Below are 286,667 nucleotides of genomic sequence, written 5' to 3' on the forward strand. Positions count from 1 at the left end.
GTTTTTTACTGTATATTTGCGTTTTTTCTGACTGGTGCGCTTTATTACACTTTATTTTATAAACTTGGTATTTTTCATATATTTAGTTATATTTATGGTTTTATAAAACTACATCATATTTCCAATTACTTATAAACCATAAATTTATAAATTTTGATATAGTACAAGCTTTCAAACCCATTTTATATTTTTCTGAATGAAAATGTTTTGCAAAAGTTTTGAATAATGGTAAAATGTAACTTTTTTAATTTTCAAAAAATAATTTATGAAAATTATTTCATTGGTGCTGTACAGTTTATTTCATCCTGAGTAAGAAAATATGCAATATAACATGTATTCATGGACAATTGTATTAGCAAAACTTGTTTTACCAAAGTCTTACGTATACACCCGATTTTCAGAATTTATGCGCATCGCTACTTTTTGTTGTATAGCTTTATGATGCTTTCATAAATGTGTATAATGTTTATGTTTTCTTAAACCAGATAAAATTTGACACAGAATGGCTATCTTACTCTTAAACATTTCTCACTATAACTTCATCTGTTAGGTATGGTCCCCCCCCCCCCAAATAAGTCTCTCTATATTAGTCTGCTAGTTATATATCAAATTTGGTAAATCATCAAATAAACTAATTCATAAGTAAATGTATATTGCATTATATTTTTGGTTAATTTTAGATACAGTTGCATGAACGTAAATTATTTTAATGTAACAATGGAACAGCGATGGTACAAGAACAACAATTTTGTTATGCCCACATAGGAAATATCATTCAATGGAGGGAGACTTTAATAAGCGGCCTACGCTCGTTATTCGATTGCTACTATCGAACGACCAACATATTATGAAACTTTAATTTTTTACAATAATCATACGTAAAAATAGTTATAATACAATAAAAACAAGAATAATACACTACAATTTTAATAACATAAATTTAACAATAACACTAAAAAAGAAAATAAATAACAAAACAAAAAAAAAAAAAACTACGGCCAAACCTACATATCAGAAAAACGTTCCAATATTTATATCTAGCTCGGATAGCAGTGAGCAACCGCTTTTGTGAAATGGAAGAAAGGATTTTCCACATGGGTTACCAGCAGACAAACCTACTTGTATATAGAAATATCTCGTATAATTTCTCTTATATTATCGCCATTTTGATATAGTCCAAAAATTAGTTACTCCTTGCTGTATACTGCTTATATTAAATTTACTGTAACTAAGTTGAAATCATATATAATTGTAATATTAAATTATTCATTCGGATAAAAACAGTCAATTTATTCGATAAGACAAAAGAATAACGATTATAGGCCGCTTATTCAAGTTTACGTTTCTGGAAATCAGTTGTGTATTGATAACACTGAGGAAACAGTTTATTGCTTGATAAAGACAAACATAATTAAAGTTTAAATTCAGACTGTCACAGATCAGCATTAACCCTTTCACTACCAATTTTTATTTTTTTAAATTTTGTTATAATCTTGTTCCTTTTATTAAATTATAACATGTAATTTTTTTTTAAATTTTTTATTTTATTATTTACTATTTTTCTTCCACCACTTCTTAGATTTTCAAATCATAGATACTAACTTTCTGATCGGAAAGATCTACACCGCCCATGATTTCGTTATAGAAAGCAGTTGATTCAGGACATGGGACTAGTTTTTTCTCGCCATTTTTTTTTGCATTCGCTGAACATTTGTATCCTTGTGGAAATTGCTGAGGACCATAAACCCTTTTGAATCCTTCCACCTAGCAGCAAGTACACCAAGATCATTCCCCAAAAAGTCGAACTCTCCCTTTTCCAGCTTTTTATCAAAGTGTGGCATGTTTTTTTTCTATTATTAATACAGGTAGCAACACATGGGTGGCTGATGGTATTCAGTATGTTTACAGAAGTAAAAAACCGATCAAACGATAGTGCAACATTTTCTTCATTTCATTTTCAGAAGTTACATTATTACATGTTACTGATGCAGCAGGAAAAACTGATGATGCTGCTGGTAACTCAGAGATTGCATCCTCCAACTTATGATCAGAAAAGGGTTCATCCTGCTCACTATCAGAATTGTCTGTCGGAATATATTCCGGATCATTGTCACTATCGTAAAATAGTTCGATGATTTCAGAAGGAAACTCATTCAGTTCCTTGTCAATTTCACTTGAGCCTAAATTGTCACCCATATTAACTCCTATACCAATGGAATATTTGTCCCACTATCCTCTACCATTGGGACATATGTGTCCCGTGAAACAATTACAAATTTAGTTCACTGAAAAATTTGGTAAAAACTTATACCAAATATAAGAACTACTTATATGACCAACGCGAACACCAAGTCTAACTCACTAATGAACTACATAACACGTTTAAACATAGTAGACAATTATTTACTAACATTACATGACCATAACCTCAAACAGCACACGTTTTTGCAACAATATGGCCAGTATAAAAAAAGCTGTTGCTAGAAAAGTTGAAGCTGTGGAGCAGCTGGTTGTCAACCTAACAAAAACTAAATACCCCACATACATAAAAACACTTAAATTTACCTTTATTTTCATACAAATTATCATTTATATTTTTTTCTGTTTTGTCTGGGACATATGTGTCCCAGTAGTAGTGAAAGGGTTAAACTTTCATAGTAATCGTTGTGGATGGTATTAAAATCAACAGAGCAGAGATAATTGATTGAAAGAGTCCAATGACTGCTTATAATAATTCATTAATCGTTCACTAAGACATGGATTTCGTATTCAAATACAACCCTTCAGTACTCAATCTGGGACCCTAAGTACGAAATTAGACTCTAAGTGCTGCTTCCAATTATTAATAGGACTCGAGAGATAAACCGCAATTCTACACCAAACAGGTTTTAGATTTAAAATGATCAAGTTTTTCAATAATCTATTCTTCAGTATAATTTGATGAATGGGCGGTGGAGTATAATTGATTAATTAGCGTCATGGATTATATTGAAGCAATTAATCAGTATTCGGATCAGCTGTTGCCATTTATATGCAGGAGGCCGTGCTGGCGCCTCAGATCGCCCAGCTGATTGGCTGCCCCCGTAGTATCTCAGAGGTTATGGCGCAGTCGTCACGTCTTCACCACGGGTCTAATTAGGCCTATTATTGCCGCAGAGCCACTTTCCTTTTCCTTATTGGTGTAAGCAGACCGTCCTCTGCAGGATAATAGGACAAATTTGGACCTGGTTATTTTTCAATTTGTCCACATCTCCGTACGACGATGGTTAATCCAACTGCGTTGACCGCTTCAAATTTTGGTAAAAGAAAGGTATCCCTGTCTTCAGTATAGGTTGAGTCTAACTTACGTTTCTGTCTTGTGAGGTATTCCATTGCAATGTTACTATGCATTCCGCTCAGGTTTTGACCCCAAAATGGGATCTTTGCTCTCATTTATTAAGTTAGTGGTCTCTGGGTGGGAAAAGTTAACACATTGATCAGTGAGAGTCTCTCTCTCTCTCTCTCTCTCTCTCTCTCTCTCCCCCTCTCTCTCTCTCTCCCCCCCCTCTCTCTACTCCTAGACATGATTGACAGTGTACATAATAAGTATAAATTATAATAAATATAACAGTAATGATAATAATTGTTGAGCAGATAAGCAACCTAGAAATAAATAACAGTGCAAAAACAAACTATCCATAAAAAGGTCTTTTAACCTATTTATGTATACTACTGGTGTAATTACATTGGAAGAATAAATAAATAAATAATATGCTTTACTGAGGTTGCAAGCACACACTTTCAAATCTGGGTCACTTCATTGGTGAGATGTTCAGCAGAGTGTCGCACTGAAAGACTTGCATATAAAAAAGGAATTTGAAACGAAAATGATGTATCATAAAACTCATTTCTTTAAAGTCTACATACGAAATCTTTATCAAAATGTTTCAGCACTTCATAAATCCATATTTTTGTTCATTAAATTGGTTTCATATAAGTGTTTAAAAAATAAACTTCATGCAAGCTTCATGCATAACTTCAAGTCTGTACGTAAGTTCGTTTTTGAGATAACGTGCAGACAAGGAGACACACAAACTGATAGAAATGAAATTTTTCCAACCCCACGAATTATAGGCTTCGCTGAAGCTCAGCCAATGACACCCTCCCGAGGAGTGTAATTTTATGAGATATTATATGATATAATATCATGATAAGATATCGGAAAATTTACATAGGTATTGATTTCATTTTAAGTGTTCAAAACCAAAGGAATGGTATATTTTTTGTTTATTTTTTAGTTATACGCTGTGTGTACTAAAATTTCAAGATTTCAGTAAAACATTAAGGGCTGCCAAAGCGCTATTGTGTTGTTCTGGGATTAGAATGTTTATAATAGTACTGCTCTTTAGTATTAGGTACGGGCACCGACAGTAAAGATTCGGACAGGTCTAAAATCCGTCCCCAAGGCTAGAGAAAACTTAACAGACGAAAAGGACAGAGGCTGATGAAAATCGGTCCACAATTGTTTATCTACTAACACGTACTAATAAAGATCCATATACTAAACATTAAGGGTTCAGGATATAACAAATAATTGTTTAACAGGTAAATAAAAACAGCTAAAAAATATTATATACTTTTCATCGGTCGTTCTTAAAGCCAGTAAATAATGAGACGACCCAATTTAAAACAAATACATCTTTTTAAATTCCTATCTGAGATTTCAATGGTATGACAGCTAATGAAAGAATGTAACTCTTTTAGTTGTATACTTACATTTTTTGAAAAAAAAAAGAAAATTAAATAAAAAGACGTTAAGAAATTAAATCGGTCCCTAAAGATATTTGATAATTAACTGATATTAGGTTACCGCTCATGAGGTCACCAGTATACACCAGAACGTTAACCGTGTATTTTTCATAGAATAGTTGTGCGAAAGTTGTATAAAATACTGAAACTGTATAAAGGGAAAATCTTAAAGACTGGGAACTCTCGTAGACAGTAAGCTATTAGTATTCCTGAACCTGTAGATATTCCAGGATTGGTGGCTACCTGTGGTAAAGAACATGAGGGATTGAGAACTGCCAAAGAATGCGCCGAGGGAATTCTAGGTGATGAAATGTTTAAAGGGATTAGGAACTTCTAGAAGCGGAAAGATTTGAGTAGCCAGCAACTAAAAGTAACCGAAACCTTCCAGAATCAGACATCTCTTATAGACCGCGATCAGCCGAAGACACGAGCTCCAATAGACTGGGAATTTCCAGAGGCCGGAAACTTACAAAGGATATAAATGAATTCATGACTAATTACTGTACATTCTAATTTTGCATGGATGGATTTCTTGTTGTTACTGATTGGAAAATACAAAATAAGAGTAATTTATCAATATGAATTCGTGCTGATAGTCAAATTTGAACTAAAAAACACAAAATAGAAAAATCTCCTTAAAATAAAGCTATAAAAACATAAATAACCTATTAGCTATTAATTCCATATCAAATTTTAACTAAAAACACAAAAGAGATAAACTGCCATAACAAAGTATAAAACTTTAGCTTTTTATTTTATAACTAAACTACTTTATTGGTGAACTTATAAAAAATGAAGTATTAGTTACAATACATAATAAATACAATAATATATAGGACGTTCTATATGCATTACGGTTTTAATATGTAACTCAGTATTGTATTCTTTTTCAGTTGTTACAGTGTATTTTGTATTCTAAAATATGAAATAACAACTTTTGATTCTATTTGTGGTACTTCTTAAAACCTTTTGCTTTTGTGTCGATTTTAGTAACAATGATACACAAATTTAGGAATGCATTTTTAAATAACTAACGACGCTTTTAGCCCTGAGTTAAATCCCAGGTAAATGATTATCTGTGCAGAAAGCAAGTAACTCAAAGGTTTACAAGTTATGTATTTGTAAATAAAATACAAGGACAGAGGTGGAATAGTAGATAATTCACCTACACATTTACCACTACAATAAATAAGTGAGTGTAGTGAACTCACACATAGAGAAAATTAAATAATAGTGAACTGCCAGACACTTTCCTCAAGTCTAGACCTTCTGAAAATTATGTCGTCATGTGTCCATTTCTCTGTCCGTCTATAGAAATCTGATAGAAAGCTCCTAGAGACTTGAAACTTGTGCATGTGATCCTCTTAGTCCAAAGAAGAACTCTATTGATTTTGGGGTCAAAAGGTCAAAAGTAAAGATATAGTACACATAAAATTATAGCATTGTTACTTTTGTCGTATGGATAACCATAATGACAGAATAAACACATTAGTAAATTACTGTGGGCAATCATATGACATTTTATTATGTGTCAAATGTGTTAACTAACACAAGCGATGAAGTTACTTTATTAAAGTGGTTAATAAGACTTTTGCAGCGTTTTATAGCGTCCATCGATAGCCCGTTGTGTTGGTTTATTTCAAATCAAACTTATCAAGAATTTTTAAAGCCCTACAAATTTATTATCGCGTGCCTACTCAGGTACAATGTGACATCGACTGTTTGAAACTCAAGGTGCGAGAACCGGAGTGTGAACTTTCCACACGACTGACGTAGACGTGCACAGGTTTTATGACCGCACTTGGAATGAACACCTCACAGTTGAATGTAGAATTCAAAGTTCTCTCTATACATGTCGGGATTCAAAGGAAAGTAGTCACATGGTAAGTCGTCAACATGCTTAATGTGATATCTCACTTGGAATGAACACCTCACAGTTGAATGTAGAATTCAAAGTTCTCTCTATACATGTCGGGATTCAAAGGAAAGTAGTCACATGGTAAGTCGTCAACATGCTTAATGTGATATCTCACTTGGAATGAACACCTCACAGTTGAATGTAGAATTCAAAGTTCTCTCTATACATGTCGGGATTCAAAGGAAAGTAGTCACATGATAAGTCGTCAACATGCTTAATGTGATATCTCACTTGGAATGAACACCTCACAGTTGAATGTAGAATTCAAAGTTCTCTCTATACATGTCGGGATTCAAAGGAAAGTAGTCACATGATAAGTCGTCAACATGCTTAATGTGATAACTCAATTTAAGTCCAGGACTTTCGGGATTGGTTTAGATCGATTCGCTATTTCAAAACTATATAATATTTTTCTGAAATTATACGCTGAAAATATAATTAATATGCATCGTTTTAAAAGTGGGTACAGTTTGTTTAATATTAAACAAGTTTTTATATTTTATGTTTTTTTTATTATTGTGATGTTAAAAATTTAGATGGTTTCCATTAAACTATCCAGCTAATTATGATTCGGGGGTTGGCAAAACTGCTTTTCTGCCCTGTATGTCCGCATAATGTGTCGAAAAAGAATTTAAGAATAATCTAAAACGAGAAGTTCCATTTCTATAGAAGGGCTACAATAAGATAGGTTTTTGCTGAGCGTTAGTGAATCCCAAATTTGTACAAATATATCTTGAGAGTGAATTGAAATTTTGCTATTACTCAGGAGGCTAGCAAAATTTATCCTTTATTTGTTTATCTGCTTTCTTCCAGTGTTCCGCAATACAACTTGAGGAAAATTGAGCTCTAGACTTTTTCATCAAACTTCATTCCATCGTAGACAATGGTTATTGTTCACGTTCCTGTACAGGATTTGGGTAAGCGTTAGTCAACCTAATAAAGCTCTAGACTTTTGCATTAAACTTCATACGTACGTAGAAAATACAGAGTTAGATTGTTATACATATCCCTTCATGGAATTTTGGTAATTCGTTAGTCAAGCGAATTGAGCTGTAGACTTGAAATTATTCATGAAACTTCAGCAATGTGCATTACGTACGTGACTTGTGGGTTTGCGTACCTTGTCATATTAAAACCACACGTCTATCCTTTGTCCTCATCTTTTTATCGTGATAAGTGTTCTATTAATGAGAAATGCTTAGAGCTTAGAAGACATTAACACTTAGCGTATTATTAAGTATAAGGAACATAGAATCAAATCATATAAAAATGGGATTTCTTAGATCGAGAACCAAAACTCAGAATTGAGGAAAATGTTAGTAACAGATCGCATTAATTCTTTTTATATTTCACGAGTAAATTTTTATTCACAAGAATAAAAACTTACTCATGAAATATCAAAAGGAGTTAATGGGATTGAACCTTTGATTTTTAAGGCTGTTACTATAGTAAGCACTCTCAGCCGAACCCATTGTGAATTTATAACTTATCATAAAGTTTACTTTGAAATAAAACTGTTTGTGAAACAGAGTATTTACTTAAGTGATAAATAATTTTCCTGCTATAAGTATTATTATTTCTGCAAGCATGGGAAAGGAAAAGATATTACCTTAATCTTGTAGGCTAGGAAGAACAATTCAAAGTCATGATCCTAAGTTTTATAGTCTTTCTTTCTTCCATGAAAACTGAGGCAAAATCAAATTAATTTTACATGTTCTGATAACGATTAATCTTTTACAAATACTGTCCTGTGCGTTGAGTAAAAAGGTTAGGATTTCCAAAAGAAAGATTTAACTGCCAACTCATTAAATATTTGCCAAAAAATTTGCGAAATCGCTTCTCGGGCAAGCTGTTAGCTCAGTAGGAGCGATAAAATTAAATGGGCCGGAATAACATAGTGAGGCGACCCCACATAATTCTAGGCCGGGTTGATACATGAAGAAGGAGCAAGGATTCTTGGGGTAGTCCCGTGGGGCGGGTGCGAGGCGGGGGCGGCACGGGCGGGGGTGTGAGGCGCGAGGTGCGAGCGCGGAGACATCAAGTCCAAATCTCGCCAGTGCGGCCCCGACTTTGGCCCCGTCCACTCGCTACGCTCTCACAGGTCTGTGCTCTCCTCTTCTATAACTCGTACAACACGCTAGGATCTTTTAACTCCTGTATTCATTAGCCTATAGTCTACCATTGGGGTTGGTGTTATAATACCATTCATTATGCTATAACATAGTTTATAATAAAACTCTACGTTAACTTAAAAATATTTCTTTATACATTTATATCTATATTATAATAAATTATGGATATAAACAAACACTAAATATTCCTTAATAAGTATTTTTTTAAAGTTTGCAATTAGTTCTGAACTTTCTAAACAGTAAATTTGAAACGTGAGTAATAAATTAACGTTACATCATTAAAGATACGTATCAAATAGTGGTTTGGTATTTTAAACTGGAAGATTTATTTTGTGAAACACAGCTGCAGGAAGATGGTATAAACTAAGATGCTTTGCATTAAACAACCGTAAAACCCCTGCATAAGTGCAGTTACTGACACGATATAGTGATAATCTAGTATGGGCCGTAAATATAGACTGCTTTTACAAAAGCCGTAAAATACTTTTGCAGTTTACTTCCTTTTACTACGCAAAAACATGTTGCTTGGTGTGAAGATACTGGGTAATTAATTGTCTTGTTCCTTAAGGAATTTTATAACAAAATGCAATAGTGCACATTGTTTTATATACAATGTGAACTAATATAAAATAGTGGTAAGTGTAATCTTCGGTAAAATAGGTCGAGTTTATATCGTCTCTGATCAACTCGTATCTTCATGCAAATATCACACAATTAGGTAAAGAGAACTTAGATTGCAGAGAATTTTCATAAAAATTAAAATAGGAACTTGAGTTTTTATGCTATTTCTTACTGAAAAAGTGTAGTATTCAGTATTATGAAAAACAGAACGTTTAATTTCTTGGGAAGAACGTTTAAAGGTGTGGAGACCCTAACGAGACATTCCTGATAGCTGTGAAGAATCCCACAACGAGGTTAAGAGCTAATGAAATTCATAGAAAACCTAGTAATCTTCCACTATTAAGACATAATGGCTCGAAAAAGCCAGTTAACAGGTTGTAAAAGCTCGCCCGTGGCCTGCTTGCAGTGTATAATTGCACGCAAGACCGCCGATTATTGCGGGCAAAATAGCAAATAATAAGGTGGCGAAAATGTTGAACAAAGTCGCTGAATTCCTATACCTGTTATTTTAGGCTGGTGGTGATACGCGAGGCAGTAAAACATGTAAATAGTTCGGTCGAGTATCGTTTAGATTTGCAAATTAGCGCTCGTCCAGATTTCAGTTTTGCAGCCACAAAAGCAAGAGAGGGAGCTAATAGTTATTAGACTGTAGAGCTTTAAAACAGAGTCCTTAATAATATCTAGGAAACATACCACCGTGTACACGCTAATATTCGTGAATAATATTATGTTAAGTAAAACTTTGATCTACATTGGCTTACTTTAGAATAGCACCCTTATCAAGTACACGCTAGTGGCTCCAAAGCGTTTAAATTAAGAAAATCTAAATAAAGAACTAAAAATTATGCTTGAAACAATATCTGGTGGAAGACTTTATGTTAAGGTCACAATAACATCTAACCTAACATAATAAGCTGCAAGCTATCGTAAACTGAAATGTGTCTTTTATTATTTGCGTTCTTCCCTGCAGTCACTCTTTGTTGTCATTTCGTAAAACTTACTATTGTTGTTCTGTTTATTAGAAATTGTCTGAGACACTGGAATGTGGCGGACATGTAGGATTACTGTTACTATATTATTGGGAAATTGTACATTATTTGATTTAAACTTACTGTTACCTTGCTCTTAACCCAACTATGATTCGGCGTTAGTAACAATAGTGCAGGTGCTAAAACATTTAATTGACAGCCAAAAAAATGTATATAACCGGGTTGAAGGAGTTTTAAATAATGACTGTTTTGATCACTGATATAATTATACTACGTAAAATTTATTACTAACGGTGGAATACGATATGGAATGAGAAAGGGATTATGGCAACATCGTTAAGTGTTACAAAATAATCAAGATGTTTTGAGAAAAGATATCTTCTTTCTTGTCAAATTTTGTAATAAAAGGATGAGCATGTCAAAAAAAATAGCATGGTCTGTTGTCTTTGGCTTTGATGCGTTCATCGCCATGTAGTTATATTGCTTACTTTGTTTTAAGACTTTAATCCTGAAGAAGAGAGTGGATACCATTTTTCGAAGTGTCCTATTCCTGTTATTGTAACATATAACGATGGAAAATGTAAAACATTCTGTTATTCTTTATACTTTTTATTGCTAATTATTGGAAAAAGTTGACAAATTTTCAGAAGTTTATGTTTGAGGTTATGATATACATTATGCGTATTGAAGTTTTACTAAGCGTAGCCTGTTATTATGTAGGTGATACTTTCTATACATTTTTCATTCGACAGATTTAGTTACAAAGGACCGAAGCTGAACGATATATTTTTGATTAGAAACTGTTCCCATGGAATAGGCGAAAGAAACCAAAATTTAATACATACATAACCGTAAAACAGCCATAGTAACACGTCTTGTTTTACCACTGCTGATATCGTTTACGAAGCTTTTAATTTTTTTTTGAAGAACAATCTATTAACAATCTACTACCATTCTAGTCAAGTGAAAGTTGGTATATGACCTAGTCTTGAATTTTGTCAAGTGTGTTTATAAAAGTTATAGTATATATTATAGTTATAGTTCAAAAAAGAATTTCAAATATTTCCTCTTTTATATTAATCATACACTAGCTCAAAGTTGTATACAGGTCACCTTTATAAACTGTTAACTAATGGTTTATATCGTAAATTAACACAGTGAATATTTTTTCTTTAGTGTAAACGTTTAATAAATTCAAACATTTCATAGCACAGTTCTGGTTGATATGGTTTAAGAACCAAATAATAACCATTCTATCTGGTTTGATTGGAATCTAGTTGTAACTACAGTACTATCTTTTTTGAAGCGATCGGTTGCTAATTTGCTATAAAATGGGTCATAAGTTAGATCGATTGTACCTGGAAATGAGTTATAATATACTTAATATAAATATACTTAAATACATTTTAAAATATGTGGGAACGATAATTTGCAGTTTTAATTACATAAGAAGAATACTTGTGGTATGTATACTGTAACATCCTAGCGAAAAATCTTTTTTGGAAGGGACCGCCTACCACCTTGAAAATTTAATTCACTGGAATATCTAATCAATGGTTGAATAAGAACAATCGCTGTACCTATGTTGGTGTTTATCAGTTACGGTAGATAATGTGTTTACAAATCGGCGTTATAACGCTTAAGTAAGTGTGAAAGCTTATATTGTTATATATAAACTAGCCAAAGGGGGAGTTAGAGATAAAGTTGATTGTAATAAAAATCGGTTGTTATATGCAGTATTTTTAAACTACCTAAGTTTTATATGAGGTTAAGGTCTTTCAGAAAATCTTTTTTTTGTTAAAACACTAATTGAGAGTTATTGAATAAATGAATTTTATTTCCCATAAATTATTACATAAATACATGCATGAAAAAGGCGAGAAATATACTGGCCACTTTAACCAGTAGTGTGGCCAGTTGTAAAAATAAATAATATAGTTTTTACATGTGAAACAGAGTCTAGCATTATAATAATTTACTTAGTATTTCGCCAACCGCAACATCTGAGGGTTTCAAAACACACACACACACACACACACACACACACACACACACACACACACACACACACACACACACACACACACACACACACACACACACACACACACGCACACACGCACACACGCACACGCACGCACGCACACACACACATATATACATATATATATACATACACATACATACCTACATATTAGTGAAAATAAATAGTATAAATGATTTTTTAAATAATAGAAAGAGATAAAGTAACCAAAATGACAAAATTATGCATAAATAGGCACACACACATGCATACATATACATCCACATATATACTTATTTTAAGTCTAGTTTAAAGACTTTAAACTGTTAAATACAGTAAAGACTATCTGTATTACTTGATATTAAATTGTAACTATTTATTTGATGGGTTAAATAATGATCATTCCTCAACGCTGAGACGGACTTGATGTGAAATGGACTTCATCCATTTCATCCAACGATGATGCTCTCTTGGCGAGTAAATTAGTATGATCAACGATTATGTTTTGTTGTAAATCTTACAAACGGTGTTTATTTACATGTAGTTCTAGACTCTATTTTTTGGGTTTATTTACTTTATTTCAGCTCCAATGCTAGCTTACCTACATTTTATTGCCCGACTAAACAGGACATCACCCTCATAATGTCCGATGAGGGCCTCATTTTACCATATACAGTTTTAGCATAACATCCGGAGTCTTACTGGAATTACTTTGGTACATAACAAAGGACATACATATTAGCATGATTCAGAATTTGGAATACTTAACTGCCATGAAACATAAATTTACAAATAACGCTATGATCGTTGCTATCCTTAATTAGCTAAGAAAATTTAAAAATTAGTTAAAACTTCGATCATTAATTCCCTTTTTAGGCTGACGCAACCTCTTATAATCCTAATACTAATAATATTATAAATGAAAAAGTGCCTTTGTTTTTTTCTCTCTTTCATGCGTGAACTAAAGGCTCATGAATAAAGGCCTTTTTATTTATTTATTTAACTACTCAACCGATTGTGCTGAAGTTTTACATGGAAATTCTTACGGTTCCTGGGATGAACATAGACCTATTCTTATTTCGAAAATCCCTCCGGGGTACGCCCCACCGGTATTTAAAATTGTAAAAACTCTCATCTTAGTCTCTAAAGCTGTGAAATATTAATTTAAGGAACTTGCCAAATGTAATCAACTTTTCTGTGTAAACATTGTTTATTATGTATTTTCAATTTCTTAGTTAAATATATAGTGAGTAAGAATAATCATGATTTTTCACTCCTTTTGAAGCAGTCGGCAAGATCTATGCTGGATGTACCAATTCGAGCTCTAAATGTTAAAAAATATTAACAATGTTTTTCAGTTTATAAAGAAAGAAAACGCTTAGTGCCATTGTTAATGTAGTTTTAACTGTACATTTTTTAAAGTCAAATGTTAAGTATTAAATATAAAAGACAATGTTACTACCTAATTTTTATTATGCATTTAAAAACTGATCAAAACCCATCTTAGTTAACTTTTGACGAAAGTAAAGCTTCTCAGAGCTGTATATGTTTATAGTTATGTATTTTCTTAATCGGGAAAATAGGTCAAATCAGCTATGGAACAACAAATACTAACATCGAAGTACATTGCAATAACCATAAATATACACTTTTTAACATACTTTCTTGATCGTGAGAAGAAGGTAAACTCAACATAGGCGTCACAAATATAATTCATTCAAACCAAAAGTGCTCATACAGGTAAAAAACCTACGAAAGTACGAGCGAACCGCGAGAAACTCCTTTTTTCTTTATCAAAAAGAATGGTTGACTCCTTTTAAGCATTATTCTGCCCAACCACATAGGGCAGTGACGTGTGCGAGGATCATATCAAACAGAATACGAAGGAGAGACGGTACAAGGTCGATGGTACTGATAAAAAGTTCTATGGTCACAGACTGGATTTCAACCTGCGTTATCTCTAACTCAGATCCATTTGATGCCTTCACTCCTTCCTGCCAACCTGAGGTTGACTCGCGAAGCGGGCAGGTGTGTCTCCAAAATAGACTTAATCTTCTGTCTTATATATCACACTTTTTGTACTTATAAAATACCCAATTTTCACACAACAATAAGTTTAATCGTTCAATGTGTGTTGACCTGACAGGTCCTTATTAAAAAAACTCATGTAGTCCACAAACGTAAAGTATAAATTTTGGGGTTTTTTACTAATACTACTATTACTAATACTCTAACATTTTTCTCATGATTACTTCATAACCTGTTTACAGGTTATTGAAGAATTCAGTTATGAATTTAAACTATCATACATGAATTCGTTATTCAGTTTCATTAACTTGCGTAGTGGTGGACTTAGACTTTAATTTTCACCTAAAATTATAAATGTTACTAAATTATATTAAGTTAGTATTATAAATAACAAATCTACAGATTAATTATACACAATAAATGTTTACACCTCATTGATACATTTTCTTTATAATTACAAACAACAGTAAAATGTAAGGAAATGATAAAAGTATTAATTATCAAAAAAACGTTGAGTATAAATTTTGGAATTTTGTACTAATACCCTTACATTTTTTTCTCATGATTACTTCATAACCTGTTTACAGGTTATTGAAGAATTCAGTTATGGATTTAATCCATCATCCTTGAATTCGTTATTCAGAATCATTAACTTGTGTAGTGATGGACTTATCAAAATTTATAAACATTACTATACTATTAATTTAAACAAACTCTCCAATAATATAAGTTTTATTTTTGTGAGGCCTTTTGTACTCAATGAGAACATCTTCGGACCCACACAACTGAATACAAGTAATAATTACAATAATAAAATAAACAATTTTGTACTAAATAAAAACATATGTCATTAAAAATACAAAGAGATAATATTATATGACAGCACAGTATGTTATATGTATATATATAAAAAATAAAGTTGATATTTAGTTAGATCAAATAAAGTAACGGTGAATTTTGAAAAGGCCCAGGTTCGTTGTTTACCAGATTATTTATATATTATATATTCATATATTACCAGATTATATTATTGGAGAGTTTGTTTAAATTAATATATAATTTCCAATAAGAAAAGAGCTTCAAGAATGTATTACTATACTACATAAATGTTTACTCTTTATTGATAAATTTTCTTTACAATTACAATCAACAGTAAAATGTAAAGAAATGATAAAATTATATTTTTAACTCATAACATTGTGCACAATCCAGATAGATTTATTGAAACTAAACTTGTGGGAAACATTTAATTTAGTGACAAAACACAATACTAGGTAAATTGGAAGAAATATTAACAAAACAACAATTTATATTTGCGCCTGACTGAAAAGGACATCGTGTGTTGGGTTCGTGACTTGGAAAGAATCAAGTTGTCGAGTTGTAAATCAGAACGGCAGAAAGAATATTGAATTACTGAACTGTGCAAACAATACATTATTGGCTGCTTGTGTACAATTCTGGGACTAATTGCCTTGGACGTTTTCTTTTGAAGGCGATACCAAATACAACTTTCCTATAATTGGGTCAACTTCTTTGGATAGAAAAGTTTATTTTCATCATACTGAGAATGCAAATCGAAATATGACACAAGTACTGAACGTTAATTGTACAAACTAGGTTGCAATCAATGTTACTATAAAAGATTAGTATAGTTAAAAACTAGTTTTTATTTAGATCTCAGAAGTAATTTTCACTCTGCGATCTTTTCAAAAATGTTTCCGAACAATATGAAAGGAATTAAGAAATTGTCCATTGGTGTTGAAGAAAAAATGTAATGAGTTATAAACATCGTAGAAATAATTTCAAAATACTACAAAAATTATTTATAGTTAATATATAAAAAATATGCGTTTTTTAATTGTTATAAATTAAAATTATTTTCGACTAAATATATTTAACTGTAGGGAAACGGTTTTGTATCTGTAAAAGTGTTTTCGGGCAATGAAAAAGAAATGAAATTGTCCATTGGAGTTGAAGAAAAGCTGTAATGAATAATAAATTGTCGTAGAACTAATTTCAAAGTAGTACAATTATTATTTATAGTTAATATCTAAAGAATATGCATTTTTGAATTGTTATAAATTAAAATTGTGCTTGAACTGTATATATTAAACCGTAGGGAAACGGTTTTAAGTTTGTAAAGAGTATGAAAGTGGTTATAAACATATTTTATTCATAAAGTTTTTATTAATACATATTTGGTTTTGGAACGTGATATGGTTATAAAAATAGTCCACTGATTAAAAATAATAAAACTAAGGCATAAAGGTAATACAACTTTATTTTTTTTTAACGGATTGTTCTAAAGGATATAATAACGATGGTTTAGAATTTCACGAAATTTAACTGTATGCGTAGTCAGCTCAAAATTAGATTTTGAACATGCTAATTCATCATTGTGACATATCGAGACACATAGTTAAGTGTCTCCACTTACCCCTATACCATTTACTAGCTGTATCGGGCGTAGTGCAGTCAGACGGGACAGTATTTATGATAACAGTTTCACCCAATTACTCCAGGGCTCTTAGGATATCTCAGTGTCCAGGTAAGGATTACAGATAAAGCCCTTTTAGAGGACTGCAAGGGTTTGTACCAGCTCTAATGACGAGATGGGCACAGAGCTAGAGAAGGGAGATTTATTCCGATGACAATCATCGACATCCAAGAGAAATCCAGATTTCGAAATATGGGGTTTTATACATCCTATATTAAGGTTCATGAATTCAATTCCCAAAGAAAAAAAGTTTAAACGTTTTAATGTTTTATGAGTTTTATGAGTTCTTTTCTCATACGCTCATCTCAGGAAAATTAGAGTTTTTGGAGCGTTCCCAAAAACGTATGAATCCAGAAGTGTTCAAAACCATGACGAGGAATTTGAAGATGGAACACTGTATCAAATGGCACAATTAAGAGAGGGTATCTGTACCTTGGGGAATTACTTATAGGATCATCATGCTGACTATCTCAAGGAACCATTACCGCGTTCTTGCCTAGCATTTGAGGATTACGTGGAGGAGGAGGGGAGTGCGAGGGTTGCAGCTGTCATATAGTCTTCTCCTATGAAACAAACAAATCTTTAGTATGTAAATTACTAAAAACATGATAAATTAATTAATAATTCTTGTTTTCGAATATTTATATATTTATTTTACAGCAATTCTATTTCTGTTGTAACGTAGCTACAATAAAATGTTAAATAACAGTGCGGTATATTACGAGTGACTCATACAAATAAAACACAAGTTTTTACTTAGTTTGGGAATTAATGTCTAAGTATTATTTTATAAAGTTTTACAGCAACCTAATCAGTTTATTGTAGTATATTTTATTACACATAAAGAAACGCATGTAAACTAGATGTAAATTATTTTTGATGGAATAAATAAATAATTTTTTAACTTTGAGTTGAGTACTCCACATCTTCCTCGGGAATAAGTTATTGGAGTGTGTCATAATAGGCAGACAACGTCAGAAGGAGATTGCGGTACGTGCAGCTTCAGGGTTCAAGCCTGCGACCGGAACTGTGAAACGATGCATAAGACGAAATCCTCTATAAACGAATGCCTGCAGCGAACTTCATCGTGGAGTACGCTGACGATATCGTCACGGTCGTTACTGCGAGGAATTCTCGAAGAGTGGTCCTCGATTGAGTCATTATGGCCTGGTTTGGCAGCACGATTTGTCTCCAGCAAACCGAGCATGCCGATATTGTCTTTCTCACAGATGAAAGAAGAACACAGCCATTATTCCCAAGTGGACAGCAAATATTGTTGTGAAGTATCTCGGAGCTTGTTTACTTAACATTTTACATTTTGGGAGATTTTCTGACGCTGCAGCCGTGTGATGAAAAATATTAGCTGTGAAGAGTAAGCGGTGGCAGTTCTGGTCTATTACGTACTCCATGCTCATGTATAGGTGAGGATTATGAGCGGATGCGCTCCGGCAAGAATGCTACTGGCATAATAAGTCTTCAGTGTTCCCAGATAGAGCTAGTCCTTACTGGACAGTATCCAAACCAGCTGTTCATGTAATTGTGTGGATGGTTTCTGTTATCAATCTTTTGCTTTCTGCAGAAACAACAGATATCAATGCATTCATGTTTTCAACCTTACATGTCAAAGATGGATCTGCCATCTTATTTTTTTGCTGCAGAAGACGGAAAGAGGAAGCCACAAAGCGCAGGAAGTCGGGAGAGACTGAAGGCTAACTCTCGCGGGACTCTAGATTTTCCATTAAGTGGTCTCTAATCAATATGATTGGAACTGTGTCCCTGCATATAGTAACGATGCCGTCAATACAGAAAGAAGTCCAAAGTAATTACATGATAGAATTTTACACACAGCTTATCGTTCATCTTAAGAATCTCTGGATGAAGATCAAGAACCCAATGAAAGCATCTTTTCGTAGTAGTGTTATGACCTTTTAATCAACAACAACGATTTCCTTAATTAGCCCCCTATACAATGCACAATGCATTAGTAAAATGATGCAAACGAAGTTGTGAGTAATGGCATGTATAGTACGAGGGAATAATTAAATAATAAATATTGCTTTCCGGATGCTAAAATTATTCTTAAAACATTTTAATGAATTTTTGCTTATGATAGTAAAACGTTAGTAAATCCTTTATAAAGATATTCGTTGGAAACTGTGCCGAAAATTGGTAATAAACTCAGGAATTACTTGGTTGGAAAAATCACTAAATCAATATTTGGATTTAGGAGACGTCGGTATGTGAGTATTATAACAGGAATGACATTAACAACTGTGAATAGTTTCCAATTTAACAGTGTTCTCAAAACAAATAATGTACTACCAAAAATCAATCGAAAGTTTTAATAGAAGTATTTTGAAACTTAGCAGCGATGGGAGATGGAAAATTAGAATGGCAACCACATCTCAGGTCACCTGATTCATATATTTTTACCTACACTTGCAATAGGAACTGTAATGGTCGGGAAAGCTGGATAGAGGCGGGATGGAAAAGGAATAACAGACATGAGGCTGGTCAGGGATTATCTGAAGTTAGTGGGGATGAAGCGTATTGAGGATAATCGAAATTTCGAATTAGGCGGGCAGCCATTAAAAACTTGCTTCCGGTTGGTATTCGTATCTAAAAACCGATCAGCGGCACTACGAGCACACGTACTATAGCAAGTTCCAGCGTCTGATATTTATAACCTTAGAACATGAACTCTTTAGAATTAACTGAAAGCAAGCTAAAAGCACAAGAATATACACAGCATTAAGTCTAACTTTGTTACGTAAAAAAACTAAAAAATAATATCTATTTGTTAAAACGTACCGTACATGGCTTACACACAGTCTGGTTTATAGCAGAAGTCACCTCTGACGTGTCCGCTACCGTTACATTCACTAGACACATTTTGTAGTGAGGCAGTTTCATTTTAATAATTTAATAATTTATTATACAATTAATAAAAGGTTTTCCACATACCGTAGAGCAATGGTGGGAAGGGTTGATTCAACGAGAATATTAAGTTCAGCTCCAATTGACCTTCCACTTAGTGCGGCATCTAAAGTCTAACTGTAACAGATTTGACTCCTGGAATCTGGAATCAAGTAGCATCTGAAAAAAAATCCAAAACAGTCGGCGACGAAGAAGCTCAAAATGATCACTCTACATCCTTTTGCCATCAGAGACACCTGGACTACAAACAAATGTATCAAGATAAGGTAGTGTTCTCATTGAGAATGATGATGTAGAGAGTTCGTTTTGAGCTTCTTCATAGCCGACTGTTTTGGATTGTTTCAGATGGATTTTAATTCCAAAGTGCAGGAATTAAATCTGTCACATTGTTAAGTGGAAGGTGAACTGGAGATGAACTTAACATTCCTGTTAAAAGGTTTTAGTTTAACATATTGCACATTTGACTTAAATTTATACCGATAATATTTTTGAAAAAGACATTTATTCTTATAATAAACTTCGGATAACTTGGAAAATCGGATAACCGCATTCCAAAAATTCACGTTCCTAATGTACACGCAATACTTATACTGCATACTCATTAAAAACTCTAGATAACATAATGACTTATATAACACCGTGCATCCCTTGAAGTCTTTATAGTCATTTGGTTCATTTACTTAAATAAAAATACTGAGTCCAATTGTTATTCTTTTAATTATCTCCGAGATATAAAGGGCCAATTCTATGTTAAAAAAAACCAAGCAAACCATGCTCACTCAAATCCTATGCTTATTTTGGAGCATGGCAACTACTTTAAGAATTGTTGTACATTATCAAACACTTGTATTATTAGGAAGTAGACTATTATTACTGAAAGTTGTGAGCAAATCCTGCAAGTTATGAGTAAAATTGCGATAGCTTACGTATACAAATAGCGAAATAGTATAGATGTACTCTGCAGAGACAGAAATATGCTTGCTTCAGTGAGTTTGAAGATAAAAAAGAGTCTCTTAATACTTGTATCCCGGGGATGTGAATGTGCTTGCCTGGAATGATCCACTTGGCCTGTTAAAGGCGGATTAGAACGGCCAATAAATTAACAGTATCCGTCCGCGAACACGGGCACTCCTAATTTCCGTAGCAGGAAAGTAAAACAGCCTTGTTAATTTTTTATAGCAAAAAGTTAACCTGAGCCATAATTCAAATTAACAACATTCGACTAACTATATAAGACTTTTGCGGCTTGAGTAGATTTGTCGTTAATCGTAAAACGTGTTTTTCTTGATTCGTCAGGTATTTTTATTGGTACTTCTTAATTAAGTCTCTTATTACTTGAAAGTGTTATTTTGCTGTGGTTGCTTCTAAACCTGTAAACCTGTAAGTGAACATGTGAGTGTTAGTGTGCAACTTGTTTCTTATATTTGGAAAAGTTTGTATTTTTGATGGATGCTTATGAGATTAATGCTGTAAAAAGAAATGTATCGAATTCAATACATCAATATAGTATATTGTATTAATTTTGCACGAATATATTTATAAAATATTTCAATTTTAATTCGTTCTATGAATTAATATGCAAAAGTATAGTTTAGTACTGTTTTATAAACTTTTGCCTTCTACTGTTAAATATTACTTTATATTATATTTTATAGTCATATAAGTTATAATGTACAAAATTAATATACATACAATAAAAGTATACATGGTAAAAACTGTTCTTTAGACTGTTATTTCGTAGTTAACAGTTTAATTAAATGTACTATACTTGTATTTACTTTATATTATCCCACTTTATCCTAAACAAAATGTTAGAAACTGCTTTTGCCAAAATGTTCTTGTCCAGGAAAATTTCCATTCAGGAGTTATGGAAATAAGTTAGAAAAGGTTTTGGGCGTAGATTTCAGAAAATAAACGGATTATATGATTTCTTTAAATAGACATGTTTATCTTTATAAACAACTTATTGTTAAAATTATTTGTCTTAAATTATTTTATGTGAAATTGGTGCAAAGTTTTGTTTTTGTAACACATACTGTTACAGTCCTAAGAGGCTGTATTAAAATTTTATAAATACCAACCAATTTTACATTTTATAATAAAGCCATATATAACGTTACCTAAATAATTATAGACCAATTTTATGCATTAAATATACTCGCTGATGTCAAAAGCCCTAGAAAAGTTTAGAATCCTAAATTCATACGCCTGATGAGTAAAAGGGGTTAATTTAAATTTAAATTAAATAATTTAATGTATTCTAACGGAAAACATAGATAATGTTTTATTAGAGTTTGTATCCCAATCCAAGCTCTACAACAGTGTTATAGATAAACAATATATCTTGTAATTTTCTCTTAACTGCAGGGTCACTGATGAAGTTGATAATTCTGAACGGAACCAAATTGTCTAAAAGGCAAAGATTTGAAAACAAATGGTTTGTTCCTGAATAAAGCTTAGGACTTATTAGCGCGGGTCAACATTATGTAAATCCTGCGCCGAGCGCGATTCTGCGGCGTTCGACAGGCCACGTGGCTGGGCGGAAGCTGGGGGCCACCCACTGATTATGCTAGAACTATTTAAATTACACGAGTCCAGGAATAACCGTTCAAAACGTTTGGCTTAAGGCAAGGCTGCACTATAGTATCGACCCAAGCTTTGTTCTTATTGTCTTGAAACCCCATGGCTGGATTAAACGTGTTTTCAGATTTGCAAGGACGCACGATACCTGCCTTATACTCGTCAAATTTATTCATCTATTTATATTCCAGTCAAAACCTATTTGAAATGAAATGAAAATATCTTTATTTCTTCTATAACATCACACTTCATGCACCATATAAAATTGTATGAATAAACACGACCATCCTACACAGTTTTTATAGCCGGCAGTCAAACAAAATACACTATTATCAGTCACTAATTTTATGACATTGAGATTTGGTATTCGGCCTCTGTAGTGCTTTCACATGATTTCTTTACAAACTACTGTGGACAATCTTAAACCTTACTTATTAACATAACATTAAGCAATCAAAATATGAGTACTAGAAAAATTATACACGCATCAAATACTGCTACTTTCGTAGTTTATTTATTTATCTGTAACCAATGAAACCTAAATTTCCCTATACTCTATTTACAACCTTTAGAGCACTCAGAAATATTTTATTCAATTATATCTGTTAGTTGTTTGGTTTCCTCAGAGTTCATCGGCCATTCTTTCACATGAGCTTTAACTGTTTTATTAGATTTACACTTTTTATATCAATTGGTAACATATTAAAACACTTTGGGCCTAAAAAACAAAATGTTTTAAAGCTTGATCACTCTTTTTAGACTAATGTCACAAGAATTAGTTATATGATAACAGCGTGCATATATAGTTTTACATAGCCGACATTGATTGTTCCCATTATTTATTAATTACCACAGTACAATCTTACTAATTTTACTAATTAAAGTATAAACAAACAGTCATATGAATGAACGTCCACCTAGCGAGGTAAGTAAAAGCTTTACATATTCTTGTACCACAAAACCGAAAAAATATTTAAATAGCTATAATTTTAAATAGTTGCGTGACAATGGTTATGAGTCAGTCTTCCAAGTTGTAATCTTATGGGATGGAGAAAACACCTGCTGTGTTGGAAACGTTGTGTTTTGTAAGTAAGGCAGGAGAAAATTTTATTAGGTGAAAAATTGGCTTTACAGCACAGCCATCTGTGTTATACTGAAACCATAAAATGGCACAGCAATAAGATCTGACGGTTTCTGAAAACGGAGTGTTTACATTAGCAACGTCAGAATAACCAAAAAGTTGCTTTGATGAAATGAAATTTAATATCTTTTATTGCATCAGACATTTTATAGCGATGCATCGGAAACTTCATTTCTTACTGCCCATTTCGGTATAAAATATTCCTACTTTTAATGCATTCACTCACACATTCATACTTTCTAAAGTTATTGCAATACATAACTTATCTTTTAGACATTCTCATAGTACAATTTATCAGCAAACACCACGGGTGTTGACCCAAAAAGTTTTCGAAGGTACATTCGTTGAAAGATACATGAGCTCGACCACCGAGTCATAGCGCCTCAAACGAGCTTTAAACTTTGAGGGATTTGTCTGATCTTAGGCCTTCAGGAGGTTTATTGAGTATTATGACACCAGCTTCCGATGGCAGGCGTTCAAAAGCGGCAGCACAATAGTTACCTCACAAATTAAATAAAAGCTGTAAGAAAATATGTAACTCACAAATGACCTACTTCAAATCACCTTGTAACCATTAATAATCTAGATATAATATGAGCATGTTAATTTAATAAATTCAATACACCATATTTTCTGTGCCATAAAAATTCACCATGAAGAGAAACTAACACCTTTCCGGTACTTTGGAATTTTACCAGCTCCACAAAGGTGCTTGCGCCCAAACAACCTCTACTTTGGTACGAATGAACGATCACTTTCCCTAAAATACAGGCTTCAAGCGATCCGTGACCTTCTCAACCGGGCTGACCCGCTCGCGACTGTTGCCCAGGTATTCTCCTCTCTTGCACATGCACGCGCAGTCTTTGTTACAGGCTGACTGCACAGGCTTGGCCTTGTCTATTTTACACGTGACCATTGCAAGATGACAAATTATTTATTTACTTCCAATATTTTGGTATTATCGAGATCAAAAAAGGGATAACAAATCTCTTCCCCGGTTTGAAATTCCATATAAAATCGTTTAAAATTATCTTCTAAGTCTTCCGTAGAAAATGATCAATGATATTTACTTTTGGTATTATCCAGTTCAAAAATGGAATAAACTATCTCTTCCTCGGTTTGAAATTCCTTATGTCGTTTAGAATGTCGAAAATTGTCTTCTAAGTCTTCGGTAGAAAATGACCGGTGATACTTACAATGGTAAAACCACTTAAACATTTTCATTCTAAGGCATGATGAAATTACATACTTCTATGTCATATGTTTCTTTCTTTAGATGTAATAAAAACGGGATCTAAAGAAAGAACATAAAATTTTTTTAGGTATTAGCAAAACAGCTTATTGCGCTATTACTTAGTAGAAAATATATAGTATTTTAGAATTTAAATTCGATAAAACTATCAGTGAATATTATATGTATTATTTGTTGCTCAATAATTTCTTATAAATCATCAATAATGTGGCAATAATGAATTGAAAATAACGACTTTACTCAAAATTGAAAAACCAAAAAGTAAAGGAGCCACAGTTATTAAAAAAATAATGCACATATAAGTAATTGCTGCATATATTCCAACATGCGTGATATAGGCTACGTTTTTATTATTTTTATTTTGAAAAGTCCAAACTATTACATATAAAAAAGCGTTCAGGAATTTTTGACGTGACAACGTCTTAAATTAGGTTGCGGCTCGGAGTCACTCATGAAAAAGTGTAACGCCCGATAACGTTTACGATGCCCGTCCAGTGGGTCCGCCGCACGGGATCCGCACGGGATAAAGCAGATAACTGTGGGTCCGCCGCCGCACGGGATAAAGCAGATAACTATGTTTTATTCGTGAAAATGTGGAGTGCTTTAGATTCGTCATTTACAACAACTACAATAATAAAGGTAAATAATTGTACACTGATATTTCATTTATCGTAAACTACAGAGGGTGGCCAAATTATTAGACTAGAACTAGTTTTCGGGGAAAATTATTTTATTAAATCGTTTTTAAATATCTGTGTACATCAAATTGTATGACTAATCATTTGTGCGCATACCCCTTGTTCTTTATCAACATTTCAAAACTCTTTGGCATGCTATGGGCCAATTTTTCACAGTTCTTTTTGATTTCTTCATTGTGGTGCCACACTTTATTTAATAAAACATTCACGAGCCCTTGACGTGTGGTTTACCTTCTTCTTTAGCATTCTTTGCTTGACAACTGACCACAAATTATCAATTGGATTCATGTCAGGGCTGTTACCTGGTCAAGGGAGCACACTGATGTCTGATTCATGAGAAATCTTGTTACTGTCATAGCTTTATGGCATTGAGCACCACCATACTTAAAAATAAACTCCCCATTTGGAAACCAATCTTGAGTCTGTGGAATTAGTCTCCTTTGCAGCACATAAATATTTATGACTTACTTTTTCCCAATAATTTGTTGTCCAATGGTCTAAGCCTTTAACCCACTCTAAACGCTTCTTTGCCATGGTAGACGTGATCTTTCGCTTTTTTCCTTGATCTGCGAGCGTTGAGTCCTTCTGTGTTTAACAATCTTCTCACACTTCTAGGTGAAATATTGGCTCCATACTCGTTTATCTGGACAGCCATTTGTTTGTGGTATGTCTCCGGTTTGTTTTAACAATATTCTTTAGTTTCCTGAGCAATCTATCATCCCTTTTGGGCTTGCAGCCCCATTTTTCCAACTTGATGTGACTGATTACTTAGGTTTTTAATCCACAGGTTAACTTGATCCTACTTACTGATTTTTTAGAAGTACCCAACCTTTACGCTAGTTCAGTTTGTGAATAACACCTTTCTTTCAAAAGAATCTTTACTGAAGCTGTTTTCCTAGGAGATAAATCACAATTTTTTCCCATGACCGTTTTAAAAAGTGGCCTCACTCTTGAAGTATTCTTAAAATATTAAAAGCCAAAAAAACACACAAACTTTGACGGTTTTACGACCTTGAATCCACTACTAACACTGTTACCAGCTCATATCACAAGGAAACCCCACTAAAACAAGAATAACCAATATTAGATACATACAGAAGTTGGGTTTATGTTCAGTTGAAATTGCCTAAAAATCATCAGCTGATTTAAGTGCTACCAACTGGCTATGACACTAACTTCAATACCTCAAATAGAAATAAAAAGTTCTAATATAATGTAACGAATGCAAATATATGAAAAATAACAATATACTCCAAGATTATAAAGCATAGTACAAGATAACTTAAAATGTATAAAATTTGAATGTCTAGTCTAATAATTTGGCCACCCTCTGTATGATTGATTGATTAATTGTTAGATTGACACAAAAGTTGAGAAACTGAGTTTATAGGTTATGTCATACTATTGACAAATGTTGATAGTGTTAAGTAAATTATTAGTTTTAAATCACTCTGCAATCAATCGTAAATTCAGTCGATTGAGAAGAAACAGCGCGTATTGCTAGTCAAACATTTAAAATAACAAATTATAACCTCTAACCTGTCATAACAGTGCGACCAAACAAACGAACTAAACCGACCAATCACCACGCGCGGAGTTTAGAATTTAACTGTGTTTTAGCAAGAATTTCAAATTCCAATTTTAGTAAATGTTTTATTCAACTTTACCATTTACAATAACAAATTTTAATTAATTTCAAATTATGTACAATGTTTTAGTAAACAAAATATATTTCTATAGTTAAAATTTGTGAAATTCTTATTTTCATTCAATTCCTTCTTCCTATTGTGCAATTTAATAATATTCATATCAATAAATATTCTACCGAGAAAAAGACGTTGTCACGTAAAATCTTCGCCCGTAAAACCGACTTTATACAGGCAACCATAATTTTTTTTTGGTAAAATATATGTACACAAACCGACAAACCGAGTATCAAAGGAACTTACAGAACTTAAGGAAAGTGCACAGTAAAGAAATGGAACGACCTTTGCCGTTTACCCGGTTATGAAGATAACATTTGAGGTTAAGTTGAAATGTTCCATCTTTTCATGAAACCAACCTTTCCAATAAAATAACTTCCAATATGTTGGTTAGTTAGTGAAAAATATCATATGATGCACTTTTACAGTATAGTCAGTTTGTTTTATAAATGTATTTTTGTTGTTGGTGTATTCGTTACCATAATGGTTACCGATAGGGTTTTTTATCATTTTAGTGAGAAATTTCTATACATTTGACCTTTTAACCCGAAAGTAATAGAATTTTCTTTGAATAAAGAGGAAATTGAACCTATGTACCAATGTTCAAGTTTCTAGGACCTCTCTATAATATATCATTGCAGAAATGGATAGATAAACAGAGGGACAGTCAACGACATGATTTCAAGAAGGACAAGTGTCTGCAATAATTGCAAAGTTTCTTCCATGTAAATATTGAACAATAACATATGAAGATGAAGTATGAATTTTACATTAAAATGTTCCAACGTACCGCAACAGTTTCGTTTTTACATTCCTCACGGTTTTCCTAACACTAAGATTTTATGTATCAAATGACAAGTTGAAAGGTTTTATTATATTTTAGGAATAAAATAACGTTCAACATAAACGTTTACATTGTTATCTTCCCCTGAAATGGCACTCTCATCTCACATATCCGCAGTTAACCTTGTCCTAATGTATTTGCTGTGAGCGAAGTAAGGGAGTCTTAATGGTCTTATTGACGGCAACAGTTAAGCCACCGTGACTTCGCTAAGTACTGGCTAAGTTCTCGGTAAACCGTTAAGTGGTGAAGTTGTCTTAACGAGAGAAAACTGTGATAAGTGTAGCAAAAACAGTAGATAAGAGTTGTATTCAGTTGAAGGATTTACGTTCCTTAAACCAAATAATAGTGTTATTACAAGTTGTACACTACTAAATCTATATATATATATATATATATATATATATATATATATATATATATATATAAATGAATGTTTGTGTTTTTGTCCTTTATAGAATCAGAAACTATTTGACCGATCATTATGAAAATTTTTATGTATATGTATTTTTCCACGTAGAAGGTTTATATGCTATGCCCATTGATGTAACTCACCAACAGGAGGCGCTGCAAAATATATAAGTTATCAAAGCGCCTGCATATTATAAACTACAATTTCGAGATAGTTGTGTATAATAACCACACACTATGTGAAGGCGCTAAGTTCTTATGGATATTTGTCTCTCAAATGAATTTCTGTTTGGCCTTATAGCTTGAATGTTAGATCACTATTATTAAGTACATGTACGTGTACAATGGCTATAAACATACACTTTTGGCAGATTGTTTTGATAGTGTCAACAAGATAAACTCTACATCGGCGTTGACAATATAATTCACTTGAACCAGAAGTGCTCATACACGAGCAAAGCTTACAAAAAGCGTGCGAAGCCGCGGGGAACAGCTAGTTATTTATATAACAAACTGAAAGTTCAAACATTAACATAGAGTTAGAAAATAGGGGAAGTTTGCCATAGTTAATGTTACTTAATAAAAAATACACGTTTAAAGGATTGGAATATATCCTATTTGTAGCTGTAAATAGTATTAAACATACACAACTTCTTTAATTATTTTCGTGTTTGAAAGTAGAGAGATTTTCAGACACATGAACTTTCAGGAATGTTAAATACGAGATATATTGTTATTTGTCAGTAAATAACATCGACTAGAGTTTATTTCTCCGTAGTGCAGAAAGATTCAATAATATGTGAAAGTTTTTATACCTTACCCTCTTATTATACATCTGGTTCTTGCAATATACCATTGAGTTTGGGAAGAAACAAGTATAGTATTTATAAATGAAAAATGTCTTTATTGAACACAAAGAAAAACATATTCAATTAGCGAGGTTAGGACTATTAAGTCCTCTCTTACACGTAACCATAAATTTATAAACGATACTATTAGTGTTAAACAGAGCCACAGTATAGTCTAAATTACTGTTTTACATTCTTGTACTTTGTTTATACATCCAGTCAACTTAGAGTTTATTACACTTTGAAATTTTCAAGTGGCCTCTAATTTGAAATTATACATCAGATCTAAACATTTTACTTAACGGTTATGCATGTTAAGTCTGCCGTTCTGAAAATAACAGTGAAGGAACAAAATTGACGAAGATATCTGTTTTCAGCATAACCTGTACATTATGAAGATTTTTATTTATTTGGAAGATAGAACCTAGGAATAATTAGATCAGGGACACCCTGTATATCTAAAGTTCTATGGGTTTGGTGTAACGGATGCAATACGATTATTTTGTGAGATACAACAAACTGGGAAATAAAAAGAAATCTTTGTTGCTATGTTTTTTCACAATTAATTAAAGTAAATCTTTTTCAAGAAAAGAAACCCGTTTTGGTGCCCAACAGCCAAAGCATGTAAGTGTAAATTCCAAGTACTGTTCTACTGATTGTGTAATGGCTAGGAATAATCCCATTATTCACGACAGTCACAACGACAAGACACCGGGATATGATGTATCTGCCGAGAACAAAGTTCTCTTCTGACAGTTTTATCCTCTTCGCTTTATCAACAAACTGTAATGGAAGTAGTACAAGCTTTCAAACAAGCAGCTATCTCTGAATCACTCAATCTTGATCACTGAAACTTTTGTTGTGACCGAACTGAAACAGAGCCAACACTGTCTATGACGTCATAAGCCGTCTTCCAAACGTAACTTTGGCTAGCTTTCGTTAGTGAGATTGTTATTTTAAATAACAATGATTCAAGGCGTATCCCCTTCGGATGAAAAGACGACTAGAAATCAATAACGTTTTCCTGCCTTCTAAATCGGTGAATTGTTCAGTAACTACACGTCCAGTACAGCGATCAAGAAGGCTGGGAGTGTCTGGACGGTGCTTCAATGTCCCGAGACAGTCCTCGCGCGTGCTTCGAGTCTTTCCAGAATACCAGCTGATCTGTTATCTGATGTTTCGTGCGCCTCTCGCTGATTATCCACCGTGAAATTTCTATTTTGCATTTCAGGATAATGAATGACCCCGCGTTATCTTCCTTATTATCAGTTCCCACAGAATACATTCAGTTGCTGGAATCGTTCCGACGCGACGCAGGCATTTTGCAAAATTATAGTGCACAAAAAATGTATTAGAATCACTGTAAAGTCGGGCTAAAACAATACGTTAGGCAAAAAGTTTTTTGTGCTACAAACTGCATTAGTGCATGTACTATTAATATATGTTCTATAACTTCTGTCAATTAAATACTAATTTGAAATTATGAAATTATTTATTAATATCATAGTTTTAATTGTGCATAATTTTTTATTGCTCGGGGTGGGGGTTAGGAGCTTGCTGTTGGGGGGCCTGTGGGGTGACGGGTGTTGCTGCCTGTTGCGGTCATGTTGTCAATCGGTGTGTTAAAGTGATTGAATGTGTATTTACTTCTTGTTCTTCATTTAGAATTTTTTTCGTATTTATTACAATATATAAATACAATTTTTCTTTTGTATTTTAAGTTTTGAATTCATTTCAATATATTACAACAATTTACTTTGTTCATTTTAATTGTGTAAGGTTAAGCAATTTCGTTATTTTATATTTAAAGTATAAGTTAAAAATTTACTGCAATTGTACCCTGTTGTAAATTTACTATTTACAATATGAGGTTGATTGGTAGAGATAGCCCTTAACTACGCCTCTTTAATAGAAGTATTTTTCATTTTTTTCATTCATTTAAGTTGTATTCAAAACTAAGGTAACCGATCGTTTGGCAAGATTTAGGTGAAAGCAAATTTATTTCCTTTAAGGAATATAAAATATATGCAAACAAAAGGGCAGTTGATCTCATATTTCATCTACAGTAATGAGATCAAAATAAGCATTGATTTGTTATGTCTATTCCCGGTTATATCACGGAATTCTACGAATTTGAATCTATGAGCTGGAATTTTATGAAAGATAAGTTTTGATGGTTGAACATTTTAGATATTCACATGTATAATGAAACACAAAAATTGTACTTGTGTTTTAACACTCGTTTGATCACACCAGAATGTGTGTATGTTTTATGTGTTTTCTGGCCGTAAACAAATCACACTCCCAGCTCGCTATTCCGAGAAAGGGAAAGAATGAAGATTACAAGGTGGAAGGACCCGAGGCGTGGACACGCACAGACAGACAGACAGAATTATATCAACCGCACCTTGGCACCAGGGCTGTGCCTGATACTCTACTTGTGGCTGGAGGGATGTCCTGAGAACGACAAGGTGTTCTTGGAAATTCCTTTGATTTCACTGTCTGACAGGATGTCATACTTGAGTATCCAAAGACGTCTTTTGAAATCAGGAACTCTCTTGTGACTCCTGCTATTGAGAGGATACTTCCTTTTCACTCGTACACTACGAGGAACTATCAAAATGCTCGTAGCTTCCACGCTGTAGTTTGATTGATATACATTCTTCTTTGCTCTCAAAGTACTTGATAACATCAAAATACTTCTCTTGTATTCTAGAATTTTCTGAGCCTAAAGGATTGTTTCCATTTGGATTCTGGTATGGTTCGTGCCGGTCGCTGCTTTAAGCTTAGAATGGCAGGATAACCTTCGCCAATGGCGCATTGTAGCGGGTAGGGTGGTTATCGCGAGATAACCAAATCAAAAAACGTCGAGCGTGGCTGCTGCTTGGATGGGTGACCGCTGAGTGATCCTGTCCTTTGCAAGCAGCCCGCCTGCCCGGCCATTGGTGGTGGTTAGGAAGTAATTTATAAGCCAATGATCCCAGGTTGTGTTAGAGAGAGCTTCTTAGCCCTAACTTCATCTGGAAAAATAAGACATTACTTTAGTTTAATTTGTAATGTCCTCTGACCGAAAGTATACCAGTACGACATTATCCTCCTAAATATCCTAGTCAGTGAAGGTTTAAAGTACTCAATGCTGTTAGTGATAGGTGACGAATTGAATCTCGCTGGTACTTGACCAGAACACTCAAAGTAAATTTTCATTCTACATTTGGCTTTATATCTCCTTGAATTACAATATATTCATTCATTTTAACTTAAACGCGAACATAATGAAGATTTTTAACGAATGTCTCTATAAGGTTTTCTATAGCTCTTAATGTGTCCTATCTATACAGGGATACCTTTATACGAGTAGAGTGGCTCTTAATGTCGACGATGGTGAAACGTGCACCGTGGACGTGCCGCCGGCTCCGCCGGCCACGTCACAACTGTAGCACGTCTAGCTCAGACAAACGTTTAGCTCAGACGGGTCACACACTCGACGGCTGTCTTCGCTATGGGGAGTAAATTTGTTAATGTTTTCTCGGATTTGAATTACTAAGAAAATTCACATTAGAGGGACGCTCATTCTTCGCTGAGCGTTACTTTATATTTGTTTGTATATTTCAAATACATTCCTCAATCCACCTAATCAGAATATACCATTACCGGATGCTCAGGAATTCCAACAGTGGTATTATTTGGCACCTCGACAGTATGGTAAGTGTCTCGATGGTGGCCAAAGTTATACGTGGAAATGTTACGGATTCTCAGTAGCTCTTAACTATGTAATCTTATACAGTACATTTTGTATTAAAGGATCTCAAAGCTAAGGACTATCTACAGCACTTAATGCAATATATTAATCGTTCCTTTTCCAAGGAGTATTTTTTTCCTAACAACATTTTATCTGGACCTGATTGAAGCAAACCACAGTTTGTTTAGGACGCACTTGTATACAACATGAGCGCATAACCAAAGTCTAGGTATAGAGGAATAACCCCATTCTTATATAGAGAAGTTCCATTATTAAAATAATTACAGAAGATTGCGGTTTTGTTTTATTTGCATTCATACGAGCTGACAGAAAAATTTATATGATAAATAAATATAACTGAAATTATACTTAATAGGCTAAATAACTATTATAATTCACACCGTTCGGATTTGAACTATTACCTAAAGTTGAGAAATTTCTATACAATTTGAACGAAAATCCATTCCCAAAGAAATATTAGATTTAAGAATAGAATACTTCTTTTCTACCAATAGCTTTGAATACATTAATATACCTTGTAATATCCTATTAATGTCTAATGCGTGTGAATATAATATTACCTATCAAAATTTATAAGGCAGAAACTAATAACTAATAAACAAATGTTTAGTAATAACATTAACTAATAAATTAATTTCATAAGTAATAAACTACTAAAGCATAATCCTCCCTTACGGGTTAGGGGTGAAAACATAATGGAGAAACAAAACACACTAAGCTACCTGAGTGCTTGCTCCTTATGGGTTATTAAACACTGTTTCTTGTCCATTTTAACTGGGCAAATACTATGCAGGCTTTGACAGGAGCATTTGAGTTGGAATATTGAATAGCAATATCAACACCCTATACCTGTTTTAGTAGTAGAGTTTTTAGAAAAGAGCATTTCATAGAAACCTCTTAGAGGCTAAAAAGAACTTTATGGTATTGTTGGGTAAAAATTTAGTTACATTAGCAAAAGTCATGTATTTACAACTACATATTTTGAAAAGTTCTAGGTATGGAAATTTACTATAAGACAGAGTTCTTGTTGAAATTTGTCCATAGAAATTAATGTTAAAACATTATAAGGTTTATATTAAAAGCCTTTTATTGTGAGAAATTGTGTTCTGAAAGATTAAGTTATGAACCGTGATTACATATGTCCGAGTACATTATTACTCGTACTTACTCGTATAACTCATACATTATTACTAGCACATACCCACGGCTACATTCCGAGTATGTATTAGCTCCCACCATTTTAATAACACTTGAACTTTTTTGACCAACGTAGAGGAACTCCAAAGTCGTAGTTCCTAGCCTTCATAGCGAAAGAACTTGTAATACGATAGAGTTCCATGATAATTTTTAAATGGAAATAGTCATACATCGCGTACCCACTATCCAAGATTTAAACAAATTAATTCGTTACATGATTCACCTTTAAGTATCAAGTTTTTTGTCATGTGTTTTATAATTGGAGATCCAATTTATTCTGCTGTGTGTGTATGAAATTATAAATTTGTTACTTCTCCTCCTGCAGTGTTACTTACTACGTTAAAAATAATATACAGGGTGTCCCGTAACTCTCTGGACAAAGGTATACCACGTTATTGCTCAGATCGGGACAGATATATCCCAACTTATGACCATGGGTTTCCAATGCTTATTTTCCCATCTGTCTGTCTGTATGTGTTTTTTAAAAAACTAATTAATGTTTTAAAAACTGGTCAATAAAATTATATCAAATTTGGCTCAAATTTTATTATAAAAAGGCCAGTTACTAAATAATAAATCATGAAATTATCTTTAGTATTTTCAAAATGGCGGCCATTTAAACTTTGAATATCTTAAGAACCTGTAATTTTTCTCACGAATTACAAGAATAACAGTATTTAGAGGATTTTATTACAAATCTAATGACACCACATTATTTAAATCGAATAATAAATAGCTGATTTAGAGTAGATTTACTTTGACAAGACAAAGATTTACTTTGACGGTCATGTGTCTCAATAGAGCTGCCGTTTATATCATTCACTGAGACTCTTATGATATTCAAAGTTTAAAAGCTTTAATGGCCACCATCTTTAAAATGCTAAAGATAATTTCATTACATATTTTTCAGTAACTGGCCCTATTATCACAAATATTTGAGCCAAATTTGCTATAGTTAATTTATTAGTTTTTAAGATATTAATTTTTTTATAAAAAACACATACAGGCAGACAAATGGGAAACTAAGCATCGGAGACCCATGTTCATAAGGTGAAAAATATTTGTCTTGACCTGAAAAATAACGTTGTATACCTTTGTCCAGAGAGTTACTGGACACCCTGTATATCTGAGCCCTCTTTTATCTCGGAAAAAATGAATACGTGGCCTAACCGGTCCCATTGCTTTATTCCGGGTGTAAACATTTTACTGCGGAGTGGCGAGCAGGTGAAGATAATTTTTATGCATTACTTAGTTTCTGAACGAAGCCATGGCGCCATACAAGGTGCCGCTCGTAAACTTAGCATATAAACCTCAATTTTTATACCTGGATTGACGATTCTAGGACACCCTGAGGTAACAGTCTAGATGCGCAGTTCTAGTCAACACAGACGATTGTCAGAGCTGTCACGAATATATGAGATACAGTGGAGATATGTCTCGTTCTCAACTGTTACATGATATATGTAACATAAAAAGTCCAATGAAGTGAAATACGGTAAAATCCTTGTGCGGGGTCATAAAAATATTCATTCCGTATTGTTTAATATAAAAAGTCTTCATATTGTGCATTTATATTCCTAATTTTATGAGATCAAAATAATATCTGTATGTATTTTTATGTATATATTTTTTCATTTAATTTACAATGTTAATAGGTTTCACATTTTGGCGTACAAAGCGATTTGACAAAATAAATAAATACTTTCCAACAATTTAGTGCTAATTTCAAAATGTTCACAAAAACAGTATCCTTTTAAAATTCAAAGAAATTTTAAATATGTATTGATTATTTTTAGTTCGAGGTCTTCCTCTCAACACCCCTTCCCCTTACATCTTTTTCCATTTATCAAGACTTTTCTCTTTGGTGTAATCAAGACTTATATGCTTTACACATTAAAAGAGAGGAGGTTAAGTGGTAGAGAGGACTTTTAAGTCCTAACTTCGCCTCTGTAAATAAAGACATTTTTCATTTCATTTTTCATTTCATTTCACATTTCAAATATTCATTAAATAGGAGTTATCCGCTGCTTCGCAAGCAATTTCGTAGGTTTTGCACCTGTATGAGCAATTTTGATTCGAGTATTTCCCACATAAAAGTTGAGTTTGCCTTCTTCTTTCGCCTTTTTTCCTGATCAAGAAAATATATATACATACACAGCTCTGAGAAGCCTATTTCTATCAAAAGACAACTAAATATAGGTGTCATAACAGTCTAAAATAAGCACTTTCGTATCTATAATATTATAAGGTTGTGGATAAATATGGTTTATTAAAAAAAAATAACAAATAAAGAAACATTTTTATTTCGAAAAGAATATAGGCAAATCAATACATTTTTTAATGAACAAGAATTAAAATAGAATTATTACAAGTTTAAACGTCTTTTGTAGTTATTTTCTCTTTTACATCATAAAACCGAAACGTGTAGGGCTATTCGTACTCAAACAGTTCTCCAAGCAATAAAATGTCTCATATTTTAAATGTAAAGTGTAAATTCTGGAATGTACAAAGAACTTAAACATCTCAGTAGCTAGATGTGACGTCGTAGGTACACGCTTTACGACATCATTGCCTCCTTTTTATTCTTCCTGTCCTGGATTATCTTCCTGTGTGCATGTGACTTCTCTGTGTGTCAAAGGACTTTGTTGTGACAATTCCCGGAGGATAATAATTAAGTCCCTGTCATAAAGAGGTCTTGTAGTGGGTTAAATATAATGTTGTGTAGGACCTTGCAGAAAAATATCACAAAGAAAACAGATTATACGTAATCAGCCAAAGGGCACTGTTATAATAAAATTGATAACACTTGTTTTGATAAAGATAATCTTCTTATTTTTAAGACATTACATTTATCTAAAATTTTAAAATGGAATACGCACGGAAATGCGAATGCGAATGCGGAATTAAAACCACCTTTACGTCTAAGATTGATAATTCTAGTGGGCCTAAATTAGTGATGAGAGAATCGAATGAGTTTACTTAAAAGTACCCCTGTATTCGAATACTTTTTCTAACAGACAAGTCTAGACATGTCTTACTTCCTTCCCGTAATCCATTATTGCTTGGGTATTTGGAATTGCTTTGCTAAAAAATTGGGAAAATCCTTTGCCTTTGTGTGCCTCTTGAAAACGTCATACCATGATTTATGTACTTCAGAAAAAAAATTGTTTACCTGCTACTTCAGTCCTGTCTCAAAGATTCTTTTCTACTGTAGGTTTTGTCACCAATGATCATAAAAATATGTTGAGGCCAAAAACCTTAATCATACTTGGTTTTTACACAACATTAAATAAACATTAATGTTTGCTTTTATTGTTTACAAATGTATTTATTAATTGATTATTTATACAATTATACATACTGTTAAATTTGAAATTACTTATTCCAAGTTAGGAATCTCCCAATAATTATTATTTTCATATTAGTCCAAACGAATGAGAATACTGTAGGTTTGAATTCGATTTTTCCAGTGGAGTTGTATTCATTTCAAAAGTATTTGAATTCATTTCTAGGTATTTGAATATGTGAATACCCAGGCTGTATTCGAACACTATTCGATTCCGTATTCGATTCTCCCATCACTAACCTAAATTAGGGACCACAGTTGCTGGTGTGGGTCAGCAGTCTATACGAGTCTAGCGCGCAAAGAGATGGACATGAAGCGCACTCAACTGAAAGTTTCAACTCATAAAGCGGAAGTTGATAAGCAGATTTATCTTCCTTATCAAACTGGCCTACATAGCAACTTCGCGACCCGGACATGTGACGTTCATTATCTTTGGGAGTTTGTATCCGATGGAGTTTAGAACCTTTTCTCGGTTTTGTTGTTCCATACTGTTTTGTTGTACTTAGTTGATAAATGGAATTGTCATTTCCAACTACTGCAGAGAACGTATTATCTTATCTTGACAAAGTTCTCTTCCTGATAAACTCTTCAACAGTTCAAAATAGTGAGGATATAACATACAACAACGTGATTAGAATCCGACAGTGAATGATTATCAAGCATTACACACAACTTGTTTATCAGACTTTTATATTCTACTAATGAACATATTACTAATGTTTTACGAACTAAAAAGGTTAGTTAATATGCTGTTCATATTTTTCAAGTACGTGCGTGCGTAGGCAATTATGGATGGCAACATCAAATATAGCTCACAGTTTGGAATAGCTTTGTCTGAATGAAATCATTGAAACCTCCATGAAATTAGATTTCCCAGGGTTCGTAAAAAATTTAAACGTATCATTCGCTAATACATGTTCGAAATGAAAATACCTGATTTTTCATTTTATTGTAACCTTAATGAGTTTAATAATTATATTATAATTCAATAACTTCTTTTCGGGTTTTCCGGCAACTTTAGATATTCCGGTTCTTATGATTGATTAAGTACAGTAATATTTATTATCCTACTATTTTCAAAATATCTATTGCATCCTTATTGGCTGAGTGTGACGCTAACGAAGTAGGGGAAAATTTCTTTGTTGTCTATTTGTCTGTACGTCCGCATGATATCTCGAGAATACACAGACTTGGAGACTTGAAATGTTACTTTTTTGTTTAGCTAACATTCGAGTTCGAATATGGTGTATGTGCCATTCCATGAGATTTGACAGAGCGTTATTGAAGACTAATTAGACTGGCACAACTCTGTTGGCTCTTAAGGCTGCGGCTCTCTATCGAGAGGTCACGGGTTCGATTCTCGGGTAGAGGTCAATAAATATTTGTAAGTGGGGTTGGACCGTTTTTCCCGTAAAAAAGTTTAGTATGCTCAATTGAGACGCCATTGTCGTAGAAATAACCCCCTCAAAAAATAAATAAAAAGGGAAGATGTAAAAATTTCTATTTAGTATGATTGTCTGTCAGTCTGCATGACATCTTAAGAATGAAATGTGCTATAGACTGGAAATTTTGCGAGCAATCTTAGTGAAACCTGTTCCGCGACATATGGTATGACGTTATCCTTCCTTGACAATAATGAACGAATTATGTCCTATATATGAATAAACAAACTTGCAAAGTTATGGAATTCCTAAAGTTTTACGAAAATAGACTGATTATTTACATAATTTCCAGCAAAGTCTTTAAAGTTTAATTGGCACTTTAAATGAGAATTTACAATTAACTACTTACATGACGTAGTTACTATCACAACCTCTTAAGAGAAAATCTCATAATCAGCATAAACATCGAGTATATGATTATTAAATTAATTTAGATTTAAATTGAGAACATCTATTGGTTAGAATTATAAACTGGCGATTTTTCTGTCAATAATTTGGATATATTTTGGTCCTTTCTAACTATTATTAATTTGTAACTCTATTAGATAAAATTTGTAAGTCTTTGCCTCTCGTGTTAGGCCCTGCATTAATTTATTCCCCGACAATATGCACTTGCCAAGAGTTACCTATACAGGTAAGTACCTGTCACTGATTCTAAGGAAAGTTTGCGGTTTTTGTAGGATGAAAGAATGATTTTAATATACGAATCTAATGAGCACTGTATTAAATGGTATCACAATCATTATAGATAAAACATGTAACCTATTCCATTAAAATAGTTTATACTGAGTGAGGTCCAACACAATACTAAGCCTCTAAGTTGTATAAGGGGTCTGCCGTAGTCAACGTGTTAAGCTATTGTACAATTAATTACCGTACTATCTTATTATAAAACAAGTATTTAGTTAATGAAGTAGTAATCGGTGGTTTTTTTTTCAATCGGTTAGATGAAAGAAAAGAACAAAAAACTGTTTACCTGTTTAGCTTCCATATTTACTGATTTTATTTGGCGTACGTAATAAATGCACAATAATACTGAGAGGCCAAATTAATATCAAATTTCAAAAGGAAATAACGTTGAAAATAAATATATATAAAACTGATTGAATAACCGATAAAATTCAAAGAACTACTTTATCGCTCGCTTATCCACTGAAAGAAAAAAACTTATACATCTAAATCAACCGACTGAAACTGCTTAACTGTTTTCACCCAATGCCAAACAACTGATTGAAAATTACAATCGATACAAAATAAGTTTAACCGATTGAACCGGTTTTGTCAAACCGAATGACTGAAATGATTGTTTCCAATCGATTGCTCCCATGACTAGTTAGAAGATAGTACAGCAGTGCCCCTCTATTGAACTTTAAATAACTCCAGTGGTCCAGGCAGCACAGCAGTGTTGGAAAGAGACAAAACGTTAATGTCAGCTGATTATTTACTAACCGCAGACAACAATGCTGGATGCGCTTTTCAGCTGCTGGTGTCGGTCGCGTACCGGTACTACGTCATCAAGTCCATTACGGTAACGTCGTCTTCCTCCAGCTCCAACCGTACCGCTCCAACTCCAACCGCCCATTACCCCCTTGTTTATCTCTACTGCGCGCCACGCCGCGCTGTGCCGCCAAGCTCTAACCAATCATCTCATCTCGATCCTTATTGTCAGGTCCCGAGAAATATGGGGGCTTCTTTACTCGCACCTCCGCTTGTTTAACTTGTCAATCTCAGCACTCTGTTCACTTTCACCATTTTCCTTTCCCTATATCCCACATGTAAACATTGTTTAACAGCATGCTGTCGGATTACGAATGTATGCAAATTAGAATAAGTGGAAGTTCTAATTAAAACTTTAAGATATAATTAATAATAAAAATATTATGACTTACAGTTACTTTGGTAGACTCTAAATAGTTGGAATGTTATCCTAGTCAAATCAAGTGTGTTTGGTTAATGAATTATTGATTTTTTAATTGATTTTATTGATTTTTTATTGATTTTAACACTAGCATTATTTTATTTATCCTCCGAGTATAAAAAAGTAGTAATGTAAAATAGATGTTTGTATCCAATATTGACTTAAACCACCTTCTTAAGTATCTATCCATTTGCAAGAACGTAGCCGGAAAAACATTGGGGGGGGGGGGGATCAAGACAATTAATATTTTCCTGTAGTGGATAGAAAGTAAGGCCCCATTTTGTTCCCGTTTCTTTGTTGAGAATGAACTTTCAGTAGTACATGTCAGTAATTCTGAATTATTTAAATAATAATAATCTTTTAAAATAATGTAATCGAAAGAATTAAAAATTTGGGGGGGAGGTCAGAACCTTTTGGATCCCCTCGCTGGCTACGTCTTTGTTCATTTGCATTTAATATTCAAAACAGTTTTAGTTAAAACATTAGGATCATTACAAAACATGTATATTAAAAAAATTACTTAAAATTGAAAAATCAAGACAACGAAAAAATTATAAAAATACTTTACGCCGTAGGCTATACTTGGCATATAAAACTTTGCATTAGGTGCCTAATTTGAAAAGTAGATTTATACAAGTCGAATAATTTATTATACATGAAAGCTATTACAACAATAACGGCCAATCATATTTAAAATACTGTTCATATCCTTGGTCCGGAACACAAGTTTCAGTGCATACAAATAGTGTTCTGTTATTTAGTGTTATTGATGAAGTTAGAGTAATAACAATTGTACAAATAGTAGGAAACTTTCTGAAGCAAAATAATTTATTGATGATCATTTGAGTTACTATATATATAAACGGTAATTGCTTATTTAGTCATGGTTTTTTTTATTATTCACAAAGATAATTCATCACCTGCGAATTACTGATTTGGACTTTAATTTTTAATTTGAGAAAATTTCCATCCCCATGATTTGCCTAAAGAGAAATAATATGTGTAACAGTCATGTATTCATAAAGGGACAGTCTATAACTAAATGTAGAAAATAAGTACAACTTAAGAAATGGCATTTACTGGCATAGAACATAAATGTACCACTTTTAATAAAAGTTAAATCGTTGTTGTAAGCATTACGCACAGAGCATGTAAATGTGTTTATGTTAATATTAAATCACAGCCAATATTAATCTACTAAAGATAACAGACCAAAGTTTCTTGCAGACTCACCGAATTTTCTTTTACAACACGGGAAATTAATATATCAATCTTAGATAAATTATTTTTATTTTTCCATGGAATACACTTTATCAATACTAAAGTATGGTGGTTTATCAGTATTAAAGTATCATTTCATGCTGGTCTAGGATTGCTGATTTCTAGTCGCAGAAATAATAGCATAACCACAACAGTTACCCACGAATCAGGATAAAACAATTTAGAAACGTTACTAGGAAACAACACAGCTGATAATATCATTGTTGTAGACATGTACGTCTTCAACGAGCGTGAAATGAAAGGTAATAGTACTATTACCTTATGAGTGAAACCCCTGTTTGAGTTGACGTCTTCAATGCAACGTAATTTTAAATCATCAAAGTTTTATAACAATACTAGCTGTTTCCCGCGGCTTCGCACGCTTTTCTTAACCTTTGCCCATGTAAGCACTACTGGTTCAAGTAAATTATATTTCCAACGGCGATGTAGAGTTTGCCTTGTTGCCACGATCAAGAAAATCTCTCAAAATTGTATGTTTATAACCACTGTAAACGTATATGTACTTTATTACAAAGCGGTCTAACACTCAAGCTTTAAGTTCAATAAGAAATTCATTTTAAATATAAATATACATAATAAATTAACGCCTTCAAATAGTGTTTGGCTATTTAGTATACGTAATTGTTTTGTAATTGCAGTTTTTTACGTGCAGGCGCTTTAAAACTTGTATCTTTTGCAGCGCCGCCTGGCGGTGAGTTAGATCAATGGGCATAATATATAAACCTTCTCCGTGGAAAACTACATATACATACACATTTTCATAACGATCGGTCAAATAGCTCACGATTCTATAAAGGACAAACACACAAACATTCATTTATATATATATGATGATACGTACTAACTTACTATACCTAATAAAGAGATTGATCTTACATCCATTATACATTATAACCTGTGTTATACATGGCCACAGGACATTTCCGTGGTATCCTTGTTGCACGAAGACATAAATATGATTTATGAATTGAAGCTAAATACATAGTGCCAAAATATGGCCTATATGTTTTTACTATACGTATAAATCGTGTTACATCCCAAAACATTTCCAAACGACCAGAGATTTTTTAACGTAGGTTTTATGGAAATGAGTTTTGTATTATTTTTACAATCAAATTATATTTACACGCGTAGAGAAACTTGAACAGAAATCGTTAGGACCTTCTAGAAATTAGTTTCATTGTTATGGAAGAAAATATTTTCTAACGTAAAAATCGTCTTTTATTACTTTTAAATCCTTGATTTTAAAAATAAACTTAAAAGGTCAAATTACTATCTGAATATATTCATTAATAAGCTGTAACGTGCGTATTATAAAAACCCAGCAATCCATTAGGTCTTTGTTATGGTTTCAATTATATTTTCCTAAAAATTATTATTCAGGCCTTTATTACATTTTAGAATTTTATAGTTACTCCCAGATTTTCCCACTGTTATAAAAGCAATTATAAAGACGATTAAAACTATATCGATCTATCAGAGTGGTACTTTTAGTACAACATTCAAAACTATAAATTCTCTGAGTGAATAAATATTTACGTATTTACTAAAATGTACAGGCAGAATGTAGTCAAAATGAGATATTTTGTTCACTGGACCATGTCCGATACTTATTTTCCAAAAAATACCAGTCCCAAACCCAAACCGAGAATTTCCACACACAAAAATCACATCATAATAATATTTTATATAATTTTAAACCATTACTGGCCGTAATAATTACATTGATAGCCTAAATAATGCTGACCTATAATTCAATAACAGAGATATTTTGTTCACTGGACCATGTCCGATGCTTATTTTCCAAAAACCAGTCCCAAAACCCAAACCGAGTATTTCCACACACAAAAATCATATCATAATAATATTTTATATAATTTTAAACCATTACTGGCCGTAATAATTACATTGATAGCCTAAATAATGCTGACCTATAATTCAATAACAGAGATATTTTGTTCACTGGACCATGTCCGATGCTTATTTTCCAAAAAACCAGTCCCAAACCCAAAACCCAAACCGAGTATTTCCACACACAAAAATCATATCATAATAATATATTATAATATTTTAAACCATTACTGGCCGTAAGAATTACATTGATAAATAATGCTGACCCTATAATTCAATAACAATTGTATGTAGCCTAGCCTACATTCCGTAATGTAAATCATTATTCGTTACAACAACAATTCAATGCATTAGAATTTAATACTTAACTGTTAGAAACACATTGACGTGGCGTTAAATGCTCAGCGGCATTGTTTGTACAGAAACTTAGTAATTTAGGCTTGGAGACTCTGGTTTACACAAGATAGGCGTTCATCCTGTTAGTTTTAGCTCTTTATCAGACTTTTTGTTTACAATATTAATAAGTTTATCAAGTATGTATATTGTTTCAGAAAATAAACTTGAATTTGTTTTAAAATCATTATGTATTTAGAATTGCACTAGGTTAAAAAATATTGATCTGTTTAACGTAAACTGTGGTATAAAGCAAGGACTTATCAGGAAAATATTTTAGGGAGGGAGGTAAAAATAAAATTAGAGTGCCTCCCCCGGAAACATTCACATTTTTTAAACTTTCAAATTTAACAAGCAATAGTGAATTTTGCACAGTTTTTACGTCTCTGAATAGGTTGTTTTGACGATTAGTACATATTCATAATTGTAAAGGCACTGCTTTAGTAGGCTGTGTAGTATTGATAATTAAAATCTTTGTGAATAATAAAAAAATAACCATGACTAATTAAGCAATTAGCACCGTTTATATATGTATATATTTTTTTAATATACTGAAAATACTTTTAAATTAAAGGTTTGAAACCCTGCCTCGTGTCAGTTTCAATTTATATGCTTTTCAAAGCATATATTTGTTTATATCGCTGAAATAAGAATTTATTATTTTATACAGTTCATTTGAGTTTTACGAACCTTTTTCGACAAAAGGAATCACATACAAAAATACAAAGTATTAATAGTTTTAATGTAGGTTTATAAAAGATTTCTTGAACTTCATCAAACTCAGGAGAGTTTTTATGATAAATATTGAAAGCAAAAATAAATCTGGGACGTGGAAAAGGCGTAATTCAGATTAAGCTCTGACAATTTTATCCACTAGTTGGCGCCTACCAATTCTGCAGTACCTAAAATACAATACAGTGCAGCAAACAAGTTGCAGCCTTCACGAAAAGCAGGCGCGCACTTGATGTTCAGGGTAAGGAATAAAAGCACAATATGCTGTAAAAATGTACGCATAGTAATTGACCAATTCCGTTTATACTTTAATAAACTAAACAGTTTTGAATGCCAGAAAGTGTATTTTCTAGTACCTTGTACTACGATGAAATATATAAGTATATGTTTAAGAAAGTAAAACGTAACATACTGTGCTATGGTATATTGTAACGGAAAGCTGTTCTCTCTGTTTAGTAGTAAATAACTTGAACTGTACCCTTTCACTTTGGAAAGAAATATCAAACATATAGCATTTTTACATATCCATATAATATGTAACATGTGTTATTTTTAAAACATTATTCTTACACCTATCAAATTTCTTTCCATAGGCAATAGATATTTCAAATTTAAAAATATTTAAAATCCGAATATGAAACTCACAGCCGGCGCAAACCATTCTCATTTCAAAAAAAGGAATATTTCAATATCCTTTTCGAAAATTTAAATGCTAAACGTGTCATAAACGTTCATCATAACCAGATTACGACTTCGCGAGTAAAAAACATTTGGGGCAAATTTGCTGTGAGAAATATGACTTTAGTGTAGCCATAAACAATGACATTGCACTTAATATGTGATGTCATAAACTTGCACTATCGCGAGTTGCGATTTTATGAGTAGAAAACATTTGGTTCACATTTGTTGTGAGAAATATGACTTTAGTGTAGCAATAAACAATGACATTGCACTTAATATGTGACGTCATAAACTTGTACTATTGCGAGTTGCAACTTCATAAGTAGAAAAACATTTTGCTCAAATTTGTTGTGAGAAAATATGACTTTAGTGTAGCCATAAACAATGTGACATTGCACTTAATATGTGACGTCATAAACTTGTACTATTCGCGAGTTGCAACTTCATAAGTAGAAAACGTTTGGTTCAAATTTGTTGTGAGAAATATGACTTTAGTGTAGCCATAAATAAATGACATTGCACTTAATATGTGATGTCATAAACTTGTACTATTGCGAGTTGCAACTTATAAGTAGAAAACATTTGGTTCACAAATTTGCTGTGAGAAATATGACTTTAGTGTAGCCATAAATAAAGACATTGCACTTAATATGTGACGTCATAAACTTGTACTATTGCGAGTTGCAACTTCATAAGTAGATAAACATTTGGCTCAAATTTGTTGTGAGAAATATGACTTTAGTGTAGCCATAAAACAATGACATTGCACTTAATATGTGACGTCATAAACTTGTACTATCGCGAGTTGCAACTTCATAAGTAGAAAACATTTGGTTCACATTTGTTGTGAGAAATATGACTTTAGTGTAGCCATAAATAAAGACATTGCACTTAATATGTGACGTCATAAACTTGTACTATTGCGAGTTGCAACTTCATAAAGTAGAAAACATTTTGGCTCAAATTTGTTGTGAGAAATATGACTTTAGTGTAGCCATAAAACAAGACATTGCACTTAATATGTGACGTCATAAACTTGTACTATTGCGAGTTGCAACTTTTATAAGTAGAAAACATTTGGCTCAAATTTGTTGTGAGAAATATGACTTTAGTGTAGCCATAAATAAATGACATTGCACTTAATATGTGACGTCATAAAACATGTAGAAAACATTTGGTCAAATTTGCTCAAATATTATTTGAGATAATATAGCCATTAAATAAAGACGTCATAAATTGTGTGTACTATTGCGAGTTGCAACTTCATAACTAGAAAACATTTTGTCAAATTTGTTGTGAGAAATATGACTTTAGTGGAGCCATAAACAATGACATTGCACTTAATATGTGATGTCATAAACTTGCACCATCGCGAGTTGCAATTTCATGAGTAGAAAACATTTGGGTCAAATTTGCTGTAAGAAATATTATTTCAGTATAGCCATAAACAAAGACATTGCACTTAATATGTGACGTCATAAACTTGTACTATTGCGAGTTGCAACTTCATAAGTAGAAAACATTTGGCTCAAATTTGTTGTGAGAAATATGACTTTAGTGTAGCCATAAATAATGACATTGCACTTAATATGTGACGTCATAAACTTGTACTATTGCGAGTTGCAACTTCATAACTAGAAAACATTTGGCTCAAATTTGTTGTGAGAAATATGACTTTAGTGTAGCCATAAAACAATGACATTGCACTTAATATGTGATGTCATAAACTTGCACTATCGCGAGTTGCAATTTTCATGAGTAGAAAACGTTTGGTACAAATTTGTTGTGAGAAATATGACTTTAGTGTAGCCATAAACAATGACATTGCACTTAATATGTGACGTCACAAACTTGTACTATTGCGAGTTGCAACTTCATGAGTAGAAAACATTTTGGCTCAAATTTGTTGTGAGAAATATGACTTTAGTGTAGCCATAAATAAATGACATTGCACTTAATATGTGATGTCATAAACTTGCACTATCGCGAGTTGCGATTTTATGAGTAGAAAACGTTTGGTTCACATTTGTTGTGAGAAATATGACTTTAGTGTAGCAATAAACAATGAGATTGCACTTAATATGTGACGTCATAAACTTGCACTATCGCGAGTTGCAACTTCATAACTAGAAAACATTTTGCTCAAATTTGTTGTGAGAAATATGACTTTAGTGTAGCCATAAACAATGACATTGCACTTAATATGTGACGTCATAAACTTGCACTATCGCGAGTTGCGACTTCGTGAGTAGAAATATTTGACCCAAATTTGTGGTGAGTAATACGACTTCAATGTAGCTATAAACAATGGCATTGCATTTAGTATGTGACGTCATAAACTTGCACCATCGCGAGTTGCGACTTCGTGAGTAGAAACAATTGACCCAAATATATGGTGAGAAATATGACTTAAGTCTAGCCATAAACAGTGACAATGCACTTAATATGTGACGTCATCAACTTGCACCATCGCGAGTAGCAATTTCATGAGTAGAAAACATTTGGCTCAAATTGTTTTGTGAGAAATACGACTTTAGTGTAGCCATAAACAATCACATTGCACTTAATATGTGACGTCATAAACTTGCACTATGGCAAGACTACGACTTTGGGAATAGAACACGTTTAACCCAAATTTGTGATAAGAAATAGTGGACTTTAGTGCAATCTTAAACTATAACATTGCACTTAATGTGTTTCGTCATAAACTTGTGACATAGCGAGATTACAACTTCAAGAGTAGAAAACATTTGGCCTAAGTTTACGACGAGAAATATGACTTTAGTAGAAACCATAAACAATGAAATTACACTTAATGGAAGGGAAGAAAACTTTGCAATCTTTGTGGGGGAAGAAATAAATTTAATTATCTTGTTGTATTTCGGGCAATAGAGATAAATTTAAACAACAAATTGAAACAATTAAATATTATTATGTCAATTCGGAAAGCTTATTAATGCAGCAATATCAATTCAGTATAGTTGTACGCATTCGAAATTTTTCTCGGACACATATTCCACATCTTTTGGAACAATGCCCTAAACATATTTATCCTGTGAGAAATGCATTAGAGTATAAAAGGATTTGTTTATGAATTTAACAATAAAATCAGTCGTGTATGGAACAGTATTTTACAACAATGTTTTGTCGTTTTGTGTCGTTATGTTTTTTAATAACCAGCAATTTATTCTGTTCTACTTCTTGTCTGGTGATGTGCTACATTTTACTCAAAATTATTTAATGTTGAATGTTTCAAATATTTAATATTGCATGGCGTTTATCTATATGTGTATTGTTTTTTAAAGAAAGTGAGGAAATTGTTTGTTGAATAGGTCACATACTTTATTACCATAAGAAGAAAAATTGTATTCTACTTATGTTGAAATATGTGTTTTAATTTAAAATTGTTTCAGTAAAATCTACATTTATTAATATATTGTAGCCTATTTTGTATTAACTAAAAATATTCATGATATAATGTATTTATTTTAAGAATCTATCATTTGAAGTAAGACTTGTGATAAAAACAATTAATTGTATAAAACTTTTTGGAGTCACAGGGTTAAGTAAATTATGGGTTTACCAAAATTATACTTATTTTTTAAAGAGATAAATCACACCTACACAAACAATTATTTTTGTGGGATATTATATATAATGTACATATTGTATTAATAGTAAACTTCTGTAACTTTTGTAAAAAAGCTGACGTTGTGACGTTGCACAGCAAAGAGTTCCAGTTCCGAACGAGGGAATTTTAATACAATGGTCCATCGAGCATCGCGAGTTTCGGCTTCGCGGACGGATTGGTCTTCATATTATGTCGAGCAGAGAAAGAAATGACAATGAAAGATGGAAAATGAGGTTGAGATTTGGGCCTGTAGAATGTTGCTAAAATAAACATAAAGACCACATTTTTATTCAAATATTCTGAATTTGAAATAGTAGAAGTTTATTAAAAATACTAATATAATTAATAAATACCTTATCTTACCCACAGCTGGTTTTGTTCGTGAAAGTGCTCACGCTTTATCAGTGAAAAGTAAGTTTTATTTTTATCAAGAACCAATAAACTAATTAATTTGAAAAGCAAGTTTTATTTTTAGTTTTATTTAATTAATTAATTAAATAACTAAAAAATACCAAACTCTCTAAAATTTGTAAATTAATCCTAAATGTTAGTAGTACTAATGTTAATTAAACAAAACTTTCCATTATGGTTTATTTTTTGGACGAGGCCTTTCGAAACCAAAGGTTTCATCTTCAGGCGACTCCAGAAATAAATATTTACATTCTTACAGTTAATATTAAAATACCATATGGTGTAAATATGCAAATACAAAAATTTTGGAAATATTCCAGCTATTATGAACAATTAGATATGACTACAGTATAAGTACTATTTAACATTTTTTCAATTGCTCCAAGAGTCTCCAATAAAGGCCTTCTTCCGTTATATATCTGTGAAAAACATAAAATGTCTTCAAAATGCTGCCTTTTTCACTTAAATATACAAATTAAAAATTTTGAAAATGACGAAAAACGTGTTTTAGAGGTTGAGTTTGCAGTGCTCTTTATCCTCTTGGGATTACTAATAAGTAAGAAAATTCCACAGTAACTCACTTTACCTTTTGAAATCGTAGTTAAATAATTCAGTGAATTTTAAACCATCAGCACATCTGCAGATGTTATACAATAAATTTTCCTTCGATTTGTTCTACTCTTTGTCCAAAGTTATCTAACATTTATTCCGTAAACAAAATATTTGCTTATTGACTCATTATTCAGAAAGAATTAAAATTAGGCACAGGGGTGAAACTAAAAAAACTGTTTTGGAATTTCTAATTTCCTATAGCATTGCGTTACTTGTGTACGTTTTTATTACGTTTACGAATCAGTCCCAATTTTGACACAAGATAAGTATAAGAATGGAATAATATCATATTTAATAATCATATCTAGTGGGAGGAAAAGGATATTGTACCGCTTATAATATCACGAGAGGGCGAAGTCCAGACAATACCTTTGATGTGCGTTTCCCAGAACCATTACAACAAACCACTTTCACCGTGTTCAGAGACGCACTCAAAGGATCACATCAAACGTTGAGCGCTAAACCGTAATATCGAGGGCGCGGCTGAGCTCGCAAGGTTCGTGTGCAATAATAACATTTACGTTCGGGAAACTGGTTATGTGTGAATATCTTTGCAGCCTTTAAACTTTGCTTGCGCCCATATTGTAAACGTACATTTTCAAACTGAAAACTCATGAGGTTTTCTGAGGTTTCAATCGGTTTATTTCGTTGCTCGACAAACTCCAAACATTCATTGACCTATTCCTAATGCTCCATGGTACTTTGGTATTAACAGGAGGCCACTATTTTTGAAACAATTTTCTAACCGGAGGACTAAAAACTACATTATTAGAAAAAAATATGTTGTTTGACTTCCTGTGGAAACTAAATGTCATAATAACGATCGGTTCTTTTTGCTGCCTCCCAAAATAATGTCAATGTCGGCGAGAAGTAGGCCACTCTGTCCCTATCTCCTTCTTGTTATTACGCAATATAAATTAGGTTATTGTAAATATGTTACTAGTAGTACCAAAGTTAAAGATAACCTTTACGAGCGCTCACGTGATCTGAGCTTGAATTCAGGTACTATCTCGAGGGTTGTTTTTTTTTCTTCCGGAAGTGGGGAGTCGCCGAACTCACCACCGAAGCCCGCACTGATAGCCAGAAGTTGGACGATCTGGGACGTGATCTGAGGTCGACAAAGTACCAACCGGAAATGCCCCTGGCCATCAATGCGGGCTTCAGGCGTATTACGAAAAAAGAAACATCCCTTGAGTTAGTACCTAAGATCAAGCTCAGATCGCTTGAGCGCTCGATAATGTGAACTTTAACTTTTTATATTAATAATATGTACGTATGTATACTAATAAGAAATAATAGATGGGGACAAAGTGACCGCCTTCTCGCCGACATCGCAGGGAGGCAGAAAAAAGAACCGATCGTTATAATGACATGGTCTTTTCACAGTAAGACAAATAAAGTCGGATGATTCTAATTGTGTAGTGTTTAGGTCCCTGGGAGCAGAATTCAAATCCCGGATTCCCACGGAATTTTTAGCAGCTAGCAAAAAATTGATTTGAGACTAGCTGAAGTCAAGTTGTCATTAGCTGTTAGTAGAATAAGCGGTTCCAGACCTAACTTCAATACCGTACAAAATTATGTTTTTAAAGTTTCAAAGGTCAGAGAACAGTGTTTTTTAAGTTAAATTTATTATCAAAGCCGAAAATTAAAACACCATGAATTATGAGAACCCTTTTTGAAGTACGAGTGTATATATTTAAAACTCACCCAACAGTTTAAATTTAGATAAGATTAGTACTGTGTCTTCATTCCACAGTATATATAAATGTGTTGATAAAGAAGTGAATACATTTTATTATACCTTTCACAGTACGATATTTATCGTTAATCTCTGACCCTGCAGCGAGAACTTAGAGATATTGTTTTACGAGGGAATTAAATCTCAAAGTACTCATTCTCGCTTCTATTATAGACAAGTACGCTCTTTCGGGCTGCATGCAGTAAAACTCGCTCTAGCATTAGATCTCACTCTCGTTAAAAAATTGTCTTGGTAAAAAAAATAAACTTGTCTGATATTTGTGTATTTTGAAATGCTTACTATATAACAGACACATTATCCTTACCATATAGTTCAGTTCAGTCATAATCATTTGGCTTAATAATAATCGTTGACTTCTTACATATAAGTTTAAAGTTGGTAAAGGGGATCGGCTTCTCCTTTTATTTAAAAAAAAGAAAAACAAATTATGATTCATTACATAGAAAATACATTTTTAGGTTTTATACTATCGGGTGCCCCTTGCTTTCTCAAAATCAAATCATGTATTATACAAAGGGCTTCACGACGATTTTGTACACTCAATTCAAAATTGAAATACAAAATACATGTGTACTCATAGTTTTATTTTGCTAGTATAATAATGACAACCTTAAATAGTAAAGAAAATAATTACCTTTCTTTATTTATACAACGTGCTCAAACACTTAGTAAGGAATAAAAACCTTTTACAATAAAAAAATACCTTAGATTGAAAAAGTGTGTTCACTGTTACTGCCCCTCACTGGGAGTCTTAGATCTTTATTTCTAAGAATAAACAATAACAAAATCTAATTAGTATAACGGTTTGAGATAAAAAAAAGAATTAGACGAGAGTGATTTGGAAAATAAATATTCATGTTATTCTGATGTAACTTAAATAAATCTATTAGGTTGACTGAAAAGAATTAAACGTTTAAGGAACTGAGAAAACATGAAAGGCAGTGTGTAAATTTTGCCATTGACGACAAAAGGGTTGAGAGCCCAGCGGAACCCGCGGCACGCGCATTAGCTGATTGCTCTTTTAAATCTTTGTACTGAAAGTTATGTTGGTAGTATTTCAAGAACTTGGGACTAAGTACAAATTTAATTAATTAAAATAAAATATGTCTGTACAAATATAAAAATACAAACTAATTAATACATTTAAATAAATAATATAAGCTCTGTTGACAACAAAACATAAATTACATGTAAATTAGTCAGAATTAGGAGTAAATAAAAGGATTTATTTTCTCAGTTCTGACTTTTCATTAGGACATTTAGAACCTTTAAAAAGGGATGTTTCAAGATAATTGGAGTGTATTTTGTTATACATGTTGCTGATTTAAATGCTACCATTTTGATCCGTTTTTGTTTGGATTCTCTTTTGAACTCGGGAAGATAAATCCAAGGACCCCTTATCTTTTTTAGAGGCAAGAGGGAGCAAGAGAAATTAAATCATGCATGATCTTAGTTGTCTTATAAATTCTAAACTTCTGGTCTATTAATTCGTAATAAGTAATCTCAATTTCAAAAGCTTGCTGGAAATTATTCCTTATTATGTGTATTGATTGTTTGAGTATTCAGTTACAAAGAATCTTTTCTAATGCTTTAATGACTTTTGGTACGGCACCATCTTGAATACCTCTACGTTGTCTAGGATACAGATTTGGCAAGTGAGACGATACAAAGAGTTGTCTTCCGAGGATGATCTAGAATTCCCTTTAGCTAGTTGGAGAATACGTGTGAAAGGAATTTTAACTTTCTACTCTTTCAGTGCCTTTCTATAGTATATTGTTATAAAAAGAATTATATATGATCAAGACCTAACAGCAGAATATGTAGGTCCTAAAACTTCTGGTGTATATGTTTCATATTAGAGATCAGTGCTTATTTTGAGGTGTGTAGTTTGGTGGTTTCAAATACTTTTCTTAATTTAAGAAACCACCAGGTTTTTTATATTTGTACTGAACGTGACAGTGAAGTTTTGAAGTATGTAAGGCTGCGTGAATTGTTCTCACACTCAGGATGTTTAAAAAGTCCTCATCTCTCTCAAGTACATTTTCATGTATACAATTTTTTATCTCCAATAGCAAGGCTCTTCATAAGTAATAAAACCCCAGATTCAACCAAATTTAAAACTAAATTATTTCAAAATTACGTTATTACATAGTTACGCAAAGAAACATTGGATTCCTGCCTTTATCCTGGCTCTAAGTCCTTCAAGTGTTATTGCATCGGCGATCAAAGGGAATGTTGTTAGTATGGAGTGGTAACCTTAATTCGTCATTATGGAACAAGAGGAAGGTACTGCTCTACAACCCTCCAACATCAAACAGTGGTATTCGAACGACTATAATAGCATATTTGTGTCAGCATGAAAACAGAGGAATATATAATCAACATTGCAAAATTCTAAATTCATCTAAAATAAATCCTAGTGACAGTGATTATCTATTATATATATATATATATATATATATATATATATATATATATATATCCACTATAGTATTATACTAGCAAAATAATACTATTAGAACATAATTTTTATTTCAAATTTGAATAAAGTGTAAACATTGTCGTGGAACCTTTGTTTATAACATTAGATTACACAATTTGAGAAAGGAAGAGATTACACAATATGTCCGATAGTATAAAACCTAAAAATGTATTTTCTATGTCATAATTTATTAATCATAATTTATTTCGGGACAGAAATTGATCTGTCAGTAGTAGTAATCAATAATTGGAAAATCTAATAAGAAATATAACTTCAGTTTAATAAATTATCTACCATAATGGTCCTAGATAAAATAAAAGTGTTATGTGACAAAGCAGCAGTAGAATTGTATTAAAAGACTGGCTGGAGAAAGGTAATTTTAAAGACTCATAGAAACAGAATTGGAGTTCCTGACTGATTATTAAAAAGTGATTACTCAGATTCTTAGCAATAGAGTTTAAATTTAAATCTAGTGTTAATAAACGTCATTGACACATAAAAAGATGACACAACACAAAGACAACTTTACATCGAAGAGACAACTTGACAAAGAGAATGATCAGGCACAAGCAAACATATAACTTAACGTTGCTCAAACAATCTAAGTAACGTAGTGTAACATTTAAAATTGATATGGGCACCTAGATGCGGCAAGGAACACTAGTAACACAAAGTTTTCACGTGCCACGGCTTGAAAGCAACTTGACAAGGAGAATGATCAGGCACAAGCAAACATATAACTTGACGTCGCTTAAACGATCTAAGTAACATAGTGTAGCATTTACAATAATTGATGTGTCACACCTCGATGCGGCAATGAACACTAGTAACACAAAGTTTTCACGTGCCACGGCTTGAAAGCAATTTGACAAGGAGAATGATCAGGTATAAGCAAACATATAACTTGACGTCGCTTAAACGATCTAAGTAACATAGTGTAGCATTTACAATAATTGATGTGTCACACCTCGATGCGGCAATGAACACTAGTAACACAAAGTTTTCACGTGCCACGGCTTGAAAGCAATTTGACAAGGAGAATGATCAGGTATAAGCAAACATATAACTTGACGTCGCTTAAACGATCTAAGTAACATAGTGTAGCATTTACAATAATTGATGTGTCACACCTCGATGCGGCAATGAAAACTAGTAACACAGTCTTCACGTGCCACGGCTTGAAAGCAACTTGATAAAGAGAATGATCAGACACAAGCAAAAATATAACCTGCTATATGTTTGTAACCTAACGTGCCTCTAACAACTTGTGGACCCTCGACCAGATAATTTAATGAAGCATATGCTATCTATATAATCGTGTTATAAACAACTGTGGGACTAACTCCAGTTTCAGATTATAATAAATAATGCGACGTGGTCCAAGCGATAATGCAGAACCTAACGAAGCACGTATAATCTAAGCTGGACATGGTATAGGCCTATCTCCATCTCTCTCAGACATCAACATGTTCATTACCTTACCATACAATATCATTATATAACAGTGTTCCCAGTCATATGTAATGCTTGATGGCCAATGGCATATAAAATGTTAATACTTACTTACTATTTAGAATGTACCTTTGGAACACATGGAAACTTGTAAATTATATTTGCCAAGTTGAATGTAATTTCGGGAAGTCGTCATCCACTTACAAGCCAATTTTTATTGCGCCTTCCAAGAAAAAAATGATACCCAATATTACCCCACATTTTAAATCAATCCAAGTTTAAATAAATAAGATCTCAATTGTATGTCTTGTGTGGGCCACCATTGTTTATTCTCTCACTTGTAGAACAACTAAAATGACTAATAAATAAACGTATATTGTCTTTTTCAACCAACTGGAATGTCTGTGCTAAATTTTATTTGATAGTTTTTAAAACAGTCGTTTATGGGTTTCTATACACTTTACATATACATAAGCGTTATTTTAGCCGTATCGCTTGAATTTAGTAATATTACATTCTATTATGAATAAAAACTGTGAAATTTGCTAACTTTTATGGCAGTAATGAAATTAGTTATAATGTAATTAAATGTTTTCTAATTTTATTGTAGTGTAATAATATCTAAACTAAATGTTTAAACCATAATACTATGCCAGCATAGTTATTGGTAATCCAATAATAATCTTAAGGGGAAAAATATTGAGATGTTGTTGTTGATAAATAACTGGTTCAAAGAATATGATTACTTCTCAGAAAGCATATAAAACTCTAGGAATAATCTATTTATTTGAGCGGGGTGTTGGTGTTGGCAAGGAAGCAACTCTGTCAATTCCTGAATAATGCGTTTAATATGGTAACCACCGATGTAATCCTAACATTGGCATTCAGTCTTAGATGTTTGTTTGTTTTTATAATTTTATTTCCTCAACAATAATTGAAATAATTGTAGAAATACGGTTTTTGAATTACATGGGGAACACGTGTTACATTTCTACTAATCAAAATGCAAAATTTAATTTTTATTTTGTGTAGTCCATTTGTAAAAAAAATATGTTCACACTTCACTATAATACCAAAAAAAATGTGTAACCTGATGTGTCTAGAAAGTTAGTTGATAAACAATTTTGAGTGATACGTAAAAACCTAACCTGGAGTTGATATACAGTAAGGGAAAGTGTGGCAAAAATTAGATTTTTGGATGCGCTCATTTCTATTGTTCGATTCGTGATTCTCACTGTATATTATACACACAGAATAGATTTACGCAAAAAATTTATACAATACTTTAAACTTATGCATTGGGGTTCAAATGCAAAATAATAACTGAAAAATTATATTGAAATTGTTTTTAGAAGAGGCCCCTCCTTTTAAGCCCTATTCTTTTCGTCCTCTTGGGCCATTAGTCTGTGCGAGGATCTTTTTAAACAATATAAATGGGGGGGGGGGGGGTGGAATGTCGATACAGTACAAGGTCGATGGTACTGATAAAAAGTGTAAAAATTGCCACAGTCAGAGATATGAGCCTGTATTATATCTAACTCGAATCAAAAGTCCAAAATCCAAAGACCACTCAGCTATCGGCACTCGCAGGGATTTTTCGCTGACTATTACGTAATTCGAAAAGACACAAAACAATTATAATCTCTTTTTTTATTTGATCTAGGACTTACATAATAAAGACTCCACAGTCAAATATACAAAAATGGTTTTTAGGGTTTTACATTGTTAAAAGTTAAGAATTCACAAACAATGTTTTTAAATAGACAGAGCTACTCAAAAGATCAATCTCCCTCCTGGATAAGAAATATTCCTTTTCAAAACAAACCAAGTTCAGATTATGTCAACAATCTTCAGCCTTTCATTGCATTTCCGGTCGTAACATAGATATAAATGTACGATTGAATGTACAGACGAGAATCTCGAGAGAATACTATTTATTATCAGATAAATCACCTTTCAAATACAGCTTATTTCGAGTTCAATCTCGTTGTGACTGTTGACTGTCTATTGAAACATAAAACAAATATTAAAAATGAAAACAACCATTTTTATTTTCAATATGGTGGCCAACCAATTTTTATCAACAACCTTTATTTAGAAATTACACTATAATCTTTTAATCAGTAATGACAATATCACAGAATAATTAAAAACACAAACTTGTTATGCCTAGGTCTTTTAATATTTCTTTTGGTAATAAAGCTTGTACTCGGTTTATTGTGGAGTCTAAGAAAAACAATTAATGCCTCATTTTTGTCTTACTAAATTTTCCTATAATTTTACCCTTAAATATAAATGTATATACTAGAGAATACAAATTTTGATTTGTATTTTAGTAATATGATTAATCTAATAAACTATTCATTTGTTCAGTACGTGGGTCTATCATTTCTTTATCCATGTGTCTACATAAATAATAATATTATTATATATTTTACTAATAATGTTATAAATTATGTTATTTAATCTAAAAAAAGTCTATAACTTTCTTACATTTTTGTACCATAAGCAATATCAATAGGGCGTAAATATATTGGAATGTCTTATAACCTATAAATAGAAACAGTAATTGTGAGTATGCAGATAAGTTTTATACACGTTCTACAAAAATCCGGATACAGCATTTTATTTTGTGATCTATTGCAGATACAACAACAAAACTTTGTACACATAAGTACTATACTTAAAAATCAACTTTTTAAGCTACAATAAAGTTTTTACATTATACTGGGGACGGTCATAAGTAATCAGAAGAAAATCTTAAATGTAAGTATACGTTGATGTGTGGAGCCGTGTGAAGCTAAGGGTAACTGCTAGTTTATTTAATAATTGCATAATTCGAGCCATCTTTGAACTGCTGCTATTTCCAGCTCGGTTTTCCGTTTTACGTTGTGTTTGCTGCATTTTTCAATACTAATAAAGACATTTAATTTTATGTGCATATCAACGTACGCTTACAAAATTAGGATTTTCTTCTGACTCCTTGAATACCATCACTTGTATAATGACAAATTGGTGTAACCTTAGGAAGAAGATCGTTTAGGTATAGTACTTATGTGCACCCTCTAATCGTTTTATCTACAATATTAAAAAAATAAAATACCGTTCCTGGACTTTACGAAGACATTTTGTATTTTTTTTCACATTTTGTATTGTTTTAATTCTGCATCAAATAGTAAAACAAGATTTAGTTTTTTGTAAAATGAGCCAAACTGCAGTTCGATATTTTGATCAGTTCTCTATATTATTATGTTTTTTGCGGCTTTTCGGCATTTACGCCGGCTTTGTAGCTCGGTTTAAAAATCTGATTAAATCAGTACTATCTTTGTGTTTACCGTATCCGATTCTTTATTGCTTAAAGTAATTTTAAAATGGATTTTTTAAATACGCGTTCAAAATGAAACCTCGTAATCACAACCAAATCCTTGCAATGATTTTTCTAATAATTTAGGAGAAACAACTCTTTTAATAGGTTTTCCAAATAATCACCATTTACACACCAATTAAATACATAATTTTAAAGCTCGAAGACGTTAAACAAGTCTAATCAAAACACAACATTCCATTAACTAAACAACACTCGAAACAACCGATCGACGTCAGAATCTCGTGAAATATTGCTGCGGAAATTCCGGAGCCAAATCACAACATCACAGAATTGAATATAAACTAATCTAGCAAACATGGTCTTCCGCCTTGACTAAACACAGTCCTGCCATATCTCTATAACGAAGGATGATAAATCTCGTATTCTCTGTAACTTTTACTTATAGTTACTTTACAATTTCTCACAGGACAAATAAATATATTAATCATGTTCACATAATGTAACATTTTTAATTTCAAGTGTTAAAATTAGTGCAATTATTCTCATATAATCAGTGTATAGATGTTTTTTTTTTCGGAATATCTTGCATTTTTACAATAAAATATAAATTTTAAGCCTATAATTTTCCTAATTTCAATGCTGTCTAGATGTACAAAATAATGTTTGGCACCATAAAATTGACGATAACATTAATTTTAATGTACTTAAGTAATTAATTATGATCAAAAGCAGGTTTTAGGATTCTTAAAAAAATCAAGAGTGATTCAATTTGTAGAAGGGGATCTTTGAATTTTAAATTCGTTAAGTTGAATATGAAATATGATATTTGCAATTTATAAATCGGTTTAGATGCAGGTAGTCAGCACTGAGTAAACGAAAGTGGATATCATATTAAGAGAGCTCTTGGTGGAAAGTTCTAAACAACTGTCACAACACTTAAGGCCACAGATGATACTAACTGCCCTCTCCTGTAATTTTCCTCACTAAAGAAGGTTTGTCTCACTAAACATGAAACTGAAAAAAAATCAAGAGTGATTCTATTTGTTGAAGGGGTTTTTTTTTACTTTGAGTTTATAAGTTTAATATGAAGTATGAGATTTGCAATTTTAAATCGGTTTAGATGCAGGTAGTGAACACTGAGTAAGCGAAAATGGATATCATATTAAGAGAGCTCATGGCGGAAAGTTCTATACAACAGTCACGGCCATATATGATACTAACTGTCCTCTCCTGTAATTTTCCTCACTACAGAAGGTTTGATGATGTCTCTCTAAACATGAAACTGAAAAAAAATCAAGATTGGTTCCATTTTTCGCAGGTGATATTTGAACTTTGAATTCGTTAAGTGTAATATGAAGTATGAGGTTTGCAATTTTAAATCGGTTTAGATGCAAGTAGTGAAGAGATGAAAACAAAAATGAGTATTATATTAAGAGAGCCTGTGGCGGAAAGTTCTAAACAACTGTCACAACACTTAAGGCCACAGATGATACTAACTGCCATCTCCTGTAATTTTCTTCACTGCAAAAGGTTTGGTGATGTCTCTCTAAACATAAAACTGATAAAAATCAAGAATTGTTCTATTTAATGAAAGGAATCTTTGAACTTTGAATTTGTTAAGTTTAATATGAAGTATGAGATTTTCAGTTTTAAAACGGTTTAGATGCAGGTAGTCAGCACTGAGTAAACGAAAGTGGATATCATATTAAGAGAGCTCTTGGTGGAAAGTTCTAAACAACTGTCACAACACTTAAGGCCACAGATGATACTAACTGCCCTCTCCTGTAATTTCCCTCACTACAGAAGGTTTGCTGATGTCTCTCTAAACATCAAACTGTTAGTAAGTCTGTTACGAGGCAACCAAGTAATGTGTTTGCATCTTTTGCATGCAGCCTTGTAAACTATCGCATTAGTATTATTTAAAATTGAAACTTTATTATATCGGGTGTTTCAAACGCTCCCCCTCCACCCATTAACTTTCTATGAATAGAGATGGAGATCCCCCAAAGTAAATCACTCCATCTCTATTCATAGGGGAGGGGGGACCTTTAAGACATCCAGTAGGTATATTACTACATAAAATTGAAAATTAATCGTGCATAGTTAGGAAATTACAAAATGGGAAATGTTAACACTATTCATTTCATTGACTATGACAATAAATATTGATAAAAAAGAACAAATCACATGAAATTTGTGTGCGTATTCCAAAACAATCACCATATAAATGTATTTTATTTCTCAATATCTTTTACTTTTATGATACAAAATAAGTGTTGGACCTCTAATGTTTTATTTCAATGCAATCCAGCTGTTCAAAACAATGTTTAAGCCCACAAAAAAGGTACTAATACTACTTCAATGTATTTATGGAACTATTTATTCCAAATGCAGGTTTATACGGTTCCTAAAAAGCCAAAAGTGACTCTTTTTGTTAAAGGAGAGCTTAGAACTTAAAATTTGTTAACTAAAAAAATTAAGTGATTAAAAATACGTTGTGGACCTCTAATTTTCTATTCCAAAGCTATCCAGGTGTACACGCCAAAAGATGGTGTACCACATCTATGGATATCACTCGATTGAAAACGGATTCTTAGAATATGAAATATTCTTTTCATATTTTGTATGGAAAATAAAATATAATACTCTTAAATAATAAGATGGAGAATATTTACAATAAACCACGTTCATATGAACGGTGATATGAACCAGATGAAGCCTCAGATTGTATGAACTGTTTTTTTTATTTTTACATTAGTGTTCATGAATTTTCATGAGAAGATCATAAAAAAGATGAACACCAACATGTTCAACACGTCTGGTGAAGAGGGACTCAAACTATTCATTTATAAGTTCTCTTACATACATAATTACTCTGTAACATTACATTTCAGTTTTGGTCGTATAGAGAAATGGTTAATGCTAATGAGTTGGCTTGGTAATTGATCTCCCAAACTGATTACAGAGTAGGCTAATCACAAATTCGACTCTGGCACTCGGCCAACCCTTACATACTTTCTAACGTCTGTATCGGCAAGTTGCTGGAGCTGAGGCACAAATAAATTGTATAAATGATCAAAATAAAAGTAAAGAATAAAATCCATTTAAAATTATACAAAATACTTATTTTTTATATAATGGATTGATTATTTATAGTTTTTAAAAAAATGTGAAGTTAAAATATAGATACCTGTATATTAATCTTCAAAATAGACTTCACTGAACACTGTATATATTCAAACTATCCACTAATTATATAAAATTATTACATTAAAGTAAAATTATGTCACTAAAATAGGCTGTCAATGTAATTTAACAATGTATGATTTATACTTTCTACTGAGTCTTAAATCAAATTTATTCTGGAAGAGTATATGTTAATACTGTATACAACTAAAAATCTAAATTGACTGCTATAATCTAAAATAAAATCTTAATTATATAACTAGCAGTCAATATAAATTTTAACTGTGATTAAAATTCTTCATAAAACTTGCTGATTTTTTTAACTAATTCATTTACATAAAACTTAGTTTGGTTATACGAGTACAATGTAAAATTTAACTACTTAAGCAATTACAGAACTTTTCAAATTGGCAAGATATGGTTGTCTAGATCATATTTTCACAATCATATTTTCAGTCGTATCTACAACGTTTTAGAGTGTTGAACATATTTGTTGTTATCTATTTATCATTTTTCGTTATTATTACTTCCTTTCCGTACCTTCAATCTTATATTAGTATGCGGACTCAAAGTGATTTGTATTAGTAAAAATATAGCTCCATATGGGCTATAAAAATACTGTAACATATTCTATTACAGATTATATAAATATTATTCTATAATGTATTCTTAATAAATAAACTTCATTATGCACAAGAAGTTCAGACATTTGTATCTGCAGATGTCAAAATTTCAGGAAGATCAAAGTTGATATAAATTGCATAGAGATTGTAAAGCATATGAAAAACAAAAGAGTAGAGAATATACATAATGCTTTTGTGGGGTGGGGATGCACTAGACAGACACTATCGACTATTCTTTATCCAACACATCGTATATTTTTTATTCTTACCTTGTAATATTCAATTAAATCAAGCACTCCAAAACAAGACTACTTACTAAATTAAAATATAATTAATAATATCACATTACGAAGGAATCATGTATCAGCTATAAATATCTCAGAAAATACTAACTATACTTAGTCCTTATTAGTGTGTATTTAATGTTGTCAACTATTAACTTAAGTTAGTTTAGGAATTATCTTAAGGTGGTTGTCACAACATGGGTAATCGTAAGAGAATATATTTCTATGCAAGAGTTAAAGGAAATGTGTTAGTTACACAGAGCTAATTGATGCTCTAATTAGGCCTAATTAAACCATACCTAATTAGTAATACCTATAGTTGGACCCAATTGGTACATCTCTCTATTAATTGGTCATTAAATTATTCCACTGAAATATCCCTCAACTCTATATAGAGTATATGTACATATAAAGCTGATGCCTTCTTCTTATAGTTCCTCAGATTTAATTAACTTTTATCTCATTACGACGCTTTGAATTTTGTACCTTGTTCTGCTCACTCTTACAAAGACTGAAGATTTGAGTGAGAAACTTCTGAGAAGAATTAGAGAGGAGAGAGAGATAAAGTTGGTACAAAGTGCTCGATTCAGGGATTAAACCTAAGCTATGTCTAACTCTCACTAAAAGGTACTAAGTTTTAGCTTGTGCGCGCACAGAATCGCCAATGGATTTCTACGTTTTCAGATATTTATAGTATACGCTCGTATTGGTACATAGCGAGACAACTCAAAATTGTTCATAACTATAACAGGTAGATAGTTAAATATTAGCATTAAACTTTACAAAGAAATAAATAAAATAAAGCTAAACGAGCTTACCAAAATGTTCATTTTAATTATTCATCAAAACTTATATATCAAAACTCTTTTTAACGGCCAGAATATTATGTTTACTTCAGAACTGTAAAATTGTGTCTAATATATATATATATATATATATATATATATATTAGACACATATATATATATATATATATATATATATATATATATATATATATATATATATATATATATATATATATATATATATATATATATATATATATAGGCTGATTTAACTTTTAATCAAGATTGAATTACAAAAGTACTTTTCCGGGATTCGAACAGGGGTTTCTCACTTGTCGGGCGAATATGTCACCAATACAGCACAGAGTCCTTACTTTCTACAATTCAATTATATTGTATTCGACCGTTTCTGCCACATACATGTTTAAATAACTAAACTAACATATGATACGAACACAAAATACCTGTCAAACGAATTGATCCGTTGGGATTCGAACCCAATTCTCTCACTTGCTGGGCAAGCATGTCACTACTACAACTAAACCACAGAGCTCTTACATTTTACGATTCGATTATTTTGCATTTGACTGTTTCTTTCGTGTATGTATTTATAAAACCGAAGTAACACGTGATCTGAAAGCAAAATACCTAAAGAAAAACGGCTTTTAACATTCATTAAATTTGTATAAGCACCAATAACCTTATTTATTTTTCAATAAGGATCCAAGAAAATTGATTTGGGGTCAAAAGGTCATAACAGGCGTTAACTCTTTCGTGAGGTTCTGTCGACTCCTTTAATACACCGATTTGTTTATTATTATTTAACGCTCTTTATCGTAAAATTTAATCTCATTCATATTTTGTTATCTATTAAAAGTCTTGCTATTTTGAATTTCTACGTATGAATTGAGTTTGGGTCTTATGACAGTTTCATTATTTATTGGTATAAACATATCTCATAAAATATCAAACAGGACGATGGATAAAAGTTTGTATATGTAAATACTCCTCCATAAGGTAAAGGTGGTTACAATACCAGTTTGGCTGATATGTGAGGTTAATACCTCTATGGTAATACAGTGTGAAAAGGCACACCAGGCAAGCCGACAGTCAACATGCCAATGCTATGACTTTGCAATTGCAATGAAATAAGAGGCTTTGTGGGATGTTTGTTTCAATTACACTTGTATAGAGAGGGCAACGACTCAGTACACACATTAAGTAAGCCCTCGGGGTGACAGTACCGAACCCTTTCAAGCCATTGGTAATTTATTGTGCAGATATTGGACTCTGATTGCCTCCACTTTCAATAGATTCCCAATGGCACGTGAATCTTACTTTACATTGACACCTCAAATGGAAAGACATTCATTTTAGACGTTTGTTTGCGAAATAAACGATGTCGCCTGTTCACAAATGAAATCTCTCCAGTTGATACGGTACAAAGTACCTACACATTTTTCGTTTTTAGTTATGCGAACGGTTATTTACTGAAAAGTGTAAATGAAATACTTTAAAACAGAAATATCTGTACGCGGTCTAACAATTCCATCGATGAAACAGATGTTTGTGTTTAGAACAAAATTAACGTGTGAATAACTCACTAAAATATTTTTACCACCTATTATTTGCTATTATGTTTTTATGTAATATTTTCAACCGACACTGACAATCCAGACTTGGATTCCAGCGGAAGACAATGGGTCTTTAACCCTTAAACACTCAATAAACCTATCATACTCACACCACGTACCAAACACCTCTGTTTTCAAAAAATGGATTTTTAAAATTTATTACATTTGGATTGTATCTTTTCAACCGAAACCGATAATTCAGACTTGAATTTCGAAGGAGAAGAATTGGTCTTTTATGACTTAAACACCCTAATAACACTATCATACTCACACCACGTACCACAACCCCTTGTTTTCATAAAATGGATTTTTTAATTTTTTTCATTTGGATGTTTTATTTTCAACCAACACCGACAGACTATACTTGGAATTCCGGAGGGAGATTATGAGCCTTTCAGCACTTAAACACCTAAAAACGCTATCGTACTCACACTACGTACCACCAAACCTCTGTTTTCATGTAATATATATTTTACATTTTTTATATTTGGATGTAATATTTTCAACCGACACCGACAGTCTAAACTTGAGACTCCAGGGAGAGATATAAGTCTCTCAGCACTTAAACACCTAACAACGCTATCGTACTCACACCACGTACCACCAAACCTCTGTTTTCATGTAATAGATATTTTACATTTTTTATATTTGGATGTAATATTTTCAACCGACACCGACAGTCTAAACTTGAGACTCCGGGGAGAGATATAAGTCTCTCAGCACTTAAACACCTAACAACGCTATCGTACTCACATTCATACCACATACCATTGACTGAGCAGTCACGTTTTCACACAAAATATACGCCTTTGGACCATAACACTTCTTGGACACATATTCTTCATAGCCTCTACATGTGTAGTAAGAAGGGAGTTTACATTGGGCATGTTGCCTAACTCAATTTGTCGATGGTGTTCAGTGACTCCTATTTGTTTCCTCGATCGCTGTCTGCCTACGTGATCCTAATAGTTATAATAGGTTCACACATAAATTCTATTAAATCACATGGTTATACGTAAAAAACTGTGTTATTGTAGATAAATACCATACCAATCACAATTGAATCAGTAATCACATTTCCTCTAAAACTATACGGTTTTAGACTATGAAACTTGGCACAACTATTTAGGATAATTCAGCCCGTAAGTACCTAAAATATTAATTAGGGACAATTTAATGGACATAAATTAGAAAAAATGTTAACATATGTTATGTTATATAATAATATTTTTACTATAAGTAAACACTGCACAATGTACAAAAATTCATTAAGATAACTAACAGAAAATTACTACATATTTTACTTGTATAATACAAAACATGGGTATTTTTAGGAAAGGCTGAAAATATTGTACATTACATTCGCTGAAATATATTTTGAAACAGTCAAAGTGTGCAGATTAACCTAGGTAGCCATTAATATTATTTTAAAACCATATAAGACTTTTGACATGTAAGGTTGTATTTTTAATTTTGCATGAAAATCCAAAACGTACTTGCCAAACCTTGAATACGCTGTATTAAATGAAAAATAAGTTTTCAAATTCCCACGGGTAGATAAATCTGAACTATGTAAATGGAAAAAGGATTCAAAACGTCATCATATGTAAAACACCTTCTATATCAAAATCTCATTAAATGTGAGTTTACTGAGCCGTGGTGAGTACATAAAGGGGCTTTCTTCAACAAAAGTAAAGCAACACTGCATAATGAGGATTACAAAAGGATTACAGTAGGATTAGAAAAGGATATAGTAGCCTATAATCTTGCCACCCAAGCAAGCAGGAGTGTTCCTTTGTCCATTTTAATTGCATCATAGAATATTATACATGTAATATTTGACAATTTAGAATGAAATTTTTGAGGAAATGCCATGTCTGGAAAGTCTGGAAAATTATTGACGTGTAGTTAAAAAAGGATATTTTTTATTCACAATAAACAACGGATATATTTTATGTAGTAGGGTTATAACATTACATGATCTACATCGGTCAAGCCGAAATAACGACTATAACTTAGCCTTATTACAGTTAGTCTCCTGATCAACCCTGTCCCAATGGCCTGTTAAAGGGAATGCCCTCTGTTACATCCCCTGAACAGCTGACGAACGAGTTTGTTTTTCTCCCCTCTATGGAAGTTTGACGATAGCCGTACTTCCAGGATCTCTCCAGTTCCAGTGTAACCACTTATTCACTAATATTCCCACTTACACTTCTCGTATTTTTTTTTTTTTTTTTTTTTTTTTTTTTTTTTTTTTTTTTTAGATAAATAATGCTAAAAATATAGTATATAAACTGTGATTAATACGAGTGTAGTAGTTTTGTAACCAATGTTTTGTGAGAAGTGGTGTGTAACAGTTTTACTGCAGGCCTATGCAGCTTTTCGCGATTCATATATTTTAATGCCACGTGTTCGCTTGATGTAATTTTGAGAATGAGAAGGTTAAAGATTAATGTGTATCATGCGTCTAAAAGAAGGTAAAACAGTTTGGCTTGGTTAACTACATATGACTATAAAGCTGTTGAAAAATAAAAAAAGTTTTGAAATAATAAAAGAATTATTTCTGGATCTACGAAGAATTATACTTATTATTTACATACACGGTAATGTTTTATCTAAGATTGATTGGATTGTTTATCCAACCCTCCCCAGTGTAATTCTATTGATTACTATATAACTAGTTGAGTACACTTTTTATTATACTATAAAGTAATTACACCACATTTCGATGTAGTGTATACCTGATAGACCACCTACGAGCAGAGGGCAGAGTAAGGATAGATGTTAAACACAATGCCCAACAAGTGACAGGATGAAACTGGAATTCTGCGCATCTTTTACAATTTTCGATTGACGACAAAAATTCTGATACAGCCGAAATATCCAATACTGAGTAGAATTGACTAAAATGCAGATGGCAGTGGAAGAGTTGTTGGTTCCAGGTTTCTAATGTTCAGTTCATCCTTCTAAATTTCTGTATAATTGTTCAATTATGTCATCTACTTCTACTATCCTTACTCGTACGCCTCTTGCCTATATCCTTCAGCTTAAACTTTATTATAATTATTATATTAATGACATTTTTTAAATGCATCTACGTGCTTATTTCATTTCACAATTTAACATATTAATACACTATCTGGTCTTCGAATTTGACAAAGCAAAAGTATCAGGAGTAAATACAAGAAAGTTTGAATTCTCTCTGTTGGTCCTAAATCAAGATGGAACAGACGGATCAAATATTTTAGCAAACAATTGACATTTACCTTCCCAAAATTGGGGTAAAATTATTGGACTCGTAATAACGGCGATTTCCATTTTCATTGTTTCCATGCTCATTTTTTTAACTTTTCTAATTTTTCTGTAGTATATTTTCAAGAGCTTATTATTATTATCTGTATATATTATATTATCAGTGTAATATTTTACTTACGTAAACTTACACACAACATAATTACAAAATAATATAATCAGCGTTACAAATTTGTTTTTAATTAGAGTAATTTAACGCGTAAATGAAGCCTCTCCCACATACCTGGCGCAATAGATAGCGTTTGTGCTTGTTTCAACAACAAAACGACCAACTGGATTGAGTTAAGACTTTGTATTTTTAACCAACATGTTTTTATATTTAATAATGAGTTTTCATACAAAACAGTTTTAAATATGTTTTAGAGAATAAATATTGACAAAAAACAAGCGCGAGTGTACATAAATAGTAATTAAACTTTTGTTAGTATCACACAGATGTCTGGAATATTTTAGTTTGTGTAAAGTGGAAAATTATAACGAACTACGTTAGATTTTGTAAAATTATTAGTATGCATAGTATAGTATGTTTATATTTAAATTTTATCAATGGATATTTGGAAAACTATAGGAAATTAAGCTACTGATAAGCAGTTGCTTGATCAGCACTTTCTTATAATTTCTAAATTGGAGAGAGAAACGCCGTATGCACTGTATTTAATAATGACGCGAAATATTGACTCTATTGTATGATTATATTCCTTAAATGTCTTACAGTTTCATATGAATTTTTCTTAAACGTTTTTCCAAATAACATTTATGATGTTTAATTGATTTTCAATCTATTTGGTATTATGTCGCTTAACAGTCATATGTGCAATGCAACTTTTTATTGACATTTTTACGATGTTTTAAGATAAATCAATAAGTGCGTTAAGTTGTTTTTCTACTTAAGCGGTTGTCCCGACCTTTAATCTTTTGAAAAATATTTTTTAATTGGCTGAGCGTTAACGATGTTGTCTGTTTGTATAAATGTTTTTCTGTTTGCACGATATCTCGAAAACGAACTGACCCATAGACCTGAAGCTTCATTTTTATATAGTAAACGTAAAGTAAATTAAAGATGTCTTATTTTAATAAGGCGAAGTTAGGGCTAAGAAGCCCTCTCTAACACTTAACCTGGGGACCAACGCCTTAAAGGTGACTTCCGAACTACCACCAATGGCCGGGCAGGCAGACTGCTTGCAAGGATAGGATCGCTCAGCAGTCACCCATCCAAGCACTAGCTACGCTTGTTGCTTGATCTAGTTATCTAGTGATTAAAGTTGTACCCGCTACACTGCGCCATTGGCAACACACAGTATGTATACAGTACGAGGCACACTGAGTTTAATGATGGTGCATGTCACTCCCTGTAATTTGGCTGAGTGTTAGCGAATATTTTTACAATGATCTTATAAGTATCCGTGATGGCAGTGAGAAAATATCAAAATAAATCAATAAAGAAATATGTGATTTTATCATGTGTCACGATATATTTTGTAAGATTTCATCTGCATACTTTAAACCATGCATGACAATTCATTTTTATATAGGCAACCATGCGTTATATGATGGTGCATGTCCAACCATAGAATTACGCTGAGTTTCGTTGAATCCTTTACTTTTTTGAACTAGGCCATTTTTATTCTTAAAAGATTTAGCAGCGTTTTAAGGTAAGTTATCTATTCGAGACCTGTATTGCTGCTTCATTTTCGTCCAAAAAGAGAAAATGTTTTAATCATTTCGTTTTCACCTCATCACAAGTGAATAATTTTTTAAAGTAGCTGCTACAGTTGTCCTTTGTAATTTGGAGAACAAAGTACAGCCATGGATAATTCATCCTGATCAGATTCATTATTTCCGAATTGAAAATTATGCGAAGCGCGTACCTGAAGTACGACTGTATTATGTTAATTACAACGCGATTTCGTGTATTTCAAAATAAAAGCGTTATGAGGGGTTGGAAATAATGATTAAAACATTTTCTCTTTGTAAGAGTTTTGCATTTCAAAGTCTGCAGTCCTCGGTTTTGCATTTTTGGGATCCGCAAATTTATTCTTTAAAAATTTACGATACAAGATGTTACTGTGGCTGTTACATTTAAAACGAAACAAAAAAATTTTGGAATAATCACGAAGTCAAAATTTTGCTACAAAAAATTTTGAATTTGAAAATGTTTTACTTAAGTTGCAACAACTTCCATGTAATGTAGTTGTTGCTAACTGCTTAATAATATTCGCACATCGCAGTTGTAAAGTTCTTGCTATCCAGATCTAAGCTAGTTGCTACAAAATGGTTTAAGCCACACTTAAAATACTTACTCGTATTTAAGTAACACCTTATCGCAATAATAATCATTAGTATTTTATACAGTAAAAGAAGTTTACAAATGTACATTTTGAGGAGAATAAATTTTACTACAACAATAGAATTAACTAACTCCATATTCCTCACTCATCCTTACTTCAAAAACAGATTGAATTCTTAGGTTGGAGACTAGTACAAACAAACTTGGGTAAAGTGTTGGTTGGAGTGGATAAAGGGTGGATAAAGATACCAAGTAAGCTACCCGTCACCCACTCTACCCCTCCCACCAAACCCACTGACCGTAACCTGCACTAACATTAAGGTGGAACAATCGCCATCCGGTTTGGTGAAATGATATTAAAAATTCTAGTCAGGACCTTCTAATATAACTTTCTAGAGTACTGAAAATATAGAAATAATTTATTTCATTATTTTGAGATAATTGATAATTCTCACATAAAAATGTATAAAAATGGGGTATACATGATTTACAATACCTATGTGAAATATAATATTCATTATATTTTAAACATTCTAATTTTCTCATTAAAAGTAATTTATAATATGAAATAATTAATTAAAAATAATGTTATTTCCATAAGTAATAAATTATTCAAACGAGTAATTGATTGGAATTAATAATTAACACTGTTAATTATTACTATTAATAATACTATTTAAAAAATGCAAATACTATATTAGTTTGTGCTGGAATCAAAATTGTCCAAAATTCCTAATTTAATATTCAGGAATCTATGGAACTCATTATTTTTCATCATTTAAACGATCACTGAATTTCCTTTTCATTGAAATCATGGAATTTATCTGAACGTAAGTTTACATTGTGGTTATATTTTACAAATCAGTGTGTAACTGTCTAAGGATTAGAAGATAACCCTGATGAATAATTGGTTTTTGTAAATATAAGGTACCTTACCTTGTTAACGGTAACCCAAACTTTATTTTATTTAGCTTAAACACTCATGTGCAACACTGAAATGCATAAGTGAAACTATTTAATGTAGTAATATTTTTTAGAAAGTTGAAAGAATTCATTCAATTATACATTCTTTTATGCGAAGACATGATTTACATGTGTAGCATAAGTGAATAATTCGAGTTCAGAACTAAAATTTTGTACATTCTTACCACATAGGATCACACTCAAATATACAACTCAAAATTCACCCATCCTTCATCCATTTGCCAACTCTCCACATACAGCGCCGAAGTCAATCTCCGGATTGGGTGATCTCCCGATAAATTGCTGAAAACTCGGTAACATCATAAAATGCTTGTGACGCTAAATAGCGTTTCAAACGAGTTTTTAGCACATTGGGTGTTAAAGGCTTTCTTTATCCCATTGGGCAGCTTGTTGATGAAATGAACCCTGCCTGTGAGGGCAGTTAAAAGTATTTTATGCAGTCAAAAGTATATAATAATAACAATAATAAACTTTATTGTGAACAGATAATCCACACATTGTATCACAATCGTCCTACCTAACCTAATCATTCGTTCTGACAATAGACCGTTATATCACATACATTATATCACCACGCCTTTTTCACACAGTTTACAGGCCCGGCAAATTTATTTGTTTTGATGGTCTTTGAGAATTTTAGGTTTTAATCATCCCAGCGACCCATCATAAACTCACCAACTGAGCTATTATTAACAATGAAACTATGCGTTTGTGTCTTTATAAACTGAAAAATATTTTTATTATTTTAGAATACTTAGAGCTGGAGTTGGTACATTAGTTAAAAAGTACAGTCCAGTGAACTTCCATGTAATGTAGTTGTTGCTAACTGCTTAAAAGGGAGTCTTCGGTGTAAAATTCTGACCACCTAATGTTTTAGGAAATTTTCTAAGGTAGGTGTGTACTTACCTAATCGCTAAAATCTAAAACTGTGTAAAATAATGGCTACTCCTTAGAGAATTTACAAACTATAAATATAAATAAACTGAAAACAAAACACAATGATGGTACACAGAACAGATGATTCTATTTTACATGCTCTTTAAATTAATATACCACACTTTTAGAAGCCAAGATGGAATTTTTCACTAATTTAAAGACCATTGGGGTGAAGCCCAGAACAATTTTTGAAATAAGAATAGGCCTATATTCATAGCAGGGACCGTATAAATGTCATGTAAAATTTCAGCACCATCGGCTAAATAGTTTATGCGTGAAGGAAAAATAAACAAATAAAGGAACTTTCGCATTTATAATATTCATTAGGATTACACTTTCTTGAATACACATAATTTGGCAAGTCAAAATAGTACGGTTTGTTCAGAACTAAAATTCCTGGTATTGCGTAAACTAGTATTTGCACTAATCAGCTTTGATGATACAAGTATCCTCTGATAAAACTGCATTTGAAGTGTTGCGCGCGCTATTGTTTGGTCACCACTTCAGCAAGCTTGCCTAAAGGATAAAGTAGAACTTGTCTACCACACTTCTCTTTGCTTAGTGGGGTCTCGCCTTGCCTTCATGTACACTGACGCCCCTCTTGTGGAACTCTCATCTCTTCTGGTTTTCCTTATCTAGAAACCAGGAGTGTGACGCAGGATATTGCTTTAGTACGACAACTAGAAATTTCTGACCTTAACTGTTCGGATATCCTTGACGGGGTCTTATTTAGAGTACGACTTCTTCAAAAATGCTCTAAACACAACTGTGCTAGGAGGAGATATTTTAATTTATTGAAAAATGCGGCAACGCTATCCTTTAGGATATAAACGACTTCTTTCCCATCATCTTCATCATCGTTTCTTTTCATCGTTGCCTTCTTCATGTGTCGTATCCTTCGTTTACAAGAAATTAAAAACCTTTGTCAACAACACTTTTACCAAAACACACACGATCATATAATCTTGCATTTATGATTCTACGTATTTCCTTGTGTATGTTGTCTCTCTCTTACTCCTTATTTAATATTTTGCTGTTTGGAACAAATGTATCGATGAAGCGTCAGCATCTAGGCACAATATTGAAGTTTTGTGACTAAAAAAGGAAGATTGAATCAAAGTAGTTATCAAGGAAGAATATATTCTAGGGCTCAATAAGTCGCCTAAAAGAAAATTGTGACAGGATTAACCATTTATCGAGACAACTTACAATCACGACAATGTGATCTGTATTAATCTGGCAAATAAAACGTCTTTACTATTTAAAAATTTATAATACACAAAAATATGTAGCTAGCATCAAAGGACTAGTTTATAATACGACAAATGTAAATTTTACTTACGAACAAAGCACACGAAGTGGTAATCGGCGATCAGTCTAACGGCTACAAAACTCAAGAGAGAAACTACTAAGTATGCCAATTAGGTTACTATTTCACCAAGAATTTAGTTCCAAGAACCTCGGAGAAAAATACCACTAAACATGAGTAACAGGGTTGTGAAAATATATATTATATATAACGCAACTAAATAACGATGCAGAAGGCTATACAGAGTTTTTCATTTTAAAATGTTCAATCATTAATTCTTAAATTTTTTAGTTTCCAAAAATATTTATTTTTTGTAACAGTAGATTTTAATATAGATTAGGGTTCAACACAACTTCTATCTTAAGAATAATTTTAAAATTTTTTGAATTCTCAGGACAAAGACAATTTTCTACAGCATAACCTTAAACATTTCAGGGATTTACAGAGTTTAAGCAAAGTGTGTTTTTTGAACCAATTAACAACAGCGTTTTTTCATTGCGTTTGAGCTACGAGTGAAGCTCCAGGGCAAAAATCAGTCATATAAAAAAGCGATGATGAAATTTAAGTTAAAATGAGTTGCCTTATTTAGAATTCTTTTTAAACATAGCGAAGGCATTAGTGACTAGACTAGGATGGTGCTATAAAATATACTGTGAAATATAGTACTTACATCAAATGAAATATTACTGAACTTATAATGCTAAACTAGTATAAACACTCATTTAAGAGGTAAGACATCTAGCTCTTAAACAGGGCATTACTGTTCTAAGTCTTCATTTATATAACAGTTATTGTGTTAATTGTGGTGTTAATAGCATTAATGAACGTTATGGATCTTAATGAAAACACTCTTTACGATTTGCCAGAATCATGGTTACCATAAATACATGGAATTAGTTACTATTATACTGTATAAAATAATAAAAAGTGTATACAAAAATATATTAAAAATTTTATATGAAACAAAGCTGTTACACGAATTATTAATTTTTTACATATTTATACGAAATATTCCTCAGAGTGTTTTCGATCGTCAAGTGTAAGAGATAAGGACCATTTAGTTATATACGATATTGTCGTGACAGTTTGATGTTTCTTGAAGGCATTTCAAGAACTGACGCAAAGGTTTTGTGAAACCTGGAGTTGTTTTCTTCGACATAAACATTTCATAAGAAGGACTGGAATCTCTTTCTTTCAGACAATCGTGTTTCAGTGCCATCTCAGCGTTGTTATTCGCATACAAACGAATTCTGTTTGTTTGTTGCACATACAAGTGTTTCAAATATCCAACATTAAATCATCCGCTTGTACTTAATATCCTAGCAACTTTTGTAGGTACGGTATAATTTATTTCCAAGATGGCGGTTATTGCTATCCAAGTTGAAATTGCAATCGGAATTAGGTTATCGTTTAGTTTTCCATATGAAAATTTTAGTCACAGCTCTTTTAGTTATTTACGAGGGCATATTTAAAACAGTATTTATTATTGAGCCAACCTAATCATCGGAAGGAATTAAATGGCTAAGGAGAGTAAAACCTTTTTATTTATAAAATATTCCATATTCTTAAGTAATGTTTTATAAAAAATACTTTCTCAAAATATATATTTGAACCAAAATGTAATAATATAATGATATATCGCTCGCTAATCTTATAACTCATATAAATATAATACAATAATTCACATTGATATTTTCAGAGTTTCCTTTGGTTTTAATAATTTAACAAAATTTCTCCAAATATGTTTACTAATGAAATATAAAAATTCTGGTCGAGATGTTAAAATTGTTACGTCTTCTTGGAAGTTAATTTAAAGGGAAATGCAGAGCCGGTGGACTCATGGTCTGAAGAACAGACTTTGGATCTGAGTTAGAGACAGCGCAGGGATTTTAAGTAATTTGGGACTATTTTCTTAATATGTTTATTTTAAAATGGGTACTAATTTTGTGGAGTTAACTCCATCTGCACAAAATGTAAAGCATAATGGATGACAAAATCTTTTTATTAGTTATAAAAATACATAATTATTATAGGGTTATTATACAAAATCTTATCCCTATAATCTGTATGACAATTATGAATAGTACATTAGGAATCTCGGATTTTTTAAAGGATTAATTATTAAGAGGACTTTTTAGAAGAAATAATATATAATCTTGGTTCACTTTTCTATAAGCCAATGATACATCCTTGTCCATTCTGAAAGTTTTTTTGCTTTTTTACCTAAACGCTGTAAAACTCGGGATTTTGTAAGGTTTTACTTCCTATAACATTAAAAGCGTAAACAGTGTTACAACACTAGTGTAAGGTACACGTGTTTCTACATGTGTTGTAATATTCCCTTAAAATATTGTTACTCCGATCTGTAAAGTTTAGACGAACGACCATTACGTGATGGAACAATGAACACTTCCTTTCATATGCAAACACAGAACACGTTCACGCCTGTGTCTGTTTTTTTATTTGTGTTTAACTATTGTTTGAAAATTCCTGAGCAAAATTTTTGTTCACGTAATATTTTACTTAAAATTTCAATTGCTTTATGTGTGAAGTTTAAAATTAGTGGTTTCTTAATTTTATTGTATGATGTTTTGTTTCACTACGATTTTTTACTACAATTTTGTTATTTGATACAAACTGTAGTTTAATAGTAAAACGAAATACAACGCTGTGTAAAATATACACCACGTAAACATACCACTGTGCAATGTGTGTTTCATTCAAAAAGTGAATGTGTTTGTATTATTTTATACTTTGAATTGATTATTATTGATGACTTTATTATTGATGTTGGTTTAGCGTAAAAAGTTAATAGTTCAATTGCGTATTATATTTTTTTAATTGTTGGATCCCACAATTTAGTTTCCATTAAAAACGTAAATTTACGTTAACGTAGCTTTTAAAGAATTTCTAAGAATGAATGTAAAAGGCCACTTGAATCATAAATGTAAACTTAAATGACTATTTAAAAATACAAAAACATTTAAAATACACATCCTATTTCCTTTGTGGTCTATCCGTAAAAATTACCCAATTTACGAGTGAGTCGAAACACGTCTAACCAAAGGGTAGGAATCACTCAACTGAGAGGAAAAACAAAGCCATCCGTCTGGTCCCCAAAAGGAACTTTGTTGATGGCACATTTACACGACCTACCTTACATTACAAGGTGTGACCGAGTTCAAGGAAAATAAATTTACAGGTGGCTTCTTTTATCATGTTTAGGTCAGGCGGAAACCTCTCCACATTTTCATTCATTTTGTAAAAGGTTGTTTCATTCACTTTCAGTTATCTGAGACTTCGTAAAAGGTAAGGTCAGTTGTTAGCTGTTGCTTTGCACAAAACAAATTCTAATAAACTGATATAAAGAGGATTATTGATGGACCAAGACAGAAAGGAAAACATATATTTATCGAACTGTCTGCAAATTTTTCTTGGATTAGCGACAGTAATTTTGGTGCCCTTTGACCTATTGCCCCAAAAATCAACACGGTTCTTTGGTGGACCAAGAAAACAAACCTATATGCTAAAGTCTACAGGACCTTTCTATGAAGTGTTTTGCACATGCGAACAAACAAAGAAAGGATTTTAAGAAGGACCTGCCGGGCTATTAATAAACTAATATTTTTCACTGTGCACAATTACCTGTAAGGATTCAGTATTGTCGGAATTAGAATTTGTTGTTGTTTGGGTTAATAACGGAAACCACAACAAGAGATATTTAAAAGACAAATAAACTTCAGTACAGATAAAGACCACCAGAGCTGCAGGAGGTGCTACGGTCAGATAATCACCCAACTCACCTATGGATGGAAATCGGGTGAATTAATCAGGGATCAGTACCAAGAATACAGAGGTCTATCTCACTAATCATTGCCTATTTGTATTCTCACTCAAAATTTAGTTCTTGTTACTAATAACGTGAAAGATAGTGTTCAAACTTCCATACTAACTTAGAAACTTCCATTGTACAATTCAGGAACCACTGTGATAAATTAGTTTCAATTTTATCAACATCGATTCTTTTAATTGATTACCTAGACTGTACGATTTGTAGCTTTTATTATATTAGTTAGTAACTAGTATAAAGCTTAAGAAACACAAAATGGTTCACGCTAGATTTACTCAACGATTTATTTTAACAAAATGTAGTATTTGGTTAGACGCAAAAAACGTTTTTCCGTCAGTATTTGGAGACAGTAATTCAACCGCGAATAAAGCAACCCCAAACCGCAAATTACAATCGGCTGCGCGTAACCAAGCAGTGCTAAAACAACATTAACCGAACGTTCATGAGTCAATATTGAGGTTAATATTGGCCTTGCTACTGCTGGAGAATATTACCTCTAGTAGGCAGTTTGAGGTAGCTCTCATAATGATGTCGAAGCCTACACAGATTCTGTCGTTCGTATCTCCAGTAGTGATTGAGAGGAATGGTTAATTCATCTAATGTATAGTGAAACTGTTCAATGTCATAGAAAACATATTTAAAATGCTGATATCTAATCTAAATTGCAAATATTGTCATACAACTTTTAGTGTGTTCAATACCATACTTATTTGAGTTACTTTAATTATATCTACTAAAAATGTATATGATGCCACATAAGGGTACTTTATCATGGCAGATTTGTGTCCAGGTTACCTTCTCCCAGTATTCGAGAAGCTATTGTGAATGTGCAGATTCTCAATTTCCAAATTCGGTGTAGAAGTATATATTTTTTGTAAATTTTAACTAAAAAAAAATGGTTTTCATGAAAAAAATCTGTTCACATTCGAGTTTGCCTGGAGTTTTTTTTTTAGTTTTGTTAGGATTGCACCGATTGGTTTCAATAACAGTTTTGTTTTAGGTGTAACTTGTGTTTAATTTCTCAAGATAAATTTTCACTGCTGAAATAAAAAAAAATTAAAAGTTAAATTTAATTAAAATTTCTTTAAATTTTCTTTATTGGTTTCAATTAAGTTTTAATGTTTTGGCCTCTGTGATTTCCATAATATTTATCCCGTTTGATTTATTCCAATTTTGAGAAAAGACTAATTGGCAATCCAAACAATGACGAATCAACCGTTATTGTAGTATTTGAGATATTTGCTATCTACGTCCAAACTGTAATTATTACTTCACTAATTTACAATATTTCACTAGATTTCTTTGAAGTTTTCTATATAATTCCGTTGTAATACACTATAAATATTTTATAAATAACATCAAACTTCGTTATTATGTATTCAATGTTGATTCCTTTTTTACCACATTTATAGACAACACTTAAAAATGCCATAATACTAAAAAAATAATAACTACTTTTTGAGTTAAAAACAAATTAAAAAATGCGTTATTGGAAACAAAGATTTAATATGCTTCGCATATGAATTGCTGCTTGTGGGTAAATTTTAAGAACATATGATTAATACTTGTAATTCTATGTACGTATTATATTAGACCAGCTTCAGATCATTATATCTGACTTCTTCAGATATGTGGGGATATAAAATCAAAATAATTCAAAATTAAATTCAGTTGTCCTCCTCTATTACAGAAGGTCAGTGTTGGTGTTGGGGTGGAAAGGTATACAAGGTGGACCTAGAGAGTTTTAAAACTCAACGGGAGTTCTTCAGATCGCTACATCTCGGGGTGTAATCTCTCTGTTAGTGTCTAGAGATGGAGTTGCTGATAACGTTTGTGATATAAATTTGAATGAAAACAGGCCTTCAAACATATTGTTAGAAACTTATTTGAACGGTAGAAAATTATGGTAAAACGTATAATACTTTATTTAGGTCACATAAACCTGGTAAAACTGAATAGATACTATTTGTATTTTAATCTTTGATGGTTAAAAAGCATATGTTCATGCCCCTGGGATCAGTGTTGGATGCGTCAAGTCTACTCCATACTTTTGTACTTACAATCATTCTTGTTGGCCTCATCCGAGAATATATTGTTTGCTTCACATGAGTGAAGTTTCAGTTGCTTGGCTTAATGAAATGTATACACACGTACGTGTGTATCAATGATGTAGAATGCTTGAGATATCGTATAGTATCAATACAGTATCTTCTCTTTCTTAATGCTTTATGATAATTCGGATATCATCTTCCATCTTTGGTTAAGAAATTTTGTAAACCTAATTATAATTGGGGTAGATTATGATATAATTGAATAAATACTTCTTATAACATAAAATACTAGTAAATAACAAATTAAAAATTGATCATTCTTTTTGAATTTTTGAAAGAGCCACAGGATATGTTTTTTTACAAAATTTTAAATTATTAGGGTTAACAGTACATTTGAAATATGAGGATAAAGGCTTTGAAATACACGTTGAAAGTGTACGAGTTAATGATACACAGGGAGCGTTGAAAAAACAATGCGCATTGAATCGAATTTGCATGCATCAAATCCTTCTGCGTTACTTCGGCGAGTAGGTTTCAATACATCAGATGATTGATTCAATACGGCAATATTGAGATGAATTTTAAAAATATTTGCTATTTTAGTGAATTAAAATTACATAGTTTATTTAGAAAATTTTCAAAGGGTACTTGCTGCCACTAAGGCTACTAATCCATCACAACGGGGTCAGAAGTTTGCTAAGCTCTTCTATACAGAGAATCAATCTCATCGAGTCATGAAGTTTGGTGTCTCATTGCTGTCACAAGGCACTGGCGTCCACTTAGTTTAAACTTTGGTGACAACTTACACATGATTGTTACATGACTCTATAGTAGCTTGATAAAAACGTGAACCACATCAAAAACAGACGACATAGTTTATAGGGTGTTGCGTGCAACCTTATCTATGTTTTTATAATCCATGCACTCATAACAACAATCACTAAACATTAAACGTACGTTAATATATTAGCATACCAATATTTATGCATATTAATGCAATTGTACCATACAGGGTAGGGTACGATAAGCGGACCCGGTTTTTTATATCGAAATTTGCAAACGATATTACTTAATCATAACCATCGATATAATCAATCGATACTGATTAATTATTTTTAACTATTAATTAAATAATCTATATCAATAGCTGTAAACACTTTCAAATAATACTCTTAATGTAATATTTCAATTTTATATAAGTAACATTTGATTATTAAAAATGACAGTCGATTTTAGAAAACTACACGACATTGCTTTGGAAGATGATAAGACATGTTTTTCATGACTTCAACGTGTTGGGTCGTGCGGAAAAACCCATTATGTGAAATTTGTGGGAAAGAAAGAACTATAACTGTGAGAGGAGCAAATATGGTCGTCTTCAGTTTTCCTAATTTTGGTTATAATAATTTGTTTTGATCACTGTAAATATTAGATTAATATTTTAATTTAAAACATATGATTGTTATTGAGAACTATAGATACTTTATATCGATTGATAGTCTAGAATTTGAGATGCGAATATTAGGTATCGATGATTATATTCTTCGATATAAAAAACCGGGTCCGCTTATCGTACCCTACCCATGCAATTTTCTACAGCGTTACGGAACTGCAGAAGTATATAAATCATTCTAGCTGTAAATTATTTTGAATAGACCATTTTATCGTAGATTGTTTACAGGGTTGTTAGCTATACGTTACAAAAATCCATCTAATTGAAAAAAATGAGTGTTGTATTGTTACGAATGTTCTATGTATTTCTTGCCATTGACCATTCGTAAAGAATAAAGATACTTGAAACGAGAGATGAAGATAAATAATAATACATTTTGCAAGCACGAGATAATTTACGCAATACACGTGTAGTAATTGTGCTTTCCTGGAGTGTAACAAAATATAATATGTATACAATTAGAAAATTGGAGCGTCGTAATTATTTATACGCCTTAATTAGCTCATATAACGCACTGCACTTAAAATTAGTAATAAAATGACTTTTATAAAGTAATTAGTCATTTATTAGTAAATAATTCAAATCACAATATTTTCTATCAAAAAGTACCCTGGTTACCAATATTAAAATTAGTATATTTTTGATAAATTGGTCGCCATATGTCAAGAATAATGTAACACTCTTTTCATTTATTATATTAAATAGTTTTATTTACGAAAATTGTTTTTATCTTTGACGTTCGAAGCACAGTAGGATTATTTATTTTCTAGTGGGACGTATTTATTATAAATACAAATTCTTTTAATTTGTAATCAGATTTGGAATGGGATGATTTATTAATTTTAATAATATTTAAACGGTTGTTTAAAAAATTGTTTATCACAATTATTTTCAAATAAGCATTAACTATGTATTTTAAAATTATAGTTTAGAACACAAATTTTGGAGAGAACAGAAAATTTGTCTTATTTCATTCTAATATTTTCTGAAAAATTACTATAACAATATTTTCAAAAAGAAAATACACATTTTTTTAGTTTTAATCCGTATTACGTACATAGAAAATCCATTTCGGATTCATTGAAAATTAGAGTGTCCCGGATCGCTTAGGTTAAAATTAATATCAACAGTCTTATTTGAATACCATTTTTAATCAATTTGATAAATCCTTTTAGAGTTCATATTTTAATTAAATTAATGACTGCCTAAAAGCATACAATTATTATTATGATTATTTATTAACGAATGAAATATTTTTCACTCGAACTCGAAATCGAACCCAGTTCCTCTGGTGAGAGATGACTATCCCATAAGTATTAGTTTAGAATATTTTAATTTTGATATATGTAAAGTTTTGGACCAATAGGACTCTATTTGTAGAGATAAGAAACCCCAAATGAGTATATACATTATTACTTCCTGAAAATTGGAAAAAAGAGAAACAAAAACATCACGACACTAAAAATGATTTATTTCCTATGCTAGTCTACTACAATTTCTATTTAAACACAATATTGTTGTTATTTACTTGCAAAATACTTTTAATATTGACTTGCAAACAATTAGATAACGTGAGATACATTAAGTGAGGCGGTCTTAATGGCAGAGATTCTCTAACAAAAATCGAGGAGATCGACAGTTCTGGCATTTAATGGCATCGCAATTTTGCTTGAATCAATCTCTAAGCTTCATCGGTGTTCAATCCAATGTGATTCAGGGACTGGATTGGACCAGGTCCAATATCCTGGTTGTAATGTCGACGTTAAGGCAACAGACAACTGGTAGACCCTCCGAGTTTTCCGGAAGTTGCCTGCCTGTCCACAGCACACAATCGAGCTGAAACTCGATGCTGGTCCACAAACAACACATTTTGTCTTCTTAGGTTCCAATAATCAGCCGAATACAATTTGTAATCTGCATGTTTTGTTTTTAACTATTGATATAAATACTTGGCTTTGCAAGCTGCGCAATCAATCCTTGGCAGTAGTTTTGAATAGTACATGGCTTTAGTTGGAAATACTCGTAGTACTTTAAAAAGTTGCACAAAATGTAATAAATACGCCACTGAATGAAGAGAACTGATGGTTGTCAAATATTGTATTGCATAGAATACATGCGCTACATCACGTGACGCGTTACAGGAATTTCTGACATTGCATGTACAATTTATAATTTAATTACATATTGTTTAAAGAAAAACATATGTGTAAAATAGAAAAAAACATACGTAGAAAAATATGGTTTGCAATTCATAATTTTGGAATGGATTTCTTCTTTTACTAATGGTATAAAAATATCACTGAAATTTACGGAAGTTTTAAATTTTATTCTATTTTATCATATGTTTTCTTCTGTTTTACACATATGCTTTTTCTGTGAACAATATCTAACTGATGATGCCTTAACCGGCGAAAGCGCTTTTTAAATAAATTAAATGTGGAAGTATGAAAAATGTCTTTTCCATTATAACCTACTCACTTCCATCAAGAATACAAAGCAGAAAACGAAAAACTAATTACATATGCCACATGATAAAACGTCACAGATTGTACTACGGCTGTTTAAAATTATATTTATTCTTGACTTTTACGTTGAAACGATGGTTAAACAACAGACCAATGGTAAGTTTTTGAATGAACAGCGATAATATTCTCAGCCAAATATCATAGAGAGACATGAATCGTCACAGGGAACTTTAGGTTACTTTACAGAAATGAAACTTGATGAAAGATTTTATGTGTTTGGGGTAAGTTCGTTCTCAAGATATCGTGCGGACAGACAGACAGACAGACAGGGGTTTTCTAACACCTCGAGTGATAGACTTCGCTAATGCTCGGCCAATGAATATTAAAATCAATCAATAAATAGCACAGCATTTACGGGTTCAGTTGTAATTCTAAAGCGGCACATCCAACTTTCTAACTGAAGGCGGATTGAAGCACTCACTTAAAACAATAAACGTTTGAAGTGTCACAACAAAATGCCATTGATAAATAACGGGCTCAGCTAGAAGTGGCTTTTACTTAATGCAAAGACTCTTTTTCCTGTAAAGCTCAAATTGTGCCAATTCACAAATGTTTGGTTCGAGGCGATAAACAATTGACTCTGCACCTTTACAGTTTTAAACAGTTGAATTAAAGAAATATGATAATTTTCATAATAATATCATATTACCTATTATGTGTTGCAACATGCATTATGTTATAAATTAAAATACAAATACATGGAGATACATGTTAAAACTCCATACTGTAGAGATACTGTTGTAAAACTGTATTATGACATTTATATTTTATTGCGTAAGCCTCTAAAAAATTGTAATGACTACGTTTTCATATTCAAAATTAGTTATAATAAATAAGGAATATCATTTTTAATTGTATGTTCACATGAAAACTTTTAGCGAATTACATACTATTCAAAACCTTTTTCATAAATCCTTATTACATTACTGTCAACAAAAATTTGAAGCTCTTGGTAGTTAACATTGAACGAAACAAACTATGATCCCAATGTATTTTTTATACTGAAGACAAAAAATATAGAAACTATAATAATGAAGCCAGTTTGAAACTATAAATTCTTAATATTGGAATAATATGTGTTTATTGTTCTATATTGTATAATAAAACGTTGTACAAAAACTAATTTTGTTTGAAAATATTTTGTAATTATAAACTGAAAAGAATCTATCTGAATTTATAGTATAATATTTCAATTATACTAAAACATCTAATAATCCACACATCCATCACCTGGTAACAAAATAAAAAAATTGAGTAAAGAGTACTCTGAACTGAGACTTATGTTAATATATGACATTTTTGGACACATCAAGTATATTATTTTTCTGCTCCGCCTGGACTGTGCTGTTTGTGATATGTTCCCATGTCATTCCGTGACTTAAAAACAACAGTTCAAGATTTTTTATATATTTTACACAGGGGATATTATGTCATATGAGATTATCCTTGTTGTTGTTATCTAATATGTCTCAGGTATGCCTCGGTAAGATAATGATAATACACCTCAGTTTAGGGGTATACCTGCTTGTACCTCAAGCCACAATATCCTCGGGTCTCATGATACCTGGTTATCCAAGCCGAAGGTGTAATATTGTTCACGGCACTAGATTGTCTACACTGTTACAACATGTGAAATGCATACTAAGATTTGAACCGGAAACCCTATCGGCGGTAAAAACAATTTCTGTGTAAAAAATCTAAGGGTATCAAATAGTTTTATACTAATACCATCTATATTTACTTCATTAGAAATATAAATTTAAACTTTTTCATTCAGAACTTGTTTGTTTATAAAAATTGTAGAAAAAAAATACAAGGCTCTAATTGTGCAGTGTAGCCGGTACAGCGATTATCGCAAGAGCATCGATTATCGAATCAAGCAACTTTGAGCGTGTATCCTTGCAAGAAGCCCGCCTGCCCCAGCTTCGATGCATCTAAGTATAACATTCTATATCTATAAATTTGTAAGGCATACTCTGTTTCTAAATCTGGTACATAACTGTAGCCACACTTTTAAAAGGACAAATTTTCCACAATGTTTTATATACTCGTAATTAGTATATGACCTAAACTCAATCGGGCTGTGTGACGAGAACTGCGTAATAAACTCGTTCTGTGCTCGCCAGCTGTTACGGCCTTTGAAGTGTTTAAGAAAGAGAAAATGCTCATCTTGTAAAGCCCGCTGCTGAGCAAAAGCTTTAGGATAGAAAATAATCCCTTTCACTGAAGGCTACAGGTTTCCTGTTCCTATAAAACACGAACGGTAAACGCTTTACTTCTCTGTTAAACTAACACGTGTCTTTTTTATCACATCTTTCAACAACTTCTCATCGAGTGAATTAGTTACCATATAAGAGTTTGGGATTGATAAATAAAGCACAATACAACTAATAAATTAACAATATTCCATTATACAACTGACATAAGTCACATTGTTATCGTTTACCTTATGATCCCAATACGCTTCGTCATAAATATGGAATTAAAAAAAAATACAATCCAATATTACAGGAAATAACTTTAAATAATGATTCAAACTGTTTTAAGGCTTGAAAGACGGATAAAAACTAGATTGATTCCATTGCATCGTGTTTCAGTTAACGGGGTTGTAAAATGTAAACAGCTGTTCAAACAGCTGTTCCCTTAGACAAACATTGTTATTAAAAGGTAAAGAAATTTAATATTTCCATTCGTATGCATTAATGGTGGTGACAAACGAGAAGTCATAAGAAACGTAACTTAAAACGATCGTATAAAATACAATTTCATTTTTGCTATTCTTCCAGAGCTTATTAACCTTAAAATTTGGCAAGTAATAATGAGAAAGAGAATGTCCTTAACACGTATCCAAAATAGGTTATCTAAAGTATCTTTTACTTATTTTTAAAATTACTACACAATGCTAAATAGCTAAATATATGTATTTAAATAAAAGGTGCGATAACATCAGTGTTCATACGCAATAAAATATACTATTATTATTATAAATTAATTCGATTGTAGGCATTGCTGCCGGGTTATTATGTGGACTTAATTTTAGCTCATGTTTGCAATGATAAAACTAAAATACTAAAATATGTTAAAACCACTAATAAAATTAAAATTTTAATTAAAACCTCAAATTTTGTATAATGTCTTTTACTCTTTTGAGGTCTTTGAGGAATTTGATAAGGCAGATTTGTCTTAGGCAATTTTAAGCTTGACATTTGTAAGATTCCCATTTAATATTTATAGGAAATGACTTTATTTTTACAATGTAACAAATTATCTACTGCTGACCTAAATCCATGAAATAATACACAAATAAAAAAAACATATTCTTGAACGTTAGCGAAGCCTACCACTCATGTCTGTCTATGTTGCCTACGGACCTATTTAGTACCACATGTTTAGTATGTCATGTGTTACCTGTCGGTTACATTCATGAGTGTATCCTGTATCTTTGGGAATATGCCAGTGAAAGTTGACTTTAGCTACCCTATCCCAGGCTCGTTGGATAACGGATCCGACAGGCAGAGTCTATAGAAGAAGGTGGGTCTTGACTCACTGTGGCCTGTATCTTAGGGTACAGGTCCAGGTGCTGGGCACCCGAGTGAATCTTGTACCCCTGTAGGTATGTCTACAAAACTGGTCTTTCGGTACCCAATCCCAGGTTCACCACGGTCTGGTTAACGGTTCCGGAGGTTTGAGACCTCAGAGGGAGGCGGCTTTTGGCACCGTCTCTGTACCCATGAGTGCAGAACTCGGGGTAGGTCTTCCCGGGTTTGGGTTAATATTCAAAATGTCCCAAGGATCTGCTGTACAAAGGGTCCTGGGGGGGGGGGGGACAAAGTTAAGGATCAGAAGTAGCCGATACGCCCTTTCATTCAAATAGGGGCGTCGCGCTGCAGAAGGTGACGATCCTGAATACAAGGAACGTTGAGAGGCGAAAGGAAGGATAAAAACAATGTTGGCTAAAGGAACTGACTAAGGAGGACTTGTTTCTATAGCCAGGGTTGGAGGTTGGATCCCCGGAGGAAACCTCGATAATCCGTGTCTGTGTTGCCTGTATAGAAATGAAACTTCATGAAAAATTTCAAATCTATAAAATTTAGAGATATTGTGATAAGAAATCGACGAAAATGAAAAGCCCTTCGAGTGACAAGCTAAACGTTATATAACAATAAGAATTGAGTTACCTAAGCTCAGTATTTTAAAATTAAAATTATTAATTGTTTGCGCATAAGAGTAAAATACAGCCACATCAAAAACCTACAAACATTAAGCTGAAAGTGTACTTTTGTAAAAGTGATGACTAGGCTTTCCGTTTGTAAGATAAGTAGAGTGAATCAAAAAGACATTACTTCTCTCTGTATTTCCGGGGGCAGTTGGCAACCAATCCTCCCCGACCTGCATCAACGGATACCTGAGTAAGGCGATCTTTCCTTCAACAATAACTTTCCCCACCTATTCATTCCATACTTTCTTTTATCGGGCAATATGTTACTTCGTTCTTGGTGTAAACGCGAATAGCTTTTCTACCTACCATCATATATTACCATATAACCTAATTACCTTATATTGATAAACTATTACCCCATTTAAATGTTTTCAAACTATTTTTCAACCAAAAGTGCAACCCTTGAAAAAAGTGCTTCTTTTGGAAGATAAATTTATTTCAAAGAGAACAGTAACACTGTTTTATAATTGAAAAACATACCTTCTCCTGCCATTTTTTGTATGACCTGAAAACAAAACAACTTTAGAATCTTCTACTTTAAATTACTGTAAGATCACGTAGAGTGATAAAAGAATTATTCCACATTTTCTGTATCCCAGAAAGTTATCTTAAAATTCTAAGAATTTTACACGCAAAAACCTTTTTAGAAATCAAAATTAATAGCAGCACCTTAAGAAAATCCTCTTCTTAACAAATGTCTCTCCTAATTAGTCATATTTCAATAAAAAATAGGCTCAATTTATTATATTTAATTTACTAAATTATTTTTCTTCAAAAAAACGGTTCCATGTTTATAAAACTCCTTCTCTTAGAACATCACTTATTTCCCTGAAAGTCATAATCAGAAAACTAAAGTTCACCGAATATAATGAGATTTCATAAAATATATATTTTATAACATTGGATTAAAATGTTCAAGATTTATTCATTCTTAGACTTGTTCCAAACACAGGTATTGCATCCACCAGAGTATAAAGTATCTACATATGAGTATTAACTTTAATTTTGTTTGTATTTATAGCAATGTATTGAGAATAAAATATATTGTATTGTATATAGTTCACTTTCAAGTTATATTATATTGAATGTCCTAATAATATATTAATAGTTTAGTTTTTAATGATATTCATGCCAGTTAAATACCTTGTCATTACCTATGTTTAGATAAACCAAACACTAATAAATGTTTTTATTTCTAGGTATGTAACGGATTACAATAATGTAAGTACATAACCTACTTAAATTACAAGAATAAGTAAACTGTCTAAAGCTTTACGGTCAGCTTCCGACTCATCTTCCGGGAAATGGGAATATCCTATCAGAGTTGGTGAATTAAAACAAGCAATAGTTTTCCTTTCAGTTCTCAATAACTTAAGTGTAAAATTTACTGAGAATTATGAGTGTACACTTGATAACCTGGTAGAATAAGCTAGGCAGTTTTAATACTGTTACATTATGATAAATTTAAAACGCCTGCTTGTTAAACTAAGAATTTTATATATCTCTCTTAGTTTATATGACATGAAACATCAACATTAATTAAATAACGTACGTAAAATTTCATTAACTGTTATGTATTAAATATTAAAAATTAAAAATAATGATTTCTATGTCAGAGCACAGACCTCTTCATTAAAGTACTTGCTTATTATAGAGCACTGCCAGCGTTATTATAATTAAATTGTGTCCATACACTCCGCATATTAATAATACTATATTGATCACTCATTGTATGCGTTCTGGTTTGCAAAAGCTCGCTTTGTTCTGATATTTTGGTATCTTGTTAAGAGTATATATATCTTTATATATCTCTGTTTTGGATGCGTGTTGCTCAAAGAACCTTACAAGAATTTTATATGTATTTTAATTTTTCTGTAATTTATTTCTGATTTTATTTAACATTTAAAATATATTTTTTATCACCATTTGAACTAAATTTGGACTATAAAGAAAATATTTATATAAACAGTATTCATCTTATTAGATATACAGTCTAGAGTTTATCTTCGATATAAGCTTAAATAGAAATAGTTAGGCTTCATCGGTGTGCCGTATTAAAAAAATTTAGACAACCAAACTTTTTCACAAATTAAGCTTATTGGTAACTATCATTGTACGAAACAAAAAAAAATCATAATTCAACATATCCTGTATACATATATACTAAACACATCTGTATTCGTTTATACCATATGTAATTAGAATAAATCTAATAGCATAACAACATAACATGTTTAGGAGCAAAGTATGAAGATTCAAAGTCTTTGCAAATATTACAAACTAGATACTACTTATAGCCTATAATTAATAATCTATTAACTTGAAACTATGAAAAATGATGGTTCGTACATAAATTCACATACTCAAATCAGTAAGGTATTTAATTCAAACTGAATTTAAGTTTAAGTTAGACAATTGGTCGAAAAAGGGACTTCAATGGCCACTCTTTAACGATGGTAACTCATTAACTTAGCTCACAAGAAACGCTCTAGCTCTCGCCTTGTTAGTAATTGGGATGTACAAACACAAGCACTCGCGCACTGTCACACACGCCCATAATCGAAATTTGATTATGGTTTAAACCTTAAATATAAGGGTGTATTTTAAAAAAATGAAAAAGGAATCACTAAATGTTTTACCAAGAGCCAATTCTGGGAACAGCTGGGCCGATTCGTCAAATTCTCTTTTAAATATTCGAAGAAGTCCAAGAAAAGTTGTTATAGATCTAAAGATTATTGCAATAATAAGTAAAAGGTATATACCTACTTCTGTAAAATATCATAGGGTATATGATACTACATCATAAACACATTCACTACTCTACGATTTTAAAATCTCCGTAGGCGATTACCAATGATAATAGATAAATATTTCAATATATATAATATATGTGTTTTTGATAATCAATCGTGTTTTAGTAAACAAATAAAAGATAGTTTAATTCTTTATACATTTTTGTGCTAGTACATACATCTTCCTGCCCTTATACATCTTCAGGCAGTATTTAAATATAGATTTTCACAAATAAAAAACAAATTTACAAGAAAACGTAATTGTTACTGATAAATAGATAATAAATAATAATTTACCTCTTATTCTGTATCAGAGATTTCATAAAGTTTCATAATTATTTAACGGTAATCAGAAAGAAATTATTTTTTATATATAAGATAATTTATTTGTATTCAGTATAAAACTTTAAGTATATTTAAACTTATTTTAACTCTTTAAAAACGTTTTGTACTAGTATACGCCTTCAGACAAGTAGTATATAAATGTATACTTTTACAAGTAAAACATAAATTGACATACATTTACTAAAAAAATTTACCTCTTATTCTCCATCGAAGATTTCTTGAAGCCTACTTAATATTTGAAGATTAATCGGAAGGAAATATTGTTTTTAGTGTATAAGCGTATACGTTTATATGGATTTATATCAGTAGAAAAGTTTCCCTGGTCAGAGGAAAGAAAGTGAATCGCGGACTGCTTGTCCCATTTTATCCAATTTTCCAGTCGCAATCAGCTTCTGCTAGAGAGGACATCATGATATCTTCGTTTTATGTTTTCCTATCCTAACTTCAGCATTTATTCTGTTAAAATCACCATTCTTGTATGCACTTTAGCTCTGCATTGTCTTAAATCCCTTTGTGCAACTTATTAAAAAATATTAACAATAATTTAGAAGAAACATCATACCTTGAAGTAATGAAAATACCAATTAAACAATCAAATGGAAATAATTTGTCACTAATATGAAGGTTTTTCTACTTTATAGGTGATATTAATTTTGCAGTAAAATGAATATTAAGTAAACGTTTTTATTAATTAAGTAATTTGAAACTAAACTAGAAAGCGTAACATTTTGTACTTTTCATTTTCAGGTGACAAAGCTGTGAAACGATTAGTTGATTCTGGATTTCACAGTGAGATTAAACTCCAAACCCCAATAAGTTACGATTCCAAGTATTCATTTCATAAAACAGGAGCTTTCCCAGTTGGTGGGTGAAATCTGGCACTGTATTGAAAATAAAGATTGTCAGTTGCTGAGAAATGTATTTAATATGGTAAGCTGTGACCTTTCACACCTCGGATTTAGTGGAATAATTCTAAATTATTTTGTCTGTCTTTGTAGTTTTTTATTATGATGAGACACACTATAGAGTATTTAACATATTCTGAGAAACAAAGTGCATATTAAATATTACCCATTTAATTATGTTAATTATGATTTATTTTTGGTATAATAATAACAATACCCAATGTATTATAACAAAATAAGGCTATTGTGGTTCTTAATGTACAGACATTGAATTATGTGTAAGACCAGAATTTTATGGTAAAACTACAATAATATAATAGTTAACAGCTTATAATTGTCTTAACTTACGCGAATCTTATCACTGGTGGGGCTGGACAAATTTCTTTTTTGTCTGTAAGTCTGCAGACGTAAAATTGTGAATTCAGTTCAATTCAATTTTCAATTCTGTATGAGGAAGGAAAATTGAAATGCACTGAGTTCGGTCACTTCATGGCCTTTGGCTGAGCGTTAGCGAATATTATTACATTTGCCTTATGGGTAACCATGAGGCAAAGAGAAATTAGCAGAATAAATACATTTGTAAACAAATTCAACATAGTTAATTTAAAAACAAGTACTCCATTAGTCATTCTATTTTTTGTATGTGAGGCCTTTCATTTTCAAATCAAGAATAATCAGACCCACATAAGTGAAAGTGGTTAATATCCTTAAAGAAATATAAATGAATGAATATTGGAGTGTTTGTTTATAATTTAAGTAATCTGTCTAATAAGAAAGAAGCAATGTAAACTCAATATTCCCATAAGAGATTCATAAATTTGTCAGATTAATACATGTGGTCTAACTATCCAAACACATGAAACATTATTTTTTAGTGATTTGATGTGTAATCTTATATTATTTAAACCTTAACATGAAGTTCAATTTCATGAAAACAATCTAAATTTATCATGTGGAAAGATAATTCTATAAAAATTTCATACGTAAACTTGTGCTGCTTTAAACTTAATTTCTAGAAGAATCGGTTCTATGATGCGTAATTTCTGTGCAAATACTCTTTTATATGATGGAATCATTGTCTGTCTCTCCGAATGACATCTTGAGAATGAAATGAGGTTTAATTGTAATTTTACAAGCCTTGTTACGACACATGATCTAGAGTACCTTGTATATGTTATATCCTTACTTGCATAACACATTGCATTTTATAGTATCTATATCATTTGGTTAATAATATTTATTTTTAACTTTTAAATGAGTTTATGTTGGCTATTGCTAGTTAAATTTCAACTTAATATTTCTGTCAGTTAATTAACTAGTGTATAACACGAGTGTGAAATGTAGTTCTAAAAATAGTCGACGTAAAAGGACGATGACAAAATGTATAATGTATGTAAATGTTCCCTTGCCATAACGTTAAAAGCGTAAACCGTGTTACAAAATTAGGGTAAGGTGCATGTTCAGACATGTGTTGTAATAATCCCTTAAAATATCGTTACGCCGATCTGTAAAGTTTAGACGAACGTCCATTACGTGATGGAACAATGGATACTTCCTTCCATATGCAAACACAGATCACGTTCATGCCTCTGTGTGTTTTTTTTTAATTTTTCATAACTGTTGTTTGAAAAGTCCTGACCAAACTTTTAGTTCATGTAATATTTTAAATAATATTTACATTTCTTTTAATATGTTCAGTATAAATATGTTTTCCTAATTTTAGAAGTATGCTTTTTTCGTTTCCACTCAACTACTATGGTTATGTTTGATTATACATGTTTGGATAAAGACTATAGTTTAGAAATACAACACTGCATAAAAAAGGCACCACGTAAACATACCACTGTGTAGTGTGTGGTTAGTTCTAAAAGTTAATGTGCACTTACTACTTTATACTTTAAATTAATTAATTAGTTGAATATTATTGACGTTGATTTGAAAACAGAGTAACAATTAACAATACATTTACAAATTATCTTTTTCGATACGTAAGAATTGACTAATTTTCAAGTGTCTCCAGAGATGTGCAATGAGAGGGTCGGTTTCACTCAACCGAGAGGAAAAACAAAGCCATCCGTCTGGTCCCAAAATGGAACTTTGATAATAGCACATTTTACACGACCTACCTTACGACCTTCGGTGGTCTAACCAAGTCAAAGGCATTCATTTACAGGTGACTTCTTTTGATGACTATATTGGTATTGTTGGTAGAAAATCTCTCCACATTTTTTAGTTAAAATTTTTCATTTATTTTGTTTACTGCTAAATTTTAATTATCTGAGACTTTGTAGAAGGTAACGTTGGATGTTGCTGTGTACCAAACAAATTATAGTTAACCGATATACGATATTGATATATACTGTTTTTTTTTTTTTTTTTTTTTTTTTTTTTTTTTTTTTTTTTTTTTGTTTTTTCCACTTTAAGCATTTAGAACAGACGCTATTTTGTTAATACAAAAGCTAAATTTATAAAATTACCTTTAGATTTCAAGAATTTGATTTTTGAGCTATTTTTTATTTTTCATAACTTATGTTCTATAATAGCTTCTTGTATCTTATTTCGGATGGACAGTTTTCTTCTTTCCTCATTTCCACAGTACAGACAACTACTTGTAGCTCACCCCTCTTGTTGTTATCTGACCATCCATAACATTGATCACTTTTGTGTTCTTTTTTTCATAGTTCTTTTTTGTTAATTTCTGTTACCTTTTAGAAATAATATATTTGATTTACATGTGAATGAAAGCAGACCTTCAAGATATCGTTAGACTAATTTATTTATTTTTATAAATTTATAATTTAAAAAAATTTGAAAAAATAATTAAAATATTTGAACACAGAAACCTGTCAAAAATTGATTAATAATCGATGCTATGTGTATTTTTACTCTTTGATACATACAAAGTACGTAGTTAGCTTTTTTCCTACTTCTGCATATGGTGTGCATGACATGTCATGCTTTTAGGGGTCAGCGTTGGAGACTTGGGGTTTACTTCAGACGTTTGTAATTACTAGTACTCATATTTGACTCATATATGGAATTATTGTTAGCTTCACATGAATATTACCTGTTATTAATAAAATACCTATTTCATTACATATCTATACTTATGTGTTTATCAATGATGTGGAATGTTTTTGTGATATCGACGTGTATTATACAGTGTCTTATCCTTTTTAAGTCATATATCATTGTTGGTAAAGATGTTTCAAAACCTGAAACCTGATTTAAAATGGTTTGGATTATTGATACAGTGAATAAATAGTCATTAAATATTAGTAAATAATAAGGAGATCGGTTTTAATCAAAATTATTGTTTGCTTTACATGAATATTAGATTGTCTTTATGTATGTATACACATGTTTATGAATGATATTTAATACTTTGTGATATCGTCGTGTATTGATACAGTGTCTTATCCTTTTTAAGTCATATATCATTGTTGGTAAAGATGTTTCAAAACCTGAAACCTGATTAAAAATGGGTTTGGATTATTGATACAAGTGAATAAATAGTCATTAAATATTAGTAAATAATAAGGGTGTGTTTAATCATCTATGGAATTATTGTTTGCTTTACATAAATATTATGATTGTCTTAATGAAATAGATGTATACGTATGTTTATGAATGATATTTAATGTTTTGTGATATCGTCGTGTATTGTTACAGTGTATTATCTTTTTTTTAAAGCGTTATCGTAAGTCGTAAAAAATTTTCGTATATTTCGTATTGTTGTTCGTAAGATTTTTCGTTCTAGAACCTGATTAGAAATGGGTTGTATTGTTGATACAAGTGAATAAATACATATAAAAACAGTAAATATTCGTAAAAAGTTTTTTAAATTGAATAATTCTTTTTGAAGTTGTTTTTAAAAAAATACATGCAGGTTATTGTTCTTTAGGATGTTTTACTACAAGGGTTCTTATTGAATTCAAATGTGATAATAAAATTCCTGGCTAAAATAAATGCTGAAAATGTACGAGTAAACGATACAGAGAGAGGGTTAAAAAAACAATGTGCATTGAATCGAATTTGCTTGCATCAAATCATTCTGCGTTACTACGGCGAATAGCTTTCAATACATCTGATTGTGAATTCAATACGGCAATATTGAATAGGAATTTTAAAAATATTTGCCATTGTAGTGGTGTAAACCTACATAGTTTATTTTGGGTATTTACAAAGTATACTTGCTGTCATATAAAAACCAAGACTTTTTTTAGCTATGCAACAGAAAACTAAGGTATTTAAACATTGGGGTAGTTTAGTTAAACCAGACAAATGTATAACTTTACCGAAACTAAATTATTAGTATCTGACCACAAAATTCTTGAAGGCTGCTTATAAGCTTATAGACCGAATATATTCGAATCCTTTTGTGTGTCAAGCTGGAGTTTTTTTTTCAGAAGCTTTTCTATTCCTAAACTAAGGGTAATAATCCATCACAACAGGGTCAGAAGTTCGTTAAGCTCTTCTATACAGAAAATCAATTTTCATGGCTCTATAGTAGTATGATAAAAACGTGAACCTCATCAACAACAGAAGACATAGTTTATAGGTTGTACCGTGTAATCCATGTACTTTATATCTTCAATCATTAAGACCACTTATGGTTATCTTTATGTATAAGTATATATTATTATTTCAATTCAATATTCTACAGCATTATGCACTGTATATGTATACAGATAATTATAGCTGTAAATTATTTTGAATAGCCCATGTTAATTGCAGGTAATTTACGGGATTGTGAGGAATACGTTACAAAAATCCATCAAATTGAAAACAGTGAAATACTTATACTTTTATGCGTGTTTCATGTATTTCTTGCCATTGACCATCTGGAAAGAATAAAGATACTTGATAAAGTAAACGTAAGGGATGAAGATTAATAATAATAAGAGGTCGAAATAATGTGTTGCACTTAATCGTGAAATCAAACGAGATTTTAAAATTAGGTTGCCATTTATTAGTAATTAATTCAAATTTTTATTGTAAATAAATAAAATTCAATTACATTCTGGTATTGGAAAGGGGCCTGAACCCCAATTTTAAACTTGATATATTTTAAAGTTAAAGTGTTCGTAATACGTAAAAATATTTTACAACTCTTTTATTGTATTATCATGCGTAGTTTTCTTTACAAAAATCGTTTTGATCTTTAACTTTCTAGAACAAAAGAGTTGGTTATTTTATAATGGGTCTTGTTTAAATTCGTTATATCAAATAAGAAACGAAATGATTTATTATTTTAAATATAATTGTGATGGTAGATTTAATTTTTTATTCTAGAACTGTTTATAACATTAATCTTAATAAGCATAAAAAATGTATTTTCCAATTACAGTATAGAATTAACATTTTAAATAGAACAGAAATGAGATATTTTGTTATTTAATTCTAAATGGTTTACTAAAAAATCACTATAAGCAATATTTTCATAATTAAAGAAAAGAAAAATACACATTTTTAGTTTTATTCCGTATTATTTTACATTTCGATTTCATTGTTAATTACACTGTCCCGAGCGGTTTGGATTAAAATTAGTATTAAAGTGTTATTATTATTAGTTTTATTAAGTTTAATTAATATATGTTTTAGTCTTTTTTAGTTAAAAAATATGTTTAAAATGATTATTGCCTGATCAAATATTCTATTATTATTATTATTGCATGTTATAGAATATAGTATGTTTTGCCCGAACCCGAAATCGAGCACATATCCTCGTATGAGAAGATTAGTTCAGAAATAATTATCTCATATTAGTTTTGGACTTCTTTATGTTACAATATTTAACCTTTAGGGCCAATAGGAGCAGTTCTATTTGAAGATAAAGCAAACTCAAAATTAGAATAGAAACTGTTACTTCGTGAATATTGTAAACGAAAGAAGCAAAAACATCTAGACACAAAAAATGATTTCTTTCCCACTTTTGTTTACAAAAAATTCTCTTTTTTCTACACAATATTACTGTTGTTAAATGGATATTGACTTAGAACATGTCAATTAGTTGGCGTGAACCATATGAGCTGATCAGACAGAGGCAGGAAATCTCTGACAAGAATGTAACAGATCAACAGTTCTTGATTAAGTTGTTTTTGAATACTTTTCCGGCATACGAATTTCGCTGAATCAAGTTCAATCAGTTTTCAATCCAATGTGATTCAGGGACTGGATTGGACCAGGTCCAATATCCTGATTGTAATGTCGACGTTAAGGCAACAGACAACTGGTGGACCCTCCGAGTTTTCCGGAAGTTGCCTGTCTGTCCACAGCACACAATCGAGCTGAAACTCGATCCCGGTCCACAAACAACACATTTTATCTTCTTAGGTTCCAATAATGAACGTATATAATTTGTTTTGATTCCGGCATTGATTTTCCATTAAAATATTAATATGATAATACATTGCAAATAATTGGGAAAAAGAACTTGTATTTCCCTATTACAAATGCATACAATGTAATAAATACAGTGCCGAATAAAGGAACAGTTAGTTATCAAATATTGGCAAAGTATTAAATGGAATACGCCACACCACGTGATACGTAAAGGGCTTCGCTGCAACTGCATGGAAAACTTCTAATCTACGTTACTATGCCATATGTTAAAATGTCATAGAGTGTTATCAGGATATTTAAAAATGTATTTATCTTGGACTTTACATTGCTATGATGTTTACTCAACAAACCAGTTAAAAAATGTTCGTTGACTCTGAGCCAAATCAAATTGAGCGACATGCAGCGTCATGGAACTATACGTTGCTTTTACAGAAGAGAAGCTTCATGGAAAATTTCAAGACTACAGATCAAGTTCGTTCTCGAGATATCGTAGGCATAGGTTATTTCCTGCTCCTCGAGTGATAGACTTAGCTGATGCTTGGCCAAGGAATAATTTCAATCAAACAATACAATACAACATCATGGTTACAGGTTCATGTGTAATTCTAAAGTGGCACATCCAAATTTCTAACTGAAGGTGGATTGAAGCCCTCGCTGAAAACAATAAACGTTTGAAGGGTCACAACAATGTGCCATTGATAAATGACAGGTTCAGCTGGAAGTGGCTTTTATTTAATGCAAAGACTCTTTCCCCTGTAAAACTCAAATTGCGCCCATTCACAAATGTTTGGTTCGAGGGAATAAAAAATATGCTCAGCACCTTCACAGTTTTAAATAGTTGAATCAAAGAAATATGATAATGCGAATGACCATATCACGTATAATTAGGCTTGCCATAATTTTTCACCGGCCAACCGGGACGCCTCTGTTCGAAATGCGTGGGGGGGGATAAATATGAAGTCAAATTAACAATAAAAACCAAAAAACTTTTGTGTATAATTGTATGAATTTAATTTAATTTCTAAATAGTATAAAAGTGATTATATCTTATAACAATAAAAATACAGTTTGGGTTATATTTTTACACGGCTTTCATTAAATAAATGTAAACCATTAAACAATACAAGCTTACTTCAGGCTATACCTTTTAAAAACATTGACAGCTATAAAATGTAAAAGCAAGGCTTATTTTTTATACCATTCGTATTTTTCACTAGAGCAAATTTTTCTAAATAACTCTTTTTGCTTTTTATTTTTTCATAAAATTCAGTTAACTGCAAAGTTAACTTTGCATAACATTAAATTTCGAACTGTGGATTCGTGCATTAATCCTCGATCATCACTCCAGGCAATGTTCATCATGGAGAAAACTCTCTCAACTGAACTGAAAACTCTCTTATTTCGGGACCACGCTGAACCGATAGAGTGTTGTGTAGTTGTGAACCTCTAGACTAAACTACAACTAGGCCTAGCTCAATTGTTTTAAACATTCGGCTCCTCTGACGTGACCGGGACAAGCAGGCAACCGGGCGGGACACCGGGACAAGCTTGTAAAACCGGGACTGTCCCGGCCAAACCGGGACGCATGGCAAGTCTACGTATAATGTGTTGAAGCATGAAGCATTATGTCATATATGAAAATACATATAAATAGAGTTACATGTTTATTTTAATGTTGTAAAATTCTCTTACAGTCTTTATATTTTATTGCGTAAACTTAGAAATAATTGTAATGGCTACGTTATTGTTTAAAAAAAGTTATAATAAATAAAGTTTATCATATTTAATATCGTGTTAACATGAAAACCTTTGGTATATTGCATGCTATTCAAAATCATTTTTTTAAATCTTTGTTACATTACCATCAATATAAATTTGACACTCTTGGCAAAAATATTGAAAAACCATAATATTTTAATCCAATTTGTAACTTTAAGTACTTATTATTTCCATATATTGTTATTGCTCTATAAAACAGTTCAAGGTATATATTTTACAGTGGAAATTATATAATATCAGATTACCCTTGTTGTTATTATCAAATAGTCTTACGTATGCCTCGATAAGATAATGATAATACCCTTCAGTACCTCAGTTTAGGGGTGGACCTTGCATATACCTCAAACCACAATATCCTCGGGTCTCTCATTATACCTGGTTATCCAAGCCGAAGGTAAAATATTGTTCACGGCTCTAGATTGTCTACACTGTTACATGTGGAATGCATACTAACATTTGGACTGCAGTCCTTTACGATCAAAGATTTCCAGTGTAAGAAATGTAAGAGTAAAACATTGTTATAGCATTAGTAACTATATAGTTACCCATTCTATATATATATATATATATATATATATATATATATATATATCAGAAAAATTAAAGTGAACTTTAAAATGGTTTAGCAGAAACATAAGCCTTTTTAATTTGAATTAATAACTTTTTTTTCTTGAGATTTCTTTGAATCATACAAGTTGGCAATGGCCGGAAAAACGGTTATCCCAATATAGCAGAAACAAGCAACGTCGAGCGTGGCTGCTGCTGGGATGGATCGCCGAGCGATCCTGTCCTTGCAAGCAGCCCGCCTGCCCGGTCGTTGGTGGTTAGGAAGTCACCTTTAAGCCCCATAATACGTGTTATAGAGGGATTGCAAACTCTAAATTCACCAACGAAAATGAAATATTCTATAATGTACTTTTATTTTTAGAAGAAAATTATTTTAGTTATGTTGTTTTATATATAGAACAGTTGTTGTTAAGACTACTAAATCAAATCTAACCCAATAATATAATTTTTAATATACTATTTTATATATATTAAATTTATTTTTAAGTTTTTTTTATCATTTAATGAAGTTTTTGTTTTATTTCCATATTTATTTTTATGTCGCAAACAGAAAAATCTTTCCAACAATCTTATAACGATAAAACTAATTTAATAATATAATAATCTCCGATTTATCTGCATATGAGTATAATATTGTAAATCTATAAATTCGTAAGGCATATTCTGTTTCTAAACCTGGTATATAACTGTAGCCACACTTTTAATGACGACTGTTCATAAAGTGCTAATACTCATATGACCTAAACTCAATCGAGCTGAGTGACGTAAACTCAGTAATAAACTCGTTTTGTGCTCTCCAGCTGTTACGGCCTTTGAAGTGTTTAAGAGAAAAAGCTCATCTTGTAAAGCCCGCTACTGAAGTGAAAGCTTTAGGATAGAAAATATTCATTATCCCTTTCACCGATGGTTACAAATTTACTGTTGCTGTAAACACAAATGGTAAACGCTTTACTTCTCTGTTAACTAACACAGTCTCAGTATTTTTTATTGAATACATTCTTCAACAAATTTTCATCAATAAACCTAATAAATGAACAAAAAAACCTATTTTACCATTAATATAAGTCACAATGTTCACGTTTACCTTAGGTATGGCATTTTTATACAATATCAATTCAATATCATTAGTAAATATCTTGAAATAATAATTAAAACGGTTTCAGACTTGAAAATAAGTAAAAAGAACTATATTGATTCTATTACATCCTGTCATAAGTTGACGGAGTTGTAAAAGAGATCAGGTGTTTTCTTAGAGAAAAAAATATTGACAGGTCAAAATTTTAAAGAAACAACTAATTAAAGATCAGGACACGCTCCAATTTTAGTACGAATGTACATAAGAAGCGTTACTTAAAACGGCGTCATATAACATAATTTGATTTTTGGGATTATTTTAGAGCCTATAAACTTTAGAATGTGCTAAATTATAATGAGAAAGAGAATGTTCTTACCACGTATCCCAATAAAGTAATCTAAAGTATCATTTACGAATTCCAAAATTTTGGAAAATTCCTAAAAAATGTAATATAGCTAAATTTATATATTTCAATATGGGTATTCATATAATTTTGTTAGTAGGCATTGCTACCAGATATGTAATATGTATTGGATTTTAACTGTTATTTACAATGGTCAAACTGAAATAGTAATCTATGTTCAAACCACCAATAACATTTAGATTAAGAAAATAAAATCACAAATTGAATATACAGTAATGTATTTGATCTCTTTTGAGGTCTAGGAATTTAATAAAGCAGATTATTGTCAAAGGTAATATTAATTTTGACATTTAAAAAATTCTAACTTAATTTTTATAGGAAATGAAAGGACTTTATAAAAAGATGTTGTGTGGAAATTAATTGTATTTTAAAAATGAATAATTGTACTACACTGTACCATTATAGTACCTATAATTATTACCTATAATATAATGACCTATAATTAGTACCTATAGGTATTATAATTATTCACTGAGGTTGCAATCAACGTTTCATATTTATTTATTTTGATATTTTCTTGTTGTTATTATGGCCTTTAGCAAATTCCCTTGGAGTGATAAATACCATTATTGAAGTCCGTGTTCTTCATTTACTGAACGTTAGCAAAGCCTACCACTCGTGTCTGTCTGTATTGCCTATGTAGAAACGAAGCTTCATGAAAAATTTTAAGTCTATAAGTCAGTGTGAAGTCTATATACATATTGTGTGAACAAGCAGACGAAAATGAAATTCTTCCAGCCCTTCAAGCTGACAGATATATAACAATAAAAACTGAATTACGAAACACAGTATTTTAAAGCATAACATTATTAATTGTTTGCACATAAGAATAAAATAATAGCTCAAATAAACCTACAAACATTAAGCAGAATGTGAACTTTTGTAAAAGTGATGACCTAGGCTTTCCGTTTGCAAGATAAGTAGAGTGAATCAAAAAGACATTACTTCTCTCTGTATTTCCGGGGGCAGTTGGAAACCAATCCTTCCCCGACCTGCATCAACGGATACCTGAGTAAGGCGATCTTTCCTTCAACAATAACTTTCTCCACCTATTCATTCTTTACTTTCTTTTCTCGGGCAATAAGTTACTTCGTTCTTGGTGTAAACGTGAATAGCTTTCCTTCCTCCCAATATATATATCTTTCCTAATTATCATATTTTAATAAACAAATGTACTATTTACATAATTAAAAAAAGGTTTCTCCATCAATGGAGCCTTTGATGAAAGAAAAATGTATTTCCAAGAGATCATTAATTCTGTTACATGTTGTGAACATTTTAAAATTTTGTCTTTTGACGTTATTTCAGGTCTTGATTACAAAATTACTTACATTTCCTAAAATAAAATAAGCAATTATTTAACGGAATTCTGGACTACTTTAGCTCTCAATACGTCAAGTCTAATGTGTACTGAGAAATATTACTGTTTACTTGATAAGCTGGTTTAATTAAGCCAGTCAGTTTTAATACTATTACGTAACACTAAATTTAAAATGCCTGTCAATAAATTATATTATATCTCTCATAGTTAACATGAAACGATACTGAATACATTTGTTAAATAAAGTGCATACAGATTCATTAAATTTCACGCATTAAAATGAAATATATTGGTTTCTATGTCAGAGCACAGGCCATATTTCATTAAAAAACACTTTATTTTATAGAACACTACCGAATATAATTAAAGTAATTAATTGCGTCCATACACTCAGCATGATAGAAATGCAGTTTGATTGTAACTTCTGTGAAAAACATTATGTCGGCCAAACATCGAAACCTTCACTAATAAGAGTACCTGGCTTTGGATTTTACATTGTCCATAGCTACGTAGAAAAACCTTCAGCCAGTTACGCTATAAATTTACACAAATAAAATAATTTAGAAAAAAGTTACATCATCAAAGGAATAAATAAGATCCATGACAATTCAAATGAAATCTTTAATAGATTGTAGTTGAAAAAAAAAGATAAACTGCACACCAACTGGTACTACAAACAGGACATCCGAGGAGTCTTAATTAAAGAAAAATTGTTTTCTACTTATTCACACGTATAAATTTCATAGACCATCAGTGGCTGATGTATTGTATTGTTTTATAATGTTTTTTTCTTCTTTACTTCCTCAATATCTTTTTCTTTCATATTTGTTATAAATATTTATGCAATTTACATTTATTTAAAGAACTGTACTTAGATACACGAAAATTAATAAATGTCTAAACCGTTATACAATTGTTCTTGCACCCGTTTCTGCGGATATATATATATATATATATATATATATATATATATGTATATACTTTACACCGTTAATACTAGTAAAAATTAAATTCGAGTACAATAAATAAGACCAAAATCCTTTATTGCTTACATATATAGAAAATATATTTTAATCAATTTATTGTATATGAAAAGTTTGATTCTTACTCGAAACTGTTATGTTGTTCTAATTAAAACTAATAATAAAAACTCAATTAAGTGCTATTTCGAACACAATACTTTTGGTTGATCTGTCTTTCGCTAATATAAATAATTTATCTTGCTTACCAAGACGTGAGCATGCAACATATAGTTTTCCATGAGAGAAACGTGGATTTTCTAAAAATTGTGGAAGTCTAAGCCACAAACGGACATTATCTGGTCTTGATATTTGCTAAATAGTTGTTTTTCCTGGTTTCCCTATAAAAAAAGTATATATAAATACACAGGACTGAGAAGCTTACCCCTGTAAAAAGATAACTGGAATGGGTTCATAACAGACTTTAAGTATATAGTAAAAGGTAAATAGTAACTTTGTATTTTATATCAAGATTACAGTTCTAACCAAACACTGCATACTTGCATCATTTGCTTTTATCTTGATATTTTCTAACTCTATGTTAAACAACAGCTGCAATGCAGGTTCATATAAAATAAGTAATGCTACTATCAAGCTTACTCTATGCTTTTAAGACTACAAGTAATTAAAGTTTGGGTTAAATTAATTAAACATACGGTTGCACTGTCATAAACAATGATTACACAGTTGATTACATTTAAGAGGTTCTAAAAGTAAATTGAACCTTTCAACTGTACAAAGCCTTTAATTCGCAAAACATAAATTGACATTTATTAATCAAGACTATCCAATCTTTTAAGTTGAACTAAACAATACATATCACAACAGTTTCATTGAATTTAGTGCCAGTGGCTTAGGAGATTAGCGTAAAAGAATGTCGTGACAGGAGAATTTTATATATAAAGAAATATCTTAATCAAATGTTTTAAAAGTAAATTAAAAAATCAAGTATATTTAAACCCTCTAACACATTTGTACTAGTATGCGCCTTCTTACAAGTAGTATATAAATATATATTTTTAAAAATAAAGCTCAAATTTACTAGTTGTAGGTAAATAAATAATGAATAAATTACTTACATCGCATTATCCGTCTGAGATTTCATGAAGCCTACTTGATTTTTGATGATTAATCAGAAGGAAAGATTGTTTTTAATATATAAGAGTATACCTTTATAAGGATTTATATCAGTAGAAAACTTTCCTTGGTCAGAGGAAAGAAAGTGAATCGCGGACTGCTTGTCCCATTTTATCCAATTTTCCAGTCACAATCATGTTCTGCTAGAGAAGATAACTTGATATCATCGTTTTTTGTTTCCTAACCTAACTTTAGCATTTATTCTGTTAAAATCACCCTTGTTTTTAATACTTTAGCTCTCATTATCTTTAATTCCTTAGTGGAACTACAATGAACTAATGCGCGCTCTCTTAAAGCAATCATAAATTCTATCTTTACATTTAATTTACGTGGCATTGGTTAAGCTTTACACTTTGTGAATTTAATCTTATAATTATAATCTAAAACATATTTATAAATATAATGGTAAGATTTTATTAGTTCATACTTTTAAACAACAAAGAGAGTTTCTAAACTTATTTAGACAAAAGGAATATCCTGTTCACGATATGTACTCGCGGAATAGTCTAACGTTTTGTAAAAGTAAGAACGTGGCTATAACTATTATTTTATATAGTATTATTTTATAACTTTCTTAAAAACATTTAATTCTATTCCAAACGAGTGTTATGATAACTCAAAGTGTATTGCTATCTTAATTTCAATGTATAATTAAAAAACTACAGAGGGAAATTAAAAAAACCTTATTTAAATTACGATATAGATAATTAAAATGACTTTTATCCTATATAATACAAATGTAGCCTTTAATACATGTAACGTACATTATTAAAGTACTAGTTATGATTTATTTTAACCCCAAAATCTCGAAATATTCGCACATTTATTAATTCTGAAAAAGAAGTTGTATCCACAAGTTTCATGCAATTAAGATTTTGCCACAGAGAACTGTTTATATTCTTGATACTTTATAAAATAGAACTAGACAAAGTTTTATCCTTGCATAATAGTGATAATCGGCTTAATTTAGTTTCAATTTGGTGGAATTGTAGTGTATATGCCCAATCGTGAACATAGCAAAATAGTTTTACTACGTGACTTATGCCCATTATAAATATAATTTTAAATTTGCACAGTAACCTTAAAATATAATTAACCCTTATAACAAGCAGCACCACCTATTCTGTGAAACAAAAAGTGATTTTTCTACCGATTAAAAATCTTGACCAGTCGCCTGAAAATATATATGGTAGGAGGGAATATACTTGTTTATCTCCTTAAACTTTAGACAACAGCTTTTCTAAATATAACTGTTATATAAACATATCATGTTGTATTAAGATGGATTTTCTAGGGAAACCATCCTTATATTAAAACTGTTCCATGTAAATTGGGAACAATATCAAAGCGCGTATAAAAATATTTAAACCATTCACTAGCATAATATAAAATGACTTATGTTAATTTGGTTTGTGTCAGCACTACGTAATTTATTTATCTTATATAAAACACTTTTTTTACTTGATTATGCAATAAATCAGTTACTTTCTTTCCAAATATGTCAGTCCACACTTCAAATAGTCTCCTAACCCCCAAATAACGTCACCATAAGAAACACCGATGGCTGTTCTCTAAGCCCTTTTAAAAAACGACTCGCAAATTTAGACTATAACATTAATTCTTATAGCAGGCTGCAGCCTTTTAAATCATGTATAGTTACATGATAAGAGTTTACGATTATGTTTATTTATTATTACGATTGCCAAGAAGTTATTATAAAAGTTAATTAACAAATAATTATTAACAATTTATTTGAAGAGTCCATACTATTGGGTCTATATCGTAATATGTTGAACAAATTCAAATTATGATAAAATATAGACACTAATAAAAGAAACATCACACCTGAGAGAACTGAATTTTTTATGACCTAATCCAAATGATCTCTAGATTCAAGTTACTTATCTCTAATAGAGGTTATTTTACTTTATAGGCAGATTACTTTTCGCAGTAAAAATTAAAATTTAATACACGTCTGTATTAAAGCAACTACATAATTTGAAACTGAACCAGAGAGTAAAAAATTTTTTACTTTACAATTTCAGGTGACAAAGCTGTGTAACGGTTAGTTGATTCTGAATCTCGCAGCAAGATTAAACTCCAAAACCCAAAAAGTTATGACATAAAGATGTAAAAACCCGTAGCTTCCGATTCGGTGGGTGAAACCTGGCTCTGTATTGAAAATAAAGATTGTCAGTTGCTGAGTAATGTGTTTAATATGGTAAGCAATGACCTACCTTACCTCGGATTTAGCACTGTCATTCTAAACCCCTTTGTACACTTTTTCGTTGTAACATTATGAACAATATCCCACGTATTATATTTAAGAAATAAGACAATTGTCATTTTTAATGGTACTTAAATTTAATTGTGTATAAAATCAGAGTACTGTGGTTAAACAACAATAATATAATAACTAACAGCTTATTATTGGCTGAGCTTTAGTGAATCTTGTCACTCGTGGGGATGGACAAATTTCATTTCTATATGTCAGTCTGTAGACTTAAAATTGTGGATGAAGCTTCATTTCTATATGAGGAACATTGGGTTCGATTATGGAGAACGTGACTTCATGGCATTTGGCTGAGCGTTAGCGAATATTTATATATTGGCCTTGTGGGTAACCAACGAGTAAATAGCAAAATAAATAAATTTGTAAACATACTGTATACATCGATAGGAGACTCAAACTTGTGACATTTTAATGGAATCTGAGTATGCGAACACATACATTATTTGTTAGTGACTTTATGTGTAGACTTTTATTATTTAAACTCTGATATGAAACCCAATTGAATGAATATTCTGAATTTATCATGTGACAAGATAGTTCTATAAAGATTTCATATATAGACTTTAAATGTTGCAAGAAACCAGTTCTACAAGAATGAGTCCTAAGATGCGCCATTTTGGTGCAAACTTCTATTTGGTATGATTGCCTGCCCGTCTGTCTGTCCGCAGGGTATCTCGAGAATGAAGTGAGGTAGATTTGAAATGTTGCAAGCATCCTGAACGCAGCCTTGTTATAATACGTCTTTTGGCGTACTTCTATTTGGTATATATTATAACACATAGTATTTTATATTACCTAGATAATATGGTTTATATTATTTATTTTGTAACTTTTAAATTAGTTTATATTGGTTACTGCTAGTTGAACTATATCACGAGTGTAAAAAGTAGTTCTAAAAGAATTTCATGTAAAAGTATGACGACAAAAGGCGTAATACGAATGAGTTATTTAATTCCACGTTAGAGTTGGAATATATCGTGAAAAATGAATTCAAGATAAGAAGTTATAGAATAGTAAAAAATTTTATGGTGTAGTAATATATCCTAGAGTCGTTAGATCTTTATCTTGCGGTTTAATGAGTCCCAGCTCAGACATAATTCCATTGTAATCAATATCCTGATTCTCCCAGACGTCTATTTTCTGGTTGGTATATATTAAAATAGATACCACTTTATGTAACCATTTTTTCAATAAAATGAACCCATTAAATATACTTATATTTACTTAAAATACTGTTCTATTAATAGTTACACTTTAATATTTAGATATATGAAATATATAATAATTTATTCCAAATAAATCGATTTTATAGAATAATATAAATACTTGCATGACTTGTAAAATTATCAGTAAAAATTCAAAATGTATGATTTTGTACATTGCAGTTCTACTCTAGGAGCATTTGAATACTGCATTAATACCAATATATTGTACAATCCTCAATTTCTCCAAGAGGGAGAGAAATATGCTAATAAAATAATTCTTGCTACATCAAATATTCAGATAAGAAAGGAAAACAAAACCGTCCATCAGTTGCCGGGGAAGGTTGATAACAAGCTCCACCCTCACCAACGGACTATTGAAAGAAATCTTTCGACTGAGAGAGCGCAGACAACTTACAACTCTCGGAAAAGTGGGAAACTGCAAGACGGTCTACGTTTCATTTTTGGAAAGATAAATTTTCATTAATAGCCTACTCATTTAGAAATAATCATAGCTTTATCTATACATAATGTAAACTATCCATTAATGCCTTTTATATAATTTCAGTTCCTTTTCATTACCGAAATAGTGACGTGTGCACTCACGTAAATATTGCAGTAATATTAAAGAATATAGTTGATAGGATATTTTACTTCTTTTGAAAATATTTGGCGATAAATATTTGTCATAACTAAAGTAATATTGAAAATGTCTTGCCCGCGGAGTTCAACAAACATTAAAATTACCACTGGTGTTGAAATAACTGTATACAGATATAAACAAATTGAAATGTCTGTAAAGTAAACTCCTACACTCAATATTTTTCATGTATGTTCTAAAATTACATGAGCTTTGGGTTTGCGGAGGTTTAAGTGGGCTACAGTAGATATTTCATAGTGTATTGAAAATTGCCATAGGATTATACTCAGTTTGTTTGCAAATTGGTTTGTTCTGCTTATTTTTCGTCGATCATACTGTAGTTATCCAAAAGGCCAATGTAACAATTTTAGAATTTTAGTTTTAACCTAGTTATAATGCCAAAATAATGTGGCTATATTTTGGATCAAGAGGAAACTATTTCAAAATTTGTAATTCTCTAAGACTTTTTTATCAAGACTCATCGCTCAGACATCGATCTAGGCAAGGTACTAGATTTGCTACACTGTTGGAAACTTGAATTCTTTTGTACCAAGAAATTAAAGTTCCAGTCCCGGTTTAAGTGTATTTAGAAAATTAAGCATACAAATTGGCTTTATTAAAAGTATGAACTTTTGTTGAATACAAGTTTTAAACACACGTTACTTAATTATACAAGGTGTCCAAAAAGTCCCGGGTCGGTTAAATGTGTTTCAAAATATTTAAAATAGAGCTACAAAACCTTTACACAAAGTTACTGGACATAAAAATTTATTTCATCACATATTCAGTGATCCGCTACTCCTCCTCAGGGGGGCGGCACGCTATGAGCCAGAAGAAAATTTTAAGTGTAAGCATAGGTTGATACGCATATAAAATAAAAGGTCTTTAATTAGTAGAGTACAGAGCCGAAACCCGACCTCAAACGGATAACCGAGTCAAAAATGAACAGCCGTTCAAAGATGGCTTGAGTTTGCAACTTAGGTTAATGTAAAAAATATACTGATGAGCTTTTTGATTTTAACTTTTACTAACCCAAAACTGTTTACAATTAATTGTTGTTTAGAATAATAAGTTTTCATTATTTCTGAGAGGGATCGGACAATTAAGGAACAATTAATGAAAAGGAAACAAAAACAAACAAGGAAAAATTAATGAGCCATGATAAACCTAAAAGAGAAAGTTATTTGTGACTGATAGCGGGTATTCCTGCAGGCAGTAACCATTCTTGCTTTAGTTAGATAGATGTTATTAGTGGCATTCTACTCGTTAGTAAAGACAGAACCATAACATTTTTACTCTTAATTTGTTTTTCAACTTATTTTTATCTTGTCTTTCTTATGGCACTTAGTGAACGTGAGAGAGTTACCATATTAATGATGCTTGGTTGGGGGGATTTTAAAATGGTCTCACAGTGAAGTTGAACACCTATTCAATGACAACTCATTTCCAAACCGAAACCCAATATCAAAATCAACAGTTACGAAAACAATAGACCGTTTTGTAACTCATGGAACTGTCTCTGATCTTCCTAGAAATGGATGTCCACTAAGTGCAACCGATCAGGATTCGAGTGTGGAAGTTCTTCAGTCATTCATTGAAAATCCTCATGAAACACTCAGATCGACTGCAGGCAATCATGATATGTCCAAAAGCTCTGTTCAAAACGTTTTGCATAAAAAATGGTTTCAAGCCATACAAATTTACATTGCATCAAGAACTAAACGAAGACGATTTTTGACAGGTGCGTCTTGAGTTTTGTGAAATTATGATGACCAAGTTAGATACAAATCAAATCCTTCTAAATGACATTGTATTTTAGACGAGGCTACATTCATGTTAAATGGCAATGTAAACAACACAACTGCCGTTACTGGACTGATAGTAATAAGCACTGGATGATAGAAGGTCACACGCAACACCCACAAAAGTTGAATGTCTGGGCCGGCATATTACGTGGAAGAATTGTGGGGCCGTTTTTTATCAACGGAAAATTTAGACGGGGTTTTCCTACCTTGACATGCTCAGAAACCGTATAATACCAGCTCTTCGAAATATTGTTTGATGAAAACTTGGCTCAAATCTGGTTTCAACAAGACGGAGCACCCAGCACTGACAAGACATGGTTTCTCTGTAAGTAGTAATGCCTAAATCATTGCAACGAATTAAGAGTAAAAAACTGTTATGGTCTGTCTTTACTAACGAGTAGATTGCCACTAATAACATCTAACTAAAGCAAGAATGGTTACTGCCTGCGGGAATACCCACTATCAGTCACAAATAGCTTTCTCTTTTAGGTTTATCATGGCTCATTAATTTTTTCCTTGTTTGTTTTTGTTTCCTTTTTCATTAAATTTGTTCCTTAATTGTCCGATCCCTCCAGAGATAATGAAACTTATTATTCTAAAAACAACAATTTAATTGTAAACGGTTTTGGGTTAGTCAAGTTAAAATCAAAAAGCTCATCAGTGTATTTTTTTACATTAGCCTAAGTTGCAAACTCAGGCCTTCTTTGAGCGGATGTCATTTTTGACTCGTTTATCCGTTTGAGGTCGGGTTGCGGCTCTGTACTCTACTAATAAAGACCTTTTATTTCATATGCATATCAATCTATGCTTACATTTAAAATTCTCTTTTGACTCCTAGCGGGCCGCCCCCCTGAGGAAGTAGCGGATCACTGAATATGTGATAAAATAGATTTTTATGTCCAGTAAACTTTGTGTAAGGTTTTTCTAGCTCTATTTTAAATATTTTGAAAAATATTTTAAACGACCCGGATCTTTTTGGGCACCTTGTATAGGATAAAACAGAATTTTATATGACAAAATATACGCCACAATACATATTGTGGAACATCCTCCGCTATGGTGCCATGCAAAATTTTAAATGTACCACTCATTTTGTTAGGCTACTTCTGTTACTATGTCACCTATTAATTTTTCAAATGATTGTACACAGCTTTTTCATTTACAAATTGATTTATTTTGAGATTTTATTGTTATATTTTATTGGTATTATGGTTTCTCATAAGACCAGTGTATAAATATTCGCTAATGCTCAGCAATATTCAAACATGCATCATCATCAAACTCGATGTTGTTTATATAGAAATTAAGTTTCACGCGAATATTTACGTCTTTGTTTAGTTTGTTCTTAGGGTATTGTGTGGGTAGATGGACAGGCAGGCAGACTAAATTTTATTTTACGATGTACTGTAAACATGTCTAAAAATACATTTACAGTTGACACGAAGAAGCTAAAAGGAGTGAAGAAAGGGTTTGTAATAGGGCGAGTAATGCTGGAACACAGATTACATTCCTACATTAAGACGAGCACAAACAAACTGGGGTGAAGTGGTGGTCGGAGTGGTTTGAATCAAGATACCAACTTCCCTCGACTTCACCACCCCCTCCCCCTCAACCACCCAGTCTCACCTTCATCCTGCACTTAGATGACAAGAACTAGTGGCTGTAAACTGCACTTCCATTAAACAATATGTCTCCATATTCCCTCAACTATCTTTTCTAAAATTCATATAACGTTTTCTTGGCTTACTGTAAAAAACTATGATGTAATGAATAATTCTCTTCAGGATTTTAAAGACGATAATATTTTAATTGGATAAATGTTAAAAATTATCGCATTTTCTTGAATTTTATCTATCTCGAGTATGTAATCAGAATAGGTCTTTATTACCTTGCATGTGTTAGAGCTTTAGAATTCTTCATGTGTAAGATTTTAAAGAATTAAAATAGTGTGTAACGTTACAATAACTCGTTTTGTCATTAAAAAGAAAGACTTTTTATGATTTAAAAGGGCCATATACTTACAATACAACATCTCCTTGAGATTAATTTACACTCATAATAGGACAAAACTATCTACACAGGATGTTATAACAGTTATCATAAGATTTTGTTAAGGAATATACCTGCTCTATCCTAGCCCAGGACCTAAACTAAATAATGGCTTACCATGAATTTTTTTTCCGATCCCCTTTTAAGCCTTATTCTGCCCGTCCTCATGGGCCACTTGCCTGTGCGAGGATCTTATCAAACAGAATAAGGGGGAGAGTCGATACAGTACAAGGTCAATGGTACTGATAAAAAGTGCAATAGTCACAGATAGGATTCGAACCTGCGCTATCTCTAACTCAGACTCAAAGTCCGACGTTAAGACTTTGGACCGCTCGGCCATCGGCACTCCCAAACAGAATACAATAATTATCAGACTGAATATCCGTCATTCGCTTACTTAACGCCTTTTTCAATAACTTTCTTTTGTTCTGTATAAAGCGCTCTTTTCCACTGACAAATCCATTAGTTTTGTCTGCAAATGCAGAAGATATCATAAGATATGTGAATCATAGGATTAGATACCATAGGAGGTGAGGATCTATATTGATGCTCAACATATAAAGTGGCTTAAAATTTTATTTCATACAGTTTATGAGCTATCATAATATTATCACGTTTTAATACATTTAACGGTGCTTTGTACATCCTTTAAGGGTATTTCCACAAATCTTCCAAAAAAGTTTCGTTTTTATAAACTTCGCATTTTTATTAACTACTCTTTACGTATTGTCAAATGTAAAGGTCAAGTTGATCAGCCACACATTACACATGCAAAACAACTACGCAACTATTACAATTTTAATAATTAAATCTCTTTGTTCCACAATTGTTTCAAAATGAGTATAGTTGCACACTGGCGGTAGTATAAATATAGAATGAAGTGTAATTACGCCGTGCTTAACATTTAATTGAATTCACTTTGACTGTATGTCCTAATTAAATATAAATCCATTAAGCTCTCTTTATATCACGCCTTAGATTAACAGTGTTACTATTATAAGTCATCTAACAAAGGTTTATATGTTTAATGCATTAAAAATAATTATTATATCATAGATTAATGACGTTTTCTAACTCAGTTTCTAGTAACGAACCAGATGTTTTCTGGTAATAACAAGTTACATAAGTTCTATAAACGAAGATTTTCTAATAATTTCCGCCTAAATCAAAGAATATAAACTTTTCTCCGAATTTCTCGACCACTACCGAAGATTTATTATTCTCAAGTTATAAGACGTTTTGCTTGCACTTGAAACTGCTTGAAATCAAAACTATTATGTGATTTAAAGTGTTTCTCAGTTTTATTAATACACGTACATTCAAATGGTGTTTGTTCAAATGTGGAATACGTTACTTACTTTTAATAAACAGAGAAAATGGATCCGAAATAACACAACGAAGGGCTTATCAAGTACTGAAAAATATCATATGATTATACTCAATTTGTTTTCAAATTTTTTTGTTTTGCTTATTTATCGTCGATCATGGTTTGACCTTTTAATCCCAAAATAATACGGTTATAATTTGGATCAAGAAGAAACTATTTCTAAATTTGCAACTCTCTAACTTTTATATAAAAAGTCATCGCACAGACATTGATCTAAAAATGTTTTTAAACAGCTCGTTATCTGTAGAAATAATAAATTTAAACTCGCCCTAGGGTCTAATATTTTGAATGACCATAACCTTCCATATTTTGGATTTTGTTTATTTAATTGATATTTAAATATAAATGGTTCTATAAAGGGTGAATTTCATACCATTTCATAGAAGTTCGCCCTGTATAGTAACTATATTGTATTGTTATTATATACTATTTTGTCTACACTGTTGGAAACTTGAATTCTTTTATACCAAGAAATCATATTTCCAGTGCCATGTTAAGTGTGTTTAGAAAGTCTGATGTTTAGTCACAACAATATTAACTATCTATCAAACATAAACATGTGATTTATTCAAAGTATGTACTTTTGTGGTATACCATTTTTAAATACGCGTTACTTGATTATACTTTGCTGTCGATTAATATCTAACATGTATTATTTAAATATCAATAAATATCAACAAAATAAATGCAAAATATAGTAGATCATGGTTATTCAAAAATATTAAACGATAGGACGAAGTTAAATTTATTATTTTCACAGATGACCTTCTAATTCACTTTTGATATTGAAAAACGTGTCTACAGTATATTTATACTTGCTGTCTAAACCAGTCAATCTAATATTTCTTGATAGCTTGAGACATGGTATGGACATCACAATAATATTTTCCATTCGAATTGGACCTTTTGATAAGAAAAATCGTTACTATAAAAATATTTTTTAGTTTAAAGAACTTGGCAGTGTCAATGTACGCCGTTTTAGAATTATATTTTATTAAATGTTTTTTTACAACTTTTAAACGTAGAAAAATGTATAGTTTGCCTCAAATACAATACATAATAGTTATTCCTGTAAATTATCACGTACCCCATAAAAAATCTTTCGTTCACATATTATTTCATACACAACTATATATTGAAATACGAAATATGGCATAACCTAAACTCGATGGAGCTTTATGACGAGAATTCAGTACTGAACTTGTTTTGTGCTCGCCAGCCGTTACGACCTTTGAAGTGTTTACGAGGAAAAGCTCATCTTGTAAAGCCCGTTACTGAAGCGAGTGCCCAAGGGTGTTATTCATTATCAGTTCACTGAAACATGCAAGTTTCCATCGTTATAAAATGCACAACGACAAAACACTTAACTTGTCTCTTATACTACAACACAAGCAATGTTTTTTTATTGAATACTTATCTTATATGTCTGATTTAGTACGTAAAAGCCCAATTTTATTAAAAAATCACCATTGCACGTACCGCCATTGATTTATCACACTGTAGTCTCTCTTAGAATAGCATTATGATGACGTGAAAATTGTGAAGGAAAGTTCAAAACTGTAATCGTGTCTTTTTCCTATTCATTTTCTATAATGGTGGTGGAAACGTTTTGCATAAAATACACTAGACGATGAATAGGTTACCAAGTAATAATTACACACAAATATTAACGAGTTCAGAGATTGTTCATAATGTATCTAAAATATTATAATAACCATTGTCTGAAACGAGAAATCGTGGTTTAGTTCAATGTAAACCTTATTTGAAAGCTTTGAAACAATAAAACAAGTTGGAGAGTGCTCTGAAAGCTATTTTTATATCAATAACATATAAAACCAACTTTCGAAATGCACTTCAAGCCAAACACATTTTTGGCGTCTCAAACCATAAAGAAAACCTAAAAAAAGTATCGTCGACGCTGTACTTTACTGTAACCTCCTCACCACTTTGTCTTAGTTTAGTATGTTTTTAATTACACGGGACATTATGATAAAAAGTCCTGATATTTAAATTAAATTATACGGTATCCCGCGTTTTGTATCGGTAAAAATTAGTTCCAAATGAAACATTAAAGTTGCATATAAATCCTGGTTAAGATTATGACGCAGAGTTTAATGATCATTTTAAGGGTATCCTATCAATCTTGGATTTTTATATAATTGAAAAACTTCGAAGCAAAGCTGTCGTTAAAACTTTGGTGTAACCATCCCTCTCTATTTCAATCTTGTTATCCTTTTTGGAGGGTTTAGAAACTTTATCAACCAATCTTCTAAAGTATCATGCACGATTTTGTTCGATGCAGTTGATAGATTTTACAAAAATGTTATGGTGTCCCTAACTTTGATTACTAATGTTGTAAAAAGAGGTTAGCTCGCTAATTGCACCTTTTCTCAAATATCAATGGCCTCTGGTACGGTCATATCAAGTATAGTAAGGGATATAGTCGGATGCCTACAGTACTGATTGAAAGTGATATGGTTACATATTAGATTGAAAATACTCTCAAACCTCAAAGTTATACGCAGCAATCAATGTTATTTCAGTTATGTTATCTTGAGTGAATGTGCCATTATGTTTAAAACATGTATAAAGTCTAATAATCTTGTTGAGTTCGGCTACTTTATTAATGTTAGTAAATGTAGTGCGCTACAACGCAAACAAAATTTCCCTTAAAATAGTTTTAAAACTGTTCTCAAATATCAGTGGCCTCTCATAAAACCTTTATTGTCTGTAAGCAAAACACATAAAGTACATGCAATAGACAACGTCAATGGCCATCAACATATAGATTGATGAGATACAAAACAGTACAGTATTTTGATTAAAATTTAAAGCATTTACAAAAAGTTTATAAAGATTTAAAAATTCACAAAGTTAACAAAGATAAAATTTACAAATTTACAGATCTAAGGCTAAAAAATTCATTTAAATCATAAAAGGGATTTAAGCTTAACCAATTGTAACATTTGAAACTTAAATAGTTTTAAAATCTAAAGAGTTTACTTTCATTGTGCAACTTGTTAAATATTTTCAGACTTACAATATAAAAGCTATTTTTACATTTACTTAACCTACTGTATGGCACATCTAACTGGAGTTGATTTCTGGTATTGTGATTATGTACATCAGATCTATGTACAACTAAACCTAAATTAAAATTCCTCTTCATATACAATAAACATACATAAATATACAAGTTTATCACAGTCAAAATCTTACATTTAATAAATAATGGTTTACAATGTTCTTTGAAAGTTGCCCTATTCATTATTCTTAAAGCTTTTTTCTGTAACACTAATATCCTATTAACATGACAGCTATTTTCCCCATAGAATTAGGCCATAGTTTAATCACAGACTGAAAAGAATCCAAAGTAAGCTGTCTTACATAATTCTCTGGAACAATGCTCATAAGGGATCTTAACAAAAATATAACTCTGGACAATCTAATACAAACAAATTTCTACATGTGATACCCAAGACAATGAATTATCAAATATCACACCGAGGATTTTTACGTTACTATTTTCTATTAAACTATGGTTAGTGTTTTTAAGGCTACAAAGTAGGTTCTGGGTTTTATCATTATTTAAAAGAAGGCTGTTTGCACTAAACCTGGAGCAGGCCCTTTCAAGAGTGTCGTCAAAATTTAATTTTAAGAGGCTTTCATCTGAATGCACACTTAAAAAAGTAGTGTCGTCTGCAAACATGATGGTTGATGAGGCAATGATATTAGTCTCCAAGTCATTAATAACAACTATAAAAAGGAGAGGTCCCAGCACAGACCCCTGAGGCACCCCAAAAATGACCTCGGAACAATTTGATCTCTTACCACCTACGTCAACAAACTGAGTTCTGCCTTTCAGGTAAGATTTGAAAAAAAATTAGGTGGAGACCACAGATACCATAGTACTCCAACTTACCCAAAAAGTATATCGTGATCTATACAATCGAAAGCCCTGCTCAGATCACAAGCAGTAATCTGGGCATGACTTCCGCCCTCAAAAGCAGAGAGAATTCCAGAGACCAAATGCTCCAGGGCATCTGTGGTAGACATTCCTTTTGCGGAAACCAAACTGGCATCCCGACAAAAGTTGTTGGGATTCCAGAAAAACGGTTTATCTGAGTTTTTACAACTGCCTCAATAATCTTACCTAAGACAGGCACTAGAGAAATTGGACGGTAATTTTTAACCTGACACCTGTCCCCTTTTTTAAAAACTGGGACAACTCTTGAGATTTTTTGAGAGCTGGGGAATACACCTTCTAGCAGGCAGGAGTTAATACAAATTACAAGTGGTAATAAGATTGCATCAACAACATACCTTACAATGTTAGCTGAAATACCGTACACATCTTTGCTTTTAGAAGCTTTCATTTTCGACACAAACACTAATCACATTTTCACTGGTCACATTTTCCCATTCGAAGAGTGAGGTGGGTCGCTTGGCTCGTTGCAGCAAATCCTCAGAAGAGGTTGATGGTGGCGGTATGCTGTTTCTTGCCTCGCTGACCGACTCAATGAAGTAGCTGTTGAAGTCCTCCGCGCTGATTGAATCATCTGCAATCTGCCGTCCCTGAGCTGACACCTTCCTGACCAAGGTCCAGGCAGCCTGACATTTGTTAGCTGATAGTTCAATAAATTTCACGTTTGCATTCAGTTTTAGTTTTATTTACCTCTTGTTTATATAAATTTCTGAGATGTTTGTAGGCCCTATGTGACTCTTGACTTTTAATGCACAAGTAAAACTGTGCGATAGGCCATAACATTATCTTTAATTTTCTTTAGTTCCGGGAGTGTACCAATTTGATGTTGATTTTTGTTTTTCTAGCCTGTTTGTTCTTCTTTGTCAACATTTTCAAAGGGCAAGCTTGGTTGAACAACTCCAAGAATTTGGTAAAAAATAAAGCAAACTTGTCTTCAGCAGGCAAATGGTTTTCCTCGAGTAGTTTCACCCAATCCACACTACCTAAGAGTTCCGAAAAAATTGTCCAGGCAACGAGAAGAAAGGTTACGGAATACATAATTTTTGTAGTTATTGGGAGTCAGGAACAGATGATATTTTCAGACTTGTCTCTAGGCCACTATGATCACTAAAATCAACAGGAACTACACAGGTACTACTCTCAGCTCGAATGGAATATTGGTAAAAATGTTATCGAGGCAGGAATTAAAACGAGTAGGCTTATTATTAAGATATTTTACAATCAAACTGCCTGAGAAAGGTTTAATAATTTTCTCACACTAGGTTGATCTCGTGTAACATCAAAACTTAGAGTTAACATCACCACCAATCAGGATGTGGGTTTTCATTCGGCTGAGATTTGTTAATAGCAGCTCTAAATTGTTTCAAAAATATATTTTCATCACCAGCTGGAGAATGGTATATACTAACAACGATGAGTCTAGGATTTTCAACCTCAACAGCAACACATTCAAAGTTTTATTTCGTCACACAGCCACTCAAAATCAAGTACATTGCACATAAATTGTTTTGTTTTCACAAGCAAAAAATTCCAACACCACCTCTGATATGGTTCTTGCGACAGTACATTGTCAAAGGTTATATATCCCTCCACTTGAAGGTAATGAGCTTCATCTGCCAGCAGCCAATGTTCACTGATACATAAAAAATCATATTTACTATCAGAACCCAGTAGACTTAGTAAATTTTCTTTGCTGTTTAGGCCCTGGATGTTCAAGTAAAGAAACCCTTGTTTTACTCGCATCTTCTACTGGGTTTAGGCTATCTTTGACCCAGTGTCTACCTTTATTTGTGAGTTTAAATTACGTCTGTGTTTTAGGAAGATTAAAAGTACTTATTAGAGTACCCTCTGGCCAAAATTCTTCACTGAAAATATCCTCCCACAAGATTTTCTGGTACCCCCACTTTGAAGGAACTATAAGTTGGATATTTGTGGTTAAATTTTTTCTACCACATAGCTGCCTTGTTTATTTGCTTTCAAAAAGCTTTCTATGTCATTTTTTTCAAACTGTCGGTTCCTCTGCTACGATCGTATCAAGTATTAGTAAGGGATATAGTCGGATGCCTACAGTACTGATTGAAAGTGATATGGTTACATATTAGATTGAAAATACTCTCAAACCTCAAAGTTATACGCAGCAAATCAATGTTATTTCAGTTATGTTATCTTGAGTGAATGTGCCATTATGTTTAAAACATGTATACAGTCTAATAATCTTGTTGAGTTCGACTACTTTATTATTGTTAGTAAATGTAGTGCACTACAACTGAAAGAAAATTTCCCTTAAATAGTTTTAAAACAATGTAAAGTATATAAATAAAATAAAACTACACATTTTAATACTTCTTGAACGTTCTAAATGTCTAGGAATGAGTTGACAAAATTTTATAATTGTCAAAAGGAATATTATAATTGAAATATTATAATTCATATTTTATAGTAACTAAAAACATTTTCCATTATCTCTCCCAAAATTTACTCTCATATCAAACAACACCATATAGTTTAATATTAACAATATTATTTATAATATACGGAAATAAAAAAAAGAAATTTAAAATAACCATAAAATAAATGTGAAATGTAAAGATGTGAAGTACAAAAAAATCATATTTAAAAATATATCAATCTAGATATTAACTAAGTGAGTTGGTGTACTTAATATAGTGGAACAATTATGTTGATTGTGTATGTGAAGATTATTTGTGTATCGGATTATAAATAATATTTCATACGTATTTGTAAATATTTACCCTAAAATATTGTTCTTTATACAGGTTATGCTAGGTTTTCCGTTTTTAAGATGAGGAAAGTGAATCAAAAAGACGTTACTTCTCTGTGTATTTCCGGGGGCAGTTAGCAACCAATCCTCCCCGACCTGCACCAACGGATACCTGAGTAAGGCGATCTTTCCTTCAAAAATGATTATCTCCACCTATTCGATCCATATTTTAATTTATAAAACAATAGTCCCTTGGTAATGTTTTTGCAGTATACGTAAATATTTTTTATAAATCCCTAGGTTACCAATACATTTCACCCATAATTATTCCCAATCGTTTTACAATTTTAGCTATTAAGATATTCAGAATTATTTTTTTTATTTTCAAAATAAAGTGTCTGCTCTAAATTTTTTCTTCATATATACTTTTTTAAGAATGGAAAAGGATCTCAACCAGGATATTAAAATCTAATTAATATTTTATTTTAGTTTGAACTCTAAAATAATATATTATCCTGAGGAATAAATGGTAAATAATAATTTATTTTAAAACTTTTATACAAACAAATAACTTGTGCTCCTCCAGAATAACACATTTTCATTGGTGCACCCGTTCCTTATCAAGGCTGATCATCGAAAACTTTGACAAAGAGTAAAAAGAGTAGATAACTAAATTATGACCCAAACTATGGCAAACCTTGAGGAGACAGTGTACTCCAAATATCCGATGGTAGGAAGTCAAACGGTTATTTTAACTTTACAATCGGTTACAACAGGTTCGGTTATTCCAAGCTTCATGTTAAATAAATTACTGGGATGTGACGAACTAACATTGTCAAATGAACTGATTTAATTATGAGACAAAACAATGGAGAAAACATTTTAGGATGTTATATAAAAAGGTCTAGCTGACTATTTACGAAATCATTTCATACAACATTTGTTAATTCTAACTGTGTCTAGTGTAAATTAATGATAATGTGAACAAATTTTGAAGACCCTATAAATTTTAATACTATGATTTCTATACTTTCCAATTTATTTGTATATTTAGATTTATATGGAATGCATTATTTCGATATTGGATAACATACTATGGGGTATAGTTACATCATACCTGCAAGTGACATTAAACATGGAAAAATATTTTACATTTACATTCGACTAAAAATCATTAACAAGTCTTAGATATTCTGATAAACGTATGTAACACTGTCATATGTAAATAACAGTTAACAATTCTTTTTGAATTTAATTGCTAATGCCCTTTTTGAATTTTAAATACTTTTTTTCCGAAATAAGTGTGTGTGTGTGTGTGTGTGCGTGCGTGTGCGTGCGCGTGTGTGTGTGTGTGTGTGTGTGTGTGTGTGTGTTTGTGTGTGTGTGTGTGTGATATGTATTATAAGATATAAACTAGAAGAAAGGAACCCATTTGGAGCATCATATTTTTCCTGAATCTGATGATGAATGATGTTATTTTTGACAACACCTTACAATTATGTTTGCTTTGACGGAGGTAAGGATACCTAAATAATTGTCAACAATTCTTTATCAATAACGGATATGTTTTAATTTAATTTCTAGTAACATGTTAAGTAATTACATAATACATTAGTACCGATTGTTATTACAGTTAAACAATCTACTTAAACAATCAGCACATTTGAAGGACAGAAGTATGGAAACGAGGCCTTAACATAGTGCTAAAAGTGCAGAATTATTCTTTATCAGTAATTCTGATTGATGTAGAGCTCAATGTCATGTCGCTAAACAAGTCAAAGGCGTATTACCAGTCAATTAGAGCGTTACAATGTTAACACGTCAGTATATTAACACAAAGTGACAATTTGAAAGGCTGTGACGTTAAAGAAGGAAAATTTGATTGGGTAATTTTGAGAATTGTCATTCTGACGTCACTTCAATTCTTGCTAAATCCATGTGAAATAAAATATTCAATTTAGCCAACAATGTTGTAACTTTTCATCTTTATACCTTTGCTTGTCATACATACATACATTATAAAAATGTACATATCATCGTTTAACCTCATGAAAACTGTTACGGTAAGAATGAGCTTATTCATAGATTATTAATTTATATTCAGCAAATAGATTACCTTAGTCAGTGGCAACGGAAGCTTACCGCGGATTCTTCTTCCTAGTTTATCCAATTTTCCAGTCACAGTCAGGTTCTTTTAAAGAAGACAACTTGACATCTTGATTTTACGTTCACTAACAAATCTTCAGGATTTATTCTGTTGAATTGCCCTAGTTAGATGTATTTTATCTCTATATTCCCTCAAATCCACAAATATAAGTGTTGTAAACCATCCTGTCCTCTCATGAAGTAACACCATGTGGTTACATTGAACACTTTAATAAATTTATATTGGGAACCTATGAATATTTATGTAAAAATAAAAGATATTTTACATTCGAAGCTAAATTTGATTGGAAATTACAGAATTTCTTTATTTAATACTAGTTGCTAAAACTCACATAATATTTATTTATTTTATAAACAAGCCAGAAGGCCTAATTTAATTTAAATAAGCAAGTAGTAAAGTATTTACTTCGCTTAGATTCTTAATGCTGGTTCTCTCAAATATGAGAAGCACGTTCATTATAATGTACCAAACGTAATGAAAAGTGATTTAATTCTACAGATTTTTTATCTGTCGCTGGAAATGTACGAGAAAATGTGTTTGTCTCACTAATTGCGATGAAAAACTGGTCCAACTTATTCCATCGATGACAGTTGTACTGCAATGAATTAACAACGTATATTATGCAGTTATATAATATATAACTAATGACCGTAACAAAATATGTGTACATATTTGTGACACATAAAACGATGAGTCTGGTTGGCATACAATCTTCATACATTCGGTTACTGCAGGCACTACAGTACAAATTTGTGTTGTTAAATATGTTAAAACACTATGTATCACTAACTGATTTAAACAAGACACATGCTTTATTTAATCGTCCGCAGATAATATTAAATTTCGCCCGTAAATTATCCTATGATAAGGAACGCAAAAAGCTTTTTAACTCGTTAGAACACCACTGGAAAATCTATTATCATTGACTGATCATACTGACCGCTAGTGTTTGAGCTTCAACCAATCGAGATACTTCTTCTTTCATCTTTTTAAGCGGATTTGTAACAATTGATTGCCAGTTCCATTTGAAAGTCTGTCTTCACGCTGAGGTCGAAATGTGACGTTTTAACTCGTAACTCAAAGATTTTAACTGTGTTATAGCATTATTGCAACATTTTAGCGAAAACATTTCCAATGTTGTTTGCTGCACCTGAAAATATAAAAGTTAATCTACAATATGTATCTTGATGTACGTCTGATATTGTACATACGTGTCGATAACTGTCAAAGATTATTTCGGCTACACTGTTCACCAATAGAAAATAAATATTAAAATTTACGAAATAAAGCTGTTTAAAAATTACCGGTTTCTATTGTGTCACTCGCTATACCAGCTGTTCGAAAATGAATGTTTCACTAGCACACTGCAAGCACTTTCAGTGAATAAGTTCATCCATTCAAGTTAATCCAAACTTCGAAAATAACACATATTTGCTAGGAAATTTCATTTTGATGTTATAATATCTAAAAGTACAACTACGATATCTTTAAAATATTACGATTATATTTGTTAATAGCACTCTTGTGGCACAGATTTCATGTTGAAATTTTATAGTGTAATCTCAAATTGATTATCTATATTAGGCGAATAAAGAGAAACAGATACCGTGACTATGGTAGGAAGAGTTGGTTCATTTGAATATTTCATCCTCCTCTTATATTGCAGCATCTGGTATCTGACGCTGTCTCAGACTAGACTTCTGGAATATGGCGTCATTATCGTCTGAAGGGATCCAAAAATGTCGATGAAAAAGCTTAAAACGAACCTTTACATCGTTTTGACATCAAAGACATACAAAATATTATTTAGACTATAAAATATAATAATATACTGTAACTGTCTTGCCAGGTGCACAATTGAGTGATATACGATGTTTCTGACACAATCTCTAAGCACGGCGGAACAACCAAGTTTTCTAAAAAATTGTGGATCTCTTCAGACGAAAACAACTACAAATTCCAGAAGTCAAGTCTGAGACAGCGTCAGATACTAGACGCTGCAATAAGAGAAAGATGTACTGGAGCTCAACTCAACATTCAAACAGAAACAGTTAGTTTAATTCATTAATTGTTATTTACTATTGGATTTGAATTAATATCTCTGTACTATCTGATGCCTTAAACACAACAGGAACTTTAGAAGTATTCAGAGTATTTTGTTGCTAAAGAATGAAATTCAGTATAAGTATTTATTAAGTTTTAAACTCGATTTATACAACATACCAAGATGGCCAAGTTCAAAATGTTCATACTGCGTTAGTGATTTTTGCATCCCATAGTTATAGATATACTTATTTCATTTCTTGAACATGTTGTTTTATTTAATAATATCCATATATCTTCTCAATTTCTATGATTAACACTGTAGAGTAAGGTGTGTTTAATAAAAAAAAGAAGCTTTCATGTTAATAAATAAAGTTTCAAACATTTTTACTTAGGTGGACCTATGTAAAAATGTTACTGTACCTATATTACTCTACAGTGTTAATCATAGAAATTGAGAAGAGAATAAAGAAGAAAGTTACTTTAAAATACCGACACTTTTTAAACACATATCATAAAATCCTTCGTAAAACCTTTTAGTATATAGCAGATAAATTATACATGAACAGATATTTAGCAATAATGTTCCTTTTTTATAAGATGCAAAGCAAAACTTATTAATTTTGCAGAAAATAGGATAATAAATATTACATTCATTTTCTGGGTTCGCGTGAAAAAGCTGTGTTATGTTTACTCCGTTGTTATAAGAATAACGAATATTAAACGAAACAATCCAGCAAATTATAACCCAAAGTGTTTATTACATAAAATAGGAGTTTCCGATTCGATGAGTGAGATATGGTGTTGTATTGAAAACGAAAATTTCCCGTTTCTAATTAATGTATTTAAAATTTTAAGAACTGACGAAACCCGACCCATCCCAATAATTTTATCGTTTATATAAATGCCAAACCGATGTTACCTACGTTTAAAGGTGAAATGGTTAGATTTAAAAATTGTAGGTGTGAATTTTTTTGACTGCCTAAATTGTTATTTATTCTATCTGCACTACGCAGTGTGACTCTGTTCTAGATTAATAAAATATAACTGACGTAGTTAAATTATTCCTTGCTGAAGTTTCTACTTCAACCAAACACGATTATTATAACGACGTTGTTACTTCACCACCGTCCTTATGAAGAAAGCTTTTCAAGAGTCTGTCACTAAGCAAGAAAACTATTGGACGGGTGCAGTGTAGTGGACATAATTATGTAAGCACTTGTTGATAGTGTTCATTTGGTTTATAGATTTCTAACTAAGTAGTTAGACAATAATTGAACTAAATTAATTAAACATAGTGGTTTTTTTTATTTTAAATTGGTTTAAAATTCCATGCCAAAGTTCGAGATTTCATATTTATGACCATTATTTATCATAAGCTGATATTGCTGGTTAGGATCAGTATGAGTTCTTCCTTTCAGTTATTTACTATAATAGATTGGCTTTAGAGACCTTAGCTCCATTAAATTTTGATTTTTAAAATAATAACCTATAATTGGGCACAACGATCAAGAAATAAATACACTAGTTATATTAAGGATATGATACGTAACGAACTAATGACTATTACAGTGTTACTTCTGTTATGGAAAGTAATTTTCCTGCTAAAATAGAATATTTGACAAATAATTGTGTCTTGCTACTAAAGGTTACTATGCTTTCTGCGTTTTCAATCTCAATCGTAAAGAAAATGTGAAATTGGAAATCGCTTTGAACTTTAAAGCCACTTTGGTTTGTGTTATGAAATAATTATTTTCTTTTTATCCTATTAATATTGCTAAATTCATATAAACTTGTATAATTTCGTATATGAATATAACCAAATATACTGTAATAAATTTCAATTGCTTGAAGTTTTGTGTTGTTTATTCTAATAAAAACAGAATAATATAAATTAGTAAACAAATACTAAGCACAAAATATTTGCATCAAATTAGATGAGTCTTAATATTATTAAAGTTTTGTGCTTCATATCTAAAATGCAAGTTTTCGCAGTGGATATTGTTACCAAAGACTCATTGGTATTCACATTCAATTTTAAGGATACTTTATTGTAAAACCACTGGTTTTTAAAATCCGTTATATACAATGCTTCAAGCTTTACCTCAACCAAACAAGTTTGCAATAAAACGTTACTTCACCACACTCCTCATCAAGAAAACCTGTTAACATTTAAACAGAAAATGTTCTTTTCTTCTTTATTTGGTTTTATTCTTTACACCGTATTTGGCTTTTGTTCAAGAATTATTTTTATGGTTTCATCAACTAATTGTATTCGACCTCTTTGGTAGAGCACTTTCTCAGCACAATCAATTAAGGCCCATCATTTTTCTCGTAACATTCACTGACTGAAATCTTAGCACTTGGTAACTGCTAAACGTTTCTTGTAGTTAAAAAATAATATACCCTCATAACACAACTGAAAAATTTGAGTGCTCAAAATTAATTTAAATATAAATTTAAATCTTTTACGATATGTAGGAGCTGAAAGCTGTTTTTGACTTCATATAAGTGGGTGTATACAATTAATTCTATAAAGTTATTTAAAAACAATACATGTACAAGCATTTTAAAACCCGGATTAAAACCCGGGATTTTAAAACCCGGATGCTAGGAGACTGTACAAACCCCAATTTCTCCAAGAGGGAGAGAAATATGTTAATAAAATAATTCTTGCTACATCAAATATTCAGATAAGAAAGGAAAACAAAACCGTCCATCAGCTGCCAAGGGAAGGTTGATAACACTCCTCCCTCACCAACGGGCTATTGAAAGAAATCTTTCGACTGAGAGAGCGCAGACAACTTACTGCTCTTGGAAACTGGGAAACGGAAAGACGGTCGACATTTCTAAATGTTAAACATTCGTGAGAGGAAGTTGCTCATCACTAAAATCATTAACACATCTCACTGAATAATAAATAATAATATGTAAATATCTAAAAAATCTAAATAATTATTAGATATAACTATGTATACTTTGAAGGTCCTTGAAGTAACCGGAGAAACTTTTAACCTAGTTGTTATAACAACGACATTTCCAAAAATATTTCTTTAGGACGAGCCCTTTCGAAATCAATTTTATTATATAGTTTACATATAATATTAAAATACCATATACAGTAACTGAAATATTTAAAAACATTTTAGCCAGTATAAAGAATTTAGACGGGACTTTCATCATTTAGGTTTTTTATAAATTGAGAAGAGGGTAGAATAGAATGTTCAATAGGACTTTCTTCATTATGAATTGCTAATTTCGTTTTTTGGAATGATTACCTGCATTCAGGTTTTTTTATTCATTTATTCTATGTGGTTTGGTGTAACACACAAAAACAACAAACAAAATGAAAACATGACCGTGAATGTTTTTTACCGTATGTATATGGTTTTTTTAGATTTTATTTTATTTAAAAACTAGTAAAGATAAGAAAGATCAAATTTGCATAACTATTACCCTTAAGGTAATATCGTAACCGAATGACACTGTGACAGTTTTTAGCCATAATAATAGTTGCTAAATAATACAGTTAACGATCCCATAAAATTGTTAACAATAAAATTTAGCAGTGCCTTACAACAGATCTACATTACTTATTTGAGGATTTTTAAGTATTATTTTTCCAAATTTTTTAATTAAAAATGAATTTGAACTTTTCATCTTTACTGTCTTGTTTAAGAAATAGAATCTTAGAAACACATACGTGCTGTAAACTAAGCATTTCTGACTCATGTTATATAACATTTTATGTTTACCAAGAGCAGATCCCAAAATGTTACCAGTGAGTTCGTGAACATTCTGAACAAATCACACCGAAAGAATAAGTTTTTATGAAATGGTAGCCTACACCAAGTAACAAAATAATTTTTGAACAAGTTATGTTATGATATGAAACACAATGATTGACTCACTGTTGAATAATCATCAGAATGGTCGGTGAAGATTAAACGTCTGCGTTTGTTGTCATGAGCATTATTGCAGTTGAGTAGGCGGTAAGTCCCATGATACAGCTTTGATTAAATTTTCATGTGTACACCAATCACGTCCATAGTATAACCAGTTATCAATAATTCCAAATAAATTTTCATTCATTTATTTAATATTAAATCTAAGGTAACTAGTAGTGAACTAAAATATAGTACCACGCGATTATAATTACTTGACATAAACAATGACTTATAAAACAATTAATAAGACAACAATTTTTAACGTTAGTGTAAGTATTAAAAAACAACGCGTATATTCCAAAAAATATTAAAAATTTTTAACGTAAGTGATTAAATTAGACATTATTGTAATCTAAAATGTTTGCGATTAAAAAAAACATTCTGATGATAAAATAATTATCTGCAGGTATAAATAGAACAAAAATGTATTACTTAAATAGTTCAACACAAGGCATTTGAAGTAAAAGAGAACAGAGGAGCTATTTTAATTCATATTAATTCGCTTGAATATATTACACTCGTAAATAAACAAGGAATGCCTTTCAAATAAAAATAACAAAATGACTTAATTTGATTCTTATTAAGGTTTTATCAACTAAATGTAAATTATAAAGTTAATATATCAGTACGTGAATAAAGTTTCATAATATGATGTATAAGTCAAAATAAAAAAAAATACTGTCAAAAACTTGTCTTTTAGTCCAGTAATCTTAATCGTGTATCACATAAATAAAGAATGTCATAAGATTTAATTATCTAAAATGTCATACAGAAAAACAATCAGAATTATTGTTCAGAAGGTATTTAAAAAAAACTAAATTTAGATTTTGTCCACCACAAAAGTTTCAATCGAATTAACAAACAGTGTCATTAACGTAAAGAAATTATTATATAATACATGATAATAGGCCACCGTGCATTGCAGCACCACATCTTTCCTTATAGTTGATTTTCATTCCGATAGCCATATCAGTGTAACGTATATTCCAAAGATATTTCTTCCAAAACCATGCTCACTACGCAGTATACATCGAAATACACTGTATACTTATACTATGTGTAGTGTACTACCGGGTGCTAATAGGTTAATCTATCGTTATGTTTAGAAATGTATTCCTTCAGTTAAGAACTTTATACAGGGTGTATATTTAGGACGTTACAGATCTCTCTTAGTATGGTATAAATTTAAAAAAAAAGAAAATACTTTAATTTGTTACTGTGATTGAAAAAACCCCAAGTCTGATTTATAAGGATTCCTTTATATTCTAAGAAGGGCGTAAAATGAGTTTGACGTAGCACAAATAAATTAAAAGGAGTGAAGGAAGAGTTAAAATAGGGCGAGTAATGCTGGAACACAGATTACATTCCTACATTAAGACGAGCACAAACAAACTGGGGTGAAGTGGTGGTCGGAGTGGTTTGAATCAAGATACCAACTTCCCTCGACTTCACCACCCCCTCCCCCTCAACCACCCAGTCTCACCTTCATCCTGCACTTAGATGACAACAGCTAGTGGCTGTAAACTGCAATTGTCTGCAATATGCCATATGCCTGATGTTGCTCCTTTCACGATATTTTACTTTACACATGTTATAAGGAAACATTGTTAATAGAGATGTTAAACAAGGTTTGATATTAGATTCCACTCTTATCCTCCAAAATGATGGCATTTTACTCTCTATAAAGAATGATTGGGAGTGCCGATGGCCGAGCGGTCTAAAGTCGTTGGACTTTGGATCTGAGTTAGAGATTCAAATTCTGTCTGTGACCGTTTCACTTTTTATCAGTACCATTGACCTCGTACTGTATCGACTCTCCCCCTTATTCTGTTTGATAAGATCCTCGCACAGGCCAGTGGTCGATAAGGACGGACAGATTAAGGCTTAAAAGGGGATCGGTCTCTCCTTTTAAAAAAAAAAAAAACTTCAGATAAGTTTCCACCCGTATTTAATAATACAATTATAAAAGATATTTTGTTTATAAGAGATAATAAATTCATATAGACACAGATTTTAAATGTTATTTCTATTAATAGTGTAGTAAGAAAGTTTTGAAATATGTCTGAATAACAGATGGAAATATAAAAAATGTATGAAAGTGTGGATGGATGTTATACATGTTTAAAAAATTAAACATCTCTCAAAACTATGCAACTTAAATAATGGCATGACGGACTACGATTTTATATATGGCTATGATCCAAACAGTGGCATTAGGCTATGATCCAGGCAGTGCTTAGGGATGAGGGCTCGTGGGATGCTTCCTTGGAATCATACGCCTAATAAACATTAGAAATATTTCATTAGCATCATACTCGTAAAAGTTAGTTGCCTAATAAATAAAATACCACCTCACTATTAATTTGAATGGCTTCATTCTACCAAACTTATCTATCAATAAATACAGTAATTATTACAGTACTATCTCCGTTAATGCATACTGGTATACGTAAATAGTTCTTTTAAAATATCTTAAGCCCTGCACGCTTTAGCAAGCAATATTTAATATAATATCTTACAAAAATTTAATAGCAAATACGTACTGTATAACAAATACAGTAGCCTGGTTTGGCTTGAAATCGATAGAGGAATTTTTCCTAAGCAAGAAATTTTCTGTCAGCCACAGTAGATTTTCTTGTTGGTAGAAATGGGAGTGTGCAAAATAAATTTAAAATATGAAATAATAATTGTTACTCAAATTTTAAGTTTTATAACTTGAAACACTGAAATCTAAATGCTAGACACTTATATTAGATGTTAAATGGTTGTCAGACAACTACATAAAGAGATTAAAAAAAACTAATTTAAGGGTCTGTATATTGTTAGTTGACACTAATTTACGATTTATTTACATGTCTGACCATTGTTTTTAATGTTTCCAAGCTAAAAAACTATTATACATGAAAATCCGTTTCATTTCATATTTTTAACATTTCCAATTTCGTGGCTGAGAATTGGTTTCTTTATTAGAGGAAATTTCTTTATCGTATTAAAAAAAATCATGTTGTGATTCTATTTAATGCAAGTGGACTTTCGGATACCAGGCTACTATAGTAATTAACATCTCTAACTTTATGTTCAAATTAGTAAGGTTCAATTAGGCGATTATTTTAATGATAAACCGTACAATTAACTTTGTATACATTAAATAAACTAAAAATAAACACTTAACTTTAGTTGTTGAATAAAATAAATTATTGATATAATTAAATCTTAACAAAATACTGTATGTACGAAAAAACGATAACTCACAAATTTTATTACAAAATAGCAAGTTATTAGTATCATTTGTATTCAAACTATTACACACAAAAATATCTAAACTCAGATAAAGGAACCTTGCTATGTTGACTGATCAAATTTTATCTGACCTTATAGTTTTAAGTTAAAAGCTACTTTTAAACGGTAAATTAACCTTTCAATCGTATAATTTGTCACTGCACTTCATAAACATTAGTCACACCACACCATGAAACTGTTTTGGTTTGAACAGAACTTGAAAACCGATCCAGGCGTTTTGCCAAGACCGTGGTCGGGAGCTTCACCAACAACTGGAACACTCTATTCTGAACTCTGCCGAAAACAAACACCAATCAATCCATTAGTGTCAGAGATGTCGTTTTCTATGTGAATCGATGAGGAAAATTACAACTGGTCCTTAAAAGTGGATTGCTTAGCATAAATATTGTTTTTCTAGTGGTTTCAACTTAAATAAAAGAACGTTATTTAAATAAAACAAACGGGCTAGTATCACTTACAGTTTTTTATGATTGTCATAGTTACGTCAACCATTCACTTGCTCTGTAATGAACCCAATTACGTAAAATTTAGATTTAGTTAGTTCTAATTTATAACTTTCCGGGATCTAAAGATTTAGTTTAATTAGAAAAATTTATTCCATGTTTATTTAAGTGGTTGCAAAACTTCAGGTTTATAAACTCACTTCATTTTCGAGATTCATTTAATAAAGACAATTTTAAATCTCGTCGGCAGACAAGAATACACTTTTATTTTTTACGTAGGAAGTTACGTCAAAACCTAAAGTTTTTATATAAAATATTTCTCTACACATCTTGCCACATGACATAATAACATTTTTTCATTAAGTTTCGTTTTAGAGCAATTTTCCTATAAAAGCTCCGTTAATCTATGTAGAATACCAAAACGCAAGTTTATAATATTTATAACTCCGTTTCTTGCCGTATAAAATATAATATTATTTTTTAGATTGAGTTATTTACTTATTTAAGAGTTACACTAATCAACCACTCACAATATATCTAAAAACAGAGTTAGTTATGCAGCTGTAATATACTTTAGAACTGTATTCCATTGATAAATAAACGGACCTTCTGAAGTATTTTGTATTGCTAATAAGGGTTAATTAAATTGAGCCTATAAAATAAAAATAACGTGGTTATTGTATGTTATAAAATATGCACCAAGTCTGTAAAGAAACATCGTTTAACTTTTTTCTATCTCAGTATAATGAGCCTTAAATTTGTCAAAATATTTCAGAAATAAATCATTCAGCTATGGATTAATATTGAACTAAACAGGAAATGAGTTACTGCAATAACCTCGTATGTTAAATAGTTCTAAGAAACAGCGTGTACAACTTTTAAGTTCTCAGATCTGTTGAAACATTTGCTCAGAGATGATTTATCAACACACGTTGAGGCTCCAGGCCTACGTCACGGAACATTAATTTTTTCTCCGATTTTCTCGACTTCTCTTTTACTGTTGCCACTCAAATTTTGGTCATAGTTTAATTGTATTGAAATGAACATTTTCACAATTGTTACCGTAAACTTTTTTTGTTTTAAATGAGTTAAACTTTATAATAAAAAATGTGTCAGTTAATCATTTTACTTTATTATTCTTCAATTATTAGATTAGGCCTATTTGTTTTTTCCTCGTCGTGATATCAAAACAAAAGACAATATAATTTCAATAATAATATTAGTCAAACATATTAAACATATACGTGGAAATCTTTTTAAGTATAAATATCTTTTAGAATATATACGGATATTATTGAAATGTAGTAGATCTAATTCTTTTTAACGTAGATTTGTGTGTAACTTACTTTCTGTCCATGATATTTCAGCAAATTAACATTTTAAGAATTCCATCAGAATCTGTGGGGAAAATGCATATGTACAACAATGTATCCAATCAAACATGTGGACGAACGTTTGTACTCTATTTTTGTTCAATAATATCTAGATTTAGATATTTTGTCTGTATGACTGGTCGTATTGTTACTATATCGTATACGATGGATATACGATTACATAACATACGAGGACATAAGATAATAAAATCTTAAATAAAAATATTATGTATTGTGATGTATTAGTGCAATATTACGCTATAACATTAGCATAATAAAGAGTGCATAAAAATTATAATGCTCCTCTGTATAAAATGTATACTTAAAGTAAAGTAGCATTAAACTATATTGAAACCAAGTTAAACAACAGCTGCTAAATACAAATCTGCTATTAAACACTCGTTATACACAATATATAACAAGGAAATAGAGACATTTACATGGTCTTCGGTCACATTATGGAAATTACCTGCTTCTATATAATGATTTGAAGACAATTAATTATGCGGGCTACACTCATCCGAACATCACAGATTCTGTGGTTAATGTGGCAATTTATATGGTTGCTGGTTATCATTATATAATTTATAATTATTGAGTTTTATAACATTGCACAAATTTAAGGAAAAAAACAATTTTTAGCGCTTTATGTTTGTTTTAAGATTAAACCTATTTTATGTTCTATTATATTTTGTATGTGGATAAAATAGTTAAAATAATATTATATCAACATTAATAGTTAAATATAGCTTGTGGTCATCTCTCTCCCTAAACTAATAGACAAGTTATCACAAATACATATAAAGACAAAGTTCACCGAAATCGATCATTTTGAATTTTTAAATGTTGTCATGATACAAAGTACAAAACTCATTTCCAAGTATCCAAATTTGTCACTAATTCTTTTAGAGATATTATGCTTATACAATCGAAATTAGTCCAATTTAACAAATTTCTTTTTATCTTAAAAAATTATGTATAAATTTGTTCATTAGATTTAGCATTTTTAATTAGCAAAAAGCAAAGTCAAAATAGAACAATAAAAAATTCTATAATATGTGAACGGGAATATATTGGGTGCCTAGCTTATGATAATTTTTAACTACACACTATTATATTTTTAAAATAAATACATTTCTGCCGTGTGGGAGATCTTTAAATTGATTACACTGTGATCTCTGTGATCATTAATATCGCACAATATAAAATAACATAAAACGTCAAAGTATATGCATTTAAAATAAATTGGATTAGTTTCATAACTACGAGACAATGAAACGCAAGTACTTACATGTTACTTACATGATGAAGATCTTTCCTTTTAAATGTGAACCAAGATCCTCTACAGCTCGATAATATATATTGTTTTTAGGGCCTGTGTTGATTTATCGCCTCATCTCCACAGCGCCATCCCGCTACTTGAGACATATCCCCATCTTGATGATCTTTGACCTACCACAACATTCTTTACATTTCTTTTCTTTCCTCCGTCTTACTTTAGTCTTGTAATAAATTCCAGTCTGTTATTTTGGAAACAGTTGCTCCGAACACAAGTAAATGTTTTATTTAGGAAATGAAGTCATAGAAAAAGTTTGACAATCTTTTTACGTAGTGAAAATGTAATATACAATTTTTATATTTCGTGTTTTAAACTTAAAATATAAGAACTAAGAAAAAATTATATCATAATTAATTTAATATGGTGTCAGGATACTGGCATAAAGTGCAATAGAATATTTTAATTTATTATAAAGTTTTAAATTATGTAAAAACTGAAAGTTTGAAACTTGTTTGAACTTCTCTTTTCCTTTCAATAAGATTTCAGTGAAGTTGGAAAGAATTGGGAGATAGTCTACGTTATTGTCTTCACTATATGAGTATAATACTTAATAGAAAAACACACGAATAATTTTTGGCGAGGGCTTATATATTTAATATATTATATTAAATATATAAGTCTGAATCTTGTTGACTACCAACATGAAATCAAGCCATCTATAATTCCTTTTTCTAATTTAAACTATATATACAGAGTAAATGTCAATTTTTTATAAATAAACGTGTTTTAGCATTAATAAACTGAACGTATTTTAACAAGTTGAGTACAAAAATCTATGTAATATAAATTGTTATTGTTGAGTATAGAATACAATAACATATAATAAAACAGTTTCAAAGAGTAAAACCACGATACACACATTGTACACTCAGTACTGTTTATCGGACTTTAACATCATAATTTTTACTTGAAATGAATCAAAATTATAAATTTGCTTGTAGTATGAGCGTTAATATTAGTTCTATCGTATTCCAATTAAGTTTTCCCTCAAGGTTTGTTTCATAATTTCTTACGGACGACGAATTAAATTTGAAATAAAACTCCCGAAGCTATATTGAGCTGTGTGGCGTGAATTGGGCAATAAACTCGTTTTGTGCTCGCCAGCTGTTACGGCCTTTGAAGTGCTTAAGAGTAAAACCCCAACTTTTAAAGCCCGCTGCTAAAGCAAAAGCCCGATGATAGAAAATATTCATTATCAGTTTTATTGGCGGATACACGATCTCCTTTACTTTAACCAGCGATAAAAGCAGGGCCTTCCTATTGAATATATTCTTTAAACTGGTTTCTTCCCTTCTCAAATATCATGTAAATTTTACAAATTTGTCAATAAAATATAATTAAATAATACATTCTTAATTGACTACTTCAACAATGACCTACAACACTTTGGTCTCGTTCTGATTATCAGACAAAATAAGTGGTTTTGAATTCCCATCCGGGTATGAACTTTTAATACCTATAGTAATCAATATTAATAATCTGATACTAGTAACAAAAAATTATCTGGTTAGAGTTTTAGGTTGTAAAAGGGCGTTGACTAGTAAGATTTTCAAATTTACTATAATCGATCAATGGGTATTTCTTCAACGAATAGGTTTACTGCCATTCAAACCAGAAAATACCTTATCATCCACAGTTTTATTATTTAAACATTATATGAAAATATAACTTTATTAAAAAACAAGTGAATTTATTATACTCCAAGATATCACAGAAAAGATTTCATCTGTGCTGTATAATCAAACTTTGCATGAAATTTTATTTATTAATACGCAATGAGAATGAGTTATGTGATAATGTATTTCTAACAATAGAATTTTATGAACGTCGTTGAAACCGATCGCTTAGTAGAGTGATACACTTTCTCTTTTTTCGCGGGGGAAGTAAACATTTTTTGCCGTACGATTTCCTGTCACTCAATCTGTCATTAATAAAATTATCTGTAGACATGTAAAATTTGCAAGTCGTGTTACATCACACGTAATATAAAAAGTTTTACTGTAAAATTAAAAGCAACTACTTATTAGTTGTTGAATATAAACTTTGGTAAAACGGTTTGATTGTTGAGACCATTTGTATTCCAAATTTTATTTATATTCTGAATCAAGGGGGTTCGGTATGCCCTATCCTTCCCATGTTAATTTGGCAAATTTTATGTACCTTTTTCTCAGAAACCTTTAAAGCTATCATCATCAAACTTTAGGACACTACTATTTAGACCTTTGTTAACATTTAGAGCGGAACAAAGTTAAAAAAAAGAAGTTTTTATTTAATTTGTTGTAAATAAAAAATGTATTAATTTTTTGTAAAATAATTTATAATTATAATTTTTTTAATAAAAATTTAAAATTGATTTTTATAATGTCTTCCGCTCTAAATGTTAACAAAGGTCTAAATAGTAGTGTCCTAAAGTATGATGATGATAGCTTTAAATGTTTCTGAGAAAAAGGTACATAAAATTGGCCAAATTAACATGGGAAGGATAGGGCATACCGAACCCCCTTATACAAAAATCTTACTACTATATTACAGTATATAGTATTACAGCAATTACTACATTATAGTATAACTGACAAATTAGTAGCAATAATGTATAGTTGCAATAGCTTTATTCAAATCAATTCCCTTTTGAAAATCTGTAGTTTCCTCTAACGGAACATTACAAATTTCATCTTCTTACTCGTATCATTTTTAGTATCACTTTTAAAAGACTGATTTTTAAAAACGCTTGGAGTTGAACAGATATTGAAATCCCACCCGGGCTTTTTGCAAAGACCGTGGCAGCAGGTTCCCCAACAACTGGAACAATAACAAACTCTTCGGTGAACACAAACAGTGATCTACCTCTTGCTTTCAGAGATGTCGTTTTCAATTTGAAATCAATGAGTATAATTACAATTTTCATTTAGCAATGGTTCTTTTAACATAAAATCTGTAATAGGATTTCGGAAATTTGCCTTCGTAAAAAGTAGAACACTATGTCGAGGATCCTTATATATCCTCTTCCACAGGTATCAAAAAGTCATAACACATAAAGCTAAACATCCACATCATTTATCTATAAAAGGCAATAAATTATCACACAATTTATTTGTGCACACTTTGCATTGTATTGTAAATTCCCTTATCTATATGACAAACATCCTAGTTTTTAACACTTGAAGAAGAAAGCTAGATTCAAACCTCGAAACGTAATGTTCTATTTTTGTAACTTATAATGATGAAAAATGTTCAAAAACTAATAATTATTTTAAATCTTTACCAATAAAAACAAATTTCAAACAAAGAATAACCTCTGTTTTTGCTTATCTTATAAATTGAATTTAATGAACATTAACTTTATTTATAAACAAATTGCGTTTTAATTCCATTACTATACAAAGAACCAATAAATAATACTGAAGAAACGAATTAAATTTATAGTGAAAAGTTATTGATTACAATTTTATTTACTTAAATGCGTTATTTAAATATGTTTAACTTGTTTTAAACAAGTATCAATAGTACCTAATCATTTTAAAACACTCATTTTGTTATTAAATGTGCTCAAATTTCACCTATAACCTAACATTTTTGTGGAGTTATCTAATTTGTAAGGGGTTTATTCCACAGCTGTTATAATATTTAAACTTATTTTTTTAGTAGATGTTGAGATAATTTTAGTTACTATTATTTGTTTTAGTTGTGTTATTTAGTTTGATTATTGTGATTTAGTAGGTTTAGAATATCTGTAAATGTTCAAGCAAAAAAAAAAACAAACAAACAAAAAAAACACATGAATATTCCGATTCCTATATTTTCTCGACAGCACATTTTTTACTCTATTAAGCTCTAAAACTTTGTCTTTAACAAATAACTTTGGAGACAAACAAATTAGGGTTTGTCTTAAAAATGTGAAGCAGGTTCCTCTACAGCTTGTTGATAAATTTTGTTTTCTACGGCCAGTTTTGATTTATCTCTTCATCTCGACATTGCCACTTCGCTACATGAGACATATCTCCCTCTTGATGATCTTTGACCTGCCACAACATTCTTTACGTTTCTTTTCTTTCCTCCGTTTATTTTTGTAATAAACTCCAGTCTGTTGTTTTGATACAAGTAGTGCTCCGCATGAAATAAAACCCTTCTTTAAAAAAGTAAGCTACGTTAAGCATGTGCGTGGCATCGTATTCTACTTCATTAATCGTTTAATAAAGATTCATATACGTAATATTTAATTAAAGAGTCAATAACTTTAAAGTTAAATCTTTTAGTACAACCAATTATTTAACAATTCAAACAAACTTGATATAATTAAAGTTTCAACGTTAGAAACTGTGCGTTAACTCCTGTCAATTTATGTTTTTTGCTTCCTAAATGTAATAACTTGTTTCTCATATCACAAGCCGTAGGAATGTAATGTGACCTTGTTCTTGATGGAACGGCTGCCACACTTCTTCTGAGAATCAAAGGAAGCTTTAAAACTCGCTATAAACTAGTTCATTTTACATTTCAGAAAACCTTTTGCCGTCTCTTTATATTCATATGATCTTTTGGCCTTTCATTGAGTCACCGAACAATACAGCGTCTACTGGTAGTTGTTAATCCTACTTCGTACAGGCAAAAATGAAAGAATTGAGTTACTTCCTTGAAATATTGTAGAAATGTCTCTCCTCACACAACAAAAGACTCATTATTTCATTTTTACGATATTGCTCCGAATAAAAACCACTCTTAGGGCAAACACGTGTCTGAAAAAGAATTGAAACACTTAAATTAACAATTGATAACAATAAAAAACAATATTAACATATTTCAAATCTTTTTAGAAACTATTAATCTGGTTTAAAGGGCTTAAAGTCATCAGTCGTTACCGCAAACTTGTAATAAATAACTTTTAAATAAGCTAATCACACTGAAAAGTGAAATTAAATTTATGAAGAACAGTTCTTGAATAATCACATGTTACAAGTTGATATTGTTTGATATTACTAAATTAATTTATTAACTAGTTTTTCATATTTTTATTTTTATTTATTCCTAAAATACTTAAACAAGTTGTTGCCTGAAATATGTTACTTAAAAAGCGTTTGGGCTTTTATATTCTCAGAATATATGAACAGTAAAATAATCTTTACGGATGAACAGAAATGAAACCAAACCAATCACTTAAAGGTTTTTATATAACTACGAAGTGATTGGTTCATATTTGTCATACGGTTCTAGGATATAATGAAGACATTTCGATTATATCAACAACATATGACAGCACTTATAGGCCACACCATGCATATCACTTGCATGTGGTCTAACGACTGAGAATGATATAAATATTTCATCTAAGCTTAAATCAAGTACTTTTTTAATTTTGAAGATCATCAACACTTTGGTGTCAGTTTCAAAAAGATTTCATTAACAGTGTAAAGCCCGAATAAATACTTCGCACAATATATGTTTGAAACAAAATGTATTCAACATTTTACGTCTGTTTCAATTAAATTGGTTAATTTCATATTCTTGCGTACTGTAGGTCTGAACAAAGATTAGAAACTAGGCCCCTGTAGTAAGAACCTGAGACTTTGCTTGAACGGGGAATTTTATAATAAAACACAGACTGAGGCCCACTTTCCTTTTCAGATTCTATAAACGACATTAAGAGTGTATTTATAATCTTTGTTCATAGCTTTGGGGAGTGTTAGATGTCTAAATGTTGAGAGAGAACAGTACTAACCATCTCGAGTCTTAAAAGATTATAAATAGTTTTTCATTCGTACAATTATTTAGTTAAATATCATTGGCTCAGTTTAAATCTTGTTAAATCTTATTAATTTATTGCCAAACTTATTACTTTATTTACAATCAATGCCAAATAAAGCAATAAATTGCTTTTTTTTTGTTGAAATTCTGATAACTAAAATAAACTAAATGAAGATTCTCAACTCTCTATCATGTACTTTTCTATAATATTGGTTTTCTTTTTCTTCTTTTTTTACTTTCCTATACAAATGTTTGTTTGAATCGGTCTCAAAGTTCAAGCAGTGACCTATCGGAAGTGATTCTGAGACTGAATTGGACCAGGTCCAATATCCTTACATCAAGGTAACTCTTCGGGTTTTTCGTTGGTTTCTCTCTCAACATCACACAATCGAGCTGAAATTCAATCCTCGTCCACAAACAATTCATTTGGTTTCACTAGGTGCAAATAAATGCCTGTTGACATTTTATTTCCATTGACATAAATATTGAAAAGTATGTTTTAAAGATGTAATCATTCAATGCTATAACAGCTGAAAATATTAGTGCCACCCTTGGACACAATGCAATAAATATAAAATTGAACAAATAAAGCAGCTATCGTCAAATATAGCCAAGGTATTACGAGTGTCATAATTACAAAATAAAACTGAACAGCCTTTGTTCTAAACAAGTGGAACCAACTAAACACTGAAAACAATAATGCATTGAAGGTACTCATGTAAACAAATACCACCTATAATTAATACGTTCAGCTCAAAGTACCTTTTACAGATTTTATAGTTGGAGTGCGGAAATGTATTAGTATTGTAAAATTTTAAAAGGCACATCTAATTTTCGTATGTAGTGTTAAACAAATAAATAAACATGTACCTCTTAATAATACCTACATCATTTGTTATTTTCACTTTCGTACGTTGAAATGTTTTTAGTATAATATTATTATAATTTTTATATTACTACGCTAAAAGTGTAAGAGTACATTGAAATTTTATAAATTTTATAGAAAAAATAAAGAATAGCATATTTCATAATTTAACCATTACGTTATTTAGTTTGGATTTTATTAATTATTATAAATTCTTCCGTAAAGTTATCATGTTATTTTTAATTGGAATTTAAACATTTTTACCATTAAAAATTAATGGAAACAGCATTAAGAGCGTAAGCGAAATTATTAACCGACCTGAAATAGTGTTTGTGAGAGAACGTAACGTTGAGAGATTTTCCTAAATATATAAAAATTGTACTTATACTTGATTCACTATTACATACAGATGGTATATTAGGAAATGAAATATGAACTAATCCAAACTATATCAAACTATATAACGCTTATTAAAGTACAAAGAAGCAGACTGTCAGTATAATAAAGGTAGCTGCAATAGTACAACTTCCAAATTCAGGATTTTTGTTCCCAACAGAATATTTTTGATTATTAACGACTCAATGTAAGTAACATTATTGATCTTTAAATTGTGTAATTTTTATCCATTGAATTGATTATCTTTTTAATTAATATAAAAAATGTTGCGACTATAATTAAATTTAACGATATAATGTATTTACAAAAAAAAAACTATAATTTACAAATTTTGCTGCAGGATAACTAACAAATTGCAAGTATCATTTGTACTAAAAGCGTCCTTTAAACTAATATGCACAAAAATATATATAATTGTTTTTGTTTCAACTTGGATAAAGTAAGTTTGCTATGCTGAATGTTTAAATTGTATGTGACCTTATCGTTTTATAACCTTGGTTTGTTTCTAGTTCAAGTCAGATAAAGGAAAGTTGTATTATCGGCTGTTAAAATATTACATTACTTGTAGTTATAAGCTAAAAGTTACTTTCAATCATCAAATTCATTTTTCACTGCACTTCATAAACATTAGTCAGTGTTTATGAAGTGTTCAAGATCCACACTACAAAACTGTTTTGGCTTGAACAGAACTTGAAAACCGATCCGGGCTTTTTGCCAGGACCGCGGTCGGGAGCTTCCCCAACAACTGGAACACTCTATTCTGAACTCTGATGAAAACAAACAGCGATCAATCCCTTAGTGTCAGAGATGTCGTTTTCTATGTAAAATCGATGAGGAATATTACAACTGGTCCCTAACTTTCCACAGTTTGCTGAGCATGAATACTGTTTTTCTAATTGTTTAAACTGAAATAAAAGGACGATATTTAATTTTTTAAAAAGAACTTAATTTATGATTGTCGTAATTATCTTAACCATTCACTTGCTGTCTATTGATGTCTATTGAACCCAATCATATGGAATTTTGAATCAGTAACAATTTTAAATTAGTTCTAATTTACAATTTGCCGAGATTTGAAGATTTAGTTTCATCAAAAAAATTGGCCCTGAGGTTATATAATACAAGGTAGGTAGGTGCTTGTAAAACTTCAGGTTTCAACTCATTTCATTTTCGAGATTTACACAATAAAGGGATTTTTAAATCTCCTCGGCTGACAATAATAAATATTTATTCTTTATGTAGTAATGAAGTTTCGTCAAAACTTCATTACTAGTTTGCAGTTAAACTATTTCTCGAGATATTTTTCCACATGCCATGTTCACATTTTTGTTTATTAAGTTTGGCTTCAAATAATTTTTCATATAAAGATCCGTTGAACTAGACAGAATACCAAAACGCAAGTTTATAATTTTGTTTCTTTAGCGTATAAAATATAATATTAATTTTTACATTTTGTTGTCTACTAATTCAAACGTTACTGTAATTAATCACTCACAATATATTTAAAATCACAGTTAATTATGCAACTGCTACATAATTTAGAATTAAATCCTATTGAGGAATAAACATTTCAGCTTGTGAAGTATTGTGTATTACAGATGTGGTTTAACTCTTATTAATGACATTATAAAAATAAAAAGACATCGTTTTTGTATGTTATAAAGTATGTACCAATTATTTAAAGAAACATTGTTAAGCTGTTTTCTATCTCAGTATAACGAGTCTTAAGTATGTCAAAATATTTTAGAAATAAATCATTCAACTATGGATTAATAATGAACTAGCCAGGAAATGAATCACTGCAATAACCTTGTATGTTCAATAGTTCTAAGAAACAGCGTGTAGGACTTCAAAGTTTCTCTGATCTGTTGAAACATTTGCTCAGAGATGATTTATCAACATACGTTGAGGCTCCAGGCCTATGTCACGGAACATTAATTTTTTCTCCGATTTTCTCGACTTCTCTTTTACTGTTGGCACTTAACTTTTTGTCATGGGTGAGTACGTATTGTATTGAAATAAATGTTGTCACTATTGTTACTGTAACGTTGTTTTGTTTGTTTTAAATTAGTTAAACTTTACAATAAAAAATGTGTCAGTTATTCTTTTTACTTTATCGGGCTCAATTATTAGATTAGACTTTATTTGCTTTTACGCGTCGTGAAATAAAAAGACAATATAATCTCAATAATACTACTCGTCAAATTCGTTAAATGTCTACATAATTTACATAAGTCTCTTTACATATAAGTCTCTTTTAGAGTACGTACGAATGTTATTGAAATGTAATAGATCTAATCGTGTTCAGTTGTTTGTAACGTACTTTCTGTCTATAATATAACAGCAAACTAATACATTTTGGAGCAGCATCTGTGAATCACAATCTAGAATATACGAAAAGTACATGAAAAAAATTGTATTTGTTTCATAACAGCTTAACAATGAAAAGTAAGTGCTTACATATTACGTACATTATAAAGTTCTTTTCTTTTAAAATCGAACCAAGATCCTCTACAGCTCGATAATATACACGATAATATATACGATATATGTATATTGTTTTTAAAGCCTGTTTTGATTTATTCCCTCATCTCCACAGCGTCGGCCCGCTACTTGAGAGACATATCCACATCTTGATGATCTTTGACCTACCACAACATTCTTTACATTTCTTTTCTATCCTCCGTCAAACTTTATTCTTGTAATAAATTCCTGTCAGTTATTTTGGAAATGTTGTTGTTCTCCATATAGAAGTAAAAGTTTTATTTAGCAAAAGAAGTTATGAACAAAGTTTGATTATCTTTTTATACAGTAAACATGTATTAGACATTTCTAATATTCTATTTTGAAATGTAAATTATATGAATTAAAAACAAATTTAAATTACAATAAATTTAATATGGTTTCTGGATACTGTCATAAAGTGCATTGTAAGATTTTAATTTGTCATACAGTTTTAAATTATTTAAAAAAACTGTAATTGATTGCTATATTTTACGTTTGTGCTCATAATTCCATCACGACCAAGGTGGAAAATGGAAAATAAAATTTTAAATATTGTTTATAAGAGGTGTAAATTTTATGCATTTTAAATTATTTTCTTATTTTTGAAAGTTTAAAGCTTGTGGTTTTAAAATCGTATGGATTATTAACTTAAAATAATATTTTATATTTGCATTAAAAGAATAAACACATTAACAAGTTATAACTTATTTATGATCTATAAAAACGTTACATTCTAATACAAAATCGTTGTACTCGAACCCCTACTTACGAGCAAATAAATAAAGTTTGCTGAAATTATATTTCGAGGGTATTAATTATTATAAACAGATATACCTGATGATAAGGTAAAATTTAAAGTCACGTAAATGAAAGTTTGTTTCATTATTTCATTAATTTATGTGAGAATTCTGTTGATTTATGTCCATAAATAATAATAAAAAGCTGTTAAATGATACTTTAGTTATTTATAAAACCCTTACTTCAAGTTCTAGTAATTTCTTGATAATTACAAAAAAATAAATAGTCATTAAACACGTTAAGAAGCAATTACCAATATTTAAATCTCATAAAGATGGCACCTTGTGAAGTCATTTTGCCACTCTTGTAATACCTAAATATTTTATTTGACACAATTTTCTTTACCTTAAAGTCAATTAAAATTAATTGTTTTCCAATGGAGTTTACAATAAAAATACCTTTTATGTTAGCAATAATTTCATATTTAAGTTGGTATGATAATATGCAAGTTCAAAATATGTACGAGCAGATGACTATAAATATAAATTACTATCATTTTATACAAAATGTATATACAGTAGTGTTTGTAATATAAACTGCTATATAATATATTGGCGCCTCTTAGTTTCAATCCATCTACACATTGCAGGAAACCATTGACATACGCCACATACAGTATATTCTACATACATATTACATTACATATCATATTAGAACACAAGTCTTATAAAAAATTAATGAATAGTTTACTAACAAATAAAATGTCTTAAATGCCAATAAAGTAAATTACAACACATACTTAAATCATGAATTTTATAAAGCATGATAAAATATCTACACTCTTCAGAGCAACAAAAAGAAAGTTTATTACAATAACTCTGCACATTAGAATATATGTTTTTGTACGTAAAATATTCATTTATTCAATAAAATTTTCACATCGTGTTTACATTCTTTCGCAGAGCTAAAATAAACACGTGAATTGTCACAGACGAAACAACAAATAAAACTAATGAGAAATCAAAAGTACAAATTACACTTTTGCTCAAAAAACTTACTTAAGACAAACAAGAAATATAAATGGGTAAATTAAGTATTTAAGTACTCTTGATCAGAGTAAAATGCCCGGTTTATAATGTAGCATTTTAAGGAATTTTTAAATGTTTGAATTGAATATTAATTTTTTTAAGATTCTGACAATTTATTGTAAAGTTTTAATGCAGAATAATACCCGCCCTGCTCATATAGTTTTAACCTATGAACAGGATAGTTAGTATCTGATTCCTTGTATTGTAATGGTGAAATACTTGATTTTTTATGGAACTGTTCACTATTAGATTTGTAAAAACTTAAAACTTCAAAAATGTATAGAGATGGGAGTGTCAAAATGTTCTTATTTATGAAAAATGGTTTACATGACTGTCGGGTTCGGAGCTTAAACATAATTCTTATAATTCGTTTTTGCAATTTAAACACATTTTTGGACTTTAATGAATTTCCCCAAAATGACACCACATATCGAAATTACACATATTATAATATATAGAAATGCACATTCAGAATTGAGTATAAACACAATTCTATATTAGGACTGAACTAGCAAATGTCATACCTACTAATTAAAAATTGTTTATCCTGTTACATAATGCTTGGCTCAGATGATTACTTCTTATCGTAGGAGACGTGCTTACTCAAACCGAGCTTAGAACCCACATCCTTAGGTCCACCATCTACTCAGCTTTCGTAGACAATTATTGGTTTTGTAAAGACTTCCATTCTGTTACTGCATCCATAGCTTTGGGGCTTATCTTTTTTATATATTATGCCTTCCATCCTAAATGGGGGTAAATCATCCAAACATGTTAAAAATTATGGTTTAGTAGTCGGATCTGTAAGAGAAGCAATAAAACCTTTTCGATTCTTAAAAAGTTTCATAATTTTTTTTTCAAATTTATATGAATATATGTTATAATTTTTCAATTTAACTTCACTATTAAATGAATATTGACTTTCAAAATTTGAGTAGATTGGTGAATGTCATGAAACAAAATCTCTTTTCATTACTGAGATTCTATCACTAAAATTAGTAATGAAATTTAATAAAGACGTACAGTTCTCAATAATATTTTGGGGAAATTTACCACGCAAATATTTGAATAAATCTCGACCGATATCACATCGTATGTGATTCAGGGACTAGATCGGTCCCATACGTTGACTGTAACGCTAACATCAAGGTGGCAAACACCTGCTGGACCTTTCAAGTCTTCCGGAAGTTGCCTGTCTTTCCACAAAACGTGATCAACCTGTAACTCGATCCTAGTCCATATAAAGCACATTAGGTCTTGTATCATGGGTGCAAATAATCAACCATTTACAATTTTTTTTTTTTTAATTCATTTGCTTCCATCGATTTGAGATAAAATGTTTCCATTGAGATGTGGTGACTTGCAAATAATATTAGTGCAATGCAAAAATAGAAATTTTATGATAATTTTACCATGCACGCCACATATAATAAATACGGTTCTCAATTAATAAATCAACGATTGTTAAAAATAATAAAGTATTTACGAGAATTTTAAATTTCAAAATAAAGCAGCACACTATTTATAATTTCAGGTAAGATTTCTAAACCAGCTCAGCCAAACCTCCGACTAAAGGAGATATGAAACACTCACCTAAATGATGTTTGAGGTCCCCAAACAAATATCATCGATAAATAACAGGCTCACCTCAGACTGTTTGTTTGATAGGAAATACTTATCTTATATTATAAAGCTTGGATCGTACCAAAATAAATCACGTATTTAAGCATTTTTAAGGAATACTTACAGTTAGTGTTCTTAAAAAATATACAAGTTTAAGTAATTGAAAATAAGTAGTACGACATAATAATAATATATAACAATGATGTTATGATAAAAATATAATATTATATACGAAATTACAAATAAATTAGCGTAGATATAAAATTTATGTTTTACAGTTCTACTTTTTTTACACTCGTTCAATAAAATTTCAACGAAATTGGTAAGAATTAGGAGAATATACTGCACTATTGACTTCACTATAAAAGTATCCTATTTAATAGGAAACAACAAACAATTTTTTGTGGGGGCTTTATATTATAGGCCTATTCAATATATATTTTTATTACATTATTTTCGACTCAAATATGAATGCTGCTGACCACCAACATGAAAAAAGCCAAGTATAATTCCTTTATTTAATTTAAACTATCTATAACAGTAAATGTCAACTGTTTATACACAAACGTGTTTTAGCATTAATTACTGAATGTGTTTTAACAAGTTGAGAATACATATTGATATAATACAAACTGTTATTGATGAGTTTAGAAAACAATAACATAATAAAACAGGGAAAGAGTTTTAATATGTTACACGATACACACATTGCACACTAAGTAAATACTGTTTATCGGACTGTAACATTATAATTTTTACTTGAAATCAAGCAAAATTATTAATTTACTTTAGTATGTGCGTTAAGTTTAATTCGATCGTGTTTCCATCAATATAAGTTTTTCACTCTTGGTTTGTTTCACAATTTCTTACGGACGACGAATGAAATTTGAAATAAAACTCCCGAAGCTTTATTGAGCTGTGTGGCGTGAATTGGGCAATAAACTCGTTTTGTGCTCGCCAGCTGTTACGGCCTTTTAAGTGTTTAAGAGTAAAAACCGATCTTGTAAAGCCCGCTGCTGAAGCAAAAGCCCGAGGATAGAAAATATTCATTATAAATTTCACTGGTGGATAGACTTCTTTCCTTCCTTCCTATCTTTCCTATCTTCTTAATTATCATGACAAATCTTAAGAATTTGTCAAGAAAATATCAATAAACTAATACGAGTACATTCTCAATTCGATATTTCAGCAATGATCTACAACACGTTGGTCGCGTTTATCTTACCATTCCGAAGACGTGTTTCGAAGTTAATCCGAGACATGTTATAACACATTTAATAATTAATATAATCTGATGCTAGTCAAAAAATTAAAAAAATAAATGATGTGGTTAGAGTTTTAGTTTGTAAAATGATGTTGACTATTGACATTGTGTACACTCGATTAACACATTTTCAATTTTATTAGAATTGCTCAATGAGTGTTTCCTGAATGAATAATTTTATTGACAATGAAAGCAGAACATACTGTATCATGAATACTTGCATTATTTAATCGCTGATACAAAAATAAATTAAAAGAAGAAAATTTGAATTTATCATACGCCAAGATAACACGTGAAAGATTTCATCTGTAGACTTGAAAATTTGAATGAAACTTTCTTTATAAATAGGCAAGAATGAGTTCTGTACTATTGTATGTCTAACATTGAAATTTGAGTGAAACCGTTGAAGCCAATCACTTAGTAGGGTGACACAATTTATCTTTTGTTCACCAGGGGAAGTAAATATTTCTTTAGCGTATGATTGTGTGAACCCAATGTGTCATTAAAGAAATGATCTATAGACTTGAAATTTGCAAGTCCTGTTACATGTAACAGGACTTGCAAATTTTGTATATAAATTTTGTATATAAATTGTACAATGAAACAAATTACTTTTTACATAAGTAAAGTAATTTGTTTCATTTTACAATGAAACAAATTACTTTACTTATATAAAAAGTAATTTGTTTGATTGTAAAATTTAAAACAACTACTTATTATTTCTTGTATATAAAAACATTGGAAAAAAGATTTGATTGAGTGAGACTAATCATATTGCAAATTAAATTTAATTAGGAAGTCTTAATTTTTAAAATTAATATCATATTATAATAGAGTATAACTAACTAATTAGTAGCAATAATGTATAGTGGCAATAAAGCTTTATTCAAATCAATTCTCTTTTTTTAAGAAAGTATGTAGTTTCCTCTAACAGCATGTTAAAAATATATCTTCTCACTCGTATCATTTTTAGTTTCACTTTTTAAACACCCGTCAGATCTAAAAATGCTTGGTGTTGAACAGAAATTGAATTCTCATCCGGGCTTTCTGCCAAGACCGTGGTAGCGGGTTCTCCAACAACTGAGACACTCTAACTCTTCGGTGAACACAAACAACGATCAACTCCTTAATTTAAGAGATGTCGTTTTCAATTTGAAATCGGTAAGAAGAATTATACCTGTCGTTTAGAAATGGTTCTTTTACCAGAAAACTCTGTCAACAATTTTCATAAATTTGCCATCGTAAAATGTTACAAAAGTAGAAACCTAAGTTGAAGGTTTTATATCCATCATCTTCCTTTAACATCAAAAAAATCCTAACGCATAAAACCGAAAATATACGCTTTATTTGCATTATATTGTACATTCTCTTACCTATATGACATACATCCTAGTTTTGACCATATGAGTTAGAAGGTTAGATTCAATCGTTGAAATGTAGTCTTTTTTTTTGTTATTTTCTTGGTTATTCATAATGATGGTAAATGTCCGAAAACTAATTATTATTTCAAATCTATACAACAATAACAACTTTAAAACTAAGAAAAAGCTCTGGTTTTGCTGATCTTTTAAATTGAATCTAATTAACATTAATTTTATTTATATACAAAATTGTGTTTTAATTCCATTGCTATAGAAAAGATACATGATACTGAAGAAACAGATTTATAGAATCTGAATATAGAAATAAATTTAAATTTATAGTGCAGGATAAATTAATTAAATTTCTTTAATCTTACGTGTTATTTAAAAATATTTATCTTGCATTTACAGCAGTATCAATAGAACTTGCCATTTCCACAATTTGCATTTTGTTATTTAAATGTACTCAAATTCCACCTAAAACCTAATACCATGGATACATCTAAGTAGTATGGAGTTTATTCCACAACCGCTGTAATATATCAATTTATTTGTTGAGTGGATGGTGTCATAAGTAAAGAACTGCGCCGCAATGGATTATTTGCTTGCGACAAATTTTTGAGTAACATTTTTAAACAATTAAATTCCGACAAAAGTTAAAAATATGTTTTTTTATAGTGATAATTGATTTGTACTTTGCACAGTGACATTTAAAATAATCAAATAAGTAACAGCCAACAAGTATGTCGTTGAAATATTAAATACTGACGCATTTTATATTTTGATTGAACAGTAAATTTTAATTTTTTAATTTTACGCGTTTTATAATTTTAGTTTTTTTACTGTCATTTAGTAGTCTTAGAATACAAGTGAATGTCCAAGCAAAAACAAACATATGAGTATTCCAATTTCTTCATTTTCTCGCCACAGCATTGGTCACACTATTAAGATCTCAAAGTGTGTCTATAACAAATAACTTTGGAGACAAATGAATTGTGGGATACTCTTAAAAACTAAAACCAAGATCCTCTACAGCTTGTTGATAAATTTTGTTTTCTACGGCCAGTTTTGATTTATCTCTACATCTCGACATTGCCACTTCGCTACATGAGACATCTCCCTCTTGATGACTTCTGACCTGCCACAACATTCTTTACGTTTCCTTTCTTTCCTTGCCTTAATTTATTGTTGTGACAATCTCCAGCTGTTATTTTGATACATTAATGCTCCGCATTGAAATAAAAACCTCTTTTAACAAATTAAACTACATTAAGCATGTATGTGGCATCGTATTATACTTTATTAATCGTGTAATAAACACTCTTATACGTACAATTTATAACAAAACTTAATCTATTTACAATATAATGCCTCAGTACGACTAATCCTTTTACTATTCAAACAAACTCGATATAATTAAAGCGTACTAGAATTGAGTCCGACTTCTTATCAGCATTAGAGACTTTGCGTTAACAATTGCCAATTTTTGTTTTCTGCTTCTTAAGTACAATACTTGTTTCTCATATGAAGCTATAGGAATGTAATGCGGCCTTACTCTTGATGGAACGGCTGGCAAGTTTCTTCTGAGAATCAAAAAGAGCTTTATAACTCGTTATAAACTAGTTCATTTTACAATCCAGCAAACTTTCTGGCGTCTCTTTTGAAGTCAGAGTACCTCTCGTTGCAAGTTGTATAGTACTGTAGTTTTATACTCAAAATCTCTTCAGAAACACTTTGGATTTTCAGTATCCTTCAAACGTTTTATCCGTTTCTATTTTGGTTTTTTTTACTATAAGTATTGTTTTTTTCATACCATGAAAAAAATGCTTAATAAACGCAAGATTATGAAAATTTGCAACATTTCACGTTCCTTCAGAATCACTTAACACTTGTAAAAATACCTTTTATACAGGGTGTTTCCTAGAGGTGTTCCAATACTGTGATATTTTGTTCTAGACGTGAAAATGATCAAAAGGCTTCATATGGAGGTATGTTATAAAACGTTTAGTTTTCTGTCTATCTGTCTGTATGTGATATATACCAAACAAGTTATATATTTTATACCAGTAAAGAAAAAGTTATGAAACTTAGCAGTTGTGTTGGCCTTTTTATGCCCTGTATGAAGATTTTACAAGAATATTAAAATGTTGTAAACTTTATTTTAAATCTAACAGTGGTTGTTTCATTAAAATCGGATAAAAAACAACTGATTAGTACTATTAAACATAATACCATGTTTTACAGACTATACAACAGGAAATATACTTTTCTAAACTGTTTTACTCTGAACAGCTGATTTAAAGTCAGTGAGCTGATTAATGTGAACAGCTGTTTATTTCTTTTGTATTGTAAAAATTGTTTTGTCTCAATTCCAATAAATTACTTTAGTATAATGTATTGCTTGTTTTAATTAGTTTCTTTTCATTAGCAACAGGAATGGCAAATAATGATATTACCGAATTAAACAACTTTTAATAGCTTAAATAAACAGCTGAGTTTAAATCAACTGTTCAGAGTAAAACAGTTTAGAAAACTATACTTCCTCTTGTGTAGTGTGTAAAACATGGTATTATATTAATTAGTACTAATCAGTTGTTTTTTATCCGATTTTAACGAAACAACCACTGTTAGATTTAGAATAAAGTTTACAACATTTTAGTATTCCTGTAAAATTTTTTTAAAGGGCATCGACTTTGAAGAATTTAACATAAAAAGTTATGATTGGCTGCCATTTTGAAACAGGTAAAGCTAATTTGTTCTTATTTATTTCTCAAATGGGCATACAAAAGGCCAAAACAACTGCAAAGTTCATAACTTTATCTTTACTGGTATAAAAGATATAACTTTTTTGGTAAAAAATCAAATACAGACAGATAGACCGAAAACTAAATGTTTTAGGACATACCTCTATATAAAGTTATTTGCTCATTTTCACGTCTAGAACAAAATACCACAGTATTGGAACACCTTTAGTAAACACCCTGTATAAGCCAATCACACTGAAGTCCTAAAATAAAATTGTAATGAACAGTTACTGATTAATGAAATTTTACAAATTGATGTTGATGATTAATATTATAAAATTAGTCTTATATAATTTTTGAGAAGTTAAGCCGTATTAATTAAAAACGTTGTTAATTTTTAGTTTTCATATTTATATAATTTATTCCTAAAAACTTTAAAAAACTGTTGGGGTTTTAATTCTCAGAGAAGATGTACTGTAAAATCATATTTTCGGATAAACAAAAAAGGAACCATTCAAAGGTTTTAACATAATTACTTATTGATTAGCACATATTTGTCACAAGATTCTAGAATATAATGAAAACATTTCAACTACATCAACAACAGATGATAGATCTTATAGGTCACAAAATGCCTATTACATACACGTGGTCTAATGAATGACAATTATATAAATCATTTATCTATGTATAATTCAAGTACTTTTTAATTTTGAAAACCATCAACACTTTAGTTTCAGTTTTAAAAGAAATGCCGTGTAAAACCCCGAATAAAAACTCTGTAATTTATGGTTAAAAATAAACCGTATTAAACATGTTACTTCTGCTTCAATAAATAGGTTTAATTTAATATTAGAACGTTCTATATCTTATTACTTTATTGGCTTTCAATGAATATGAAACTCTGTTAATTTAAATGAACTACATCAAAATTCGCAACTCTCTATTTTGGCTAGTTTTTGAGTACTTTCTATACAAATGTTTACTTGAATCAGTCTCAAAGTTCAATCGGTGACCAATCGCATGTGATTCTCCGACTGAATTGGACCAGGTCCAATATCCTTACATCAAGGTAACGGCCAACTGCCGGACTCTTCGAGTTTTTCGTTGAAGTTTCTCTCTCAACATCACACAATATTGAAATTCAGTCCTCGTCCACAAACAATTTTTTGTGTTTCACTTGGAGCAAATAAATGCCTGTTCAAATTTTTTTTCTTTTTTTCATTTAAATTTATATTTAAAGGTATGGTTTTCAGGTTATGTAGTCATGCAATGCTACAACAGCTGGAAATATTAGTGCTATCTTTGCGTACAAATGTAATAAATACTCTATTTAATGAAGAAAGTAGCAGTCGTTAAAATATAGGTAAGTTATTATGAGTATTAATTACACAATAAAACTGAGCAGCCTTTCATTCTAAACAAGTGGAACTAACCAAACGTTGAAAATAACGACGTATTAAGAATTTTCGTGTAAACAAATATTATCGATAAATAATAGGTTCGGCTCAGAGTACCTTTTACAGATTTCATAGTTGGGGTGAAAATATTAGTATTGTAAAATTTAAAAAGGCACATATACATTTTAAAGTAGTATTAATTAAATAAATATGCAGCTCTTGATATGTTATTTTCACTTTCGTACGTTGAAAAGCTTTTAGTATAATATTATTAATACCTTTTTTTTATTTTTAATACGCTAAATACGCTAAAAGCGTACACATTGTTGTGTTTTTACATTTTATTGAATACATAAAGAATATAATATTTTATAATTAAACCATTACCAATTATTTCTTTGAAAATTGTATTAATTATTAAAAATTAATATGTAATGTTATATTATTTGTAAATAAAATTTAACATTTTTGACCAGTAATAAATAATTTAACCAGCAGAGAGAGCTTAAGCAAAATTATCAACCGACCTGAAATACTGTTGTTTGATTAAATTTTTACGTTGAGAAGTTTTCTAAATATTTAAAGATTTTCAATTATTTATAATTATTATAATTATTTCAATATTTCATACAGATGATATATTAAGAATTGAAACATGAATTAACCCAAACAATATCGAACTATGACGTATTAAAGTGCTAAGAAGCATTCTGTCAGCATTATAAAAAGATAGTTACGTCTCATTTTAAACTTTTTTTTATAAACAACAGTTGTCAAATATATGCAAATTATATGTTTGTTTTTCAATTCATTAAGAGTCATTATATCATACGATTAATTTTTCCAGATAGTTTTTTTGACCAGGTTTAGAATAAATTAGGATTTTACATTATGACTACGTCACTTTATGTTTTGCTGGTGCGATTATAGTACTAAGCTCGTGTTGTGCTCGCAATCACTTAACGGCCTTTGAAGTGCTGAAGAGAACGGCTTATTTTGGAGAACCCGTTGCTGAGGCGAGCAAAATCCTGATGATAGAAAATATTTACTAGCCAGTTTATTTATTATCCATTGATACAAAAACTTTACATTCACTTAATTAACATTAAGAGTAAATAAGGTATTAGTCATAAAATACAATAAAACTAATGTGTTCACAGTAGCTTATCCCACTATCACTGTAGTAGGATATCACGCTAACATTCTATAGTAAAAACAAGATTGATGCATGGATATAATGTCGTGTATATTAGCAGAGTTTTAAAAGTCAGCAGGTGTTCCCTTAGTGAAAACTTTGATCAACTGTGATTACTTCATCCTGCGTTCATAGTTTTTAGTATTAAGGCAAAACACGTTCAAACTAGATCCTTTTTTAACTTTTTATGTTGGTTACTGAAACTTAATAGTTTATATCGCTAGACACTATTAAATAAACCTTATGAAGTGTACTAACTATCAATACAAGTTCAAATTCGGCAATGCAATAATTTATTAAAGTAACTACCAGATTTGCCAACTTAAATGAGACATTATGACAAAATATTCAAAGTCTTTGAATATTTTTCGCTGTTCGGGGAGTTTTGTATCAAATCCTATTTATATATGTCTTCGTTGTTTCTCTATCAAGTAATTAATATTTATTAATTATTTTAATAAAATCAGAACTAAACAATTCAAGTATTTTCTCGTTTTAACAACAACCATGTTACTATGATAATTGCATCTCACTGGTTGTCTAAAAATATGACTTTGGATTTCACAACACTAAAGTAATTACATTCCTAAGTAAACATTTAACTGTCGAGCAACTTTCATTAATAGTTAACTTTGTATAAATGGCAATAGTTAACGTCTATAAAAAGTAAAAAGTTATTCACGAAAACTAATTGTAACAGCACTATATTTTTAATAATTGAATGTACCGTGCGAAAACTATCATTAAAAAATTCAAGCTAGGTGATGAACATATACAAAATTACAATAATTAATAACTTTTATGTGTATTTTGTAAAAGTGATGACGTAGGTTTTCCGTTTGTAAGATAAGTATAATGACACAAAAAGTCATTACTTCTCTCTTTATTTCCGTTGGCAGTTGTCAACCAAACCTTCCCCACCTGCATCAAACGGATACCTGAGTAGTCGATTTTCCCTTCAACAATAACATTATATACCTATCAATTCCATAGTTTCTTTATAAAACGAATGTTTTTCTTTGAAACTTCTTGCTAATTTTTCGTTCTCTCTCCCTACTTATTCTTCCTAAATAAGAAAAATTTCAATCAATAACTACGTTAAACATTTTATTTTAATCTTTTCCCTACCCTTAAAATAGAGCTCCGGTGACGAAATTATTTTTTCTAAGATCACGGTTAATATTTTACAAATACTAAAGAGTAATATATGGAAACGTAATACGTATTTAAAATTAGTTTAAGTAATAAATTACACATGTTGTATTTGTAACATTGGAGAAATAACTTACGTACGTGCAATCATATATGTTCAACTTATATCACAAAAAAATGCTTCGCCTTTCTGTCTGGAAAGAGGCATTTCAAATTTGTGATCTATGCATTCTCGAGACTGCTTCCCAGGACTGAGACAGAGCGAAGACTGAAGTTATGACGTACAATAACACTATGACGTAAACTATGCCTTGCCATGGACAAATGTAAGGGAGACAATGGACTGGAAATATCGACGGCAGGAGATGGAACTGATAATTAACTAGGCGCTCGGTTACGACAGGTCCGGTTATCCAGGCATCTTGTTTACTGAATGCCATTGGGAATGATTAACCATTATTGCCAATTTGACTGTTTATTTTTGGAACATTCGATCTAAGAAGTATTAAGGTTTCACATAATAAATTTTTTACAGTAACTACAAAATTAGAACATATATTAATTAAAACGCTGCAGCGTTTACTATTTAATTTCAAATTAGGCTATTGTGAGTGGTCTTGCTAATATTTTTGTAGGTTTATGAAGGGAAGATGGCCAAACAGGCTAGATTTTGGACTTTGGATATGAGTAAGGGGTATCGCATCTTCAAATCCTGTCTGTGGCCGTTAAATTTTTATCAGTGCCATCGACCCTGTAGCCTAATATATCGACTCTCCCCTCTATTCTCTTTGATGAATTCTTTGCAAAGGCTAATGGCCCAATAGGACGGCTTAAAAGTTGATCTATTAAAAAAAAGTTATCTGCAGTAGTAGAAGTTCCGAATTCTTCCAGTTTTCTTCTGCATAATTTTACGAGATGGAGTACATTGTTTGCGATCAGGGACAGTTTTTACAATAATGATTATATTAAGTTTATCGGAAGAGAACCTTAATAACGCTACATAATAAGTCACAGGTTTTGTTTGTCTCCAAAAGATATTTTTTATTATTATTGACTCAATTTAAGTATCATTATTGATGATGATACATCAATAATGAGGTCTTTTGCGTTATACGACCTAATTTCTTTATACGTTTCCTTGTTTAATAAGAGCGTTTCTCTGATGCATTAATGCTATGAACACATTGATGTATTACATCAATACATGAAAATAGGTAAGCAGTAATCAGTGAATCATTGTTCCTTATCTTATCGCAAAATTCGGTTTTATCTGGTATTGACGCAGGTCCCGGTCTACCTATGCAAACGCAGTGTCTTGATGTGCCTAACATAACCTTCTTTTAACTTAGAAAACGTTTAAAAAAACGAGGTCTTATGACGCAAAAGACCCCAATAATGTTATTATTGATACATATGGACGTCGATTAGCGTGTTGTAAATTTAACACATTTGTACAGTAATGCATTGTGACGTTAAATGAAGTAAAACCTATTAGTATTAAGAATGATCACTATATCGTTACTTGAAAATCTTGCTAAATTAACGAGATTGATACATCTCCTATTTACGTGTAGTCTCATTCATTTTTATGTCTTTATAATATAAATATAATACATATTATGTAGAATAGCAAATCTAAAAATATACCATGGATTACAACAAATAACGAAAGTTTGTTATACGCTCGTCTATTCAATTTTGTTCTCTATAATAAAGCTTGCATTTCTTAGGTCCAATACATCATATTATATCTTTGATAAAATAGTTAAAAATGTTTTAGGTAAATAAAAAATTAATACATATGTTTTTTTTCTAGGTATGTAACAGCTCAGAGTAATGTAAGTATATAACCTACTGGAATTGCAAGAACATATGCGTAGGTCCAAACACATTAGGGATTGACACATCTTGAAGATTAATATATTCAATGGGCAGATTAAAACAAGTAAATTGTTATAAAGAACAGAGGAATAATTATTCATCAATGCCTCAACATTGTGGGAGATTTAAAACTATTAAACAAGCTAATTATAAAGTTAAATTTTATTACTATTAATGATCAATTAAAAATAACAACTTGCTCATAAAATTGTTTGTAAAATCGATCCCATTTAGTTTGCATGAAATTCTGCAATCCAAATTCCTTAAACATCGTGAACACATTTTGATAAAATTCAATGCAGTAAGCTTCGGATCCCAATGTCTCCGAGGGAGAGAAAAGGGTTTATAAAATAATTATTGCAACATAAAATATTCAGATAAGAAATGAAAACAAAACCGTCAATCAGGTGTCAGGGGTAGGTTGATAACACTCCTCCCTCACCAACGTGCTATTGAAAGAAATCTTTCGACTGAGAGAGCGCAGACAACTTACTACTCGTGAAAACTTGAAAACTGCAAGAAGGTCGACATTTTAAAACGTAAAACATTCGTGGATACGTTTATCAATGGTACAATCCAAAAAACCACACTGAATAATTAAGTGATCTGTAATAAATCTAAACTGACTACTTATGTCTTACAAATAACATTATCCAAAATAACACCTTGTGCTCATACATAAACGGTCTAACGCTATTTATAAGCATAGTTAATCAAATGTTTCGATTCTTTTAAAGTCAATGGCAACTAAAAGCATTGTGTTACTTTTTGGCTATAAATATAACAGCATATGACCTTTGTGTAATAAAACTCATTTTGGAAACAATTAATATAGGTGTAAAACTTAATAAATGACTATGGCGGAATATGCTTAGTGATTTACAAATTTCCAAGTGGACGTCCTTTATAAATTTCCGGAAACTCACCTACTGTAACCGTTTTTCCCACAAGATTTCATATGAAGAATATAGTTTCAATTCTGTATTTGATAATTATTATTGACGGTTGATCACTTAAATACATGTTTTTGGTAATTTGCTACCGATATTGTCACAAAAAAAAAACACTCCGTTTTTAGGATTGGAATATATATTCTTCTTATGTCTTGAGGGTTTTGACACCATAAGATTGAAAATAAACTAACATTTATAACTAATCAATATGTGGTGATGAATTTGTGCATGCCACGGTAACAATGGAATAAGTTTTACATCACTTAACCTTAGGGTGACTCTGGATTGGCTGAGCGTTAGCTATGCCTATAACTCAAAGGGCTTGAGGACTTTCTTTCTGTCTGTCTCTCTGTATGTATATCACCATGGTATCTAAAAACAAATTGACCATATTATATAGACTTGAAACTTATCATGGAGTTTTATTTCTATTTAGGCAACAATGAGTTCGACGATTGTACATATCACTCCATGGAAATTGGCTGAGCGTTAGCGAATATTTTTACATTGGTCTTATGGGGAACCATAATGGCAACGATAATATAGCAGAATACATAAATTTGTAGACATATGTACGATTACATGAGGTTTTAACATATTGCACTTTTATTAGTACATTAAAGGAAAACAAATTAGAATGGAAAGTCAACGTTAAAGGCACTCTTTCATTGTGGCACCTCACCAGCCTCACAGAAACTTTTATTATTTTAACACTGCTATGAAAACTTAAGGAACAATAATTTTACATAATTGTACAATGGAAGATATTTTCTGAGACATATCATCTGCAGACTTTAAATTTTGTAAAAAATTAATTTCTACATAAAAATAATGAGTTTTATAATTGTACACATCCAACCACGAAACTTGTCTGAGCATTAGAAAAGCCTATCACTTAATGAGCTAATGCAAGATGTCTCTTTTGTTTGCCATGTGGATGTACAAATTGTGTTGCGATTTGATAGTAATAGTTATTAATTCAAAATAAAACAATTTATGACTGTATTCTGTTTTCATCTAATTGAGTGAAGAACCAGAATGTTAGCCTAGCATAACTTTTGAATCTTTTACTTTATACAATGAGCATAAGTATGCTATATTTCTCCTATTAAAACTGAATATACAACACTAACGTTATAATAAGAGCTAGATATAACTATTAGAGTGACGTCATCAATTGTCAATTACATAAAAAGCAATATAAATTTACTTAAATTGTATGTATATATATATATATATATATATATATATATATTTAAATTAAATAAACACACGCACGCACACAGCACAAACGTTCCCTTAGTCAGAGGTCAAAGGCAAAGGAAAGCTGATCGCGGACTTTTCATCCCATTTCATCCAATTTTCCAGTCACAGTCAGGTTCTTGTAGAGGACAACTTGATATCTTGATTATACATTTCTTAAGTGTAACTTGGACGTATCACCTTTGTTGCAAATATTTTGTTATTACCGACATCATAATAAAAGTATTATCAAGTATTGGATCTGAATATGAACTATCTTCTCCTCTTATAAATTAAGATGAAGAATACAATATATACATTTATATTGTATAACATTGATGACATTGTACATCCTAACATAGTAAGTGAAAGTTAAAAATTGCAAACAAATATTTAAACATTAAATACTATATTAATTATAACTTAAACTTCAATAACTACTTATATTTCATTTTTCAGAATTTACGAATTTTATAATTTCATTCCTTTTTAAATGAATTTTTTATTTTTGACAGTACTGTGTTTGCTTTCTTAGGTATATCGTTAAAGAAAGTGTCTTTCGTTTCAGTGTTATTAGTATATATTTTTACCCAATATAAGGTATACCCAATACAGTATATCCGTTATATAGTCTCGAGGAAAACTGTATTTTTGTGTAAATATGGAAATATTGCTATTGTAGAAAAAGGCCAACTTATTAGTATTGATGTACTATATATTTCGCATTACGCTTCATCAGGTGCAATTTAACAAAACGTAACACATAACATACAGTAAACCAAAAACAGATAAATAAACATAATATTTTTGAAATATAAAACATATATTCAAACTATGGTTGTAAATATGTGATGAATGTTCAGATCATTTAAATTATTTATCGAAGATTCAATCCATAAGGACATTTTGATTTTGTTACAATTTGAAATTCTTGTTCTAAATTTTTTATTGTTGACTTATTTGAATGATTATTAATTATTCGTATTGGTTTTACTTTATACAAATTTTCAAAAGATTCATTGTGCATTTTACCATTAATGATTAATTGTTTTGTTTCATCATTATGCCTGAAATCATAACGATTACCTGTCATTCTTATTCTTAGATTAATTGTTGTAGAGCCAATATAGTATTTCAGGCATTTTTTTACATTGGATTTGATATGCTACTTTTTTCGTATAACATGAAAAATCGCCAATAATGTCGTAAGCATTTTTAGTTGAATTGCTTTTAAATTTTGATGACTCTTATATTTGATACATATCATGCTTGAATTATTACATGGATGTGCTCCCTTGAATTTAGTTTCCCCAACAGAATCAGCAGATAATTTTTGATTTTGGTATAATATCCTTTAAGATAGGAAATCTCTAAAAACAATACGTGGAATACATTTCAGAAATGAGTCTGTCAATGGAGAATTTTATAGGCTTCTATAAAAATGGTGTTAATTTTGTAGAGGAAGGGATGATATTGTGTAATTAATTTAGGCTCATTATAATCTTTCTTTTTTTGACACAACTATTAAGGTTACTTTCATTGAGCTGTAACTTTTCATTCAATAGATTCTCAGGATATCCCCGTTTAAAAAAGCATTTTGTGTGTTGTGTGTGTGTGTGTGTGTGTGTGTGTGTGTGTGTGGTGTGTGTGTGTGTGTGTGTATCATGTAATAAATAAAAAATAATTTGTGTTTTCTAGTTTCATTCTAAAAATGTCTATCGTTGTGTTGGTATAAAATATTTTGTTCAACATTTATCTCTTCCTTTTAGAGATATTCTTAGTATTGTAAAATTTATTGTGAAATCGGATGTCAAGTAAAATTCAAAGGTGTTTCAGTATCTGTCATGTGTGATTTTTAAATCATGGAATATTATGTTGTATTATAAAAATAATCTTTTGCGTATTTAATTTCAACAGTTCAATAAAGATGTAAAAAGATTGTTGCCCACTCGTGCCCCGCCGGGAATCGAACCAGGTTCGTTTGTTTAAATAATTATAAATATTAATATAATAAATGGAAATGTAATAAAGAATGTGGACGAATATAACTATTTAGGATGTACCATAACAAGTGATGGAAGAGATGAAAAAGATATCATGAACAAAGTCACAAAGGGAAAATCTATAGTTAGTCAGTTAAATTCTATACTGTGGAATCTTAATATAAGAAAGGACATAAAGAGAAGGATTTATGAATCAATCATCGAAAGTACAGTAACGTATGGTGCAGAAGTATGGACAATAACTCAAAAGTTGAAGAAAAGAATAGAGACAGTAGAAAATAGTTATTGGAGAAGGTGCTGTAGACTGACATTAGAAGATAGAGTTCCAAACGTGACAATAAGAGAGATAATGAATGTTCAATCATCAATTACGGACAATATAGAGAGAAAACAGTTACAGTGGTATGGTCACATGAGAAGAATGAATGAAGATAGGATCCCTTGGAAAGTATGGAATTGGAGACCAACAAGGAATAGGAAAAGAGGAAGACCTAGGTTAATGTGGAAAGATGGAATAGAGAAAGCCATGCAAAGAAGAAACATTGAAGAGGATGCATGGCTATGCAAGAGGCAATGGCGTATTGACTGCGACAAACGGCCAGAATAGCTGTAAAAGTCGCCGTAAGTAAGTAAGTAATAATTATTAATATTACAATATTATATAAATAAATACCCTCTGTTATTTTAAACATCACCTCGAAAGAGCTTTCATTCTACCAATTAGAATTCTTTTGATCAGTCGCTTGAAAAGCACAACTCGTCAAATGGGTTTCCTTTGTTTGTCTGACCAACTCTGTCTAAAAACGACCAACTTTAAATTATATGTTGGGATGTATATAATTTATACTGCAAATAATAACACATTATGATATAAAGTTGAAAAAATTAGATAGTTAACGATAATTTTTCTATAATTAATATATTTTTAACCAGTCACTTTCAAATAATTAACTTAATTATAATTATCAAGATACTTACAAACTTTAGGACTTATTAGAAGCACATAACATACTCTAGACATACCAGATAATTTCACGCATGCTACCTTAATTTAGCTTTTATGCATGAGGTAAAATATGTTAGTCCTGCATTAGTAATTTTTCTTTCAAAGTTAACATATAACTTTGTCATGTTCCAATGCAAGTATATTCTTTCTTAAAGTATCCATCAACTTATATTAAAGTTGCAATTTAAATAACACCATGACGAGGAGCATTAAAGTTGCTCTTACGGATTCTAAAGACTTATCATTACATATAAACTATGCGATTTAATACTAATTATGGAGTGTACTGCTCCAGGTGTATTAAAGTTACATGAACTAGATTGCCTATCAAATGTCTAAACAAAATATAGGCTGATAGTTAATTAAATTACATGTTAATATTATATATGAGCATAAGTAAATCACTGTATATATGCTTAACTTAATTTTTTAACAAGGGTCACATTTTTGCCACACGCAGTTATTTCATACTGTTAAATATATAAATGTTGACCATAAAATGAACGATTTTAATGCAACCACGAGTTTTAAATTTTTGTATATGTAGACTATAACGAAATACCAGGTGTTTGTGTTAATTATGATTGTAAGGTTAAGTTTAACGTAAGACTATATACAAGGTGTTTGAAAAGTATGGGTACGGCTTAATATTTTACAAACCATAGCAGATAACATCTTTAAACTTTGCACAGTGTCATATGGCTATGTAAACTATTTTTCCTTGCTATTACCATTACATGCCAACCAGGGGGGGACGGCCCACAGAGGAAAACATGGAAATCTTAAATGAAAGCATGGGTCGTTAAACGCCGCGTACCGCATCAGAATACGACGATCCAGTCAGAAATGGCAGCGCATAATGTACTTCACAATGTGTACCTAAAACAACCCGCCATTTCTGATTGGATAAACCTTTTGAGATGCGGTTTGCGGCATTCAACTCTACTCGAGCTCTTTCATCACTCGACCCATGCTTTAATTTAATATTTCCATGTTTTCCTCTGTGGGCCGTCCCCCCATGGTTGGCATATCATGGTAATAGCAAGGAAAAATAGTTTACATAGCCATATGACACTGTGCAAAGTTTAAAGATGTTATCTGCTATGGTTTGTAAAATATTAAGCCGTACCCAGACTTTTCAAACACCTTGTATAGTCCTACCATCGTTTCGAAAAATAGAGAGTTTATTCATTCATTCACTCAGAAATAACCAACTAAAGCTTATTAAAAATTTAGAGAAAAGAGTAATTTATTATCAGTTTTTTATGTGAGTAAATTTGAGTGTCAGTTTAAAAATGATATAAAATTCTGTACTATTATGAGAGAAAATTAATTAACTTTTACTTAATGTACTTTTTGTGTTTAAAAATAAAAAACACATTTTTTTCTAATATACGTGGATTGAACCTAAATCAGATAAAAGTACTTTTTCGTCCAGGAGGTTTAGGTGACAAAGGTGTGTTATTGCACATCTGTAAGTTGTATTTTAAAATTAAACTCCAAAAAACTGGCAAGCTAAAATCCCAAGTGTTTATGGAATGGAGCAGGAGATTCCCATATGGTGGGTGAAAACTGGCGATGCAGCGCTGTATTGAAAATCAAGACTGCTATTGCTGAATAACGTCCATAATATGGTAAGCGGTGACCCCGGCTTTAGCACTGTCATTGTAAATCCTTTTGTCTACTTTTGTGGGCGTTTAATATTCTTTCCCTCAATAAACAACATGCAGTGTGCTGTGAGAAATAATGTGTACATTATTATTATTCTCGATTTTATCATATGTTTTTATCTAAAAACCAGTTTATTGTGAAAGACGCTAAAATAGATAATTTAAAATTCTATAAAATCTATTATATACATTCACTATTAGACATCCATACCAAGAAAGTAGATAGTATGGCGAATAGCATTTAATTTTAAAATACGCTTGAAACGTTGTTTGAATCTTTACTCCTATGCAAGAAAAAAATCTTTCTTAATGATAATGTATGTCACTCTATAGGTTTTGGTTGAGCGTTAGCGAAATTTTGAACACTTTCTCCTAAGAATAAACCATAATGGCAACGAGTAAATCACAAATATAACTAAATAAGTAAACAAATTCAGTACAATAATATGACATTTTAACATTTTCCTTGAGCAAAATTTAAATTAAAGATGGTGTTTAGGATATCATTGAGGAAATTTTGGAAGATGTTTGAGGCACAACCACTTTCTGATTTACAATATAACAGAGTCTAAAATTACTTTATTTTGAAAATAATTAAAGCTAAAAGGTGGAATAGGTTGCAATAAGGTGATTGATGTTAAAAACAGATTGCTTTCCTGCATTAAGACAAAAACAAACAAACGAAGGTGAAGTGTTGGTTGTAGAAGTATGAACCACCCAGTCTCAGCTCAGTCCTGCACTTAGATGACAACAGTTAGTGGCCGTAAACTGCACTTGCATTAAGGAATATGTCTTTTAGTATCCCCCACTGTCATTTCTACAAATTTTGATGTGTTCTTAGTTTGTTTACTTTAAAATCATAACTGTAAATATCTGGAATATTTTAAAAGCAATAGTAATTACATGAATATTTTAAATTAGAATTAAAAGGATTTATAAGAAAATGAATGTAATCCTTTTTGTTTTCACGTTATTTGTCTATATTAGTATAAAACATCTTTATTTATGGTATGTTACAGTAAAAAATCTATATATTAACATTTTTGAAACAAAATCACCTTGGCAAGAAATTTTACTTCCAAATAATATACACCTTTAATATGTTGAACTATTTTCAATTACCTCCTTCACGCTAAAAAGCAGTTGGTAAATCTAAATCTAAAATCAATCAATGTCTAAAATGAGAAGAACAATATTCTAGGAGTCGTTTTTCTGCCTGTTTAAAAAAACAAAACATTAGGTGCCGGGAAGCATTTCCTGACATCTAGGAGACTGCATGGAATCTTTTGACCTGTACCTGTTCTTAATTTTCACTATACAATCACACGAGGTGTCTTATTTTATTGAAAATGCACTTAAGAACACTTTGCACTTTTTATTGTAAACTGAAACATTTTTGACATTTCAATGATGAATTAAAAAGGTCTGACTTTTATTCTGAATACCCAATGACGAAATAAAAAGTCCTTGGATGTCTATTAATCTTAGCTTTCATACAAGATACCACCATAACTCTGCAATGAAGAATAAAGCGAAAAAATGTATGAAGTTTCATATTTTTCTCATGTGGTTGACGACTCGTATTGCCTGAAGATTATGAATGCCAGTAAAGCCGATTCTAAAGGAATCTCGTCTGCCGTCACATGATAAAGTTGATCATGTATCAGAAAAAGTAACATTACCTTTCTCTGTAAAATAATATATAAAAATACATTTTTCCATAATTTTCTTTAAGAGTTCATTCATTTCAAATATTGCCACAAGATATACTGAAAGATTAACAATACAGTTCTTTATATACTTATCCACAGAATCAAATATCTACAAGAAATAATTTATTGCATCCGTAAATCAGCTGTGAAATAAACTCTTAGAAGTCAGATGCATATTAGTCCGGATGTGAACCCAAACCCTTTTTATTGGCAACTAAGGGGAGGTTGGATAGTTTCATTCTGTTTCTGCAGCTACAATAATGAAACAGAAATAAAATTCAAACGTACTCTATTCAATTATTATCTATTGCAAATGTATATTGTTAATCCAGTGTTGTTTCTTTGTACACTTTGTTACTGTATTTCATACTTTAGTTTTAAACTTTATACTCTTTAAAAGGATAACTAAGTTTTTAAACTCAAAACTTGTCTCAATAATTATAATTGTAGTACTATGAAGGTCAATCCGTATATATATATATATATACTATATATACCTATCTTTAACTAAGAATTTTAAAAACCGTACACTGGAAAGAGTTTACAAAATATTCGATGAGGATTTGCTTTTTAAAAAAGGGTGGCACGCATTATATATATATATAAACTCTCACTTACAAGACTTACATATATATATATATATACATTCATTAAATTTGTATAAATATATATTTAATTTATTTCAATATAACAAAAAGTACTTGCTCCGCCGGGACTATATATATATATATCAAATGCATGCCACCCTTTTTTAAAAAGAAAATCCTCATCGAATATTTTTTAAAGCTCTTTCCAGTGTACGGTTTTTTAAAATTCTTAGTTAAAGATAGGCTTGGAAGGATGCTCAATTTCTATGTTATAACTTGTAAATAATCTTTGTAGTTTTATTTTCATAACTGTATAAGTCTTGTAAGTGGGTAAGTTCTATTCAAACATAAAATGCATATTTCTATCGTATTACTGAATTAGGTAAACACCAGTCACACTTTGACAACGTTTTGGCTTGAACAGAACTTGAAAACTGATCCGGGCTTTTTGCCAAGACCGCGGTCGGGAGCTTCCCCAACAACTGGAACACTCTAACTCTTCGGTGAACACAAACAGTGATCAATCCCTTAGTTTCGGAGATGTCGTTTTCGATGTGGAATCGATGGGGACAATTACAACCGTTCTCTAACAGCTCCATTCAACATGACTTGTTCATCTTCTAAATTGAATTTTAAGTGCACAATATTTGTATAACACATTACTGTACGTATGTCAATTGACAGCTTAAAGTATGAGATAATTGATTCTTCAAATACACATAATGCAATACAGTTATCACTTTCTAATAGCCACTGCCACGTTTACAAGTACTGTAGCAAGCTCTAAGCAAATGTAGTTTTTACGAGGAAATCCGATCTCATAATGATTACCTGGACCACCTTGCTGATAACGAGTAGATTTGAACTTTTTTATTTGAGTAGCATGTAAAATTTGCTTCCTAATATTGTAGAAATTGTACTATAAAAATACAAGCATTTAAAGTATTATCTTATGATAAATTTAAATATTAATGAGTTGTGTAGTAATAATCACTATTTAAAGCTGCAAATACATTCGTATTTAAAAATATATATGTTTTATGAAATGTTTAAACCATATTTTTATTTAAAAATTCCAATCCATCAATGGGTATAAGTTGTGTCACAAAACGGAACAGTAGTTAGTTAAAATTGAGGGTTTTCCGAGTGAAAAGTTATAGCCTATTTGAAGTTAAAATATGTAGAAATATATGAAACCTCTTTGTTTAAAGTTGGTTATTGAGAATAAGCATTTAGTGAAGAAAAGACAAGCAATTAGAGAAATATAAGCAGTTAGTATCCCACTTTTATTCGTAATTGTGTAATGTCCTATTATTCCCCTTACTTTCTTCTTTTTGTTCTTTATTTTTGTATGTACTAATATCTCCCCCACCGAACGAAGACAATAGATTGCAATCCTCGAAATTTTGTGTTATACTTTTTGTAACATATAACAATGGCAAATGTCCGAAATCCTGTTAACCTTATGAAAATTGTTAATACATTTAGATGTGACATTCTTTATACTAATATTACCTACATATAACATGTTTTTATTTCCAATCAGATAATAATATATTTTAACATCTCGTATTAATTAATAATACCTATTTTGTATATGGAAATATAAAGTCCACTGTTTCGCAATGGAGTTTTCGTTTTTTTTTTTCTCTAGATCCCGAAGTCAAATAAATATTATTTTTTATTTCTTGCTTATTAAATTTTTTTAATTTTACAGTTAAATCTTTTTTGAATATTAAGAGCTAAAGTGGCCTAATTTCATGACTTATAACGTGATCTGCTAAGTATAAATATGAAGCCGCAATTAGTTTACGCTTGACCATATTCTATACTCCGTTCATTATGTTGGCTTCATACCAATTCTGTGATGATTTTCAGACAAGTAGTGTTAAGCAATTTTAGTCGGAGTGTGCCATCCTTGCAACAGTTTATGTTTTCTATTTTATTTCTTATTAATCAAACTTGTGGTAAATGTTATATTTTAATTTTATGCATTCAAAACTTTAAAATATAAAGTTTATTAGTTTTTATTATTTTGGATTATTTAAAATTATGAGTAGGTTCATTTTTTTTTGTCTCTCGTACTTACGAAATAGTAATGTGAATGTAATAGCTAATCAACTAACGACATTATTTTTACTCTGAGCTGAGTACTGAGTATGTCTGACAAAATGCGTGTGACTCTTTGTGTTCAGTGAACAGATTTAGAGTTTTATTGTAGTAGTAACGTGTATACGAGTTCAGTGGAACGCAATAGCAATACGTTAGTTACAATGGGTTCCCTACCAAACCATTACTTACTATTGGTCTGGTAGGAAACTCATTGTTGTCAACCAGTTAAGATAATAAAGAGTAAACGATATCACTGAGAGACTTGTTCCGTGGGCCACAACTATACTTCCGCTGACATCGATCTTTTTAACGTTTTATATCAACAGTTTCATCGTGCTTCTAACAATGATAAGCTGTGCTACTTGTTTGGGTTGAAAATATGTTGAGGTTTTATAAGTAATGTGTCAGGATTGTTGATTATCAATTGGTGTTATTGTTTGCTGATGTGATTGGATTGAATGTTTTAGAAAAACTTGACGAGGATATGCAAAGTTACTCAATTTAGCGAACAATTCATTTCAAATTATCCATTTCTTATTGAAATATATGCTCCCAAAATCCCCTAAAAATTGCATTCATCATTTGTTCTTTTAATAAACTAAATAGTTATAAAATATAACCTCATAGACTTCCTTATGTGTTCAGATTTGTTTGTGGTTAATAATTAACATTAGTTTTATTTATTCGATAGTCAACAGAAATAATGTAAATTACATCTAGAGATCCTCTATGTGATACAAACGATGTTAATCAATGAAGCCGAGCACTTCACAGATCATTACCTCATCTCTTATATCCAATTTGTCACCATCAAAGATGAAAGATAATTATACGTTTTGCAAGTATTCGTTTACTGGCTTAAATAATTTTATTCTGTATGGTTACACAAAAATGTGTCATCATTCTTATATTTTATTTTCACCAATTTACGTACTACAATTATAAATATTGGGATACTCAGAAAAGTGATTAAAAATTTGGGATACCCAGGGTTGAAAAAATGAGGTTTTGGAATAATACTATTTACATTTGCACGTGGTTACAGCAAAATCGTATGTGTTCAAAATCCATTTTTAATTGATTATTTAATTGTTTATCAATTATGTGTGCATCTAATTTCTTTTTACATGAAAACTACTCTAATAATTTGAATTTAATCTATATTTTTATCCTACTAGATACTTTATTATTAAACTCTATAAATATTTAGATTTCAAACTATGACGGAGACAATTTGGTAATGATGTTTGATGTGTAGTCGTGAATTTCGCAATATGGTCTTGAAACTTTCTACTGTTCTTGTTTTGTTTCTGAATCAATAAAATCCTAATTGAGTTTGTATGTATACCCAAAGATAATTTTCTTTAAAGGTTGCTCCATTTTAATTAAACTTTTACCTGCCCTATAATATCATTTATAACAAAGCAGTTTTTCAATTTGTGAAACTTCAATTTACAAAGCATATTATACGAAGAGAACATTTGATTAGAGTGTAACCAAGCGAAACAATAATGCGGCCACTAAATAAAGGCCAGAGCCAGTATTCACTGGCTAAGACAATAATTCAGCAATAATCAGACTTGCTCCCAACCGCACGCCACAGATCCCAGAGTTAAGTTACTGAGGGGTGGACTGTAAAATAGTACCAGACATTTTGATTTTATTGTGACAATCAATCCAATTAATGCATAATTAACATTAATTAAGTTAAAACTGTACCAAGACAACAAAAACTTTAGATAGCGTACAATTTGTTAAGTTTGTTCTACTATGTAAACAGAAGTTTTATAAAAATATGACAGGATCCTTTTTTTAAGGGGCCAAAAAACCTTAAGGATAAGTTACTCAACCACAAGCATTAAAAAAATCTAGTAGTGTGCGATGAACTCACCAAAGCGATAGATAGCGACTAACTAAAAAAGTCGTACGCCATAAAAACCAAAGCATACATATTAAGTATCAGGTATAAGTTTTTATATACTTATAAAGTTGACTGAAGCGAGCACCAATCACGTCACAGAATAAACGTACCGAATGCGAATCCGCAAAATAATATGTCCTTGACCCATTAGCGACGTTGGGACGTTAAGGTAAAAGTTCTTGACAACTGATGACGAGGAGTGATTCCAATAATCGAAACGTCGTATTTTATTTAGTCACATATTACGATAGCAAATGTCAGAAATCGTATTGTTCTTTAAAAAAATTCATCTCGGTAATAATCTTTAAATAAAATAAAAAAATTAAAATATCATAGTAAATGTCCTTAAAATTATATCCAACGTAACTAACACATGAATAAAATTCATTTAAAGTGTAAATATTTTTCAAATAAACCAATATTTATGTTATATATGCTGTGGATATTATGTTTCTTTCTTGACAAATACTTGCTTTTCCGCGCCTCTTATCTTTTCACTTAGGAAGATGGAAAATTCTTAGTTTCCGTTAGTAATATTGTAACTAATTACTTAAATGTTAGATAGATTCTCTATCAAATTTACATTTAATTTAAAATAATACTTGACCTCCATCTATTTTTCCCCAAAAGCTAGATGCTGGTGGTCATCCTAAGTTTAGCGCTAAAAGAACATTATTACACTTTAAACACATTTTAAGCCCTTACTTTGAGTAGTAGAAGTATGTGAATCTAGTTTTAAAGATATTATTATTATTATTATGGATTATAATACGCATGCCATCGCTTTATAGTTTTATTGATACTGCTATTGATTATTCAGAAAGTAGTTCAATGTTTGTATTTCATTGTTTTATTATTTGGGAAGCATAAACTTTGCAAGACAAAGTAAAAAAGGTTTTATATGTGCATTAACTTATCTTTAAAATGAGATATCTGAATAATTTTTCAATCAAAATTGAGGGCCTAAAATGTTTCAAATTCATCCTTTTCTTATGTGGGAATTTCTCATGGTCTTTACTCGACAGGCATGTGTTTTAGTCAAAATTTCGGTTTTTTAAATTAAAAGTACTCATTTAAAATCTTATTTTTACATATTATCAGAGTAGATTTGTATCTTTTTTTACAAATTCCATAAAAGTTTGGATATGCTTTATCTGCATTAATAACCTAAAACAACTGTACATACAATGACTTCTTATTAATATGGTACGTATTCGGAAATACAAACGGTTTTCTTCTTAAAGTAGATCCTCTACTGCTTATTTATATCTTTTGTTTTTAGGGCTTGTTTTGATTTATCCCCTCATCAACACAGCGCCAGCCCGCTACTTAAGACATATCCCTCTCATAAAGATCTCTGACCTACCGCAACATTCTTTACGTTTCTTTTCTTTCCTTTGTACTACTTTATTTTCGTAATAAATCCCCGCTTGTTATTTTTGGAGAAGTTGTACTCGGACAAAAGTGAGACTAAATTAACAATTTGATTAACAAAGTACATTAAATAAAATATTTATTTGTAATCGTATTCTGTTATATTAGCCTCATAAAATATATGATGTTTTACTGCCTTGAGTCAAACCAATCATATTTATAATCTACCATAGCAAAATTTATACGGAGAAATTGAGTATACTTATATCGTCCTCTACAGTCAGATTATGTTTCTTACTATCAAAGTATGGGAACTATAATTATATACTTCTTCTCTCTCGACATACCACATTATATAAATTATCACACGTTGACAGACATTAAGTTATATAACTTATCACACAGAATGGAAATACTATATGAGTAGTAAGCAAGTTTAATTTTGTTTGAGATAAATTGTTTAAATGATTTTTTCATCGTTTTTAAAGTCACCGTACATCTCATTATCTATAAGGACACCAATCCAAAAAGTCTGAAATCTTTTCTGGACATTGGTTGCTATGGTATATACAGTATTATTAAGTGTTAGTATTTTTTTTTTAACTAAAAAAATTTAAAACACATTCAAAATTCAATTAAAAAGGGTGTTATAAGTTTTTTGTATAAAAAATTTAACAATAATTAAATAATTAACAGTGGTTAAGAAAAGCCGTCTGGTATAACACTCAGATATATAACGTTTATTATATTTTTAGATATAGCTAAAGGTTTTATTCTATTATCATATTTTGATCAATCTAAAAACTGACATTTCAAAATGATAGTAGAAGCCTACTGAAATTTGTAAAATTGTACGACTATGTATATTTTATTGAAAGACAACTAATATGACATTTTATATAACTGATATGACTCCTTTTTTTGTTCGATTTCTTAGTTTTTATTTTAGATTATTCAGACAATTAAAACCCTGAAAAATACGCTTCGAATATATAATATAACTCCTCCCTCTATAGAGGCTGCAACATTTTCATTTCCATCTGTCTGCCTGCACGAAATCTCGAGATCAAACTCAGCTATAGGTATGAAATTTTGCATGAAGCTTCATTTTTATATAAGCAAGAACGAATTAGATGATGGTGTAAGTCACTCCGTGTGATTTATCTGAGAGTTAGCAAACGTTTTAACATTGTTCATATGGTAAATCTTGATATCAACGAACAAATCGGAGAATAAATATATGTCATCAACATATGACGACATTTTAACTCGTGGCATAGTGACATATGTAGCCTAATAAAATGAAGACTAGACTTCAATCTATAATACATATAGATTGAAGTCTAGTCTAACTCAGTTAAGCCTGTTACGCAACACGTGATAAGGTGTAATCATATCTTACACTTATTATTAGATACTAAGAAACCAACAGTTCCTTCTTAAAATCCTGTTATCCTCCGTTTTGTCAGTCAGTGCAATAGTTGTGTCAGGTCCTTGGATACTCCGATATATCGGTTTATTTATAAAAAAAAAAAATTTATATTCATTTTAGTATTTTCCTATCTGTCTCTCTCTTTGCGTTGTCGTTAAAATGGGCGTCTACTTGTATATCGCTTGTATGGTAACCGAAAGTGCTGAGCTACTCATTGAATCGTTACGAATATCACTCCTCAGAATTGAGGAATGTGTTAATCGGTTTTAGTGAAATTGGGTCGCAGTATAATAAGCGTCCACCAAGACAAGGAATCAACAATCGATTATAAATATAAAAACTATGGAATAGATCAAAACATTTTACCTATAAATATTCATGATTAATAATTGCTATAACTTTTATTTTGCAGACAGTTCGGTACTATCGTAAAAGCTTATAACGTTATTCGGTTCGCCGTTATTTTTCAAAATTAATTCAAGCAAAGTGAAATAATTGAATGGCAGTTTACTAGCGGCCGCTATACAATGCTGATAGATGTACGTGTATTATTTGTGTTATACGGTGTCAGAAACGTCTATACTTAAAAATAGTAAAAAGTAACTAATATTACACTGTTTTGTGTTTTACATTTTATATGTTAGGAAACTATTGTCATTTTACAGATTCACTTTCACTGTTCTAGAGTATTCTTTGCACACACCACTTTACCCAATTACCACGAAAAAGCCACTGAATCTACTTCAATCATACATAACATAAACATAACCCAAAAACAAAATATAAACTAACTTTTAGCACATTTAGCAGAAACTGTTTCGACCAGACGACACTACTGCACACGACTGGAGACAGACTAAGAGGAACAAAAATATACATGCATGCACGCATACATTTATAACACTGCACTCATAAGAATTATTTTCGAATATCAAACCACGTTTGAGTAATTTATATTGTTTTTGTTGTGTGATCGTTATATTATTTTATTGTTATTGTTATATTAAGTTATAACCGCATTCATACAATTGCCAAATATAAATAGAAACATGATGTCTGCCCTAAACCGCAAATAAATCATCATTATTATTTTCAATATTTTAATGTAACTTGGCGAGGCTAAACTGTACACAACGATGTAAGTGAATAAATAAAATATGTTATACATAGCCTAGACAGATTCTTTATTAATAAATAAATTATTACCTTTGATATCCGAACTATTCTGCAGTTTGTAATACCCATAACGTAATTTGGTTTTAGTAGTTATTATATCGAGGATTCGTTTCTCATGAATATTGATAATTCGATAAATATGAGTATCGATGGTTCATTATTCGTGGTGGCTGCTTATTATACTGCTCCTTTAAATATTCTAAAAGTAATTTTTAGAATTACCCGTATTGTGCCCCTTAGAAGTTGAATTGGAACACTTAAAGTGTCACGATTTGCCAGAACATTTTCATTCTATTTCTGACAGTATATTTAATAACTTTTTTTAACTAATCTAACTAAAACTAAAAAACTTTTTTATGGGTTAATCAAAGTAAAAAGTATCAGTTTTAAATGAATCATTACTGTTTAATGATTTAGAGCACATATTTTACTGGCTAAAAGTTTAACCGTGATATTATTTATTTAAAATGCATTGGAATTCTATAAATTGGTATACAATTTCAAATTAATGAAGGAACTGTAAAAGCATTTTCCGTACATGTTTCTTTAAGTTTATAGTTTACGAAAAAACCATAATAACTTCAAATTTGTAAACAATATGGCATGGTGTTTACCTACACTCTGTTAAAATCTATTATACCTGCAAAATTTATATAAACTATAATTTTTAAAGGGGAGATAAAACTGAAAAAATCCATAATGTTATTTTTAAACGGCGTGAGTTATTAATATTTACATATTGTAGTATTTCGTTTGAAAGTCTGGATCTATCTGACATAATGCTATAACATGTTAAAATAAAAATTATTAGTGAAATTATAATTTTTGTTCACAAAAAAACTGGATGAAACGTACAAGATAAATATTTTTTTTTGAATGTTTGGAATTTTGATTATTTATATAACTTAGAATTTCACATCTGATGGTCTTATAAGAACAAAATTGACAGTAGTCAGAAAATGAACTAAATACATTTTGAAAAACACGTGTTTATATTTAATTTCAATGTTATGTATAACTTAAAAACAAGGGAGCCTTGCATGCAAGCCGACATACGAAAACCTAATTTTTATTACAAAATAATATATTTTCCTTTCTCTGTTGTATAAGTTACCATGGGACAGGTAGGATAACAGGCAGTTCACCTATTTAAGTAAAACTGATGCCCCTAAGACTCCATTATTTTTAAATAGGCAATAACTATGACAGTTCCGTATCGAATGAAACAAGCCTAATTGTGAATATTATTGAAATATGTTATCAATTGCACAGACCCAATCAACAATACAGGATAATCCGAAATCCGAAATGTGCTTTGTGGTGTAAGTCCTTTAAAATGTCCAGTAGATACTAAACACATCGTCTGTTCGAAAGTTATTTTCCTCTCAGATGTAACAGATGTTAGCGTTGAATGTTTTTGCGAAAGTTTTCACAAAGAAGAAACTTTCAGAACTGACCTTTCCAGCTGAAACTGGCTTCTGGTTGTCAACAGCTCTGTTGACACCTAACAAAATATGTGGCACAGTGTGTTGTGCTTCGTCCAAAATCTTTGTAATTTTTAAATTTAAAAGGAAAGTACACGTTGAATTTAACTAATGTGTTATTGTTTCTCTTAAATGTTTAAAAACTTATAGTAACAATTTATATAAATATCTTTACTACAAAAAGTGTGTTATATTGTTTATTCAAGATTATTTCATCTTATACAAGGTGTTCAGTAAAAGTATTGCAATACTTTAGGGATTTTGTTCTACGCATAGCAATAAGCAAAAATGTTCGTATGAATGTATGTCCTAAGACTTTTCGGTTTTTAATAGCGGACCTTAGTTTCGATAAAAAACACTTACAGACAGATTACTCAAGCAAATTAAAAAATCGAAATCATAAGATTCGATCATATAAGATTTTGATATATAGAAATCTTAAATCTTGAGACAACAAAAGTTAACAATTAATTGTGATAAAATAAAAAATATACAAACCAAACACTCAAATATCTCTGTTCACCCTGATGTTCATAAATTTAAGTGACTACATTTTTCTACTTATACCAAATCAGGTATAAAATAAATATTTCATTTAAATATACAAATATTGAGTTAAAGTAAACAAATGTTACGAGCTTGTGTTAACCATTTGTGGATTTTACAAAATTAGCATTTTAATAAGATAGATAATAATCTTAAGGGAAATATACCTAACCTTTGAATGTGGAAAATGTCACAGTTCTCATTATTAAAATACCATTTAACTTTCAGTGTTATTATGAACTGTTATCCTGAACACTGGAGATAATTAACGTTGATACGAATTTTCTAACAAACAGTAATCTTAAATGTTATGTTTGCTCGGATGGTGCCTTAACAAACATTCGGTTTTCTAACTCACACCGAGTTGAGATTTAACTAACACAATTCAAAGCGTGAAATAATTCAGCCCATGCGAAAATGCCTCATACGTGAAATTGAAAGTTGGAGTTGCAGAATGTATACATAACTGTGGGTGCATTGCTAACTTGCACCGTTGTGAGTATAGGAAATGGGCAGTTGTGGTAGATGAACTGGTATTGTGCTAGATGGCTTTGAATCGTAATAACTAAAAAAAAATAGAAACCTTGTTTATTGGTATTTAATTAAATAACATATAATTCGACAAAGTGCAAACCGTTTTAAAAAAGACCAATACATACCTTCAATTTTACAGGCACATTTATACACTATTGATACAGATATATATATATATATATATATATATATATATATATATATACATTTATAAATGGCAATAGCCTTATTTAATTTCAATAAACATTGAATCACAAAAAGTAGTTGCTCCGCCGGGAGTCGAACCTGCATCTCTCAGTAAGCGCTCTGTGGTGTAATGGTAGCACATTCACCCGGCAAGTGAGAGATCCGGGTTCGTCTCCCGGCGGAGCAACTATTTTATATATATATATATATATATATATATATATATATATATATATATATATATATATATCAATAGTGTACACATATCACATTGAATCACTAAAAGTAGGTACTTGCTCCACCGGGATTTGAGTCAAGCCAGGATCAACAAACATATTAAACTGTTCATGTCTCTCAACTGACGATATTGTTTACTTTCGAAAAAATAATTATTAATTTGAATCAGAAGTGCTCATACGATTGTAAACCCTGAAATAAGCGCCACTCGCAATATAGCTTCGCTATATGTTTGGGTATAGACATGTATTTTAACTGTAAAACTGAATATTACTTATATTAGAAGCTCACACTTATTTTGCTGCTTTATATTATTTTATATTTTGTTGTAGTTTGAAATAAGTACAAACAATTTATTATTTGTTAAATTTCCCTTAATAGATCATTTTATTCAATTAATAAATTCAGTTTACAAATGTCTATCTTGCAGTTAATCACTATAGTGATTTACAGAATCGTAAACTATTTGACCGATCATTATGTAAATTTTAATGTATACGTATTTTTCCAGGTAGAAGGTTTATATGTTATGCCGATTGATGTAACTCACTACAAGGCGGCGCTGTAAAAGATAAAAGTTTTAAGAGGTCCTTCACATTAAAAACTGCAATTACGAGACAGTTACGTATATTAAATAGCCAAAAACTATTTAAAGGCGCTAAGTTATGATGTATTTTATTTGTCTTTAAAATACATTTCTGGTCGAACTTAAAACTCGAGTGTTAAACTACTTTATAATAACGTACATGTACGTGTACATTAGCTATAAAAATACACTTTTGACAGATTTTCTTGATAGGGGCAACAAGGCAAACTCTACGGCGCGGCGTTGGAAGTATAATTCACTTGAATCAGATGCGCTCGTACACGAGCAAAGCTTATGAAAAGCGTGCGAAGCCGCGGGAAACATCTAGTAATGGCATCATAATGAAATATGTATATAACAGGAACAAAATTATAAACATACGTACGAGGTCCACGGCATGAATGCACATTAAATGCAAATTGATTGTACAAGTTTAGGTAAATTTTGTTTCACTCAACACATCATAATAAGGTAAATAAAACTCAATTCATGGGTAAACGAGTCCAAACCAACTATGTTCGGTCAACTGAAATTATTTGGAGCAGATCCAACTACATGGAGCTCTCATATAGAGTTACCTTTGCAGTGATATATATGTCACATTTATATGATTATAACAAATTGCATATGTTATTTACGGGATTAAATCGCAGAGAGTTTAAAGTAAAGAACAATTGTACCTCTGCCCTTAAGTCGTGTGACACAGTTTGCCTTAATTCTTGGTGCACTACAAGATTTTTTAACGTAAGGCTGTATAAAACGCCAATATTCATCCATAACAGTACGCAAATACTACTTCATAACTCATTGTATCTTTCACGGAATGTTATAGAATTAATTTGTCTACAACAATACCGAATGATAACGTATTCTAGCACACACAGAAAGTCCGCTCACAAATATTGAATGATACAACATCAAATGCAGCAGCAATAACTATAGTTAACGTTCCGAGTAAACAAACAGCAACTATAAACAGAAAACAATAACAAAGAGTACAAAGTGAACTACATTAATCTGCTGACTGAATACAATTAGTCCTCGATAGCAAAACAGTAGTAAAAATAGCAGTACATTTTATTACATAGCATAGCGTAATAGTAGTAAAAATAGCAATGCAGTGTATTACATGGTAATGAAACTTATTATCATGATCTAGACAAGCACAGCTTGTTTAAATTTTATCAAAGAGTAAATTTTTATGAAATCGTAATTTATTGGAGCGCTAGTGATACCTATCACTTGAAAATCTGTAATATAAATACGTCTGTATGTCTATCTGGCCGCACAATATCTTGGAAATCACAATATGAGAATTAGAATCTTCTGAAATTATAAACAGTTGAGGCAGATTCCAGTAAAAGTTTGACTAATGAGTAGGTGTAACTGACACCGGCTTTAATTTAAAATTATAATTCTGGTTCAGTGGGTAAGAAGTGCCGGCTTGGTATCGTTTGTTTCTAAATTTACTTTTGTGTATTCAACACGAATATGTTCAAACAATGCTTCTTACGGATTGTTAACTGCGATAATGAGACGCTCTTTATTTAATATAGCAATAAAATCACTGTGTTCTTAGAAGCACAGTATCAGAACATTTAGTATTAAATACATTTTGTATGTGTTCAGTTGGAGAAAACATGTATGGACCGCTCTTATTATGACAGTTACAGAAAAAATTATGAAAAATTAAATATGCTACCCAAATCAGCCTGATATTTATGTCTAGTCTTATCTGAGTTCTTACGATTGAATACAGTTCGTTATTCAACACACGTTGAAAACTTCATTTCAAGTTAAAACAGTGAACCTAGAAACGTCATAGACAAACGTATAGTTTAAAAACTTTAAATAGTTCAAACAGAAACGTTGTAGACAAACGTAATGGGCGAGACCAAGTGCAAACTTAAGGAGATGGAAAATACAATAGCTTGTCTTTGGATCCGAGCTGAGATTTATATTCAATAATAATATAATGAAAATTAATACATTGTTAGACTGTACAGCAATATAAGTTTTGACTTATGTAAATGACAGATATTATCGATTTATTATGGTTTTTGTCTTGTGGGTATAAAAGAGTACGAATGTAACACAGTGAAAGAAGTTATATAGATCACTGTAATATACTCATTGAATCATTAGAGTAAATATATCTTTTGAGTGACTGGAGAAAATTTAATTTTTATTTAATACAACAACGAAACCACTGTGTTCTTAGAAGCACGATATCAGAAAAATTTGTATTAAATGAATTTTGTTCGTGTTGAATGGGAGAAAACAGTAATCAACGGCTCTGTTTGTATGGCATTTATGGGATAAAATATAAATAGTTAAATGCGTTACCCATTAAAGCCTGATAGACTTATCTGAGTTCTTACGATTGAATGTAGTTTATTATTACATATACGTTGAAAACTTTTACAAGTTCAAACAGAAACGTCGTATACAAACGTAATGGGCGAGATCAAATGCAAACTTAAGGGGATGGAGGATAAAACAGTATTTGTGTTTGGATCCGAACAGATATAATTTGATTAATATTCCATAAAAATATAATGAACATTAATACATTGTTAGATTGTACAACAATATGAGTCTTATATAAATGACAAAGTATTATTGACTTATTATGGTTTTGTCTTGCGAGTATAAAAGAGAACGAATGTAACGTAGTGAAAGAAATTATATAGATTACTGTGGTATACTCATAGAGTCGTTAGAATAAAAATTTCAATTTTTGACTAGGCATTACCGAAGTCAATCTTTTCAGTGGCTGGAAAAATGTAATTTCTGTCTGACTGTCTGCTTTACACGACATGTCGAGAACGAATTTATCTGTAGGATTGACATTTTGCGTGAAGTTTCATCTCCATATGGGTAGTACAGAATACTGAGTTCAAGAATGGTACATGTCACTCTATTGAATTTGGCTGAGCTTTGACAAGTATTTTTACATTGGTCTTATTGGTAAATATGATGGTAACGAGATAATAGCAGAATAAAATCTCAATATTTAGTGACCTAGTTTTATTGCCATGAGTACTATTATGGGTAATAGCCTTGATGATATAACGTTATGTAATAATAAGAAACATAGTAATGACAATAAATACAATGAATTCAGTGGCAACGTGGAATTTATGGTATGATTATCAGAATTTCCCCCAATTTTGTGTATAAAAGAAGCTCTCTTATCACCCCCTCAATCGGAATTTAATTTGTCCCTTCCATTCTCCCTCATCGTTTCATTCCCCTCAAGTCATGTTTTATTTAGTCAAGGCAACGTCTGTACTCTGTGCCCTTACGCTGGGAGTGGATACATATGTCTACAAGACTTTTGAGCTCTAATTGAATTAGTTGAGTTTTTATTTTGCATATAATTTTCACTGAAAGTTACCCCGGGTTTCAGATTTTATTTAAAATAATCTTCTAATTAATTTATGTAGCCGACCATTTAGCATTCAATGGTTAAAAAAGTAAAACCCATATCCTGTAGACGTCCTTCTTAATTTAATATAGAAACTCCTTTAACTCATTTACCTCCACTGTAGAAGAAACTATCAATAAATACCTTCTATAGCCCATAATGTTCACTACTAAAAACAGTTTTATAAGATTTGAGAAGTCTATAATAATTATTATTGTATGTAAATTTTAATCTCAGGCTGTCTATTTTGTATATCGTAATCAATTAAATATTGTCACTGAGTAACGTAATAAAATTACATAATTTATAAAACAATACTCCTGATTTACATCACTGGATTGTATGATAGATTTAAATATTTTAACAATCGTATAGTATGGTCATCTGAAAACGGATTTCGATTTATTTAAATCATCGTTAGTCTAGAAACCACACACAAAAGCGTTTCCATATAACATTTTCATACACACTAGATGTGGTTGTTTGTTATAATAAACAAATTAATTGATCAAACAGATAAAAAAATTTATAATTTACAGAACAAATCAAATCTGGTACTAATTGACGGTTTTGGATCATCACATAACCTAACACATACTGTCACTGTATTTGAACTTAAAGTCACTTGCAAACTGTTTGATATGTAATATATAAGTTCGATACTATTTATGGTTTTTGGCTGATTAAATCAAAACCAGTATCAAATAAAAACACTTTTTTGATTATTTAGTTAGCAAATAACCGTCTCCTCAAACATTTACCTTATTATTTAAATACAAAATGTTATAGAAATTGTATTGTAGTACTCTGAACAAATTAAATCCATTTTAAATAACAGCGACCTATTATCTGAGTTTATAAAGAATATCCAAGACTATCAACAGTTAATATCTCAATCTTATGAACGAAGTTACTTGTAATGTAAAATAGTATGTTTTATTGAACATTATAACCTGATATCAAGAATATTTATGACTAATAACCTTATCCAACTCATATAAGAAGTTTTCAAGTGCATACTCAAACCTCTTTTCTGTGTACACTTATTCAAGCATAGTATCTTTCGTGTAGGATTCACATGATATAAAATAATACGCATATAAACAAAAAATTAACAAACAATATTTGTAAGAAACAAAGTAATTGATATAAAAAGCCTCATAAGAATAGTAGTTATCATTGAGTCAACAATCATTTCATTTTAGACACGATTATTTACAATGTACATAGAAACCTTTACAGCGTATTCCTTTAGATTTTTCTGAATTATTATAACCTATACAATAATGGGTAGCTTTATATATTTTTCTATTTAAATATTATGTTACCAATTGATTTTAAATTATATATAGTCATGATCAAAATATTCTCCGATTTTCCTGCGAATAAAAATATTTCTTTGCGATTGAAAGAGTCCTATCCGTCGTGGACATATACTCATCTAGCCTGGGTAGAATTAAATAGCAGAAGGGAAATAGATTCCGAGAGAAAGTTGTCATTACTTGCTTCCTTCGAATTTCAACTTTTCAATCAGCTCCCGCCATGATAAAGATGAGCAATGTATTCTAGAGTAGCCAAGGAGATCACTCTCCCTCTCCTTAAACCGTTATTTTATTAAATATGAGTTGTCATATATGAAGATTATCATAAAAAGAGTTAAATCATATATTTCTATAGGAAGGTGATACTGTTATATTAACAGCATTAAATGTATCCTTACACTGGGGTATTTTCAGTTTTTAAATCTCAAATAAAATAAATGTCCTGATTTACGTGTGATTGGTTATCGTTGTTATTTATAATATCTTTATACTGGATCTAAAGCCCTGAAAATGTTATTTGTAAACAATCAGAGTAATTTAGCGCAATAGCTGAAATTAGATTTTGAAGTGTTATCAGAAAGGATCGCCATTCATACAGGAAATTGGAAAATCAATATTCAAATAATTTGATTTAATTCATCATGACCTGGAAGACAGGAAATTTTGATATTCTTGATTATTGTGAGAAGTATAAAAGTACAGTAAGATATATAATCGGAAATATAACAATAAGTAAATAACGAGCAAGACATGTACAATAGAAAATTTTTGTTTGTCATTATACTTAGTAATTTCTTAAATTTTTTGTTCACATTTACCAAATACCTTATACAATTAATACCCATTATTGAGAAAAATAATTGTTTAAATGTAACCCCACACCCAAACTCGAGTAATTATCAAGGGTGGATCCAGTCTTAAATTTGGGAGGGGGCCACCTAACTTTAGTTTCCTATTGTTGAAGGCAGGAAATGTTACATTACAATACAACAAAAATAAAAATTTTGGAAAGGAATGTACTCATATTAAAAGTTTAGTCCTAAATATAATGATTACAGTACGAGAATAATTAAGTTTATCCCTCAAAAACGTCTTTTTTGAAAAACTCAAAGGGGGCCATAGCTATATACATATACACCATTGGGAGACACTGGATCATATACACAAATTTTTGAAAACATTTAATACTTTATAACTAAAAACTGACAATCCATTGGAACTAATGTGATTGGATGAACACAAAATTATTACCACATGCCAGTAATTCAAGTAACAAATTAAGTATTTTCTTATTGGAAAAGTTTCTATTACGTATCGAGAATGTTTGAAATGAGTTTCTTTTTACTCTAGAAGCTGAAGAAATTTTCACTAAAGGAAACTACAAGATTCGATCGAACACAAATAAAATACTGTAACAATCACACTACATTTTATCTTGTTGCTTCCGACAGCCAATCCGGACGAGCTTGGTATTGGTCAGTAAGCCTCAGCCAATTTCCAGAAGTTATTCGATAAACTTATTCATGCTAACAATGGAAAACTTTTGGCAACAGTTCAACGCTAACTGTTATAAAGCCTTGGCGAGCACAAAACAGGTTCTTGTTATCGAACTTCGCGATCGGAATTTAATCTTCCCCTCTTGCCCATTTGCTGCATATCATCCCCCCGCCCCCGCCCCGCACCACTGCTAACCTCGACTGAGGAAACAAAAGTCGCATTGTAACAGTCGTCTTGAAAGACTATCCCTTATTTAATCTAGTACTGTTGGGTAGAATATTTGTTTAAAGAACCCAAACTAGCACATGGAACAAATGTTGATTAATACTTTACATTGTATTAAATATTTCAATAGAAACACGTTTTGGGGTTGTTTGTTTTACTAATGTCGTTTACTATTATGTCAACAATTACAATTAATAAAATGACTGTTCTGTTTCTAAGCGACAAAAACATTCTAATCTATTCCTTCTTTTACTAAACTTCATATGTTACTATGTTTCATGTTAAAATGCAATATCATCTACTCGGCTTGTTTACAAAATTGTTTATTCTACGTTTTTATCGTTGCTATAAATTACCCATAGTGTGAAAACTTTTACTAACGCTCAGCAAACTCCCATGGAGTGGCTCATGTACCAACATCAAACATGATGTCGCATATACTCTAATTTTATGAGACTTTTCGTCCGTATTTAATTTTATACACAGCGCTAACATAATTACATATTTTTACAATGTGACTCTTTAAATTTGTATAAGTGGCAATAGCCTAATTTAATTTCAATAACAACATTGAATCGCAAAAAGTACTTGCTCCGCCGGGAGTCGAACCCGGATCTCTCACTTGCCGGGTGAATGTGCTACCATTACACCACAGAGCGCTCACTTTTTCAGATTAAATTATTTTGTATTTGGCCGTATCTGTCACATATGCGTTTAATATTATATTATATTAATACTTATATATATATATATATATATATATATATATATATATATATATATATTATATATATATAAATAAATGCTTCATGCAAAATTTCAAGCCTACAGATCAATTCTTTCTCGATATATCGAGCGGAAACAGGCAATATACAGAAAATAATTTTTTTTCCTGCCACACAAAAGATAGATTTACTCTAATGATTGAATGAGTATATTACAGTGATCTATATAATTTCTTTCACTGTGTCACATTCATACACTTTTATACCCACAAGGCAAAATCCATAATAAATCGATATCTGTCATTTACATAAGTCAAAACTTATATTGTTGTACAGTCTAACGATATATTAATTTTCATTATATTATTATGGAATATTAATCTCAGCTCGGATATAAAGACAAGCATTATTTTATTCTCCATCTCCTTAAGTTTGCACTTGGTCTCGCCCATTATTTTTGTCTACAACGTTTCTGTTTGAACTATTTAAAGTTTTTAAACCATTCGTTTGTCTACAACGTTTCTAGGTTCACTGTTTTAACTTGTAATGAAGTTTTTAACGTGTGTTGAATAACCAACTGTATTCAATCGTAAGAACTCAGATAAGACTAAACATAAATATCAGGCTGTTTTGGGTAACATATTTAATTTTTCATATTTGTTTCTGTAACTGTCAAAATAAGAGTGGTCAATACATGTTTTCTCCAACTGAACACAAACAAAATGTATTTAATACAAATTTTTCTGTTATCATACTCCTAAGAACACAATGATTTTCATTGTTGTATTAAATAAAGAGCGTCTCATTATCGAAGTTAACAATTCGTAAGAATAACAGTTTGAACGTATTTGTGTTGAATACACAAAAGTAAATTCAGAAACAAACGATAGCAAGCCGGCACTTCTTACCCACTGAACCAGAATTATAATTTTAAATTAATGCCGGTGTCAGTTACACCTACTCATTAGTCAAACTTTTACTGGAATCTGCCTCAACTGTTTATAACTTGCAGAGGATTCTAATTATTATAAAAACTGGAAAATCTTCGTTGATATTTGAGACGTAAGTTTTATTTCGGATTTTGTTGTTTGTAAGTAAAGTTACTTAATTAGGAGGCAAAGAACCTTATTTGTACGTCAACTTATCTGCGATATGTACGTCTTTTTATACATAATTTGGAATAATCATTTGATTTATGTTATCAAATTTAGAATAGCTGTAAATTGTAATGTACAGTGAGAAGACTTCCCAGCTTATCAATCTTATGCTCAAGGTTGTAATTGATAAAGAACCATACCAAAGTAGCCATACGCTAAGCTACAAAAATAATATTTAGACTGTCTCCACAAAAATGGGGGCTATCCAAAATATGTGTACTTTTAGATTTTGTGACCATTTTATTTACAGGCTCTTCATTTATTTTGCTTTCTCTGTGTTTTGGTTTCTCTGTTCAAAAAAGTCGCAGATAATAAACCAAAAGATGAGGCGTACGGTTTTTGGGAATGAGGTAGTCGTAAAAAATAGTATTGAAAATATTCTTTATTACCGTGTACTTTAAAGATTACGTTTTACAAAATAATATTAATATCCTTCCGGTACAGCATGTAGAAAGTTAGATTTCATATTTGGCTGTCTGTAATCTGAATGGATCAAATTGAAAATTTGGTAATAGTTTTTACTATTTATCGGCTATAATGTTAATATATTATTAAAATAACTTGGAATCCTCATGGCTTTTTTACCTAACAAATTATAATTATAGTTTTAAGCACAAACTGGTTAAAAAAAATTACAATTTTAAAACATTTAAGCATTTGAGCCTGTGGTATTGGTTGATTTTTCTTGTAATTTTGCTGTATTTTATAACAAGTATTTTATATACTTCTCAAAACTTGGTAAAGTTACCTAACAAAAGCTTTCAAAATATTATTTTTTAGGCTGTAAGAGATATCGAAAAACATTTAAGTACAAAAGTACTTGACCCAACAGATCGTAGTTTTTAGTTATGCACTCAAATGCCTATTTATGGTATTTTAGGATATCTTATCCTTAAATCATAAGGGATATAAAACAGTTCAAAAGTAAAAGCTTTGTGTTAAATCCGTTGAATGGTTTATAATTTTTCTGTTGTCATATATTTTGTTATAGCTGAAATACTGGTTTTAGACGGATTCAAAAGAAGGGAACATTTTATTTGTTGAAATGTGGCCTGCAAACGATTTTCTGAATCAGTTTGATATTGCTGCAGTTATTAGGTGTATATAAACTTGCGTTATATTACATATTTCTGTTATAAACAGGTGATGGTTTTGGGGCCTTGGCCCCAAAGAGGTATAAGAGCTTGAATTTTGGAAAGTAATTTAACAAAGACGAATAAAACATTAGATGGTCCAAACAATAATGACTATGAAAAATAAACTGTTGTAAAATATAATATAAAACATTAGGGAAACTAATAACATATAAACTGATTAAACCAAATACAGAAATGTTACAAGCTTCAGCGCCCGATAAAGATGTGCAGAATAGAATTAAAAGCCAAGCAGTCTCTCTTTTGCCTGTAACTGTATAACAAAGATAATTATTGTTTCAGGACATTTGAGGACATGGATTCTCTTACAACTCTCACTAATTTCTCTCTTGAAGAGGCATCATCAGCACCTTTCACAAACTCTTCGGGCGAGATCAACTCATTCTACTTCTATGAGGTAACAGCAAACTTGGTTTATGACAGTGACATATTTTTTGGTCTAGTAATTTGACATAGACTAAGTTACTAACCGTATGTAAGGATAAAAGTTTTCAAGAAATCGATGGTGAAACACTCATAAAAGGGCTTTCCACAGAAAACTTTTACGTGCTGGTAACCTAGACACGCCCTAGAATTATAAAACAAAAGTACTTTTAGTTTTGAAACACACCTATGGACAACATTTGTAAACAATACTGCATTTAAAATTTTAGAGCACTTTTACAGTTTTGTTTACCACTCTTTTCCCGAGTGGAAAGATATTGAAGTAGGGAAAGAAGAATATTTGTCTTTATTGTGGTTTTAAACTCTCCCTCTGGCCGTCCAAATCTTTTCTCTGTAACACAGTGAAGTGAGAAATTGTTACATTCAATGAAATGTTTAGATTTATCATACGACGCAAATGTATACAACTAGAAATCCGTTCATTCTTTCCGTATGAGATACAGAGTAAACGAAACTAGAGGTCTTAAGGGAAATTAAATTAATCATCAGATAATTTCTTTATCAAATATAAATATTATACTAAATTTAGTAGAAATCATATCTCAATGACCATTATGTCTTGGTTATTTTCTTTAGACGTCAAAGGAAGGTATAATAGCATTATGTTATATTATTATTTATAATTAATAACAGTTAACGTATTCTTGAAAAGAATGATGTAACACAAACTGAGTAATTGCACTTTCTCTTGGTTACCGAAATCAAGGTCATATTTTTTAACTTCATGTAAAAGCAAAATAAAACGTTATTTTAAAATTATAATATTTTTAACTATAGCTAGAAAATGTGGTGATTAAAGGAATGAATTTTAACTGATCATGAAAAAATGTTTTTTTCTATAATCCATGATATGGATATAAAATATATGGAGGTTACAGTACGTGTAACTATGAATGTTTGCTATGCTATGCAATATTGTTTGCTTATTGGAGACATACTGGCTGGGAACTTAGCTTTCAAGTTGTAGTTCCAATACCTATACCAGTAACTTAAAAAATATAGCAATTAATATTATAATAATAATGTAATATTATATATCATTATTAATAATTAATAACAGATAACATCTTCTTGAAAAGAATGATTTAACACAAACAAAACAATTGCAATTTTTGTTGGTTACCAGAACCAAGTTAATATTGTTTAACTTCATGTACAAACAAAATAAATTGTAATTTTAAAATTATACTGTATTTTTAACGATAAACTTTAAAAACAAATGTTGTGATGAAAGTAATGAATTTGAAATGATCATGAAAAAATATTATGCTTTTTTCTATAAAACATATGGAGGTAACAGTACGTGTAAATATGAATGTTTGCTATGCAACAATATTGTTTGCTTATTGGAGACATACTGGCTGGGAACTTAGCTTTGAAGTTGTACTTCCAATACCTATATCAGTAACTTAAAAATTTTGCAATTAATGTAATAATAATAATGTAATATTATATCATTATTAATAAATTATAACAGTTAACATCTTCTTGAAAAGAATGATGTAACACAAACAGAATAATTGCAATTTTTCTTGGTTACCAGAACCAAGATAATATTTTTTAACTTCATGTGCACACAAAATAAATTGTAATTTCAAAATTATACTGTGCTTTTTAACGATAAACTTTAAAAACAAATGTTTTGATGAAAGGAATGAATTTGAAATGATCATGAAAAAATATAACGCTTTTTTCTATAAAACATATGGAGGTAACAGTACGTGTAAATATGCATGTTTGCTACACAACAATATTGTTTGCTTATTGGAGACATACTGGCTGGGAACTTAGTTTTGAAGCTGTACTTGCAATACCTAAATTAGACTTGCAGGATAAGGTTGACGATGCAGATGGTAACATACAGCTGCAAGAAAGAGTTGAAGGTTTACATAGCTTTCTTTCCCAAAGGCATAATGAGGTTACCAAGTTATAGTTACCGGCAAACGGTGTATTCCCAAATCAGAACCATACCTCCGCTGAGGACGGTTTAGCCGAAATATTTCCAATACAAATATGAGATTGATGAGAAAGAGTGAAGGTGGATCTATTGCATCCCATTGCCACCACGGTGTTTGCAGCTGAAGAATGTATATGCACTCTCGATCCAATTATGAAGCTAATGAGATGGGGCAGGTGGTATTGAGTTCTGAGCAAAACCGATTTATTCCTAATCCAGAAATGAGGCTGTTGAGAAAGGATTACCGAGAAGTCGATGTATTTCCCATTCCGTCTAGCAGCTGGTGTTACAGATTTAGTAACATGCCTTATATTCCCACCATTCATTTTCTCTACTATTTTTACCTTTTTCCGTTTCTTTTATTTGCGAAGTTAGGGTTACTTCAAAAATAGTGAATAATAATCACAAATATTATAATTATACCTTAATACTGTCAGGCTTATGGAATATCTTATAATAATCTGTAAAAATATCTAAAGAATAAGTAATGGAAATAAAAACATTCCTCTAAATGAAAAAGTAAGTAAAGCTTAGTACTCCGGTATTCACTGTGCCGAGAAAGCGTCTTGCTAATGATAGATGTTATCAGGTTTGATGTCACCCATTACCCCCACCCGCTCTCCAAACACCACTCTCAGACGACTTCCCCTGCCGTTCTCGCAGCCAGAATCTTGGCGTTACTCTTACTATCTGCAAAAGCGATGACAACTAATTTGAAGCAATTAACTGCTGGAGTTAATTGCGTCACTCGTCCCTCATAATGATGAGGGGATTTGAAAATGTCGTGAATAATTCAATAGTATTGTACTTATGAATTGCATAATGTACTTGTGAACAAGCACTTCACTAATATGTTTGAATTAAATTTATTTTCCTATAATTAAGTAACAATATGTTTTCAGCTGACTTAAAGCATGACGATATTACCAAAGTAGCAATTAAAAATCTCTAAATTACGGACAAATGGGCTCTCAAAACTGTTTGGCATATTGACTCTGTACATCTCTGAGACCTTTAAGACAATTTTAAAGTAGCCTATAATATCTCTTCACCCCTATTTTGTCTCATTGTATCAATCCAAAACACATTTAGGGTATAACAGTCATTATTGGTTGGGATCCCTTATACGAATAAAAAGATAGCTCAAAAAATCTAAAGATCAGTGACAATAATTTATAAATCTCCATCTTCGTCACTATTATATCTCACTGAATTATTGGAATCACAGTCTAACACTGCCGACGCATTACGTAAAATAAGTTCAATAAAAAAAAGTCTCACACTTCGTAAAAGATCCCCATTTTAAGTACTTCAAGTGAAAAGACCCCAGCAGCTGAATTCGGTTATTGCTAATGCCTATAATTTAACAGATATTAAATGCCAGCAGGCTGTAGCTCTAAGGCTAAACACATGTGTTACCTAAAACCTGCAGATTAATATTATCGCTGTTAAAAAAATCTAGAAAATTGTATTAGTGATTTTGAGATTTCACGTGATTTCATTAACCTATTGCCACAGCGCCCATAAGAAAGAGCACAAAAAGGTTTGATAAAACGAGTTTTTAATATCTTTTCACTTTTCTTAGTGACACCCTTTAAAGTAATAGACTCTTAGTAAAAAAAGATAATGGCATTTTTGTTTATGATTTTGAGTATTTAAGTTATCTTGCTAACTTATTGGCATCACTAATAGTAAAATAACAACATTGGTAAAGAGCTGAAAAATTCAGAGGAATAGAGATATTTAATGTCCTCTGACTTTTTGACCCCAAAATTAGTAGAATTCTTCCTAGGACCAAGAGTAAGGTGAAGTTTGTAACACCTTTCTATCACGAGATAATGTGAATACAGAAATAAGTACGGACAATTATATTGGCTTAAAAAGGTAATTAGTGTTTTAACCGCTATAGGCGCAATTTATTGACATGCAAAAATACAGGAACATTTTAATTTTATTTTCGAACTGAGAGTTCAGCTCCATGTTATCTTGAAATCTGAGTGTAAAAAAATGTAATGTGTAGAAAACTCAGTTGCTCTACCCTGCTTTGGTATCGTGTGTAAAACACCGCAGTGGACTCAATTGCACATCTAATGAGACAATGAGAGCACCTCTTCATCTAGATTTCACTATCTCCTGTAGTCTACGTGTCTCTGATGTTGCAACCGCGCAAACAGGAGTCAGGTCTGTGACAGCAGCAGGACATGGAGTTAAATGTTCATTCGCGTTGCATCAACCCTTCCCACTATATCTACTTTATTTTATTTGTTGAATGTCATTTGCTTATGTTACTCGAATACGAGTAGTTTATGATAGCTATCTTAAAAAAGATTTGTGTTGCATTCGAAGGCTAGGTTATTTGAAGTAAAATTTCTGTAAAGAAAAGTCAGCAGAACTATAACTTTTTTAATAAACCAGTGTGGTATTAGAATTTGATACTAACTCATAGGTACCATAGACTAGAGCCAAGCATTTCCAATGAGTAACAAAATTAATTTGTGCCAAATATTTGAACCTGGCTTTAACCACGATATTTTCATACGAATTCTTTCTCTACGCACCCAACTACAACATAAAGAAAATGCATCCAGTTTTTATCCCTCAACGTCATCTACACAGTCATTATTTTAGTTTATTATAGTGTGTTTGTATCCTACGCAGAAGCTCATACGGTACCATTCAGACAGGGAAATATTATTGGCTTATACAGTAAAGTATTACTGGCCTAGAAGTACCTACTAACCAAATAAACTACTGTGTTAGTGTTTAGTGTTTTAGGACTAAAATAATAACAAAGGAAAATACTTAACATTTTAAATTAATAGTCACAGATTAACGTGCAATGCAATACATAACAATAAACAATGCGAATTAGTTCTAATTGCATGTAAAATACTTTAGTAAAGTTTAAAAATACACTTCTTTATAAGGTATAAATAATAGTTTAAAATAGTCTCGATTTTCCGCAACTGTTCTGTAATGAAGGTCAGGATTGGAAGGGGGTGAAGTAGCTGTTATTGTACTAGTTAAGTGTGCGTCGGAGTTAACAAATCCTACACAAGATTGTATCACAAGTGCTGGCGTTGAGTGGCACTTTGACCCGGGCCACGTACCGTATTAATCTTTAATGAACTTAGGAATAAAACAAACAACAAAGGAAACTTCTTAATATGTTTAATTAAATCATATACACAAATACACAAACAATTTAGTACATAGTAATAAACAGTGTGGATTAGTTCCAATTTTTAGTTAAATATTTTATTATGTTATACCTAAAGCAATCCCATTTTAACATTAAAATATTTTTAAGTAGACTTAATTTAATATCATTTAATCTTAATATATATTACAACACATTAATATTACAAGATAGCTTAAATTAAAAAAGAAAGCATTAAATATAAATAAGTTGATAACACAAAGACCTTGTGAAGGAAACAGGATTTTTCCGGACATTTGCCATCGTTCAGTGAAACAAGAAATCAGTAACTCTACGTTTCGAGATCTGCAATCTGATCTCTTCATCAGGTAAAATAACTAACCTAATACATTAAATTTAATGATTAGTGTTGTGTATAGTTTTTTATTAAGTGCATGTTTATAGAGTTATTGAAGTTGACAAACAACATGGTGGTTGTGATTCCTGACTTAGGCGTGCCACAACGCTTCGGTAAGATTTTTTTTATTTTAACCTAGTTTGTAATTATGTATGAGGTTAGTTCTTTACCTGAAGAAGAGATCAGATTACAGATCTCGAAACGTAGTGTTACTGATTACTTGTTTCACTGAACGATGGCAAATGTCCGGAAAAATCCTGTTTCCTTCACAATCTTTCCATCGTCAAAAATAACCTTCAAACAAAGGACAAAGACCTTACTACCCATTAAACAACTAATAAACATCATATATTATATAGTAATAATAGCAGTAAGAATACAATAAATAATAAGATAACAATAAAAATTAATATTTATTAATATAACAATAGAAATATTAATATAACAGTATTAAGTTAATAATGAATAAATAACAGTTAGTTAGGCATGATTATGTATGCGTGTGTTTATGTATGTATGCGTTATAAGGATAATATTAATTAGCCAATAATTTAAATAACAATGTTGAAGTATAAAAATAAAGCAAGCGTATGATTAACATTGTAAAGCATAAGCTATGTATGCCTGTGCGTGTATTTTAGTACAGTCTTAAAAATACTTGTATAAGGTACAAAATAGTAATTTTAAACATTCTCGATTATACGTAACTGTTCTGTAATAAAGGCAAGGAGAGGGAGGGGGTGAAGTTAGCTGTAATTGTGGTAGTTAAGTGTGCCTTGGGGTAAACAAATCCCACACAAGATTGTATCACAAGTGCTGGCGTTGAGTGGCACTTTGACTAGGGCCACGCACTCTGACAAATCACCGGCGGTCAACATCACGCGATCTCTTGTATATAACACTCAATATAACCTGTTAGTAATATTTTTAAACATTTACCTGCTTTATTTTTTCATCATATAAATCACAAATCAGAATATGTAACGAGTTAACACAACTGCTTGGTGAACTGCATGTGTGAACAAAATTTATTTACGGTTCCAGATTCTAAGAAAAATTTCAGTAAGTGAACAGAAAGTACATTCAACTCAAAGTTATAGCTTTCAATGCTGACGGATTCAACGATTAGTTTATCTGTAATTACTTAATTACTTGTGTAAATCACTTAATATAAAAACAAATCAATGTACACAAATAATACCTTGGTTTCTTGTTTTGTCACTCATCCCGCTTCACCTGAATTGGAGAATGACAGATAACCTTATAAGAGTCTTAAATAAATGACGAAGTTACAGAAGGATAAATGTTCTTAAATGCTTCCAATTATCATTGGTTTTAGAGAAGATTAAATTATAATAGTGACCTCACAAGGACTATTTGTGTCTAGTCGGTTAGTCAAAGCGCACCCCAGACTATTTTAGTACGGTATATCTAATCCTGTGACTTCAACAAGATTAACGAGTTTTCTCCCAATATTGTCATGAAATTGGGTGATTCGTTAGATCCAAAGCCCGGTCCTTTTCCTAAATCTTACAATACAAAATAATGTATTTGTGGCATATGTGTTTCCATAAATAAAAAAAAACATTTCTTCCAAAGGCTTCATGATAAAGTAAGCAGAAAGAAGAACAAATACTAAATTCTAATCAGTTTTATTTCCAATTCATTAACCGAGGCTTTGTTGCTTTCTAACTAAAAGATATATCTAGGGAAGTTTTGCCAACGCTGATATTGTTTGTGTCTGGAACATATTTTAATGGCTTGGTAAGCAGATGACTTACCTATGCCACCAGCTGGTTTAAACCAAGACAATACTGTTTGAACCAGATCTTGAATGTTCATCAGCGTGCGTAAAAACTGGTATGGCCAGGAACCCAACTAAAACTCACAGCATTAAGATTAATCAGAGACGATAAAGTCTTAACTATTCCTATACTAGTTTTGAAGTGAGCCTCATTGAGTGTAAACTTCTTAAGAGCTTACTATCATATATAATCAGAATGGGCTGATAGACTTAACTAAATGTTTTAAGAGCTTAACTTATGCAGCACTAAGGATTTAGTGCTGTACTGTATTAGCGCAAACTAGCATAGCATATAGTTTTTCCTGGAAAACTGCGCAATGGTCTACCAGACTTCCATTAAGAGCTGTTTTGGATGATAAACCATAACCAAAATCTGTCCTTTCTTCAGAGAGCCAACTGTATACCAGACTATGTTTAATTTTTTAATTCTAATCGGTCATTTCATCTCCAATCTTCTTGAGCTTGGACAGCTACGATAAACGGTTTATTGAAGACAGACTCCATGGCCATCATGTGCTTTTTCGTATCAAACACCGCATCCTTTAACGTCTTAGCAATGATGCGGTGGTACGTGTTCATTGAGTTTTCTCTTCGGTAATCCGCATTTATTTGTTTATATATATATATATATATATATATATATATATATATATATATATATATGTTATTATTAGTGTAAAATAAACAAACAGATTTATCCAATTACTTTATTTTATTTACTGTTGAAAATACTATCTAGAATTTAAAATTATACAACATTTTCTTAAATAAATAAATAATCATAAAGGTTGGTCCCTTTTAACACTGCTACCAACTTTTAATTGTTGATATTAAATTTCATAAATACACTATAAAGACGACAAGAAACCAAATACAAAGTCATTGTTACTAATTCAGTAAATACAGGTTAAGGAGTATTGAGAAAACAGTTTTAAATATTTACTGTACTTAAATCTTTTGTAAATTTAGTCACAATTTGTTGGACATGATCAATAAAATCTAGAGCATCGATTTAAAATAATTCTAAAGGAATTATTGTGCATATTCAGCAAGTTAAATTTTAATTCTAGTTTAACTGCAATATAATGAGAAAAAAATATTCCTTACAACTGAAAATGTATAAAACATAGCATCGCTTGTTTACCAGCAATTAGTACCAACAATTTCATGTACTCGTATTTCTTTTCAAATTCTGTCTAACATCGTAATAAAGTGTTGATTAAGCCATTTCAACGCATCCTGACTTCTTCGGCAAATGAGTGGTCATACTCTTTACCTGTGTATTAATACGGAAAGCGTAACTTTTAATGAGCAAATAAAGCTCAAATGTGTATTTACAAATTAAGTCGTATGTTTAGTTTCTGAAACCGTTAAACTGTAAAATATACACGACGGCGAAATTATGCTAAACACGCAAAAACATATTTTGACTACACGATAAAATGTATAACTTAGACAGACTAAGTAAATACTTTCTACCGTAGTTTGCATATAAAACAGATAGTTAAGTTTATTCATCCAATCCTAAAAGTGGTAGTTCACTTATAAAAGTAACTGTTATTGTAGTTATTGTTTGTTTCTTTAATTGGCACTGCTTCACACTAATCACTTGTGTGCTGTTATTAAAAACGTAATACCGAAATAAAAGTACTAACACAATTTTAATAAAGCTATTTGTATTCATAACATTATTGCAATCAAATACCAAATTTTAAAAGTATTAAAAAATTGTAATTAAGTTGTAATTGTAATTATGCGTATCCATAACAATACTGCAAATAATGACCAAATAACAACAGCAACGAAAAAAAGAACAGTATAACCTATGCAAAGAAATACAATACTCATACATTTATTACACTACACAACCCTCCATTCATTTCTTGAGGATATGATAATTTCATAGACGATCGAAAGGAGGAGTAATGTGTGTCTATTACAGTCACATATTATTTTTTATTGTAATTATTAGAAGTTAGTCTGTATTGAATCGCATTACAAGTGAGTTCATGTTTTAAAATTCTTTGTTTTCTAAATTTGGTTTTATCGTAAATGAAAAGTGTTCTAACTACAGAGTATTTACTTTTATAATTTTCCAAGAACAGCAACTATTTTTTTAACTGAACACAACATAACGCATCCCCTGTCTATTACAGAAACGTTTGTGTCCAAATTGACTAACGCCTGATTAATTAAAGCAATAAACAACTAAAATTATATCAGGATTGCCACCAAACCCAAATAATAAACATTAGCAGTCTTAAACCGCTCATACAAACTATATATTGCAACAACACTGTATTTAAAACCAGTTGTAGGGTATACATTATAAATTATATTTAGTGGTTGTTTCTAAATGGGAACGTACAGTTGTAAGTTTTATCAGACACCGTTATAAAAACGAGCATTTATTTCAGGATATTAAACACAGCACAGGATATCCCCGTTAGTTAATAATAATCAAGACAAGCACGAGTATTGTAGAAACGCTGATGCCGATGATTAGAAATTAAAACACAGTGATTACAGAATAATACAATTTTTCATTCCAAACCAATTCAAATTATGACATTTCTCATCCCTAAATTCACAGGGATATATTTACATGATTTATTTGCGCTAACAGGGACGAGGAGGTTTCCCAGTGATTTCCAAGAAATTGGTTTAGTTTAGCGCCATGGCGTCCAGGTTGAAACCTAACGACCATTGTTATGTATAGACTACGTTTTGGGGTAATCGTTAGTGACGTGAGGTAGCTTTTTCTCCCGTCATATTTTTCATTTTACATTTTCACTTCCGATATAATAGTGTAATTCCAATAATAATGTATATCAAATTTAGAATGTGTAAATACATGTAGTTTATCGTCTAAACAAAAACATTTTATCTTTAAGTTCACTGACGTATGAAAATTTGACTCCTACAGCTTTGTTTGGAATTACTTCCTTATAAAATATTTATGTATAAGTAATTACCATGAAATAAATGTACCTTAGACTACTTTTTTACAAGTACTCGAACTATCATGTGGTATAAGTGGTAGTTACCAGTTCGGTTTGACAAAGATAAATATTATCTTTAAATTATTTTTTTTTCACTACGTAGTTTATAGTTATTTTTTAAGTATTTCAGTTTTGAATAAACCGGAGGTTCTATATACAATTATCAAACATTTCACATTTGAACACTAATAATGTTGTATAAACTGAAGTTTTGACGTTTTGGAGAGTAAACAGTTTAATAATCACTTTTCACGTTTCAAAATGTCATCGGAATGTGTGAAAGTTTCTTGTTTTATTAAATTATAGCACATTGCAAAGTCGTTAAAATGCATATAACGTATCGGCTTCAAGAGTTTCTATTCTATTAAAATTAGAAATTTCTCTTGACCATTTTCAAAAATCTGCCTTCTCAATATATCTCTCAACTCTATATTTATCATGTCAATCCACATATCGAATTTTAAATCACTTCATTCTATCTATAGCCTTTAGTTTATAGTTTTATAGGCTATGTGGTAGATTTCTTATATACCAGTTGTTTCGAATGTTTTTCAGGGAAAAAATAATTGCGGCTATTTTATTTGTTAGGTGTGTGTAAGATTTAAATTTACATGCGGATGGAATATTCTATTGTAATTAAACGGTTCACGGTTAGTAATTTTGTGGTATAACCATCAGTTGTAACAATTGAGCTCTTTGATTTAAAAATTACCGTTTCTAACCGCAAACAAGTATAAACACCCACAAGTAAAATAACCGCAAAAAATATTAGATTTCTCAAACCATTATTCTTAAACATTGATTGTAAAAATAGGATAATAATATATGCAATATATTATATTTTCAAATTCTTAGTATATAGTATATTATATATGTATATTATATATATATATATTTCGAGTCCCGGCGGAGCAAGTCCTTTTTGTGATTCAATGTTTATTGAAATTAAATTAGGCTATTGGCACTTATACGAATTTAATGAGTAAATAAAAGTCATTTGACAGGTATTTGGTCTTCCGATCATATGTTAGTTTGGTTATTTAAACACATATGTGAAAGAAACGGCCAAATACAAAATAATTGAATCATAAAAAATGAGGGCTCTGTGGTGTAGTGGTAGCACATTCACCCGGCAAGTGAGAGATCCGGGTTCGAGTCCCGGCGGAGCAAGTACTTTTTATGATTCAATGTTGTTATTGAAATTAAATTAGGCTATTGCCACTTATACAAATTTAAAGAGTCACATTGTAAAAATATGTAATTATGTTAGCGCTGTGTATAAAATTAAATACGGACGAAAAGTCTCATAAAATTAGAGATTACTAAAGTTTTACATTAAGAAACTTCATTACGCAGCCGTTAACTACGGTACCGAAAGAGGCAAGAAGTTTAATACTGGCTTCATAAAGAGAGAGAAAGATAAAACGAACCTATATATAAGGAAACTCGTTACGAATTCACTAAATATAACCATTTATAAACTAATTACAGTGGTAACGAATACTTGACTCCTTCATTTCTAGAAAGGTTCTCCACCTTTAATTTCTGTGACAGAACGTGTGCACATTTAGTATACTATTTCAAAATTTTCCGTGATTCAATATATTTTAAAAGATAACACTTTTAGATAAAAATTGCTATAACGTTCTTAAAAGCAGGGTCTTTCTTAATTCAATTTTTCTTTGATATAAGTTATGAATAAGAATTATGCAGACTATTGTTTTGTAAGCCAATGACATTTTCAATCAAATTTGCCTTATTTATAAAATTTTATTCAATTAAGTATATCAGCCAAAACATTATCATTTAAAGTTTTTTTCATACTTACCTAATACGATAGTAACTGCTTACAGCTCATTTATTGCATAAGATGTTATTTTATTTTTAATTGTTTTCCTAACTACTCGTATATTCTCTATTCGTGTATATAATATTTAAATGCCCATTAATGATTAAAAATAAAATTAATTGATAATACTTGATATTTTTACAGATTTTACTGAATACATTTATCTTGTTGCAATTATTTTTAATTATCAAACAATATTTATATCTTTACTTTATGAAGTAACCAATTAATTAAAAAAGTACAAAGATAAAAATAAAATTCTAGAAGATAAAATAAAAATAAAGTACAAAGTATAAAGTACAAAGTAGAAAGATAAAATAAAATTCTAGAAGTAAGCAATAACGAAAGAGAATACTTGATTATATATTACAAAAGGTCATTAAATGAAATTTAAATCAAATTTTATATTTTCCAGAAAATACAAAAATGTACAGCAATCGACGAGTACTATTTGAATTTTTGAATTTTTAAAACATTCACATCACATCATTATACCATATTCATCATACCATATTCATTCTTACCAATTTCCCCCACTTCCAGTCCTAGTGTTCAGTGGCATAATGATTGTGCAGTTACCCAGTCGTATGCCACAAACTCGTCAGCACGACTGTGGCAATATTTTGACGCTAAAAAACCAATATTACATGCCCGCTTTTACGCCTTGGGCATCGAGATTTTTTTAATTGATTCTGGCAACTTGTTTACAAAACGAACTCCTGCCTGTGAGGGTAAGCATTCGTAAACCACAGTCCTGTGTCTGTCAGTTAGGTAAATATCTGTTCCTCTTGTTTCATACGCATGTATGTTTCAATCACTCGTTATGGTACATTTAGACATGCAAAATAAATTTGTCTCTAAAATGTACAGGCTCGGAAGAGTCAACAATTATTGTAGTTTTTAAAACGTTTCCTTGCAAGATTCTCGGTAATTCAAATGTTCGTCAACTTACACTATCAGGTTACAGTATTGTTTGACAGTTACAGATGGTAAGAAGTTCACAGAGTACAATAGTTATTCATATATGTTATAATAACTATCCCAGATGTAAGTAAAACTAAATTGGCTCATAATTAAGAAATAAATACTATAATTTATTTCAAAAATATTAATTTGTTGTTACTTAGACTATCCCATCAATCCGTCTACAAAGGGTTGAACCTTAAAAGAGGACTGTTTGAACACATCTATAAAGTTTTAATTAATTTCTTGGAAATCAAACCCGTGGGCATACGGTTACTAAGCATCGGGTTTAATAATCTCAAGAACCTTTTTGAACCGTGGGTCTAGGTTTTTAATAATGACTCATCCCCAATATGTTGATCTTAATAATCCAATTGATATTTTTTTTCTTATACGTTTAGGGTATTTATTAATAAGGCTATTGGTCAAAGAAAGAATAAGATATATTTTAAAATATAAAAATATATAGAAAAACACAACCTTTGTTTGAGAAAAAGCGAAGAATGTATTTTTACAGACACAAGTAGTACAAAATTGAAATCGTATTAAAAAAAACAGCCGTGAAGTCAAAAAACATAGTTTAATGCTTATTAATAGAGTTTTCGCTTATTTTTGATTAGTCACAACATATGTTTATTTTACTTTTGATATAAAACTGGGAATAATAAATTTTAACTTTTTATGATGATTCGTTTAAACCAATGCTAAAAACACTCCGACATTTTTCAGTCTCTTCTCAAAAATTAATTTAGATGTAACAGTGAAGTTGTTGGTTCTGTCACATATGTTTTTACATGGTTTGACATTTAAGTTTCTAATATTTAAAAAAATTATAAATTTAACTGTAAAAATACTTTTTTAAATACATAAGTTTGTTCTTTTTGTACTTACATTTGTAATTTTTAAACTTGGTATAAAAAATCTCGTTAAACTTTATAAAAAGCGTAGTTAATGATATTAAAAAATGTCAATACTCTATATATTTTGATTCCTAAGAAACGTATGCAAAACTCGTAAAAGTATTGTTTTTTAATAATTGTGATGGAATTTTGGAATTTAGACAGATAACTTATTCACAGAAAATCTATTATTTCAAACGGTTCCTGCCTTAAAATAATCCTTTACTATCTGTGGGACGATGAGGATTTTCTTCTTCGTCTTCTAGCGTCGTTGTGTGTGTGTTATCTCTTGTAGTAATTTTACGGGAAAATAAACTCGGTCCTTGTATTTAATTTTCTTATCTATATTTAATGTTTTAATTTTGTTATATAATTTCACGTTTACCAAACTACTTGTCATTAAAAGAAGCAATAACTTAATAAACAGCCAAATGAATTGTTGTTATGTCCATAAACAGTTTTGGGATGTTCACTCTAAATGGCGCTTTTACTAATTTCTTAGGACTTTGAGTGTGTTCATGTGTGTTTACTTTTTCCTGAGTTATTGCTTGTTAATAATTAAATAGAAATGAATTTATACAAACAATTTAAAAATAGATCTATAGAGCATCTTTTCAAAATATGTTTTACAATGTAAATAAAACTAGACTAGAATTTCTTAAATATTATATGTTATATATCAAAACAAAATAAAATTATTAGGGATAAGAAAAAGCTAAAAACAAAAAAATTAAAAATTTATAGTTTGCTTTCCCTTGTCTCCAATATTTATATTATTTACGCCAATAGTAAGTGGGAAACTGTATTAATACTCGAAAACCTTCTAGCTTACAAGGGGATTCTCCTCATTGATGTTGTGCATGCGTGTGTGTATTATTTTAATACATACAATTATATATATATATATATATATATATATATATTCATTAAATTTATATAAGTGGCAATAGCCAAATTTAATTTCAATAAACATTGAATCGCAAAAAGTACTTGCTCCGCCGGAACTCGAACCCGGATCTCTCACTTGCCGGGTGAATGTGCTACCATTACACCACAGAGCCATATATATGTGTGTATTTATATATAAAACTTATTTTCCATTTCTTTATTGATGACCTGTCGGCTATGTGATAAAACATTAATATTCCACCTCCATTGGCATCTTTTAATATGTAGATTTATTTGAATATACATAACTATAATATAAGAATTTCAAGTCGTAAGTTCATTTTAGCACAATGTCTTGCTATAATTTAGGAATACCTTTCAAGCAAGGCTCAATACACCATCTAACATCAATAAAAATTGAAACAACTCGTTTGAACACTACATATAGATGTGCAATAATTTCATGTTTGTGTAATTTTTCAGTACTTCCTTTCTAATAACCATAACAAGGTAAGATTACGCCACACTACATGTCACGTGACAGGCTTTGCTAAAGGTGCATGCAAAATTTCAAGTCTTATTTAGCTCATCATCATTTACAATATGTTCTGCGGATATTGTGTCAGCCTACTTAATGATATGATATAGTGACGCTAAATTCCATAGTTAGACAAACACCATCATAGAACTCATTCTCATATATCTACAAATGATGTTGAATTCTAAACTTTATGTTTACAGAAGAATTGTTCTTGCCACATAATACATTTACAAATTACATTTTTGTTCATTAAATTAGGTTTTATAATATGCTGTTTAAATAATAAAAACCTAAGCTAAGGACAGTACTACAGAGCATGCGTGCGTTAAAATCAAACCTTTTCATCGACTTTTAACATTTACTTTCATTTTATTATGTTTTGTTAACTCTATGATTATAAAAATAACAAGTTAAATCTCAATATGGTTGAACTCAATGTGTTTCCAAATTATTTATCTTGATTTTTTATAGTTGCCATGATGGTTATCCATAAGACTAATGTAAAAATATTCACTAACGCTCAGCCAAGTCCTAAAAAGTGAGATGCACCATCATAGAACTCAGTGTATATAGTTACGTTCTTTTTTTAGATAACGTACGGACAGGTAGACATATAGACGCACAGACAGAAATGAAATTTTTCTAGCCCTTCAAAGGATAGGCTTGCTGACGCTCAGCCAATTAGTTTTAAGCGTTAATTGCTAGAAAACTTTTACGGGAAAAATGAGGCATTTGCAGTCATACTCTTAGTGACAACCGACCAAGCCCGGGAAGATTAAATTTTTAGATAATATTTTTATTATATATAATTGTGTGTGTGTGTGTTTTAGGTGTGTTCGTTTTATGTATACGTGTAAACATGTATTGAAATCGAAATTTAAAACATATAGGTACTGTGTTGGACTACTACAGTTTAAAAAGTGTAGTAACATAATATACCTTGAGGTAATACATAAATTGAGGAATCAATACATCTCCACAATCAAAATCATCAAAAAAACCAACTTTAAACCAACCAAATAATATTTATGCAGCGTATCTAGACACTATTTGAATGAGCTAAATGTTGTTTTGATAGTCCGTTTATAATTTAACTGTATGCTACTTTTATAATTGTATATATTCAGTTTTCTCTTTATATACATGATTTATAATAGTTTATAACGTTTAATCGGGTCAGGGATAGTTTATAAATAAATTTATATATATTTTATATATATATATATATATATATATATAAAACCCTAAGACACCGGATAGAACAGTCGAGAGGGGTAAAATTCAGGGTTCGAACGGGAGAGATAGTTTCCAAGTTCAGCTCAGACCCGAATTAATGTAACCCCAAAAGCCGAAGCAAATACAGCACCGATGATCAACGGATCAACAGGCTTTCATCATCGCAGACTCGGAAACGAAAGGAAATAAAGGGAAGGCGTCGGCATTTGTTTTAGGATGACTGTTCCACTACCTAAACGTTCCGTAATACGACAGATGCTAGTTCAACTGAAGCTCGAAAACGAGGAACTCTGGTGTCAACGTACGTCAAGCGACCCAGCGGCCTCGACACGAAACGATAAACTAAATAAAAACTAAATGCGAACACTAGTTCGCTCGAAATCGCGCCTAGCTCACTAGAGCTCGAAACTAAGGAACGCCAGTGCCAACGTTCGTCAAGCAATCCAGCGGCCTCGAAACGAAACGATGAACTAAATAAAACTAAACTAAATCATGCCTACCCGGAAGCTCAGGAACGCCAGTGCCAACGTGCGTCAAGCAACCCAGTGGCCTCGAAAAGAAACGATAAACTATATAAGAGCTAAATTCAAACTATTCGTTACTAGTAATAGAGTCTAATCCTATTCGTACTGATCTATTTTCTTGCTATAGGCTACTTTATATCTAAAATTATATTCTATTAGCAGCTGAAGTACGTAATGTCATGTACTTATCTTATCGTTAGTGACTGGGCAAGTGCAGGTAAAAACGTGTTTTGGCAGGTAAATAAGTACCTACTTACTTGCACCTTATCGTGGCGTATGTGGAGGCGGCGACTCTGACTCGACGACTCCGACTCGACGACGACTCCGACTGAGATACTCCGACCGAGAGAGCGAGGCAGCAAGGCACAGCGTACTTACGTACTGTAGTACTGGAGTCGTCCGCTGTAAGGCGCTTCAGCCCTTGAAGCGAACTCAGGCGGATTTATCCTGAAACTCTGGTTCTTACCCGGTCGAGCCGGACCTCGTCAGCTGACGTCTCCTGCGTTGATGTTGAGCTACTAGAGTATAATTGTAGGTGGAAGAAGTAAAGATCTTAACATGTCATTAAACTAAAAATAATTCTCCTCTCAAAAAATTAAAAATGTCTTATTTAAGCACCTGTAAAAAATGACATGTTACAAGTTTATAGAACGTCTTTCACAATTTCAGTAATTTTTTACTGTTAAATTTATTTAAACATATTTAATTGACTGTAAAAAAGCACTCGACAAACTGTCCCCTGAATTTCAAAATTCAAAACAATAAATAAAAAACATAAACATAGTGATATTAAACAACTTTTTATACCTGTTTGGTGTTACTTGTTTGTATGTTTTACAATCACTTATGATGAGAACATATTAACAATTCTAATCTGATTATTAAAAACACTGTTCATAAAAAACTGGAACTGTACTTGAAAGTGAAAGTGATAAAACACTGTACTGTAGTGAAAGTGATAAAACATTATTGTGGTCTCCACCCTGAGGCCTTGTGGGGATCGGTTTCGTTTAGCACTGGAAAAAACAGATTGGTTCAGATGTAAAGAATTACATTACATATTGAACAGCTGTTCCTATCCCATAATCCAATGCAACTCGGGAATCAATATGAATTAATTAACATCCTTAATGTTTATGAATTACCTTCAATCATATAAACCGAGGAATTAACCCATTATGATTACGCACATTTTTACTAGAGAGTTATTCATTAGAATATTATCATGCGAATATCAGAAGTGTGGTTTACAAATCATACGCTATAATTGCTCTGGTAACTGTATTCAGTAAACTACGCATGTTTTAAAAATAGACTGTCAATTTCATGTCATACGATAGCATTTCCATATTGATTACAGGCAGTGCTTGCGTCGTCACGTTTGACGGGAAAAGGGAGATTTGCTCTCGCAAATAGCTTCAAATGTGTCTCAATTTATACCATATCGACTTATCGATGTACTATTACTGACTTATTTACTTACTACTATTTACTCTTTCATAGAGCAAATTTAGTTTCTGTTGTTTTTTATACTGGAATTCAGACTTTTACTTTGCGATGGCTTCCAAATCATATTCTATGCTAGTCTAAATCAAGTACAAAGATTAATTATATTATTGTTTTAATAACATTTTTTAGATCTAACATTTCATTTAAGGTATTATACTTGTATTATTGAAATAAATACAAGTAAATTATTAGTCATATTAGTAGTATTAGTCAAGAGTCATTTTTGCTATTCATAAAATTCCTATCAGATTTTCGTAGCTTTTCAAACCAAAAACTGTAGCACTAAAATCTAGTTATGGATCCTGATAACTCAGAGAGTGGGTCTATTAGATAATATTTTATCGTTATCTCGTACTATTTGTCACTTTGTGGATTTATAAATTCAAATATTTGGTTTGTAACGACTGAAAAATATTTATTTTATAAAATTTTAACTAGTAACAATTACTCGGGTATCTGGATATACCCTTCCATCTTTATCTATGAAGAACTAAACAGAGTGTATCCATACTTTTAACTCACAGTGGCATTGCAAAACCAGCTATTGGTATTCCCAGGACTTCCTAATCGGCTTCGGTCAGACAAAACAAAACCTAAAACCTCGTAAATGCTATGTTAATCATGGTTGTTGATTGATGTTTTTGAATCTTGTAACAACTTGTTTTATGATTTTGTGTCCTAATTTCACTAAATAACTAGTGAATGAAAGTTTTATCTGCCTTACAATAACTTTAAATGTAATTTACACTGTAGAGGTTTTATAAAGAAATTCAAATTTTAATTGGCCAACATAATTTGAGAGAGTTACATATGAGACCTTTAGTTTGCGCAATTCTTCTTCTTTTATAATACCTTTAAATTGAAGTTTCACTTGCTAGAGGTTCCTATTTTAAAATAATTTGACTTACCTCCAAAATACCTCATTTTGGGAGGGGGCGTCATTTTTCATACGTCAAAAAACTCTTCAGTTGCTCATAAAAACATCCCCCAAAGTAAATCACTCTATCTCTATCTATTCATAAGAAAGTATTAGGGGAAAGAACTTTTAAGGCACCCATTATATATAGTTAAATATTGTTTAAAAGATTAACCTTAAAACCCGTTACGATACCAGGGTATCTCGATGACACAAAGTGAATACCCGACTTTTGAAATGTCGAGTTTATAAAAAAAAGCCGCCAAGTCTTAAAAGTTCAGAACTGAAAATTGAGTCTTGAAAAGAAACTTAATAAAAACTTAAAAAAGAAAGATAATACAGATTATATCACTCATTGTAAAGGGGGCATATATTATAACTATATATTTTATTTGATTTATTTATACATTATTTATACATATGATAATCCTTTTTTAATATAGACAGATGGATCATTTAAAAAGTATACTCTGGAACAAGAATTTATTACATTAATTTTGATTTTGTTACATTCTAAAACCTTGCTTCAAAATAACGGCAAGTGAATTATAATACTATGAAAAATTCAAAACAAATAAGTAAACATAATCTAATTGGAAAAAGCCTCAGGTAATTTACAAATAGATTTATTTTCGAACATGTATGATAGATATTGTTGTGTAATATCGATTTCCGTCATCATAGACTTAAATTCAAGATACTTAACTCCAAAAAACTCAATGTTTTGGCATGTTCTACCCCTGTCGTCGAGAACCTTGATATATATTTTATTCGCCATAACATTGAATTTTCGAGACATAACTTATCTCTATTTCAGCTTATATCTTGTTAAGATACAAAGGTACCAAACAAAATAATAAAAATATGAAGTGTATATTTTTCAGACAGTTTTTAAGTTACACACGCTGCGACAAACATCGGGAAAATCTTAAGATTGGATGCTAACTTTATAAAAATAAAGTAAACTTTTTGTAATCAAACAGAATCACCCATTATATACGATTAGTAGCACTCTCAACCAACTTTATAACCTGCAAATTGTGAAGTGCTCATTACTGCAATATAATGAAACATTACTCAGCAAGTTGTATGCATGTCTGGGTAAACACACGGTTTATAGGATGTGACGCTAAGTAAGGGGTAATGGGCCGAGACTTATTGATAACAACATTAGCGGGCTGACAATAAAACTGCTTAAACGTGCTTTCGCCTCTCAAGCACCCCCCCTCCTTAACCTCCTCCTCATTCCCTATTCCTCGTCAGTATGTGCTTTTCTGTTCAAACGGTACATTCTTGTAAGATAATAGTTTTATATCTTATACGCTGAATCTATTAGTTTCTAAAACTTTCAGATTTAATTTAGAAGGTTTTAATTCTGTATTATTAAAAGAATTTTTTGAATTTGGTGATTTTATGTTCCCAATCCTACACTCTTTCATTCTAGATGTACCTTATGTGCATTTGAAATAAGGCCACCTATAGGGGGTCTGCCCCACAACGGGCTTCCAAAATTCCAATTTTAAATCTTATGAGAATTTTTTTCAACTTTAAAACAGCTGATTACCAGAACACACGTATTGCTCAGGCAGTTGTTGTCAATCCGAAAACAGACTATATCAGGTTTTAGTCAAGAAGTCGAGAGCCAATTTATTTTTTGTAAGTACACAACTTGATTTTTCTTGAATCGATAAAGAAATTTCCCTTAAGAAAAGTCGCCAGTGACACCACTTTTGATGGAGGTTGGAATGGAAGGATATCAAATTATAAAGGAATTATTTGCCCATAACATTTGCTAGGAACGTCGTAAAAAAATTTTTATTCATGTCATTGTGTTTCTATTAAGTAGGCCATTAAAATTATATGTCACAAGATAGGAGTTGCAATTCAAAAATTTAAAGTTACTCCAGTGTACCCCCTTCGGAAGGGGGGGGAGGAATTTTTTTGTCTTTCAAAAATCCAGAAAAGTATGTAATAAGTATGGTGAAGGTTGTACATCTATATCACAATCCGTTTGGAATACAGGATCATACGACGAATACGTTGATCAGGACTTAATTTACACTGTGTATATATGTATGTGTAAATAAAATTATAACAGAAATACATATTTTTCCAGTTTGGTAATGTAGAGCTCTTACAAAAACATTAGTGAAGCAAGTACTCAAACTCATCTATTAAATACCAATAAGGGTAATGGATTTTACATTAAAGTGACTAGAACTAAGAAGCCAACAACTCATATTTCTGGAAATAAAAAAGTTTGATCAAAATCGTAATTAAATATAAAAACGTTTTAAATCAATAATGAAGTACATGCGTTAATGAATTAAACTCTAATTTAATTATGTCTGAAACATCGATACATTGAAGATAGACAAACATCAATAGAAGAGATAATTTCATTTGTTATACCAAAATGTGCTAAACATTTTTTAAGGAACAACTACGATTTTTTTAGAGCCAACTATATTCATAGTGTTTATTGCGTTATAGAACCACGTAATAATAATAATAATAATATACATTTGAATTATATACGTACATAAATTATTAATGAACCGATGCAACTCTTTAAATATGTTTAAAACAAAAGGACAGTTTCAGTGATGTAAGTGAAAATGTATGTGTAAACCGAGTTTACAAATGTATGTAAGTGACATCGTTACCTCTCGTTTAGAGGTGAATATCGGAATTTCGTAGAACCTCTCACTTGTAATCTAAATATAGGGCGTTTCATGCAGTCCGACAAAACTGGGTTAAGGTATAAAAACAAGGAAATAATTTAATAGAACGTATATCCGGAAACGTGTAATTTTATGTTATCTCGCTACGCTAGCTTGTTATCTCGAATTATTTATTCTCGGAAAGTATAGCTCATTGTGCCATGTTCAAGCACTACCGTTCCCTGTATTACCATAGTTGTCAGTAAAGCCACTTCCGAGAAATTTGTTGTGTGCATATTCAAATTGTTATTACGTTTCGTTCATATGACCGTTACGTATTGATACCATGCAATGATGTAGTCTTAAATCGTGACTGGCGCCTAAGTATAGTACAAAGTAGTTATCTACACCATTTAATTATGTTTCAATTTTCAACATGAAACAAAAAAACAATAAAAACAAGAGTAGAAGTTAATTGGAAGTTGTTTTTCCAATAACGCTCTGTAGTGAATCGTAGATAACCAAATCAACGTTGAGCGTGACTGCTGCTTGGGTGGGTGAACGCTGGGTGATGGCTTCGCCTAGTAAAATAAAACATTCTTTAAATATTTACTGTTTTTTTAAATAGTATACGTTTAATATACTCTAATTTTCTTATATGGCTAAGTTATATGCATATCAGTAATTAGGAAAAATCGGTTGACAGAAGTGTTATAATTTGGGGACTTAAAAGGAAATACTAACCTCCATGTTGTTTTATATAAATAATGCCAATACCGATAAATATCCATATAGAAAATGTCGGTACAAAATCAGTACATATGTTTCCTTATGTCAGCACATAAGTTACCTTATTTGGATCATTAGTTTCTCAATGAAGGAACAACAAAACATCCATAAACTTGCAGGAGATGGAAATATTTCATTGCTGTATGTTCTACTGACAACCCGAAAGGCTTATAATTTTACATAAACTTTTATCCCGTATATATTAGCAACAATGGTTTCGGTGATTGTCGGTGAGCATGTCACGCGACGGAATTTGGCAAAGTGTTAGTACATATTGTTACATTGATCTTATGGGTAACCCTGATGGCAAAAAAAAAATGGAAAATAGCAGAGTGAATAAATAAGCTGAGTACAATCATATGATATTTTAACATATGACATTCTGCCACTTGTAGATTATTCATACAGTATATAAATGTTTATTTAAATTATTTATTATTTAACACCGCTATGAAACCTAATTCAATGTAATAACATAAGAATGTATTTTTCTGCTAAAGATTTAGGAAAAGTTCATGGAAATTGGTTAAAAGTTTTTGAAGCCTGTCACTCAGTAAGGCTTACATCATTTCTCTTTCGTTTTCCGGGGATGTTAGAAATTTTTTTCTGTAACATTATATGCCGTTCTATCTGTTACAAATTAGCAATTTGAGTGACATTTTGCATGCAATACCAGTGAAACGTGTTATGTGACACGTAATTTGGCGTACTCCTCACCTTTTATTCTAGTAATAGTGTAACTATTGGTCTTATGTTCCCAGACGGAGCAGTTCACGCTGTTGTGGATCCTGTTCATCGCCATAGTTGTCGGCAACACCTCAGTCCTGGCAGCGCTCGTCCTGACTAAGGTGTACTCCTCACCTTGTATACTAGTAATAGTGTAACTATTGGTCTTATGTTCCCAGACGGAGCAGTTCACGCTGTTGTGGATCCTGTTCATCGCCATAGTAGTCGGCAACACATCAGTCCTGGCAGCGCTCGTCCTGACTAAGGTGTACTCCTCACCTTGTATACTAGTAATAGTGTAACTATTGGTCTTATGTTCCCAGACGGAGCAGTTCACGCTGTTGTGGATCCTGTTCATCGCCATAGTAGTCGGCAACACCTCAGTCCTGGCAGCGCTCGTCCTGACTAAGGCTCGCAAGTCTAGAATGAATTTCTTCATCAAACACCTCGCCTTTGCAGGTGTGTGTAATTTTTACTGGGGTTTACATTTTTATTTCGTGTTCTCATAAATATAACTCATAAATCTTTGGAGTTAGATATTTGTTCTCTTGTACACTCACTTAATATCACCTCTGCATGGCAAAAAATAAAAAAACTTGTAAATAGTTAAGTTTCAAAAAAAAGGCTTTAAAACTATGATTTGTAATTATAGTATATTTTGTTCAACTTTGATACATAGCTAGCTGTGGTGTATGTTGTAAAAAAGTTTTTGAATTTTTCCAAACTTAAAGTAGCAGCATTAAACTTATTAACCGTATCTTTAACCAAACAATACTTATGAAAAGTTTGATTATTTATTTATTTATGATAAAAGGTAACTAAGAAAATACTTTTCCTGTGATTTTTAAATCTAAGAGCATTTTATGAGAGTTACAGTTATTTTTTCTGACCCCTACAAATTAATTATACTAAACATTCACGAATATAAATGTTACTTCATTTATTATTGAATTCATTACGTCATTTCAAGAATAGATGAAATTGTTTGGAACCACTTTATTAATTGTATGTATTTAGACTTTTAATGCCACGTCTTATAAGTTCATTAAATGTCTTAATATTACATCTATATCTACATGCCAATTCGCAAAAGGGATTATTATCTTTTGTGTTGTATAATTATTAAACTGTACTACTGGATATTAAAATTTAAATAATTTAAACCTAATGGAAGTCATCCACACGTAAAAAGTTTGATTACTTTTGTACCATGTTTTCATAGTTATTTAATTTTGAGGTTTGTATTTCGTTCGAACAAAGGAGTCGAAAATCGGTTGAAGACTTGGTTGATTTTAGACTGAAACTACTTGATTGATGGGGATTTTGCCGACTAAGCTTCCCACCCACTACCATTGACGAAGGAGTTGCCTATTTGTCAATCTTAAATTTATAGTGCTACGAGTATACATTTTGGACTCGTAACTGTTTAGGTCTGAAATTAATTATAACTAAAATATTCCTTTCTGCATAATTGGAAGAAAGATAAATGACTTAGTTAGTGTATCAAACTGAGGAGGATGCATTTTTAATTTTGAAAATTAATTTCAAAGCACTGATGGTATGTTTACAAACTCGTTATTTTCAGTACCAGATTATTTTCTGTACTTTTTAAAAAAAGTAAAAAAGTGGTAGTGGTGATGGTGGTAGTAGTGGTAGTGGTAGTAGTGGTTTAGTTTGGTTATATGATAGTGATTTTCATATTTTCTTTTGTCTGTAAGTATAAAGATATCCATTGGGTATAAGCTCAGCAATATTGCTGATCGTGCTATCCGTGGATACCGGGATAAGCGATACCACAAAAAAGCCGTTTGATTGTACCCATCGTATTAAATTGACGACAGATCCAAGGATATATCCGTGAACCTTTGAAACATTATGAGCTTGCAGATCCTTGCGGATTGGCTTTCCCTTTCTTGTCCATATCACATTTACTATAGTCCAATTTGGAGATGCCGTGTTGTCAAGATTTAAAAACATGAAAATTATTTACATAATTAGACCATACGAATTAGTGAATAACAAAAATATGTATAAAACATCATTATGAATTCTTCTGCATGACAAATAAAAAGGGAATCTGCAATAATTTGGGAAAGGTAAAAAGTGGTTAGTAAATATAAAACAATCTCAAATTCAATTTCTTTAAAAAAATTAAAAATATTACTTGGTGAAGGTATTATAAATGTATAATAATAAAAAAGCTCAGAATTGTACTGTTAACCTTTTTTATGCACATGTAAAAAAAATTATTTTAATGTTTTCCTCGTTTTTATAAATCAACAAAGCTCAACACATATAAATGGGCTGTAATGTAATAATTATTGTGCTTGAAACAATAGATTACAATAGGGTATTGGTAAAACATGTTAATGAAATCTCTAAATAATAGCACAATAAAAACAAGTATTTACACGTTTTTAACTCAAAACATTAGGAATTCTTTCGTGCAGATAATATCATGGAATGGTAAATTAATTAAACTTAATAAGTTACCTCATTGTTATATTAAGAAAATAAAACAAGTCATTAGAGATTAAAATATCAAGGAAGGAAGATGTTTTAAATATTAAAGGTCAATCTCGTCTTGTTTTCAGCGTACACTTTTTAGTGTTGTTACTTTGACATTTGTTGAGTGATTTAGATATATAAACACGAATAGCTATTGTATAATGGATTGAAAAATGTGTAAATGTTCGTATATCTGATACACTTTTTCAGATAAATATAAATGTAAAGTGCATAAATATTTACAATATGTAAAAAAATAAAATGAGAATTCAAACAGCAACATAAACATAATACATAAATACAATTTGAACCCCAGCTGATAGTCTATAAAATTCACTATTGGGAAAGAGTAAAAATAATAATGACTTTGGTCTTAAATTGATGCCTCTTGGGTGCCTTGTTTGCAAATCTAGTGTGGTGTGTATGTTTTAATATGTTTTTTTTTTTTTTTATTTTAACCAGCGTTCATTTATAATTCCATCGATTTTGTTAATATCTTTGATAGTGCTGTAGATGGACCTTATATTGGTCACTGTTAAATTACATGAAAAACATAAAACCAACATTTAAAACTTTTATTGTTTTGTGAGGCCTTTCGATAGCGAGGCTATCATCTTCAGACACATCACAAAAGTTTAATTTTTTTCATGTAATTTAATTTTTGATAGTGGAACCAACTTTCTAGAAGATTTTGACTGCGCGCATTTAAAGCGTAATTGGTCATAGGCTTTTCTACGTTGTTACGGACAATCTCAAATCAGTAGCCGTTTAATTTTATGCGTAAAGGATTATATGTTTGGCAGACGTACTGTTTTGCAAAAATTGCAATTAAATTACCTTTTAGTTGCTACATCTAGTATTTACTTTGATGGGATATACTCGTACTGTGTTGGTTACATTACTTTTGAAATGTTTGCTTGTTGACTTGATCTTACACGTTCCACAACAAAGTTTATAAGCAACATGAATCCAAACTTACTTTTGTATATACTTATTATATATGTTTAATATTGGTTGGCTTTTTTAATACAACTCTTGGAGATCTGAAATATAAATCTTTAATTTCTTTAGAATTGTGAAATAGAATAAATGCTGTTCTCGTGATTGAGTTAATTTTGTGAATTTTAAAATAACAATTGGTTTTTAAGTAAATGGATATTTGGAATAAAGTGGAAGATGGAAGTTCCGGGAAATGTAGGACTTCATAAACTTATTGTTTTACGATGTATCTCTTAATTTCCCCTTTTTGTTTTAGAAAATATTTAATAATTCTATAAAATTCTTTGGAAACATATTTGTCAAGTAACTTGTCAAGTATTTGAGTCAGATAATGCCTTAGCTTCTTATCTCCTACATCGGCCAGTATAAGTATGTCTTTGTTATTTTGGGCTGATCTAATAGATTTTATTTTAGTTTTATATACTTCATAAATTTTAAATAACTTATATATCCATTTTGAATTAAAGATTGAGTAATTCAAGATCAGTACACTATATATCTTGTATAAATAATGATGTACATTCATGATCACCATTGTTTTTATTGTTTTAACATTACTCACATCAATAATTCTGATGTCATGACAGACTTACTGGTGGGGATCATTAGTGTGCTGACGGACATCATCTGGCACATCACCGTGTCCTGGACCGCCGGTAACCTCGCCTGCAAGATCGTGCGTTTCTTACAGGTAGGCCTACACCATCTCGTATACTCGTATAGCCCCATTTCCATTCACTCACAAGCGCGTGTTCAATGCTTCAATAATGAGTGATACATTCACGCGTAATAAATACGTCCATTTGTTCTTAGTTTTAAATTACGACTATCTTTAGTTGTATATAATCTTTCTTTACAATATGATTCTACTTATCTCACTCAAACAGTTGAATCCTGAATGATAGGATTGCTAGAGTAAAATAAAATAAAGATGTATTATTTTACCAGGCAAAGTTAGGGCTAAGAAGCTCTCTCTAACACTTAACGTGGGGACCAATGGCTTAAAGGTGACTTCCCAACCACCACTAATGGCCGGGGAGGCGGGCTGCTTGCACGGACAAGATCGCTCAGCGGTCACTCATCCAAGCAGCAGCCACGCTCGACGTTGCTTGATTTGGTTATCTTGCGATAACCGTTGTACCCGCTACATTTCGCCATTGCTAGAGCTGTAGGGAATTACATTATCTAAGTTAATTTTGAAGCTGTAATAATGGCCTACTCAAATCAATATATACAATGACGTTCAAAATTGGAATTAGGAGATTTTTTAAAGTCCGTAATTTCCGGACGATATATTTCTGAATAATTGATGTAGGTAATAAACCTATTGTACAATATAGATAATTATGTACGTAATCATACTACATATGATTAATATAACTCTTATAATTGATAGAACTAACAGTTTCGTCAAACAATACAGTTATGAGTGTCTACTTCAACGAATTATGCAAATTACCAAACAAAATTATCCAAATTATAAATATCTTAAAATGTACTTACATGAAAAATATAATAAGTCAAATACAATATCCGAAGTAGCTTCGACTGTTTCAAATATTAAAGTAAGCATCTTCCTCTATATGTTTTATTTTAAATGAGTTATAAATATGTTTTATAAATATACCTCTGTGTCAGAAAATAGAAAACAATTTTTGTATTTTTTTACTTCTTTCAGTTGGTTTGTAAACTTACAGAGGTTTAAACAGTTTTTTAAATAACTATTAATTTGTAGTGAACAATTTATGAAAAATGGAATAATGCAAGATTACTTTGAACCTTGCGTATTTATTAATTGGCTGGGCGTAGCGAGGCCTATCATTCAAATTCAAATTCAAATTACTTTATTTGCATCATATATACAAAAGGCCGAATGTAGGGCCATAAGGCCCTGTCTTACATTTAACCCTGAAATAATAGTATAATAATCTATATATAAACAATTAACCCCTTAAGTCAAATAATCTACATTCCAGAGGATAGACAAATTTTTATTTTTGTATTTATGTCTGTCTATCTGTCTATCTGCCTGTTCGTTTAATATCTGTAAAATCTACTGAACTATACACTTTAAAATTTTCACGAAACATCCTTTATGTATAAGCAACATTAGTAAACATTGTAGTAATCGTCGATGTCATTCCATGAGATTTTGCCGAGAGTTAGTGAACCTTTTTACATTGGTGTTATGGATAAGCATGATGGGAACTATAACATCGCAGAAGAAATACATTTGTGAATAACAAAGTATAACTATATGGCGCTTTGCCATGTTACATAGTAACACGTATAGCCTAAAGAAATGAGCTATAGACCTGCAATATTGCATGCAACCTGAGCATAGCCTGTTAAGCGACACGTGGTTTGGTTTAGGACTACTACTTCTTTTACTCTTGGGATGAGGTGAAAAAAACGTGTCGTCGTGGTCATATGAACAAGTGATATGCATGTTAAAAAATATTATTGATCTATATGAATAAATGAATGTATTTCCAATCAATATAAACACAATTTGTAAACATTATAATTTTTGGAAATTGACTGAATATTTTTACAAGTAGTGTGGCCAGTTAGTAAATGTAAAACACAATAAATACACATTTATGAGAGTCTAGCACCTTAGATTAATTTTGAGCCGCCATTTTGGTATACTAAAAATATTCATGCAATATTACAATTCAGAAAATAAATTATATACAATAAACAAATACACAAAGCAAATAATTTATACACCACAAATACATACAAAAATATAATTAACAATAAATATAATAAATACCAATAAACAATGGTAAGAAGCAATATACAAGATATACAAAGATCACAGAAACTCTATTAAAGTACTTTACACTTTATGACATCACAGTACTCAAATAGCCAATGTCTTGCAGCAAAATAAGCCAAATAATTACTTGTTGACAACATTTTTTTAAATTTGGAATATTTTTAATGTGTAATGGAATGTAATTAAAAATTTTGCTCCCAAATACTGAAAAAAAGGCGACAATAGATTTATTTAATTTGGGTAGTAATTATTTATATTTACATATCTAGTACAATAATGTATATTGCCGTTGCCAAGGGTTTAATGTAATTAACAATTTTGCTCCCAAGTACTGAAAAGAAAGGCGACAATAGATTTATTTAATTTAGGTAGTAATTATTTCTATTTACATATCTTGTACAATAATATATATTATCATTGCCAACATTCCCACTTGTAATAAAAACAATCTTAGGACTTAGGACTACTGAAAAACATGTTGAATAGGTTTAATATTTGTTTCTTTGTAGAGGGGAAAGGAACTATCCTTTTTTAGTGTTTTTAACACGACTCGTAAAAAGTAGCTTTGGGTGGTCTTATCCATAATTTAAAGTATTCTGTCGAATTACGTTATAAATATTGATTGTACTTGCCGTAGAAAAAGTTAGCTGTGAATATTTGTTTCTTTGTAGAGGGGAAAGGAACTATCCCTTTTTAGTGTTTTTAACACGACTCGTAAAAAGTGCTGTTGGGTTGTGTCTTATCCATAATTTAAAAGTATTCTGTCGAATTACGTTATAAATATTGATTTTACTTGCCGTAGAAAGAGTGAGCTGTGGTGTATTGTATGTCTTAATGTTTATGTTACAGGCAGTAGTCACATATTCTTCCACATATGTTCTAGTCGCTCTCTCCGTAGATCGTTATGACGCCATCATTCATCCCATGAACTTCTCTGGCAGTTGTGAGTAATGCACCAAATACATCATGAACATAAAGTGCAACATTTGTTCGATAAAATTAGATCAAAGTTAAGCCCAAGAGCTATTTATATTCAGCTGTCATAGCAAATTGAATTACACCGTTTCCACTATTAATATTAGGCACAGCTAGCGAATAAAACAAAGAAGCATCCGTCAAGTGAGCTTTGACCACCAGACCAGGCATAATGAACAGCTAATGACTAGCCATTTGGAATGTTTATACGTGACAGACGCTACAGAACTGGGCTACAACGGCTTTGATAGGGCAGTAATGGCCTGTTTTAGAGAGACATAATGACGTTTAGGACAATAGCTTGCTGCATTCCCGGGTGGCACTTTTGATCTAGAATTTCAATGGAAGAAGCGTTTTACATCAAACTTTAAAAGCTTTTGTGTTGATGAAATATAGCTTTCAAAGAGTGTATTTAGTTTTTCTACAATAGATATTACTTTTGCACTTCTTTCTTATTACATTTCCTAATAGTATGATATGAATACGTTTTAAATTAGGTAAATGGTTTTATTCACTATTAAAAATAGGATGAAAATATAAATATAAAACCATTTTTATCATCCGAGATCCATTTAAATCTTTTATTTATTATTTAAAATTAAAAATAATGCTTTTCTTTAAATAATATAAACATTTCAAAATAATGATATCAATCAAAATTTTTACCAGAGCGAATTTTAATTTTTTTAAATTGCATAATTTTTATGTTTGGAATTATTTTTGTATTCCTTTTTTGAATGTTTTTTTGTGTGGTTTAATTTGCTTAAAGAAATGCAAAAACTGTGTTTAAAATATAAATTTTTTTGCTTTTTCACATTACGAGGGGTTTATTTAGTACAAATAAAGGCTCTTATTACCAAATAACAAAAAAATGTTCGTTTACATTAGAGATTTTCGAGTTCAATAATAGTAGTTAATATTGCAATATAAAGGCTACTTGTCCACAGTCTTACAATAGCAGTTTAAATCTATACATATACAGGGTGTTCTTAAAAAGGAGTCACAAACTAATGTAGGTGATAATATTCATCATTTCAAACAAACATGCAAGAAATGTTTCGTTAAGTGGCTATCAGCTATTTCGTATTTTTTACCAAAAAATTATTATCTTTAAATTTGTTAATCCAAAAATAAAATTTTGCACATAGGTCTGAATAAATAAGAGGAAAATTAAAAATATTATTGTGTTTAAATTCCTTTAACATTAACAAAATGGCGTCTGTTGAAAATTATTTCAGTCAAATAACCAAAGAACCAGTATATTTATAAAAACATAAACAGTACAGGAGGAACAAACAACTGATACCTCTCAACTGAATATGTTTGGCGCTCCCGGTTTGTGCAAACGTGTCTTTAAAGTGGTCGTGCTCGCTTATGCGTTGACGGATTTCATTGAAAAAGTTCCTTTGAAATTGAAATAAAATTTTCACAATATTGCATCTCTTGTAAAATATTTATAAAACCTGTATGTAAAACAGCTGATGCCCATAAAACATTGTATAACTATACTTTTTTGTTTTTTATTACTTGTTTGTTATTTGTCTATCAATATTTTCAATTGACACCATTTTGTTAATATGAAAGAAAATACACTTTTTTCTCTTATTTATTCAATAAAATTTGCCAAATTTGGTTTCTTCAACTTAAAAAATTTTACATATAGTATTTGAGTTATAAAAAATTACAGCAAGCGGCTAAAAAAAAACATTTCTTTACTTATGTTTATACTACATTTTTTATTACTTATAACAATTTGTGACACCCTGTGTGGGTGTTTATATATATATATATATATATATATATATATATATATATATAATATACATTGTGTTTATATATATATATATATATATATATATATATATATATACATTAAATTGTATATGGCAATAGCCTTATTTAATTTCAATAAACATTGAATCACAAAAAGTACTTGCTCCGCCGGGAGTCGAACCCGGATCTCTCACTTGCCGGGTGAATGTGCTACCATTACACCACAGAGCGCTTACTTTTTCCGATTCAATTATTTTGGATTTGGCCGTATCTGTCACACACACACACACACACACACACACACACACACACACACACACACACACACACACACACACACACACACACACACACACACACACACACACACACACACACACACACACACACACACACACACACACACACACACACATATATATATTTATATATTTAAAGTAAATATGTTTCTTTGTTTATTAATAAAATTATTTGTATTTTGAGATGTTAACACCTGTCCACACATAAGGATAGAGTGGGCATGTACATCGGCTACTAATAATATTATTTTGTAACATTAACTTTTGTAATATTTATATTTTCCCACGAACAGAATTTTTTGTATTGCATGGGGCTTGTATTGATTTAAAAAATGTATTTTAGTGAATAATTATATTTGTAATAAAATGGCAAAAGATTAATGAAAAATTAACAGTAGTTAACAGAAAACACTCTGGTTACGTTTAAAACTTAAGAAACTCTAAAATATCCCTCATGGTCTTTACCACGGCTTTATTGGAGATAATAGAAAAGAAAAGCCTTATATTGAAATATATTGGGGTGGAAGTTATACGTACGCTAATATACGTAATAAAGGCTCAATAATTAAGGTATAGGTTTTAGACCGCATGTTTACAACGCTAACCAAAGTTTGAATATTGTCGACAGGGAGGAGAGCTAGGATCTTGGTAGCCTGCTCCTGGCTCCTCAGTGTCCTCTTCTCATCGCCCATCATTATCCTTTATGAGGAGAGGGTTATACAAGGTACAGAGTAGAGTATAATTAGTTTTATTGATTTCTTAATTCATTACTATATCCGTACATTAATTTGAATTTATACGATAAAAAATTTTATAATTTATTTTTTTGGTACTATATCAATACTGTTTTGTCAAACCATTAAGATATAGTATTGAGTCCTTTTTGAAGTATAAAAAAATTTAAAAAATACAAATACGAGTGTTTTTATTGAATAAATTTGACATGAACTCAAAATATTACATACAGACAATTCTCATTGAAAACTGTTTAAGTTACATAAAAATACTTATGTGCAATAATTAATCTCAATTAAGTTTAAGTAATTCCGAATTCTTTTTTTATTCAACGTCTTTGCTGCAAAAATAATACCATTCATTACAATAATATTTTTAGATTAAAAACACTTTTAAGTCCAAATTTGAATTAATATTTTTACTAATATAATTTAATAAGTGATCATGTAAATATATATATATATATATATATATATATATATATATATATATATATCACTATATCAATTGTTTATAGTCTGGCCTATATATTATTCTGTATTGTGAATGTTCTCTATATCACCCTAAAAATATATTCCTTAAACAATTATCAATAAAATGGCAAATAGAGTAAACGAATATTTTATTATAATTATTAATATTTTATATTTGCTATCAATTAATTAATTATTTATTTTATTTCTGATAGTCTGTAAACGTCTCTCTCTTAAATATATAAATAACTTAAATTGCAAAAATGGCTACTAACTATATTGAATGTTCTTATTTTGTCTACACGTTATTAACTTAAAACCACCAGAAGAGTCCTTTAAAATTAATAATATCCTTCTTGATTACCATACAAGAAAGCCGAGCGGAATCAGCGGTTGTAGGGGAAACAACTCCTACTTCCCCTTCGCCTATCACTAGTCTGCGGTTACGTTAGGTTACCCGCTACTAATGCATCTCATCAGAAACCATAATTATGTTTGCATTGTTTAAGACTGCTAGAGAGTCAAAACAAACACACATCTGGTGTGATTCTAAACATCTTAACTCCTTATTTCACCTATAACCGGATTGAAAGTTTTAACAATATTGTATTTGAAAAAATAAAATTAATTTTATACAAATTTTGCATGCCCTCAGTTATTTTCTACTAAGCCAAGATCATCTCTGAGAGTTATTTATGCCATTTAAATGGCATAAATAACTTATGTAGTCTTACTAGTAGCAAAAACTACCCCTGCAGTACAATAATACAAGTTTTACGCAGCTTCACGTAAATAAAATCGAATTCGTTATTCGGTATTTTTAGTAGTATTTTGATTACCACTGTTCTTTTATTTGTGTTCGACATTATCTATATTAGTTCCATAGTACTTGATTTGTTGACTTTAATAAAATCACTTAATTTGTTTAGAGTTTTACCTTTTAGGATTTATACGATACTAGATATAAAAATGTAATAATTATTTTTTTACTGTTCCAAATTTTCTGGTTCAAGCTTTAGTTTTCCAGCGCGGCAAAATGAGAGTGCAACTTTGACATAATAACTTCAGTACAAATAAAGTTAGAGAACATAACTGTTAAGGACGTTTTTTAATTTATAAATAATGAGTTCCTGATTGTATTTGGCCGTCGATGTACTGACACTGGAGAAAGAGAATAATTAGTGGAAGAATATTTGCATTGAACCACGTTGTACTTTTTTGCTTGTAAAATGTGGATAAATATCGCGTCCTCTCGCTCTCACAGGAAGACTGCAGTGTTGGATAGAGCTGACTAAGCTGCAGTGGAGAGTGTACATGACTCTCGTGGCTCTCCTGCTGTTTGTCCTGCCAGCTCTCATTATCACGGCTTGCTACACGATCATCGTGTACACGATCTGGACCAAGAGCAGCATGCTGAGTCCCTCCCACCACGCTTCTACTCCACTTAAGAGTTTGTATCCTTTTCACTTATCACTTTCTTTCCTTTATGACGAGTAGAACTTGCCATAACATTTAATTTCACTTCACACTACCCGTGCACTTGAGGGAGAACAGTCAAAACCTTGAACACAAGAATGTTATGTGTAATCTGACAGAAGTATTCTGTGTAGTCGATTAATTAGCTAATTGAAATTTCCATATTTCAATTCCTTTATAATTAAGGTACTGAATACAATAGACGTGCATTAAATTATTTAAATTTTTCTCAATTTAAAAATGTTATTTTTATCCAAACATGCATGCAAGATTTTATCCGTTCCAACAGTACATAATACACTTTGTAGTAATAAAATTGTTTACTTGATCCCAGAGGAGCATTTTGGTTGTCAACATATACTTGTACACTCCAATCACAAAACGCTTTACTTTCATACCAAAACAATTAAAGGTCAAATAATATATTAAGTCTCTTTATATATCAAAATAAAGCATTCAACTTCCAACGTTTTCCTTGTTAATTTTTTTTATGATATCTAAATCAGTTCTAGTAATAAAGTAAAAGAAAATACTAATTCTTCAAATAGTGAGTGTATAATACTCTCGTAAAGTAAAATTTCATGAATACTATTAAAGCATGGATACGCGCTAAAAACTAAAAAGGAAAACAATGCCGTTTTTGGAGTTGTTTAAAAACAGTAATTGCACAATCTTTGCACAATCTTAAATCTTAAGAAAATTAATACAGGTGTGCTTATTAATTATATGTTATTAAAAATGATTATGTGCATATTTGTCTTTTTTAAGTTACTCTATTATTAAGATTTTATCAGTCAAAATTATTGCACTATAAGTACCAATCACATTAAAATATGTTGTTTTGCTAATATTTCATACACTAATAAATAAATGTATTAATTATATTACGAATGTATTCGGTGATGTTGCAGATGGAGATCGGCTGGACGAGGCAGAGTTGCGTAGAGCCAGCTCGAGGGGGATTATCCCTAGGGCGAAAATTAAAACTGTGAAAATGACTTTTGTTATAGTGTTCGGTGAGTTGTTTGTTATAAAAATAAAAATAAAGTTTTTATTTTTATAGTAGGTAGTTAATAACCTACCCACAACATTTAGTGGATATAATTCTTATACAGTTGCACCAAACATTATTGTGTACAATTGAACTACATCAATCTTGAATACAAATTAAGAATAACAGTTCATAAATAAAGCGATTACGTTATAGAAATCATGCTATTCCATTTTCTGCTATAAGTTTTTGTTATTATGTACGTATTAAAAATGTTCATCAACCTATATTTATTATGAACCTTTAGTATTCAAGTTTATGTTCAAAATATCCAAACATGTGGATGTTTCAAAATCATGTAACTCACGCATGATAATTACGACATTGATAAGTTATGTAGTTTAAGAGAAATGTACGAGAAGTTTACTAAACGTACATAATTTAGAGTTGTGTAGTTTTTTACGTAATCTTGGTTGTGTAATTTGTACAAATTTTTAGTAGGCTACATTGTTTTAAAAAGATCTATAGGTAAAGCTAAAATAATAATATGTTGTGTTAATTATATTCAGTACACGTGTTGTGTGGCTGAGAATCGCCGAGGGCTATCGTTGTTTACGAACCTGTTATCCTCATTGTAATTGCTTTACAGTGATTGCAAGGTTGTTAGTTACCAATTGCATCATTTTTTTCTAAAATAAGATTAATATGACTGTTCATATCGTTGAACCTTTTTTCAATCTGTAACATTATTTCATAAAAGCTGTGTTTGGAGATTAAAACCACAAGGAAGGGGAATATAGGTTCACGATTTAGATTGTTGATAAATGAAACCTCACGTAGTTGTTACACTATAACATTATTTTGTAAAAGCTGTGTTTGGAGAGGAAGGGGGATATAGGTTTACGATTTAAATTGTTGATAAACGAAACCTCATGTAATTGTTACGCTATAAAATTATTTCATAAAAGCTGTGTTTGGAGATTAAAACCGCAAGGAAGGGAGATGTAGGTTCACGATGTAAATTGTTGATGAAGGAAACCACACGTAAGTGTCATGTTTGCGGATAGATACCGACAGCGTGGGGCGTCAGTGGTACACTGAATCTTATTGAAGTCCTAGAAATGAGATTATCAATGTATGGTTGTAATCATCACATGCGTATGGAATATTCAGTTCTAATTTTGAATTAGCAATTAATATTGTCACCACAATAGAGAGAATGCATAAGTCGCATGCGTTTGATGTGGTTCCGCGTTCAGTTTTATCATTTATGATCTATAAACTGTGGTTTATCATAAATCTGTATAATATCTTTCGTACATGGATGCTTATAGATCAATTAGAAAAATAATTTAAATAACTTTATTATCTTACATTAATTAATTACGATATCCTTAAAACTATTGAACATATTTAGATAAAACTATGAACACATGATCGTCTATCATTTTATGCACACTCTGAAAAGTGATGACAAAGTTTTTTTTTTTTTTTTTTTTTTTTTTTTTTTTTTTTTTTTTTTTTTTTTTTTTTTTTTTTTTTTTTTTTTGTGAAAAACCAAGAATCATTAGAATCGAGAAATGGATTTAACCACTGTGAACTGAGCATTAGTTTTTTACATTTTGGTTCATTCATGACTATTCTCTAACCAATAGAAAACTAAAAGCTTAGACCATACTAAATCATAATAACCTCCATACGAGTGGCTTAAAAAAACTTGTAATCCATAAAAATCGTTTTTTTATTTTCTGAATAATAGAAGATTTTAAAAATTAGCTAACTTAATTCCACTATAAACTTAGCGCATATTGTCGTTTTACCTCTTTGGTCCCATTAAGCTTTACTACTCAACACCACGGTTCTCCACCTAACGCTAAATATGATTTATTTCGTTAGTAAAACTAACTGATATGAATTAAAGTTTACTCGAATACTGATATTACTTTATTCTTTTAGATAAATAATATGTGTCTATATAATCTATATAAATATGGATATCTTATATAGATATGGATATGTTATAGGATATCTTACTAACAAGTATCTTGATCTTTAAGGTATCACTATTTGACTAAGGTGCTCCAATCCGAATTTCAATTTTGTACCAATATTGTTAGTAGACTTTCCTTTCAAAATGTTGTTCAGGCAAGACAATTCGTTCCTTGGACCCTCGTAGACGGAAAAATACAAAATAACACATGATATCAGGTGCTATTAATTCTTATAGTTAGTCCAGCACCTATTTTAGGAATGCTGGAAGTGCTGCATTATAAAATAGTTAGCTTTGTCACTACTACTATACTGCGTTGAAATGCATGAAAACCCAAAAATAATATCAACATGAAATTAAACATGCATTATTAATAGTTCGACTATAGAGTTTAGAAACAGATCGAAAAGTGTGGCAACAAAAGTGAAGTGAGCAGGAAGGACCTTTTAATATCAATGGACATATTTTATACAATATAACGTTGAAGCTTGAGTTCAATTGATTTAAAAAAGCTTTCCACAACGCAAAAGAATTACACATATATTACATAACTATTTCCATTAATTCCAATTAAAAGCTTAGTTACAGTTGCACTATTGTGTTCCAGTATTCATTCTCTGCTGGAGCCCTTACATTGTGTTCGATCTGCTGCAAGTGTACGGCTTCATCCCCCAGACTCAGACGTACATCGCTGTCGCTAACTTTATCCAGAGTCTTGCACCGCTCAACTCTGCCGCCAACCCCGTCATCTACTGCATGTTCTCCACACATCTCTGCATGCCTCTCAGGTAACTTTATCCAGAGTCTTGCACCGCTCAACTCTGCCGCCAACCCCGTCATCTACTGCATGTTCTCCACACATCTCTGCATGCCTCTCAGGTAACTATATCCAGAGTCTTGCACAACTCAACTCTGCCGCCAACCCCGTCATCTACTGCATGTTCTCCACACATCTCTGCATGCCTCTCAGGTAACTATATCCAGAGTCTTGCACCGCTCAACTCTGCCGCCAACCCCGTCATCTACTGCATGTTCTCCACACATCTCTGCATGCCTCTCAGGTAACTTTATCCAGAGTCTTGCACCGCTCAACTCTGCCGCCAACCCCGTCATCTACTGCATGTTCTCCACACATCTCTGCATGCCTCTCAGGTAACTATATCCAGAGTCTTGCACAACTCAACTCTGCCGCCAACCCCGTCATCTACTGCATGTTCTCCACACATCTCTGCATGCCTCTCAGGTAACTATATCCAGAGTCTTGCACCGCTCAACTCTGCCGCCAACCCCGTCATCTACTGCATGTTCTCCACACATCTCTGCATGCCTCTCAGGTAACTATATCCAGAGTCTTGCACAACTCAACTCTGCCGCCAACCCCGTCATCTACTGCATGTTCTCCACACATCTCTGCATGCCTCTCAGGTAACAATATCCAGAGTCTTGCACAACTCAACTCTGCCGCCAACCCCGTCATCTACTGCATGTTCTCCACACATCTCTGCATGCCTCTCAGGTAACTATATCCAGAGTCTTGCACCGCTCAACTCTGCCGCCAACCCCGTCATCTACTGCATGTTCTCCACACATCTCTGCATGCCTCTCAGGTAACTATATCCAGAGTCTTGCACCGCTCAACTCTGCCGCCAACCCCGTCATCTACTGCATGTTCTCCACACATCTCTGCATGCCTCTCAGGTAACTATATCCAGAGTCTTGCACAACTCAACTCTGCCGCCAACCCCGTCATCTACTGCATGCTCTCCACACATCACTGCATGCCACTCAGGTAACTATATCCAGAGTCTTGCACAACTCAACTCTGCCGCCAACCCCGTAATCTCCTGCATGTTCCCCCCACACATCACTGCATGTCACTCAGGTAACTTTATCCAGAGTTTTGCACCGCTCAACTCTGCCGCCAACCCCGTCATCTACTGCATGTTCTCCACACATCTCTGCATGCCACTCAGGTAACTTTATCCAGAGTCTTGCAACGCTCAACTCTGCCGCCAACCCCGTCATCTACTGCATGTTCTCCACACATCTCTGCATGCCACTCAGGTAACTTTATCCAGAGTCTTGCACCGCTCAACTCTGCCGCCAACCCCGTCATCTACTGCATGTTCTCCACACATCTCTGCATGCCACTCAGGTAACTATATCCAGAGTCTTGCACAACTCAACTCTGCCGCCAACCCCGTCATCTACTGCATGTTCTCCAAAGTACTATGCATGTTTTTTTTTCTCTTAGGACAAGAAGCTTATAAATTGCAAAATTTCACTTAGTCCTGTAAGAACCTTTGCGCTGCTGCTGGAGTGACAGGATATTCAGGATGGGTAAGGTTAGGGAGTTGGGGCCGCCTCCTATCGAGATCCATGAGGAAGAATTAGGGCACTACATCTCAAAGTCATGTCTCCCCGGTAAGAAGGGGAGGCCAGCTCTGAACCAGCCTCTCCGGTCAAAGTAGGCAGGAGGTGGCACACCCTTGTTGAGGCTAGCAAAAACCTCTGAGGTTAGGGAGAAACCCCACCAACTCCAACAGTCATCTCCCACAGTTGACTAGACCTATTGAATTGCCCACGAACCCCAGAATCTCTCCAGTGATGTGTCGCTCCTGGACACCCATACGGTTGCCCAGATTGAAGTGACACATCGTTTTGCTGTGCCCAGTGGTGAGTTCATCTGCAAGGTATAAACCAGCCAGAAGTGATCCATGCTGGGTAACTGCATGCCTGCTAGTTAACTTTATCCAGAACCTTACACCGCTCAACTCTGCCGATAAACCCGTCTTCCATGTTTCCATACATATCTGGGTGAAAATTCCTTAGAGGCAGGAAACTGTAAGGTGTAAGGTACTTTTTCACAGCTAAACTCTGCCTGTGTCCTATGTATGAAGATACAAATTTTGATAAAAAATTCCAACTGTCACATTTTATGTTGCGACAGGAGATTGCCGGTGTTGGGGTGGCTGTGTTGCGGCACTGTTCCGCCAGGCGGCGACTCCAGCACGCTCACAGACACGGCGGCTTCTAGTCAGCGTACAGCACAGTCTACTCGCCGTGTAAACACTGTGCAGCTGCACCTCTGAGACAACTTACTGCACTCACTGCACGCCCGGTCCTCCTTCTGTGTTACAGGTTATCACTATCATTACGTTTCCATTCGAGTTAAATTTACAACTTTAAACTCAGCCATTCAGCCCTTGCCCTTGTTCTCACACCCCCAAAACGGTTTAGTGCCTTCTTTTATATATCGAAAATCTTAACTCAGTACTACACATATTATAAACATACTAAAAGTGGCTGGCCACCGATATCAAAGCCACCTTGTGTTTATAACCCTTTAATATTATTATATATTTAATGTAACGACAATAAGTTGTAGTACACACAACTATGAAGATTAAAAACTTAGATTCAATTTTCATACCTTCCTCATTATTTGGCTTCCCAAAGGCATAACTTTATTCAGGCGTTAAACTGGCGTAAACTATCAATATTAAACATGGCTTATAACTTTGTAAAACATTTTTTTTGCAATATGCAAATTTCTATGCACATATATAGCCATTTGTATACCAACTTTAGCCATGGCCTATGGCAGAAGCATGTGTCACACTCTATCACAGAAAATTTGAATGTTATCCAGTAGGTTCTGTATGTTCAACAATATAGTAAAATATATTTTTGAGAGCCTAAGATAATGCACCTTTTAATAAGGTATATTACAAATACATTTAATGTAAAAAAAGATTTGGCTTTCACTCATTTATTTGAAGTCATTCACAAATAGTGTTTGTTCAACACAAATATAATTGTGCAGCTTCGATTACAATAGACTTTTACATAGTGCCTAATGATATTCAAAAAAATACAAATAAAGTGCATATAATTTATACTGGAAAGTTTAAATAATAAACTGCAAATATATTGTAAAAATTTTATAAAACTCTTTCATATTTTTTAAAACACATATTTTTAAATAAATTCTGTAATGGATCAAATTTTATAGTTCCTTTAATTTTTTAGTTTTTCATTTGTTTCCCATATTGTTAGTACAAGACATTTTCTCGAAATTAGTTAATTTTAACTATTATACAAACAGACACCATAGTATTTAGATCTTTTATACCAAACTAAAACTGCTTTTCTCCAACTCTAGCTATATGTGAACTGACCCATACTTTTTGGAACATCGACTCCAAGCGCCGAGTCTGGAAAGCCACTACAGTGACTTCTCCGTCACACGTATTAAAGGAAAATCCAAACTGGACGTTTTACTTCGAGCTCCAACACGACTTTAGTAAACTGTCATGGTAAGTATTAATGACAGAAATACACTTACTACATAGCATTCACTATTTCTCCATCAGTAAACAGGTACGGTATATGTGTTACAAATGTCATGGACTATTTGAGAATTTTTACATGATCTTTACACGTAAGCCTTGTTAAACCTTTAATACTGTCAAATCAAACACAATCTACACAACCTTTGATTGTGTAAAAGCTAACCTTGTGTAAAAATAAAAGAACACGTTCCTGCTCCAATTTCTTAACCGTTTCTATGGCACGTTGAAATCTATAAATAACTTGCTATAACTGTCATGGACACAGACTATTTGAGAATTGTTACATGATCATAACACGAAAGCCTTGCTGTGGCTTTAGTATTGTCACATCCAACACAATCTATAAAATCTTTGATTAAAACTAACCTTGTGTGAAAATAAAAGAACACGCTTCTTCATTGCTTCTCCAATCCCTTATCGGTGTCTATAGTACGTCGACGTAACGAAACGGCAGCACAATTTATATACTGGCATAATTTCGACTGATGAGAATATTGTAACAAAAATATTGAATTTAAAATTTATTTAATTTCATGTTGAAATTTAAATTTTTATTGATAACATTGATGAGCATGAAAAAATACAGTTATCTAACAGATTTGTTCAATTAGCCTAAGTGAAGCCTCTTCTAAGAGTGTTACGGAAAAATCAATACAAATGTTTGTCTGCGGGTACAATGATACTGTGCAAAACATTTTGATGATCACGTCTGACAATTATCTGCATCCCAACGTAAGGGTACGTTTTGAGCAGCCCGCCTGCCCGGCCATTGGTGGTGGTTCGGAAGTCACCTTTAAGCCGTTGGTCCCCAGGTTAACTGTTAGAGAGGGCTTCTTAGCCCTAACTTCTCCTGGTAAAATAAGACATAATTTACTTTTTTTACGTTTTGGGCAAAGACTAATATTGGCGTAGGATATATCTCATATGAAAGGTATGGTGCACAAAATGAAGGAGCTTGCTAAGCTGTGGAAGTTGTCGACTTCTAGGACTAGTAGGTCGCAAGAGATTTGGGTTCACCAACCTGGGAGGTGCCCGGGTGCTTTTTGCAATAGAAAATCTTTTGGCAGATTTACGACTGCTAAGAGAGTTGTGAAAATACACGTCAAGTCTCTATGAGAGGAGTTTGATTATGTTCAAAAATTCAAATGAGCGGTTGCATGTTTGTTTGTGGGGCATGAGATTCTGGGCAGCTTTTAATCAAAAAAAGGTGGTAGGGACGCAAATACAATGGCTTGTCTTATAACTAAGCAGAATGTTGCATTTCCTATTTTATTCGAGTACCATCCCAGCTAGTGTAGGAGACTAAACCCAACTACCGAAATCTGATTATTTATTTGTGTTCCTTACGGATTTTTAGAATAAAACTATTACGAAAACGTGTCTCTCACACACGAGTAGGGTTGATAACAATAATCGACGTTACCTATCGCGGAAACCACTCATATTACAATCCCATAAAACCTTTTACTGTCAACTGTAGTCACTTTTACATGAACTGTACACCAAAAATTCAGATATTCAATAGATCACTTGTACTGGAGTATCATGGGGGGCCATTTTCATCCCATTAAGAGAACAAACACAGTGAGTGAGTTACTGTATAAATAGATTTTTTAACACATCACTAACTTAAAATAATTGTTTTGTTTGTTGTTGACGATGAATTACTGCGCTAATTTCGAATCTCTTTAACAGTTTGTAAAGCTTGTTACTGCCATCCAGAGTTAATCAGTCTTATTAATTGTTTTTTTAGTTGTGAAATTTGTTTAAACTGTGTTTAAAAAAAACGATTTATTTTAAATAATAAATATGTCTTAGTTCTTGTCTTAGACAAAATTAATACGTTAAATTTTGAGAATTTTCAAAGTAAAATAATTTTATATGTATTGTAACATAGTTATTTAAAATATTAAATTCATTCTACCAAGAGAAAGAATTTTGTTCCTATATTTTTTTAGTATATCAAGGATTATTTATATATTATTAGCTTCTTAAATACTTTTATTTTATAGGAGTTTTAAATGTGATAACTACTGTAGTTCTGAAAATAATAAATCCACTTTATTTTAAATAGTGGTCTTTCAAATTTTAAGATTAAATTATGGATAAAAGGATTGTATCAGGGTGTATATTGTAAAATTATTTTTTTTATGGCGAAATTTAATGGTTTTTTTAATCTATTGGACTAGAAAAGAATCCTATTTTCATTTTTTTGGCAAAGCGAAACATAGCAAAAGTAATTGTAATGATACGATTAAATATTTACACAACATAATTTTGTCATTAGTTTGAAGTTTTTAATTCTATCGTACTGATTTTTTGTTAATCTTCGACTAAGTTCTCTTTATTTATAGAAATTAACACAGAAAAGAGAATAACATATAAGAAACAATAAATGAATCCAAAATGTGTATTTAAAAAAATAATAAAATTTAGAAAATAGGATGACGGGATGAGAAAATGTGGGATATGTGGCCGGCAAACTCGGACAAACAAGGAGATCAGGATTTATTCTTTTCGCAGCATGAGTTGTTAAGGTTTACAAATAACCACCACAATATTTCCCGGGTATTTAAGGACCTTAAAATGAATAATTCTGAGTTTTCATAATTTTGAAATTGTAATAATACTTCCCGCAAAATATACATTAGTTAAAAGATAATAAGACACAATATATTGTTACAAAGTAGCAATGAATTAGTATAATAGCGGACGTGTATAGCATGCGTGATACCATACAAATCTCTTATTCAAAGCCACGATTCTGGCATAAAGCTTCACCAAAACCATCACTACGTGGTGTAAAATTTCAATTACTTCTTATACACTAAAGTCTCTAAGTATAACTATTTCAGTATTTCAATAATTTAAGTATTTATAATTTAGAATAAGGTTAAGCATAATTACGAGTATTGTATTTCCGTATTACTAAGGAAAAGTAACAATTTTGAATAGGTTTTGCTTATTAAATAAAGCGTTGGAATTGTGATACAAAGGAATTCTTGCAACGATACACCGGATGACATATATTTTGCATAGCAATATTTTTGTGTAACTACTTTACATACAAACCTTTTACATTACATTTTAGTTATTATGTTATTAACTCCACTTATAGGGTTATCTATATATATATATATATATATATATATAATATATATATATTATATATATATATATATATTAATGTAATGAAAATAACTAAAACCCTTTAAATTAAAACTTTTTATTACATACACGTGTTTCGGTTTGTAACCATCATCAGTATACATTAACCTCTAAATAAATAAATAAATAATAAACAATTAGATATACACATATAGACCTTTTAAACATATGTTAAATATAAATGACACAGTTGTAATTTTCTTATTAGTAATCTGTATTTAATATTTTAATTTTTTCAAAAATTGGATTTGTCTTATTTTTCAGATTACTATTTAAAATTTTATGAGGATCTTTACTATAATTTAGATAAATATGTAATTCTTCTTTTGTGTTTAATTTCTCTCCTTTCCTTTCGATATCTAAAATTTCCATGTTCTTTTCAATATTTATGTAGTTATGGTCAGTCTCCAATAAGTTTTCAGCAAAATTTGATTTTATTGTAGACATGTTATTTGTTTTTAAAGCTTGTATGTGTTCTTTAAACCTGTTATTAAAATTTCTTCCAGTTTGCCCAATATAATAGCTTTCACAGTCACTACAGTTAATTTTGTATACTCCAGATTGTTTGTATAATTCCTGTTTGTCATCATTTTGGTTCACTTTGTTTTCAATAAGTTTAAATGTATTATTTCTTGTTTGGTGATTGATGGAGAATTTTGAATTTTGAAAGGTTTTTCGAACAGCTTTGTTTAATTTAGTATTGAATGGTACACATATATATTTCTGAATTTCTGTAGTATTATGATTAGGTAGTATTTTGTTGGTTTTATTAATTTTTCTTGTTTTATTCTTAATCATTTTGTCTACAATTTGGGGTTGATATCCATTTTTGACAGCTAGGTATTTTATTATTTTTATTTCTTTATTTTTATTTTTTCATCACTCATTGGTATATTTAACATTCTGTTTACCATTGAGTGAAATGCTGCTAATTTGTATTTCCAAGGATGGTTAGAGGATGATGGTATTAGAAGATCTGTTTGGGTTGTTTTTCTATAAATTTCAAATGAGTGATTTCCATTAAGATTAGAAATACTTATATCAAGAAAGTTAACTTTGACTTTTTGGATTTCTTTAGAAAACTTAATTGTTGGTGATATAGAATTGAGAAATGTTAAAAAGTGTTCTGCCTGGTTCTCATCTCCATTGAAAAGACCATTTAAGTTAATCAAAATTATTTTCAATACAATAGGGACTTTTACAAACAAGAAGATGGGTTGGCAATGGGATCTCCTCTTTCAGGCCTTCTTGTAAATATATATATGCAACATTTAGAAAAGAACAAAATAATGAGTGACACTAATCCATTTAAAGACAAAATAATTTATTGGTTTAGATATGTGGATGATATATTATGTCTTTTCAATGGAGTTTTAATTTAAAGGGTTTTAGTTATTTTCATTACATTGAAAAAGTATATTTTAAAACTTCTAGATCATTTTGAGTGTATGTACATTGAAACATATCTAAATATTTCACTTTTTTCTGATATTGATACAACTCTCACTCGATTGAATTTCATCAGGAGTGTTCCAGAGATAAATTATCTTTTTGCTGTAAATTAATATAACATAAAGTGAAAATAAAACATGTGACATGTGCAATGATACATTCAAATAATATAAATTTCAAAAATTAATAACAAACAATATCACTTTGATTTCTTGACAAGGGTATAGTTAAATTATTTAGATAATAGGGCAATAATACTTTAATATTTAATTCAGAAAATAATTTCCTTCATAGTATTATTAGGATCATCCGTATTTTTCCATATTGTGTATTTAGCTTCTAAAACTCTAATTTGAAATTATTGCTCATAACGAGTAGAATGTACAATACATGTTTACACAATAATCTGCGTTACCTTCATTGACGGTGCTGCAGCCTTTGCATACAACTGTTAACTAAAACTGGACATCCAGATTGTTTAAAGTACACTGTTTGCTTCAATTATATTGTGATCATTTTTGTCTTGACAATAATAATATTACCCAGAATTACTACGGGAAAAATCCCAAATGCGTTTAAAACATTAAAATACGTTTTTTTAGTGTTCAAAGTCATAATAAAATTAATATATATCGCAAATAAACCTCAATTTTAGATCATTTAGATTTTTATTTTTTAAACCTACATTTCAAATTATCACTTAAGGATAACGTGGAGATTTTACACGCGTGAAAGAAGTGTTTCTCTGCAATATGGTATTTTAAAGCTAGCTTGTGTTTTTTTTTTTTTCACGAAATGGGCAAGCGCGTCCTCGAGTTACCTGAGCTTTAGCGAAGCCTTATTCTCCTGGGGCTGGACAATTGTATTTATGTCTGTCTGCCATCTGTATGTGTATCTGAAAAACAAACTAACCTACAACTTTGTAATTTTGCTTGGAACTTCATTTTTATACGGAAAAGAATACATATCAACTCGTATTAGCAACAATGAGTTCGACGATGGTGCATGACACTCCATTTGGCTGAGCGTTAGCGAATATTTTGACATTGGTCTTATTAGTAACCGTGATGGCAACGAGAATGTAGCAGAATAAATAACAAATAAAATTGTTTGTTATTTCTATAAGCAAATTGAATTCATCATTTGAGATACTCGTATCTATATTTAACTTTTATTCAAAGAGTAAAAAGAAAAAAGAGTATAAAATAAACGTAAAAACTCGTTGACAAGAATAAACTTCTTACGTTGCAGTATCCTAGGTCACGTAAATTAATGAACAAAAACAGTAATGAATTGCGAAGCAAGATATCTGAATTCATTTGTTGACTTTTAACTTTATGTGAAACTCTACGTCTACATAGATAAGAATTCTATGATGTGCATTGAAGACTATGATTCAGTAGGCAGACAGTATATCTTTGTCTGCCGGGAGTAATGTGGGAATTTCTTTATGATTTATCTGCCTTTCTATCTGTCGGCAGAATATCTGGAAAATTAAATGAGCATGATTTGAAAATTTACAAGCAACCTCAGCGAAACCTGTTGACACTCGACACGTGGTGTAGCGTGCCCATGCCTTGTAATTAAATGACTTAAACCTTTCAATTTTGACAGATATATTATTTTAGAACACAGTAAATATCTCGGTGTAGCTTATTTATTACTTGTGTTACTTACTAAAACGTTTATGGTGCAATAACCTCTTTGTTTCAGGATGGGGCGAACTACATGCTCGGCGCAGATACTGTCTTGGAAGCCAAATAGCAGTATTTTAATGTCATCTTTTCAAATCATTTTGCTGTTCTTCATGTGTACTAAAACTAAATTGTAGGAATTCCAATGGGATATATGTCTTCGTAAAAGCCATCAGTGATACCAGTGTTTCTGTACCTTACCAATATATGTTCTCTATTCGTGTTTTATAGCTATAGTGTCTCATCCCGATTATTTTTTAGGGCCAATGTCTATGAAATTAATTTTTTAAGATTATTCTAGACAGGTTTTATGTGAAATACTCACATTTACCCAAACTGGAAGCATCAAAATAAAGGTTAATAAATATTTCAATCTAAGTACAAAGTTTACTTTCTGTGTAGGTATATTGAGTTATAGTAACTATGTTCTGCCCTAAGTACTAGATTTTTGTATCAACGTTTTAGAAAAAAGTTACCTGTCATACCTAATACCTCCATAAGGAACTTCTTGTTCACAAACTGTTGAACAGTAACAGTGTTACACGTAACATTAACTGCACACAGTATGCTGTTCTGCCTCGAGAGTTTGTTGAGTTCTGCAACTCATCACTGTTGACAACTTGTACATCAATGCCTGCTAAACCTCGATTAAGTTGTCTTGTTAAGCTGCATTAAGCTGGATTTCAGGACTAATGATGTTTTGCTGCAGAACATTGAAATATGTGACATTTCTTTATTTCTTTGGCTATTGCCGCTGCTTTGTTACACAGGAACACTTAAAGAGTTTAAAGAATATAAAAATAGAATACATTCTGGTTAACTGTGTTTAATTGCAATGCTTCCTGTGGTCATCCACAGTCAATCCAAAATTTTTACATTTCAGAGATCATAAAAAACCTAAAAGAAGGCAGACATTTTTTTGTATTTTAAACATTTTATTTTTTATGCCAATTGCAAGAATTCTTCTCAAAAACAATCAGTGGATGTAATAAATAACTCTTCAGATCCAAAATCATTTGAAATCTCTCCATATAAGTAAATATTGTTCACGAATGTTCAATCTCCGGGCTTACTTGCAATGATTTTACAAGTGGACTCAGACACCACGTACTCTTATTGTATTACTGTAAGTCACATATTATTTGTCAGTTGTAACTTAACAGGGTATTTATTATATTGCACTTAATCTAAGTCATTAAAACATGAGTATGTATATTTTATTGTTGCGTGTCCATTAAAAGACATTAGTTTAATGGTTTGGAAATAATAAATTATTTATTATTGTTGTTGTTTTATTTTCCTTGTTGTTTATAAGAATGTAAGTTCATGTACATCTAGAATTAAAGGTAAAATTAGGAAATTTACTAAAAATGTGTAACAACTGCACGGTATTTCAGGAAATATCAATTACCATGAAACGAAAAGGTTTATTTGGAAATCACTTTTAAATTATTTTATTTTACCGTATTGGTCTTTCTCTGCATACCTTCTCACTTGACTCGTAACCTCTTTGTGATGAGAATATAAGATAATGTTAGTGAATTGTAACATACATTGGAGGGTGGTCTACAAGGAGTTTGGCACACAAAAATTAACGTGAGCATAGCTCAAGATGTGTATTGTTTTAAAAATAAGTTTTCTTTTATTATAATAACTGATCCCAGGATTTTCCCTTTAGAATTCATCTGTACTAAACAATCCCTTTATAATGATGTACATCTTGAGCAAAGCTTACAGTAAAAACTCCTTGTAGACCATTCTCCATTGGATGTCTACTACCTTAAAAATACTTCAATAAAGTCCAGTATTCATTTACTAAGTTTAACTTCCACAACTTTAGTCAAGACAAGAATATTAAACCATCTAGAACAGGACCTATACTGTAAAATGTTTCAAAGTTTAAACCTGCGTATTTTTTTAAATGTGAACCCTTTGAGGTCGGATTTTCGGCATTGTACTCTAACTATTAAAGACCTTTAATTTGATGTACTACTCGACCTATGCTCTCATTTAAGATTTTCTTTTGATTCCTTACGTACCATACCCTTTGACATGGCAAAGAAATGGTAGTTACTTCAAAAAGTAGATGTATAGATGCAGTAATGATGTACCAAGTTTGTGTTGCTTTAACTGTAACTATTATGGAATTTTCAAGCCCGTGCGGGACTTGTTGACACCATGTATATTCACCAGTTAAAAATCGATGGATATATAAAAGTTCAAGATCCTACCCGCCTAGTTTCCTTGAAATTGCTGAAGACATTTCCTCTAAAAAAGAAACTGATCGCCAGCCGCGTCAATTATGGTGAAGATCGAAATGGTACAGTATAAACATTATTTCAAACTTAAATTATAATTATTTCCCAATTTATATTCTTCTTATCATGACACAATTATAACCGACCATCAAACTTAGAAACGATAGTTATATATCGCTCAGACAACGACATAAAGAGATAGAATAGTCGTTGGGATAGACCGTTGTGTATGTGATAAGCTGACACTGATACCAACCGTCTCACACATAAACATTCATTTATGTGTGTGACGGTTGGTATTATTCTGCTGTCGATTCCAAGAAAAACTAGTTTGTGGTCGTATGCAATACAAATTGGCTCTTCGTTCCTGGACTTCAAATGATTATTCCGAATTTCATAAAAAACAAAAGAAACATTAAGGCACATGTTCTCAGATATTGTTCTACTATGTCTTCAACTGTTCAGCTTGGGCAACACACTTTTTTACTTTTTTTATAATAAGCTGGTATTTTGTTAAAATTAAACCAAAACTTCGAAAATTACTACTAATTCTAAAACCTTATATATCTAAAACGGGGCAATGGTGAGCAAGCTCTGTACAACTAGCTTTTGATTTTTTTTCTACATGTAACAGCGTCTTTTATGTAAATACTGAGCAAAAGTTCCATACTCAAAATGGAATCTTGTGGAATACCATATTTTGCAAATCAAAGGAAACTTGTATTACTCGACCTACAGATATTAAAATGACTTTGAAATAAGTTGCGTAAATCAACAACGCCAGATTTTTTAGAAAAATTGTATGAAAAATGTATTTTAAAGACATCTAAAAATTTTAATAAAACTAAGGTTATGCTTATAACCCAGATTGTAATTGCATTTCTGCATGTACCAGAATGATGTAATCTTACATGCTGGGTACTTGTTTATTATTTATCAAACAGTTATTATCTAAATAAACTTTGTATTTATATCTATATTATTTCACAAACCCAACACAATTGATCACTGTAACATGATTATGACTATGAGCTGAAATTTAAAAATTTAACGGATCCCTTTATGCTCTATAGGTTGTTTTATAAATATAAATTTCAGTTAAATATTTTACATAAAACGTGGATTAGTTTGTCATAGCAGATATTTGGTCCACTCTTAATTAGGAAAAATTTTTAACAGCCTTGTAAAACATATCCACGTTGGTAATTAAAGCGTTACAAAGGTATTTAGCTAATTTTAACAAATGTTTGCTATATAATTAAAATAAATAAGGTCGACAATTTGGTTAATTAAACATTCTTAAAAACATCAAAACTTTGCATATATTAATCTTGTAATATTTTACCATAAGTCTACGTCATTGAAGAAATTCTAGATAATTTACCAGGATTTATAACAGTTCTTTCTGTTTGATAAGATTTTATGTAATTAAAACTAATTTACAACTTTTTGAAAACAAAATAGTGGGAACTAAAAGACATTGCCATGTTTAATTGGAGTTCATGCTCTAAATACAACTGTGTAATTTTTGTTTTAAGTGCAAACTACTTTTTAAGGTATTAGAATCTAGTGTGCAAACTGTTAAGGGATAAAAAAATTGCATTGTTTAAAAGCTGGTGTTATCTTAGCAATCTGTGTACATATCTTTTGGGAGTCAGTTAGTACAGAACTAAGTAGTTTCAGAACGTAATGATTTCTTATAAGTGTGATGAAAACCTATTTTATCTTTTGATCGATGTATGTTATTGCTCAATATTTTCATAAGAAAAATCAACTATATTTTTAGAATTATATTTGGCAACACAGAAAACTGTTGCTACTATTGTGGGTATTGGACCCCAAACAGGTCAGGTAAAGCTTATAAGGTTTTTATTAATTCTTAAAATATTAAGTTGAATATTTACTAGTAATTATTGTGGATAAATGCACATGTGAAAATTAATTCACACAACTTTCTTGACGTGATAAACCTTTAATATCTGGCACGTGGTCATTTCTTGTCTCAAACCAAGGAGATTCATCTTGAAATATTACAAAATATTTAAATATTAGATTTATAAGAACTCAAAAGGTTTTAAAAATGTAGAGCTTTTCATTCTTAATATTTTCCTTATACCAATCATTATCTTAATACAAAATATGCAAGGATTTAAAAGTACTACACTCTACGCTGTACTCGTAATTAAAAAGAACCTTCATGCCAAAACTTCTGGATGGATATTGTTTGAAAACTTTAACATGGAATATTAAGATACAACCGTACTTGAATAATATTGATAAATATGATAAATATTATTTTTCTTAATATAAACGCGGTAGTTTTAATTGTAGGATATGGAACTATGATCTAAAATATTAAGGTTACTTTTGTAAAGTGGGTGTTTAGGTAATGTTTTATTGGCTGAGCTTTAGCTAAGTCTATCACTCGAGAGGCTAGAAACATTCCCTTTCTGTCTTTCTGCGTATCTGTGTGTGTGTTTTTTTTTAATTTTGAAAATGATATAACTTATAGCCTTGAAATTGTCTACATAAGCAACACTGAGTTCGATGGTGATGCATGTCTAACCATGGAATTTGTGTGAGCGCAATTTTTTTGTGTTTTTTAAATAATTGTTTGTCCGTCTATCTGTCCAAAGGACATCTTGAGGATAAAACGAGTACAGATTAGAACTTTGCATGCAATCTCAGAGAAGCCCGTTACGCAACATTTGGTGTGGCGTACTTGTAGCATCAGTATTAACGCGTTTTTATGAATGCGTCTCAAACCAAAATAAAGGATGGAGCAAGGGAATGAATGAAATCGAGCAATATTTACCTCCTTTTGGAAACTATTGCAATGATATAATAATTTATATATAATACTATTGGCTGTACAATAGTTTTAGCATGCTCGTAAAGTAAAATTTAATCGTTACAAGTGAATATGATTACACACATAATTTATCATTGTTTATGACGTAACTTAATCAAGTCCACGTTTTAACAGACGTATTTATATGGTTACACAGATTTTACCTTCTAGTGCTTTAAGATATTTCCAGATAGACTTTCTAAATATTTGAAGTGTTATGATTATAATTGGATGCCAAACTTTAGAGTGATTGTATCAAATGTTTTACAAATGAGCTGCCAAAATTAATAATTTAATTAAATGAAATATTTTTTTAATTATGAATTAATAGTTCATTATTCAAATTAATAAATTTTGACATTTCGAGATGACTGCCACAGGGTGTTTGAGTTCAACTTCTTTTCCAACTTCATCGGAAGGGATATTTAAATATTTGAAAACGTATTTTAACGTAGAAAGTAATTTATTACAACTTGCGTTAATTTATGAAAGTTTTTACTCTCATGTCAGTTAATTTTAGTTAATAGGTTAAATAATAATAATGTACTAGTAGCAGTATACGATGTCAAGTAGAATTAGGGAATATCAGAAATAATAGCGTTATTATGCGTTATAGAATAACAACGCGTGTTATTTGTACGGTAACCTATGTTGTCCTATGAACACTATACGCAGTAGTTTGATGTAATCGGTTCACTGCACAAAAAATGTCTGTAAGAATATTTGTGTTGTCTAAACCTAATAATCAAACATATGATAATTAAGTTGTTGTGGAAAGGACGTTACATAGACAGTTGTTATCATTTTGATCTTGTAAGCATTTTTGTATGCAAATAGTTTTAACTTGTTGGAAAAGTTCTAAATGTATGAAAGAAAATTCACTTGAAGTAATACTTTGTGCAAGAGAGGAGTGTTCTTACAAAGGTGTTTAAAAGAATAGTCGTTGTGTCTAAAAACTAAATGTGATTCTCGCCTGTATTATACTCCTCAACATATCATTTTAATCGTCTCCAACATTCCTTTTCATGTTACTTTATTCAGTCTTTGACTACTTCATTCAGACACAGTAGTGACAGAACCATTCCATACGTTCCTTACCTATTATAATTAAACTAAAAAGATGACTTCGCAGTATTCTTAGCTATACCCATTCTCCGTACTATGAATACTGAAATCATCGCTATTTTTATGTGACATATACTCTTCTGTTCTCATCTTGTTGGATAAATTTAGTGAACTTTTAGGAAGTTTAGGAAACATTTAGGAGTCACGTGTGTAACGGTGTCTGATTTTAGACGCTGTTCTAAGCTGAAGGTGACATGCAACTTAATCTAACACTTAAGAATCTAAAATCTTAACATTAAATTTACTAAAAGTAATAATACAGTAATTACAGTTTGAATTATAATTATTTTGATCGATATTGTTTAGGTAACTCATAATAACTTTTTATTTTGTTTAAATTTATAGAATATAATTAATCTAATTGATTTGTGTTCATGTGTGCTTAAAATCACGATTCAACTTTAAAAATATCTTCTTTAGTACAGCATGTTTTCTATTATTTTTAGTTTGGTGTCACGGATTAACATACGTTATATTATAACTTACTAAATCTTTATATATTTAAAAGGATTGTATAAAACAAAACTGAATCTTTATTGAATAAAAATTAACAAAACTGTTGTACTCTGTAATTGTTTAATTTTATACAAGCAAAATATGTATTAAATTAAATTTTAATTCATGTTTAAAACTGACTATACTTGGAAATAAATAATCCTTCAGCTAGGTACTTTTAAATACAATAGGGAAACTTAAAATTCAGTTCTCAACTATAAAAATCAAAACACGATATGTCCGAACACACAATCAAAATTTTAATAAATTTTGTTTCTCACTGAAAATCAATAAATTGAAATGTGACCAACGCAGATAATATTGTTATCAGTAATAATCGCCAAACAGGTTGGTAATGTACATAAACGTGAGCACAAATGTAGAGACAAAATTATATGAAAACTGTTCTGATTATAGAAACAATGTACACAACGGTATATAAGCAAAATTATTAACGGCGAACATTATGCACAAGGAAACTCGTGGGTCGTCGGCCCATTATCTCAGGTAAAGGTCATAAATGGAATATGTAAGAGGCGGTAACAAATGCCATCACCTATCCTTAACGCTTCAATCCCTGTGCTTTATTAATAATCAGAAGTATACTTTAAATGTACCACTCTAAACAAAACATAATAGTTTATTTCAGCTTCAGTTAAAAACTTCTTTAGTTAGAAGTTTTTATTTGTAGCCCACCCACTGCTATCCTTTGTACGAGGCAGACTGTCAAGCATGTACATTATTTAATATATCCGTTTCAGTTATGTATTTCAAGTTACTTGTATCCAAACATTAATTATACCCGTCAGTGTTAGTGTAGTTTGTCCACAAATGTTACCACTACACCACAGAGCCCTTACTTTTTACGATTAAATTATTTTGTACTTGACCATTTCTGTCACGTATAGGTATAAATAAGCAAAATACCATATTTATCGTAAGTCCAAATACCTATCAAACAACTTTAAAGGTTCGTTAATTTGTATAAGGGCAATAACATGATTGAATGTGTGTGTGTGTGTGTGTGTGTGTGTGTGTGTGTGTGTGTGTGTGTTTCTAAATCTCGCCCTGGTTTGTTTCAAAATCTCCAAATATGTAGAAATGAATACGAGAATAAATGTGAGGAAATAAATAAACTTGGATGGCAATTAGTATGACTGCCTCTATATTGATCAACTTAACCCCAAATTCGGCTAACCCCATAATTTATCAGAGACTCCAAGGGGAGCGCGAGATAAGGCAAGGTTAGTGAAAAATGAACAGATAAAAATTCTTGATAAACATAGCATGTATTTCTGTAGATGGAGCTTATATTGGTCAATGTTAACTTACATACATGAAAAACGTAAAACCAAAATTTAGGACTTTTATTGTTTTGTGAGGCCTTTCGATAGCGATGTGTCTGAAGAAGATAGCCTCGCTATCGAAAGGCCTCACAAAACAATAAAAGTCCTTAATATTGGTTTTATGTTTTTCATGTAAGATAGCATGTATTTGAGTAGACCTAGAACTATCAACAACTAATAGTAGATTTGGATTTCATAATTACTAATAGTTACGACAATAAAACTGTTTTATATAAAGGAATATATTTTAAAGTTAAAGTTATTAATACAATTGTTTAAATATAAATAACTGGACAAATAACTGTTTCAGGTTATTTCCCTCACTGTTTTACGTAATATTTAGTCGTAATTATTATTACATTAGACTAAAATTATTATTAAATCAATTGGTTGGTTTGTTAGATACATTTTTAAAGAATAATAATATTTATATCCTTACAACTAACTAATTGCTTTTGAAACATTTCTACTTTAAATTAGGTTTACTCGTACAAAATAAAAAAAGTTTACTTTCCCCTGAGCATTTTGAGGAATAAAAACGTTGGAATGATTATTTCGTTATGAGGTTGGCAGTATATTGTGTTGTCATAAAGGGTGCTCATAGATAAAGGGACTTGGGTCTCTCCAGGATAACAGAGCATACTTATAACCTACCACACACACTTTCATGTTATTATCTGAGAAACCTTACTTGCTACAGGGTACTGGCTTTTTTCATGTGGAATCGACGCCACACACTACTCTACTGTTCTCCTTCAGTTTCTGGTCAGATACACTTTTATAAATAATAAGTATAATACTTGTATTTATAACCCAAATCAAACCATACATTCTACATCCAGGAACTTATTTTATACATATTACAAATATAAAAGAGCGCAAATTTGCAAATAATAGTTGTCAAACTAACGATGCATTTCCAGGAAAGATCAAAGGCAATCTTTCTCAATTGCTGAAGTATCCCAGTATGCTAAATATATTACAATTTTATTACGGCAATTACAATTTTATATTGATACAACAAATAACTCGTCTATGGTGGTAAGGGTTGATTCAATGCGAATGTTATCATGTAATCATTCTGTTTAAAAATTGTATTATGATGACAACACCATCACATTAATTTTTTGATGGAAATACAATTAATTTGAACTATAAGTGCAAACCCTAAAATAAGAATAACTCTTTGCTTAACATCAGGTCGTCTTAATCGTAAAAAATGAGTAACTAAAGCAAGACATATGTCTAATTCCATTTAAAAAAATATATAATAGAACCCTATCGTATTACATCACAAGTACTTTCACCACGAAAGCTATGAACTTCGACTTCGGAGTTCTTCTATACTGGGTTTAATATCTATTTTAGAATTTCTACTGAAATCATGTGAACCATTCAATCAAATACACGGACTTTTGATGGTATGTACTAGTACATAAATAATTACGAATATATTACCAATAAGTATATAACTCAGACACTAAGCAAATTTACATAAATAAATTATACAACTAAAAATACAACAGCTAAAATGGCCATTGCATCGATCCATAGTCATAATAATACTCATACACAAAAAAATGCATATTACCAATAATAATAAAAAAAAGATAACGAATACAAATTTAATATATTAAGTAAGCAATTTAAATCATATACCCACTACTATTTATATTTTCTCATTTTTATGACACCTTTTACCTTCATTTTTAATATAGTGATATAGAAATACAGAATGATATTTCAGCATAACAAAACTGTTTTCTACATCTTTCTAAAAAATATTCCTTAATTTCTACTTCTACACCTAAATTTCCTCATTTTAAATCTATAATCTTGATCATGGGAAATCTCAATATATATTTATACATGTAAAATACAACAAGCCAACACGTGCAAAACTATTCTGTGCAAATAAACGTTTTAATCCCTCTGATCTGCAAACAACACAGTGAATGCAGAATAGCTCTGAGCCATTATGACAGGATGTAACTTATGTGGATATATCCAACCATAGTGAATATCAAATATCACATATCAAGTTGTGCTTTCTAGCCAAGAAAACTTTAATTGGAATATTTCATAAATTTGTCATAATGTTATTTATTTTAGGATTTGTTACTGTACTTTTCCTTTTTTCAAAAATATTCTCATAATAAAAATTATTGATAATTTTCTTTATTTTAGAAACTAAATCCCATACACGATAATTTCAGTTAAGATTATGTTCTATTATACAAACATTGATGACTGTGACATTAAAAACTAAATTCATGTCTTAGAAGTTCTTCTTTCAAACTTTGATAAAAAACAAACTAAACATTCGGATTTTAAAACATCAATTCTAGACTGTTTATTTTCTATAAATCCCTTAGATGTATTTCCAGAATCAGGCTTAACTTTAACTATTTCCAAAGTGTGTCTGTGTCCAGTTTTCTTTATTTCAGAAACTAAATCCCATACACGATAATTTCAGTTAAGATTATGGTCGATTATACAAACATTGATGACTGTGACATTTTATAACTAAATTCATGGCTTAGGAATTCTTCTTTCAAACTTTGATAAAAAACAAACTAAACATTCGGATTTTAAAACATCAATTCTAGACTGTTTATTTTCTATAAATCAGTTAGATGTATTTCCAGAATCAGGCTTAACCTAAAGTGTGTCTGTCAAAAGCCGTGTAAACGAAACTCAAAAGTTAATATATCCGAATTTATATTTAATTATAGACGATCGTTTGTGTATACAATAAATAATAATGGACCAATAACCGCTTCCTGTGCCACCCCAAATTTCAAATCTAATACTGGACCATTATCTCTATTAATCTTAGCAAAATTTTTCTTTCCTTTACAAAAATAAACTAATAAATTTAAAACTAAATCATCTACACCAACATGCCGTTTTAATACTTAGAATAATACTGAATGTAAAGACGACTTCTCAAGAAACTTTAGGTCACTTGTATAAAAATAATATGTAATTTCTTAATACAAACTTGTCGTAAATAGAATACAAAAAGCTTCTGGATGGAGTAACGAATACTTATCAGAAATCCTACTGCGATGCGGCCCTTGCAACAGCAAAAGTTCCGGAGATATGAAGGCTCAAAGAGGTTTTTCATTAATAACTTGCGGTATTACAAGTGGTTGGCATCTTCTCTTGTGAACAATGCACATGAACAGTTCAGAACGATAGCCACAATCAATAACTAGCATAATATAGCGGCATTTTTACAACCCTTTCCTACGCTTGAACTTTGATCTTTATTACCTTACAAGCGTAGGACGGCATGAAGTGAGTCGATGACTTTGTTACGTCGTTGTTGTCGGTTAGCGAGTTCAGAACGATAGCCACAATCAATAACTAGAATAATATAGCGGCATTTTTACAACCCTTTCCTACGCTTGAACTTTGATCTTTATTACCTTACAAGCGTAGGACGGCATGAAGTGAGTCGATGACTTTGTTACGTCGTTGTTGTCGGTTAGCGAGTTCAGAACGACAGCCACAATCAATAACTAGAATAATATAGCGGCATTTTTACAACCCTTTCCTACGCTTGAACTTTGATCTTTATTACCTTACAAGCGTAGGACGGCATGAAGTGAGTCGATGACTTTGTTACGTCGTTGTTGTCGGTTAGCGAGGGATTAATTAATAGCTATTTCAAGCTTTTATTGTTTTTATTCAGGAATTTACTAATCAATGGGTGATAATAAAAATTATTTTAAAATGTGTCTGGACAGATGTGGATATGAAAATTAAATATTATCCAAGATCATTTCATTAAATGGAAATCACATGTAAAACGCAACAGGGCCTTCTTAATTTTATAATGGTTGTGTAATAAGGGAATTTTCTTTGTATAACAAAATAATAATTAACTCTCCACATTTAGACAATATTTTACTTCTAATACTAATTCAGATTGAAAATGTGAATCAATATGCTGATTATACTAATTGGTGGTGTTTAAGCTGGTAATAAATTGTTTTTGGTTTTCCTTGAATTCAAATAGGTTCAAAAATCAATTTGAAAACAAATAAATCTAAATAAAGGCAATATCAATTGAGGCAGAACAAAGATATATTACTTAAATAATTTAAACAGCATTCTGCTGTCTTCGCAGATGACAATCCTCTGGAGAAAACCGATTTTAGCATAATTTCTAGACATGCACCTGGATTAAAGTCTTACAGTGGATATGTTTAAAAAGTTTCCGCAACAAACCTACTTCATGAATGTTTGTCCTGCTCAATCTACTCAGACATTGTTCATCAAGGTACTTAAAATAACTTATTTCTGTCTCGCGTATCCATATTTGCCTTACGGAAATAAGATTGAAAGAGACTTTAGAGTAATGAAAAGAAAGCAATGAGAATAATTAGATAATTAACATAAACAGAAGAGAGCTTGCAGGGTAGCCTTGTGGGAACTTAAGTTAACTTTGTCTTTGAAGTAGTAGGTTCTGTCAACCAACAAAGTGCACTTTGACTCAAGACAGGAATATCCATCAGTACAGTACAGGGGCTAATTACCGTGGTCATTTACACCGAACGGTAAACAACAAGTATATACTGTCCCTAAGATTTTAAAAATATTTACCAATCAAAATCAGTTAAATGCTTACCTACTGTTGCAAAACACATGTATTCTGTCGGGGATCCACTGGAATAATTAAATTCATTAATAATTGTTTCCAAGTCTAATATCATGAGTAAAAGAAAGTGAATGCGTCCAAGACAGAATTTTTATATGATTAATAGATGGATTAATGATTACGTAGTTTTAGTTGTTTTTATTGCAAATTTAATATAACTAAATTTTGTATATAGAATTATTAGCATAAATAAATGAAGTCTGCTTGATTTGATTACCATCAAAGCCTTAAAAATGAACAAATTCTAAATTGAATGTCAAAAATAAAAGTACAATACTGACCTCTCAATTAGATATGTTGGACAAAATACAAATATGGGATATGATATGAAATTACAGTAAATATAGAGTAAACGTATTGTTTGTTTTACTATTTAACTAACAAAAATATCCGTACCTAACGCTAATGGTTCTTTTAGGTATAATTGATTTTGATGGCTAGATATTATCCAGTCCCACTAAATAATAAAGTCAGGACAGAAATTGCACTCATTACCTTTTTTGCTTGAGGATGGTTTTACATTGTAGATGCAATTGTATACTTGTGGGATGTAACTAAGGAATAAATTACCATAATTATCTACTGTTTATAAAGCATAGTTACTGGATTGAAAATATTTCACGATATTAATTGTATCATTTACTTTACCAAACATTTACGGCCACAATTATTGTTGCACTTTAGTAATGTTATCAATTTTTAAAATCCAATAGTCTTGACCTGTTGTTGTACACTCACGTGCCAATATAATCACCTTTTTACACTTCGTGGTGGGAAATATTCGCATTGCCAGGACATCAATAAATGAACGCCATTAAATTCTCATTTCTTTGTAACTTATCCTATGATTACACAAATTTAATTTGAGAGAACACAAGGTATGTGCTGTTGTTTACAGGCTATTTGTACGTGCCGTTCAAGACGGTTTATTTATTGTCACAACTAAAAGCGAAATACATGTTTCTAACTCTAAAAACTTATGCATATATGGATATATGGTTTGCACCATTTAGCTAAGCATAAAGTTGCCTACATATGGTCTAATTTAATAAAATCTGTTTGAGCTGTTTTTAGAAAATTTTAGTTTTTTTAGTAATAATACCTAGTCAAATATTTACAAAAATAAAGTAATTTACTGAAGGTATTTGTAAATTACGCCTATACACACAGCAATGGAAATACATATTTCTAAAGGCACAAAGACTTAAAATGATTTAGTTGTTTGTACGTGTATGTATGTATGTACTATGTAAGTACATATTGCATTATCATGTTAAATGTCAAGTGTCCATGTGATAGCTATCGGGTGTCAAAGAGGAAATTGTCAGCTAAACGTAAGAGAACCCGCTTCTACAAGTAGGTAATGAAATCTGCCACAAGCTACCAGTTATGAATAAATAGGTTGAGTTATAGAATCTCAAATATTTTGCAACAAGGTTTCTCTTTACTCTAGGAAAACACCAATTGCATTTTATGACTTCAGGCCAAAGAAAAGGTCATCTCTGTGGACATAAAGGATACTTTGAAAGGGAAATGGGAATAAAATTTAGATAGTTCCGAGAAAATTACATATTTCGATCACCTAGTCTATTACGGGCCTCGTAGACAATAAAAACTTAAAATCTTTTAGCGAAAAAAGATCTTTTTTAATATTTTTAGTGAATAATTTATCAGCAATGTACTGCAAAGAACATAATTAGTAAGTGCATTTAAAATATATGCATGACAAGTACCTTGTGTTATTCCCTTGCCACTACATATAGTATCAAAAAACGCGGGGAAATAAAATTATTACATATTGATATAAAGTCAAATAATCGATAAAATTACAAGTTATTTGGTCTTTATTTTACTTACTCTCCTGAAAATTAAAATCAACCTAGCCTAGGTAATTTGTATTAAGCGGATTTTGAAAGGGAAGGAATAAAAAATTAACAACAATTTCCAATTCCAATCGGTGAAAAACGAATTAAGGATTAGCGTGAACCTTATGTTTTGTTTAATATATTTTTCCATTAATTAAATCTTTTATCATATAATTTCTAATTGTAAAATTTATAATATTATTATTTTACTTAGTTAATTATATTCTTAAATTTCTTTCTCGAAAAATATCAAAGGGGTGCAAAAAGTCAAAAACTACAAATATTTTTAGAAATTTAAACTATATTTTATGATTGGATTAATTCCATAAATTAAACCGCTTTTAATCAATAAGAACACAGGTAACTATTGTATTCTGTGTATTTAAAAAATGTGGGAAATATTTTCGTATATGGATTATAAGGGAAAATAAGCATACAAGTTTTTCCATCTCTATTCTGGAATGCTATTTCTGTATGCCTGTATTTTCCTATTTGTTTATAATAGCTCAGAAATGGTTTACGCTACAGTTGTAATTTTCCAAGTTTGTGTGTCTTATTAGGATGTTACATTTTCCAGAAATAAAACCTGTACTTTAAATAGTTTCGAAATGGCGGCTTTATAACATTTTTAAAACAAAATTCATAAAATCCAACGACAAGAGGAAAGATTTGTTAAAGCATATAGAATATGGCATCTCAGAAAAATTCAGTTCAACAACCTTCAACGTTATAAAGGTTAATTTGGATACGTGTAACTTGAAGCTGGACCAGAATACTATGACATACATATCGTATCTAAAACATCGTAGTGCACACAATTGTGATGAAACAATGATAATACCTCTTCAGCTAGATTACATCAAATTTTGTTAAATGGGTGTCTCTGATATCGACACGATGCAAAGAGTTAATTTTTAGCTTCTTCTTCGCCGAATTTTTTTGGACCTCTTCGTCATATTTACTTATTCCTCTTCCATTATTTATCAACGTTAACAGATTTTTATTTACTTTTTTAGATCGTCCATATATTTACAAAATACTAGCTGTTTCCCGCGGCTTCGCACGCTTTTCGTAAGCTTTGCCCGTGTATGTGCACTTCTGGTTCAAGTGAATTATAATTCCAACGACGATGTAGAGTTTGTATTGTTGCCACGATCAAGAAAATCTGTCAAAAGTGAATGTTTATAGCCATTGTCTACGTACATGTACTCTATTATAAAGTGGTCTAACTCAAGCTTTAAGTTCAACCAGAAATGTATTTTGAAGACAAATATACATCAAAGCTTAACGCCTTCAAATAGTTTTTCGCTATTTAATATACGTAACTATCTCGTAATCGCAGTTTATAGTGTGCAGGCGCTTTAAAAACTTTTAACATATGCAGTACCGTATTTGGTGGCGAGATACATCAATTAATAGCCATAGTATATAAACCTTCTCCGTCGAAAAATACATATACATACACATTTTCATAATGATCGGTCAAATAGTTTACGATTCTATCAAGGACAAAAACGCAAACATTCATTTATATATATAAATATATATATATATATATATATATATATATATATATATATATATATATATATATATAGATTCAATGCTTCGCATGCAGATACACAAGTTATGATTATTTGTGAAATAACTTTGATAGTATCCATTATTTTTAAAGGTAGTATTTAAAAACTATTTCAAACGCTGCAGAAGAAGGTGAAACAGAGATAAACTCAACATTCACATTGATTCAACCCCTTCTACCATACCTAAGTTATGTGTAGAAGACGCAGTATTCCTTACATATAAATTCGGAACTTATTCTATTATACGTTTTAGTATAATTTAAGGTGTAGTAGTCTAATGGATCGATCTAGGGGCGGAATGTAAAACAGTTTCTTAGTTAGCGCCTATGAGACGTAGGAGTCCGAAAACCTACAACCTCAATTTTTTCTCGCAATATCCTTCAAAGATTTAGACTTCGCTGAAAATCAGCCAAAATCTTTGGATTAACATATACTGTCATCGAACTCTTATCTTATCTATGTAGGCATGAAGTTTAATTCAAACTTTCAAGTCTATTACTCATGAAGAGATATAATGGTTGTGAGTCTATCAGATCGTCTTAACCTACTGGTTTAGTTTTAGTAGTAGAGTTTAAAAACTACATTTGCTCAGTGTGGTTTACTTTGTTGGCACATACCAACGCAGCTCCTAGCACTCATACCTCGTGGTATGAGTGCTAGGAAACTTTTTAGCTTGGTTATGCTCGAGTTGTTCTTTAAAGGAGTTTTTTTCAATGATCTGAGTTTAGTAGTTTCTCAGAGTTACAGTGGATTGTTCCTTTCAAAAGACTATGCCGTCCACCATTATCATGGCTGCTAAAGCATAGAGGGTATCACCTACTGTGCCATGCGCTTTGGTTTCCTGGAATAACCTGTGATGGAAAATGAGTAGACACTCCGCCTAGTGAAGGTGTTTCGATGTTTCGTCTCTTCAGACACAAATAGACAGCAGATTTCATCTGCCACCGTGTTACAGCGTACTCAGTTGAAGATTGTGCAATTCTTCGCACTTCTTCGAGTACCATCCCAGCCAGTGAAGAGACTAAACTCTACTACTTCTATGGTTAAGTTTGCTATCGAGATATCGTTTCGGAATATAGAGAAATAAACTAAGTTACAAACATAAGAATCTTTGAGCGTCTGATTGATGGCATAGTTTTAAGTCTATTACAGTCTATACAATCTAATATCAAGATAAATATGATCTGAGATTTACTGGACAAACTGGGTTCGTTATCACTCAGCCAAATGCCATGTAAGACATAATCAATCATTGAACTTGATTGAAGACTCTTGGAGCAATTGGAAAACTTTTAAATGTTATTAAATGTTAATAAAACCAATACTTTTCCAAATTGTGTATTTTTAGGACGTATGATGAAACCTTTGGTTTCGAAAGGCCTCGTCCAAAAAATAAACAATTGTCGATTGAACTTGATGTTGTCTAGAAGTTTAGCTTCGTGTAAAATATCAAAGTTGTAGCTCAATTCGCTCTCGAGACATAAAAGCAGACAGGCACTAAGGCAGAAGAGAAATTGTTGACAGCTCCCTGAGGATTAGCCTTCTCTATCTCTCAGCAAATACATAACACGAATGTCAGTCTAAAATTTCTTGGAATTGGGATGAGTAAATTCATTAGATTTTACGGATTGTGTTTTAAACACATATTTAACGCCAGTTTTGTAATCTGTAAGGTCGGAAGCTGTAGTCATATCATGCATATCTCTGTGGTAACTTGGATTTTTGGGGTAACACGGTTGTTAAAAAAGGTTCATGTTATTTGCTTTTTAGTTTGTCATATTTCGGTTGTTAGACATATTGTATGAATTAAATGCAGTTGTAAATTTTTCACGCATATCATATATTAAACATTTTTTCATAAAACCATTTAAAATGTCTTAAGGAATTAAACTATGGGGAGTATCACCCTATGCATCCACAGTCTTACTTGAAAAAAAAGAGAAATTCTGATCATTAATAGACAACCCCCTTTAAGTTCTTGCTGTCGTCCACGTGAACCTTTAACCCTTACGTCTCGTTCCATATATAGAACAATTCTTCTTAGACTGAAAAAAACTCATGATCTTCATACTGTTGGAGGAAATCGCTGATTCTCTACCAGATAAGTTGGTAACCTCCCACTCTCAGAGAGGGAAATATCTCATGCTGGAACCCTTTACTTAAACAAACGTCTATCTGAAATAAAAGAAACAAAAAAATCAATTTTAAAGGTGTTCTGAAAAAATATGTATTGAAAAAATTAATTTTTAAAGTATTAGTAGATTTCTTTCTAACTGAGACTAAAGAACATCAATCTTAGCTACTGTATCTCTTAGTCTGTAAGTCAAACAATTTATTGTTAGTTCCTTAGTTATAAATGAAGATTCTAATTTATGACGTCTAAGATGTATATATTGTATAAACTGTATACCGATTCAGAAAAATTAATTAATTGAAAAGCATTTCTTAGAAAAACCTCAAAATTGTTATTTTGAATGACACTGAGTAAAATATGTGTTATTAATGAATACAATTATAACCCATTAACAACTTTAACTTATTTTCACTAAAAAGTTCAATTTTAATTTTCCACAAAATAATGTATTCTAAAATACTTATTCATACATTCTTGAAGCTCTTTTCTTATTGGAAATTATATATTAATTTAAAACAAACTCTCCAATAATATAAGTTTTATATTTTTGTGAGGCCTTTCGTACTCAATGAGAACATCTTTGGACCCACACAACTGAATACAAGTAATAATAACAATAGTAACATAAACAATTTTGTACTAAATAAAAACATATGTCATCAAAAATACAAAGAGATAATATTATATGACAGGACAGTATGTTACATGTAGCCTATATATAAAAAATAAAGTTGATATTTAGTTAGATCAAATAAAGTAAAGGTGAATTTTGAAAAGGCCCAGGTTCGTTGTTTACTAGATTATTTTGGTTCTTCTTTATAAAAATTGTTTCACATGTGCACCGAATGACGATAACACATGGGGGTGGTGACTTCTGAGGTCGTAGTAATAAATACTCGAATTGCAAAGTTTACTTATAAGTTCAATTTAATTCAGCGAAACTTACAAGCACCACTTTTAGTTGGTAAATTAAATGTATACCTTGCCACGTTGCTGCCAATTAGAGTACAAGAACTAAAAATGTATATCTGATAGGTGGGCCTAAAATATCCAATGTTCTATGGAATTAGGCCTACGATGTTTTACTTTATAAAACATTAAGATTTTACTTCCCTTCGCAATGTGTAGACTCACAACCCGGGTGTCGGCGTCTTGGCACGAGACATTGAAGCTTTAGTCTAAGAAGGGTTATTTCTAGTCGGTAATTACTAGAAGAGGAGTCCAAGTTAATGAAAGTGGTAGCCATCTACTCAAATAATACGTGAGCTCGCCTAAAACAAATTCGCGACGGTATTAGCCATTTAATGAGACAAAAACTTATGACGACCATGTGCTCGTCAGCAGGACGACGCCACAACTTGTATCTATTTCAATCAAGCAAATAAAAGATCTTCAAGGGTAAGTTACTTTACTATTTACAACTTTACTTTACGTTACATTCATTTTTATATGTTTTGCATCAAAGGAGTTAATTTAATAATACGGAATGATAAATTTTACTTACGGACAAGGCGCGCGAGGTCAAATCGGTCACGTAGTTGGGCTGCTACAAAGGGTTAGAATAAAATATTCATACGTGTGCCAATTAGGTAGTTACTCCGCCGATAATTTAGTACCGGAACATTGGATAAAAAAAATAATATTAAATTGCACTGGCTGACTAGGTTGTGAAATGTTACATTATATAAAATCTAACTAACTAACGGTACACATGCATCAAGGATTTTTTTATTTTGTACTTCTTTTAATAATTTTGCATTTAAAAGAGAGTGTCCAGTTTGAAGTGCATGTTTTGCCATGGCTGATCTTTCTTCTTGTTGGTATTTTAAACATGCCCTATGTTTCTTAGCTCTCTGTGTTAACTTTCTTTTTGTTTGGCCAATGTATTTTAAATCACAATCGTTACAATTAATTTGATAAATTTCAGATTTTTCTTCTTCATTAATTTTATTCTTGGGATTTCCTAATATATTCTTTAATTTAATTTTGGAATTTATAGATACATTAATATTGGCATGTTTCTTCAAACTTTTAGTAATATCTTTTATTACTTTTATTCAGTTATGTGGGTCCGAAGATGTTCTCATTTACTACGAAAGGCCTCACAAAAATAAATAACTTATATTATTGGAGAGTTTGTTTTAAATTAATATACTTACTCATAGTATCTTTATTTTACTTTATAGGAAGTTATAAAGACATTTACCTAAACGAAGAACAACGTCTTGAAGGCGTATTTGCCTATTTATAAATTCACGAGCTAACTTAGAAAGAAAGTATGTGTTGTGAAAAATCACATACGCAAACGCATATATCGTGCAACCCTTTTGCTTATACGTATTTCACTTCCCTGGGGGTTTGCGTACTACAATAGCAATATCAATTGCAATGAGAGACATTCGTAAAATATCAAGCCTCCAGCCCACTCTGTTCGGAGGATATTGTGTTTACATGGACACAGACAAACAGACGCTGGCTTTCCAGGAACGGGATTCTTCATTTACCTCCAGTCCACACAGTCTATCGCTACGTAAACGTTTACAAACGTTCACATTATCAACTCGACCGTGGAGTGAGTGCAAGTGGAGAAAAGGTGTCCACTGAATATCAATTTTAATACACACCCAATGTCAGCTACAAGTCCTCATTATACTGTGGATACCTAAATTTTGATAAACATTTTTAAATCAAAGTTCTAAACCGTTATTTATGTTTATAACCGTGTTGGCAGGTTTGTTACACCTCAGTTCCATTTCGTCTATTATTCATGTTATAAGTACTGATTTACAAATATTTAAATTAGTGCACACTAATGAGACAATAAAATTATATAATTCTTAGAATTGTTATTCTATACTTAAAAATTATTTTAAAACTGAGCGCTTTTAGTTTTAATAAAACTATAAATTCATTAGCAACTAACCGCGGCTGCGCACGCAAATTCTTAGGTTTTACACCTGTATGAGCACTTCTGATTCGAGTGAATTATATTTCCGACGCCAATGTCGAGCTTGTTGTCTTGCCACGGTCAAGAAAATATGTTAAAAGTGTATATTTATGGCCATTTTACTTAATATAATATAACAAATACTACAGTCTTAGTATATATTTATATAATTGAATTTGCATTTTTCCGATCAAGGGAACATGTATACTCAGCTCTAAACCTACTTCTGTCAAAAGACAACTAAGATACGTTTCTTAACATTCTACAAATATATAGTAAAAGTTGGACTACTATGTCGTTTAAATGTTCACTGCTAGCAGTTACCCGCAGCTTTGCATTTCTTGTTCGAGTGAATTATCTTTCCGACCCCAATGTTGAGTTTATATTGTTGCCACCCATGATCTATAAAATAAGTGTATAATTGTGGCCATCATAATTTACTTCGTTTTTAGTATTCTTTGTTCCATAGTTGAATTTGCTTATTTCACAGTAAATGTAAATCACACATCAGAGAAGCCTACTTCTGTCAAAATACAACTAAGATGGCTTTCATAATTTTATAGTAAAAGTTACATAGTAACTTTGTCTTTTATATCTAATACCGCACTTAATATTTTCCAGTTAAAATTACATTAACAATGATACTATTTACGTGTTTGTTTATTTATAAACTAAAACGTATTTTTAATATTTTAGAACATTTAGATCTAGAACTTATACATTCCTTCATAAGCACAGTCCAGTGAACTTTCATCTAGCATAGTTTTAGCTATCTGCTTCAAATCTTTGGAGTCAAATTCTGACCACTTTACGTTTTAGGGCATTTTATAAGGTAGATGAGTACTTACCTAATCGGTGAAATCTAAAACCGGGGTGAAAATTAATGGTTATTCTTAGAGAATTTATGCACTATAAACGTAGACAAATTGAAAATAGAGATCAAATTAATTAAACACATAGCTGTGCTGTTTTAAAATAATATTTACAAGCTACATGTATTATTGCTATGTCACATTTTGTGTTGTCATATGATTGTGCCTTACTGTTATTATAATCAGATTTTACTCATTTTGTTTCAAAATTTATTTATTCTGTGATTTTCTCGTTGCCATCATGATCATCCATAAGACCATAAGTAAAAAGTGTTCACTAAAGCTCATCCAAATTCCATGGAGTGACATAAACCATCATCGAACTCAGTGTTGCCTATACGAAAATGAAGCTTAATCCAAGACTTAAGTCTATATGTCATGCAGATAGACAGAAATGAAACTTTTCCAGTCCCACGAGTAATAGGCTTCGCCGACGCTCACCTAATAATTTTACAACAGTACAATTTTGCGTAATTAGTTTACCTTGGTAAATTTAAAATGGTGGGTAAAACGGACATAGAAATGAGATGAGTTATGCACTTCGCTAACGCTCAGCCAGTTAGTTTATTGAACTGTATTAGTAGATGATCCTTCAACATCAACTTGGTTATTCTATTCCATTAAATGTTTCCCTTTCTTTATATGCTGTACTGGAAACGTATGATAAAGCTTTGGAAGCCATTTCCCGGTAGTTAAAGCTAACAGCAATCGTGTATTTAGCTGGTAAAAGACAAAATGCATACCCCAAGAGCAATAGGCTTCGCTAACGCTTAGCCAATAATTTTGCAAAAGTACAATTTTGCGTAATTAGTTTACCTTGGTAAATTTAAAATGGTAGGTAAAACGGATGTAGAAATGAGCGTGATTTAATGATATACTTCGCTAACGCTCAGCCAGTTAGTTTATTGAAATTTATTAGTGGATGATCCTTCAACATCAATTTGGTTATTCTGTTCCATTAAATGTTTGCCTTTCTTTATATACTGTACAGGAAACGTGTGATAAAGCTTTGGAAGCCATTTTCCGGTAGTTAAAGCTAACTGCACCCGTGTAATTACTGGGTAAAAGACAAAATACCGGTGTTTGCCATGACCCGGTCGCGAGTGGTGCGGCACGGCGCGGTTAGGGCTGGGGTAGCCTGTAGCGCTCCCACACGGGTCAACATTCCACCCCCGACAAAATCCATAGCCGGCATCCTCCCACGCGTGAATGGGCCACAGCAACAGGTAGCATGCGCAAGCGCTCGACCCACACACACCGGTCCCATTCATGATCTCACTCCTGTCGCGGGGCGCCGCCGGCTCACACCGACACTGTAAGTAAACCCATTCATTTTCTCGACTTTTTACAATTAAGTAATAGCAGTTGCGTAAATCGCGAGGAGCACTGGCGTATCCGAATTATATAAACGGTTCATCAATGGTTAGCACACTAAAAGACTCAGTAAGTAACAATTAATTTTTTTGTTGTAAATTACAAAAAAGTAATATTTAATATTTTTTTTTATTTTACATTAAGTTTATTTATCAGCTGAAATTATTTTTACCCACATACCAAACGTTATACAAAGTTGATGGATTTTCCTGTATTGTCACTTTTAATTTATAAACTGTGAAATAATTATTTTTCTTTAAACACAGTTTTGTATAGCAAAATTCATATCAAAAACATTTATATTAAGTACAATATAAGTCCTTGCTACTTTCGCGATGTTAATGTACATCTGTCTCCCCATTATTGAACCCCTAAATTGGACAAGTTATAACTTATTTCCTATTGGTGCTAACGACAGTACGTTGTTCCATCTGCATTATCGACTTCATTATGGCGTGATTTATGAATACAGCTACAACATGGGCATGATCATTGCTGATCTTGAATCTATAATATTGAAGGTTCCATGAGAAAACAAAATGAAGAAATATGAATGAGATATGAATATTCTAGTTTCTAAAATACTAACTGCTGTTCCGGGGTATAAGCTATTCCCACCCATGCGTTATGTTGGTCCATGATGCAGTAGATGGAACAGTTCACTTTTATGTTCAGTGTTGCTGCTTTAGGTTGAGGCTATCTCAAGGGAGCTCATCCTTATCGCGCTGGATTTGAAGCGGGGCGTTGGATACTATGGATCAATATTATTTACAGATTCCCCTTGTGGTTTTGGAATTTACAAGTAATTAATAAAGGTTGTGAAAATGATTAAAAATCGGCAAAATCTCAAATTGGAACTTTTAGTTTGTGTTTACACATTCTACTAATTTTTGTATTTATTAACCGTTCTATAAGTAAAACATTTTAATGTATAAAAATAGGTTATTGTAGAAGAATCACCTGCTCAGACTTTATGTGGCTTTCAAGGATATAATACTGAAATATTAACTAAACCCACAAAAATATTGAAATTGTATTTGGAAAGCATTTCTTAACTCACAATAGTATTAAAATTCAAATTGATAGTTGCTGTTCAAAATTATTTTTCCTTCCTCTCACTTTAACGCTCGCGTAATTCGTATATAATTTGAAAGCAACCTCCATAAATAAAAAAAAAAACAGAGGTTTTTCAATTTTTCAGGGACCACGCAAACTAGGGTCGGTGGTAGGGTTGTCTTGCACGTTTTAAATCAAAATGTAATATTCCCAGAAATCACCCAATTTTCTCATCAGTTAAGACTGCTCACACTAGGATGGTGGGTGTTGTCTCAGCTTGGCTGTTGATACTTCAAGCATGTGATTCTTCAGTCTGTAGCGAACTTTTTTTTCGCAAGTAGCTCTGTTAAGCAAGATAGTAAGATGTTTCGTAAACCGCTTTGAGTGTCTAACTATTCAAATATGTAGTGTCTAGTTCGTTGTTTCACAAGTAGGAGATGGTCAAACTATGATGATGGACTAAAGTCTCAGTCATGAAGCCTTCGACCTTAAGTCTTCTACCGATTCTATTGATTCAGCTCTAAACTGCACAAAGTAAGATGATAAGGTATTTTGTGAGCCGCTGATAGAGTCAAACTGTGAGATGTTTCTGCCTCCAGACCGCCGCTACACCATAAGAGGCTGTGCAAATTGGAATGGTGGAATGTTGTTTCAGAGACTTTAAGCGTCACACTGAGAAAAACTTAAATCTTCAGACTGCTGTTACATCGCAAGAGAATTAGTAAACTTGAATGGTAGGATGTTGTTTCAGCCAGTTTGAGCATCAAACTGAGAAATATTTTAGTCTCTAGAAGCTGTCCTAGGCTACGCAAACTAGGATGGTAGAATGTTGTTTCAGCTACTTTGAGCGTCAAACTATAAGGGTTTAGTTTCCAGACCACTGTTAAATTGTTAGAGGCTACAAAAAGGGGAATGGTAGGATATTTTTCAGTCACTTTGTGCATCAAACTGTGAATCTTTAGTTTCCAGACCACTGTTACATTGTAAGAGGCTACGCAAAGTGGAATGGTAGGATATTGTTTTAGCTATTTTGAGCGCCAAACTTTGAGGGTTTATTCTCCAGACTACTGTTAAATTGTTAGAGGCTGTGCAAATTGGAATGGTAGAATGTTGTTTCAGTGACTTTGAGCGTCAAACTGTGAATTTTTAGTCTCCAGACCGTTGTTACATTGTAATAGACTACACAAACTGGTATGGTAGGGTGTTGTTTCAGCCACTTTAAACATCAAACTGTGAGTGTTTAGTCTCCAGACCACTGTTAAATTGCAAGAGGCTACGCAAAATGGAATGGTAGCGTGTTGTTTTAGCCAATTTGACTGTCAAGGTTAGAGATAGTTTCGTCTCCGGACTGTTATTACGCAGAGTCTAAGTAAACTGAAATGATAAGATGTGTCAGCCGATTTTAGCGTCAAACTTGATCATTGATTTCTCAAATGGCAGTGATTTAACTCACCCCCAGAACCTTTCTTTCACGATTTATGCAGTCACAACTAATAAACTGAAGGAAACATGACTTTTCAGGACATTTTCCAACGTTCAGTGATACAAAAAATTAGTAACACTACGTTTCGAGATCTTCAATCTGACCTCTTCTTTAGGCAACCTAACACATAATTAATTAGAAACTAGGTTAAAATAAACTGTAAATAATGTTTGAATCATTTTAATCTTTTTCGTGGCTTTCCATAGTGGTTTGTTTCTGTATTACTTTATGTTTTATGATAAAAAGTGTACTGACAATACCTATTGAATTGTATATACGATCAACGGTAATAAAGATCTTATGTCTTAAGGCAAGATTCAGGTAATGCAGCCAGTCATGACAGAGAGAGTTTGCACTAAATGCAGTACAGATGAGAGCAGACTTGGTAATTACATTCTTGACAGGAGGTGTAAAATTACATCACACGCTGTGAACGCTGTTTTTAAGCTCGCTGTGTTTATTTTTCCACTGTACTGCAAACGTCCTTCAACCTCTGTGTAACTTTTGTTTGTGCGAAACGCTTCAGTTGCAAATTTTACATAAACTACTACAACGGTTTCAAAAGTAAAAGGAGTTTTGACCGCTTTGGCTGTTCACTTTGCCGCCCAAGGATCTAATTAAAAACTTTACGGCTCTGTTTAAACTTAAACTTTGATCCTGCGGGTTTTTAACTGCAGATTTATCTTTTGGAATCTATGTTTGTTTAAAAACAATTCCGACCCTTATTTCTCATATGGGCTTATGCTTAAAAGGAGTGTAACTATTTTGGTGTATTGTGACGTAGTTTCGTAATTATCCTCCTATATTGCTTCAGTGTACGTAATCAGTAACGTAAGGTCACCTGTTTTTCTGCCTCTCGGTAGACTCTTAATACTGATAATATAGGTGCCGAAAATTTTTATCAAATAGTATTTACATAATATCGCAACCAAAATACTGCATAATATTATGTGTTTCAGAATCAACCTGTTTTATCCTAATATAATAAACGTGAGATTATTTTCTTATATTTACAATCTGCTTTATTCGCAATAATGTTTAATCCGGCAAAATGTAACCTCAAAAACTTGCAACGCTGATAATATTGATAACCGTACATTTTAATATGTAAATTCCACTTAATAGCTTTAACAAACTTTACATTTCACTGTTCAGAAGTTACCCGTATAATCTTGGTTCATAGGCTTACGCGGCCAGTACCATAACACCAGTCTTGTAGTTCACACCGCACCGAACCATCACCATCTTCACCACACACCGTGAAGATCCATCCATCCATCACACCACCATCTTCGCCACACACCGTGAAGATCCATCCATCCATCACACCACCATCTTCGCCACACACCGTGAAGATCCATCCATCATCACACCACCATCTTCGCCACACACCGTGAAGATCCATCCATCCATCATCACACCACCATCTTCACCACACACCGTGAAGATCCATCCATCCATCACACCACCATCTTCACATAACCGTTAATCTTCATTAACTGAATATGGTTCTTCACATCGAGGCCGAAATATTTCAAGAAGTTACTCGTGAGCAATGTTTCGACGCTATGTACTTTAATGACAGTTATCAGGAAAAAGTCTGCTTGAAGCTTTGATTAGTTTAATCCTTTCTCTTGTATCACACCCTATATGAGGCATGACGTTTTATTGACACACACACACTTACTTTAACTTTACCGCAATTTATTATAAATACACAACAACCAGAAAGTTTTTATTTGTACACTTAAAATAAGAAAGATCGGCATTATAAAACCACCTTCAAAACGATGTTTGGTCAACCATATTAAAAATAATCAAAAAAAATGTTAAGAATGATATGCGCTGGAAAACTGTCAAACTGAACAAATACGGAGATGGCCGAGCTCACCCGAATTCTCACGACGTAATTCAAATCCACTGCCAAATTTAAGGGCGTTGTTTCGACAGTAGCTTCAATTTCTCCGAGCACCGCTACATAAAGACTTATTAAAAGCTATACACTTCTCGGTGTTTGGTCGTTAATAAGAAGATCCAACAGAAGTAATTTAACTGCAATAATAAATCTCATTAACAATTAAACATTTGTAATTCTTCATCTAAAATTAATTATTGACGACATATAGTTTGTAAGAATAACAGGATGACGACATGTGCCATGGTTAGGTGTAACTACAAACATAACAGAATGACATAACCAAGAACAACATTTCGAGAACGTTTGCCCACTTCTTCAGGTATATAACCCTGAAACCTAAAGTTGAGCATGTAAAAAATTTACAATATCTAAAAAATGGCGATAAACGTCAATGTAAACATTTAAACAAAAAGTTACATGTAAATAACATAAAAGATACTCGCATGTCTGTACTCAGTACCAAATAAGAAGAAGCAAACAACACAGATATACCACTGTAACACTGCAACACACGCACTATAACAGGCAAGGTGTACCGGACAAGATTACAGTGAGTTGTCATGTTCTGTTCGTCATGACAAGACACAGGATGTCGTGAGTTTGCGGAATGTGGGATGGACTCCTGATACGCTCCCGGCTTATTGCTTACAATTATCTCTTATTTGTTTATTTTGCTTGTTTAACCTTCAGTTCTGTGATTTAACTCCTTTTCAGGTAGATATTGTTTCCAAAACACCGTGATGTAACACAAAAGTGAACCTTTTACCAAAAGATTAAATTTTGTATATTGTAGATATAGACGAGGAAGAAACGGATATTAATTTGCTCATCTGTAACCTCTACTACGACTGTACAAAGTTCTAAAGACCTGTGAGCCGACCATTACGAATCGTTTTAAAAACTATATCACAATTTTGTACTTTTTCGTACCTTTTTGTACGAATCACTGAAAAAAGTTATTAACCGTTTAAAAGTCAGCTCACACGTCTTCGTTATGAAAAATAAACTTTATCGTAAGTTAAAATAAACTACACCATATGTTTTTACTAATTTTGTACCACCAGTTTTTATTGTTGTACCAGTCAAATAACGGCTTTAAAGGTAAATATTTCAGTTTTGCTTGAGAACTAGACGTGCCATTGCCCATGCACTGCTGGTTGCAGCTGATTAATTACAGCCACTGTACGGAATACTACAAAGTAATATTTGCTGGTTGGTATAAAAATTCTAATATCAAAAACTAAAATAATGGCCCAGCACAACTTTATAGTATATGGACATAAAATGTATATTTTTTATAAACGTAGTTTTGGTTTCGAGGTCGTAGTTTAGTTTGTAGTACTATCACCTCTGGAACGTACTAAACGTTGTAAACAAGTGGTGTTATTGTACACAGGCCAGTAATCAGACCGGTTTGTCCGGAAAATTTACCGGGGCCCGGCCCGGGCCTCGGTGGAAAGGCCCGTGTCGACTGACGGCACGGTAGCGGTATATAACGGGGCACAGCCGAATATCTTTTCCAGGGCCCGCCAAACCTGAGTACGGCTCTGATTGTATGCAAGAACAAAGAGAAGAACTGATTATGCATAATACAATTTTAACCCCCAGAGCCCGACCCAAATGAAATGAAAGTTAACTTGTAATTAATTTTATTTTAAAGCTAATTTTTTATAGAGGTCTGAGTCGTACGTTGACTTGTTTATGTTTACTTTTCAAGTATAGAAATGTTTTTATTATCCAACGATAACTATTAATTGTATATACAATCGTAAATTTACTTTAATATACCATATTAATAATATTTTTAAATGATGCAGTGATGATCTGCTTGTGTTTGATGTGTGTAACCATAAGTGAACCAAGCAGGTCAGTTTTAGGACACGAATGTTCCTAAGATGGCCCACGGATAAAAAATATGTACCATTTATCAATATTATGTAATGACTAAATCTGTATCTAATGACTATTTTTAAATCATTCACGTACAAAATTAATTTTAAGAATTAATTGTTAATTGTGAAAATTATTATAAAAATGACAGTTGATAATTTCTCATTGAACAGTGTACTTTGCAATTTCAGAGTTACATTTAGTCAAATAGTCACTATCCAAGAATCTTGAAGTCCTTGCGGTTTAGCCAAAGGCGTGGGATTGGGATTAACACTGTAAACTTTAATTACTTACCAAAGGTGCTTATGACACTTCAAGATAAACAATTCATTTGGTATTGCTTACAGCCTCACGTTGATTTCGATATAATTTGTTAGTAGTTGCTCGTAAAAGACGACAAAAGATTACAGTGTTAAATAATCAAAAATTTTCCAGGCATATAAAATATTTTGAAAATTTCGATTTTACGTATCACCTGTAATTTCCATACGACGACCCTCACGAGTGCTTTTTTAAAATTTAATGAGAAGTATTTCATTCTATCGTAGCTGTTTCTAATTTTAGCTTATACAAGCCTAGATGTGTTTTTTTTATTACGACCAACCTTACAATCAACGTTTTTTAACTATTAGCTCAAAATGTATGATACAACAAGCAACATATTGACATTTAGTTTTGATATCTTTAGCATAGATAACTCGTCTACATGTAAATATCTTTGATAAACTTTTCTACGTAGGTTTTTTTACTTAGGGATGGTTTTATACCTGGGAGTCATCATACTCAAAAATAAGAAACAAGTTTTAGGAGTTTGCGTCATATTACTTATTAAATATGTCAAATTTTCTTTGAAGTACTGTATACCTAAAATTGTCAATTAGCCCTTTCCTGTTACTAATTTTTTTATAACTAGGATAAATAACATATTTCGGACATTTGCCATCGTTATAGGTTATAAAAGGTATAATCCAACGTTTCGAGGATTGTAATCTATCCTTTTCGTCAGGCGAGGGAGATATTAATATATACAAAAATAAAGAACAGAAAGAAGTAAAGAAGGGAACGAAAAGGGTTCAAACTGTGCTAGTAGTAGCTTGTGCTAGTGTGATGTGAGATTGTGAACCTCGCACTTGTGATTTGTGCTCGGGACTTGCATCCTGTGTAGTGACAACGTATGGATTGAACTCCAAACAGCTTTTGGATATGTTTGAACCCTTTTCGTTCCCTTCTTTACTCCTTTCTGTTCTTTATATTTTGTATGTATTGAACCTCCCCCACCTGACGAAGAGGATGGATTCCAACACTCGAAACGTTGAGTTATCTTTTATAACCTATAACGATGGCATATCCAGTTATCCTTTCAAAACCTCCATCGTCTATAACAAACTTTAAACAAAGAATAGTAGAAATAAGTGAACGAGAGTCGGTGTTTACTACGCAAAGAAGGTAATAATACCACGTGGTTTATGTTATAATACTTTGGAATGAATGTTTTTCAGATGTTAATAGCCAAATCGTGAGTCTTTTGATGCACGAGGCTGTAAAGAAACGACCTTGAGTTTTTATTCCGTAAGAACAATGTTAAACCTCGTGCACTCGCTGTTATTTTTATCTTAGCGTTGTGGGAGATGTCATTTTAAAGATATTATTAATGCGCATCTAAAAACATTTTAGCTTTTCTTGTGAAGTCCATATTTTTTTAGTATTTAAGTAACGAATTAGAAAAAGGTATGAGATTTTAATCTGAATAAACAAGAAAAATATCTAAAAACTTAAAAAAGCTTTTGAATAAGTTAAATCATTTCTAAATAAGTTTAAATAAGTTATATCATTAAATGAGACACCACCCATAATTCTAATACACGTAAGGTAAAGAACGTTGATTGGTTGAGTTTACTACATCCGTCACTTCATATATCAACTTTAATAATTTTTAATTAAATTATTCTTAAACTTGATTTAAAACGGCTGACAGGCTATAACTGTGATAAATTAATGTTAAGTCATCACTAGGTGACATATATCACACCCACATAGTGTAGCTATAAGACATTTTCCCGTGTTTTATTCAACATTGTTATAAGTAACGCGTCAAAAATCGTGTTTATTTTTTTGTTTGCTTGTGTTACTATTATTAGTTTACTGAGCAACAATATTATATAATAGAATTGCATAATTTATTGTATTGTGTAGTAAATTGACAGTAAGAAATTGTGTAATAATACTGAACTTTATTGGCTGCTGCGTTATTTTTCCACGGGCCTCTATCAATATAAGAGTGGGAAAACGCATTAAAATAAAAAATATATTTTTAATGTAATGTTTAATGTCACGAGCTGAGTTTCAAATATATAATACATTTAATGTTTTCTTTTAAATAAATATAATTGAACTTATAGTTCATTCTTATCTCCTCTCAATCATAAAGCTGAGAGGTTATTTAAAATCATTATGTCTGAAAACTAATTACATCTACTTACTTTTAGTATTTTTTTTAAAGCTTTTTCCACATGGCATTCTTTAGGATAGCGTTATCCAACGCTTCAATATTTCTATATGGAAATGAGCTCCCATGTTCTCAGTTTAGTGAGAATTAAGCCAAACTTTTTTTGTATGAACATTTTCCAAAATAACACTTTCAGGAATAGAAACTTTGCTGGAAAACTTTTGTCACTCGAAATTCAATATTTAGATTTCAAAATAATCAACTACGAGGTTATTGCAATTTAAATTGATTTTAAACTTAATGTAACATCAACATTGGAAAATCCAATACATTACTTTTTTCAACTCAAAACTAAAACTGAAATAGTTATATTGTTCTGCACTGATACACAAATAAATTTTTGGAAAAGATGCTTCTCACAAAAATCGAAATATTTATTTAGAAGTATATATAAGTAGTTCACTATACTTAATCTCAAAATTAACTATTACCAATTCAAGTGTTATTGTATGTTTCAACCGGTTCAAGAATTATCAAAACATACTTGCATCTGTTAAAAACGTCACCTTTTTCAGTAGTAAATCCCCTTAACACGTTGACTGAGGTAGATGCTACAAGAATCTCTCTTTAACCAATAGGTCACGGGTTCGATTATCGGGGAGATCCTAAAAATTAGCAAATGGGGTTGAACTGTTTTTCCTTAAAAACTTTTAGGTTAAAATTTAAAAAAAGCCACTAGCATAGAAAATTTCCAAAATAAGTCTATTTATAGCAGAACCATAGTAAGGAAGTTAGTTAGTTAAAACTTGTTTACCTGGAATAACTAACTGTGTTAAAATTACTAGCAAGAAACTGAGAGAAAAGCATTTTTGGTAACAAGCCATTTCGTACGGAAAGATTCATATGGCGGACGACTACAAAGGCTTAAATCTGTAAGAGTGGCAAGAGTGACTGAGGAAGTCATAAGCCGTCTTTCTAGAGGAGAGACGAACAATAGTTATTACTTTGCAACAAGGAGAGGGTTTGTAGGAGACGTCTTTGTAACGGTTGTCGTGGTAACTAACTCAATCTCAACTCAATTCCAGAATCGTATACAGTAACTTTAGTAATTAGTATATAATAGGCATGTGAATAATTTAAATCAGAGCGTACAATATGATTCACTCCTCTTACAGCAACACACTCTCCCTCTTAATAGGGTGCTACCTGTCACCTATTTTTATGTGTAATTTTTTTTATTATTACTACACCAAGTTTCAATAGTAAATTAAACGTGTTCAATTATATTATGCCTGTATTTGATCAATTACAACAATTTTAAATGTATAATAAATAGTATATGTCCAACTAATATACTGCACGACAATTATTGTAAAATAATGCAACTCAACAATAGTGAAAATAAATTATCAATGTATTTATTCATTATTAAAAAAATAAATAATTCGAAATACATAATTTAAAAATATAAATTTTATTATTACATATTGTTAGATATTTATCAATCAATAATTATTTGTTAGTAATATTATTTCATTTAAATTTGAGTGACTTAACTTTGTTTTGTTTTATTTTAATCATCTATCTATATATAAAGTATTAGGACCTTAGTAGGGATTAAAAATATTTACAACACGATGTTTACATTGAATACTTACAGGATCGTGCTTTTAGTAACCTACGCAAAGTATTGCTCTTTATTCACAAAAAAAACATAGTTCTTTTTAATTTATGACTAACTCACTGTCGCCACTTCTCTAATTTAATATGTTATTAATTTGACTATACGTTAATTGCATTTATATCAAAGTACCTGGCTTTAGAGTATGACAGGACGCTCAGAACTTTCGAGAGACACATTGATTTTAGCAAATCCATTTTGGATCACAAATTAGATTAAAATTTGTAAGAATTTTGACAAGGTTAAATTAAATTGAAAAGGGCTGATTCAATATAAATTATGAATTTAGCTCCATTTCACCTTCCACTCAGTGAAGGTCTGAAAACTAACATTTTCACAGACTTGACTCCTGGAATCCAAAAATATCAGCAAAAAGTCGGTGACTGAGATATTTAAAACGATTTTATGCACCGTTTTGAAATCAGACACTTAACTACAGCAGACCTGTGTCTGGTTTACCCAGCAAGCATCCACTGTAATATGGATACTACTGTTCTAAATTGTCCACTTGATAAGAAAATGGGAAAGTAAGGTAAAGATGTCTTATTTTACCAGGCAAAATTGGGGCTAAGAAGCCCTCTCTAACACAACCTGCGGACAAATGGCTTAAAGGTGACTTTCAAACCATCACCAACGCCTGGGCAGGCGGGCTGCTTGCAAAGACAAAAACGCTCAGAGGTCACCCATCCAAGCAGCAGCCAAGCTCGACGGTGCATGATCTGATTATCTTGAGATAACCACTGTACCTACTACGCTGCGCCATTGGCACACACATCTCCATCTAGATTACACTTAATGGCTACTGGAAAAGCCTTTTCTTTTGCAATCCAAGTGACTCTGATGTCGAAACATCGCAAAGTGCTTAGATCGTATTGTCGCTGAATTTTCGTGGATCTCTTTGGGACTCTGGATGCCAGGAGTGAAGTATGTGACAGTGTCAGGCTTCAAACGCCGCTTCAGACTTCACCTATGACGAGGGTTAAATGGAGCTACACTCACACTCAAACGTTTAAATGTAAGGAACAGTGAAAAACTAACAAGTAGTGGAATGGACAAAACCCTGTACATATAATGGTAGTGTCGCTTTATTAGTGATGGAGACTCTGATACAATGCCCTAAGAACTATCTGAGACATAAATCTTAAAAAACGAATAAAAAACAGTTATTTTAGCAATAAAAATACATTGGTCATAATATTTTTAACACATCCAAACTGACATTTTGAATCTAATTTCATGATAAGTATATGACAAATTAAACTGCAAATAATTTGCTTGTTTTATTCATTCCCAAACATTACCTTCAAATGTAAATTTATGAATAGGTATAACTTTACACACTAACTATTGCCAATCTACATATAGGCCTAATTGAATAGCAACAAATAAATTATTTACCAATACTTGTAAAAGATGGATCTATCTGTTTATAAGATGTAAAGTCGGACCAATTTTCAAAGCAAACTTTGCTTATTTATAAATTATTACCATCCAGATATTGATTATATACAAATTTTTCATGATAGTCGTTATTAAAAATGTTAATAACCGAAAACTTCAAAATCCCCACGCCTTACAAAATACAGTATTACCCTGTAGTTTTATGCAAAGAAAATGTTAAATGTTATTAAAAATTATTATTTGCCATTTAGAAAATTTAATATTTTTATTTGTTTCAGGTGTGTCACACGACAGGCCAGTGATTCCGTCTTCCATCAGAATCGTTTTAGGATTGTTACTTGTCTAAAGTATAATACCTAGAAAAGAAGTGTTCATTGTTATTTCTAACTATAAAAAAGCACTGGGATTATTTTTGAAGCACTTCTTCCAAGCAACCAGGGACAAAATAGTTCAAATTTTCTGCCAGTTACAAGACATTATCATCGTACAATCTTAAAAGTTCTCAACAATGACAAGAAAAATCAAAATCTTTCCACAAATATAATGGAATGTAACCACAACTTCAAAAGATGTTTTCTTCCAGAAATGTACGATAGTTTTAGGTGGTGCATTTTATCCGAAATAAACTACTCGATGAATTTCAACTTCAGTATGATGGAGGTGTTCAAGATCCTGCAGGAGCACCAGATTCACGATGAAAACGTGAACCACACTACGGAGATGATACTGATCTTCGTCTATGCCTTTATGATGATTTCGGGTCTCTCTGCCAACCTGATTATCAGTTTCGTGGCAGCACAGAAGAGCCAGATGCACAGTCCTAGGAACCTTTACATCGTCAATCTGACGGCATCAGACATGACTCTATGTGTCATCTGTATGCCTTTCACCCTGATCTCCATCGTTCAGAGACACTGGGACCTAGGGCCTGCTCTGTGCAAGTTGGTGCCAACCGTTCAAGGAACGAATATCCTCGTGTCTGTTGGTACCATATCCGTCATCGCCATGGACAGATACTTTACTATTGTTTGCCGCCAGGAGGTTCAGAATACAAGGAAAAGGGTGGTTTCTTCGATCGCAGCCCTATGGATTCTCTCAGCACTAGCCTCCACACCAGTATTTTATTACCAGGTCAGTACCTACCTAACACAGGTCACCTATTGCAGTACAGTACATTATTATTTTTAGAATATTAAATTTTACTCTCAATCCCAGAATGGTTCATTTTAGGCTTGTTTATAACTGTCTGTATACATACACTGGGTACAGCAAAATTCGATGTGTATAGGATATCCTTTAGATGTAAACATGTAGCTTATTAACTAACTGAAACTTTCGAGTTGGTATTAAGGTTAAAGGGCAACGTGGTCAATATGTCTAGTTGATGCGGTGAGTACTGTTAGGAGTTATTTGAGCATTAGTGATATTTCAGCAGACCTAAATATGATTAAGGATTAATGAAAGGAGTCTTTCTTCCAAGGACTAAGGTCTTCTCATGGCAGCTGCACCATGGGATCTCGGAGGAAGTGGCCCCAAATTCTAACCCTTACTTATCTTGGAATTTCGTCACTACGGAAGCCACTCAAAAAACCTCTGACTTTCAAACGCAGTAGAGGTTTTCTTGGATTTTTTTATCAAAGAACCAAATACTTTGCAATTCCGCGAACTGAGGATTTCACCAGTGCAAATAGTTTGACCCTCTGTCATATGCAGCAAATAATTAAATTTTTATTACTTAAATATATTATTAATTATAAAGTAATAAACCAAATGTCAAGGATTCAAGGAAGTAACCGTGAATAGACAAAAACATATTTTTCAAAAGAAATTTTACAAAAAATGGTCTACATTTATTAGTAATGGTCATTTTATACTTTCTCTTTTATCTAGAAAGGTGGGTTTTTTATGTTGTGAGCCAATTAATAAACGTAAGAAGCTGACAATTATAAAGCCTTATTAAAACCCAAAATTGTCCACATAAAGTTCAACATATATTTGTTCGCACAGCACATTACGCGATCCCATTTTCAAAAGTATTGTAAAGGTGGTGCAAATAGCGTTTAGTTAGGATAACTACTGTTGTGAAACTTTTTAGTTATAACTCTTTTAGATAGGTTTTCTTAAAGGAGGAAAATAGAAAAAAAAGATTGTTGATAAATATACAAGGTTTTGTGGGTATTTGAAGCATAATAATTTAAGAGCATCTTATTATCAGGATTAAATATAAACCGTTGCATATAAGAATATGATTAGGTTATTTTTTACATTATATAAATAAAAGATAAATGGAATGAATGGCATTTTCTTATTTCACTACATAGTATTTTATTTTAAACATGTCATTCTCTTAAACTTAACCTTAGCTTCTTAAAATGGTATTTCCTGGATTAATAAATTACATACTACAATGTAACACACATGTTAGTCTTCAAACTTTTCGTTTGGAACTCGTTTAAAATTGCACAAATTTAATACTTTAAGACCTTTAATTCTTCATGCAGTGGTCACATTTTGCCTGTCTCTAGAAAATTAAACAATATACATCCATTCCAAAATCCGATTACACCACCATGAACACAACTTAGCGAAACTGACCACGTAACAATCTCAACAGACCCTGGTGCCAGTCAAGTTCCACAACATGATCCTGTACGAGATGTGCGTGGAGCAGTGGCCCTCGCAGAAGCTGAAAGTGTTCTACACCACAAGTGTGCTGCTGGTGCAGGCCGTGATACCTGTGATGGTGGTGGGGGTGGTGCATACTCGCATAGCGTCTCATCTGCGTAGTCACGCACGCACAGAGCACGACCAGACCAGGATGAATCGCAAGATAGAACGTAACAGACGGACAACACTGCTCCTCTCCAGTGAGTATCAGGAGTTACTGTTCCTACAGGTGTTTATTGCAAGGTAGGAGTAGTACACCATGTGTCGCACAACACGTAACAGACGGACAACACTGCTCCTCTCCAGTGAGTATCAGGAGTTACTGTTCCTACAGGTGTTTATTGCAAGGTAGGAGTAGTACACCATGTGTCGCACATCACGTAACAGACGGACAACACTGCTCCTCTCCTAGTGAGTATCAGGAGTTTCTGTTCCTACAGGTGTTTATTGCAAGGTAGGAGTAGTACACCATGTGTCGCACAGCACGTAACAGACGGACAACACTGCTCCTCTCCAGTGAGTATCAGGAGTTACTGTTCCTACAGGTGTTTATTGCAAGGTAGGAGTAGTACACCATGTGTCGCACAGCACGTAACAGACGGACAACACTGCTCCTCTCCAGTGAGTATCAGGAGTTACTGTTCCTACAGGTGTTTATTGCAAGGTAGGAGTAGTACACCATGTGTCACACAACACGTAACAGACGGACAACATTGCTCCTCTCCAGTGAGTATCAGGAGTTACTGTTCCTACAGGTGTTTATTGCAAGGTAGGAGTAGTACACCATGTGTCGCACAGCACGTAACAGACGGACAACACTGCTCCTCTCCAGTGAGTATCAGGAATTACTGTTCCTACAGGTGTTTATTGCAAGGTAGGAGTAGTACACCATGTGTCGCACAACACGTAACAGACGGACAACATTGCTCCTCTCCTAGTAAGTATCAGGAGTTTACTGTTCCTACAGGTGTATATTGCAAGGTAGGAGTAAGTACACCATGTGTCGCACAGCACGTAACAGGCGGACAACACTGCTCCTCTCCAGTGAGTATCAGGAAGTTTACTGTTCCTACAGGTGTTTATTGCAAAGGTAAGCTACACCATGTGTCGCACAGCACGTAACAGATGGACAACACTGCTCCTCTCCAGTGAGTATCAGGAGTTTCTGTTCCTACAGGTGTTAGGTTTGATCGTCTTTGGTTTGAAATAATATAAACATTTTATTTTTTAAATCTGTTCGACTAAACCATTCCATAAATAAAGGCTGTGGTTCAGAAAAAACGTGCAGAAACAAGTCAGCCAAAAGAGCATTTTGTTAGACGGAGCTGCCTTAACATAAATGTAACACAAATATATATTTTGCTCTACATTCGACTTAAAACTAGATTGGCATTAAATGTCATGTTTACACTAGGCAAGTAACATGACTCTACAATAGTCGAGCCGTGTAAAATATCATCATCAGTTGACGATGTGTTTAGTCAACGTTTTAGAGTTTTTATAACAACTTAATTTAGTTTTTGTAAGACATAAGTTTACCTGTTAGTGGGTTTCGTTAAAATAACTAGTTCGAAATAAACTCTCCTGAGATGTTAAAACTTCTCTTTTGCAGTTGTAGCAATCCTGTTTGCCCTGAGCTGGTTGCCGCTGGGGAGTGTTCTCTCTGCTCGCTGATGTGCTCTATCCGGCAGATGTTTCCACCAAGGTGTCCCCCCAGAACCTGTATGTAGCATTCGCCATCTGTCACGTGATAGCGATGTCCTCCGCCATCACGAACCCAGTGGTGTACGGTTGGCTCAACTCCAACATCCGCAAGGAGTTTCTGCAGCTGATCCAGTCTAAATGTTCACCCCATCCCGAAGAGGGCGTGCCAAAACCTGCCCCGGCTGCTGTGACTAGATCCGCTCTGTCTGTCACCACCCAGACCATGACAGAGGCTAAACCGTCTTCCTCGCAGGCAGTCCCCGTTGTCTACCAGAACGAACCGAATCCACCAAGGGAAATCTCTCTCAGTTTGGACACAGCTGTGTAAATATCGTTTGTCCACCTACATAGACTAATGGTCATAGTCTCGGCTCTTTAACCGAGAGATCACGGGTTCAAATCCGGGGGAGGTCCAAAAATGTAATAATAACCAAAACCAGTGCACTTTGAAGCCGGAACAGCTGACGCTGAGGCATAAATGAGATAAAAAAAGAAAAAGAAAAAAGACACTATCGTCATTCTTCTCAGCAAAGAAGAGTGGCATGAGTTACCAAGAAGGAGTGCTACAATTTAAACTGAAATAAAATTTAATATCTCAATCAAGACAGGGTCTAGATTTCTCCACATTAACAGAATCTACTTTATCTTTTGAAATTAACCCGTTATAATTGTTATTTCATCGATTCGGTTCCGGCCAGAACACTAACAACCACTATTATACCCGAATTATACTGTTATAACTACTTTTATACCAGACATTTTTCCCGAGTAGTTATTATTAATGTCTGTGATTAACTAGTCAATTTTGATGAACTTGTGATTTATAGGTTCTGTTATTTACTTAGTAAGGTGATAAACTGTGCAAAACTACATTGTTAATTAGTTATTTCAAAATATTGGAAATCAATATATATTTTTCTATGCAGTGTGTCTGTAATAAAGTGATAAAATTCGTTTTAATTAATACTGTAGGTGTACACTTTTCGCATCAGTCTTACATAGTTTCCTCATAGTTCGATAAATATTGATAACTATGTTGATGTGTGCGTACATGAAATAAACATAAACTTTTTCTACTTTTCTATGTGTATGTATATTTAGTTGTATATAGAAACCCCTTATCAAAACGTGCATGCTCAAGTCCAAAGTAGTGGTTTACTAGTTACATTTTTTATTCACTTTTATTATCAAAATATTGAAAGCCTTTACAAATATAATGAGAAATTATAAATAATTTTTATGCATAAAATATTGATAAGAACTCAAATACCGTACTGTAAACACTCTATACATTTTGTTTTATGTAATTATGTCAGGTGGAAAGTTTGTTATAAATTGTTAGAAACTTTGTTACGTATTCTTAAATCCATTACAATCCTTAATAATTTTATAAGAAATATTTTATTTATTTTATTATGACATTTTTGTAATAGATAAACTACTATTAAGGTTAAAATTTGATACTGTTAGTATTAAATATTTCTAATTATTCCATATAGAAATATTTAAATTCATAGTTTAAAAACCAGTGCTCAGTTAAACTTTAAATGTTTACCTTTATTCCTTCAACCACTGAATATACTGTATAAGTTATATGAATAGATACAAAAACGTTTATCTAATTACTATCAATGCATGTCTTTAATGTGCCATTATATAGTGGTTTTACATTTATGTAATATTTGTATTTTACTATTAAATAAAAAATATTGATATTTTTCATGTTTTAATGTTTGGTGTGTAACGGTTAGTAATAAGTTAGGTATAAACTCAATGTGCATTTAGATCCATAAGTTTTATTGCAAATAGCTGTTACTGTCAGAAGCACAAATTAAGTATCGAACTGGTTGTCAGAGTTCAGAGGTAAAATATCATCAAGCATTTTGTAAAAAACGTGACCATAATATCTGAGTAACCCTACTGTGTCACAATAATGTACATAAATAATGTCATATTTGTCAGAATTAGCTCAATTCTGATATATATTGTGCTTGATAAGCATTTAACTATTTGTGTTTTTAATCCCTACATTGGACACATTTCTTGCAACCCAGTCCAACAATTGGACAAAACACAAAACTCTATTAAAATTTGTGTACACAAACGGTAAAGATTTATAGTGTGTTGTTTCTTCATGTGGTATGACATTGTATGTATGTCATTGATACATGGTAAATAATGTTAATTAATTAAAACTAAACTAATTTCTGGAGTTGGGTTTTAATTTATTTCCTCATGTTATAAAACACGAAACATTATAATATTGGCCATTGGAGATGATAATTTTATGATTCTTGCAAGTGATTTTTCAAGATACGGTACTGCAATAAATATGCCACCTTTTCTCAGTATGCTTAATAATCAAAGCGCGAGTATTACATTGTTGTCTGGTTAAAGATATTTAAAAAAACTGTACAGTAATATAAAACTAAGATTAAGCAGTTATGTTTTAATTTGGATTATTCTGTAATTGTGTCAGTTAGGTGGTGTACAGAGTTTTCCACTCCGAATGTCGTGATTTCGATCCAATCTGCCCTTAGATTTGGAGGCCAATTCCTCAGAAATACCAGTATATCTTAAAAGTGTTTTCAGTCAGAAACAACTAAAACTATTCAAAATTATGCCAATACTACTAGTTACCCAAGGATTCGAACGCAATTTCGTGGTCTTTGTACGTGGGTGAGCACTTTTGGTTTGAGTGAGTTGTACAGCATTTCCGGCGCCAATGTTGAATTTGCTTTGTTGTCACAGAAAAATTAAGAAAACCTGTCAAAAAGTGTATAATTATGGCCATTATAATTTACTCAAATCTTAGTAGTTTTTTCCATTGTTATCTTGCCTTGTTTCTCGATCAAGAAAATATGTATATATACTTACACAGGTCTGAGAAGCTTACTTTTCGTAAGACATAGACCCGACAACTAAGATGGGTTTTATAACAGTCTTTAAATTTATAGTGAAAGTTAGACAGTAACTTTGTCTTTCATATCTCCACTACAGCACTGAAAAAGCACTGAATACTTAATACTTAATATTTGTTAAAATGTATAGTTAAAAGTATATTTTTACTAAAACCTTTCATTTTCTTATTGAGATATTCCTACTCTGTATTCAACAGTGGTTGCAGAAAAGGTTAAAGTAAGAGTATTATTACTATAAAAGTTAATTCCATGCACTAAAATTGCACAAAAATTGTAAATAGTGGTTAACTTATTTTAACTTATGGTTGTACTGTTATAAAACAATGTTTAGGCAGAACAGTTGATTATGCCTGCATTTAACAGGCTCTTTCAGTTAATATTTCGAAACTTTAGAGACCGTTGAAAAGGATTCGTGCACTGCAGAAGCTTTAAGATTTTTCTTAATTTACACGTTTTCTTAGCGACATCATGAAGACATACACTATATCACATCATTCATGTATTCCAGAGGAAAAATGTCTCCGTCAATTTTAAGAAACACCAGGTTGTTTGCTTGGTACAGTGCTAACTGGCCCTCGAATCTACAGGTATAAATATCACATGGGTATTTGGCAGTAGAGGAATTCATGATTCTGGAATTTTGATGTGTTATCTGATAGGTACTATCTTGATGAATATGTTTCGTCACCAGCGTTCGTGCCAGTGCCCAACACTACAGCAACTACATTAAGTAACAGTTGGCTATATTCCCGTCAATGTACTGATGGATGGAAGCATTATTGTAATCAGACACTGCAATAATGTATCTGTTGAATAATAGGTTTGATTTTATTAATATAACTAATACAACCTAAGCTAATAGATGCTATCTTGAGGGTTGTTTTTGTTCGTCGCCACGAGTACGGAAATAATAGATGAAGTCAATCATGATCGAGGGTTATTTAAATATCCAGACATAGAAAAAGCCAATCTTCTCATATTTGGATGGCAATTCTTTCTGTATTTGGACGACCGTTCCTCCCTTAAATTACACAATAATGATATGAATACGTTTCCGCTGAAAATAAAAATACATGTCTCTATAATTGTCCATATAGATACAATTATTTGAATCGGAGTCCGGTAGTCAGTGTGATGTATTACTCAATTATAATTCTGTATGGTAACACTTATTTACTTGCTATATTAGGTCTAAGTAAATTTAGTTTAGATCTTAGTAGTCTACTGAACATTAATTTGGCAGGTATCTCATTAGTATATTATGAACTCTGTAGTCAAAGTTTCTGTAACCGAACAAAGTCCTATTTAAAGCTAGTAGGTACGGTATTTAAATTTTCCTGAAACGCTAATATCATTTTTCATTAAGCACATTTGACTGGGTTCTCAAACTGGTCTAGATTAAAGATAGTGAAAATGTATGTTTCATACCATTGAGTTAAATTAATTCCTTAATTCAACTGGAGTAACATAAATGGCGGTCAGCTTTTCTATAGTTAGCTTAACGGAAGTAGAGTCCTTTTCAAATACTTCCAACTACTTAGTGTAACCATCGATTATTGCCAAGAACATTTTATCTTTGAGAGGACCTATATAATCAATATGCAACCTTTCCCATGGCATACAGTATATGGATAGGGCTAACCAGTGGTGCAGTAGACCGGGAACGCGTGGGAACGGCGTTCCCACACTGGTTTTAGCCGTTTTGGAAATATAAAGAAATGGCCAATGTTTTGCTGAGTATTAATTTCGCACAAAATCATTTATATCAATAAAAGAAATATTTTACAAACATTTGTAAACTAGAATTAGATTTAAGCTGATCAATCTTCCTTTATTCAGTAATAATATGAATCAATGTCTGATTTCAAAGATAACCTTTCTTGTAATCTAAACTGTGCATAGAATATTGTAGACGTTTTATTGTTGTAGACGTTATTTTATTATTGTAGACGTACTGTAGACGTCACTTGAACGTAATCATATCACCATCTAGATCGAGACTTACCATCATCAGACATTTATCAGCACTCATGTTTATCAAGCTGAATGGACGAAACATTAGGAGATGGAAACCGGAGGACTACAGTTCGAGGACTTTAGCTGTGCGCGTGACCTGGAGTGTGTGGTGATGGGCGGGAGGGGAGGCGGGGTAGCATTATGCGCTGCTTCCCGAAAACATTTCCTTTGACTCATGGTTAAAACCCTCCTTTCAGGAATCGTATTGGCCCAAATAACTCATCGCACTCGCCACAATCAGTCTGTTTTGTGACAGTGCTGAGTGTAGCTTGTGCTTC

The 286,667-nt window shown here is 31.4% G+C and overlaps 1 protein-coding gene, 1 long non-coding RNA gene and 1 pseudogene across 3 annotated transcripts; all 3 read left to right on the plus strand.

The window, feature by feature from the left end:
* Nucleotides 1-8,745: 8,745 nt before the first annotated feature.
* On the plus strand, nucleotides 8,746-231,925 carry LOC124356742 (cardioacceleratory peptide receptor-like). The gene is made up of 10 exons (XM_046807929.1): nucleotides 8,746-8,807; nucleotides 192,030-192,144; nucleotides 216,050-216,136; nucleotides 216,425-216,473; nucleotides 220,109-220,212; nucleotides 223,156-223,249; nucleotides 225,982-226,077; nucleotides 227,826-228,011; nucleotides 228,949-229,053; nucleotides 231,626-231,925. The coding sequence occupies exons 2-10, from the start codon at nucleotides 192,043-192,045 to the stop codon at nucleotides 231,808-231,810; spliced, it is 1,008 nt and encodes a 335-aa protein (XP_046663885.1). The 5' UTR covers nucleotides 8,746-8,807; nucleotides 192,030-192,042; the 3' UTR covers nucleotides 231,811-231,925.
* A 709-nt stretch (nucleotides 231,926-232,634) lies between these two features.
* LOC124356743 lies at nucleotides 232,635-242,973 on the plus strand. 2 transcript variants are annotated; one of them, XR_006921890.1, is made up of 4 exons: nucleotides 232,635-232,716; nucleotides 233,969-234,159; nucleotides 235,184-235,337; nucleotides 241,707-242,973. It is a non-coding gene; the product is annotated as an uncharacterized LOC124356743 (long non-coding RNA). The 2 variants fall into 2 exon arrangements; XR_006921889.1 differs by lacking the exon at nucleotides 232,635-232,716 and adding an exon at nucleotides 233,067-233,173.
* A 22,082-nt stretch (nucleotides 242,974-265,055) lies between these two features.
* Nucleotides 265,056-283,664, plus strand: LOC124356744 (annotated as a pseudogene).
* The last annotated feature ends 3,003 nt before the right edge of the window (nucleotides 283,665-286,667 follow it).

The sequence above is a fragment of the Homalodisca vitripennis genome, chromosome 3, assembly GCF_021130785.1.
Source record: "Homalodisca vitripennis isolate AUS2020 chromosome 3, UT_GWSS_2.1, whole genome shotgun sequence".
NCBI lineage: Eukaryota > Metazoa > Arthropoda > Insecta > Hemiptera > Cicadellidae > Homalodisca > Homalodisca vitripennis.

Bases quoted from the DNA above. Each gene is read 5' to 3' on its own strand.
- LOC124356742 (XM_046807929.1), top strand. From the start codon at position 192,043: ATGGATTCTCTTACAACTCTCACTAATTTCTCTCTTGAAGAGGCATCA. The intron at 220,213-223,155 runs GTAGGCCTACAC...TTTATGTTACAG, and splicing joins AGATCGTGCGTTTCTTACAG to GCAGTAGTCACATATTCTTC. The intron at 229,054-231,625 runs GTGAGTTGTTTG...ATTGTGTTCCAG, and splicing joins GACTTTTGTTATAGTGTTCG to TATTCATTCTCTGCTGGAGC.